This window comes from Callithrix jacchus, chromosome 8 (assembly GCF_049354715.1).
Source record: "Callithrix jacchus isolate 240 chromosome 8, calJac240_pri, whole genome shotgun sequence".
Lineage (NCBI taxonomy): Eukaryota > Metazoa > Chordata > Mammalia > Primates > Cebidae > Callithrix > Callithrix jacchus.
In genome coordinates this window covers 137,806,733-138,086,884 of record NC_133509.1, presented here as the reverse complement: position 1 = coordinate 138,086,884, position 280,152 = coordinate 137,806,733, and the positions used below count along the sequence as shown (strand labels likewise).

At 53.5% G+C, this 280,152-nt stretch overlaps 5 protein-coding genes, 1 long non-coding RNA gene and 1 pseudogene across 32 annotated transcripts; 2 read left to right on the top strand and 5 right to left on the bottom strand.

The window, feature by feature from the left end:
• Positions 1-59,330: 59,330 nt before the first annotated feature.
• Positions 59,331-73,229, bottom strand: TNFAIP2 (TNF alpha induced protein 2). Of its 3 annotated transcripts, none has more exons than XM_035261603.3 (12): positions 73,181-73,229; positions 69,922-70,305; positions 68,976-69,600; positions 66,775-66,889; positions 66,518-66,640; positions 66,246-66,346; positions 65,502-65,600; positions 64,931-65,054; positions 63,910-64,032; positions 63,495-63,650; positions 63,212-63,333; positions 59,331-61,458 (listed from the first exon to the last, which is right to left on the bottom strand). In XM_035261603.3, the coding sequence occupies exons 2-12, from the start codon at positions 70,268-70,270 to the stop codon at positions 61,317-61,319; spliced, it is 2,079 nt and encodes a 692-aa protein (XP_035117494.3). In that variant the 5' UTR covers positions 70,271-70,305; positions 73,181-73,229; the 3' UTR covers positions 59,331-61,316. The 3 variants fall into 3 exon arrangements, with proteins under 3 accessions (XP_035117494.3, XP_078191936.1, XP_035117495.3); XM_078335810.1 differs by having other exon boundaries at positions 72,718-73,203; XM_035261604.3 differs by lacking the exon at positions 73,181-73,229 and having other exon boundaries at positions 59,331-60,883; positions 61,326-61,458; positions 69,922-70,273.
• A 391-nt stretch (positions 73,230-73,620) lies between these two features.
• On the top strand, positions 73,621-76,582 carry LOC144577482 (uncharacterized). Its single transcript, XR_013521613.1, has 3 exons — positions 73,621-73,730; positions 75,281-75,367; positions 75,735-76,582. It is a non-coding gene; the product is annotated as an uncharacterized LOC144577482 (long non-coding RNA).
• A 2,676-nt stretch (positions 76,583-79,258) lies between these two features.
• EXOC3L4 (exocyst complex component 3 like 4) lies at positions 79,259-97,978 on the bottom strand. Of its 6 annotated transcripts, none has more exons than XM_054240388.2 (12): positions 97,479-97,978; positions 95,654-96,296; positions 94,213-94,324; positions 93,891-94,013; positions 93,460-93,560; positions 93,227-93,307; positions 90,393-90,507; positions 89,764-89,883; positions 89,515-89,667; positions 88,842-88,963; positions 88,496-88,662; positions 79,259-87,968 (listed from the first exon to the last, which is right to left on the bottom strand). In XM_054240388.2, exons 1-12 carry the CDS (start codon positions 97,870-97,872, stop codon positions 87,880-87,882), a joined length of 2,220 nt encoding a protein of 739 aa, XP_054096363.2. In that variant the 5' UTR covers positions 97,873-97,978; the 3' UTR covers positions 79,259-87,879. The 6 variants fall into 6 exon arrangements, 4 of the variants coding, with proteins under 4 accessions (XP_054096363.2, XP_054096365.2, XP_035117493.2 ...); XM_054240390.2 differs by having other exon boundaries at positions 90,393-90,489; XM_035261602.3 differs by lacking the exon at positions 88,496-88,662.
• A 9,246-nt stretch (positions 97,979-107,224) lies between these two features.
• LBHD2 (LBH domain containing 2) lies at positions 107,225-112,945 on the bottom strand. The gene is made up of 4 exons (XM_035262193.3): positions 112,857-112,945; positions 111,058-111,163; positions 109,037-109,175; positions 107,225-107,563 (listed from the first exon to the last, which is right to left on the bottom strand). Exons 2-4 carry the CDS (start codon positions 111,124-111,126, stop codon positions 107,463-107,465), a joined length of 309 nt encoding a protein of 102 aa, XP_035118084.1. The 5' UTR covers positions 111,127-111,163; positions 112,857-112,945; the 3' UTR covers positions 107,225-107,462.
• Positions 112,946-141,811: 28,866 nt separating this feature from the next.
• CDC42BPB (CDC42 binding protein kinase beta) lies at positions 141,812-258,084 on the top strand. Of its 19 annotated transcripts, none has more exons than XR_004730193.3 (38): positions 142,149-142,389; positions 180,989-181,080; positions 187,351-187,434; positions 191,666-191,761; positions 195,819-195,967; positions 207,093-207,186; positions 208,757-208,957; positions 211,153-211,401; positions 213,050-213,129; positions 215,213-215,379; positions 215,459-215,578; positions 217,080-217,213; positions 219,194-219,436; positions 222,232-222,345; positions 223,761-224,005; positions 224,120-224,225; positions 225,210-225,334; positions 225,939-226,044; positions 227,677-227,825; positions 229,211-229,305; positions 232,220-232,299; positions 235,273-235,323; positions 237,211-237,297; positions 237,625-237,702; positions 239,659-239,764; positions 241,630-241,766; positions 242,345-242,484; positions 244,311-244,392; positions 245,370-245,586; positions 245,990-246,052; positions 247,112-247,524; positions 251,291-251,388; positions 251,485-251,569; positions 251,665-251,782; positions 251,881-251,998; positions 252,841-252,946; positions 253,069-253,139; positions 256,663-258,084. XR_004730193.3 is itself a non-coding variant. In XM_035261576.3 (38 exons), the coding sequence occupies exons 1-38, from the start codon at positions 142,215-142,217 to the stop codon at positions 256,792-256,794; spliced, it is 5,187 nt and encodes a 1,728-aa protein (XP_035117467.1). In that variant the 5' UTR covers positions 142,149-142,214; the 3' UTR covers positions 256,795-258,084. The 19 variants fall into 19 exon arrangements, 12 of the variants coding, with proteins under 12 accessions (XP_035117469.1, XP_054096361.1, XP_035117467.1 ...); XM_035261576.3 differs by having other exon boundaries at positions 222,232-222,342; positions 247,112-247,708; XM_035261575.3 differs by having other exon boundaries at positions 247,112-247,708.
• Positions 156,324-156,969, bottom strand: LOC100391136 (large ribosomal subunit protein eL13 pseudogene; annotated as a pseudogene).
• On the bottom strand, positions 258,050-271,022 carry AMN (amnion associated transmembrane protein). 2 transcript variants are annotated; one of them, XM_078335807.1, is made up of 12 exons: positions 270,937-271,022; positions 268,078-268,196; positions 267,938-267,982; positions 263,627-263,714; positions 263,197-263,414; positions 262,929-263,066; positions 262,683-262,791; positions 262,479-262,561; positions 262,150-262,312; positions 261,908-262,070; positions 261,739-261,826; positions 261,376-261,656 (listed from the first exon to the last, which is right to left on the bottom strand). In XM_078335807.1, exons 1-12 carry the CDS (start codon positions 270,977-270,979, stop codon positions 261,552-261,554), a joined length of 1,362 nt encoding a protein of 453 aa, XP_078191933.1. In that variant the 5' UTR covers positions 270,980-271,022; the 3' UTR covers positions 261,376-261,551. The 2 variants fall into 2 exon arrangements, with proteins under 2 accessions (XP_078191932.1, XP_078191933.1); XM_078335806.1 differs by lacking the exons at positions 261,376-261,656; positions 270,937-271,022 and adding an exon at positions 258,050-258,265 and having other exon boundaries at positions 268,078-268,163.
• Between the last annotated feature and the right edge of the window lie 9,130 nt (positions 271,023-280,152).

Here is a 280,152-nt window from a genome sequence, read left to right as displayed (position 1 = left end):
GCTGAGGCCACAGTCCTTGGAGGCTCCTTGCTCGTTTCCTGCTGAAAGATCCCACTTCCGATCTGTCGCTTGAAGTACGGTCCTCAGGGTAAGCTCGAGAGAAAAGCAGAGACCACCTGTTGATGACGGTCACAAGTTATGGTCAGAGTCTCCCACATCAGCAGGGACGAGGACAGTCCTGGGGACAGTCCTGGGGACAGAGCATCAGCCTCAGCACCTCCCCTGCGCCGCCCCTGAGAGGGGACGCTGGAAGAACCGGCAGGTCACTAGATTCTCCCACAGAACTTGTTTCCCGGTCACCAGGTGATAGGCATGTTGAACCTAGAACTATAAGATGTCACTTTGTTAACAAATGCCGGCTTGTCTCTGAACAGCAGCGAGCGCACTTCCCCTGAGAGGCACACAACGAGCAGCTAGACCCCCACATTTGTGTCATTGACCACTGGTACTGACCAAGGGACAGAAGAGCTTGACTGGCCAGATTCCCTCCTTGCCGTCAGCCACAGGGCAGTTTCCCAAAGCACTAAAACCTGGAGAACACAAAGCACATCCAGTTACTTAAAAGCAGTCCTTCTTCCTCCAGAAAGAGAAAATCCTTGATGCAGTCCGGTGGCCACCTGGGAAATCCCAGAAAGACTGGCCTCAAAGACTGTTTCTGCCCCTTTGCCTCGAATGTGGGACAGACAAGATCAGAGCAGCCACGACGAGAGAATCGCCCACACACTTAGCGTCCACAGCCCGGGAACGGCTGTTTGCTCCATACTACAAACACACACGCAACTACAAACTTGGCTTTTTCCAAATAAGACTTAAAAGGACTCAAGAATGTAACAAAGGACAAATATCTTCCCTCTTTTCTAAGAGACCAACTCCAAGATCTGTTGTAGTAATGGATATAAAAGATAAAACTAGCAGGCACCCCCAGCGCCCAGCCCGACGTGAGCATGCTGTCCCACCTGCTAAAAACACCAGGCCAAGCAGAATGAACACAAGAGCTGCGGGAGAAGAGGAGGCGAGAGGCTGTCACTGCAGCCACTGGGCTGACGGAAGCTTTGGTGGATCACCTCAGTGTGGGCATAGCCCAGGCCTACGTGAACCAGAGAAAGCTGGACCATGAGGTGAAGACCCCACAGGTCTGGGCTGCCCAGTTTGCCTACAGACTGGCCAGTGGGTCGGAATGATGGAGAACCTCAACCAAGCACTCAAGGAAACAGGATGTGGAGAACTGGGCTCGGAGCGTGGAGCTGGACCCCTGGCCCACTGCCGCTGCCCTGGGACACGTCTACAAAGGATAGCTGCAGTCCGCCGCTTCCCAGCCTGTTCCCTCCCCCTCCTCACCCACAGTGGGAAGGAGGGAGACTGACAAGCCTCGAATAAAACACAAGCCTCACACAAAAATTATGTGTGTGTGTGTGTGTGTGTGTGTGTGTGTGTGTAACTAGCTTTGTATTTTCTCTCAGCTGGGCTCGGTCGGTGGCTCAGGAATATAATCCCAGAACCCTAATCTGTCCCCTCTTCCTCTTCATTCAGGCCCAGCCTTGAGGACAAGCTTGTTCGCTTGTGGATTTTCCCAGGTGTTCATTGTTACCACGTGATTACTTTCATTTGCCCCATTTTTTTTTTCAAAAATAAGACTATCCTGACAACACGTACTGCACTGAACCACCTTGAACATCCTGTGCAGCCTCGGCCGCTCAGCCCGACCTGGGGGGGCGGCTCCTGCCGGGGCTGACCCAGAGGTTCCGGTTCTTGGGTTGTCAGCAGGTGTCTGAAGAATGTTCTCAGACTGCTGGTTACACGTCAGTCCAAAGCCTCAGGGATGACAAGGATTTTGAAGTTATTCAGGCACCTGAGGCTGGGTTCAGCCTCCCATTGCCACCTGTACCTGCTTCCATGTCACCGGGAGGGGCTGGCTCTGTCCCATGCACACCTGGGGTCAGCCCACTCACCCTCCGCCCGGGGCTGCTCCGCTCCAACCCGGAAGCCTTGCTAGAGAGGCAGGTTGTTCAGTCTCACCTGGGACTTGGGGGTGAGCAGGTGGAAGACTTGTGTGGGGCTCATTGGGCACATCTGGGCACCTGGTGAGACAAGCATATGATCTTCCTCTCTGAGGGCACAGCTCATGAGCAGCCAGGTGATTCAGGAGCATACCTGTGTCAGATGGGATTTCAGGCCACTCTGGAGAGAAAGCCTCCACCCCGCACCATATATACACAGACACTCACCTTGCCCTGGGCCGCCTCTCAGCTGCTGGTCCTGAGCCCCCAGGGCTGCAGCAGTTACACTTCCTCCAGGGCCAGCCTGAGTTGAGGCAGGGTATGGGGCCTCTGGCCACACCCTGGTGCCTCTCCCAGAGCTCTGCCCAGCCCTCCCCTGCAGGAAAGACCCCCTTGGAGCTGGATCCACATGAAGGGCCGGCTCCCTGGAGAGCTCAGAGTGCCCCGAGGAAACAAAACTACACATAGGACTCTCACAGGGTCCGGCAGTCCCAGCACTGAGCATTGAGCCAAAGGAAAGGAAGTCGGCACACAGGGACGCCGGCACCCCGTTCACTGCAGGGCCGCCCAGTTGCAGAAATCTGCCTAAACAGGCGTCGGGGGAGAATGGTAAGGAACGGGTGCACACGATGCAATAGCATTCAGCCATAAAGGGAAGGGAATCCTCTCATTGCAGCCACACGAATGGAGGTCACGGCGGGAAGTGAAATCAGCCAGGCAGAAAAACTGCACGTCCTCACACTCACAGGGAGCTACCGTGGCTCTCAGGGAGGTAGAGTGGGATGGTGGTGGACACTGACGCGGGGCTGGCAGGGATGTGGGTGGGAGGGGCGCGGGTGGAGAGGATGCCAAGTGGCTGCACACATGGGTGTGGGGAAAGCCTCACGTTAACCGCGGTCGCCCTCGTCCGCCATGGAACGACTGTATTTACTGCATTCTCCAAAACAGCCAGAAGAGAAGATTCCCATGTTCCCAACACAGGAACGACGAGTGCTCCAGTGAGCACGTCCTGAATATTCTCACTTGATCGTCACACTTTTATTTGAGACGGAGTTTCCTTCTTGCTGCCCAGGCTGGAGAGCAGTGGTGTAATCTCGGCTCACTGCAACCTCCGCCTCCCAGGCTCAGGTGATTCTCCTGCCTCAGCCTCCCAAGTAGCTGCGATTACAGGCACCCACCACCACATCTGGCTAATTTTTTTGTATTTTTAATAGAGACAGGGGTTTCTCCATGTTGACCAGGCAGGTCTCAAACTCCTGACCTCAGATGATCCCAGCACCTCGGCCTCCCAAAGCGCTGGGATTACAGGCGTGAACCACGGCGTCTGGCCGATCATTACACATTTGATACACATAACGGAACATGGGGTGTGCCCCATGAGTCTATACAATTATACTTATCCATAATAAAAAGGAAAGAAAGTAGCCTGGGACCCAGGCAGCCAATGACTCCGCCGGGCCCTGATCATAGCCACCACCTGGAGGGCATTGGCCACGGGGGCCTGATGGGCATGGCTGATGCAAAGGGCATGTTTTGGTTTGTGAGCCTCCCTGCAGAGCAGAACAGGCCCGGGGGTCACCCCACCGCACACCTGGGAAGGAGTTATTGAACCAGAGGCAGCAGCAGGCAGAGGGCAGGGACAGCTGGGAGAGCCGGACCCACTGCCCTGAAGATGCTGCCTTTGCAGGGATGAGCAAGAACCTCATAGACAGAGGGGACCCAGACTACAGGGACTGAGAACTGGACACCAACGAGCGACAACTGGACAGCAGGGACTCAGCATGGACCCAGGAGACAGGACGGTCAGACAGAAGGAACGAGGGAGGGGAGGAGTCTGCGCTAAGGGTGTTGGAGTGAGTTTGGGACAGAGGGAGCCACAAGGTTGAGGACTTCCTGGAGGAGGTGGAGTCCATCACAGGGAGGCCTGAGGAGCAGAGAGGCAAAGAGCAGACGGGAGGGTGGGAACTGATCCAGAGGGAGCCAGCCACAGGCAGGCCCTGGCACCAGTGAGGTCTGATTGCAGGGGCCACTGCAGCCACCACAGGGAGGTTGGGGGAAAGACAGGAGTCAGGAGAGAGGTGAGGCCCAGTTAAGGCAGGACCCTGGATGCAGGGGAGCGGGTGAGAGGGAGGGAAGAGGAGGAGGCAGCGTCCAGTGGTGACTGACCAGGGCCCAGGCCCAGGCCCAGGCCCAGGGATGGTTCCTCTCACTCACCAGAGCCTCAGGCCAGGAGACCCAACCTCCCTAAGCTCAGCATGAAGCTGAGACTGACACAGCCCCTCCCCCAGCAGGCAGGGAGCAAGGGGACAGCAGGGTCCCTGTCCTGAGGTCAGCCATGCCTGCTGCTAGCTGGACTCGAGGCCTCTGTGTCCGCAGCAGTATACATGTGGCTTGGGTCGGGATGGAGCCCACCTGGACAGGTATCCCCAGCCCACCCCATCCTTCTGAGCCTCCAGAGGCCACAGGAGACCCAGATAGGTACCAAGTCCGGGGATGTGATGGGAGGGGTTTGGGACCCAGCACTGCCCCAAGTTATGACCCTGAGCAAGACATCAGGGCTCTGAGCCTCAGTGTCCCTCCCTGGGGCCAGGGGGTCGGGAGGCCCTGGGGTCAAGCAACTCTGACCTGCCTGGACCCAAGTCCCACTGTGGTGCCCATGGCCCTCCAAGGGGTAGAGGGGCAGGGGGTTCAGGGTCCACTCCCCTCCCTCCCTCTTTTACTACACCCTACCTGGGCAGCCACAGCCCCCCTGTCTCAGGCTCACAGTCCACACAGGACCCCCTTCTCTCATCTGCCCATGGAAGACCATAGCCTACTTTTGAGAGCACCTTTACCCCCTTCCCCAACCCCCTGCCACCCCAGGCAGGGCTAGGGCGCCTGTTCTCCATCCTGGCACACAGGCCCAGGCCTGCACACACAGGTGGCCCCCAGCTCTGTCCCTTCAGGTTCGTTACAGGGGACCTTAAGTCTCCAGGCCAGCAGAGGGGGTGTGGCCATGCCCCCCACACCCAGCAAGAAATGTGAGAGCAGGACAGACCATCAGGTCCCCTGCCTGCCCACACCTGCCTCACCCCTGCCTCACCTGGAAGGATCCAGAAGCACTGATGGGAGAGCCTGGGGCCTCCAGGAGGTGGAGGGGAGGGGCCAAGAGAGGGGCCAAGAGAGGGCCCAGAGGAGTCATTAGACTTAAGTGCTCAGTGTTTGTGGAGGGGATGGGACAGGGCCCTAATAGGGAGGGATGGGGGGACCTTCTAGAGGGTGCAGGGGCGGCAGGGCCATGCGGCCCTATGGGCAGGGACGTGGGACTCTTGAGTTTACAAGTCAAATGCGACCGTTCCACCCTGGACAAGCCCTTGCTCTAAGTGCTGAGTGTTTTCGGGAAGGATGGGAGGAATGAGGCCCTATGGGGAGGGAAGGGGAGGGGAGGACTTTCTAGAGGGCACAGGGGTGGGGGGCCGGGTGGCCCCATGGGCAGGGACGTGGGACATGCAAGGCTGCCATGGTTGCAGGACTGACTAGTGATAAACCCTAGGCAGGGCCCAGCTGGAACAAGTGGTCAGCATCTCTGAGGTCACAGATGGGGAGGGCTGCAGGCCGGAGGCCCAATAGGTCTTGAGGGGCAAGAGAGGATGGAGGCCCCAGGTCCTTGAGGCCTGGCGTGCAGATGATGGCGGCTGTGTGGAGCGGCCGGCCCTGTAAAGCAAAAGGCATGTGGACGGTCATGGAGCAGAAAGGGGTGACCAGAGCCCTGGGCACAAGCAGGTCAGGACAGGGGAGGCAGAGCCAGGTCTGTGCCCCACAGCAGGGGCTCCCAGAGGTGCTGCTGGGAGCAGGGCCCCCCTAGCCAGTCCACCTGCCATGACAGATGGGGACACTGAGGCTCAGAGGCAGATGTTTGCTGAAGGTCACAGCCATCAGGAAGGGGCAGGAGCCATGGAGGGCACAGGAAGGAAGGAGAGAGGCGGGGAGACCCCACAGGAGACCACAGGGACCCTGTTCCAACACAGCCCAGAGCTGGCCGCTGCCCCAGGAGGACAGCTGTGCAATGGGTGGGCCCAGGGGAGTCTGTCCCCCAGGCCAAGCTCCAGAACCAGAGCGCCACCGTCCCCGTTCTGGCTGGCCTGAGCCCCAGGTCACAGCCACAGCCAAGGTCATTCCGTATCTTCCCTTTACCAGGACTGAGGACTGCGCTCCCAGCTGGAGGGGCCCTGGCTGTGGTGGGCTCCCTGGCAGGGGTCTGGACACATCAGACATTCTTTACACCCTGGAGGTCCCTGGAGGGAGAGACCGAGTCCCAGGCTCGTCCTCTTTCCTGACCTGACCTAGGGGAAAGGCAAACGAGAATGCCACAGGGAGGGACAGCACAGGCCGGGCAGACAGGGGAGCTGAGTGAGGAACCCCTGGGCAGGCACCCGAGGAGGGCCAGAGGGAGGCAGTAATCACAGGAAGACGGCCACGATGGAACCAGGCTCACGGAGAACACCTGAGAGCAGGCAGCGCCTCCGCCCACACAGCCAGGGGAGGACGGCGAAGGAGAATCACCTGGGGCCTCCAGCCACGGACCCAGACCCAGATGGCCCAGGAGGATGGAGCTGGGCCAGGGCCCCACAGCTCTGCAGACTCGGCCCCAGCAGAGCAAATCCTCAGAGGGTGAACAATCCCCTATCTCGGACACATGTTGTCCTGGACACCAAAGTGGGAACCCCAGATACACGAGTGGACCAGCAAGCGCCCCAGTGACTGTCCTGTGCTCTAGGCCTGGACTGAGACCACAGGGTTCCAGGCGGTACGAGGTGGGAGAGACTGGGAAGTCCCCTGTCCTTGAGCAAGGAGATGGGCACCATGTCAGGAAAGCAGCCCCCCAAACCCCCGGCCTGTTCGTGGAAACCACCAGACGGTCATCAGGGAAATGTGCCGACTGCCCAGGGGGCCAGGATGCAGTTGGCTCAGGTGGGAGTAGGCAGGGCTCCTTGGCTGCGCCAGGGGGGAGGGCTGCGGGGGGTCCCAGAGGTAGGGGGCAGTGGGGGCTCTCCCAACACAGAGTGGTGATCTCACCCCAGCAGGACGCAGGTGCCAGTGCAGGAGGGGTGGGCATCAGGATGTCAGAAAACTCACCCGGAGGACATGTCAGGAGGTCATTCACACAGGCAAGACACAGAAGGTTCTAGTGCAAACCACACCCCAGTGAAGCACCCACCCCTGGCGGAGGAACCTCTAGGCTGGAAGAGCGTGTCCCCCTTCCAGTGGGGAGCAGCCCCTCCACTCCAGGGAGCTCCCTGCCCGAGGTCCAGCCCCTGCCACTGCTCCTTCACTGCAGTGTGTCCAGTGCCCGGCCCTGCCCTCTCAGAGCAGATGGCACCCAGAGCCCATTCAGACACCCTGGGTCCCCCTCCCTCTGCTAGGCTCAAGGCCCAGGGAAGGGAGAGACTGGGGTGGGGACTGAGGGAACCCACTTTGGGCCTGGAGCAAAACGGGACAGAGAGCCCTGGGGGTGGTAAAAATGGGCTGGGGAGAGGCCGCTGGGCCGGGAGGGACTCCACCCTCCATGTGTGGTTTTCTGGGAGCCTCCCAGGGGATGAGACCCAGGGCCCCGGCCTGCTTTAAGATTTGAGAAGAGCAGGCTCCTTGGTCTGGGTCTCCGCAGTGCATTTGGGCAGCAAGACCGAGAGTGGGACCCACTGAAGCACCGTCAGGGAGCCCAGCCAGACCCTGGGGCCTTGGCTCCTTATCCCCCGCCCCCCGGCCAGGATTGGGCCCTGGAGGGCTCACCTTCTGGGCCTGCCTGAGTGAGTCCAGCTGGGAGGGCTTGGCGGCAGGAGGGCAGGGCTCGGAGGGAGGCCAGCTCCAGGGGAAACAGCAGGGGGATGGGCAGCCCCTCCCATAAGCGCCAGGGCTTAATGAGGCTGGGGCAGGTGGAGACCATCCCAGGACAGACCACCACCCAGGCCCCTCCCTTCAGGTGCCGTCACTCCTTCTGAACCTCCAGCCTCCCCCAACACCAGCCCCCTAAAATCTTGCTTCCCGGGGCCACACTCAGAGACTCCATATCCCTCCCCACTGACCGGACCTCAGGTGCTGACCCCTTGCGACCGTGGCCCCTGGATCAGAAGGAACTGAGGCCCAGAGTGGCAGGACCCGCGGAGGGTCCCCTCTTGTTGGCATCATAGCTGGGACCCTGGATTGAGCACAGTGGGTGTCCTGGCCCTGTGCCCAGGCTTCTCCTTCCTCCTCCCACTTCCTCCTCACCTGAGCCCCCTGAAGCAGCAATGTTACCACTCACATTGCTCAGAGGAGAGGAGCCGAGGCCAAGAGGCTGAGGACCTGGCTTGGGTCTCAAGTTCTGAGCGGTCAGCGGATGCCCCAGCTCCCCCAGCAGCCCGGCCCACTCTCCAGACTGGCTGCCCGGGAGAGGAGCACACGGGGCAGGCTCCCCCCATCTGCGGCTCCAGGTGGCTCCTATGGCACACACATACCTGCTCAAAGTGACCTCACAGGCTCCGTTGATGCAGTAATCCCACTCCTAGGAAGATAGAGCTTCAGGTAAAATCTTTTGGTTGCCTGTGCTAAACAATCCAACTTTAAAAAGTCTGAAGAGAAAGAAGACATAGTGGGGCAGCTTAGTGGTGCATTTAGATGAAGAACCCAGGAGGACAGCTTCAGGTAGGGCTGGATCCAGGGCCCTACCATGTTCACCACGCCCCCAGTGCCTTCATTCTAGGGGTTCCTGTGCTGACAAGCTGTCTGTGTGCAGCTCCAGTGAGAGGACGCCTCTGCCATGCAGTCCTCCCCTGATCCTGTCTGACCTTCACTGTGGCTCCTGGGGTCCTCAGGTCCTACCAGGGCAGACTCTTTCCTTTTCCCCAAAGTGTCCTGTGTCCTGGGTGGAGCCCAGATGCTGCCTTTACTGACAGGCTCTCCAGGACATGAATGTCTCTGAAGCTGAAGTAGCAAGGCTCTGCCACCCCCAGGGGCCCGTGACCAGACCTGGCCATATTAAATGTTTGTCTAATCCTGGAGTGGAACTGATGTCTCAGCTGAACTGAAGGATGATGTATAACGACAGGAATCCCTCCGTCCTTCCAGGATGCTTCCAGTAGGAGGTCCTCTCCCTAATCTCTTTTTCTCTGTACATTCGACGTGTTTATAGAGAGAAGTGGTGTCCATAACTGACATTACTTTTCTCATGGCTACAGATGGCATTTTCCCCGGAGATCTTCCTCCAGCTCTGGGAGTGGTCTCAAGTGTGGGGGCATCGGAATTGCTTGGGGTGCTTGGGAAAATAGAGACCCAGGCTATAGACTGTATCAGCTCACGGATGATTGGAGTCACCACAAGGCTTGAGAAGCATTTGCTCCACGATGCTGTTTTTTTAAAGTTATTTCACTATAATTGTTAGCTGGGTTTTTGTTTTTGTTGTTTTGAGACAGGTCTCACGCGATCTCAAGCGTGAGAGAGACCACTCAGGTCTGGAGTACGGTGGTGCAGTCGAGGCTCACTTCTGCCTTCAAAGGATCCTTCTGTCCCAGCCTCCCACAGACCTGGGGCTACAGGTATGTGCCACCACACCTGGATACGTTCTTTAGTTTTGTAGAGATGGGGTTTAACTATGTTGTCCAGGCCGGTCTCGAACTCCTGTGGTCAAGCAAGTCCCCTGCCTCAGCCTCCCAAGGTGCTGGGATTACAGGCATGGGGTGCTGGGCCTGGCTGATAGTTTGATTTTTCATCTGCCGTTGCAGTCATTTTACCTCATGGCTTTGAATTAATTTTTGGTCTTCTTAACAGTTTAAAAATATTGTTGTTTTTTTTTTTTTCTCCTGAGTTTGGAGCATTCCTGTTACTATCTTTTTTTTTTTTTTTTTTTTTGAGATGGAGTCTCGCTCTGTCACCAGACTGGAGTGCAGTGACGCTATCTCTGCTCACTGCAACTTCAGCCTCCCGGGTTCAAGCGATTCTCCTGCCTCAGCCTCCCGAGTAGCTGGGATTACAGGCACGCAGCACCATGCCCACCTAATTTTTGTATTTTTACTAGAGACGGTTTTTACCATGTTGGTCAGGTTGATCTCGATCTCTTGACCTCGTGATCTGCCTGCCTTGGCCTCCCAGAGTGCTGGGATTATAGGTGCGGCCACTGTGCCCGGACGCTTTTTTTTTGGCAGGTGCACACTACCACACCCAGCTTTTGTTTTTGTTTTTTATAGAGGTAAGGTCTTGCTATGGGACCCAGGCTGGTCTTCAACTCCTGGGCTCAAACAATCCTCCTGCATGGGCCTCCCAAAGTGCTGGAGTTGCAGGCATGAGGCAGTGTGCTCGGCCCTAATTACTTCTTTACGCCAGATTCCTCGTGTGGAATTCCTGTGCTTTGCACATACATTGTCAGGTTGTCCCCAAGGTGGATCCTATTCTCCCCTTTCGGTGCCCACATGGCTAACCAACCTCTCGAATTCCGCAGGAGCTGTGGTTGATCCTTGTCCGCCATTCCCCCACGTATTTCTGCTTCTTTCATTCATTGTCAGCCCACACGTGGGGACAAATCATTGTGCTCTCATTAGAAAGCAATTTGCTACGTGAGAGCTTCGGGGAGGCCAGGACTGAAGGAGAGCTCCATGTCAGTCATTCCAATCAGGGACAGGGCAGAGACCACTGTCAGAGGTACAGCTGCCCAGCCATTCCCCGCCCCGAGGAAGTCTGGGCTGGCTTCGGGGAGTGCTTAGAAGGGGACCCCTGGGGGTTGGAGGCCTCTTTGCTGTGTGTTTCCCTGTTATCAGTGTTGAAGTTAAATACAGAGATGAATCCTTGAAATCGAAATGTTTTATTTGGGGAAAGCAGTGTCATTCGTGGATATGAGTAGCCTGGGTGGTCTTTAGGATGTCCAAAGAATGGAAAAGGCTGGAGGTTCTATAAAGAGGAGAAATGTCGCTACTGCTCTTGGAGAAAGCGCGTTGGCACTGGTGAGGGTGGGAGCTGGCAAGCTCTGACTGGGGAGGGCGGAGGGTAAAGCAGTGTGGGCGTCGCGTCAGCGGGTTGTTGAGGAGACATCAGGTAAGCTGGTTTCAGGCGACGGCAGGCAGTTCCAGCAGCTGGGCTTACAGCGAATGACATTCTCGGAGAAATTCTACCTGCCCTGAGTGCTGCTTCCCCCTGGCCTCTTGACTCTTGGTTGGGTGTGACAAGAATGACCCAATGTGTGTGATTAGCTTTACATTTTTCTCTTTTGATCGAGATCTTTATCTGAAAGCATCGCTAAGCAGCCGTTCTGCAGCCTGGCTTATCTGTCCCTGGTGCTGGGATGGGCCTTGCCAGCTGTCTCTGCCCCACGTTGGAGGGAACATAGTGGGGTCTACATCAGCGACCTGGGCCACATTTGTGTGATAATGAGGCCGGAAGGAAAAAATGTCTCAAAGCGGTTTTTTTTTCCTTTTTGGGGGGATGAGGGGGCGGGGGCGGAGTTTCACCCTTGTTGCCCGGGTTGGTGTGCAGTGGCGCGATCGTGGCTCACCGCAACCTCCGCCTCCTGGGATCAAGAGATTCTCCTGCCTCCAGAGTAGCTGGGATTATAGGCACCCACCACCATGCCTGGCTAATTTCATATTTTTAGTAGAAACAGGGTTTCTCCATGTTGGTCAGGCTAGTCTTGAACTCCCAACCTCAGGTGATCTGCCACCTTGGCCTCCCAAAGTGCTGGGATCACAGGCCTGAGCCACTGTGCTCAGCCTTTGTTTTTTTTAGGAGTTTCGCTCCTGTAGTCCAGGCTGGACTGCAATGGCACGATCTTGGCTTCTGCCTCCTGGTTTCAAGCAATTATCTTGCCTCAGCCTCCTGAATAGCTGGGATTACAGGTGTGCACCACCAAGCCCAGCTAATTTTTTTTTTTTTTTTGTATTTTTAGTAGAAATGGGATTTCACCATGTTGGCCAGGCTGGTCTTGAACTCCTGATCTCAGGTGATCCACCCGCCTCAGACTCCCAAAGTGTTAGGATTACAGGCGTGAGCCACTGCACCTGGCCTCAAAGCAGTTTCATCTGGAGCCCATTAGTTTTACTTGATCTGCTTTACAGACATTAGGCATCTTGAGGTGTTGTGCAGGTGTTATCCTGTTAGGAGAGCTGGCTTCGCTGAGATTACACGGGCCTAAGAACAACATTGAAAAATTACAATGAAAACATTGACAACAACATAATAAACTTAGTTTGTACAAATGGTTTTGAATTAAGAGCTTAAGCCTAAGGGTAACAGATGAAATAAAAGGCGGGGGGCGGGGGGGAATGGGGCGAGGCCTGTTACGGCCGCTGGGGAGTGTTTCAGGGCAGGAGTGCCAGCTTTAGAAAAGGGACCATCAGGCCAGGCGCGGCGGCTCACACCTGTAATCCCAGCACTTTGGGAGGCCAAGGTGGGCAGATCACCTGAGGTCAAGAGATTGAAACCATCCTGGCCAACATGGTGACACCCTGTCTCTACTAAAAATAAAAAAAATTAGCTGGATGTGGTGTTGCGTGCCTGTAGTCCCAGCTACTCAGGAGGCTGAGGCAGGAGAATCACTTGAACCCAGGAAGCAGAGGTTGCAGTGAGCCAAGTTCGTGCCACTGCACTCCAGCCTGGCGACAGAGCAAGACTCTGTCTCAAAAAAAAAAGGGTCTACATGTATAATTCGAACAGAAAGTTGTGTTAGGGAAAATGCCAAATCTGGACTAAAAGGATTTTTTTAGGTCAGGTTTTCTCAAGTTACCTATAGCAGTTACTTACTGTGAAATTTTAATTATAATATTATCCTGCCAGATGAAATAGTGGCATTAAGGGGGTAAGCGTCTCATTATCATGTAGAGCCTTATAACAACATCTTAAGAAAACCTGTTTTTTTTACGGTTTATTTTTCAATTTTTTTTTTTTTTTTTTTTTGAAATGGAGTCTTGAACTTTTGCCCAGACTGGAGAGCAATGGGGTGATCTTGGCTCACTGCAACCTCCGCCTCCTGGGTTCATGTGATTCTCCTGTCTCAGCCTCTCAAGTATCGGGGATTACAGGTACATATCACCACACCTGGCTAATTTTTTGTATTTTTAGTAGAGACAGGGTTTCACTATGTTGGCCAGACTGGTCTCAAACTCATGACCTCAGGTGATCCGCCCGCCTCAGCCTCCCAAAGTGCTGGGATCACAGGTGTGAACCACCGCGCCCGGCCTCAAATTTTGTTTTAAATAATGGGGTCTTGTCGTGTTGCCCAGGCCGAAGTTGAACTCCTGCCTCAGCCTTCTGCGTAGCTGGGACCACAGACACCTGCCGGGCTGGACGAGCTGTTCATAGGAGGGAAAACATCAACTCCGCCTCTTGGCTTGTGGTTTGATTGTCTCTAATCACAGTCATGAAATTTTTGGTGTGGTTTATATATCAGGCATAAAATTATACTTTATTAATTTTGTTTTTTATTTTTATATTTTAATCATTTCATACTAGTTTATTTATGGGTTCCATTTTCACTCCTTAATAGATTTTTCTGTATTTTTCACATTCTTCTTCACTCATAAGTTCATCTAGTTCTTTTTTTTTTTTTCTTTTGAGTTGGAATCCCGCTCTGTCTCCCAGATCTTGGCTCACTACAACCTCCACCTCCCAGATTCAAGCAATTTTCCTGTCTCTGCCTCCCAGCTAGCTGGGATTACAGGCAACTGCCACCATATCTGGCTAATTTTTTTGCATTTTTAGTAGAGACGGGGTTTCACCATCTTGGCCAGGGTAGTCTCGAACTCCTGACCTCAGGTGATCCTCGAGCCTCAGCCTCCCAAAGTGCTAGGATTACAGGGGTGAGCATCGCGCCCGGCCCAAATAAGACTTTAGATTTTACTTATAGTCCTAAGGTTCTTGGAAACCACAGTTTCTATTAACTTACTGTAAGGCTGGGGATCCTTGAAGCCAGGCATTTTATGTAGGTTTTTAAATATGACATTTTAGTCAGTCTTAGCAATATACCCAATGTTTTTAATTGTATTTTATTATAAAGAGAGCGGATTTTACTGGACTTATATAAATAACTATATTGTCATAAGTATACTCACATGCAGTTTTCACATTTTGGAAGAATCAAGTAAGGAAAGAAACACACAAATGTTTTTATCTTTGTTTATAAAATTTTATTTTATGAAATTGTAGCAAATTATAGATAGCTTAAAAGAGATTTTCTTAAATCTGGAAGACAAAGCATTTGAGTAAAGAACCAATAACATTTTAAATAAAAATTATAAAAGATTTTTTATCATTTATTATTTAATTTCATGTAATTAACTTTTGTTCCGCTTGATTTTTATTAGTAGTTTTGTGAATCTATTAATTTTGAATAAGAGTTTTAGAAATTTTTATTTAGTCCATTGATCTTAAAGTTATTAGAAATCTGCATGAGACCAGGTGCAGTGGCTCACACCTGTAATCCCAGCACTTTGTGAGGCTGAGGTGGGTGAATCACGAGATCAAGAGATCGAGACCATCCTGGCCAACATGGTGAAACCCCACCTCTGCTAAAAATACAAAAATTAGCTGGGTGTGGTGGCGCACCTGTAGTCCCAGCTACTGGGGAGGCTGAGGCAGAAGAGCTGCTTGAACCTGGGAAGCAGAGGTTGCAGTGAGCTGAGACCACACCACTGCACTCCAGCCTGGGGACAGAGTGAGACTCTGTCTCAAAAAAAAAAAAGAAAAGAAAAAGAAATCTGTATGTAAGAGCACTTGTGGCTGAGCACAGTGGCTCACACCTGTAATCCCAGCACTTTGGGAGGCTGACGCAGGCGGATCACCTAAGGGTGGGAGATATTTTTTGAGCTTTTCAGCCTGACCAACATGGAGAAACCCCATCTCTACTGAAATACAAAATTACCCAGGCGTGGTGACACGCCTGTAATCCCAGCTACTCAGGAGTCTGAGGCAGGAGAATCGCTTGAACCTGGGAGGCAGAGGTTTCGGTGAGCGGAGATCGCGCCATTGCACTCCAGCCTGGGCAACAAGAGCAAAACTCTGTCTTTAAAAAAAAAAAAGAGAGAGAGAGAAAGAGTACTTGTTGGAATTTTTTCTATGAATCTGATTGGGAATGTTTTTAGAGAAGAGTTTAAAACAATAACAGTGAATGATAAAAACAGCATAGCCATGTGCTTTAGGCCATTCCTGCATTGCTATATAGAAATATACAGCAGAGACTGGGTCATTTATAAGAAAAGAAGTTCAATTGGCTCATAGTTCTGCAGGCGAAATAGGAAGCATGGTACTGACATCTGCTCAGCTTCCAGTGAGCCTCAGGAAGCTTCCAATGCTGGGGGAAGGTGAAGGAGAAGCAGGCATCTCACGTGGCCAGAGCTGGAGCGAGAGAGCGTGGGGGTGGGGAACTGCCACACTTAACAACCGGATCTCAGAAGAACCCACTCGCTATTGCGAAGCAGCACCAGGCCATGAGAGATCCGCCCCATGACCCAAACACCTCCCACCGGGTCCTGCCCCAAACTCTGGGGATTACAATTCAACGTGAGAGATGGCAGGAACTATATTCAAACCACATCACCATGGTTACAAATCTGATGAAAGTTTCCAAATGAAAAGGATACTTCATTATTCCACTCTAAATAGAAAGCATTTTAAGATAACCAGAATTGTGACTGATAGCATATTAGGTTTTTATGAAGTTATATAATTTTTGAAATATTTATCTTAATAGCATATTCATATTAGCTAAAAGAAGATCTAATATTAATTGTTATTTGACATTTTTAAAAAATTTACCAAATCAGTCTAATAATTTAGTATCTCCGTAAGACGAGAGAGCTATTTTTTGAGGCTTTTCAGGGCCCCAGCTAAAAAAATCCCAAAGTTAATTTTAAGCTAAAGAGACTTGAATTCAGGATTTGTTTTGGGGGAAGTTTGTCAAAGATGTTAAAAGGCTCAAAATACTTGATTAAAACAGAGTTGCCTGGTAAAATAATATCTCTTTAACCAGAGTGATCATTAAAAGACTTTGAGGCTGGGCGAGGTGGCTCACTCAGATGACGAGATTAGGAGTTTGAGACCAGCCCAACCAACATGGTGAAACCCCGTCTCTACTAAAAATACAAACATTAGCTGGGCATGGTGGCGTGCACCTGTAATCTCAGCTACTCAGGAGGCTGAGGCAAGAGAATCTCTTGAACCCGGGAAGTGGAGGTTGCAGTGAGCCAAGATTGGGCCACTGCACTCCAGCTTGGGTGACAGAGCAGGACTCTGTCTCAAAAGGAAAAAAAAGAAAAACAAAAACAACCAGACTTTGAAAGCAATACGGAAAGTTATATAGATATAAAAACCTTAAACCTTTCCAGGCTCAGGTTTTTTAAGTAATTACAAGCCTAATAAAGACAATATAGAAAATTATCTTGATAAATCATAAAATTTTGGTTGTTTTAGACCAGCTACCAAAAGGTCAAGAAAACCCTTTTGTAGTATGATTGTTTTTCTTTATGGGAGCTAATTTAGATAACTTGGAAGTCAAACCTGATGAAAAAGGGACTTAGATTTAATCAAACCCAAGGAATGTGTCTAAGGTTATTACCGTAATAATTTAGATGCATTAAGAAAAGCTAAGAGTACACAATTATATGAGAAGAAAACTTTTTTTTTTAGGCCTTTAAGATGAACAGTTTAGTGACAGCCTATAAAAGCAGAGTCAGAACCAGAGAAAATAGTTACAAGAGGCTGGGCATAGTGACTCAAGCCTGTAATCCCAGCACTTTGGGAGGCCAAGGTGGGAGGATCATTTGAGGCCAGGAGTTTGAGACCAGCCTGGGCAACATAACAAGACCTCTCTTAAAAAAAAAAAAAAAAGAGTTATCATCCTAGGCCTTTTCAAGGGAAGAAGACAACTTGTTAAAGAAACACATTTTAGAATTTAAAATCACAGTCTCCTGCAATTTTATTAAGAGTAGATCAGTATTTCAAGAAAATCTTGTTGTTTTAAATACAGGGGACTTGATTCCGGTTATTATATCAGCTGTGCCTCTGACATCAGTGTTTAATTTTTAGAAAAATACATAAACAATTTTTTAAAAATCCCAGCCAACCCAATCATACACAAAACATTTTTTATGAGGTTCATCTTGTTTTTTTTTTTTTTTTCTTTTTGAGATGGAGTCTCAGGCTTGTTGCCCAGGCAGGAGTGCAATGACATAATCTCACTGCAACTTCCCCTCCTGGGTTCAAGCAATTCTCCTGCCTAAGCTCCCCCAAGTAACTGGGATTACAGGTGCCCGCCACCACACCTGGATAATTTTTTTGTATTTTTAGTAGAGACGGGGTTTCACCATGTTGGCCAGGCTAGTCTTGAACTCCTGACCTCATGATCCGCCTGCCTTGCTTCCCAAAGTGCTGGGATTACAGGTGTGAGCCCCATGCCTGTCCTCGAGACTCATCTTTTATAAATCTTCCTTGACTTGTTTAGCCCTTTTATCATTTTCTCCAACCCCCAGTCTTAGTTCTATTATTATTATTATTTAAAACAACCAATTATTTTATTTTAGGACAAAACCCTATCATATAAGAGTTTTAAAATGTAAAATTATATTTTTAATTTATATTTTGATTAATACAACTAAGTATATTGAATCTTTTTATAAAATGTAAGAAGTCAAGAATAAGCATATTTGTTTGACAATTTGTTTCAATTTTTTATTTTATTTGGATATGACCTAGACATTTAATAAGTACCTATTATTTCATTTAACATAGCATCATTTAAAGATTTTAAATTACATAAAAAGTTTACTCATAAGTGTTTATTTTATTTATAATTATTGAATTTATTTTTAAGCAATTATATTTAGATATTTATGAAGTTTAGGTATTAGTTATTATTTTAAGTTAATTTATAATTAATTTTATAGTCTCTTAATATCAGCTGTTCACTTAAGACCTTAGAGTTAAAAACATGGGTATTTTGTTGATAACTCAGAAGATATAGCTGTTTTTATTAAAATAACAATATTAGGCTGAGAGTGGTCGCTAATGCCTGTAATCCCAGCACTTTGGAAGGCTGAGGCAGGCAGATAATGAAGCCAGGAGCTTGAGACCAGCCTGGCCAACATGGCAAAACTTCATCTCTATTAAAAATGCAAAAATTAGCTGGTGGTGCATGCCAGTAATCCCAGTTACACGGAAGGCTGAGACACAAGAATTGCTTGAACCTGGGAAGTGGAGTTTGCAATGAGCTAAGATAGCACCACTGCACTCCAGCCTGGGTGATAGAGTGAGACTCTGTCTCAAAAAAACCTGAATAATATTAAATTAATCTTATTTATCAAAGAATTGTATAAACAAAGATTATTTTGTTTTAGCCTGGATTTGTAGTTTTATGAACTTAAAACATTTATCAAGACAAATGTAAAATAGTCTGACCAGTAAACCCAGGCAAAAATGTATATTGACAATTTTAAAGGCATTTTACATTTTATTTTATTAGCAATTTTCAAACCAACTAATTTATTAGAGATTTGCCTAAGTCATGTGAACTAAAAAATGGGTTAATATATATTTTATATGGGCTCATTTATTTAAACCAATTGAAGTAAAAATTTTAAGGGATTTTTGGTTGACCAGATTTTATTATGTAGATACTATATAACAGAATATATGTACTTATTTATAAGCACATCTAAATATATATACATATACAGAGATATTACAACTTTTATTTTAGAATTCTAGTCATAAGATAGTAAAACATGTAAACTTACTGGTTTTTCTTTCTTTCTTTTTTTTTTTTTTCCTGAGGTGGAGTTTCACACTTGTTGCCCAGGCTGGAGTGCAATGGCACAATCTCAGCTCACCACAGCCTCTGCCTCCTGGGTTCAAGCAATTCTCCTACCTCAGCCTCCCATGTAGCTGGGATTACAGGCATATGCCACCACACCCAGCTAATTTTGTAATTTTATTAGAGACAGAGTTTCACCATGTTGGTCAGGCTGGTCTCAAACTCCTGACCTCAGATGATTCACCTGCTTTAGCCTCCCAAAGTGCTGAGATTATAGGCTTGAGTCACTGTGCTTGGCCAAACTTACTGTTTTTTTAAAAACAGTTGGTTTTTTTTTTGAGATGGAGTTTCACCCTTGTTGCCCAGGCTGGAGTGCAATGGTTCAATTTCGGCTCACTGAACATCCGCCTCCTGGGTTCAAGTGATTCTCCTGCCTCAGCCTGCCAAGCAGTTGGGATTACAGGTGCATGTCACCATGCCCAGGTAATTTTTATATCTTTAGTAGACATGGGGTTTCACCATGTTGGCCAGGCTGGTCTCAAACTCATGACCTCAGGTGATCCACCCACCTCAGCCTCCCAAAGTGCTGGGATTACAGGTGTGAGCCACCATGCCTGGCATTTTTGTTTCTGTGTTTGTTTTCTGAATGGAATAAGGCTAAATTTTAAGATTATTTTAAATAGGCAATCTTATGAAGGCTGAGAACCAAATTTTGAGTAGTTTGAGTCAGTTACTAATATAGTAAAGTGTGACTGAATTATGTGAGGACACAAAAGATAAACATTATTCTAACAGGTTCTGTAGAGTATTTCCTTGGACTCAATCTTTTGTCCTTGAAGATTAAAATGTCACCATTTCTTTTAGTACAGGAAAGGTGTCTTTTACCTGGGAATGTTATCTTTTGCTTTTATGAAACAACATAAAGGTCAACATGATTTTTATTTAAGTGTTGGTTTTTCAATATTCTGCTTTAAAACTCCTCAGAATGGCTCCTCAAAATGGCAGAGACAATATTTTGTGGCAAGACAGTCTTTTAGTCCTTAATGGTTATTTGGGGTCTTTGTAGCCTCAAGATATCCATGAGATACGTGTATCTTATTTGGAGTACATGGGTATTTTGTTGATAACTCAGAAGATATAGCTGTTTTTATTAAAATAACAATATTAGGCTGAGAGTGGTCGCTAATGCCTGTAATCCCAGCACTTTGGAAGGCTGAGGCAGGCAGATAATGAAGCCAGGAGCTTGAGACCAGCCTGGCCAACATGGCGAAACTTTCTCTCTATTAAAAATGCTTTTATGTATGGTTTTATAGCTATAGTCTTTAATTTTAAGAACAGCGGACTGAATGATCCCATAACGTTTAAACATGTTCCCAACCGACGTCTCAGAAAACACCTTGGCATGCCTTTGAACTTTGGGGGTCCATTTTGTGGGTGTTCTTGTTTAACTCCAAACACAAGAAAGCCAATGATACAGAAATGCTGAACGTCACAAAAACAGAACACACAAAACCCAAGTGCGGATGGAAAATAACGTACATACTCAAGTCATCTTCTCCAGTGAAATGGAAAAGGAAAAATATTTATCAAGGCCTCGACCTGAAAGGAAAAATCTCTTCACTAAGACCTCGTAGCCAAGGTCTGCCAGGATGAGAAGAATCCTCCCAAACAGATCTCTGAAGCAAAATGAAAAGACTCCTCCCAACCAATTTCCAAAGGAAACAGAACTCAACCAAAATCAGGAGTTAGGTTCAAGAGAGACTCACCAGCCAGGTGCGGTGGCTCAAGCCTGTAATCCCAGCATTTTGGGAGGCCAAGGCGGGTGGATCACGAGGTCAAGAGATCGAGACCATCCTGGTCAACATGGTGAAACCCCGTCTCTACTAAAAATACAAAAAAATTAGCTGGGCATGGTGGCATGTGCCTGTAATCCCAGCTACTCAGGAGGCTGAGGCAGGAGAATTGCCTGAACCCAGAAGGCGGAGGTTGCGGTGAGCCGAGATTGTGCCATTGCACTCCAGCCTGGGTCACAAGAGCGAAACTCCATCTCAAAAAAAAAGAGAGAGACTCACCAACGAAAAAAGAGGCCACTCACAGAAGTGAGGGACTCAAAGGCACCCAGTACAAGTACCTCACACTGTAGGCACCCAGTACAAGTACCTCACGCTGTAGGCACCCAGTACGAGTACCCGTTGCTGTAGTTCCAAGGGCCGGTGGCTCTCTCTGAAGTGAGCGAGCATTGGGACCCCACTTCTGACAGCAAGCACGTCAAAGTGAGCTAATGTAGAGATGAAGCTCTGAAATGGAAACGTGGTATTTGAGAAAAAAGTTACGATTCACGGCACACATGCAGACCGGCTTTCAGTATGTCTGAAGAACAAAGAGAAGGCCAGAGGTTTTACAAAAGAGATGCTATGTATGTATTGCTCTTTGGGAGAGTTCATTGGCACTAGGAAGGTTTCGGGGAGCTGGAAAGTGAGTTGGCACCAGGAAGCTTTTGGGGAGCTGGAAAGTGAGTTGGCACCAGGAAGGTTTCGGGGAGCTGGTTAGTGAGTTGGCACTAGGAAGCTTTCGGGGAGCTGGTTAGTGAGTTGGCACTAGGAAGCTTTTGGGGAGCTGGAAAGTGAGTTGGCACTAGGAAAGTTTCGGGGAGCTGGTTAGTGAGTTGGCACTAGGAAGCTTTCGGGGAGCTGGTTAGTGAGTTGGCACTAGGAAGCTTTCGGGGAGCTGGAAAGTGAGTTGGCACTAGGAAGCTTTCGGGGAGCTGGTTAGTGAGTTGGCACTAGGAAGCTTTCGGGGAGCTGGTTAGTGAGTTGGCACTAGGAAGCTTTTGGGGAGCTGGAAAGTGAGTTGGCACTAGGAAAGTTTCGGGGAGCTGGTTAGTGAGTTGGCACTAGGAAGCTTTCGGGGAGCTGGTTAGTGAGTTGGCACTAGGAAGCTTTCGGGGAGCTGGAAAGTGAGTTGGCACTAGGAAGCTTTCGGGGAGCTGGTTAGTGAGTTGGCACTAGGAAGCTTTCGGGGAGCTGGTTAGTGAGTTGGCACTAGGAAGCTTTCGGGGAGCTGGTTAGCGAGTTGGCACTAGGAAGCTTTCGGGGAGCTGGTTAGTGAGTTGGCACTAGGAAGCTTTCGGGGAGCTGGTTAGCGAGTTGGCACTAGGAAGCTTTCGGAGAGCTGGAAAGTGGGTAACACGAGTCTTAGAGTTGCAGCAGGCTGGGCTTGATCTAATGGCTGCTACACAGCAGGCGGTTTCAGCAGCAGGCTTCTCGCATTCTTACATTCTTGGAACAAAGTTATGTGTCCTTGCTGCTTTTTGTTTTGGCTTCTGGAGAGAGACAGAGAGAGAGAGAGAGAGAGAAAGAGACAGAGAGAGACAGAGAGAGAGACACAGAGAGAGAGAGACACACAGAGAGACACACACACACAGAGAGACACACAGAGAGACACACAGGAGAGACAGAGAGACAGAGAAAGAGAGACAGAGACAGAGAGAGAGAGACACAGAGAGAGAGAGAGACACAGAGAGAGACAGAGAGAGACAGAGAGACACAGAGAGAGACACACAGAGACAGAGAGACAGAGACAGAGAGAGAGAGACAGAGAGAGAGACACAGAGAGAGACAGAGAGAGAGACAGAGAGAGACAGAGAGACACAGAGAGAGACAGAGAGAGAGACAGAGAGAGAGACAGAGAGAGAGACAGAGACAGAGAGACAGAGAGAGACAGAGAGAGATAGAGAGACAGAGAGAGACAGAGAGAGACACACAGAGAGAGAGACAGAGAGACAGAGAGACAGAGACAGAGAGAGACACAGAGAGAGACAGAGAGAGAGACAGAGAGACAGAGAGACACACACACACAGAGACACAGAGAGAGACACAGAAAGAAAGAGACAGAGAGAGAGACAGAGAGAGAGACAGAGACACACAGAGAGAGAGAGACAGAGGGAGAAAGAGAGAGAGAGGGACAGAGAGAGAGAGAAAGAGAGACAGAGAGAGAGAGAGAGACAGACAGACGAGAGAGAGAGAGAGAGAGAGAGAGCGCCAAACCCCCAAACAGGCCAGGTTTAGATGGTGTGATAACAGAAGTCTGCTGCGCTTTGACTGTGACAAAAACGTAACTTTGAAATGACCAGTAGATGCTTTTTGGTCTCTGATTCTTCTGTCTTCCACCCTTTCCTGTCTCCAAAGCCAACCTCTCCTGCTCAGCTCATCCAAATGCTCCTTCCGTTTCCTAAGAATGAGGGGTTGCTTAAGTCTGGAATTGCAAATAAAAACCTACTCAGTCTTACCTGAATGTGTCGTATTTTGTCATTTGACATTAGTGACTCTCGAGGAACACAGGTTTTCATTTTAACTGTATGCCACCCATGCTGAGTACAGTGGCGTGATCTCTGCTCACTGCAGCCTCCACCTCCTGGGCTCAAACGACCCTCCAACCTCAGCCTCCCAAGTAGCTGGGACTGCAGGTGCACACCATCATGCCTGTCTAATTTTTGCACTTTTGTAGAGACAGGATTTCACCATATTGCCCAAGCTGGTCTTGAACTCGTGGGCTCAAGCGTCCGCCAACCTCAGCCTCGCAAAGTATTGGGATTACAGGCGTGAGCCACTGTGCCTGGCTCATTTTAATGGTATTCTATTTGCCTTTCCCTGATTTGGGGGGGAGAAAAAAAGAGCAGCCCTGTCCCCAGAAGCTGGTGGCACCTCAGGGGGGCTGAGTTATTCTGTTGGACGGGAGCCACCTCACAGAACACCAATATCAGACAAGGTGTCTCAGAGACAGTGACAGGTGAAACAAGGCAAGGCCACTCTTAACTTTGTCCAAACCAGGCAAAAGCAGGTTCACTGTGACACCCTCAAAGTCCCACTGAAGATGAGCAGTGGCAGCTGCATTACCGGTTCCAGTGGCTCCCCCATTCTGCTCTGCCCACCGCAGATGAGCTTTGTCGAGACATCGGATCACAAACCCACCCTGAGTTCTGCTGCAGCTGCACCACAGGGAGCCCCCGCTTCTTTACACCCTCCCCGCAGCCCCCAGCTCTGGCTCAGTGTGGGCACAAGTTCTTCCTCACCCCTCTGAGGTGCCTGCTCTTCCTCTCAGTGAAGATGGGCTGCTACAAGTGGGTCTGGTGGCCTTTGGTTGGAGAGTGTTGACAGTAAGAAGCATGTGTGTTAAGAGATTTTTGTATCAAACTCGAGCAGGCATGCTCCCAGAAGGGCAAGCACAGTCAGGTTTGCCTAGAACTGAGGGTATTCTCCAAACTCAGGGTTTCCACTTCCAAGCTGGCAAGGTCCTGGGTGAGTGGAACAAGCTGGTCAACCTGGCTGCCTTACTGAGGCTTTCTACCCAACTCGGCAGACCTTGAGCTTCTACTTTGTAGATTTGGGTTTCTAGGGACAGCATTTGACAGCCAGGGCCTGCCCAAGAAGGAGATCCAATAAGAGGCCCCAGAAAGTTTGTTTGTTTTGTGAGATGGAGTCTCGCTCTGTCACTCAGGCTGGAGTGCAATGGCACGATCTTGGCTCACTGCAATCTCTGCCTCCTGGGTTCAAGCGATTCTCCTGCCTCAGTTTCCTGAGTAGCTGGGATTACAGGTTCGTGCCACCACGCCCGGCTAATTTTTGTATTTTTAGTAGAGACAGGTTTCACCATGTTGGTCAGGCTGGTCTCGAACTCCTGACCTCATGATCTGCCCGCCTCAGCCTCCCAAAGTGCTGGGATTACAGGTGTGAGTCACCGCCCGTCCTGGACCCAGAAAGTTTTAAAACGATTTCCACTCAAGTGCATATGTTAATTATGTCAATTACAATGCAGACTGATTGAGCTGAGCTCCCTCTGTTTCTATATAACATTAAGTTACCCAGGAAACACTATCTCTTTTTTAAAAGACTTTGATAACTAGGTCATAAATATATTTAGAGCTACACGGAAATGAAATGTTACTGCTGCATGCAATGCTATAAATGACTTAAAACATGCAAATCTGGTGGAAATCTGTGCCAAAATGGCTATGTAGTCTTTCAAATAGCAAAAGTAACTCCCAGAACAGGGTCTGCACAAATCACAGCACTCAGTGCCCTGCAGGGGTCCTGTTCTGCCCACCCACGTTGGCATGATCATGTCCAGGCACTGCTGCCATGGGGCTGCAGAGGGCAGAGGCCTCCAGGCACAGTTCCAGGAAACAGGAAACCCCACCGTGCACTCATGGAGCCCCTGGCCAGAGAGAGGCTCAGCCCATTCTCCATTGTGACTTTCTTTAAAAATGACATATGACTCTTTGAATATATAAAAACCAGGGAATTGTGCACTCTGCGTGAATTATATTTGAACGAGGTGATATTTAAAAAGAGCACGGTGCTGGGAGCCGTGGCTCACGCCTGTACTCCCAGCACTCTGGGAGACCAAGGCAGATAGATCACCTGAGGTCAGGAGTTCGAGACCAGCCTGACCAACATGGTGAAACCCCGTCTCTACTGAAAATACAAAAATTAGCTGGGCATGGTGGCAGGTGCCTGTAGTCCCAGCTACTCAGGAGGCTGAGGCAGGAGAATTGCTTGAACCCGGGAGGCGGAGGTTGCAGTGAGCCGAGATTGTGCCAATACACTCTAGCCTGGATGACAGAGGAGACTCTGTCTCAAAAACATAATAAAATAAAAAAATGAAAAGAACAAGATTCCTGGTTTTGATCCTCAGTAAGCTGTCCGCAGTGGGGGGTCTGGGGCGAGCACAGGACTCCACTGTTTCGGGAGATTCCTGTGAGTATCCTTTTTCAAAGTAGTAATACAAAGTTTTTTTAATCATTAGGTAATAACAATTTGAATATTTAGTAACTCCAATCGAATAATTGGGGAAATCAGTCAAAATATTTAAAAGTGACTGTGGCCCCAGTTTTCAGCAAATGCCCAAGGCCGTGGTGCTGAGGGAGCCGTGGGGCCTCCTTCCCTGGGGTGGGGCCTCCTCTAACCCAGGACTCCTGGCACCGACTCCCTCCAGGGCCTCACTGGGATGGGCAGGGTCCTCACACTGGGCGCCCTCCCACCCTGCCCACCACAGCTCAGGGTCAGAATCCCAGGGTTCCACACCCAGCCCCACCCATGTTTGCATCTCCCCAAGGCTCCTTGGCTTTGCTGTACCCCATACCGCAGCCCTGGGCCGACCCTGGAGGACCCTCGCCTTCACTCACATGTGGTGACACCCCACTAGCAGCAGGAAGGGCCTTCCCCTGGCCACATCTGTGCAAGTTCCAATAACCGGTCATGTGGGAGCATTTGGGTTCAGCATTAAAAAAATGCCCCGAGTTAATTTCCTGGGCCCAACTCCTTTCTGCTCCAGATTTCAGCCTCTTATGAGAGTAAGCCAGGGAAGTGGGGTTGGGCCACAGGCATAGGAGTGGGAGGAGAGTAGGTGGGAGGTCTGTGCGGTCAGACCAACACTCCCACTGAAACCCGATCGTACAGTGGACTCAGCGCCTGGAGAGCCGGCAAGATCATCACCAGGCCCAGGGGAAGGGAGGCAGGACTGTGCGGGGTTAGCCCAGGAGGTTAGGGGGTAAATGAGAATATTGATTGCCATGGGCTGTGGGGGAGAGGAAACAACACAAACCCCTGTGTGCCCCCGTGGGGTGTCCCCAAGGAAGTCCCTTCCACACCATACTGGGTGTACAAAGGGTCTCACAGTCACAGTTGGGTCACCCAGAGTGAACCCACAGTTGGCAAATGCTCCCCCAAAACTCACATTTCCTGCTTCGAGAAATAAACTCATCTGTCCAAACCCAAAGAAAGGACTCAGAGACCCAGGGAACAATGAAAGTGAGACGTTTATGACAGTCTTGCAAGATCGGGTGTCTGATGAGCGGGCACACCCAGCACAGGTTCAGCGAACAATTGATCCTGGTGCGCAGGCCCCTCCCCGGTTCCTCGTAGGCTGAGAACCACAGGGTCACCATCTTCCGGGACATCGCCTACTGGCCGTTGGGAGGGGGCTTTGGGTGTTTTCTTTCGGGTAATCCTGCTGCAATGCATTGCAGTCCTGACTAGCTCAGGGGTTCTTTAAGTATTTGACTTACGGCCTAAGTAGCTGGGCAGGCTGATAAGAACAGACAAAACGAGCTATTTTGCAGGCTGGTAAACTTTCATTTTAGACTAAACTTTTTTGGTTTGGGTGAGGGCAACTAAGGCGGGCAGAGGGGAAGGGGAGGCCGAAAAGCAGGCCTCAGCCATCCCAGCAGGGGCCTAGTATATTTGCTGCTTCTGTAGTTGGCTGACCTAAGCTGATTCAAGGCCTCGTCGTGGAAATGGACCACTGTACATGTTATTTCCTTTGCTGGTAAGTGTAATAACCACTCCAGCCAGGGCCGGGCAGAAGCACATGTGCAGCCTCTGGGGAAGGTGCCCACCTTGCAGGCCTTGAAACATTGCTGCCGTTGAGGCAGGACATTTTCCCCTGACCGCTTTGTGGGCAGGAACTGAACTTCGGGCACTGGAGCCAGCTGGCAGCTTCGGCACCAGCAGGGAAAACTCCACTCCACTACCCTTGTGGGAGGGAGCACACAGGTGAGCAGGGGCAGGAGCCAGGGCGAGTGCTTCTCGGTGCAAAACTCTGTGTGGGCCCCACGGCAGCATCTGGGAGGAGTACCCATGACCCCCGAAGCCCCAGAAGGAGTGTTGCTTAGTCATTGCTCTTTTAGCTCTGCCGTCCACAGATGGCTTAGTGTTAACAGCTCAGTGAGCCCTCTGCCTTTTCTCGTGAGGTGGCTGCTTTCCACCAGCGAGGGCAGAACCCAAATCGACATCAGAGAAGTGGAGAAGCAGCTGGACCTCAGCTGGCTGTGGTAGCTCACACCTGTAATCTCAGCACTTTGGGAGGCCAAGGCAGGTGGATAACCTGAGGTCAGGTGTTCGAGACCAATTTGGCCAACATGGTGAAATTCCGTCTCTACTAAAATTACAAAAGAAAACTTAGCTAGGCCTGGTGGTAGTCACCTGTAATCTCAGCTACTCAGGAAGCTGAGGCAGGAGAATCACTTTAACCCAGGAGGTGGAGGTGACAGTGAGCAGAGATCGTTACACTCCAGCCGGGCGACAAGAGTGAAACTCCATCTTAAAATAGATAAGAAATCACTGGTGAGAAAAGGCCGCCCATACCTCATGTCAAAGGGACTCAAACCCTAGCTCTGAAGGGGTGTTTCTAACGCTCAGTAGGGCTGTGGGGACGAGGGTAGCCCAGGGGAGCTGAGGTGGCTTTTCATAAAACCATTTGTCTTTTCCGCCTTTCCCGAGGCTTGTGGTCTCCGAGCACAGTGAAGATGGTGTTTTGTGCCTAGTGCCTCTGAGCCACCCCCCCCTCCCACCGGCGACAGCCACCCTGACCGAGAGGCCATTATCGCTCTGGAGATTCTTGGGGAGTTTAATGCAAGAAAGTATCTCAGTGAGTCCTTCGATCACCTCAGAGGCTTTCTTTGTCTGGCACGGAAATGCTTCCACCCAGTTAGTGACGGTACCAGGAGGCACTGGGTGCCCTTTGCCTTTGGCACATGGGTGAAATCTATTTGCCAGTCTTCCCTGGGTAGCCTCCTGTCCTTTGGGTTCCTAGGAGAATAAGCCATGGATTAAGGCGATTACTTTTTAGGCAGGTCTTGCAAGCATTAACGACCGATTTAACTGTTGGTATTAGGTTTTTACCTGAGAATAATCTCTGATAAAATAGGTTTTATCATCACCTATGTGGAAGGCCTGGTGAAGGCTTTTAAGAACTTTCCACAGCTGGGCGTGGTGGTTCACGCCTGTAATCCAAGCACTTTGGAGGCCAAGGTGGGCAGATCACCTGAGTTTGGGAGTTCAAGACTAGCCTGACCACCATGGTGAAACCCCGTCTTTTTTTTTTTTTTTTGAGACGGAGTTTCATTGTTGTTACCCAGGCTGGAGTGCAATGGCATGATCTCCGCTCACCGCAACCTCCGCCTCCTGGGTTCAAGCAATTCTCCTGCCTCAGCCTCCCGAGTAGCTGGGACTACAGGCACGCACCACCACGCCCAGCTAATTTTTGTATTTTTTTTAGTAGAGACAGGGTTTCATCTTGTTGACCAGGATGGACTCGATCTCTTGACCTCGTGATCCACTGGCCTCGGCCTCCCAAAGTGCTGGGATTATAGGCGTGAGCCACCACGCCCGGCCAACCCCGTCTTTAAAAAAAAAAAGAACTTTCCATTGGTTGGTAGCTGATAGATGAAGCTTGTCATTCTCCAACTGGGGACATCCTGAGGACTGAAGGATAGATCCTTAGAGGTGGCCCAATCTATTTCTGCAGGAAAATGTTGAGGTTTCATTTCTCTTACGGGGCTCAGATCAGTGGGGCTCCAAGTGGATCGGAAATCTGAGGCCCTTTCGCGGCTGACTTAGCTGGTTGGTCGGCCGCCTGTTTTCCTCGCCTACTTCACCCACCCCGTTCTGATGGCCTTTACAATGTATTACCACCACTTTCTATGGAGGAAAACCGAGGACAATTGATTTCCTGATGATATTTAATGGGAGACCCATGAGCTGTGAGGAAGTTCCTCTCTTTCCAGACAGCATGGGCATGGGGGTTGGAAGGTGTACTTAAAATCAGCGTAAATGTTAACCGCTTTCCCTTTGCTTAATTCTAGTGCCCGCATGAGAGTGACTAGCTCAGCTGGTTGAACACTGTGCCCAAGGAGAGAGATGTGTTCTCAACAGTATCGTTCACAGTAACTATTGCATAGCCCGCTTTATGGATCCCTTGTTCTGCAAAAGAACGTCCATCTGTACAGAGTGAGCCTCCTCTCAGGGGGTTTCCTTGCGGTACTCCGGGCTGCAGATTTGCACTGTTATCTGTTCGCAGTCCTGTTCCAGCTCCAGCCTCCTCAGGCGGCTGCATTGAGGACGGGGCAGGTTCTTAACTGAACTGCAGATTCCTCTAATAACAGAGCTTGATACCTGAGGAAGCAGTTGCTGTTAGCCAGAGACTCCCCTTAGAAGGCAGCAGTCCCTCCACATTATGTGGGGTGTAACCAGCTACGTTATTCCCCACGGTTAACTTAGTATCTTCTAGTATCAGTGAGGCTACCAGGGCAACTGCCCAGAGACAGGCTGGGCATCCTTCGGCCATCGGATCAGTCTCCTTACTTAGGTAGTCTACAAGCCGCTGGGCGGGACTTCGGGCCTGCGTTAGAACTCCTGGGGCCATTCCCTTTCTATCTGACACATAAAGATTCAACGTCTTCCCTACAGGAAACTAAAGGCTAGTGCAGGGCTTGTTTTACTCAGCCAAAGGCCTTTCTAGCCTCGGGTCCCCAATTCAACCGTAAGTTTTTTCTGCCTGAGTCTCCTTTGTTAGATGATATGAGGTATGCGCTATTTCACTGTGCCCAGTTACGCACTATACCCACCTACCTCAGCTTACCAGTTATGCTCTATACCCACCTACCTCACGTACCAGGTATGCACTATACCCACGTACTTCACCATGCCAGTTACGAATCCTTAATGCCTAAGAATCCCCCCAGTTCCTTGAGGGTTTGGGGGAGAGGAAAGGAGATGGGTTTAATCCTCTCTCCACCCAACAGTCTGGTCCCCTCTGACAAGACCAGGCCTGAGTACTTCACTGAAGTCTGAGAGCTGAGGTTTAGATTTTGAAACCTTATATTCTCTGTTAGCCAGAAAATTAAGAAGAGCCTTTCTGCTCTCCCGAGAGATCTCCTCAGTTGGAGCACAGAGGAGAATGTTACTTACGTGTAAAACTTTAACCCGAAGTTAAAGGAACCTGGAGACGTCTCTTGACAATGCCTGACCAAGCAAGTGGGGGCTGTCTCAGAACCCCGAGGTAACACTGTCCGGGTCAACTGGGTGTTTTAAGTAGGGGGCTCCTTAAATGCAAACAAATACTGAGAGTCAGGGTGTACAGTATGCCGAAGAGGGCATCCTTTAGGCCCAGGACTGTGAACCGTTTCGTTCCTTCAGGTACTCGAGCTAGCAGGGTATATGCACTGGGAATCGCTGGGTGAGTTAGGATCACAGCCTTATTAATGAGACAGAGGTCCTGAATTAGTCTGAGGACAAGAAGAGACAGATCTGGCAGATTCGCCTTTACTCACCCTTCTGACATTTCCCAAAGGAGCCCCCAAAATGGAGGAGGAACTTTCCTCTGACCCTTCACAGGCAGGAACCAGAGTGTGGGCGCCGGAGTTGGCCGACCACTTTGGCACCAGCAGAGGCAAACTCCACTCACTCGAACCCCCTGTGCTCAACCCCTTGTGGGAGGGAGCTCGCAGGTGAGCAGGTGCAGGAGCTTCCGGGTGTCAGCAGGAGCAAAACCCCATGCCAGCCACATGGCAGCATCTATGGGGGAGTACCCATGACCCCCGAAGCCCCAGAAGGAATGTTACAGTCAACACTCTTTTAGCTCTGCCATCCATAGATGGTTTAAGTGTTAACAGCTCAGTGGGCATCTTCCTTTTCACATGAGGCAGCTGTTCTGCCAGTGAGGGCCGACGGTCAGTGCGACAGCCTTTTGCATCTGCACTCATGGTATCCAAACTCTTGTTCAGCATCCAGGAAAAATCAGGTCACAAACAAATTGAAGGGTGGCGAATGTGGAGGATTTTATTGCTGATGAAAGTGGCTCTCAGTGGGAAGGGGAGCTAGCAAGGGGATGGAGCGGGAAGGTGATTTTCCCCAAATCCAGCCATTTCCAGCTGGATTCCTCTCAAAGCAACACCATCAAGCTGTCCTTCTGAAGTCTAGCTGCTTCTCTCTGACATCCAACCATAGTCTCCAATGTCCAGCTGCTTCTCCCTTCTCTGCTCTTTGCTGGTGGAACCTGTGGTTTCTATGGGCACAGGATGGGGCAGGAGCAGGCCATGAGTGTATAGCAGGGAGATACCATAAGCACCAAGGCAGGAGCAAAAGGCCTCAGCCTATTTCCATATAAATAATGAAGAAGAAAGTAACTAGAAATATAAATGTAGTAGTTATTAGTTATTCATAGGTAATCTTAGTTATGCGTAGGTGATCTTAATTCTTTTACTAATGCCTCTCAGGTGGGAGTGTGAACCTGGGGTGACATTGTGAAATGAATGACACTAAGGCAAGATGCCCTAAGCCTTCTGTCACGCCACATAAGGGCTGCTGGAGGGTGCCTTGGCTGTGTGGCAGCGCCAGCACTGTAAAAGCGCCCGCTGTTTAGCCCCCTAGGGAAGGAGACGTCCAAAATGGCTGAGATGCCTCCTTCCTGGGGAAGTTTGGAGAAAACTCCACTTCTCCAAGCTCTTGTGGTGGGCCTGACGGCTGTCAGGGAGGCCCGCAGACATCGGGGCCTTAACTGTCTCTATGTGATGCTGTGCTTCAGTGGTCACGTTCCATGTCCACTCTCTTGTTCTGCTTCTGCACCTGGTTCCTTTTTTCTTAGAAAAGATCATCAGTAACAGTAACATAAATCTTCATGTTTTAGCTCTTTCTTGATAAGTATGGAAAAGGTGCTGGCGCATTATGCTCCTTACCTTACCTCAGGTGCCAGAAATTCCTGAACCCCTACCTGAATGACAGGTGATGTACTTAACCCTATCACTGCCATGCCCTATCTATCCTGCCCCCAGATTTGCAACTCAATAAAAGTGAGAGCATCCCAGTATTCGGGGCCACTGCTGGTTTCCGCGATCGCGGTAGCAGCGGACCCCTGGGCCCAAACTCTTTTTCTCCATCTCTGTGTCATGCGTCTTTTATTTCTACAATGTATCATCTCTGCACCAGCTGGGAGCAGCTCACAGACCCTGTAGGGCTGGACCCTACATGAGTGGTTTAGGAAAAGGCAACGTTCAGGATTGCCACACCCTTAAGCCTGGAATTCCAGCCCAAAGTGAGAACATGCATTCCTGTTCTCCTGCTTGAATGCTGCTTAATAGATTCCACTCTCCTCACCCTTCAATGTGTCCATACGCCTAATTTTTCCTGGTCAGGAGACAAGAACCCAGATTTAGCTGAACTGAGGAGATGACTGCAAGTCTCAGCTTACAGTTCAGAATAGCCTACATTAATACTATTGAAAGACAGCTTGTTATGCTCACAGATCCCAAGAGCAGGGGCCACGCCACAGAGGGCCACACAGGAAAGCACCAGGGTCCTGAAGGAAGCAGAAAGGACAGGAAAAATATGGGCAAGAGCCTTTATCAGGGTTTCTGCAGTGCACAAAGGGACAGGTGGGGCAGGATGAGTGCTTTAAGTTGCCAAGTGTGAATAATTTCACAGGCTCTGGAGCATAGGAACTGCCCCTAGACGTCCAGCACCTGGTTCTAGGGTGCTCAGGGCGGGTGGAGAGGGGCCCAGCGTGTTAGAGGCAGTAGAGGGGTGACTGGGTAGGGGCTCTGGTTTGGTGGCTGCCTATGGTGGTGTGCATGTAGGCTGGTCCTTTACTCTCCAGCAATGGGCTAACCAAGGCCCCGATGCAAAGTATCACACACAGAGGCTAGAAACACGGTCATCTCAGCTACCCACGCCTCCCTGTCAGAGTCTTAGCTTGCAGTTCCTAAAACAACGCACATGGTATTAGTTTGAGCTGCGTGCTGACGTGAAGACTGGCCTTGGCCTCCAAGTCACGGAGATTTTTCTATGTCTAGAGATCAGGCCAAGACAGGCTTTGTCCTTGACACCATTTGAAAGTTGGGCGGGACATAGTGGCTCACACCTGTAATGCCAGCACTTTGGAGGCCAAGGTGGGTGGATCACGAGTTCAGGAGATCAAGACCATCCTGGCCAACATGGTGAAACCCCGTCTCTACTAAAAATACAAAAAACTTAGCTGGGCGTGATGGTGCGTGCCTGTAATCCCAGCTACTCGGGAGGCTGAGGCAGGAGAATCGCTTAAACCCGGGTGGCCGAGGTTGTAGTGAGCTGAGATCGCACCACTGTACTCCAGCCTGGCGACAGAACAAGACTCCATTTTTTAAAAAAGAACGAAAGTAGAAGGATGCTTCTCCTCTTAATCTACCAGTTCCACTGCGAGGAGAGCCCTTCACAATTACGGGCTTCATTCGGGGTGTCAGTGCTAACCTTTCGGAGCAAGGCCTGGTTCTGCCTCCTGATAAGGCCGTCGGAATGGTTACCTGCGCTAGCAGATCTCCCCAGGACCCCGCGTTACTCTGGAGCACCTGTGTCACCTAGTGCCTGCTTTGCAACTCCTTTTCCTTTTTGGCCAATAGCACTTCCCCTTGATTTGGGTCCCAACTGTGATTTAAAGGACCTTTCGTGTTTCCTCCAAAATTCCCACGCATGCACCGCAGGAGGGTTCACAGGGGACCAAACTCACCCGACTTCTGGACAGGACAGTGGCATCTCTTTTGCAATAGCTGCTCCTGCCCCGCGTTCAGAGTGGCAGGCAGAGGACATCACCGTGTGAACGTCTGAGTGTGGACATCACAGTGGCCAAGTGACCCTGGCTGTCTGGGCTTCCTCTCTGCAGTGCCCACAGATTCCAGGGCTCACTTTCCACAGGTCCTGAGCCTGAGGAATCTCAGGAATGCAGGCAGAGCCATTACCCTCTGGAAGAATGGCACAGCCCAGCTAGGATGGGGTCATTGCAGGGACAGCCCCTTCCCCAGGTTGCTGGGAGCTTGGGTTTCAGCGCTGGAGAACTCACAGTCAGAGTCCTTGCCTCTGCTGGAACTGGAGGAGTGAGCGGGAGTGCAGCAGGAGGCTGTCGGGGTGCAGGCTGTCGGGGTGCAGGCTGTCGGGGGCTGTCTCATGGCCCAGTCAGTGACTTGTCCCCCTGGGTCTCTGGGCATAGTGTCTGATTGATCATAGGAATCACTGCAGGCAGAGACAGGGTGTTGAAGACTTGGGTCCTGATTCACTATCCGCATTATTCTGATTTGGTGGGGTGGGGCTGGGGCCTGGAGGAGACCCTTCCGGCGTTCCTGCAGCCCAGCCCAGCCCTGGGATCCCTGCTCCTGTGGGCAGAACGTGAGGGACTTTCAGTGGCCATGAGGGAATTCAAAAGTGGATGGACTCTTGCTCTAAATTGTCATTTTGGCTCTCCCAGACTCCCGGCGGCCAAGGAGAAGAAGAGACCCTGACTTCGTGTCGAGCGAGGCTTTATAACTGTCCCGACATGCGCACACCTCCTATCGCGCCAGGCGAGGGAATCCAGTGGCAGAGAACTACTGCAGTTCTCTTCTTAGTGCTTGTTCTTCTTAGACCTGTGAAAGCTTAGAAATAGTTAAAAACAGACCAGCCGCTGTGGCTCCCAACCTGTCATCCCAGCACTTTTGGAGGACAAGGTGGGTAGATGACTTCAAGTCCTGAGTTTAAGAACAGCCAGGCCAACATGACAAATCTCTACTAAAAATACAGATTAGCCAGGTGTGGTGGTGGGTGGGCGCCTATAATCCTGGCTACTCAGGAGGCTGAGGCAAGAGAATCTCTTGAACCCGGGAGGCAGAGATTGCAGCGATCCGGGTCGTGCCATTCATTGCTCTCCAGCCTGGGCGAGACAGAGCAAGACTCTGTCTCAAAAAAAAAAAAAAAAAAGAGCAGGACAGAGGCCATGGAAGTGGAATCCGCTGAGGAGTGTGTCACAACTCACCTGCCGAAAAAAATAGTTAATGAACTAAAGACATTTTCAAAACTAGTTAAAAACAAGACTTTATTGTCTCAGCTTCCTGTTGCAACAGAAGCCACCGGTAATTTCTGACAGTTCAGAGTCAGACTCAATTCAGATTGTAAGACAGTCTCTCAGACTGTTCTGAACCATGTAACATGTCAACAGAAAGAGTCAGACTCCGTAAAAGATGTGAAGGGGTTTATTCGGAACTAACTGTGAACGACCCATGCCCGGGACACAGCCCTCAGGGAATCCCGAGAACATGCCCGGTGGTCAGGGCGCAGGCTGCGTTTCATACATTTCGGGGAAACATGAGGCATCTGTCAAAAACATGTCAGATATACATAGGTTCATTCTAGAAAGGTGGGACGGCTTGAAGTTGGGGGCTTCCAAGTGATAGATAGGTTTAATTTAAAAATTTTTCTGATGGCAATTGGTCGAAAGAGTTATTAGCAGCCAGGTGTGGTGGCTCACACCTGTAATCCTAGCACTTTTTGGGAGGCCAAGGCAGGCAGATCACCTGAGGTGAGGTGTTCAAGACCAGCCTGACCACCATGGCAAAACCCCGTCTCTACTAACAATATGAAACATTAGCTGAGTGTGGCGGTGTGCTCTTGGAGTCCCAGCTACATGGGAGGCTGAGGCACAGGAATTGCTTGAACCCAGCAGGTGGAGGTCGCAGTGAACTGAGGTCGCACCACTGCACTTGGTTGGGTGAAAGAACGAGATTCGGCCAAGACTCTGTTGAGAGCCTGGGTGACAGAACGCGACTCTCTCAAAAAAACAAAACAAAAATTCCTGAGAAAGAAAAATCTACGAGACGAGCTTTGAGGACACGGAGTGGAGCGTCAGGCAATGAGGGACAATGGGAATCATGTGGGGTGAGCCCTGGGGTGCTGGGCGCCGCCTGGAGAATTGCAGGCCATGGGGTAGGGAGATGGGACCCTGCCTCCTCCCGAGCAGAGCACAGGGAGCTGAGGGTCCAGGGCAGCCCGGGGGGCAGAGTCCACAGGGAGGAGCAGGAGAGCAGAGCTGTGAGGAGGGAGCCTGAGGTCTGCGGGAGGTCCCCACGGGGGGGGGGGGGGGGAAGGCGGAGGGGGCGGGGGTCTGCGGGAGGTCCCCGCGGGGGGGGGGGCGGGGGTCTGCGGGCGGTTCCCTGGGGGGCAGCCGGGGGTCTGCGCGAGGTCCCCTCGGCCGGGGGGAGCCGGGGGTCTGCGGGCGGTTCCGGGGAGTGTTCAGTGAGAATCTACGGTTGCGTGCCTAAGGGGAACCTGCCTAAGGGGGAAGGAACCACCTGAAAGGATTAGAAGCCACAGTGTCGGGTGCTCACCCACGGCTGGGAATCGTTGCCTGTTTCCATCAGTCAGAGTGGAAGAGCTCGTACTTCACCTGCCCTTGCTCAGGGTCCTCAGAAGGGTGTCCGCTCTGGAGTAGGGAGAGTTAATCCTGGGCTCACTCTAACAGAGCTGTAACGCAACACCCAAAGGACCAATCTTTCCAAGTAACTTGGAAAAAGTAACTCGGTGCAGTGGGGGAACTGGGAGGCTCACCACTTTCCGGGGAAAGACAGGGGCGGAGGGCACCTGACAGAGTTGCCCTTGCCCAGGCCTGCGTGGGGTGAGGCTAGGCACAGCCCTTCACCGCAGAAATGTGCACCCTGCAGCCCCTGTTTGGGCTTGGGAAGGACCCCAGGGCTCCTGCACAGGTGAAGGCCAGGCTATTTGACCAGGAGTGGGGCCAAGGTCATGGCAACAGGAGGGTCTGGGAGGGTGGACAGGATTGGTCCTAAGACATGGTTCCTGCCCTTGAAGTTCCAGACTTTGCCCAACCCTGAGAGTCAGCTGCCCTCCGGGTGGGGGAGCCCCTCTGCTGACCAAGCTTGCCCTGTCCCAGATGAGCATGGCTCCCCCAGCCCAAGCTCTTCCTTCAGGCCTGTCTGTCCCAAACCCAGGACAAGCTGCTCATTCATCCCCAACAGTGGGGGGAGTCCAGGCAGTGAGGGTGACGGGATTTTGCTGTGGAATCAGGGATGATGGAAGGACAGAGCAACCCAGGTGCAGCCTGAGCCCAGCCTGTCCTGGGGTCACAGCCTGGTCCCTCCCATTGCCCCTTGGTGCGCTCTGTGCCTCTGCGGGCTTGGAGTCTGGACAAAAGTGACTGACAGCGCTGGCCCTTGAAAGGGGAGGGTCCCACCCCCTGCCACCAGGCTAAGCCTCCAGCCTCGGCCTGGACTGACCTCTTCATGGGGTGAGCTGGCAGAAGGACTGACCAATTGTCCCAGCCCGGCCCTCAGCGATGGTCCTGCCCACCGGCCTCAATGCACAAGCAGCCATGTGACAGGTTCATATTCAAGAGAAATCCTCGGCATCCTTATTTAAGTAGAGCTGTAAGAATTTATTATATAGACTTAAATTATTTTTCTAGTTTTAAAAGCACTTCTTATAGAAAATGTTTAAATATCAAAATAAGAAATGTGAAATTACTCAAGCGGTACGGCCATGCATATGTCTTAAATGCCTTTCCCCACCAATTTTTACAAAATGTCATCTTGTTTTCAAAAATCTGAACAGAGAAGAGTCAGTCACATTTGAAAAGATTACGTGAAGTGCAGAGTGGATCCTGCCACGTTCACCTTCCCCCGGTGCAAACACGTGGACATTAGCACAGCCGCTCTGCGCAGACGCTGCTCTGCACATCTGCATTCTTCACAAACGATGCCTCACGGACGCTTTCCAGATCCGTGGAGAGAGCTCTGCCTCCTGGTCTGAATGGCCGCACTGTGTCCTGTAGTATCATTGCTTCCCTCTTTCCCTCTCTCTGGATAGTTTGGGAGTTTCTAGTTTTCCCTACAATGAGAATCTTGCATGAATAATGACAAAGGTTTGTCCTGTCATTTCTGATAGCGTACATTCTCTACAAGTGCCATTATTACCTCAAAGATCCCGTCTCTCTTTGTTAAGATAAGGAATCTCTTTACTAAGGTAAGTGCATTTTCGCTGGGATGCAAACCACCTTGTGTGTCTGAGAACTCTCCTGGGACCTGTGTGACTTAGGAATCCAGACACCTGATCACAGCAGGGCGACCAAGGCAGCAGGTGACCAAGACAGCCAAGCCGAATTCCACGTTGGTCGTGTTGTTTTGTTTTGGGGACAGAGTCTCATTCTGTCTTGCCCAGGCTGGAGCGCAGTGGTGTGATCTCGGCTCACTCGGCAGCCCCCCACCTCCTGGGTTCAAGTGATTCTACTGTCTCAGCCTCCCGAGTAGCTGGGATCACAGGCATGTAGCAGCATACCTGGCTAATTTCTCCAACTCCCGACCTCAGGTGATCCACCTGCCTCGGTCTCCCAAAGTGCTGGGATTACAGGTGTGAGCCACCACACCTGGCCAGAATTCCAGGTTTTTATTTGAAGTTATTTTCAAAAACCATGTCCACAAATTCTAAAGCCATAGAAACATTGCAAGGCTCTTCTGTTTCAATGACAGTTCATGGAAACTGAGAAATGAGAAAGTTGGTAACAGTTCCAAAGTGTCACACAAGCCCTAACATCCCACAGGAAAGCAAGATTTATACTCTTTTAAATGGTCTTAATTCAACGCCTCATCCAATCAAGTTCTTGGATCAAGCTTTATCATTTGGAATATCTCTCCTCCATGGCTTCAGGGGAAAAGGAATTAGATTTTTTTGCTAATGCACATTTTCATTTTTAAGGACAGGATCTGAAAATTCACTAGTTGCCTGAGAAGCAAAAATCAAGCCCATGGAACTCGGTTTTACGCAGACAAAAAGAAAACGCATTAATAGGATCTGAGTTACAACAGCTGAATGAGGAGCGATATGAGTTTTCTTCCATAAAGAACAGAAATACTTTTCAAGTGAATATTTCAAAAATTCATTCCGAAAAACATGTGCCAATTCATTCTTCACAGATAGGGCGGGTTTCCTTACAAGTTGCCAGGACTAGAGGCAATTACCTTATTTTTTGACAATCTGACAGGACCAAAAAAACTAATGTTTTGTGACTTTTAAACAGCTTTACTGAGATATAACTGAGATAATTAAAGTTTAATTATTTCACATGTGTGCATATACTTGTGAAGTATCACAACAATAAGCAGAATAAACATACCCACCACCAGCAAAGGATTCACCACGCCCCGGGTGACCCATCCCTCATCCTCCCCTGCTCCGTCATCTCCAGGTACCAGCTGATCTTAGTTGAATAGTTAACATTTATAATGGCAAGGCTGTCGGCCGCCAGGTGATCTCACTCATAGCTTCAGGGGAACTGTTTTGCACAGCCCCTGCAGAGGGAGGTTTGGGCTCATGGGTCAGGCTGACAAATGTGGGAACCTTCCAGAAATGTGTCTTATTCCTTCTCTAACTGCTATGCAACGTGGCCGGGCGCAATGGCTCACGCCTGTAATCCCAGAACTTTGGGAGGTCAAGGTGGGCAGATCACGAGGTCAGGTGTTTGAGACCAGCCTGGCCAACATGGTAAAACCCTGTCTCTACTAAAAATACAAAAATTATCTGGGCTTTGTGGCAGGCACCTGTAGTCCCAGCTACCCAGGAGGCTGAGGCAGGAGAATCGCTTGAACCCGGGATGTGGAGGTTGCAGTGAGCCGAGGTGGTGCCATTGCACACCAGCCTGGGCAACAGAGCGCAACTCCATCCCAAAAAAAGCACACACGCACACAGAAAAAACACAAGGTGACTTCGGTGCCAGGCTGGTCATTTCAACTGTAGTGGCAAAATACTGGAAAGTCCCTACCCGCCCATCAGTGTCACCGCGGAGATCATCCCAGTGCACTCAGACAATGGAATACTGTAAGCTGCTTTCCAAAAAGGGGAAAGAAAAACAGGAATTGCTCCAAGATGAGCCATGTGGAGGGGAAGCCCACGGGCAGAGCAGGGGGCGGGGCTGGCACCTTTGCTCCTGTGTAGAATCCACCAGAGCCATGACCGGGCCTCGTCTCTCTCACCCTTCCCCACCCCTGTCCGAGGCGAAGAGGGGCTCGCCTGACTGGCGAATGGGTGAAGGTATTAAACCTATTTCTTTCTCTGTGTTTTAACATGTTCAATTTATTCAGTGTGTTCTTTTTCTTCTTCTTCTTCTTTTTTTTTTTTTTTTTTTTTTTTTGAGATGGAGTTTTACTCTTGTTACCCAGGCTGGAGTGCAATGGCGCGATCTCGGCTTACCACAGCCTCCGCCTCCTGGGTTCAGGCAATTCTCCTGCCTCAGCCTCCTGAGTAGCTGAGATTACAGGCACGCTACCATGCCCAGCTAATTTTTGTATTTTTAGTAGAGACGGGGTTTCACCTTGTTGACCAGGATGGTCTCGATCTTTTGACCTCATGATCCACCCACCTCGGCCTCCCAAAGTGCTGGGATTACAGGTGTGAGTCACCGCGCCCGGCCTTCTTCTTTTTTTAAGATGGAGTCTTGCTCTGTCGCCCAGGTTGGAGTGCAGTGGGGCAATCTCGGCTCACTGCAACCTCTACCTCCTGGGTTCAAGTGATTCTCCTGCCTCAGCCTCCCAAGTAGCTGGGACTACAGGCACCCCCCACCACGCTCGGCTAATTTTTTGTATTTTAAGTAGAGACGGGTCTTCACAGTGTTAGCCATGATAATCTCGATCTCCTGACCTCGTGACCCACCTGCCTCAGCCTCCCAAAGTGCTGGGATTACAGGCAGGAGCCACCGCGCCTGGCTGCGTGTCTCCTTCTTATGTCTGGGGAGCGGGGGAAGCGCTGCGGCCCACATCTGGGTCAAAGCATCCGTCCGTTTGCTGGTGGTGCTCATGGGGCGGCCATGGCCTGCAGATGACAGGCACATTTTCACAGTGGCTTTTTCAGGAAGGACGCTCATGTTAGACCTTCGCCTACCTGCCGCTCTCAGGTTGCACCTGGGAGGCTGCTTGCTGGCACCCCAACAAATACGCGTCTTATACGTGCCATGAGACAGGGTACGTGTGGTTTAGGTAGACGTGACCCAATGCCTGTATGAATGACAGGATTGTTCACCCAGAAAATCAGAGACTAAACCAAAAGCCTCTTAGAACAAATATCACGACCTGGAAGGGTCACTGATGATAAGACAAATATAAAAGCTCAGTGGGTTTACGTTTTGTGCCGAGGACCTAGCTAGATAATCTTTGCGGGGAAAGGGTCTGATTCACAATATTGCCTAAAACTGTGAAAAGCCTGGTAATATGTTTTAAAAGAATTGTTCAAGACCTACCTAGGAACAACTCAATGCAGAACATTCAAAACTAAAACTCAAGAAGGACCGGAGACATGGGTAGAGGTGGACAGGGCTGCCTGGCCTGGTGGTGGCAGGGGGCACAGGAGGGACATTGTAATATAAATTCTAGAGCTGTTATTTGATTTTTGAAATTGTGTTGATGTGCAACTCTGGCAAAATGTAAATCAAAAATTTAAAATTCACAGGAAGAAATAAATTTGTGAAAAATGACAATTTTAAAACCTTGGAATTAATGTTTTTTTCTTTTTAGATGAAGTCTCACCCTGTCACCCAGGCTGGAGTGTAATGGCACAATCTTGGCTCACTGCAACCTCTGCCTCCTGGGTTCAAATCATTCTCCTGCCTCAGCCTCCCACATAGTTGGGATTACAGACGCACATTGCCATGCCCAGTTAATTTTTGTATTTTTAGTAGAGATGGGGTTTCACCATGTTGACCAGACTGGTCTCGAACTCCTGACTTCTGATCCACCCACCTTCGGCCTCTCAAAGTGCTGAGATCACAGGCGTGAGCCACCGCGCCCAGTTGGATTTAAGTTGTTTTAAATAAACAATTAAATGCTTTCCGTAAAGTTTGTGCTAGGTTACAGTCCCACCAACGGTGAATCCATGTGTTAAATTCCAGCACTGCACTTGTACGGCCTTGGAAGTGAGGGTCTCCTTAGGAGTAACGCATAGGCCTGACATGGTGGCTCATACCTGTAATCCCAGTGCTTTGGGAGCCAGCAGCAGGAGGACTGCTTGAGGCCAGGAGTTTGAGACCAGCCAGGGCCATATGGCAAGATCCCATCTCTATAGTAATTTTTGGTTTTTGAGATGGAGTCTTGCTCTGTCGCCCAGGCTGGAGTGCAGTGGGGCAGTCTTGGCTCCCGGGTTCAAGCGATTCTCCTGCCTCAGCCTCCTGAGCAGCTGGAATTACAGACATGCACCACCACACCCAGCTAATTTTTGTACTTTAAGTAGAGTTGGGGTTTCACCATGCTGGCCAGGCTTGTCTCGAACTCGTGACCTCGTGATCCACCTGCCTCGGCCTCCCAAAGTGCTGGGATTACAGGCGTGGGCCACTGCAGCCAGCCAAGAATTTTTTTTTTTTTTTTTTACTTAGCAGGGCAATGTGGCACAGGCCTGTAGCCCTAGCTACTCTAGAGATTGAGGAGCGAGAATTGTTGAACCCAGCAGTTTGCAGTTACAGTGAACTATGAGTGCCTTACTGCCCGGCGACAGAGACTGTCTCAAAAAAAAAAAAGAGGAAGGCATCTTGGGCACAGAATGCAAGTGCTGGCTCAGCTCCAGCATCATCCTGAGACCCTCGCGTTGTGTGCCCCGGTGCCTCACTAGCTTCCCTCTCATCCTGGCCTTGACTGCATCCCCGGGTAAGTGCAGAGATTAATGCCACCACTAAAGGCTTGAAAGAAGCAGGGATGTGGCTACTATTTCCCACAGCGTAAAACCCACCATCTCAACCTGTGCAGATGCTGGACAAACCTTGGAGAATGGCTGCGGCCGCTAATAACCAAGGGCAGGTGGTTGACTGCACTCGCGGCTGCTGTCCCAGATAGAGCACTTTCACTGGTGCGAACCCACCTGGCCCCTGGCACTCGGTATGCAGCCACTGGCATAGCTAATGTCTTATTTTCCACACTAATTTGCAAAACCAATTTGCTTTTTCCTGGCAGGCCCAACAGTATTCGTTCACGTCTTAACTTCGTGAATCCTGGCCTCTGCTGTACTATAGTCCACAGACATCTTTGGCATCTTTTTTTTTTTTTTTAAGCACATAAGTCTTTTATTTTTTACGCACCTGTTATGGGAAGAGGTTCCAGCAGCTCAGCCCCTTCGCGTCAGTTCTCACGGAGTGCGCTTCTGCGGGCGGAGTGCGCTTCTGCGGGCGGAGCAGGCTGGCGCTTCCGTTGAAACTTCACGGTTCTTTCTTTTTCCGAAGCTTTTCCTGCAGGCGTTTCAGGGAGCGGTCTCGGCTCTTGGCAGGCTCAGTGTGCTCAATACGCGCATTCATTCCCTCGGGAGAGTCTTGCCCCTGACTTGTCTCCAACAGCGCGCTGGGGAACCGTGTAGGCTCTTGCGGTACCTGTGGGACTTCCTTTGAGAACCGCACCAATTCTTGATGTCTACAGCGTCACTTTCCTACAGATTTGCATGTATGTGGCCAAAGGAACAACGCCATGTTTTGTTTTGTTTTTTTTTGAGACGGAGTTTCGCTCGTTACCCAGGCTGGAGTGCAATGGCGCGATCTCGGCTCACCGCAACCTCCGCCTCCTGAGTTCAGGCAATTCTCCTGCCTCAGCCTCCTTAGTAGCTGGGATTACAGGCACGCGCCACCATGCCCAGCTAATTTTTCGTATTTTTAGTAGAGACGGGGTTTCACCATGTTGACCAGGATGGTCTCGATCTCTTGACCTCGTGATCCACCCGCCTGGGCCTCCCAAAGTGCTGGGATTACAGGCGTGAGCCACCGCGCCCGGCCTACTCCATGTTTTTAAAAGGCTTAGAGGAACGTATGTCGGTGCCTCTCCTCTTTCCCTTTGCGTTTGTCATTTTGGCAAATGACCAGCTTTGTTCTCTTTCACTTTTGTATTTAAGTAAACTTTACTGTTTTGTACGTTCTACTCCTAAAAAAGCTCAGAGAAATATTTAATTTGTGTGAGTCACCTGGGGATTGTACATGCAGATTCTGATCCGGCAGGTCTGAGGAAGGCATTCTTTTTATCTATTTATTTATTGAGACAGGGTCTCACTCTGTCACCCAGGCTGGAGTGCAGTGGCACCATCTCAGCCCACTGCGGCCTCCACTTCCTGGGCTCAAGTGATCCTCCCATTTCAGCTTCCCAGGTAGCTGGGACTACAGGTGCATGCCACCATGCCTGGATAATTTTTTAAATTTTGGAGAGATCAGGGCTCACTATGTTTCCCACGCTGGTCTTGAACTCCTGGACTGGAGCGATGTGCCCACCTTGGTCTCACAAGACGCTGAGATTACAGGCATGAGCCGCCACACCCAGCTGAAGCAGGCATTCTCCCTTTCTAAAACCTTTCTAGGCGGTGCCCATGCTGCTAATATCTTAACCTTTTTTTTTTTTTTTTTTTTTGAGACAGTCTTGCTTAGTCACCCAGGCTGGAGTGCAGTGGCCCCAATCTTGGCTCACTGCAACCTCCAACTCCGGGTTCGAGCGATTCTCCTGCCTCAGCTTCCTGAGTAACTAGGATTACAGGTGTGCACCACCATGCCCAGCTAATTTTTGTATTTTTAGTAAAGGCAGGGTTTCACCATGTTGGCCAGGATGGTCTCAATCTCTTGACCTCATGATCTACCCGCCTCAGCCTCCCAAAGTGCTGGGATTACAGGTGTGAGCCATCTTAACCATTCTTATAGTATCAAGGTCCTAACACACTGCTTTCTAAAATGTCAAATAACAGGAAAATCTTTTATTTTAATCTATGCTTCATTTCTTTTTTTCTTTATACTTTTTATTATTTATTACATTGTGGTAAAACATGCTGAGACTCACCATTTCAGCCATGCGCAGGTCTGCACCCTACTGAATACACGCAGGCTGTGCGGCCATCAGCACCATCCGTCTTCAGAACTCTTCACCTTGCAAAACTGGAGCTCTGCACCCATCACACAATAAATCCCCATTCGCCCCAGCCCTTGGCAACCCCCATTCAACTTTCCATCTCTATGAATTGATTTTATTTATTTACTAGAGATGGATTCTCATTCTATCACCCAGGCCGAAGTACAGTGGTGCCACCTTGGCTCACTGTAGCCTCCGCCTCCCGGGTTCAAGCAGTTCTCCTGTCTCAGCCTCCTGAATAGCTGGGATTACAGGCACCCGCCACCATGCCCGGCTAATTTTTGTATTTTTAGTAGAGACAGGGTTTCAGCATGATGGCCAGGGTGGTCTTGAACTCCTGACCTCAGGTGATCCACACACCTCGGCCTCCCAAAGTGCTGGGATTACAGGCGTGAGCCACCGCGCCCGGCCAAATGGATCTTTGTTATTTTGACATTCCACATACCCTGACCCCCTGCATCAATGATCAGAAGTAGCACATCTTCTAGATGCTGTAATAGAGCATCTGTCAGCCAGAAGGTGGGAGATAAATCCCCCCAAATTTGGGACCTATGATTTATAAGTTCTTGGGGGTTTTATAAGTTTCTTCTGGAGAATTTTGAAATGTTCCCTCTAAGGTGAAAGGCAAGTTGCTACACCTCCCACTACCTACCATGACAAAAGAGGCAAATGCTTGGAAGGGCTTTTTGGGTTTCAGAAGCAAAAATTTTTTTTGTAGGGGGGGGTCTCACTATGCTGCCCAGGTTGGTCTCGAACTTCTGGCCTCAAGCAATCCTCGTGCCTCAGCCTCCAAAGTATTGGGATTACAGGCGTGAGCTCCTGAGCTGGCCCAACACATTTTAGTGTGTGCTAGAAACAGATGCTCAGTGCCACAGAGAAAAATCAGCACCGAGACAAAGGGCCTTTCAGCAATTTTTACTTCCTGGACTGCAGGAAAAGTACTCTCACCAGCCATCTTGCCACGAGAGTACAGTGAACGAAGGAAAGCACACACATTTACGCCTTACGCGTTTGGGGTCGTCCTTACTATGTCTGATCTCTGTTGGCTGGAGCCAGACCTCACAACCTAAACTAAAACCCGGTTGGCTAACAACTTAAAACTTTTCTAAACAGGTGAAAGCAATGGAGAGCTGGGACACGCCTGTGAGCACGTCCAGCACAAATATCTTGGTCAAAGTACAAGGACATAGGATGTACCACGTGCCTGTAAGTGTGTCGTGTCTAACAGCTGCATAGGATAGGACTTAACGAAGAGTTATTAGCACACTTATGATTTATTCTTTAACAAGAAAGGAAACTTTAAAGAGGAACTTTTCTACTTCCCACAGTGTGTTGCCATGACTCATCCTACCGAGTGCCCCGTAAGGCAGCCGGTTTCCACAGGAGGCCGAGCAAGAGGAGGCTGTGCAGGCCCAGGCTGCCCTGTGCTGAAGCCGCGCCGCCCTGTGAGCTCCTGGTACTCAATGTATCCATGACAAGTGCCGATGGGAAAACTGCAGTCCAGACCTCTAGAATTGTGGAGCAATTCTCTGCTCTCTTCTGTGGATAACTAGTCTCCTTCTGAGAAACTGCTTTCTACTGGGATTTGGTGGAGTCAGAATGCCCACCCGTGTCATCAGGTGGTCATTCAGTTCCCAGCAGCAGCCTCCCAGTCTGTGGACATAGTGCGTGAGAGGCTGGCTGGGCCAGGTCGAGAAGGCACTCGAACTTCACAGGGAAGGCAGGGGGCCCAGACGCCCTCAGCACCTGCCCTTGCTGCCCTGCCTCCCTTCCCCTCCATGCCTCCAGCCTCCTGGGGTGCTCCTCACAACCAGCTGGCTGAGGAAGCAACTCAAGCCCAGTGACAGAGGGCTCAGCATGCTGTGCTAGTCCGCCCCGAGAGCAGACGTGAGTACCCCAGCCCCCGGACAGTAGTGAAGGAACCCCTCCCTCCCTAGGCACACAGTGTGAGCCGTTCACTCTGCTGTCCACTACATGCGGACAGAGAGATGGCCAGAGGGACGGATCTGTGCCCACTTAGAGACAGCTGCTGTCCGTTTGCTCGGATGATCAGGGACTTGGAAGAAAGGATTGGGAGTCTGGTAACGAGGGCGTCTGGGGAAGAAGTACGTAGACAACCTCTCAAAATGGACGCAGACGTAGAGACATGTGTGCATCGTATAAATGCTCGCCAAAGGGTGTCCCCTTCAGAACAGGCCGAAGCGAGCGAAAGAAGGAAGCTCCATGAAGTCATCAGCCAGACACGGTGTGTTTCCTGGGGGCGCCACAACGATGTGCCACAGCTGGGGGGAAATAAGCCCTAGAAAGCTTCTGTCTCCCAGGTCTGGAAGTTAGAAGTCTGGGGTCAAGGTGTCAGCAGAATAGCCTCCTTCCGAGGAAATGAGGGAGACTCTGTCCCAGGCGTCTCCCAGCTGCGGTGTTTTCTGACAATCTCGCCTTTCTTGGCTTATGGAAGTATTACTGGAAAGGGGTCCCAGTGCAGACCCGAAGAGAGGGTTCTCAGATCTCACACAAGAAGGAATTAGGGGCAATTCCACAGTGCAAAGTGAAAGCAAGCTTTTTTTAAATTGTATTATTATTATTATTATTTTGAGATGGAGTTTTTCTCTTTTTGTCTGGGTGGAGTGCAATGGCACGATCTCGGTTCACTGCAACCTCCACCTCCCAGGTTCAAGCGATTCTCCTGCTTCAGCCTCCTGAGTAGCTGGGATTACAGGAGCGCACCACCAGGCCCGGCTAATTTTTTGTATTTTTAGTAGAGTTGGGGTTTCACCATGTTGGCCAGGCTAGTCTCAAACTCCTGACCTCAGGTAATCTGCCCACCTCGGCCTCCCAAAGTGCTGGGATCACAGGCGTGAGCCATCACACTCGGCCAATTTTATTCTATTTGATTTTATCTTTTGAGATAGGGTCTCACTCTGTCACCCAGGCTGGAGTGCAGTGGCGTGATTTCGGCTCACGGCAACCTCTGCCTCCCAGGCTCAAGTGATCCTCACACCTCAGCTGGGACTACAGGTGCACACCACCACGCTCGGCTAATTCTTTTTATTTTTTGTAGGACAGGGTTTCACCATGTTGCTCAGACTGGCTTCAAATTCCTATACTCAAGTGATCCGCCTGCCTTGATCTTCCGAAGTGCTGGGATTACAGGCATGAGCCACCACACCCAGCTGCAAATTTATTAAGAGAGTAAAGGAGGTCCCTGGATGGGCGTGGTGGCTCATGCCTGTAATCCCAGCACCCTGGGAGGTCAAGACAAGAGGACTGCTTGAGCCCAGGAGTTTGAGACTATGCTGGACAACATAGCAAGACCCTGTCTCTATAAAATATATATATATATTTGGCCTGTCGCAGTGGTTCACACCCTTAATCCCAGCACTTTGGGAGGCCAAGGCAGATAGATCATCTGAGGTCAGGAGTTCGAGACCACCCTAGCCAACATGGCGAAACCCTGTCTCTACCAAAAATGCAAAAATTAGCCAGGTGTGGTGGTGCGTACCTGTAATCTCAGCTACCTGAGAGGCAGAAGCACAAGAATTGCTTGAACCTGGGAGGCGAAGGTTGTAGTGAGCCACTACACCCAAGCCTGGGTGACAGAGTGAGAATCTCTCTTAAAAAAAAAATATATATATATATATATATATATATTTGTATCCAGTAAAAAAAAAAATTTATATATATATATATATATATAGAGAGAGAGAGAGAGAGAGAGTGTGTCCTGTAAAATAGTGCCCTGAAAATATATATACTGCCAGGCGTGGTGGCTCATAACTAATGCTAGTTATGATTAGAAACATAAGTAATCCTAGCACTTTGGGAGGCCGAGGTGGGCAAATTGCCTGAGCTCATGAGTTCGAAACCAGCCTGGGCAAAAAATGAAACCTCGTCTCTACTAAAAATACAAAAACATTAACCAGCCATGGTGGTATGCACCTGTAGTCCCAGCTACTCAGGAGGCAGAGGTCGGAGAGTCACTTGAACCTGCGAGGTGGAGGTTGCAGTGAGCCAAGATCATGGCACTGCACTCCAGCCTGGGCAAGAGAGAGAGACGCCATCTCAAAAAATAAATAAATAAGTAATTGCTTTTTTTGGTGGAGGGGAGACAGAGTATCCCTCTGTCACCAGGCTGCAGTGCAGTGCCGAAATCTCCTCTCACCTCAACCTCCACCTCCCAGTTTCAAGCGATTATCCTGCCTCTGTGTAGGATATCCTCCTGAGTAGCTGGGACTACAGGTGCACACTGCTACGCCCAGCTAATTTTTTTGTAGTTTTAGTAGAGATGGGGTTTCACCGTGTTGCCCAGGCTGGTCTTGAACTCATGAGCTCAGGCAATCTGCCCACCTTGTCCTCCTGAAGTGTTAGGATTACAGGCGTGAGCCACCACTCCTAACCACATACTTTTTTTTTTTTTTAAGAAAAAAAGAGAATGACTACTCAAAGACAGAGTAGGGCATTCCTTAAAGGAAAAGGAGGGCCAGGCCCAGCCCAAGTATAATGCCTGTTTAAGATAAGAAAATCTGCCGGGCACAGTGGCTCACACCTGTAATCCCAGCACTTTGGGAGGCCGAGGCGGGTGGATCACGAGGTCAAGATATTGAGACCATCCTGGTCAACATGGTAAAACCCCGTCTCTACTAACAATACAAAAAATTAGCTGGGCATGGTGGCGCATGCCTGTAATCCCAGCTACTCACGAGGCTGAGGCACGAGAATTGCCTGAACCCAGGAGGCGGAGGTTGCAGTGAGCCGAGATTGTGACATTGCACTCCAGCCTGGGTAACAAGAGTGAAACTCCGTCTCAAAAAAAAAAAAAAAAAAAGATAAGAAAATCATGGGAGGTGTGCTTTACTACAAGGGTTTGTGATAAAGGATTAATCTTTATAATTACAATTTTTAACAAGAATCAATATTATTGTCTTTAAAAGAAAACTTCTTAAACTAGGAATGCTTTCGTTCTCAAGATATTGGGACATCAGGACCTTCCTGGGTCTGTTAAGTCCTGGCTCTGTCAGTAAATATTACTAACCTGCTCCCTCAGCCGTAAGCATCTTGTGACTGGCAATGCCTAACGTCCTGGGAATGCAGCCCAGTAGGCCCAGCCCCATTTTTCCTAGCCCCTGTTCAAGATGGAGTCACTGTGGCTCGGATGTCTGTGACCGGAGCCGCACTCTGATCTGTCTCCATCCTCACATGGCATTCCCCCTGTGTCTGTCTCAAATTTTCCCCTTTTTAGGACACCAATCTTGTTGGATGAGAGTCCACCCAATGACCTCATTTAGCGTGATGACCTCTGTGAACACCCTTCCTCCAAATAAGGCCACATTCCACGGTACTGGGCGTTAGGACTTTAGGATGAAGTTGTGGGGACATAATTCCCCAGCCACACCAGTGCTTTTTCTTTTTTATTTATTTTTTATTTATTTTTTTTTTTTGAAGGAGTTTTGCTCTGTCACGCAGGCTGGAGTGCAATGGCATGATCTTGGCTCACAGCAACCTCCATCTCCTGGGTTCAAGCAATTCTCCTTCCTCAGCCTCCCAAGTGGCTGGGATTACACGTGCCCGCCACCACAGCTGGCTAATTTTTGTATTTTTAGTAGAGACAGGGTTTCACCATGTTGGCCAGGCTGATCTCGAACTCCTGATCTCTGGTGATCCACCTGCCTTGGCCTCCCAAAGTGCTGGGATTACAGGCGAGAGCCACTGCACCTGGCCATCAGTGCTTTTTCAATGAAACCAGAAACAATGTGTTGATGGATGCTATGCATGGGCCCAGCAACGAAGGCTCACCTCTCCAAGCTGGTCTGACTCATCTTGCTGCTGGCAGCCCCCTCTCACAACTGCAGACAGCAGCACCGAGTGCCCGATGCCACCTTCCCTTACAGAGAGCAGCCAGCATCTGGTGGCAGGTGGATCTTGGTCTCTTCCATCATGGAGGGGACACCGACTCACCTTCCTGGAAGGGACACACTTTGCCTGCCTTGCCCAGAGTGCTTCTGTAGCACTGCGGCTCGAGCCTCATGTGATGCCTTCCACCATCATGGCATCCGGGCAGCACTGCTTCTGGCCAAGAAACTTAGTTCACTGCCAAGGAGATGCCACAGCGGCTCGTGGCCATGGCATTAACTCATCTTTTTTTTTTTGAGACGGAGTTTTGCTCTTGTTACCCAGACTGGAGTGCAATGGCGCGATCTCGGCTCAATGCAACCTCTGCTTCCTGAGTTCAGGCAATTCTCCCACCTCAGCCTCCTGAGTAGCTGGGATTACAGGCACGCACCACCGTGCCCAGCTAATTTTTTGTATATTTAGAAGAGACGGAGTTTCACCATGTTGACCAGGATGGTCTCGATCTCTTGACCCTGTGATCCAGCCACCTCGGCCTCCCAAAGTGCTGGGATTACAGGCGTGAGCCACCGCGCCCGGCCGACATTAACTTATCCTACTGCTTCCTCTGTCACCCAGAAGGAGCTAGCCTCAGCAGAAGCTGAGTGGCAATCCAAGAAGGATGGACTGTATTTTACAGGATTCTATATACGCTTTGAATCAGGGACCAGCACTTGGTTCTGTTTCCCTTGTAGCCAAAATCCATGGCTCCAGGAATGGAGCCGTCATAGGTGGTGACTGAGTGGGACCGGGGCTGCACGCAGTAAAGGAGTTCACCGGGAGCGCTGCAGGTAAAGACAGGCAGGCTTCTTAGAGAAAGTAGGAAAATGTGTTGCAAGAAAGCAATGTGCAGATCAGTAAGAGGGGAGCTGACTGCAAGGAAACGAAGACTTGGGGATTGGATAGGACGGGGCTTGTGCTGGAGAGGGCTACGCGCGGCCCTGATAACGCCAAGGTCGCAGTTAGCTAACTTGCATTTGTCTGTCGGCCAAGGGGCTGGTGATAAGTTGAGCGCAGGAAGATTGTGTTATTTGCATAGGAGGGCTGTGTCCCGGGCCATGTAGACAGGCAGACTTAAGGCTTACCTGCTTTTCTTCTTTCTTTCCCTGCTCCCCACAGCCTGACTCCTGTTCCCTGGTTAGAACTCCATGCAATCTGCTGATGTGAGGGGATCTGCTCTCTGTTACCCCCAATAACCAGCTGCGGGACTTCTGCTTCCCGTCCCAGCAATTTTGAGCTCTGCTAATGTGAAGATCTTAGTCCCAGAGGGGAGCATTCTTCAACCAGGAGGCACAACCGTGGTTTCATTAAATTGAAAGACGATGCTGCCAGCTGGCTGTCTGGGGCTCATTCTGTCATGACACCAACAGACCTCAAAAATGATCGTTCTCTTGACTGTGATGATAGATTCTTGAACTCCCAACCTCAGGTGATCCACCCGCCTTGGCCTCCAGAGTGCTTGGATTACAGTCATGAGCCACCATGCCCAGCCGGACTGTGATGATAGATTCTGATTCTCCTGGACACCAGGCAGCAGCTACTACATATGGAAATCAGGGCATTCATTCTCTGAGGCACTTCTGACTCCTTCCATGGCCAGTAGAAAAGGTTCCTGGAAAACTACCCAAGCCATAAAAAGGCAGGAAAATTGAGGACTCACAAGTTTCTGAAATGAAACTTTTGGTCATTTCATCAAGTAAAGATCATCGACTAGCTGAGGTCCCGGCTGAGGGCGGAGAGAATCCAGGAGGAGTGATGAGAGAAGGAACCAGGCCATCGAGCCTCGGCTCCCGACTGTCACGGAAGCAGGGACTGTGGTAGCTTTGCTTGTTTTCTGTACGCGTCTGTTTGCAAATACCAACCATTTTCCCGTTTTCTCTCCTGCCATCTGTATTGTATACACAATTATTTGGAGGTTAGCGTTTCAATTCAGTCTGTAGGTAACAAGAAATTCGCTGGACTGTGGCTGACTTTGCGGTGTGATTAACAGAGTCAGCAGTGGCTGCAGGAACCACGGGCACCTTGGCCTCCCCGTCTCATTTTGGAGACTGGGTGAGTGCGTCTTCACTTGTGGGAAGGATACATGTATCACGAGTTTTGAGAAAAGGTTAAATGTGTGTGCATATGGAAAGCCACTGCCTGCTGTCAATCCACCGCCTCCGACCCAAGCCCATCTTTCTCACGCCCCGCTTGGGATTCTGGAACTTTTCCCTCTCGCCGGCTGGCACGGTGCTGTGCATTGTCAGTAAAGGGCGCCGGAGGGACAATGAGGGAGTGACGGGGTTTCTTGCCCGCTCCCAGGAGGCCTCCGCAGCCCTGCACAGGTAGTTTTGAGGCACAGCACCTGACTGTGCATGGCTCACCTGGCATCGCAGGAGGTTCTGCTGGTTCTTTCCCGCAGGTTTTTTCCAGAGCACCTGGTGAAGTCGCCAAGGCTGTGTCCTCTCCACCAAGGCCTGCATCCCGGTCCCGGGTCGGGGGTGGGGCACCCTTCCAGACCTGCTCCTTCCATGGAGCTCTGCCATTCCTGTGTTTTGAGAGCTGTCATCCCCAGGAGCTAGTCCCTCGCTAACTCCAACCCCCCGTTACAGTCGGTCACTCCTCGTCATAAACATTCCCTGCTCAAGCTGCTGAGTGGTTCCCGCCCCTCGACGAGACCCTGACTGACACAGACTGAGGAGGCCGTTTGGCTGCAAACATGGACCGATTGTTATGGCAAAAAAAAAAAAAAAAAAAAAAAGGAGCCCTCAGGAGCACAGGGGTGAGAGGGAGGAGCCAAAGGCTGTCGGGAGCAGGTGGATGGTTAGAGCACCCCGGGGGCAGAGCTGGGCTCCTCCCAGGCAGTCGCCTCTCCTGGGGCAGGGAGGGGCCTGGCCACGTGCGGCGGCTGGACTTTAGCATGGCCTCCCTTCCTGCCCCGTTGGATGGCGTTGCTGGCAGCTGCTGTCTGTCCCCGTCATGCCCCCACTGTGTTGAGTGTGTCCTTTCCATTCACAGCCAGTCCCGTGGAATGTCACAGCATGGTGAACAGCAACCTTGGTCCATAATGGGAAGAGAATTTGTGGGGGGTCTTGGGAGGGAGCTAAATATATTTTTCATGGGGGGGATGTAAATAATTGTAGTCAGAGGGCAGCCGCGGCGGGTGGGCAGGGTCGGGAGTACACACTTTACTCCAGCTTCCCCCATCCTAGGAAGCCAATTTCTCCAACCTCGAACCTGGGCTTGGTGGCGTGATCAGCTTTGACCAATGGGACATCAGCAAATGTGACACGAACAGAAGCCAGAAAAGTGCTTGTGCCCTAGGCCTGCCCTCTCCCACCACCGTGTGACCCAGCCTAGGCTAGTGCCCCGGGAGATGGAACACCCACTGTTCCGGGGGTTCCCCTCAAACCCGACAGCTCCCACCATCCAGGACCCTCCCCTGATGGAGAGGCTGTGGGTCCTGCCTTCGGGGGCAGCGCAAGCCATATGCCAGCTCGCCTTCTGCCCAGCGGGAATGGAGTCCTGCATGGAGCCCTTGAGGCAATGTCCCTGCGTCCTCCCAACACTGGATTGTCCCAGGCCCTCCAGGTGTCTCTGCAGGGTTAATGACTGTAGAAGGGGGCTGACCTCTGATTCACTGCAATCTTTTAAGCAGGCTCAACATCTATACCACCTACCTGGAAGGCTCAGGGAATCAGGGCACCCCGGGCTCCTTCCCTCCTGGAGTCACCACTGCCTCAGCCTTCCCAGCTGAGGCTCTGGCACAGCAGCTCCCAAGCCGGATCCAGCCACTAAATCTGGGGATTGTCCGTTTTCCTAGGGCCAGGGGCAGATGCTAGCAGGTGAGGCTGCGGCCTTTTAGTGACTACCCACACCGCAGGGCAGACCACCTCAGACAGCTCTGCTTTCCTCGTTGCTGTGGTCATCTGCTCACCTCTGAGCCTCTCCTCTCCACCCTCAGAGGACGTCAATCCCTGCCCACTGCCCCCTCCACCCCTCCATGAGCATCCACAGGCCCCCTCCCAGTTCCTTGAGCCCTCAGCTTCTGAGAATGTCAGCCACACCCTCCCAGGCTCACACTCCAAACGTCCTCACCAGCACCTCCGCAGCCTCCATTGCAAGGGTTCCCCTCTGTGACCAGAGCCCCCTCCCTGCACTCATGGATTCCAGTGGCCATACCCAGCAGTCCCAGCCTCCCCCACAACCTCCATCCTCTGACCCTGTGCTGCTGGAGCCCTCAGCCCCTCACGCATGCCCCCACCCTCCCTGCAGTGAGACCCGACTTCTCCCTGGCAAGCCCCTCCCACGGCTCAGCTATCATCCTCTGGAGTGATGGCCTGACAAAAGCAGAGTCTTGGTTAAAGCCAACCCTGTGACTGCAGCCTGCACCTCAGCGCTGAGCTTGGCTGTAGAAAGTCACGGGTTCCTGATACACCCACTTCGAAGAGGCGCTGCCCACAGCTGGTCGAGCCCACCCCAAGACACTGGAGTATCTCCTCCTGTCTCCTCCAGTCTCCAGCAACACTGCTTTCAGTTCCTCAATCAAATGTTCGGTTATAAATGCTAATAATATATCACATTCACATGGCTCACAGTGAAAAGTTACAAGATATACAGTGAAATACCTCCTGCCTAATCTGTCCCCATCCAGCACTGTTCCTCCCTCCCTCTCTCCCTCCCTCCCTCCCTCCCTCCCTCTCTCCCTCTCCCCTCTCTCTCTCTCACACACACACACCACACAAACTATGCTCTGCACTGTTTTTTTCCATTTAACATTGTATGTCCTGAGTTTCAACAACAGAACAGACAGAACGTCCTCATTCTTTTTCACAGCCGCATAGTACCCCATTGTCTGGGTGCACTGCAGTGATTCCCCGGTGACTTCGGATGGCCATTTAGGGAGTTTCCAGTGTTTTGCTGCTGTAATTGAAGGGGCTGGCCCGGTGCTGAAGCCACATTATATAGCTGCCAGTGCATGGAGAGGTACATTCCTGGAAGGGGAATGGCTGCCTCACAGGTTGCTGCGTTTGTCAGCCTGAACCATGAGCCCACAGTGGGTGTGCAAAACAACGCCCCCAAAGCCATGAGCCCGCCTGGTGGCCGACAGCCTCACACACACAGTGTTGTCACTCACTGGGGTATTGGTCACTCTAATGAACCACATGCCCGTTCTGCAGACATCTCAAAGTTTTAAAAAATAAATGATTAATAGAAGATTTACTACTACCCACCGTGTGGGCACGGTGGCTCACACCTGCAATCCCAGCACTTTGGGAGGCTGAAGTGGGCGGATCACCTGAGGTTTGGAGTTCAAGACCAGCCTGCCCAACATGGAGAAACACAATCTTTACTAAAAATACAAAAAATTAGCTGGGCGTGGTGGCACGTGCCTGTAATCCCAGCTACTCGGGAGGCTGAGGCAGGAGAATTGCTTGAACCCTTGAGGTGGAGGTTGCAGTGAACTGAGATCACGCCATTGCACTCCAGCCTGGGCAACAAGAGCAATATTCCGTCTCAAAAGAAATAAATAAATAGAAGATTTACTTAGCAAAAATACATATAGCCATCGCTGCAAGACTTGAATGAGATGTTAAATGTTCCACCCAATTTTCTCTCCTGGGTAAGTTTTTCTTTTGTGTCCCTGTGAGTTTTGAAAACATAATACCAGAAGAAGGGGCCCCAATTCCACAGAGAGTGAGTGGAATTGGGAGTGGAAGAGTGAGTTTCCGGGAGTGGGTCTGAGGTTGGGAGAGACCTCTGCTGATCCCGGATAGGTGCCAGCATGGGGCAGTGCCTTTGATGGGCCCTGGCATTAGGCAGGCTGCACGGGGCAGGCCTGGGTCTCCTGTTTAAGGAGGGTTTTAAGGCCACCCCTGCCAGGTTTCTGGAGATGTGGTATTCGGCTGGGATGAGGGTCCAGGGCAACGGCCAGGCGTGACAGAAAATACTTTGGGTCAATACCTGTGAAAAGAAGGAAAAAATGAAAAAAACGAGAGAAGACTTTGGGAACATCCTGGCGACCCAGCCCGCACCTGCAGACAGACCGCTCCCCCTAACTTGGCCAGGCGCTTCCCTGTCCCTAGAAGCAGCCCCACCAGCCTGGCTCCCTTGAGTCTCTTAGAAGCCCTGGGGGGATCTTTCCCTCAGCCCACCTACAGCCCCCTCCGTCTCACTCCACGGGGGTGCCCTCGCTGCCGCCCTCATCTCTCCCCTGGGGACCCCAGAGCCCATGAAGGGCAGAGGGGTCTTTCCAAGCGGTAAATCCCATGAGCCGAAAATCACCTCTCCAGCCTCTCCGGTTCCCCTCCACAGCTGGAAGGAGCTGCCCTGCCAGCCCCCTCCCTCCTGCGGGCTCCCCCGTCCACGACCACCGTTCCCCAGCCCTGCCCTCTTTCTTTGCCTCAGACCTGGAATCCCTCCCCATTCCTGCCGCCGGCCTCCGCAAGCTCCGGGCCCCCCAACCCGGGTCTGGTCCAGGCCCCTCCTCAGGACCGGGGCTCCAGCGACCGTCCCCCAGAGCCGCCCCTTCACCCCGGGGGACCCAAGGCCGGTCCCCTGCGCCTGCACCCGAGCTGCTCGGTTGCTTGCTCCCGGCTCCTGCAGGGAGGTCCTGGCCGGCTGCTCCCCAGTGCTGGAGGCCGGGGCCCCGGTGTCCCGCGGGGGCCGCGACCTCCCCGCTCACCCCCTGCTCACTGGAGCCCGGGGCCGGTCCTCGCACCAACGGCAGCACGCGCTGGCCCCGGCCCCGCTCAGGCCGCCCGGTCCCCGCGCCGGGGACTCGCCCCTCCCCGCCCGGCAGACCCTCCTCTCCGGAGATTTTCCTGGAGAAGTTACGGGGCAGATTCGAGCGCTGGCGGGACACTGGCCCGGAAGGAACAGCAGGAACCTCCGAGGCGCCGGCCGCCGCACCCTCTTCCTCCTCTCCGGGGGAGCCGCCCCTCTGCGGGGGGTGTGGGGGGGGATGCGCAGCCGGGGGTTCCCCTGGCCCCGAGTCCCGCCTCCGCGCTCTGAGGACTCCGCCCGCCCTGGCACCCGCGAGGCTGGGAGTGGCTTTGGGACCTAAGTCCCCCCCACCCTTGGGTGAATGTCTGCCAGGGCCCACCGACAGCTTCCATCGGGGCTCAAGCCCTGTCTCCCCCTTCCCCCCCCCCCCCCCCGCCAGCTCACCCGGGGTCAGGGGGCCTTGCAGGGGAGGATCGGGCTGCCCGCCACTCTGAGGGGAGGAGCAAGACATGCTGGTCCGAGGCCTACGATGCCCGCGAGGCTCAACCAGGCCGGTCCAGGGACCCACAGCCACATCGACGGGCAGGTCCAGGAGCCAGGCAGAGAGGGTGTCCTGGCGTCCCCTCCTAGGCAAGCCGCACTGCCCTGACCCTCATCTCCCTCCTTTTCTGTCACTGCACGGTGGGCCCCATGCCATCCCCTTTGGCCCCGAAAATGGAACTCTTGAGAAAGGGCCTCCCTTCCGCCACCCCAGGTCCCTGCTGCCCCAGGCCCTGCTGAAGCCCACACCCTCTGCAGGACCCTTCTTCAGGCCCACACCGCTCCCCCGGGGCCCTCCTCCAGCCTCCTGCAACGTTCATCAAGGTACCCTGCTTCCCTTCCAGGCATTCTGCTCCTTCCCAAATTCCAGGCCAGACTGGAGCGCAGGGTGGCCCTCCCTTCCCTGGCAGCTGAGGCCTTCTCTGAACACAAACCAGAAGCCCTGTGATCACAGCTGTAGCTTTCAGGTCAATTCCAGAAATGTTGAGTCAGTTCCCATTGCGATTCACGCATGGGGTTAAATGGCTGCCCTGTGTCCACCCCACTCTTCTCCTCAGTAATGGACGGTGGAAGAAGCCCCAGGTGGTCACAGTCCCCTTTTTACAGATGAGGAAACTGAGGCACGGAAGGGTGAAGTGACTGGCCATGCCCTGCAGGCAGACACTTCCAAAGCTCTTGCTCACAGCGACGGTGCGATGGTGTGGGACACGTCCTGCTGGGACCACAGGAGATGCTCTGGGGGCAGGGACAGGCTGGCGGTTGACACAGAGCCTACTAAGACAGCATTAGCCCAGACGAAGAGGCTGAGAAAGCTGCTAAGGCCACTCCCCAGCCCCCGTCATAGTGCAGCTCCCCAAATAAGCCACTCCCCAGCCCCCGTCATAGTGCAGCTCCCCAAATAAGCCATTCCCCAGCCCCCGTCATAGTGCAGCTCCCCAAATAAGCCATTCCCCAGCCCCCGTCATAGTGCAGCTCCCCAAATAAGCCACTCCACAGCCCATTTTGAATTCTGTTTTATATTAAGCTATAAAAACCTGGACCCTGTTCCACGCACATAGAAAAGCAGTACTATTAAAAAAAATATATTAACAATATCAAACACGCCAACTCCTACAAATGTAAAGGCTTTGTGCGTCACTTACACCAGCCAGTTCCTGGCTACAGCTTCATAAGGGAGTACCTGGGAAAAGGGGACGGACCCTGACTCAGCACTTCAGAGGCATCGTGGGGGCTGAGTCATGCCTGAGTCTGAAGGGCCCCCTCTCCGGCTGAGAGGGAACTTTGAAGCCCAGGAAGGAGCAGGGCCTTAAATAGAGCTCGTGTTTCCCTGGGGTAGAAGGAGGCGCCCTGCAGGACAGGGGATGAACAGAGGCTGCAGTGGGCAGAAGAACGGCCTCATGTGACAGTCCCCAGAGCCCGTGACTACATTAGGTCACATAGCCAGTGGGAGTTAAAGTTGCAGATGGAACTAAGGTGGCAAATCATCTGACCTTAAAATAGAAAGATGACCTGGGTTCTCTGGGTAGGCTCAATGTGATCACAGGCGTCCTTAAAAGCGGCAGAGCAGGCTGGGTGCCCTGGCTCACACCTGTAATCCCAGCGCTTCAGGAGGCTAAGGCTGCAGGATGGATTGAGCCAAGGAGTTCCAGATAAGCCCAGGCAACAGAATGAGACCCTGTATCTACAACAGGTAAGTAGCTGGCCGTGGGGCGCGCGCCTGGAATCCCTGCTACTCGGGGGATCGGGGCTAGAGGATCACTTGCACCACGGGGTCCAGGTTACAGTGAGCCTCGATGCCATGATCAGGCCACTGCACTCCAGCCTGGGCAACACAGCAAGACCCTGTCTCCAAAACAAAACAAAAGGTGGTAGAGGGAGGCAGCGGGGGGAGGCCTTGATGAGGCGATGGGAAAAGGATTCAGCCACCCACAGCTGGCTCTGGAGATGGAGGGGCCACGGACAGCCTCTAGAAACTAAAAAGCCAGAAATGAATTCTCCCGAGCCTCCAGAAGGAGCACCCTGCCGACACCCAGATTTGTGCCCCTGGTCAGCTTCTGACCCGCAGAACTGGAGGACCTCGTTTCAATCCACTAAGTTTGTGGAAACCTATCATGGCAATGGGAAACAGAGGCCAAAGGGTCAGAGGTCAGAGGTCAACTTTGCCCTGCCCCTGCCCAGACCTCAGCCAGACTTCTGGGTGGCAGGGCCCACAGAGGCACACCCAGGGCCTAATCCCGCTGGGGGAAGGGGGAGCCTGTGATGACATAGGAGGTCCTGAGCCCTTCTGTGGAGGACACCAAGGGCTTGGGGAACACCCTCTGGGTGAGACCTTGGGGGGATGTAGAGGGAGGTCAGGGCTCCATCCCCTGCAGGGCCAGTCTGTAGGGGCCGTGGGGCTGTCTGGGCGTGACATCTAATGCCGGCTGTGCCCCCAACTAGCCATGGGACCCCACTAGCCCCTGCCAGATGAGAGTTCATCTTTTCCTTCTTTCTCTTCCAGTTCTGTCTTCCATTCCAGCCTTGCGGAACCCAGCTCAGGGTGGCCCCGGGCTGAAGAGTACAGATGGGTGAGGCTCGGCCCCTGTCATCAGGGAGCTGGAGAGGGCCCTCGGCCTCACTCACGGAGAGGAGAGTCATGAGGCTGACAGTGGAGCACGCTGGACAGACGTGGCCCGGGGCCCCTGAGTCTGGCCGCACTCTCCCTGCTGGGTCTCTTTGCGCGCATCATCAGCTATCATTTACAAAGAGTCCTTGGTGTTGCCTGCTTGGCTGCCCACAATGGGGGCTCCTACCCCCATCGGACTTGTAAACACACCGAGGTCTGTCCATTTCCAGCCACCAAGGCCTGCACCTCCACCAGGGCTAGGCAGAAGCAGCTTCAGAGCACAGGAGGCCCAAGAGCCAGCGCTGCTCTTACCAGCTCCCAGCAGGGTGTCCCAGATACTTGCTGGGCGCTCACAAGCAGGTCAGGCCACAGGAAAAGCTAACCAACCTTTATAAGGGAAAATAGGGGCCTGGAGGGCTCCTGTGCTCCTGTGCTGACGTCCAAGATGCTCCGGATGCTCTTGACATCACTGTTGGATAGGTTCCCCTTGATGGCCAGGATGGCGCTCAGGTGGCCTTTGCTGGCGAGGAAAGCATCCCATTAGCCCAGCCTGACACCCACACCCCTGCTCACCGGCTCCCTGCACTCCCAGCCAGTGCCACAGGGCCCTAGAGCCACGGCCCGGCCCACGAGGGGGCTGCACTTCCCTCTCCCTCGCCCATGCACTCCACCTGGTGGTCCCAAGAGCAGCCATGCCCCAGCCTGCTTCGGGCCTGCACACCGGCTGCTCTCCCTGCGATGCTCTTCCCAGGCTGTGAGATGATCACCTCTCCCCACCCCTTAGGTCTTCTAAGATGTCCACCCCAGGAGGCTTTCTTGTCTCTAATCTCAGCGCCTCCCGTCATTCACACCCCTGGTTAAACGTCTTCACAACTTGCAGTTGTCTGTCTCTTTGCCTGACTATGTCATTACTATTGCTGGCCCTAAGCAGCATGTGAGCTACTTAAGGGAGGATGGAGACCTCGCTTGTACCTCATTGCACCCTAGGAACTAGAGCAGAGGCTGACACCTCGAAGCCTCCTCCATGATTTTGTTGGTGGGACGGGTAGATGGATGATGGGTGGGTGAGCAGATGGATGAGAGCTAGATGGGTGGAGGGATGGGTGCATGGATGAGTAGATGCATGGGTGGATGGGGGGGTGGGTGTTTGGGTGGGTGGATAGCTAGATGCGTAGAGGGATGGGTGGATAAGTAGATGGGTAGATGGGTACTTACGTGGGTGGTTGGAATAACAGATGGGTGGATAGATGGGTGTGTGGGTGCTTATATGAGTGGGTGGATGGATAGATGGATGGATGGATGGATGGATGGCTGGGTGGGTGGGTAGACAGGTGATTGGTGGGTGAGAGGACAGATGGTCAGATGGGGGAGGGATGGGTACATGGACGTGAGTAAATGCATGGGTGTGTGGTTGAGTGGATGATAGCTAGATGGGTGAAGGGACGACTGAATGAGTAGATGGGTGAATGGGTGCTACAGGGTGGGTGAGCAGATAAATGGATGATAGATTGCTGGGTGGGTGGGTAGACAGGCAACGGGTGGGTTCTTGAGAAGATAGAAGGATAGCCAGATGGGTAGAGGGATGAGTGGATAAGTAGATGGGTGGATGGGTGCTTATATGGGTAGGTGGCTGGATAGATGGCTGGGTGGGTGGATGGGTAGGTAGGTGGATTGGTGGGTGAGAAGACAGCCAGCCAGCCAATGGGTGAAGGAATGGGTGGATGAGCAGATGGGAGCTTGTATGGTGGGTGAATGAATGGTTGGGTGGAATGGATGGGACAAGGGACCTGGACTTGGCTAAGCTGGGGCAGTTGGGTCAACCCCAGTCAAGACCCATTCAGACGGAGCCTAACATGTCAGAGGACCCAGCCCAGGGAGAAACAATGTCCCTGGCTTACCAGACCCTCAGGCAGCCAGGGGCTAAGCCTCCACTCCTGAACATGAGCCCTGGATCCCAGGGCATAGGCCCAGGTCCCAGAAGCCCCCAGGCTGGGTGACCCTGGCCTCTCTGGTCTCAATCTCCCTGCGAGAGGAGCATCAGGCAGAGCTAAGAGTGTGGGCCATGTAGCCAGTGTCACCTTGGACACATGCTGGGAGCTCGCCAGGCCTCCCCTGTGAAATGGGAATGGGTATTGGCCTCATAGGGCTGTGGCAAAGGCCACAAGAGTAAACCCCTGGTGAGGTTCACACGGTGATTGGCATGCGGGCAGCTGCCAGGATCTGGGTTCCCAATGCCAGATGTGACGTGGTTCTCAGGTTCCCCATGTTCTCACCTGAAGTCAGGGTAGCAGGTGGCATAAGTGGCCACCTCAATCTTGATGGCACTGGGGTCCTGCAAGCGGATGATCTCAGCCAGTGTGGGGAGAGCAGGCTGCAGCCAGGTTGCACGGGAGCCCTGCAGGAGCGGACATGGTTGAAGGGACCCAGGGGTCCAGAGGCTCGGGTCAGCAACGGGTTGGGCTTGGAGAGGCACAAACAGCCTATCTCTGACCGGAAAGGACTAGGGCGGAAGAGGCAGCCATTGCAGAGGGGCTGGGAGGGTGGGCAGGGGCTTACGTGCTCGGTGCAGAAGTGCCGGATGGCGTCAGCATTGGCCAGGATGTGCCCCGCCAGCTGCTGCTGCTGCTCCGCCGTCTTGAGTACCAGGCGCCGCTTGCTGAGCTGGATGATGTACTCCTTCACCAGGTGCAGGTGCACAGCCTCCACGAGCTCCTGGGAGGGTGAGCAGTGGGCGCGTGTGAGCTGTCCGCTCAGGGGAGCTCGCCACCTCCCTTGAAGCCGGGTAGCCAGGAATCCAGGGAGAGGCAGATGCCAGAGCAAAAGGCTGCGCACATGCTCGTGCGTTCACATGCGTGTGTGTGTGTTCACATGTACGTGGGCACGTGTGAGTGAGTGTACACAGACGTGTTAGTGTGCGTATCCGGCTGCCCCCATTCCCCGAGGCCCAGCCACCAGCCCACAGCCTCCTCACCTCCTGGAAACAGTCGTGCAGTTCCGAGAACTCAGGCAGCCTCCCGCCCACGGTGGCGATGATTTTCTCCAGGGTCTCCAAGGGGACCGCCCAGCGGGTGTGCGAAAACCTCTTGAACAGTGGCTGAGACAGGAGAGGCAGGATGTGTGGTCACGCCCTGGAGAGGAAGCACCACCAGCCACAGACACGCAGACACACACACACCAACACACGTGCCTGGCGGAGGGGCAGGGGGCACTCAAGGACTCCCAGGGAACCCGGACGGAGCCCAGGTCCCTGCTACAGACAGGAAGTGGGGGCCAGCTCTGTCCACTCTTCTCCAAGGTCACCCAGCTTTGGCTCAGGAGCCAGGACAGCCTGTCTGCAGCCCTGAGGCCAAGTCCACTGCCTCCTAAATAAATAAATTCCTGCATAAACAGGACCTTGTGCTTGGCTGGGCCCGGGAGATCGGTGCCGAGTGATCTGGGGTCACTGCTTGGGCTTCCACCACACTCAGGCCTCTAGTCCCTGACACTGGGCCAAGAACCCCTCCCCTTCCCCCACTTTACCCCCTGCTAAAGAAATTACTTGTTTTCACAGCATTTTCTGTGGATTTCTTGGCCCATTACAGATGTGACCCCAGCTGCCAACAGCCCTGAGCCTCAGTTGCTGGGAGTCTGATGTAGGGACAGGGGTGGGGAGGAAGGGCTGTGGGCGCAGGAGGAAAAGGGGCTGCAGGCTTGGGACTGGACTGGGTCTAAATGGGGGAGGGGCGGTGAACCTTCTCCAGGCCCTCCCAGCCCCAGGCGGCCCCTCAGGCCAAGCCCCAGGACAGTGGTGGAGGAGTTAAAGCATGCCAGGGTCGCCACTACCAGGCATCACCCCTGCACCAGAGCTGGCCACAGTGCCATCCACCGGCCTGCAACATGTCTTCCCCACATCTTTGCTTCTGCCACTCTTCTCCGGGGGCACCTCCCAGCCCCTCCCCAAGCACGCCAACATGGAGCTCGAGATGCTCCTGAGGGAAAGAGGCTCCCGCTACCTTCAGGTCCTCACACAGGCTCTGGAGCAGGGTGGAAAAGCCGTGGCTCTTGAGTTCACCCAGGGGGCCCAGCAGGAGGCTCAGAGTGTCCTGGGGTACCTGCCACTTCTGCTCCATGGACGTCCTGGAAGGTGGAGGCAGAGAGGTCACACCAGCCTATAGCTCTGTGCCTAGGGAGCCAGGCAGCGCCCCCCCCACTCTAGAACCCTCAATAGCTCCTGGTTCCCTGGGGATCAAGTCCTCCTATCCATGTTCTCCACCCTCAAGACACCCGTCCACTGCATCCTCTCGTAACTGAGGGCGAGTTAGCCTCCTCCAGTGGTTCGTCCATCCGCCTAATAGACAGATCACAGGGTTGCTTTAAGGATAAAATAGTGGGTAAAACATCTGCCTGTGTGCTCGCCCCAGCCAGCTCTGGGGAAATGTCTGCAGCTGCTGCAGGCCTGGCGGCTTCCTCTCATGTAGCTGGTTTGAATTCCACTTGTTGGCCTAAGCAGCTCCTCCTCCACCTCCCAGCTATCCTCTCCTGCCCGCAGTGACTCCCACTCCCCAGGCCCCTCCCAACACTCACCGGAAGGACAGGCAGCTGTTGATGTTGGCAATGACATTGGCCCTGTAACTTGTCAGCCTTTTGCCTCTCTCCAGAAATTCATTAAAGTCGTGCTGGTACCTGGAGAAGTGAGAGGGGCACATTCAGGACCAGCGCAGACCCTGGGGTGGCAGCAGCAGCCTCCCAGCCGCCCTGCCAGCTCCTGGGGTTCACAGGGCGCTTTTCTGTTTGGCTCCCCATTGCCCAGAGAGGGGCTGCCAGCCCCTGAGCATCATAGAACTGGCTTCAGAAGCTAAGGCCAGGGCTCCTGAAGAGGGGACCAGCCCAGCTCTGCTGCCCCCAGCTCTTCTCCCAGGGCTCCTCTAGAGTTGGGAGTCCAGGTAGCGGTGAGGGTGCGGTTGGGTGGAGAAGCCCTCAGAGGTGGAGAGGGAGAGCAGAGAGAATTCGGACAGTGCAGACTGGGGTGTTGTGTGAAGGAGTGCCGGGGTCTCAGCCCCTCATGGGGCATATTTGAAGCCGGGAGGCTGCTCTGACGGGAGCTTTGCTGCAGGGTGGACACACGAGCCTCCCACATTGAATCCTGGTGGAGGTTGGACCACCGGAGGTCTCAGTGCCCTGGCTGGGTGGGAAACGACTCCTGGCTCAGAATGACAGGGATGGGGGAGGGGGTGGGGAGCCAGCTTGGCTCCCCACGGAGGCACTTAGGGAGGGGTCATGGCTCTGAGAGCGGTGGCTACAGGGACCCCGTTCTGGGCACACACCCACCTCCTCAGGAACGCAAGCAGCTCCACCAGCAGCACCTGCCTTATCTGCGAGCCCAAGTCCAGTGTGATGCTCTCGGCTTTGGCCTGGGCCTGGGAGATGATCTGCGGGTGGTGGTGGGTGAGCTGAGCAAGGGCTCGCTTGGACAAGGGGGCAGGGTACAGGGAGGAAACAGGCTGGAACAGAGGAGCTGCCCCAGGTGGGTGTGGGTCGGCACACAGGAGGGAATGTGCGTGCGGCTCCTCGTGCACGTGCCCCGGGGCAGAGCACAGTACCTGGATGATGTCGATGGCCAGCTCGCTGTGGCAGTGGCCGTCCAGCCTCTGGGGAGGCATGTCCTGAGCCCAGCGCTGCGCCTCTAGCTCCAGCGCTCGGGTCATCAACTCCTTCACATTGGCCTGTGGGGGAGGGCAGGTCATGGGGGCGCTGACCCCTCACCTTGCTCACCCGGAAGCCCCTGCCCATGTTCTGTCTGTCTCTGGGCCTCTCCTCTGGCGCCCCCTGCCCCTCCCTGGCGCAGGTGCAGACTCACCGCCTCATTGGACAGGAATGTAGCCTCCAGCAGCCGGATCTGCTTGGGGGGCAGGAGGCTCCCGAGCCCCACATTCTGAAGCTCACCCGCCAGCTTGGGGCTGTTGAGGATGTCACTGTGGGCAGGGGAGGCTGGCATGAGTACAGCTATACCCACTCAGCACCACCCAAGCAAGAGCCCAGGCCCTCAGCCTTGGTCTCCAGCAGGCCCAGACTCGGCCCAGCACACCCTCCCGCACCCCCACCCCGGTTACTGTCCCAGACGGTGGGTCTTCCGTCTTCTAGTTTGGTTCAGAACAGAAACCCAAAGTCATCGTGCCTCCTCTGACTCTCACCCTGCTCTTTAGGTCCTGCTCCAAAATACACCCAACCAAGTCAGCAGCCTCAAACCACCCGGGCGCCCCGGCCAGCTGCCACCAGCTCCCCGCTGGCTCACTGCACAAGCCTCCTCCTAGCCTCTGCTCCTTCTCTCACCTCCAGCAGGTCCTTCTCCACCCAGTAGCCAGAGCCACCTTTAAGACCTGATCTTCCTGCTCCAAGGCTACCTGTCACCCAGATAAAACACTGCTCCTAGTCACAGCAGCCCTGGGATCCAGCCGGCTGCCAGCTCACTGCGTGCTAGCCCTAGCCACCTCCCAGCCCCAGGAGTGGGACATCATGGGCAGGAAGGGCTGTGCCAAACTGCTCCATAGAGGCATCTCAGCTCACAGTCCTGGCACCTCTGCAGGGTCGCAGAGCTCCCAGGGACTGCCCAGCCCTGGCACTTCATAAGAGCCCTTTGTCTGCCTAGAGGCTTACAATGACCTCCTCTCTGCCCCTAACCAAGTCCAGACGCAGCTGTGTCCCTCTGTTCCCCACATTTCTGACACAGAAACTTCAGTGATGCCCCTTGGACACCGTCTCGCCAGGACTCCATGCCCAGCTTGGCTTTGGTTGCCTGTTTTGCTAACCCCAGGCCAACAGACCCCGAGGTCGCTGTGACAGGAAGACTGGCAGGAAGGGGCACAGGTGCCCAGCACTTCCTGGTGAGTCAGGGCAAGCAAGCGGGCACTGGCTCTGGGCTAGGCTGTCTCTTCCATGGCCCCCGCCCTGTGCCAGTTCCCGTATGCCCTGCTCACCCCCTCCCACCCTCCTCACTGGACCCTTTCTCTGTCCTTCTGTCAGAGGCTGACCCTTCAACACCAACTGAGCCCATAGGCCACCCAAAGGCCCCCAAGACGGCAGACACTGCCCACACTGTCTACACCTCCGGCTTCCTTCCTAAGACTTCACACTAGGATCTGGGACCAGCAGTGGCCAAGTCCCACAATAACAGCCCTTGGACTCCCCCACCCTGGGCCTGTCCACACAGCAGTACAAACCTCTCTCCATGTAGACCTCGTGCATGATGGGCATGCCCAGGGACCCATGGAGTCAGGGGATGCCTGAGGCTGCACCCCGGGGGCACCAGCTGCACAGCCAGGCTCCCACCCGAGGGCTCCAGCTCTGCTGGGGGCTCACACGGTAATCCCACACAATGAGGGTCTTTCCAAGAAGTCACCTGGCCCTAGCCCCCGCACTGTGGACTCTCCTGCCTGGGGGTACCCGCATAGCCTGCCCAGTAAATCCAAACACTCTGGCAAGCTCTGCTCAGCTCCGGGGCGCCCTGGAAGAGGACAAGCTCCGGAACATCCACCTTCCTCTCACCTTCTTCCCTGCCTGCCCTATCACCCCTCCTCCAGCCTCCCTGCCTGATGCGCTGGCCCAGAGAAGAACCACTGGCTTCCACTTCCTCCAGGCTGGCTTCCCTGACTTCTCCAGGCCTGCTCTGGGGCTCCCAGGGCCTGGCCTCCGCTGCCACAGCCCTTCCAGCCCTGCATGGTTATGGATTGCTTTGCCCCCTCCTCAGACTGGGCACTCCTGAATGAATGAAATCCCTACAGTTTTCTGTGCCTCGGTTTCCCCAACAGCAGAATGTGACTGAGGCCCAGAAAATTAAGGATTTTAAGAGCAAAGCAGACCCAGACCCAGCCTTATCCCTATGCCCAAGCCCAGTCTCTGCCCGTCCAGGCTCTGTCCGAGGGATTCCAAGTGCCACTCCCACAATGTCAGACCCAAAACTCTACAAGCACCGCCTCACTAAAGCTGGCGGGGCACAGCTCACTCGCCGCCTGCAGAGGACACCCTCCCGGCCCCCGCCCCGGGCGAGCCCCGCCCGCTCACTTGGGGTAGAGGTTCTGCACCCAGACCAGCAGCATGTAGGTGTCGCGCTCGCACAGCTCGAACTGCGCGGTGGCGGCCACGTGGGCCGCGAAGTGCTGGTGGTAGCTCTCGGCGTAGGCCGCCACGACGCCGAACTCGGCGGGGAACAGCGGCTTCAGCCGCTCCACCACGGCCTCCAGGTCCTCCTTCATGGTGCGGCCCATGTGCAGAAAGACGCTCTCGGGGACCTCGGCGCCCTCGGCCGGCCGCCCGCCCATGCGCTCCTCGGCCGCCTGGGCCACGCCGCGCCGCCACAGCTGCAGCCAGCCCCGTGGGCGCGTGGTCGCCAGCGCCGAGGTCCCCGGCCCGCCCGCCGCCGCCTGCCGGTCCTCGCGCTCCTGCTCGGCCACCACGGCCAGCGCCTGGCGCAGCCGCTCGGGCGCCGCCTCCAGCGGCCGCCGCAGGACGCCCAGCACTTGGTCGCGCAGCAGCTCGTACAGCGCCTCCACCTTGCTCTGCCGCCGCACCAGCTCCTCCGCGCTCGCGCCGCCCGCCGCCGCCGCCGCCGCCAGCTCCCGCTCCAGCGCCAGCAGCGGCCGTGCCGCCTCCAGCCGCCCGCGCTCCAGCGCCGCCTTCAGCTCCTCCACTGCGCCGGGAGAGCCGCGTCAGCCCCTGCCCAGCCCGCCCGCCTGCGCCCTGCGGGACCGTCCATCCCCAGTCGCGGGCAGGGCCGGTGGCCCACACCCCGAAGGGTGACGTCGGTGTCCCGGACTGAGCTGAAGGCCTGGTCTGCCCCGCCCCAGCCTCCCAGACAGGGGCACAGGTGAAAGCAGGGAGACAGACGCGCCTGACCGCCACACATGCCGGCCCACGGTGCGGGTGGCTCACTCACGTGGATGAGCCCCACCCCGTCCAGGCCCGGACTAGCTCTAACCCCGGACCCAGCCCCACCCGGGGCCCAGCGCACCTGTGGGCAGTGGGCCATCCAGCCCCTGCCTGGACCCGGCCGCGCCTTCGGGCTCCGCTGAGCTGGGCTGACCCTTCTTCTTCTTCCCTTTGGTGAAGACGCTGAATACATTCGCCAGGCCTTTGGACTTCTTCTTCTTCTTCTTCACCGCCTTTTCCTCCTCCCTACATAGGGCTGCTCCAGCCTCCAGGGGTGGCACTAGGTCCTCAGAGGACGCTTCCGACATGGAGGTCTCTGACTCCGCCTCTGATGTGGACGGCAACTTTTGGGGGCTTCTGGGGAAGTTGAGGGTGACTGGCACAGACTGATGGCCCGAGAGGCCTTGGAAGCGGGTCATCATCTTCAGCATCCTCCCTGGCTCTGGCCTGCAGGCTGCTGCGGGGGCTAGGGGAAGGCATCAGTGGTCACCATGGCCCGGCCCTGGCTCCCAGGCTGGAGCCCAGAGCTGTGGTGGCTGCGCTGACTGCGTTCCATCTGTTTTCACCCATCCAAGCACCAGGGATCTGGCCATCTCCTGGCCAGATCAGCGCCCACAACCTTGCTCCCTCCCTGGCCACGAGCGCCTCACCACCCACAGCTGCCCTTCCAGTACCCCACAGCCCCAGAAGCCCCCCAGACAGAAGGAGGCCTTCCCTTTATTTGGGCAAATCCTTCCCTGACAGCCCACTCTCTGGGAAAGGAGCAGGGGCTGCAGGGAGTGAACACCTCCCTGATCCCACAGGACCTAGGGGAAGAGGGACAACATGGGACAGCACAGGAACAGAGGTCCAGAAAGGTCAGGGACATGCCACAGTCTAAAACACCAGAAGCCGGCCTGAGGCTGGAACCCGCCTGCTCTCCCCAGCCCCAGTCCCTCTGCGGTCTTGCCCAGTTCTGATCCAGCTGTGGAGTCACGGAAACACAGCGGCTCCAGCTGGGCTGTGAAGGGGCAGAGCCTGACTGGGGTCTACAGAAACCACAGGGGGTGGGACCTCAGAGAGCCTTTCACATACCACTGGGGGCAAGAGGCTTAGCGAAGCACAGGGCTGCCTGAGGTCACGCAGCAACTGGGTTCCAGAACCCAGGCTTCCTGGCTCCCCCCTCCCCCCACTCCCACCCCCACCCACCCAATCCCAAATGGGATGATAGCATCATCACAAAAGCTTCCGGTTTCTGCAGCCTTTCTGGGTGCCCATCCCATCTCTTCCTCTCTCTTCCGGAAGGGTGTTATTTTGGCTTAAACTGTGCCTATGGTCAACAGCTTGGGCTTGGAACTCAGGTCACCTGGTCCCAGAGCCCAGCTCTCCCCCTGCCTCCACATCCCCCACAGCCCTGCAAGCTACATCCAGAGAGCCAAGACCCAAGCCTCCCCCAGTTCCCACCCAGCACCTGGCCATTGTCACAGCAAGGCAGGGCCCCTGGAGGTGAGCACAGCTGACCTGAAAGGGGGAAGCAGTCAGGGCCTGGGCCTCCCCGAGAACTGAGGTGACCTGTGACCATGATGCCATGGCTGCCCCACCCCAAGACTAAATACATGCAGCCTCGTCTCATGTATCATGTTAACTTCAAGTGATCCCTGAAACACCCCCACAAGGCAGGCAGGATGACCCACCATCCAGAGGAGAAACTGAGGCTACGTAGGAGGTGTTTGCCCCGAGCACAGCAGGCATGGGGGCTAGGATTGGCCCTGCTGCCTCTACAAGCCCCGAAACCCTGTCCCCATCCTAGCGGGGCTTGGCCAGAGCCTCCTGAGCGATGAGAAACCTGGGCTCCTCCCACCCCAGTCTCCCCCATGCTCATGAGGCACCATGGGCAGAGTCACACACTTCTGGATGGTACTGAGCACTGGCCTCCCAGGTGCCATTTGGGGTGAGTGTTCCACTCCAGGACCAAGAGGGGCATGCTCCGGGGAGCTTCCGGGGCAAGGCCACAGGGCATCTCTGCCCCCCACCCAGTGCCCCAACTTTGCCTCCCAGCCCCTCTCAGGTGCGTGCCAAGCACCCACAGGAGCTGGTCTGTCTGGAAGGGTGGCTCAGCCCCACCCTGGGCACCCAGGACCCACTTCTGCCGTCCTCCAGGCAGCGGAGGGCTGGGTCCTGCCAGAGACAGGGAGGGCAGGGCTGGGGAAGGCACAGGGGTCTCCCCTCCGTTACTCTGGGGTGGCGGAGGGCAGCCCTTACCACCAGTGCTCCCTGCCAGCCTCACCTCAGCCTTCCCTGTCCCACCCCTCCCAATAGGACGCAGCTGCTCAGTCCCCACACTTGCTAGGCTCTATCCAACCCCAGGCCAGCTCCTACAGGACCTCCTCAACATCGCTGCCTTCTCCCCTCTGTGACACGAACCCCAGCGCGCCTCAAGGTGCTGCTGCAGCCCTCTGGGCCTCATCCCAGGTCTGCGCCCTCAGAGGCAGCTGGTGCCATGCAAAGAGAAACAGTCGCGGTGAGGGCTCAGCACACCTCCTTCCTTCGCAAGCCTCAGTTTCCCCATCTTTGAAATAGGGGTGAGGACCCCCACCTCACAGTGCCACTGAAGGGATGTGCCAAACCGCACAGCACGGCCGTGGGGGTGAGTCTTTTGCGCCCTGAGTCTGTCCTGCAGGCGGGAGCGAGGGGATGCAGCCAGGAGGGAAGAAGGGGAGGAGGGGCGTTCCTTTGAGCCCTGCCCCTGTTTGGGTCCACGGAGGCCAGAGGGGCCTGCTCGGAGGCTCGTACTGTGCACACAGCCAGCGGCTCCACAGCGCCCCAGCCTCCCGCTGCCTGGCTTCACTGAGGCCCACCGGCCTGGCTCGCTTTCCCCGTCCGGGCTGAAGCAACGCACCTCCCGGGAGCTCCCTGGGCCCGGTTCCTTCAGTCCCGGGCAGGATGTGGAAGGAGCACCTATCCCCCGATGAGGGCACCCGGGCACAGGTGAGGAAGTGGCTTGGCCTGTGTCGCGTGGCCGGGGAGTCACGCTGGGCCTGGTTCTCCCTGCTGCTAACCGAGGGGAGACCCCTGTGCCTTCCCCAGCCCCGCCCACCCTGTCTCTGGCAGGACCCAGCCCTCCGCCGCGAGCGCCAACCCCGACCCCTCTGTGCCCGGACAAGGGGACGCTTGGGGCCAGGGCCTCAGTTTCCCTGGCATTGGGGCTGCCCGAGGCCAGGGGCCTTGGGAGCGTCCCGCCCCCTCCTGTCCCCGCCGCCGCGACAGGATCCGGGGAAGCCTCGGGGTCGGGGTGGGCGAGGAGCCGCGCGGAGCTGCGGGGATGGGCGCGTGGATGGGCGCGCGGAGGCAAAGTCACTCACCACGTCCGGGCCGGGCCGCCGCTGTCCTGGCCCCAGTTCCGCGCAGTCTGAAATAGTCCCGTTCAGCCCCGCCCCGCCCGCCCGCCCGCTCCGCCCTCTGCAACCGCGGAAAACCCGGGGGCAGAGGCCCAGGCACTGTGCCGCCCCGCTGTGTCCCTGCGTCCCTGGGGCCGGGCACGCCCGGCCTGCCCAGCGGGGGATGCGAGGCGCGGTCACTTCCTCCCAGCAACCAGGCGCGGGGCGGGGGGTCCGACCGCTCGTCGCATGTTATGTGGGGCGAGGGGGACGCCACGGGAAGGACCGGGCTGGCGGGCGCGGGGCCATTGTCCGACGACTGCTTCTGATAGGCCGCCTGGAAGGGGAGCGCTCGACCGCGTTCCCGCGTCACAGACTGGCTCCGCGCCAGCTGCGGGGACGCCCGGTCCCACCCCAACTCCCCCAGACGCCCCTCTGAGGAGGCGCCCTAGGGAGGGCTGCACAGGTGGCGCGCTGGGCACAGGGCCTGGCGCCCCTCTCGTCTAGCCTTGTTGAAATGCGTAAATGCGAAGAGGTGAAGCAGCTGACCCGGGTCATACCACATGAAGTAGCAGAGTGGGGTTCCCAGCCAAGCCCGTGGGACTCCCACTGGAGCCTTTCCCCCTCTGGGGCTAGGTCTGGGCCCCACAGGCTGCCGGAGCAGGCAGAAGGGGAGGGGCCTAAGGGCCAGACACCAGGGCCTTGTCCTGATCATCAAGCCGACTTTGCCACTCAGCGCAGGCCTCAGTTTCCCCATCCAAACCCTGTCTCTCGGGGTCTGTCTTGGGGGACGCGGGGTGGGGCATGTGGGGAGGATAGGAGGGGGCTGAGAAGGGAACCCAGAGGAGATTCACTTCCTTCCTTATTTCACACGCTAGGAATTCCTGCCCTCTGGAAAGGCCCCTGTCATTTAGGAATTTCCCGCTGGGCACCCGCTTCCCTCCTGCCTCACTGGGGCCTCTGCTCCTCCCCTCTTTCGCTTGGCTCCTTTCCCTGCCCCCTGCTCAGGCCGCCAGCCCCTCTCCACCTGGGAACAGGTCTTCCAGGACCAAGGGGGCAGCGGAGTGGGGCCGGCTGTGGGTTCAGGGTGCCCTGGGAACTGAGAACTTCCTCTTCAAGAGTGGTGGCCAAGTGCCAGGTCTGAGCTTGGATTGTCATCCATCCTGTCTCTGGGGGACCTGCAGGGGAGCAGATGCAGGAGGCCGCCAGGATGGGGTGCCAAGGCTGCCAGCCCCACCCCCTCTCTCCCTAGGGCTCCAGGGATGACACTTTTCAGATGAGTCCGCAGATCCACTGTGTCCCGAGGCTGGGAGAGTCCTTCCGTAGGCAGGGCACAGATAGAGTTCTTCCACACAGGGGCCACGAGGACACGGGCTGAGGGGCCCTGGCCCTTGCCTGCCTTCGCGGCTGGCTGCTGTGGCCTCATTGTGCAATCCCACAAGACTCTCCTGCCAGACTCTTCCCCCACCTCCCCTCCCAGCCCCAAGCAGATCTGGAAATTGCTCGGGAAGTCTGCATCTGCCAGGAGGCCGTTGTCAGGCCTTGGACCCCACTGCCCCCTGGGAGGCAGCCCCTGGTCTGCATGGGCTTTGCAGGGCTGGAGCGGGGCTGCCAACCTTGTCCCCCGCTGCTGACAGCCCCCGCAGAGCACCGGCCAGGGATTGCGAAATGAGACTCCTGCCTTGGGTTCGTGTCTGCACCCGTCCCTTCCCCTCTGGAAGCTCAGGCACGAGGGTCAATGGTCACATATGCGAAGTCTTCTGAAAATGGGGCGGCATGGAGGGCCAAGGGAGACAGCCAGAGGCACCCACAGGGCCGGAGCAGTCCTTACCCTCTTCTCAAAGATGCAGAAAACAGTTCCCAAGAGGCCAGGAACTTGCAGAGGAGCCAGAGCCAGCCCAGGGCTCCACCCCAGCAGGAAGCCAGCATCACATGCTGGGTGGGAATGTTCATGACCAGCAGCCTGCGGCTGTCTCATTCCCCAGCTCCTCAGGGCAGAGGCCAGGGCAACAAGCGATCCAGCAGGCTCTGCCTGGCGGGGAGGGCAGCAGACAGGAGCAGACTGGCAATGACCTCCCCATTTAGCCTAGAAGGCAGGTGTGCCAGCACCTGGCCAAGAGCTACAATCAGCTCCTCGCACGCAAGCCAGGGCTTCAGAGGCCAGGACACATGGTATGTCCCCTCCCTTCCCTCTCTCAGAACAATGACAGCTGACTTTCTTTTTTTTATTATTATGGTACAATACACATAACTTTATATGTAAGAAAATACATACAACATTTATAATCTTTTAAGTGCGCGGTTCAGTGGCATTAAGTATATTCACAGGTGTTCAAACATCGCCACCCTCCACCGCAGAACTCTTCACCTGGCAAAATGCAAACTCTGCCCATTCCCACTGACTCCCCTTTCCCTCTACCCCCAGGGCCTGGCAGCCACCCTTCTATGTTTTGTCTCTGTGGTCTTGACTGTTCTAGGTACTGCAGGTAAATAGAGTCACACAGCGTTTGCCCTTTTGTGTCTGGTTTCTTTCCCTCAGCATAATGTCTGCGGGATTCATTCATGTTGGAGCAGATGTCAGAATTCCCTTCCTTTGGAAGGTGGATCCATATTCCATTGTGCGGACGGACTACACCGTGAGCATCTGTTCACCTCTCCGTGCACGCTGGGTCACGCCGTGAGCATCTGTTCATCTCTCTGTGCACGCTGGGTCACACCGTGAGCATCTGTTCACCTCTCCGTGCACGCTGGGTCACGCCGTGAGCATCTGTTCATCTCTCCGTGCACGCTGGGTCAAGCCGTGAGCATCTGTTCACCTCTCCGTGCACGCTGGGTCACGCCGTGAGCATCTGTTCATCTCTCCGTGCACGCTGGGTCACGCCGTGAGCATCTGTTCACCTCTCCGTGAACGCTGGGTCACGCCGTGAGCATCTGTTCACCTCTCCGTGCACGCTGGGTCACGCCGTGAGCATCTGTTCACCTCTCCGTGCACGCTGGGTCACGCCGTGAGCATCTGTTCACCTCTCCGTGCACGCTGGGTCACGCCGTGAGCATCTGTTCACCTCTCCGTGCACGCTGGGTCACGCCGTGAGCATCTGTTCACCTCTCCGTGCACGCTGGGTCACGCCGTGAGCATCTGTTCACCTCTCCGTGCACGCTGGGTCACGCCGTGAGCATCTGTTCATCTCTCTGTGCACGCTGGGTCACACACACCGTGAGCATCTGTTCATCTCTCTGTGCACGCTGGGTCACGCCGTGAGCTTCTGTTCACATCTCCGCGCATGCTGGGTCGCACCGTGAGCATCTGTTCACCTCTCTGTGCACACTGGGTTGCTGCACCTCTTGGCTGCTATGTACACTGCTGCTATAAACATGGGTGTGGACTGGGTGTGGTGGCTCATGCCTGTAATCCCAGCACTTTGGGAGGCCGAGGCGGATGGATCGCTTGAGCTCTGGAGTTCGAGACCAACCTGGGCAACATGGTGATACCGTCTCCACCAAAAATACAAAAAATTAGCTGAGTATGGTGGCACACACCTGTAGTCTCAGCTACTTGGGAAGCTGAGGTGGGGGAACCACCTGAGCCTGGCAGGCTGAGGCTCCAGTGAGCCATAATTGCACCACAGCACTCCAGCATGGTAACAGAATAAGACCCTGTCTCAAAACAAAAACAAAGAAACAAAATAACAAGGGTATGCAAATATCTTTTCAGTTCTGCTTTCAATTCTTTTGGGTAGACAGCCAATGTCTGTTGATCTCCGCAGGTGCCAGGCTGTTCTAAGTGTTTTGTATACATTAGTCAATTTCATCAAACAACCTAACGATGTGGTACTAACTATCCCCTTTTCACAGATGAGGAAACCGAGGCACAGAGAGGTCTAGTCACGTGCCGGCCAGTGGTGAAGCCCTTTTCACAGATGAGGAAACCGAGGCACAGAGAGGTCTAGTCACGTGCCGGCCAGTGGTGAAGCCCTTTTCACAGATGAGGAAACCGAGGCACAGAGAGGTCTAGTCACGTGCCGGCCAGTGGTGAAGCCCTTTTCACAGATGAGGAAACCGAGGCACAGAGAGGTCTAGTCACGTGCCGGCCAGTGGTGAAGCCCTTTTCACAGATGAGGAAACCGAGGCACAGAGAGGTCTAGTCACTGCCAGCCAGTGGTCAAGCCCTTTTCACAGATGAGGAAACCGAGGCACAGAGAGGTCTAGTCACGTGCCGGCCAGTGGTGAAGCCCTTTTCACAGATGAGGAAACCGAGGCACAGAGAGGTCTAGTCACTGCCAGCCAGTGGTCAAGCCCTTTTCACAGATGAGGAAACCGAGGCACAGAGAGGTCTAGTCACTGCCGGCCAGTGGTGAAGCCCTTTTCACAGATGAGGAAACCGAGGCACAGAGAGGTCTAGTCACTGCCGGCCAGTGGTGAAGCCCTTTTCACAGATGAGGAAACCGAGGCACAGAGAGGTCTAGTCAGCTTGATGTATTTAAGTCGGACACAAGAAAGGACTTCCAGACCAAGGAGTTTAGATGCAGAAATGGGAGGTATCTCCCTTTTCATCTTGAAAAGAAAAATTTCCCAATCTTTCACATTACATTGTTTAGTCCATTAATTAAACCTCCACCTGCTCCCTGGAGGGCCGCAGAAGAGGCCGATTCAGCACCAGACGGAGAATAACAGCGGGAGCAGCGTCACTGGCCCTTCTGCTCGGCGTTCTTGAGCGTACTGGGTACCGAGAGGGAGGCTCTCTGGAGGAGGAGCAGTTGAAGGCAGGAGGAGTAACCTGGGCAAGGCGGAGACTGTGGGGGGATCATGAGGGGCACAGGGCCTGTGGGTGGGTTGGCCTGGCCACAGCAGTAGGCCTGGCCAGGGGCATGGCTGCAGCTGCTAGCCTTGGTCACAAGAGCAGGCTTGACCTTAGGGTGGTCCCCAGCCCCTCCCCCAGCACCCAGCTGCTTCCCTCTGCACAATGACTTGCACTTCCCACTGCCCAGGCCCTGGCTCCCAGGACCCCACATTCACCCCGCTTCTCCCTTTCACTTCTCAGCCTGTCACCAGACCTGGGTCTCTTCCCGGGGCCTCTTGTTCCCCCTGGGATGCCCTCCTTACTCACTGCATGGGGTGGGGCCATCATGTCCCATGCTGACAGATAAGGAAACTGAGTCTCAGAGAATCGAGCACAGAGGTTGAGGCCTTAAGGCTGGGGTCCCCGCTGCCACCCAACCTTCCCCAAGGGAGCAGTGACTCGCTCAGCTTCGCTTGCAGCTGCATGAGACCCTGGCTGAAGCCTGCTGACCTCCTCCGGGACTATGGAATGGCCAGGACAGCTGACCAGGAGCCACTCTCACAGTGCATCCCCTCCTGCAAAGGAGGGAGCATGAGGACCCTCAGCAGACCAGACATGTGCCATCAGGCGGTGCCCCACCCCGCCCCAGCCCCACGGGACACTGGTGACTTGCTGATAGCCCCTCCCCTTCCTCCTAGGAGGAAGCCAGGCCAAGGACTCCTTCTCGTATTGGGCAGCTGGAGAAACCGAGGCCCGATTAGGTAGGTAGGTTTGGCTTCTGCAACTGTTCCATGGCCTGGCCCACTGTCCTCCTGAGAAGGGCCACGGGAGAGAAAGCAGGGCCTGTGGGGCAGCAGGACCCAACCCCTTCCCAAAGCTCAGTCCTCCTAAAACCCAGTCTCAACACATCTCTCCGGTAGTGATATAAAATGCCCACGTTCAGCTCTGGTTCCTTCTTCCTGGGAGCAGAACATGGGCGCTTCCCAGAGCCGGCATGATTTCCAGGAAAACAGCTGCAGAGCCGCAGTCCACGCAGGGTTCTCCCAATGACAGGGGCCAATCATGTGGGCTCTCTTGGGAAGCCCAGCAAGGCTTCATGGGGCAGTGTACAGTTTGACCTTTGAGAGGGGAGGGGAGGAAAGGGGAGGGAAGGGAAGGAGGGGAGGAGGGGGGGGAGGGGAGGGAAGCAGAGACGGGAGGGGAGGTGTTATCAGAGGGACTGTATCCAAGTCACAGGAAAAAGAATTTCAACCAAGAGCGTCTAAGGCAAAGTCAGAGACTGCAGCCAGTTTCAAAGCAGGAGGGAAAGTTTATTTAAAGGTTTTAGAGAAGGAGCCTGGGCAACATGGCAAACCCCACCTCTACCAAATAATAATGATAATAGGTTGGGCCGCTGCTCACACCTGTAATCCCAGGACTCTGGGAGGCCGAGGTGGGCAAATCACGAGGTCAGGAACTTGAGACTAGCCTGGCCAATATGGTGAAACCCCATCTCTACTAAAAACACAAAAATTAGCCAGGTGTAGTGGCACACACCTGTAGTCCCAGCTACCCAGGAGGCTGAGGCAGGAGAATCGCTTGAACCCGGGAGGCAGAGGTTGCAGTGAGCCGAGATCAGACCACTGCACTCCAGCCTGGGGGACAGAGCAAGATTCCACCTCAAAAAATAAATTTAAAAAGTATAATGACACAAAAATTAGCTGAGCGTGATGGTGGGCACCTGTGGTCCCAGCTACTCGGGAGGCTGAGGTGAGAAGATCACTTGAACCCAGGAGGTGGCGGAGGTTGCTGTGAGCCCAGGTCGTGCGAGCTGCACTCCAGCATGGGATACAGCACAAGACCCTATCTCAAAAAACAACAACAACAACAAAAAAAAAAACACTTTTAGGGCAGGAATGAAAGGAAGGAACTTGGGTGACTAGAGGGATTCCAGTGTGTGGGGTGACCGTGGACTTGGGGTTCGATACATTGACCTGCTTCCACTTCCAGGGGGATTGTGTTCCTCCTCCTGATTCTTCCCTTGGGCTGGGCTGTCCGCACGCCCCTCGGCCTGCCAGCACTTGTTGCCTCCATCTCCCTGTCACCTGTATCTGGCATTTCTCCCATGTTATCCCTCCCCAACCTCCTACATGGAGTAGGCACCCCATGCGCGGTGTGGTTACCGACGCAGTGCACGTGCTTATCTGAGGCACTCTTCTCTCACCTGGGAGTGTTTCTCCAGGAAGGTCATGAACCAGCTAAGCTCTGCCATTTTGCCTCTTGGTGCCCATGCTTGAGCTCACTCCCCGGACCCCTGAGATCTTATGGGGAAGTTGCCGATCACTAGGTTCACGTGCTTCTGTGTAGGAGAAATGCCTATGTTGGGAGGCTGCCTTTCCCTGGTGCTGGCTGCGACCAATTATTATTTTAGAAAGACAATGTAACAACTGCCTGACCATCCCCACCTGATGGCTGCACGACATTCCTAGGCGCTCTCTTGCCCTGCTCCTGTCTGTCTACTGTAACAGAGGCTGCTCAAAATCACCACAGGGCCTGCCACTGCCTCCAGCCCAGGTGTCCAGCCCACGTGCTGAGAGCCTCCTCCTTGCCAGCCGGCCAGGAGCTCTGACCTCCAGACCTTGGGGAAGGAGGGCATCCATGTGTGGGCTTGGGCGTGGAGACCACCTGGGCCCTGGCGCTCCATCACTGGCAGCTGTGTCTTTCCACATGTTGCTTGGGACAGTGCCATTTCCTGGAACCTCCTGGAGATGGCGCTGGCATGCTCAGAGGGTTGGCAGGGATGGCTTAAAGGAGGTAGTGCAGATAAATGACAATGAATGCCACAGGCAGGAGGATGCTCCCGGACAGGCAGGAGGATGCTCCCAGACAGGCAGGAGGATGCTCCCGGACAGCCAGGAGGATGCTCCCGGACAGGCAGGAGGATGCTCCCGGACAGGCAGGAGGATGCTCCCAGACAGGCAGGAGGATGCTCCCGGACAGCCAGGCCCTCCTCCAGCCGACTCTTGCATTTTCTTATGTAATGCTCCCAAGTTTACATAGGGAGACGGAACCCAGAGAGGTGGAGTAACTCACACAGCGTCACACAGCTAGGAAGGTGCAGAGCTGGGATTCCAGCCCATCAGTGTCTGAGTCCAGAGGCTGATTCGAAATGCCAGCCCTGAGTCCAGGGGAAGCAGAAACACCACGCACCACCATGCAGAGCCCAGCACACAGTGGGTACCCCATAAATGGCAGGACTTCTCATCATGAGGCAGGAGAACAGGGTCTGGAGGCAGGGAACCTCAGGCTATTTCACACCGACTTCCTAGACCTGTATTGAAAGGAAAACCCTCACTCTCCACACCTAAGTAACCACAGGACCGGACACTACTCCCTTTGCAAACCCCTCACCTTTTCCATTACTTTTCTTTTTCTTTGGACAGTGTCTCTCTGTCATCCAAGCTGGAGTGCAGTGGGGCAATCTCAGCTCACTGAAACCTCTGCCTCTTGGGTTCGAGTGATTCAGCTACCTCACCCTCCTGAGCAGCTGGGACTACAGGTGCGTGCCACCACGCCCAGCTAATTTTCGTATTTTTAGTAGAGATGGGTTTCACCATGTTGGCCAGGCTGGTCTGGAACTCCTGGCCTCAGGTGACCCACCTGCCTCAGCCTTCCAGAGTGCTGGGATTACGGGCGTGAGCCACCATGCCCAGCCTCCCTGAACTTTTCTGCATGATAGATGGGAAATTGGCTGTCTGCAACAAATCGGACTGTGATTGTCGGTCAAGTCTTTTCGTGCAACTCTGTAACGTCGCTCCAGCCTGTGAAAGGTTGCTGTCCACACCAATCAGACTGATTGCAGCCCAGTCTTCCTTCACATAGGAGAGTAACTGTAACTTCACCCTAACCTCTTTTTTTTTTTTTTTTTGAGACTGAATCTCAGGCTGGAGTGCAAATGCGCAATCTCGGTTCACTGCAACCTCTGCCTCCAGGGTTCAAGTGATTCTCCTGCCTCAGCATCCTGAGTAGCTGGAATTACAAGTGTCTGCCACCACAACCAGCTAATTTTTTTTTTGTAATTTTAGTAGAGACGTGGTTTCAGCATTTTGGCCAGGCTGGTCTTGAACTCCTGACCTCAGGTGATCCGCCCACCTGGGCCTCCCAAACTGCTGGGATCCACGCTTGGCCTCATCCTAGCCTCTGATTGGTTGCTTTTTACAACCAATCAGATGTTTGCACGGGAGTGTGACCTTTGTAACTTTGCTTTAGCCTCTGGTTGGCTGCCTTCTGCACATGAGGTGAGCGTGAAGTGGCCAATGGGAAACCTGTTGGGGTTATTTAGACCTCAGATTTGCACCCAGCTCTTGAGCCGCTGCTCCCACACTATGGCACACTGTGGAGTGCACTTTTTCAGTCAGTCCCTGCTTGTGTTCTTTTGTTGCTTCATTCTTTCTTTGCTTTGCTGGGTGTTTTGTCCAAGTCTTTGTTCAAAACGCCAAGAACCTAGACAACTTGCCGTCATGACCCTCTACTGGTGACAATGACAACTGTCTTTCCAAGATCCTGAGTCCATTATTTGCGGATTCTATCCATCTAAGAGCATTGAGTTCCTCATTTGATGTTTACAGGGATCAAGAACCACTGCCCAGGCCAGGCGCAGTGGCTCACGCCTGTAATCCCAGCACTTTGGGAGGCTGAGGCAGGAGAATCATTCGAGGTCAGGAGTTCCAGACCAACCTGACCAACATGGTGAAACCCCATCTCTACTAAAAATACGAAAACTGGCCGGGCGCGGTGGCTGAAACCTGTAATCCCAGCACTTTGGGAGGCCGAGGCGGGTGGATCACGAGGTCAAGAGATTGAGACCATCCTGGTCAACATGGTGAAACCCCGTCTCTACTAAAAATACAAAAAAATTAGCTGGGCATGGTGGCGCGTGCCTGTAATCCCAGCTACTCGGGAGGCTGAGGCAGGAGAATTGCCTGAACCCAGGAGGCGGAGGTTGCGGTGAGCCGAGATCACGCCATTGCACTCCAGCCTGGGTAACAAGAGCGAAACTCCGTCTCAAAAAAAATAAATAAATAAAAATAAAAATAAAAATACAAAAACAGCCAGGCGTGGTAACAGGTGCCTATAATCCCAGCTACTTGCTTAGAGAGGCTGAAGCAGGAGAATCACTTGAACCCGGGAGGTGAAGGTTGTAATGAGCACTGCAGTCTGGGCGACAGAGTGAGACTCCGTCTTAAAAAAAAAAAAAAAAGAATGACTGCCCTATCCTCCCAGCGACCTCCAGCAAAACAGGTTCGTCACCAATGCCCAGAACGTCACTATTCGTATAAATTCCTCGGGCAGGAATCACCTTCTACCAATTCCAGTGTCCTGCAAGTCACCTCAGTTCCTTCGGGGATGGGAGCAGGAGCACGGGCGACGAGGAGACGCTCTACCTCAGTTACTTCGGGGATGGGAGCAGGAGCACGGGCGACGAGGAGACGCTCTACCTCAGTTACTTCGGGGATGGGAGCAGGAGCACGGGCGGCGAGGAGACGCTCTACCTCAGTTACTTCGGGGATGGGAGCAGGAGCACGGGCGACGAGGAGACGCTCTACCTCAGACCCTTTGGTGTCGTTTAAATTCTGACCTGTGCAAATGCATTGCTACCCAAAACATTAGTAAGCATGTAACACATGTTTAAGGCTGCTAATACATGGGTGGGCACACGTGCAGACCGAAGTGAGGGTGTCCCTGGAGAGGCCCAGGAGAGGATGGACCGAGGGGTGGGTGTAACTTGTCCAAGTTTCACTTCCCTCCAAGCGTTTCACAAGAACAGGGTCCCAAGAGGCCAGGCTGAGATTCGGGTGGCTGTGGCCTGGGCGCTGTGGACCCGTCCTCTGCAGTGGCAGCCTCAGCAGAGCACAGAGGCCAGCAGGTGCCCACCGACTAGCTGTCCACATGGAAGGGCGGGGACAGGTAGTGCTGTGGGACAGCCCACTCCTGACTGCCCGCCCCGGGCCTCATGATGGACTGTGAGCTGCAGGAGCGGCCCCGGGGCTTCTTTGTGACAGCAAAGGAAGGAAGTGAGATTGGGGACGGGGTAGCCTTGGCTACTGCAGCCTGCTCTCCCAGTGCAGGCAGTGGGGGGGGGTCCTGCAGTCACTTTCTAGCTGCTGGGGGTGCTGCCCCCACGTACAGGGGCCTGCTGAGTACTGAACCCAGAAAGGAAGGGGCCAAGGTCACCAGGCAAGGAAGGAAGAGGGGACAGGCCTGTCTGTGCAAGCCTGGAGGGGACACATGAACCACCGCCCATAGCACGGCCGCTTGCCAGGACCACTGTGGACAGCTCACTGGCTCCCTACTGGACACTCCCTCCCACATTATAAACAAGACTGGGCCAGTCCCCCGCTAGAAGGGCCAGAGTAGAGACTGGAACGCAGGCCTGCGTGGCTCAGCCTGTGTGTCTCCCACGTGACACACTCAAGCAGGGGCCAGGCCCGGACGCCAGGAGACCAGGAGAGAGAGATGCCATGGAAGGCTGCCGGCCCCAGCCTGAGCTTTGGGGGGCTCTCCAGTCTCCTCTCACCCAAACACGCTGTCTGTGGGCCAGCAGGCATGCCTGTGCACAGACACACACACACACACACAGAGGCAGGTACACACGCATGCAGTAACATACACATACATATACACACGCACATGTGCGCACACATATGCACATGCATGCATAGACACATGAAAACACACGCTATACACATATGCACATACATATACATACACATACACACATATGCGTGCATATATGCAAACACACATGCACATACAGATATACACATGTACACACATACACACACACATACATGTGCACATGCACACACATATACACACAGTGGATCACCTCCGTAGACCACAGCGTGCGGGCCTGGGGTATGCGGGCCCCCTTTGTCTTCTCACTGCCCTCCCAGTTGGTGCCCAGAAGATTCTCAGAGCAGTCCCTGCCTCAATGACCCCAGGCTCAGGGACAGAGGCCAGAGGGACCCCCAGGACATGCAGGAGCCCCAGGCCATGGAGGCACTGGGGGAAGCCCAGCTGGCCCTGAAGACGGAGACCTGAGCCACGCAGCAGGGAACAGGTGGCAGGCAGAGGCTGGGGACCAGGGGCCGGCAGGCAGGGCCTGGGGAGAGCCTGAGGGAGGTAGGATGGCTCAGGCTGTCCAGCCAGATGACCTGCCAGTGAGAACCGCGGTAGCTCTCGGAAAGCACCTGCAGGCTTGGCCTGGACCACAGATGCCCCAGGAAGCACTTCAGGCTCTTTGCCGGGTCTCCTGGGCTCAGCCTCCACCCCCTGGGGCGGAAAGGCCAGTGGCCAGACCCCAGGACTGAGGCACCCAGGGTGCCTTGGTCTCGGCCCCCCTCTGTCCCCAGCCTCCCTGAGTGCACCCTCTAGGAGCTGCCACCCCAGCTCAGCCTGGCTGGCCTGGGAAGTCCCAGCCTGCAGTCCCCAGCCCCAGCCACCGCTGGGCTCAGGAGAACCCGCACACACGACGCACGCACAGCCTCCTGGCATGGAGATGCGAGGGCACATGGGCACACAGTTCCTACCAGGAAAACCGGGTCTTCCTGTCTCCGGGTGAGGGACCCTTAGGGTCTAAGCCAGGCCCCCTCCCTCGGCCACCAGCCACTCAGCCTTCGGCACCTCTTCCCAGCCTCCCTTGGGGCCTCCCAGTGACTGCACTCAACTCAGATGTTGCTCCAGCCTCAGCACCCACACCCGCCACCCCAACCCCAGGGCGCCCAGGGCCTTCTCAGCTTTTCCTTGCAACCCATGGCCTGGGAGGGCCTCTGGGAACATGGGGTCACAGGGATGCCAGGGCTCCGGCTCTATGGCTGACTTCACCCTCCCCAGCCTAGGAGGCACTGACAGCGCCCCCATTTCACAGCTGGAAAAAAACAAGGCACGGTGAGATAAAGGAATGTGGCTGCGTTCTCACAGGTGGGAAGTGGTAGAGCCAGGATGGAAGCCCCACAACCCTACAGCCCAGCCCCAGGACCCTCCAGCTCCAGCCCAGCGGCTCAGTGAGGAGCCTGGGACAGAAAGGTGGGGAAGGGGGTGGCAGGGGGTCCTAAGGGTGAACCTGACCAGGACCAGACCACGCCAACTCCTCCTCTCTCCCCTCCCATGCACCCTGCCTGGGACACTGATGGCCACCAGGTCAGGGGTGGGGTCAAGCAGGGGACAGACTGACCTGTCAGTCCTCTTGGGACCCTCCCCTGGGAAAATACATGCCCCTCTGGCCCCTGGCTGGGAGGATTCTGGGCATGAAGCAATGCCCACCTGTCCTCTGCCAGCCTCGGTCTTCCCATCAGGTACGGGAACCGCTTATCGGCACCAGCATCACACACCCGCCCCCATTACAGCCCTGGAGATGGGGAACCCCAGCCCTCCCACTTCCTCATTCCTGCCCCACCCACCCCACCCCACCAGGAAGTTCTGGATACTCCCTTTCCCTGGCCTGTGCCCGAGCACTTGCCCCCAGAAGAGACAGACAAGCCCTGGGCACTTGACCCCCACGCACCAGGTCCCAGCAAGACTAAGACCCCAGTCCCCAGCCCTAGCATGGGAACTGGAGCAGGGCTGCCTGGGGAACTGGCCCCTGGTTGTCCACAGTGCCACGAGGGGACTTGGAGGGAGCGGGGAGAGACACAGCCCTGCCTGCCTGGCACCACAGCCCTTCAAGCCCCCTACCCTGCCCTCAGGTGACCCAACTTTGTTGAGCTCTTGGAACCCTGGCCTGCCTGCTGTCACGGGCCGCCCCCCTCTCGCCAGGGTCAGGGTCTGGCCCAGAGACGCTAGGGGGGCCACTGCGGAGGGCTGTGAGGGGTATCTGTCGCCACCTGTCTCAGCTGCTCCCTGGAAATCTCCCCATCTCAACTTTCAACCTCCCCAGCAAACCTGGCTGCCAATGCAAATGGATTTCCCAGCAGCTCGGCCAATGCAAGCGGATTTCCCAGCAGCTCGGCCTCAGGTGGCAGCCAAGCTTCAGTGACAGGTTGTGGGAGAGAAGTGGAGATGTAGGCGCTGCTGGAGCTGGCCTGCATTGCTGACAGCTCAGCGTCGCCCCCATACACACTCCACGGGTGACACCCCCCTGCAGTAACTTGACAACTTTCACCGCTGGGAAGTCCCTCCCACATCTAACCCGAATTCTTCAAGCTGCAGAAGCAGCCTTAGCCTCTTTTCGTCCCCAGGAAGCCCCGAGCCTGCCTTGGCTGGGACAGAGCAGTACCCAGCCCTGCTGCGCGAGGCTGACCGAGTACCCAGGCAGTGGTGGAGGCAGCCACAGGTATGCGCCTGCCCCCTCTGGACCTGCCTCAGTCTCCCCATGGGTTCCACAGGCAGGAGAGGGCCACCCACCAAATGGTGTCACCAGAGAGCCTCTGGCCCAGCCCTTTGGCACACGGGGACCCAGGCCTCCCACTCCCTGCCCACTCCTTAGGGAGGCACCATCTTAATTCACATTTATTTTTTAAATAAATTCTCTGCTCTTCACTTTCAGACTGGAGGGTGAAGCTGGGCAGTGGGGCGGGAGGCCCTCCCTGCCGGGCAGCACTGAAGGGAGCTCTGCAACACAAAACACTCCCCCCATGCCTGAAATGCCTCCTGCACGGCTGCTCCTTCTGGCCTGGCAGCTGTGCTCAGCTGCTGACGACAAAAATTCCCTAACTGTGGTGTCAGAGTTGGGAGCAGGGCCGAGAGTGACGCCCTGGGCTTCTGGCTGACCCCCATGGACCACAGCTCCCCACCCATGGCCGCCCCCCTCCAGCCAGAGAGCACTAGACACAGGTGATCAGCACCACCATGGCACTGGGCACCTTGATCTCCTCGAAGAGCACACGGCCCCGGGGGGCCTCCGCACCCGCAGCCCCGGCCGCAGCTCTCAGCAGGTCTCGGGCGTGCTGCAAGAGATGCTGGTTCCGCCGGCGGCCCAGCCGGCGCAGCGCCAGAATGGCCTGTACGTGGTCCTGCCTGCAGAGACATGCGGGCGCTCACTGAGACCCACACCCCCGCAGCACCCCCAGCCCCAGGATGGGGGAAGCCATGGGCTTGGGAGTTAGTATGAGTCACCCTGCATTCCAGGAGTCAGTCAGGGTCAGACTGACTGAGGCCAGGAATTGCTGTGCTAGGGGAGGGGCGGAGCATGGGCCTGGGGGCACAGGAGAGCGGTTTGCAGATCGGGGAAGCAGCCCACACAGAGGTGCAGAGGCACAGCGGGAGACCCGGGGACAGGTGGAGAGGGAGGGAGGGGGTGATGCAGCTGCGGGTGACAGGGCCGGCAGTGGGGAGGGGGGATTGGAGGGGAACGCCCAGGGTGCTCTCTCTGAGCCATAGCCTGAAAGGCAGCCTGGCTGGGAACTAGGAATTCTCCCCCACCCCGTGGCAGGGTGGCCCAGAGAAGGGGCTGAACCAGGACCTTTCTGTGCACTGCACATCCCGGAATCTCCAAAAGAATGCAGAGATTCAAGCTGGGATTTCCAAGCGCTTGGATGACTCACCGTCCCCCCAGCACACCCCGGGATCAAAGCCTCCTTCCTCCTGGCCTGGTCTCAGAATCCCCTTGGTTTCAGAGAGGGCTTTCTCCCCAGGGGTTCGGGGTCCGCCTCCCTCCTCAGATTCTAGGACTGGAGGCGTGCCCTCCCCCAATGGGGCTGATGGAGGATGGCTGAGAACAGATTAGGAGAAGGGGTGCTCTCTGTTCCCCTCCAGCCTTGAAGGTCTGAGGGTCCAAGGCCCACGGCCAGCCTCTGGTCTTCAGGCTCCTGGGCAGTCAGGTCCAGGCCAGGGCCCCTCCAACACCGGCCCCCTTGGCCCTGAAGCCAGCGAAGCAGGTGGGGTTCACACCTGATGTCAGGATAGCTCCGGATGAGAGTCTCCAGGTGCCGCTGGATGTCATCTTTATAAGTCTCGCCCAGGATCTCGGCCACGCACTGGATGGCTTGGTCCAGCCACGTGGCCTCGGAACCCTGTGAGACAGAGCCGCCACCTGCCCCAGGAGCTCTCTTCCCGCCCCTGCTTCAACTCCTGCCAGGGTGTGAGGTCAGCCCTCCCACAACCACTCCGACTCCACTCGGCGCTGGGACTGCCTTCCCCAAACGATGGGAGCTGTGCCTAGAAACCGAGGGCTCCTGGGCCTCAGCATTCGTCTCCCCTCCAGTCCCATTCCCACAGGCATCTTCCTGCCTCTGCTCCGATAGGAAAACCGAGGCTGGCCTGGGAGTGCTCAGGCCAGCCAAGGGGTGTGCAGGGGCTCTGTGCCTCTGCTCTAGGGCTTTGGCCTGAATGGGGGACACCTGCCACAGGCCCTGCCGGTGACCGGGCTCCTGCAAACTGTGTGCAAATGTATGCAAAGTGACATCCTCCCACCTGGTCCCACCCCAACCCCACAGTCGCCCCAGTCCATGCTCCACCTGATCCAGAGTGGGGAGAACCGCCCTGCCAAAAGCCCTCTCGGTGCTGGGGCCCTAGTCACCGCCACCCCCTCCCTGCACAGAGGCAAACGCCCAGGGGCCCCTACCAGGCCCTGGAAGGTGTCACCGATGGCCTGGGCATCCAGACTCATCTTCTGGGAGCTGCGCATGCGCTCCATGCCCCGGAACCGCTCCCGCGGCCTCAGCGCCTGCGCCAGGTACTCTCGGACCACGAACCGGTGCGCCTCCTGCAGAGTCTCCTGGACGGCCCAGAGTCGTCAGGGTCAGGGTCAGGGTCAGGGTCAGCAGCCCCAACCCTGGGCACAGCCCTGCTGGGGCCCTCACCCTTGGGGTACCTGTGCCCGTGGCCGAGCCACATGCTGGAGATGAGCAGCAAAGACCACCACCTTGTCCATGAGGGGTTGCAGCCAGTCCCCTGCCAGCCAGCCCCTGGTCCACACGGCCCTGAAGAGTGGCTGGGGACAGAGCGGGTGGGAGTCTGCAAAGCACTCCCCCCACCCAACCCCTCCCTCGGAGCCCAGTGTGCACTCCTGACGCCTTCCCTCCTGGGCTGGGGCCATCCCCTCTCCTAGCCACAGGTGATGTCAGGAGCCCTTTCCCAGGATGCCTCTCCCAGGCCCCAAGCTCCAGGGGCAGGGTTTGACTTTGCCAGTCAGATCTGCTCAGGGTGTGCCCCGGGGACGCCTTGAGGGACTGGGTGAGGGGCCTAGGCCTGGATCCGGGGACCCACTATCCCATGCTTCGGGGTGACCACCAACAGCTGGAGACTGAAGTGAGAAGGCAGGCGTCGCCCAGTCGTCGTGCTCAGCTGGGACCTCCCCTGGGTTCCCTGCCCACTACCCTTCACACACACCCACGAGCTGGTCCCTGGAATAAGTGAATGCTGTGACCTGGGCCCCCAGGCTCTAGGATAGGGGTACCTGCTGGGCATGGACGGTGTGGAGGGAGGGCCTGTCACAGTCACCTGTAAGTCACGCTGCAGGCCACGAAGCAGGTGCTTCTGGAAGCTGCAGGTGGCCGCCGCCAGGGGCTTCTCCAGCTCCTCTTGGGTTCCTGGGTACCTGGAGAGAAGACTGGTCCTGGGGAGGGGCCAGGACCAGCGATGAGGTGGGCAAGGGAGGGCAGGCTGGGGAACAAGGCTAGGCACACAGCCGTGTCCGGTGAGGCCACTCCAGCTCCACTCACTTAGACTGGAATGTGAAGGGCAGCCTGTGGGAGCAGAGTCAAGTGAGGGACAGCACGGAAGCCCAGGGAGCCAGTCACTGAGGGCAGGTCAGCAGGTGGCTGGCCAATCCCCCTCTGGTGGCTTCTGGGACGGACTTTCCCTCCCTTTTGGTGATAAACAGTGTGGCAGAGTCACACCTTGAGCCTCATAACTGCTCCCCTGAAGATGACAATATCCGTATTTCACTGTTGAGGAAACTAAGGTACAGGCTATACCCAGTTCCACAGCCAGGGACACGGTAGGGCAGGCTGGAGTTCCATCAAGGGTTAGCCAGAAGCTGCCCGACTTACCAACGGGCAGAGAACGCTCCCTGGAGCTGAAACCCAGGGGCCCAGGGCCAAGGACAGGCCTGGCACAGATTAAGGACGAGAGAGTGCTAACGAAGCAGTGCTTCATGGTCACGCTTTGGATGTAGGCAGGCCTGGTTCAAGCCCCAGCTCCACCACTCACCAGCTGCATGACTGGGCAAGTGACGCCTCCTTTCCAGGCCTGTATACCCACCTGTGTGTGCTTGGGATGAGACTCGTCAGGCAAGGAAGGCACTTGCTCAGTGCCTGGCACTCACAGGTGCTACAAAGAGCCAGTGGGAGCTGAGTCCCCTCAGGCACAGAGTTCCACACTGCCCCAGGGGGCAGCTGCTCTGATCCTATTTGACAGGTGGCAAAAGAGGCACAGAAGGAAGTGGCTTGTCCCAGAACACACAGCCAGCAGGTGGCACAGCTGTTCTTTGAAATCAGATAAATGAGAAGTGAGCACTTGGGGCCACTAACATCTACAAACTTTAAAAAAAGGATGAACCAGGCAGGGTGGCCCAGCCTGTGCCCTCTGATGCTGGCCCCCCTCAGCACTGATGCATCTGCTGAGGCCTGGCCTGGAGCTGAGGGCACAGAAGGCTGCCAGCTGCTGCCAGCCCACAGGGAGGGCCTCCACCTACTGGGGGCACAGAGACCCAGACCCCACCCCAGCACAGCCCAGGGTTCAGGCTCAGGGACGCTTCCCAGAGGAGGAGGTGTCCCAAAAAGGAAGAAATGCTGTCTGGGATGAAGGGAGGGAAAATGGAGACCGAGGCAGCGGGCAGCGAGCTGGGACCCTCGGCCTCTGCTCCGCCTTGAAGAGCCGCCCACACTCCCCCAGGGCCTCCACTTGGATGGACACACACACACACACACACGCGCACACACCTCTCAGCTCTGACACACACACACACCTGAGACACACCCCTCAGCTCTGACACACGCACACACACATACACCACTCAGCTCTACCCCACACACATGCACACATACACACACACCTGAGACACACGCCCCTCAGCTCTGACACACACACCACTCAGCTCTCACACACACATACACACCGGAGACACATGGCCCTCAGGTCTGACACACACACACACACACCCCTCAGCTCCACCCCACACACATGCACACATACACACACACCTGAGACACATGCCCCTCAGCTCTGACACACACACCACTCAGCTCTCACACACACATACACACCGGAGACACATGGTCCTCAGGTCTGACACACACACACACACCACTCAGCTCCACCCCACACACATGCACACATACACACACACCTGAGACACACGCCCCTCAGCTCTGACATACACACCACTCAGCTCTCACACACACATACACACCGGAGACACATGGCCCTCAGGTCTGACACACACACACACAGACACACACACACCACTCAGCTCCACCCCACACACATGCACACATACACACACACCTGAGACACACGCCCCTCAGGTCTGACACACACACACACACACCACTCAGCTCCACCCCACACACATGCACACATACACACACACCTGAGACACACGCCCCTCAGCTCTGACACACACACACACACACCACTCAGCTCCACCCCACACACATGCACACATACACACACACCTGAGACACACGCCCCTCAGCTCTGACACACACACCACTCAGCTCTGACACACACATACACACCGGAGACACATGGCCCTCAGGTCTGACACACACACCACTCAGCTCTCACACACACATACACACCCGAGACACATGGCCCTCAGGTCTGACACACACACACACACACACACCACTCAGCTCCACCCCACACACATGCACACATACACACACACCTGAGACACACGCCCCTCAGCTCTGACACACACACACCCCAGAGACACATGCCCCTCAGCTCTGACACACACATACACACCAGAGACACATGGCCCTCAGGTCTGACACACACACACACACACCACTCAGCTCCACCCCACACACATGCACACACACACTTTTTAGCTCCGCCACACATACATGTACACCTCAGTTCTACACACGCACACACACACAGGCACACCCTCAGCTCCACTACACATGCTACACACACCCCTCAACTCTGCTACACACACATGCACACACCCGTCCACACCCCTCAGATCCACCAACACACGGACACACACACACTCCTCAGCTCTGCCCCCTCCACGCGCGCGCACTCCCCTCCATCCAGGTTCCCGGCGCTCGCGCGCCCCCTGCCGGCCGCACCGCGCCTGCGCAGAAGCGGCCGAGCCCTACCTGAGCTCCTCGCAGGCGTTGATGTAGGCGCCCAGGTGCGGGTCGCTCACCGCCTCCGACGCCAGAAAAGCCTTTTCAAACCTGGGGCAGGATACACAGAGCCCTTGGGGACCCTTCCTGGCTGCGCGATGACCCTGGGTCCACCCTCCCATCAGGTCCCCGCGCAGACCCCTCCCTCCCACCTGCAGAGCACACCTGGCCGCGTCGCTCCCCTACCGAGGATGAGTCCGCACCTGGGCACGAAGAGGCCGAGCGCCCGCGTGCAGATTCGCAAGGTGGTGGCCTCCAGCTCCGCGGAGATGGCGCCGGCCGCCTTCACGTGCTCGGCCACGAGCTGCGAGCGAAGTCCCGCACTAAGTGCGCGTCCCAGCCGCGGACTCCAGGCCGCAGTTCACCCTGTAGCTCCGCCACACCTTCAGCCAGCCCGGCTGTGTCGCTCAGTCGGAAAGCCCCGCAACCCGAGAGTCAACTCCCGCAAACCCCCGTCCAGCTGCCTCCCAGTCCCTAGACGTGCCCAGGGTCCCGATTTCCCCCCACGCGGGGCGTCAGGCTCCCATCTAACAGAAGGGTTGCTACAGGACTGGGTAGGATCGTTCTGGGTGTCCCCATCGTGTGCGTGAGGCTTGAACACGCGCCCCTTCCCAGCCCCTGCTCTGGGCCGCACCATGTGGACGTCCGTGGACAGCGGCGCCCGGTAGAGGCCCTGCAGCACCTCCGGGCCCTCGGCCGCCGCCCAGCGACTCTGCTCCAGCTGCAATATACGGTCGAAGCAGCTAGCGATCTTGGCCTGGGGGGAGAAGGGACCACCGCGGTGAGACCCTCCCGGACCCCGTCCCGCGCCGTCCGGGATGAGGGCCGCCCTGTATTGTCACAAGTCCGCGCTGGGGGCCGCAGGGTGAACCAGCGCCAGCTCTGGCAGCCCTGCGCCTGGGCGCCACACCTCCCGCCAGAACCTGCCCCCTCCAGCCTGGCCCGTCGGGACTGACCTCGAGGAAGCTAGTGTAGTCACTTTCCAGTCGGGCCCACACGTCCGGCGCCAGGAGCGGGGGCAGTGGCTCGGTGGGCAGCGCCAGGCCAGGGGTGCCCAGAAAGTCAGAACTGGAAGTCAGGGCAGGGGGCTGAGGGCGGGCGGCTCTGATGCTGCAGCCGCTGCCCCTCCTCTGGCCAGGCTCACAGTTTAATCCCTGAACCTGGGCATCTGTTCTCACACACGCGCACACACACACGGTGAGCACACGCACACACTGCGGGCACACACACACTGTGCACACACCCTGTGAGCGCACACCCCCTCCCCCTGGAAGCCTCTGACAGCTGTTCCTGCCCTCCTGCAGGACGCTGAAGGACCGTCACCCAGATGGCATTCCGCCCTCTCCTCAGACACAGCTCAGGGAACTGCCACCCTCAACCCACAGCAGGGGTGCCCACAGCCGGGAGGATGCGGGTCTGAGGCCACGCAACGTAAGGACCAATGTAAGGAGTGCGGGGCTTCAGGCAACCTCCCCACACCCCCCACCCCACACCCCATCCCCCACCCCCCACACCCCTCACCCCGCACCCCGCACCCCCCACCCCACACCGTGGGCGCTCCTGCTGCTGGGGCTGGGATCCGCTCCTTGGGGAAAGCAAGTTACCCTCATCCCACGCGCAGAGAGGGATGTGGCCATTCCCCGCGGGATGCACCCTGAACCCAGATGCCTGTCCAAAGGGAAAGCGCCGGTGAGCCCACGCCAAGCGCTGTGAGCCCGCAGGGGTTGAGTCTGCCCTAGAGAGGTGCCTGCCTTCCTTCCTTCCTTTCTTTCTTTCTTTCTTCCTTTCTTCTCTCTCTTTCTCTCTTTCTTTTTCTTTTTTTTTTTTTTTTTTGGAGTCTTGCTCTGTTGCCCAGGCTGGAGTGCAATGGCGAGATCTCAGCTTCCGGGTTCAATCAATTCTCCTGGCTCGCCCTCCCGAGTAGCTGGGATTACAGGCGCCCGCCACCACGCTCAGCTGATTTTTGTATTTTTATAGAAACGGGGTTTCACCATATTGGCCAGGCTGGTTTCAAACTTCTGACCTCTGGTGATCTGCCTGCCTCAGCCTCTCAAAGTGCTGGGATTATAGGTGTAAGCCACCGCGCCTGGCCAAGAGGTGCCCTTTTCCGATGCGCCCAAAGGCACCTGGTGAACCAGCACAGGCCTTGCTCCCGTGGGAACCTCCTCGCAGAAACTTTCCAAATTCTGGAACTGTGTATGGGTGACCCCTAGAAAACCTGGGGCAGCAGCACCCCACGGACTAACCCGGGAGGAAAGCATGTCGAAATCCTCAGCTCTCAGTCCTACCCCAGGGAGAGAACAGAGAGGAAAGGCTACGTCCTCCTCAAAGTGGGCGCCCCAAGGCCTGCGGGGGAAGCGGTCGTCCTCGCCTCTTGGTGCCCTGGCCGAGCCTCACCTGCCATACACGTTGGCCGCCCAATCCAGAAGGAGATAGAGCTGCTCGCAGCCGCGGGCATCGCGCGCGAGCTCCTGGAGGCGCTGGGCCACGGCGCCGTGGAAGGCACGCAGGTAGACCTCCCAGGCCGGGAAGCCAGCCGCCGAGTACGCGGGCTGCACCTCCTGCCACACCTTCTGCAGGTCGCGGCGAACCACGCCACCCAGATCGACCAGAAGCTGGGCCAGGCCCGACGCGCCCTCGGCCTCCCTGGTGCCCGACTGCCGCACGCGCTCCTGAGCGCTCCGCCTCACCGCTTCCTCCCAGTGCTGGCGCCAGCGGCGCGGCGTGCGCAGGAAGTCGCCGTCGTCTGGGGGCGCGGGGTGGGCCTCCTCCTCCGCGCGCACCACGTGGGCCAGCTCGGCCAGCGCGGCGGCGTCCACGCCGTCGGCGCCCAGCGTCTCGCGCACGATGGCCCCGATCTCAGCTGCCAGCCCGTCGTAATGCAGGCACACGTCCATGGCGCACCGCGCGAAGGCCGTGGGGTCCTGCTCAAAGGTGCGCGAGGCTTTCTCGGCCACCAGCCGAGTCTCCAAGTGCAGAAGCTGTTCCAAGGCCGCCAGCAGTTGACGTTCAGTAATGAGGTCTGCCACGGATTTGCCTTCTGCACTGGCAGGCAAGAAGAGGGGCGGTGAGAGGGGCCGCCGCAGCCCCCGACCTGGACCAAGACCTGCAGGGCATGGCTCCGTCTTTCGGGGCTGGACTGCCCGGCCTCTGCGCGATGCCCCAGCTCCGCAGAAGGCTCCAGGAACAGGCCGCACCTGCCAGGAGCCCTCCCTTAGAGCCACCTTTGAAAAGGCAGAACCTGGGACTCCAAGCCTGGCTGAACGGAGCCATTTATCAGCCCTACCTTCCGCCTGGCTCCCACGCCCGGCTGAGCCGGACTTGATAGCTTCATGCACAGCCTTGATTGCAGGTCTAATAAGGTCAGAGCTCAGGCAGGGCGTGTCCTGCCCATGTGCACTTTTACATTCCTGCTACTCCCGGCTCTCTTCCAGCCTCCACCCCACAGGAGCCCTCCACCTCTATGGTGGCCCCTCTTCCCACCCCAGTGTGTCCTCCTCTGGACAATCCCTGACCTTCCTCCTGGCACCTCTGCCAGCCTTGCACCCTCTGCAACCCTGTGATCAGCTGTGCACATGGCCCTAGTTTGACCCAGAGCCGGCGGTGAAAGACCATGGAGAGGCTGGGGATCTCGGCCGTGCAGACCTGGGTTCAAGTCCCATTCTCCATGCTGTGAGAATTGAGGCAAGTCACCGCACCTCTCTGAGCCTCGCTTTTCCCATCTGCCCAATGGTGGGGGCTCCCATTGCAGGGGTGCTGTAAAAATGTCAAGTGCACTTGTCCAGCTGGGCATGGTAGCTCATGCCTGCAAGCCTGGCACCTTAGGAGGCCAAAGCAGGAGGACTGGGTGAGCTCAGGAGTTAGAGGCCAGCCTGGGCAACACAGCAAGAACGCTATCTCTACAAAAATAATACAAATACATTAAAAAAATTAGCCGGGTGCAGTGGCTCATGCCTGTAGTCCCAACTACTTGAGAGGCTGAGGCAGGAGGATTCCTTGAGCCCAGGAGGCCAAGGTCGCAGTGAGCTGTGATTGCACCACTGCACTCCAGCCTGGGTGACAGAGTGAAACCCTGTCTCAAATAAATAAATAAATAAGTGCCTGTGTCTGGGCCAGGGTTTGGGGCGCTAGGGAGGAGAGCCTTTCCAGAAGCCTCAGCTCAGCGGCCCCGACCTCTGGCCAGTTTCCTTACATGCTTAGTGTTTCTGAGGCCCTTCCTTACCTGTCTCGGGTTTCAGTTCCTCAGACGCTGCCCCAGGAGATGCCTGCTGGCTGACAGCATTCATGACCTCCGAGGGGACCTCAGGAGTGGCCCGGGAATGGCCGGCAGCTGGGCCCTCGTCCAGGGCTCGCCGGAGGGACCGGAACAGGGAGCAGGAGCTTTGCCTTAGCAGACCCGCATTCTCCTTGGAGACCTGGGTGGAAGCCCGCTGGCTGGCCCAGGAGAACGCCTGCTTCAGGGTGCCCAGGCCCAGCCTTGTGCCATCCACGCGGTGGCCACTGGGCTCTTTCCTGCTGCCTGTTTGCCGGGAGCTGTGAGCTGGAGTCTGCGGCTCCTCAGCCTCCTTGGGGCTCTGCAGTTCCGGCCCAGGAGTCTCTGTCCGCGGTGAGGACATCTTGGCAGCAGGAGAGCTGGGGGCAAGAAGGAGGCTCAGCAGGCCTGGAGGCGCAGCTCAGGAGCAGCCGTAGGGAACTGGGAACTGTGTGCAGCCCTCAAGCCCTGGCCACACCCAGGGGCTTGGTCAGGGGAGGCTCCCCAGAGGAGGCAGTCCTCAGGCCACCAGAAGGAAGCGTCACCGGCATCACCAGGCCACTCTCTCAGCGATAGCCCTCAGTGTGCCAGGCCACAGCTGGGCATGGAGATACACACAGCTGCTGCCATCAGGAGCCTTCCCTGAGACCGTCCCCAAAAAGCGTCTCCCCAGGTGCACAGGGCCAGGCGGGACTCTCCCGTTAGAATTGGAGGAGGGAGTCGATGGGGCACAGTCTAGGCCACAGCTCACAGCACCGAGGGCAGGACCAGCAGCCACGTCTAGGCCTTCCCGGATCCCTGACCCCCTCCCTCAACCGCCACCAGCCCCTTCACTGCCCTCCAGGTCATCATCAGCCCAAAAGACCTTTATTACTTTGGCTCAAAGGGGAGGGCAGGGATCCCCATGGGAGCCTACTCCCTGCCCCGGGTGTCACAGAGCCTGCAGAGCTGGTGTGGGGCCTGAGGGCACTGGCCGAGGCCACCCTGAGGCTTATCATGGCCGTGCAGCTGCAGGGGCAGCAGCAGGAGGAGCTTCGGGTCTATATTTAACTGGGGACTGAGGGGGTTCTCAACGCTGTTTCCCACACATTGCCTCTCCCCCTCCCCCCCCCCCACCGCAGTGTGCTCTGGCTCCTCCCAGACACAGGGAATGGGGGGATCCCAGGGGCATGGGGGTGCTGAGCCTCGACTGCTCCTGCTCCCCCACGGCCTCAGCACCTGGCCTGCCAGGCTCCGCCCACACCCCCTTCCAGCCTTGGGAGCTGTGCTTGCTTTCCTGGCTTTAGGCTGGGAGAGAGGAGGGGCCTCCCGCCCACCCCACTGTGGAAGCTGGGCCATGGGCAGGCGAGGGCATTAGGCCAGCAAAGTCTCACTTTCCCCTGGGAGAAACTGGGGCCAAAGAAGGGCTGGACCTGCCCCTAGCCCAGCCCCAGAGCCCCCCAACCCAGGTGCCAGGACCAAAGCCCCAACCAGACCCAGCACCCAACGAACCGCTGGGTGACATCGGACAGGAAGTGTGCCTTCCCAGGCCCCAGTTTGCCAGGGTGGAAGGACACCAAGGTGGGCAGGACCCAGACCCCACTCATCCTCACCCTCACCCTCCAGCAAGGTGCCTACCTACCTTCCTTGAGGTCCCACAGAGGCCCAAGGTGGCAGTGACAGCCCGGTGGTTGACAGACTTTAACAGCCCTGCCCTGGCCACAGGTCAGCGACTCCCCCCAGTGCCAGGGTTCAGAGACCCTGCCTGATTCAGACGTGACCCACACACTTCGGGGTGCCGTCTGTCCCAGCCTCCACTCTCCCCTCTCTCCCTGGTGCCCTCCATGCTTGGCATGGGGGCTGGTGCCCAGCAGGGCAGGGTTTCATGAAAAGAACCATTCAGCACACATCTCATTCTCCGCTGTCAAGGGGGTGGGGTCCGGGGTGTGGGGCAAGGGGGAACCAGGCTCTGCCTTCCTGTTTGGGACAGCTCACAGTTAGTAAGCACCTACTGTGTGCCCAGCTTGAGGCCTGACATAGATAAGCTTCTGTGACAACAAAGATGGGCAGTGTCATTTGCCCATTTCACAGATGAGGAACCTGAAGCTCACACTACAGCTCAGAGCCGGGAGCAGAGGTGGGACCGGTCATGTCTCCACCCCCAGGGAGTCAGAGCTGCCACCCAGAAGCCCCTCCTCCCAGCTGAGACCCCCAGGGTGTCAGCAGGTCCCACAGTGGGGTCGGATGTGGAGGTCCTCTCCCAGGAGGCCTTGAGGAAGGCCAGGTAAGGAGGGGCAGCTATACTGGTGAATCTCTTAGGAGTTTACACAGGTAGAGGCTTGAGAGCCGCTCAGCCTGTCCCAAAACAGAGCTGCACTGGAGGGCCATCAAGGTCCCCAGATAGCGCCTCAGCCTCCAGCATGCCACCTTCCACCCTGCAGCTCCTGACAGCGTCCCACGCCATTCTCGACCTTCCCAAAGCAGAAGTCCAGCCAGGTCACCCCCATGCTTTAAACCCCTCCGTGGTTCCCACCTGCCCAAGCCCCACAGCGGGCATCCATCTTGGAGCCAGCTTCCTCCACCTCCACCTCCCGCTGACCATGCCTCAGCAACTTCCCCCGGGGTTCACCGACGACCTGCACCCCACCTAGACTCCTCTCTGTCCTCCCAGCTGCACGCCCAGCCTCAGGCTTCCCCTCCAGCTGCTCCCCATACTGGCCTTCCCCTGTTTGTTCTTCACATCTGACCTGGGTTTCAGGACGTTGGGTACAGATGCCTGGCACCACCCACTTCACCATCTGTCTGCTCAGTGGGCACTCGACGCTGTCCCTGTGGTGACATAGCCCCTGCCCTGGCAGCCTCTATCTATCTACCCCTATCACCGCAGAGCACAGCCTAGAAAGGGGGACATGGATGTCAGGGTCCCCCCGCCTCCCTGGGCTGGCGCCTGCAGGCTGAGACCTGTAGGCCCCTCTCCACTCCCCGCTCCACCTCCCAAGGCTTGGCCTGTCCCTGTCCCTATGCCTGCCTCTCCACAACCCATGGACTCTCTCTCTGGGTCTCTCTGTCCCAGTGCCCAGAAGGCCCAGGGGGCCCGGCTCCTGTGCTGCTGCTCCCTGACTGCAAGGCCCTGGAGACCGAGCCCCGGCCTGAGCCCCAGGTCCTACTCTCCCCAAGTCAGGCTAACACACCCTTTGTGGGCCCAGCAGCAGGGGCAGGAAGCCAGCCAGAGACATAGTCACTGAGAGCTGCCACCCTGGGCCACCCTAGCCGCGACCGAGAAGTCAAGTCTGGACTTCCCACCCCACCTGCCCCAGCCTCGGCTTCTCCCCCCTTTCCCCTAGACCTTCTCTCCTGCAGCTGCTCCTCGAACTCCCGGCCATGCCTCAGAGCTCACCACTCCCCAGCCTCCCACCTACACTGGGACTGGCCATCACTTCACTCCTCAATGCTCAAAAGGAGCCCCTGAGGTGACTGCCTATACTGCACCATGGGCCCAAGCCCACCTGGTCCCCTCTCACGTCCCCACCTGTTGCCACCTCCCCTGATCACAGCCTCCGAGCTGCTCGCCTTCCCAGGCGCCCTCAATGCCACCTCCTGGGATCAGTCATAAGAATCTTGCCAAAATGTAAACCTCCTTTGTTTATTGTTTTTAAGAGACAAGGTCTCGCTGTGTCACTTCACCCACTGCTGGAGTGCAGGGGTGCGATCACAGCTCACCGCAGCCTCGAACTCCTGGACTCAAGCAGTGCTTCCACCTCAGGCTCCCAGGTAGCTGGGACTACAGGTGCACAAATCCATGCATGGCTAATGTTTTTATTTTTTTGTAGAAACAGGGTCTCACTATGTTGCCCAGGCTGCTCTCAAACTCCTAGCCTCAAGTGATCCTCCTGCCTGAGCCTCCCAAAGTGCTGGGATTACAGGACTGAGCCACCGTGCCTGGCCCTATAAACCGCCTTTGAAAACTTTCCTTGCAAGCTTTTCTTTTCCTTCCAGCCCCTCAAAATAAGGAAAATGACGAGGAGGTGCGTTCTCACCACTCCTGCTCCTCAGCATTTGCCGGGAAGAACTAGTTAAGGCAATAAGGAAAGAAAAATAAACACTGGGAAGGAGCAGATTAAACTGTCATTATTCAGAGGTGACATGATTACTGACTTAGAAAATCTGAGATTAAAAGTTATGGGAGCTCATAGAAAGGCCTAGTGAGTTGTGTGCGTTGATGATGTGAATAGAGCCCACACCTTTCCACACCCTAGCACGGCCTGTGAGAGCCGCTTACAACACTTCACTTCACGGAGCAACGGAGCCTAAGCCCCCGAGCCGCTGTCGCCCTCGGAAGAAGCACAGCGCCCTCCTTAGCTTGGCATTCAAGGCCTATTCTAATAACCCGTCTGGCTCCAGTCCCGACTCACTCCTCCACTCTGATCACTCCGAAGTACCCACCTCTCCTCCACCCCTTTGCACTGTCCTTTCTGCCTAAATGTCAGCTTACGGAAAGCTCCGCAGAAATGGCTCCTCCCCTGATAAGCCTTCCCTGACCAGCTGAGCCCCTACCATAGTCGGCCCCTCCTGCTCCGGGCCTGGGCACACCTGCCTTGACTTGAGTTACCAAGCCTGGAGGCCAGGAGGGCCCCAGGCAGGGGGTGGGCCTGACTCAGCCAGTCTCAGGGGAAACCAGGAAAGCAAACCTGGCCCCTGCACACGAGTGCTCCGCTTTCACACAGCTGAGTGTGGGCCTGAGAGTGTCTCCCGTGTGTGTGACTGCCCCAGAGTGTGCCCTAGCGGGGCTGGGTCTGCGCCTGCCTGTCTGTGCTTCCCGCCTGGGTGTGTCCGCCTGTGTCGGGGGTGTGTGTGTGTCACCTGTGTGTCGGGTGTGAGTGTGTGTGTGTGTGTCCTCTGTGATTTGTGCTGCCGCTCTGGCCTGGGCAGCCTGGGCTCAGAGTGAGGCCCTTGCCTGGAAGGCCACATGCAGAGCCAGAATGGTCCTCAGGCCTGAGAGTCGCCCCGCCCGCCCACAGCACTCCATGCCCTCCTGCTCCACCTTCCCGGAACATACCTGCTGAGCACGCAGCCTCGGCCCAGGAAGAATGCAGCCACCTGAGAAGGTGGCCCGTGGGGCCTTCAGAGTCGGGCCCTGGCCATGGGGCCTCCGGAGCAGCTGGACTGAGTGACTAACAGCTGGGACTTCCCAGCCATGGTCAGCGCCTGCCAGGCCCACCCGGCCCCACCCACAGCCTGCCCTCCACAGACACCCCTACTTTCACTTTCAGGGAAGTTCCCACTTCCCTTTCACTCCATCTTTCCACTCCAGGTAACACAGGGCTCAGGCCAAGGGTCAGAGGACAAGGGAGGGGAGGGCTGCGGAGGACGCACTCAGGGGCTCAAGCGGCAGGGGGTGGACGCCACCTGGGACCTCAAAACACCGCCAGCCCCTCCTTTGCTCAGAGGCCAGGAGAAGCAGGCACTGGCCTGGGGGGACGCTCGGCCCACAGTGCCTGAGCCCAGAAGGACCCCCCACCTCCAGGGCAGAGGCTCTAGCAGCAGGCCAGCCCACTGAGTTCATCCTGCACCCCCATCAGGGAAGCTCATGTTGAGAGCCACGCGCCGTTCCCTGGGGCTTCAGGAGCTGGAGTAATGGACAGAGCCCTGGGGGACAGACAGGGCACACTCAGGAGTGAGGAGGGACAGCATCCTGGGCAGGGGCAAAGGTGTGGAGGCGGGGCCCACTCCCCACACAGGAGTCCGGCGTGCAAGCCGCTGTGGGGGGGACCACTGACACTTCCCAGAAGAGGCAGCCTCACCCCTGCACAGGGGGATTCCGCAGCTGGCGTCTTAGGAAAGAGCTCAGGGAAAATCCAAGGAGAACAGATCCGGACCTGTCCCAACCTGGGCCGGGGCCACCAGGGTGTGTGACAGGGCCGCTGCAGGGCGCTAAGGTGGGCAGAAAAAGTCTCCTGCACCAGCAGCGTCCAGCTGAGGGCAGGGGTGGCCCCGTGCTCTAGCGTCCTAGGGCTGAGGGCAGAGACGGCCCCGTGCACCCAGCGTCCTAGGGCTCAGGGCAGGGGCGGCCCCATGCACCCAGCATCCTAGGGCTCAGGGCAGGGATGGCGCAGTGCACCCAGCATCCTAGGGCTGCCACAGCAGGACCAGGGACTGAGCCTCAGTGACACATTTATTCTCCCCCAGTTCTGGAAGCCCCGGTTCTGCAGCAAGGCTTCTGCGGGCTGGCTTCTCCCGGGGCTCTCTTCTGGGCTGTAGATGAAGCCCTCTTCTTCCCAGTCTTCACAGGGTCTTCCCTCTTGGTGTCTGTGTCCATATTTCCTCTTCATATGGGTAAGGCTCCACCCTAGTGACTTAATTTCAACTTGTTACCTTTTTAAAGTAATAAGCATTTTTATAAGGAATTTTCCAAATAAGGTCACATTCTCAGGTTGGGACTTGAACATATAAAAATTTTTTTTTTTTGAGACAGAATCTGTCACCCAGGCTGAAGTGCGGTGGTGCAATCTTGGCTCACTGCAACCTCCGCCTCCTGGGTTCAAGTCATTCTCCTGCCTCAGGCTCCCAAGTAGCTGGGACTCTACAGGCACCCGTGACCATGCCCGGCTAATTTTTTTTTTTTTTTTTTTTTTTAGACCTAGTCACTCTGTCACCAGGGCTGGAGTGCAGTGGCATGATCTCAGCTCACTGCAACCTCCGCCTCCCAGGTTCAAGCCATTCTCCTGCGTCAGCCTCCCAAGTAGCTGGGATTACAGGCGTCCACCACTAATCCCAGCTAGTTTTTGTATTTTTAGTAGAGACATGCTTCACCATGTTGGTCAGGCTGGTCTCAAACTCCCGACCTCAGGTAATCCGCCCACCTCAGCCTCCCAAAGTGCTTGGATTACAGGGGCAAGCCACCGTGCCCGGCCCGACATATGAATTTTGTGGGGGAAGAACAGCCCATAACAGACTGGAAGGTGCCTGAGATGCTGCAGCAGCATCTGCAGAGGGCTCAAATTAGACTCAAAGATGCCAGCACCTCCTCCAGGAAGCCCTCCAATTAACCACGTGAGTCACTACCCCCTGAGCCCTGGGTTCCCTCTGTGAAGTGGGGTGCTAATAGTCCCAGTTCAAGCCCGAGAGACGCCCAGCAGCCCGTAGGCACTCCCAACCCAGTCCCACCTGCTGGCTTGAGTCTCACCCCACCTGTCTCCAACAGGCAGAGATGAGGGGTGACAGGGAATACTCGTAACTGAACAGAGACAGCTGGGCCAAGGTGGACGGCTGGGGGGCTCAGTGGCCTGCTCACCACCACACAGCTGGCCAGAGAGGCCAGGACTGCGCCTGAGGCCTCTGGCTCTATGGACTGGGTCTTCCCATGGAGCCAGGCCCTGGGGGACTGAAGACTTCCCGGTCTGATTCTCCCACCCTCCAGCTCACAGGGCATGTTGGGGTTCCAGGACCTCCAATTACCAGTCACTTCAATACATAAGGGCTTGAAAATCTGGTGGGGCCAGGGCCTGGGGGCTGCTCCTGGACATCCCCTCAACCTCCATCTGCACCCCACGGCCACCTGAGCCTGTGCCCACTTTTCAGCTAAGGTTGCAATGTTTTTTTCATTCTATGTCCATGTTTTTCCCCAAATTTCTCAGTAAAATCCCTTTGGAAAAGCCCCAGCCTTGTCTCAGAGAAGCCTGGGGCACAGGGTTGACGCAGGGTCAGGAGAAGGCAGGGCGGGGGCCATTAGGAGCGGGAGGCCTAGCCAGGGACACCGAGCAGAGGTCAAGCCCAGCTCCCCACGATCTTGGAGGGTGCTTCGATCTCTGAGCCTCAGTTTACTCCTCCAGAAAATGGGATTGTCGTCGGGATCAAGTGGGTTCGCCTTGGCTGAGGACCTGGCTCCCAGGTAGGGAAGGCCAGGGAACAAGCCCCCCACCACCAGAAGCCTGCATGACCTGGGGGTCGCTGGGAGGCCAGGCTGTCCCACCCCGGATGCAGAGGCCAGAGGCGGCGGCTTCCACCCTCACTGCTGCCGGGCCCAGCGCGAAGCTCAGCGTGAGAGCCAGAGGCCCGGGCTCCCTCCCTGCCTTGACGAGGCTGCCGGCCGCGCACAGCAGGCCACTCTGCCCCAATCGCGTATTGCAGGGTTGAGGTGGGAGCCGGGCGGTGGCCCCAGCCCCCCGCCGGGCGTCCCCAGGTCGCCGGGTGCCGGGGGCGTGGCGTGGGCGGGGCCTCGCTGACACCGCCCTGCCGTCTCCGCCCACGGGCTCTGGGCGTGGCTGGGCGGTCCCGGCACCTGCTGGCGGTGGAGGGCGGGCGGGTGGAGCAGCGCCCCGCGGACGGGCCTCCCCAACCCCGGCTCCAGGGTACGCAGGGTCCTGGGACCTGCGGTGGGGTTCGCCTCCGCCCGAAGGCAGCCCTGCTGGACGGGGCGTGGTGGACTCCTCCCGAGCTCGGCCGCTCCGCGGTGTGGGTCCGGGGCAGCCGGGTTGAGACGGGTGTCAAAATTCTCGCCCAGGAGCGGAGTGGTGGGAATCAAATCTCAGTAAATGGCCTCGTCGCCCACCCACGTGCCGGCCTCCTGCACCCCACACCCCGCGTGTCCGCAACGCTTCCTGCGAAATGTCTGTTCCCATTCACAGAACTACCCCATGTCCCCGATCCTGGTGAAGCCTCTCCAGGACCCGCAGGAAGCACTGGAGGAGGACGGAGAGGACCTTGAAGGCCCCACCCCTCGCCTGAGCTACAGTCCAGGGGAGGGCCCACGGGGTCCTGAGGTTTCAAACTAAAGCAGCCGCCAGGCGAGCTTCCGCACCTGCCTCCCACCTCTCCTGCACTGCGGGGGAGGGCTATTTTTAGAAGGAAGGCAGTACGAGAAAGTGCATCTTTGTCCTGGAGGCTGGCGAGGCAGCAGGAAAGCACAGAGGGGCAGTGCCTCCTGCCTCCCTCGCTCACCCGTCGCCTGCCCGGACCGTTGACTTGGCGAAGTTGACATTTATGGTGTCCCATTGCCTGGCCCTAAGCTTCCTCGGCCTGGCTCAGGCTGGCCAAAGGCAGGGGACGAGGTTGGGGGACACACCCTGGGAGTGGGTCCTGGGCCACGCTCAAGGCTCTGCCCCCCCATGCCAGCCGCAACCAGGCAGCAGGGCTCCCCTTCTGCAGTAGAATGGAGCCCAGAGATAATGTTGATGGACCCCCACATAGGGCAGGAAGAGATGCCTGCTTACCCAACTTCCCACGTGGGCTCTGTGGCAGCCTGGTGGCTTCCTGACCTCAGGGATTCCCCTCGAAGCCTCTCGCCTCGGGCGCCTCGCTTTGTACCTCAGTTCCTACACGTGTAAAATGGGACCTTCACAAGGATTTAATGAGATCCAACCTGGAATGGGGCAGCCCACGCCAGGCACCATCGCTGTGCCCTCCTGCACCCAGGGGAAGCAGGCAGCAGAGCCTTCAGGGTCCTGCCCTGGCCCCAAGGCAGCCCCACAGAGGGTTGGGAGGCCACCTGGAGGAGACTGGTTCTGTCTTGGGCAGCCTTGGCCAAAGCAGAGAGAGGGTCCCTGGGCAGAGGCACCAGCCACAGCACCAGCCCAGCCCTGCTCAGCCTGCCCCAGTGCCACACCTGAGTGGTCACGCACTAGGCACTCTGGACTGGTCAGCCTGGGCTGGGAGCTGAGGCCCTGACCTAGAAGGCCACGGGCAGAACCCAAACTGTTCTCCGGCCCCTGCATCCCCACCACATGTGCCCACTGGCCATCAGGAAGTGCCTTTATTTCTGCGTCAAACCACGAAACAAAGCAGGGTGTGATCCAAACCTGGACCACAGGCAGAAGAGGACAGGGCTGCGGTCCTGGCAGAACAGGTGAGACAGGAAGCAGCCTCTGAGCTCTGCCTGCGGGGTGTTGGGGCAGGCCCAGCCCTCCTGTGCATCAGCCCGGCCACCCTGCTGCAGAGGTCCTCAGCAGTCAGACAGCAGACCCTGGACACGTCCTTGTCCTATCCCTTGGCCGGGGCTGCCTGGTCCTCGGAGCAGACATGCTCCCTGCCAGCATCATCTGCAGGTCTCCCTGGTTCTCCGGGGGGACTCTGGGAGTGGGCTGCAGAAACATAAAGGCGGCCGTGTTGGTGGGGGGACTGCAGCCCAAGAGGATCCCAGTGGTCCGAGATGAACCTTTGGCAGGCAGCTGGGCTGAGGCAGGCCAGGAGGTCCCCTTGGGTGATGAGAAGGGGAGGAGTGCTCGGCCAGGGAGGCAGAATGGGGCTGGGCTCTTCCAGCAGGAACAGCTCCCAAATCCACCAGAGGAAGGGGTGGCAGAGGGAAGGGAGGTCCAGGGCAGACTCAAGGGCATCCCCAGAGCCCAAGTCCCAGGACCGACCCAAGGGGTGGTCTCTGATGCTGTCCTGGGGCCTGGGCAGAAACTGACAAGAGGTTGAGGGGGCTTTGGGCAGACGTGGGTGTTATGGGTCCAGACAGACCCCTTTGGGCAGTCGTGGGGGTTATGGGTCCGGACAGACCCCTTCTGAAGGGGGTTTCCTGGCCAGTATCATCTGAGGTCTGGGAATGGGGAGAGGTCAGGCAGGGTGCTGAGCAGCTCCAGCGACGGCCAAATTCACTTCCTACTCAGGGAACAGACTCCCAGGGGTCTCCAGGGGATAAGACCTCCCAGGGCACAACTCACACCCCTTGCCCAGCCCGCAGTGGCCTTCAGAGCCATCCACAAGGCCTCCACAACCCAGACTGCTGCCTCTCCTGTGCCTTGGACCTGGCCCTGGCTGCCGCCTCCTGCCCACATGGTCTTCCTCTTGGAAGACTTAACCTTTATTTATTTATTTATTTTGAGACTGAGTCTCGCTCTATCACCCAGGCTGGAGTGCAGTGGGGCAATCTCAGCTCACTGCCACCTCCACCTCCAGGGTTCAAGCGATTCTCCTGCCTCGGCCTCCCGAGTAGCTGGGGATACAGGTGCCTGCCACCACGCCTGGCTAATTTTTGTTTTAGTAGAGATGAGGTTTCACCACGTTGGTCAGGCTGGTCTCAAACGATCTGCCCGCCTTGGCCTCCCAAAGTGGATTATAGGCATAAGCCACTGCACCCAGCCTGCTTCAGCCTTTAAACAGGGCACCTGCAGCCAGGCAGAGCCTGCCAACAGGCCAGCCCATCCCCCAGCATGTGTGCCCACACCTCACAGCCTCCCAGGCCTTAGTGAGCAAGGCACATTTCCTTCAAAGGTGATGACAACGGGGGAGGACTGGGTGACAAGGGGTGAGAATGTGTCGTCACTCATTCAACAAATATGCACCGTGCACCTCCCGTGCCCAGGCCTGGGGCTGAGAGTGGATGAGGGACCTCACTTGCAGGTGGGAGGGAGGACGGTGCTAGGGAGGAGGGTCAAGGCCAGGCAGCACCGAGGGCCCCAGGCAGAGGTTCCAAGGGCCAGTGGAGGACCAGGTATGAACAGGCAGGAGGCGGGAAGGCCTTGCCTGCCGGAGTCAAAGGAACCATGCCCCGCTTCTGACCCTGGCAGTGGCCCCCTCCTCCTCTCAGCACCCCCTCAGGCGCCCTCACTCACCAGCAGCAGCCCAGCTCCGAGAGGGGCCCCTCTGGGCATGCTCCAGGGGCCAGCGCAGCTCCCCGCTCTCCACAGGATCCACTTCACTGGGCTCCACCACAATGGAGGGCAGCCGCTGGCCCAGCCGAGGGCCCTTCTCCTGGGAGGGTGAGCAGGATCACGGCCATGCCAGGCCTGGCACTCCTGCTGTCTCCCACCCCCGTCCTGCACACTGCCCCATTACAGGGGTCAGGGCGCCTTCCCACCCAGTCTCCAGGGCAGGGGTAGGCACATGTGTGTTTGCACAGGCACAGCCCTGAGATGAATCCCAGCCCCAGCCCAGTCCCAACCTGGGGGGTAGGGTGCTCAGCCCCTGCATTCACAGCTCTCAGAAGGCACCAAAGGACGCAGCTGTGCTCAGCCCCGGAGCCCACTGCATAGCCAGAGCCTGAGGCCAGAGACACCAAGGTCACCAGGAACCAGCCAGGCATCTGCACACCCCCAGCTGCCTCCTGCAACTGGACTCCTCCCAGCCCCTTCCTGGGGTCTTCCCTGCTGGGCCCGTGGCCTCCTCCAGGCTCACAGGAGCTGGGAAGCAGTTGCCATGGCAACCTGAGCGGCTGGCTCTGGGCTTGCTCTTGGCCCATTGTTGAGTGCCCACAGGAGTGTGTGGGGGCTGCGTCCCCAGGCCCTCCCGGTGCCCTCAGCATCTCCGCCTCCCATTCAGGGCCTTCAAGGCTGCAGTGCTACGTGCAGAACTCCATCCCTCAGTGCCCCAGTGGCCCTGACTTGCCTCCCTGTCCTGCCTCCATGCCTGTGCTCAGGCAGATGTCCCTGCCTGGAGCTCCCTGTCTCCCATCTCTTCACCTAGAAGGAAAGCTGCTGGGTCCACCTTCCCGAAAGAGCATGAGGGTCAGGAGGAAGGGCAGCCAGGCAGCAGGGAGGACTTGGCTGAATGGTATGAAGCAAGACCCCCGAACAGTGCATGGTCCTGGACTCCAGCCCAGCGTCTCTTTGAACCAAAGACCACAGTGACCCTCAAGTGTGAGAACAGATGTCACTGGGACATCTGTGGAATGAAGGCGCTGTCAGAGGACAGCAGAGCAGGGACCCCCAACCCTACCCCACAGGCTGGACCCTCCCAGGGGCCACCCCTCATGCTGGCATTGCCAGCCCAGGAGCTCATTCCCCATGTGCCATTCTCCTTCCTGCCTCACCAAGGGCGCTGGTCTCCAAGTCTGCCCACTGGTGTGAGCAGAATTTGCAGCTCCGAGTCCTGGTGCTCACCACTGTCCGCCTGCCTGGGGGGCTGTCTCTGCAACCCCAAGTCCCAGACTGGTCCCCGTGTGACTCCAGGCTGTTCCCCCTCTCTGGCCCCACTTCTCCCCCACAAGGAGAATGGCTGGGCTGTAGAACGAAGAGCACTGAGGCCACCACCCTGTGTAGGGAGCGTGTTATTTTAGCTTCATCAACACCCCCACGGAGGTGGCACTGGGGCAGGGAACCCTGGCATTTGCTCTTGGCAGAGAGCAATCCCTGGGATCCTCAGGTCAGCAAGAGTGCTAAGCCAGGAATGCTGGCCTTCAATTGTTTTATCCATTATACTTTTATAAAAGACCAATGAGCAGGGGCAGAGGCTCCTGCCTATAATCCCAGCACTTTGGGAGGCCAAGGTGGGTGGATCACCTGAGGTCAGGAGGTCGAGACCAGGCTGGCCAACACGGTGAAACCCCATCTCTACTAAAAATACAAAAATTAGCCAGGCATGATGGTGAGTGCCTGTAATCCCAGCTACTCAGGAGGCTGAGGCAGGAGAATAGCTCGAGCCCAGTCGGTGGAGGTTGCAGTGAGTTGAGATCATGCCATTACACTCCAGCCTGGGTGACAGAGCAAGACTCTGGGTCAAAAATAAATAAATAAGCAACAACTTCCCTCACCCAGATGTGTCAACTGAGGCCAGCAGCAAGGCAAGGCATGCCCCAAGTCATGGGACAGAGTTTGAGGCTGGCTCCCTCCCGACCCCCAGGACCCCAAGCACATACCTTCCGTGCCGGGCCTCCAGGCCCCTCGGCAGGGCCTGGCTGTGGTGCAGCAGGTCGGGGAATGCTCATGCTGCTGCTGCCACTGCGCCACTGAGCTGCACAAGGACTGGGAGCAGAAATGGGGTGTCTGCTGCTGGCCTGATGCTGGATCCACCCTCCCTGGAAGGCTTCAAGCACTGAGCCCACCCCACTCCAACCCACCCAGATCTAGTGCCCATGGCTCTAGCTGGACCTCTATGGGCTGCTCCCTGCAGGAGCCTGCTGCCAGAGGGGGCACTGGACCGTGGCCACACAATGTGCCTGCCAGAGGGCACGGGCAGGAGGGGAGATCTGGGAAGGCTTCCTGGAAGAAGTTGGCTGATCTGATGCCTGAGGGATGAGCAGAAGGTAGCCAGGCCTACTGGGAGGACAGAAGCACATTTTGAGACAGGGAACAGTGCAGGAAGGACATGGAGCATCCAAGGGGTCTAAAGAAGTTTCTGAGACAGGAGGCTGGGAGTGGTAGGGACTGGGTTCAAGTCAGCTAGAGACCCAGGTGCCCATTTCCTCCTTGGGAGCATGCACCCTGCATACCCCAGGCCAGGCCCTCAGCACCCACAGCCCAAGGGAAACTGACATCTTCCCTGCACTTGGCCGTGCCCACTCAAGCTGGCCACTGCAGAGGGAGCCCGCTGGAGCTCTGGCAGCAAGGACTCTGGAAAGAGAGCCACTGCCAGGAATCGGCACCAGCCCCAGACATTTCACCTGCACTCGAGTTGTGTGGGCTCCCTTGGGGCGACAACCAGGTCAGAGGCAGAAATGGGGGTGGGGTCTGGCGGTGGCTGGCATGCAGGCAGCAGGGGCCCCGGGCAGGGGACAGCCCTGCAGGAAGGGGACTGGGCAGTGGGAAAGCAGAGACCAGCAGAGTGGAAGGCCTGTTACGCCCTGCTGGGGTGGGCGAGCGTCGTCCTATGGCTGTCAGCAAAGCAGAGGGCTGCTATTCTGGGAAATGAGGTTTCTTTCACCAAACACCCTGCTCGGGTCAGCTGGGGTCCTACTGAGGCCCAGTGAAGGCTAGGGGGGCACACATGCAGGAGGCCTCTCGGGGCAGCAGGCAGCAAACCCACACCCTCTGGCTCCTCCACCCAACCCCAGAGCCCCGGGATGCCTCAGTGCCCTGCTGCTCCCAGATCTGGCCCTCCATCGAGCTTCTTCTCCTGGATCCTATCCCAAGACCCAGAACCCGTGTTAGAGTCCAGGGCAGCCAGGACAGAGACCCAGCCAGCCTTGGGAAGGAGGCAGAGGGAGAGGCAGGAAAACACTGCCACAGAGACCAGGCAAGAGGTGACTGAGCTGGAGACAGAGCAGAAGACAGAGAGAGAAACAGACCCACAGATGACACCTGGCCCAGAGAGAGGGTCGACAGAGGCAGATGATAGAGCTGTCACCCTGAGCCACGGGGGCGGGGCAGGCAGTCAGGGAGCAAGTGCCCAAGGGCTGCTTTGCCCTGCCCAGCGCCAGGGCACCGCACATCAAGGGCACCCACCACCCCCAGCGCCCAGGATCCCAGGTCTTGCAGGGCACAGCCCCAGGGGCACAAGCCCGTGGAAGCATGACATCCCACAGCCGGGCTGACCCCGCCAACCCACGCCCTCCCCTTCCCCAGGGAGCTCGACTCAAAACTCCCCAAATCCCCCCATGCTCCTACCCCTCCCACCCATCCCGCACCTGGTCGTCAGGGGGCGCTCGCGCTGGGGGCCCGCACGGCTGGGGCGAGGCTGGGGAGGGGGTGACCCTGCCCCACACTCACTCACACTCACCGCCCGCGCGGCTGCTGGCGCCGGGACCTCCGCGCTCCGCTGGCCCCGCGCTCGCCCGGCTCACCCTCCTCCCCGCGCTCCCCGCCCACACTCGCTCTCTCGGCCCCCCTCTAACTCACGCCCTCCGCGGGGCCGCCACCGCCCTTGCTCCGCCCTCCCAGCGCCAGCCCCCAGGTAGAGCCCCGGCCTCCTCTTCCCTTGGGCCGACCTGCCCCTAGCCACTTGAGACTGATCCTGGAATCTGGGGTGCGGAATTTACTGGGGCCAGACACAGAAAGAGGACTCCTTCCTACTGGGGACTAGAGAGGAATAAAATGGACAAAAAAGTCCCCAAACTGGGATGGGCCGCAGGAAGGGGGGGTCACCCCGCAACCCTCCTCTCATCTTCACTTCCAGTTCCATTCCCAAAAAGGAGCAAAAGAGCCCTGGAACAAGCTGTGTCACCCAGTCCAGTGGCAGACCTGACACCTGAGACCAAGGTGCACAATCTACGGTCCGTGTAATTCCCAGCTTGCAACCAGGAACCCTCCACCATGGCTAATCTATCATCCCACTTCTGCTCCATGACCACAGTCCAGCCACTGTCCAGCCACCATTCACAGCTGTTCATCTGTCTTTGCCATCTCACCACCATCTGTGACTCACCATCGGCATCCACCATCTACCATCAGTAACCTAACATCCATCTCATCCACAATCCACCATCTACCATCAATAATTACCCAACATCCATCCCGTCCACAATCCACCATCTACCATCAATAATTACCCAACATCCATCCCATCCACAATCCACCATCTACTATCAATAACCCAACATCCATCCCATCCACAATCCACCATCTACCATCAATAACCCAACATCCATCCCGCCCACAATCCACCATCTACCATCAATAACCCAACATCCAAAACTGGATCCAAGATGGCCGACCACTAACAGCTCAGGATTGTAGCTCCCAGTGAAAGCTCAGAGAACGAGACGACGCCACATCATTAGACGAATTTTCGTCACTCACCGATTAGCCGATTCCCAGTGGAGGAGCCCCACGGGTCGCCAGCGCGACTCTTGTGGCCGCCGCAGCGGTTTTGCCGGCGTCTCGGCGCAGCAGCTCTTCATGCAGAGCCAACGGGACTGCTTCCCCTACTGACCGGAGTTTGGAGCTCCAGGAAGTCAGAGCCGCTTGTTGCGGACTCAAGAGGGAAGCCAGACCAGAGATTCCCGGACAGAAGAGCACCATCAGTCTTATCGCTGCTATTTAGGCTGCCACAGTGGGTTGCTCGGATCCCAGCACTGGGAATCAATAAGTCGGACGTCGACTCAGAAAACTAATTAGAAAGGCGGTTCATTTACAATGAAGGGAAAAAAACAGCCTAAGAAGGCCGAGTATACTCAAAATCAGAACCCATCAGCAACGGAACAAGCCCTGACAGAAAAGGACTCATCAGCAACCGAACAAGCCCTGATGGAAGAGGACTCATCAGTAACGGAACAAGCCCTGATGGAAAAGGACTGTGTTCCATTATCTGAAGTAGGCTTTAAAAGGTGGATGATAAGAAACTTCTGGGAGTTAAAGGAACTTGTTCTAACCCAATGTAAAGAAACTAAGAACTTGGAAAAAAGGTTCGATGAAATGTTGAAAAGAATAGACAGTATAGAGAGGAATACAAATGAACTTATGGAGTTGAAAAATACAACACGAGAACTCAGTGAAATATGTACAAGCTTAAACAGCCGAATGGATCAAGCAGAAGAAAGGGTATCAGAGGTAGAAGACCAACTTAATGAAACCAAACGACAAGACAAGAATAGAGAAAAAAGGATAAAAAGGAATGAGCAAAGTCTCCAAGCAATATGGGACTATGTGAAAAGACCTAATATACGCTTGATTGGTGTACCTGAATGTGACGGAGAGAATGAAGTCAAGCTGGAAAATACTCTCCAGGACATTATCCAGGAAAATTTTCCTAATTTAGCAAAGCAGGACACTATTCGACCCCAGGCAATACAGAGAACACCACAAAGATATTCCTCAAGAAGACCAACCCCAAGGCACATAATCATTAGATTCACCAAGATCGAAACGAAGGAGAAAATATTAAGGGCAGCCAGAGAGAAAGATCAAGTCACCCATAAAGGTAAGCCTATTAGGCTTACAGCAGATCTCTCAACGGAAACCCTACAAGCTAGAAGAGAGTGGGGGCCAATATTCAACATACTTAATCAACAGAACTTTCAGCCCAGAATTTCATAAACACATAAAATATGCATTAACCACTTTAAACACTCAAAATATTGATCGGCCATTATTGAAACCCATTTTAGGAATGAAGTAATATTCCTTTTTCCCTCTTTTTCTTTTTTTCCCCTTCTTTTTCTCTTCTTCCCAAAAAAAAAATAACCCAACATCCGTCCCGCCTGCAATCCACCATCTGCCATCAATCACCCAACATCCATCCCATCCACAATCCACCATCTACCATCAATAGCCCAACATCCATCCCATCCACAATCCACCATCTACCATCAATAGCCCAACATCCATCCCATCCACAATCCACCATCTACTATCAATAACCCAATATCCATCCCGCCCACAATCCACCATGTACCTTCCCCCATGCAAACACCAGTCATCCATTCACCATCCACCATTCAACCACTGTCCAGAATTCAATGTCCATTAACCATCCATCCCCAGTCACCATCCCCTATCCAACCACCACCCATCCACCATGCACTCATCCATTCACCAAGCACCCATCATTTACCAAGCATCAATGCATCACTAAATATCCATCAGTCCAACATTCATTCAACATTCATCCATCTACCACCTATCCATCCACCACTTACTATGAAACAGCTTTCCATCAAACATTTAACACATCTATCTACCATTCACATCTCCAACCACGTGTCTAATTGTGAATCATCAACCTACTATTTACTATTCATTTATCCCAATTTATCCATTAGCCTCCATCCAATTTACTACAATTCAGCCATCTACAATTCAACCACCAGCTGCTCACCATTTGCCATTCATGCATTCACATTTCTATGAACTGCATTCCTCCATTCATCCACCAACCATGTATCAATATCATCTCTTTTTGTTTGGTTTTTGTTTTTGGTTTTGTTTTGAGATTGAGTCTCACTCAGTCACCCAGGCTGGAGTGCAATGGTGCGATCTCGGCTCACTGCAACTTCCGCCTCTAGGTTCAAGCAATCTTTCTACCTCAGCCTCCCAAGTAACTGAGATTATAGGTGCCCATCACCACACCTAGCTAACTTTTGTATTTTTAGTAGAGATGGAGTTTCACCATGTTGGTCAGCCTAGTCTTGAACTCCTGACCTCAGGTGATCCACCTGCCTTGGCATCCCAAAGTGCTGGGATTACAGGCGTGAGACAGCGCACCCAGCCTACCATCACCACCTCTTATCCACACCTACCACCTATCTACTCATTCATTGTTCATCTCACAACATCCTCTATCTATCCACCCGTCATCCAGCCATAATTCACTATTCATCCAAAATCCATCCAAGTACCATCTAGCATCCATTCACAGAAAAATTTATTGACCACCTTCTGTGTGCCAACCATTGTTCTAGGAGCTGAGGACAGAGTAGAGAGACAGCAGTGAGCATTTATTTACCATCATCCATCCACCACTACAATCCACCCACCGTCCATCCACTCACTGTTCATGCACCACCCACATTCATTATGCACTCTCCATTCAACACCCATCTTCATTCAGCGTCCATTCACTATCCACTTGCTATCTATCCATCTTCCTCCATCTGTATGTTAAACCATCCATTTACCATCTCTCCGTCTACACACCCACCATTCACCTTTCAGGTGTCAGTTTTCCAAGTTGTAGCCACCTACTGTTAACCTTCATCCATCCATTCAACACCCATTCGTCATTCATCCACCCAGATTCCATCCAGCTGTTATCCATCCACAGCCACCCTCCATCAATACCTCCACAGTACACAGCCCGTTATTCATCCAGCCAGCAGTCATTCGTTTATCTGGCATCCAGACCCCATTCACGCACCAGACAGCCACCATTTACTTGTCCACCACTTGTGATCCATTCATCAGTCATATACTCATTGGCATTTCTATGCCATCTGCCCATCCATTCTTTGTGGGTAGATCCGTCACAATCATCCACTTCTATTTATCCACCATCTAGCCATACTTCCATGACTTATTACCCACTAAGCATCCACCGTCTTCTATGAATACTTACTGTCTGCAGTTGATGTCCACTGTGTATGGATTCATTTGGTATCCATCAACCCATCAATTCAGCATCCACATCCATCCGTTTTCCATCTATCAATCTACGATGTATTTGTCTATTCCTCACCACTTAATCAACCACCAACTGCATAGATGCATCTACCATCTATGTAGTTGGTGGTTGATTAAGTGATCTACCCACCACATACTCATTCTACCATGACGTCCATCATTCATCCACTATCACTTACCCCGCCAGCTTTTCTCCCCCACCAGTGAGCCAGCCACCTAGTAATTCACCCACCCACATGCTCATCTGCTCTCCCTAAGTTATATTCTATGTTACTCATACACATAAACCTCAGTGCACCATTCTCACTTCCATCTCACCACCACCCATACCCATCATTCATCCATCCAGCTTCTCACCATTCTTTTGCCCATTCATTCATAAACAAAACATTCATGTAGTAATAAATATTAATTTAAAGCATTTTGTACTCCATGCCGATGCTGGATTCTGGGATCATCGAGAGAAATAAGATGCAATCCGAATCCATGATCCAATGGTCCAACAGGGAGAAACAGGTCAGGCAGAGAAGTTCCCATGCCTCCATCTCCTGGATGTGGCATGGACGGAGCTCTTTGCAGAAGTTCTCCAAGAGGAGGATGGGCAAGGGGGCATCACAGCGGTGTGAGCAGAGGCCTGACCTGGGTACTGTGGTTGCAGCTCAGCAGACCTGATGATGTGGGCGTAGAGGGAGGTGGTAGCAGAGTTTTTGCAAAGCTAGGAATGCCCAGCTGAGGGCTGAGGGATCAGTCCCGGATGTGGGGACAGCAAGGAGCTCTGGGGGAGTTTTAGGCAGGCAAGAACCCCAGTCAGCTACTTTCTGAGAAGGGACTCCCCGAATCCATACACTACTCCATGCAAGAGCATGGACCAGAAAGACAGGGACCTTCCTTAGAGTCACACAGCAATGCCAGAGTGGGTCAGGGACCTGACACCCTGCTCACTGTGGCTGCAGCTGCACCATCTGAATACCCAGAAGCCCTTGTGTCAGGAAAGTCAGCTGGCATGCTCCCCTTCCATTGCCCTATCCCCCAAAGGCCACCCACCTCCTTGCCACTTGGGCAGAAATTGCTCTCCTAACTTGTTACTGCAAGTGTTAATATCACCTAAAGTGTTAGTTATCATCCAAGGTGTTGGCTGGCAGGGGCCTCTCAGCTTCCAGGGCTTGCTCCTAACAGGGCATGGGGCACCTGGGAAGTGCTCAAGGTCCTCAAGGCACCAAGCCACAGAGGCTGGGACAGGGAGCATCTGCAAAGACCGGCCTGGAGCCCAGAGCTGAGCTGCACAGTTGGCCTCAGGGCCCCTTTTAGCCTCGAGCCTCGGATGCTGCTTCTCCCCCTCCCTCCTGCCGCCACGGTGGGCCTTTCTTCACAGGAGACAGGCAGATCCAGAGGCAGGAGTTGTGCCTGGCCACACCCAGCATCTGCTGTGTGTCTATGGAGCCCCTTGCCCTCTCTGAGCCTCCCTGTGCCTGCCAATGCAGTAAGGGCATAGGGTGGACTAAGTGAAGGACCAGTGTCCCTGACATCCTCTGGCTCCACTGAGGCTGTCATTAGCCTCTGCCAAGCCCTGCTCCCCCACCTGCACACTTTCCAAAGCTTGAACAGGCTCGGCATGATGGCTCATGCCTGTAATCTCAGCACTTTGGGTAGCGGAAGCAGGAGGATCGCTTGAGCCCAGGAGTTCAAGAACAGCCTGGGCAACATAGTGGGAACACAAAAAAACATGAAAAAAATTATCTGGGTGTGGTGGCGCATGCCGGTAATCCCAGCTATTCAGGAGGCTGCGTTGGGAGGAGGATCACTTGAGCCCAGGAGGTCGAGGCTACCATGAGCAGTGATTGCCCCACTGCGTTTTCCAGCCTGGGTGACAAAGTGAGACTCTGTCTCAATCAAAAAAAAAAAAAAAAAGGAGGTGAGGGTAGCATTGGCATTGGCATCTGCTGGGGTGCTCTGCTGGAAGCTGAAAGCCTGGCCCTGGGCCAGAAAGGCTTGCTCTTGGCACCCTCTTGCGGCCAGGTTGAAGTAAGACACCGCAGACACCAACTTCAAGGACTGCACAAAGTGACAATATACCACTTGGGTGTTTCATCTGCATGTCTCTGCTACATTTAATTTTTCCTTCCTCTTTCCTTCCTTCCCTTCCTCCTTCCCTCCCTCCCTCCTTCCTTCCTTCCTTCTTTCCTCCCCTTCCTGCCCTGCTTCTCCTTCCCTCCTTCCTTCCTCTCTGCTACGCTTTCTTTCTTTCTGTCTTTAAACAGATGCAGGCTTGCTGTTTCTCAAACTGGCCTCGAACTCCTAGGCTCAGGAGATCCTCCCGCCCCGGCCTCTGGAGTAGCTGGGACTGCACAGGCTCATGCCACCTGGCCGAGCCATGGGAGCACCGTGGCCCTATGTTCTGTTCTCATGCTGATCCTCTCAGAGAAGGCGGGTCCAGGACTAACTCCTGTGCCCCTTGGCAGACTGGCAGGCAGGGGGTCCTAAATAAATGACCCTGGTGTAGGTTGGAGGGGTACAGGGGGTGGATGGACAGTGAAAGAATAAGGCGACTGGGGGAGCCCTCCAGCCCCTCCTGGGACTGTCTCACCTTGCCAGGAAGCCCTGGTGCAGGGACTTCCAGCTGCCTTCTCCAAATTCTCCAACGTCAAATGCCCAGCCCCTAAATATTGGTTGACTGACAGCAGTTTCTGGACGTTTCCTCTATATGTATTATAAATCAACCGGTTTCAGAAGGTTTTTTTGCGGTCGGGAGTAGTGGCTCACGACTATACTTTGGGAGGCCAAGGTATGCGGATTGCTTGAGGCCCGGAGCTCGAGACCAGCCTGGGCAACATAGTAAGATCCCCCCATCTCTACAAAAATTATTATTTAAAAAATATATATACTGGGCCAGGCACAGTGGCTCATGCCTGTAATCCCAGCACTTTGGGAGGCCGAGGCGGGTGGATCACGAGGTCAGGAGTTCAAGACCAGCTTGGCCAAGATGGCGAAACCCCACTTCTATTAAAATACAAAAATTAGCCAGGCATGGTAGTGGGCACCTGTAATCTCAGCTACTCAGGAGGCTGAGGCAGAGAACTGCTTGAACCCAGGAGACGGAGGTTGCAGTGAGCCAAGATCATGCCACTGTACTCCAGCCTGGGCAACAAAGCTAGAGTCCGTCTCAAAAAAAAAAAGAAAGAAAGAAAAAAGAAAAAAATAGCCAGGTGTGATGGTGCTTGCAGTCCCAGCTACTTGGGAGGCTAAGGTGGGAGGATCACTTGAGCCGGGAGAGGTCAAGGTTGCATTGAGCCGTGATCGCACCACTATACTCAAGCTTGGGCTACAGAGCGAGACACTGTCTCAAAAAAAAAAAAAAAAAAAAAAAAAATCGGGTTTTAGCTTTTTATTTTTTGTGGGTTTATTTGTTTTGGGACGAAGTCTTCCTCTGTCACCCAGGCTGGAGTATACAATGGCGTGATCTCGGCTGGCTGCAACCCTCCACCTCCCGGGTTCAAGCAAGTCTCCTGCCTCAGCCTCCGGAGTAGCTGGGATTACAGGCGCCCACCACCACGCCCTGCTAACTTTTGTATTTTTAGTAGAGACGGGGGTTTCACCCTGTTGACCAGGGTGGTCCCGAACTCCTGACCTCAAGTGATCCGCCGACCTCGGCCTCGCACTGTGCTGGGATTACAGGCACGAGCCCCGCGCCCGCCCAGGGTTTTTGGATGCGTCCTAAGAGGCTCCGCCCAGAGGGCTCCGCGGGACCCCGAGAGCGTGGGCGCGGCCTCCGGCTCCGGGTGGGGGGGGGGGTCTGTCCTCCCAGTGAGGGGTGCGGGGAGGAGGCGCTGCCGAGCGGGACGGGGCCGGGGAAACGCTGCCCGAGGCGGGGCGTGGGCAGGAGGGGCGGAGCCGACCGCCCCGTTCTCCGCGCTCCAGCGCCCCCTCCCGGCCTGGGAGACGAATGCCCGACCACGTCCCTCGGCGGCCGCGGGCCCGGGAGCCCCGGCGACACTCCTGTCCCCCTCGCCGCCGCCTCTAGCCTCCCCCGCACAGCCAGAGAGAATGAGGCTCCAGGCAAAGCCAGGCAGGATCCACGCCGGGGCCGCGCGGAGCTGACACCCGGCTCACAGGGAAGAGAGGCTCGCTTGTCACTGCACGGAAGGGGAAGTCGAGGCCCCGGCGCTGGCTGGTCCGGCGGGCGCGGAGCGGGGATGGGAATCGGGTGCGGCAGGGCCCGATCTACGAGACTAGGAGCGCCCATCCCGGGACTGAAGCCAGGCGGTCTGGGAAGGGGTGCTGCTGTCCTTGATTTCCGGTTTGAAGGACAGGTGACCCAGGACAGGTGAAGACGGAAGTGAGAGAGGCAGCCAGGGTACGGGGCATGAAAGAACCAAAAGGCCATGAGCCTGGGGCTGCTGCTGATACCCGAGGTGGGTCCCACCCAGTGTTGACCTGGCAGCCAGCCGGGAGGAAGGGAGCTGTCTGAGCCCACACCGGACGCCCACCCGTGTCACCCTGGGCTGAGGTCATCTAGCCCGCCCTGGGCTGGCAGAGTTCAGCCTGCCCCACCCTTGGCCCACCCAACACAGGGGACCTCGCTTGTCGCCTGCCCCACCTTAACCCGGAGTGCTGTGGACATAGACAGGCTTGATAGGGCTCAGATGTCAGGCCTAGGGTCAGGGTGGTGACCTCCAGAGCCTCTGAGGACTCCTCACTGCTGAGGGCAGTGGCTGGCAGCCTCCAGCTAGGAAGCTCTGGGGATGCCAGGACTTGCCATATGGCCAGCACACTCCCACCCTACTAAGGGGCAGCTCCTGTTCACAGAGGTGGGCCGGTCCGGCTGCAGGCACGTGATAAGTGAGCAGTGACTGTCGTGGGCCACCTTTGTGCAGCAAACATTAACTCTAAAGTATGTGCCCCTTTTTAAAACGTCGTCCTTAGTACGGTAGTGAGTAAGACAAAAATGCATATGTGTGTGTATAGAGCACAAGGGTCCTGGAGTGCCACGCCATAATCCTACCCCAGCTCCCACCACGAGTCCTGTGAGCAGGCACTCTCCAGGCAATTGGCCTAAAACTAGATGGCTTCATTGAGTCATGGAAGCCCTGTAAAGATGGCATATTGGCCAGGCGCGGTGATCACGCCTGTAATCCCAGCGCTTTTGGCGGCCGAGGTGGGCAGATCACAGGGTCAGGAGTTCAAGACCAGCCTGGCTAATATAGTGAAACCCTGTCCCTACTAAAAATACAAAAAATTAACCAGGTGTGGTAGCATGCACCTGTAATCCCAGCTACTCGGGAGGCTGAGGCAAGAGAATTGCTTGAACCCTGGAGGTGGAGGTTGCAGTGAGCCAAGATCGCGCCAATGCACTCCAGCCTGAGCAACAGCCTAAGACTGTCTCAAAAATAAATAAATAAACAAACAAACAAAATAAAATCAATAAAAATAAAGTTGGTGTATTATTCCATTTACAGGGAGGAAACCAGGGACCACGAGGCTGAGGAGCCTGCCGGGATCACAGAGCTTAGGGGGGAGACCTTCGTCCTGGGGTGCGACTGAGCCCTGAACTGTGTGCTGGGCTGTGGGCCCGGGGGCAGGAGGGGGTGGGGTGGAGAAACACCCCCTCGCTGCAGCCACACTGGCACTGGCCACAGCCCAGCTGGGGCCTGGAGACCTCCAGTCCCAGGACAGCACTAGGGGTGGTGCGGGAGCAGATACTGAGACTGGGAGGGAACGAGGCTTGCCCTGGGGCCATAGCTGGAGAAGCCCACAGCCAAGGGAGGGACCCCTAAGGCCAGCGGCCCACAGGGAAGCCCTGTCGCCCTCCGTCTCCTCCTACATAGGGGTGCTGAGCCCTGGGGACAGGCAGGATGGGTGCTGGGCCCGCAGATCATGCAGAACAGATTCACAGCCCCAGCAGCCACAGGTGGAACAGATTCTTGCTGAGCTCCAAAAGCCTCCAAGTGGATCCCCTGTGCCCTAGGGGCCAAGACGTGACTGCAGGCCTCCAGGGAGAGAGGGGTCCAGCCCTTCATGGCCCTGGCCCCACCTGTGGGGGTTGGTGGTAGGGTTCAAGGCCAGACTGGTCTCAGCCCCACTTCATGGCTACAGGGTGGGGCAAGGCATACCCAGCCCTGCCCTGCCTCTGTGCCCCAGAGCAGTCAGGGAGAACGGACACCTGGGGCTGGGCTGCCTGCTCGTGCTCTGTCCTGGCCTGGGCACACATTCCCACCACCCAGCGAGCAGTCACCAGACCCAGTGCCCACACTGCTTCCAAGGGGTGTGCAGCCTGGGCTGGCTGGGTGGGGTGTGGAGGTGGAGAGAGGCCAGCAGCGCCAGTGGGAGGGGTGGCCTCTGGGACAGTCTCTCTGCAAAGGCCTGGCATCCTAGACTCAGGCTATCCACCCAGTGAGCCAGCTGTCCGAGGTCATGTCAGGAGATTATCCTCTGAGTGCTGGGGAGGGGTGGGGCCTGATGGGGAGGGAAACCTGGGGTACAGAGCACCCCTATCCCAGCCAGTTCAACATCTCAGCCGAACCTCACAGCCTTGTGCGATGGGGCCGAGTGTGTACCCATTTAGCGGATGAGTGTATGATCCGCCTCCAGCTCAGACAGGAGCAGTGGTGGACGGGCCACGGCAGCTGTGCAGACTTGATATCACCCTGAACATCCCCAAACCGCCCTCCCTCCACTCTCACTTCGCCCTGGCCAGAGGTGGAGGGTGGCGCTGGGAATAGGAGGGAGGTGAGCGCCTGTCCTGGCCAGCAGCAGAGGTCCTGGAGGGCACCAAGGGTGTCACTCTAGAACCCACAGCGGTGGTTCTCAACCCGGAGCGTGCAGCAGAATCACAGGCCCCAGGCTCAGCCCCAGCGGCTCTGGGTGAGTGGATCTGGGTGCATTTCAGACAAGTTTCCCAGCACTGCTGCCGCCAGTCCTACCTGGAGACTACTCTCTGGAAGGGCAAGGCGGCCAGAGGGACCGGAGTGTCCTCAGACTGCTTCTTCCAGGCAGTGGGCCCCTTGGTCCTCACGCCAGACAGGACATGCCAGCCTTGCAGCCTCCGTGGACATGTCCGCTCTCAGGGGCGATGCCTGGCCTCCGCCAACCACACCAGCTTAGATGAAGTCCAGGCACCGCCCTCAGCTCCCTGTGTGCCCCTGGGTGAGCCTCTGGCCCCCTCTGAGCCTCAGTTTCCTTATCTGCACAGTGCAGAGGGGAGCAAGGCCATGCGCAGCTATGTGAGCAGGTGCGAGGGAAGCGCTGGGCACACAGGCTGTTGAGATGAGTGTGCTTTAAAGGGGCATTCTTTCTTCCCAGGGAAAGAGACTGCTTTGGGGAGGAGGCGGCACAGCCTGGCCAGCTCAAAACCAGGCCTGCCGAGTACCAGCGGTGACTTCACCTTGCCAAGCCTTGGTTGCTGTAATGTGGGCAATTCCTGTCCCTACCTCCTGGGGTCCCCATGCAGTTTGGCGCTGAGGTCCGCGGAGAGCTCAGCACAGGGCACTTACGGCAGGGGTGTCCAGTCTTTGGGCTTCCCTGGGCCACATTGGAAGAAGAATTGTTTTGGGCCACACATAAAATACACTAACAATGGCTGATGAACTAAAAAAAATTCAATTTTATTTGTATTTTTTGAAACAAATCTCACTCTATCACCCAGGCTGGAGCACAATGGCGCGATCTCGGCTCACTGCAACCTCTGCCTCCCAGGCTTCAGTGATTCTCCCACCTCAGCTTCCCGAGCAGCTGGTATTACAGGCACCTGCCACCAAGCCCAGCTATTTTTTTTGTATTTTTGGTGGAAATGGGGTTTCGCCATGTTGCCCAGGCTGGTCTCAAACTCCGGGACTCTAGTGACCTGCCCACCTCAGCCTCCCGAAGCGCTGGGAGTGCAGGTGGAGCCACCGTGCCCGGCCTCTTAAGGCTTTTCGTTTGTTTGTTTTTGTTTTTTGTTTTTGAGAAGGAGTCTCACTCTGTCGCCAGCCTGGAGTGCAGTGGCACAATCTTGGTTCAACACAACCTCCGCCTCCGGGGTTTAAGTGATTCTCCTGCCTCAGCCTCCCGAGTAGCTGGGATTACAGGTGTGCACCACCACACCCAGCTAATTTTTGTACTTTTAGTAGAGACAGGTTTCACCATGTTGGCCAGGATGGTCTCAATCTCCTGACCTTGTGACCTGCCCACCTCGGCCGCCTATACTGCTGGGATTACGGATGGGAGCCAGAGCGCCAGCCTTTGTTTTAAGGAAGAATACACATTTATGCTGGGTCCCGTTCAGACTCAGAGGGTGGGACAGGCTTGATGTGGTGTTTGCAGCCAGGCCTGTGAATCCTCAGTGTGTCCTAAGGGCGCGCTCCATCCGCCCCTCCCTGACTTCCTGGCCCAGCCTCCACACCCACCCCACCCAGGCGTGAGTAATTCCCTCAGGTCGTGCCCTGGGCTCTGCGGAGGGAAATCCTAGATCTGAGGCTCCAAAGGGCCTGGATGGAGGCCTAGGAGCCCCCTTCATCCTCCAGGCACTGCGGGGCCTGGCAGGCTTCCAGGCAGGAGAGAGAGGTGGGCAGAGCCAGCCTCAGGGAAGATGCCTGTGGCACGGGGAAGCTGGGCGAGGCCGCTGGGGAGGGGAGCGCAGTGGAACCCAGACGGGTTGCACAGGCTGTGCTGGTCAGAGCTCCAGCCTGTCACCTCACGTCATGTCTGCCGTCATCAGCGGCTGCCTGTTAGCACCACGAGGGCTGTCTGTACGTTCTGTCCCCATTGCGCCTGTGGGCTGCACCCACAACCTCCCCGCAGCCTCACAAGGACAACAACAGAGCCTCTCTTCGGGCTCTGTGACCTCCAGCTCCTCTTCCCCTTTCAGGGGAGGCACTGGAGGTTATGGAGGTCACAGAGTCAGTCGGCAAGCCCTCCCCCCACCCGCAGGGCGTCTCAGGCAGACACTGCTGGCTTCACTGCTCTTCAATGCAGGGAACATTCCTGGCTGCAGTGGGGCGTTGCCTGAAGGACATTTTTGAGGGGATCAGGAGGGCAGGGCTTGTGGCCAGGGCTAGACCAGGGTGCCCAGAGGCAAGAGGCAGTAGGCTCAGAGAAGACAGTGCAGGCTGGCAGCGCTGCCAGCCCCAGGTCTGGGAGGGAACAGGCTGGCCGCACCTCAGCTGGAAGGAAGAAGTGAAGGCTGCAGAGATGACCACGGAGGAGACAGTGTCGCCGGCTCTCACCATCTGGACAAGACAGTGACGTTTGGCTGGGTCACTGCCCAGGGCCATGCAGCAGAGAGGGAGCCTGGGACAAAAGCCCCTCTGCTGTCCCCTCCCTCCCTCCCCGCCTCCATCAGGCCTCCCAGGAGCTGGCCCCAACTGCAAACCAGAGGACAGAGGCCGACAGCGCCCACACAAGCGGACCCCGGACACAGAGCCTGAAGAGAGGTGGCAGTGGCCCTGGGGCCTTGGAAGACATGGTCCATGAGTGTGGCAGCCGTGCTGCTGCCAGCCCCTTCCTGCACCAGCCCCAGTGTGCCTCTCACTGGGCTCTTTCCAAATAGACCCACCTGGACTTTCCCTCATTTGAGGGTCCAGCTCTTTCCCATGGGGCCCCTGGTTGATGGCAAAGTTTTAAGCCCGAGTGCAGGGCCACTGGCCCACCCTCCAGCTCTGCTCCAAGGCTGTCCCCAGCCTGGGTCCCTTGCCTGGGCCCTGGCGGCGTCTCCAGGACTGGCCTCCTGGCTCTCTAAGACTGCATTTCTCCCTGGCTACTTGGGCCTCCAGAATAACGGCTTCCCTAACTCCCTGGCCTGCTACCACCACTGCAGAGCTCAACACAGAGGTGGAGAGAGCTGTCGCCCCTCACCCCCCACCCGATGCACCCAGCCACCTTCCAGATGCCCCCACCCCACCCGATGCACCCAGCCACCTTCCAGATACCCCACCCCACCCCCCGCCCAATGCACCCAGCCACCTTCCAGATGCTCCCCACCCCCACCCGATGCACCCAGCCACCTTCCAGATGCCCCACCCCATCCCCCGCCTGATGCACCCAGCCACCTTCCAGATGCCCCCACCCCACCCCCCACCCAATGCACCCAGCCACCTTCCAGATGCTCCCCACCCCCACCCGATGCACCCAGCCACCTTCCAGATGCCCCCACCCCCGCCCAATGCACCCAGCCACCTTCCAGATGCTCCCCACCCCCACCCGATGCACCCAGCCACCTTCCAGATGCCCCACCCCATCCCCCGCCTGATGCACCCAGCCACCTTCCAGATGCCCCACCCCACCCCCACCTGACGCACCCAGCCACCTTCTCACAGCCCTTATGGCCCTTCGAGTCCCCTCCTGCCCCACTTATCACTGGCTGTCTGCCTCCTTCCATCTCAGACATTTCTGCGGGCGCTCTCTTTGTGTCCAGCCCTGGCAGGGTATATTGGCCCCACCTCTGACTTTCAATGTGGTCAGTGTGGATGCTGAGAAAGAGGAGGAGAAACACCCTTCAGAAGAGCCGCAGCCCAGAGTCAGGCCGCAGGAAACCCTTGGAACCAATGCCAGGGTCACCACGGCCGCAGGACTGGCGACCCGAGGGTCTGTGCCCTGATCTTTGCTGCGCCTGGAAGGCCACACAGGGCTGCCTCCTCCTGACTGTTTGCATCTCCCTAAAAAGCCACCACAAGAGAGGCCCCCGGCCTCCTCCATCCATAAAGCAGACATACCCGTTACCTGCCCACTGTCCTTCTTATCCCTCTCTGAAATTCTCTCTTCTACTCCCCTGTGTCCTGGTATATGCCTGTCCCCACTAGACCAGAAGGGACACCCTGGAGTCTCCTCAGCACCCAGGACCGTGTACGCCACGGGTGGCTGGCCGCTCTAGGTTGCTGGAACCCGTGGCCCTGCCTCAATTCACCAATGCCACATGGGTTCCATGTTGTAGATGCACCATAATTTCTTTACCTATTTGTCTATCGATGGATGCACAGGCTTTCCCGTTTTAAAATCAGAAGGAGCACTGCAGTGAGTGTCCCTGTGCACGTCGTGTCTTAGGCACAGTCCCAGAAGGGCCATACTGATGCAGGAATGGAGGAGAGGACGAGGGAGGTCACCTTACCGAGGGTGGGCAGGCTGCCACTTCTGCCAAGGCAGGCAGGGCTGGGAGCTGTTAACACCTTTGGGTCCACTGGGGACGGCAGAGGGAAGAGTGGCCAGGACCTGGAGGGAGGCGCTCTGGGGAGAGGGGCTCCAGACTTCGGTAGAAAGACATGGCGGAGCCGCAGCTCCCTGGGGAAGAGGGACCTGGGGAACAAGTACATGTCCTTCTCCCCCAGCTCCCAGCCACGTGCCAGAACCCCCATTGACCAAACCCAGCAGTCGGGGGGCAAGGTGGCTGTGAGCGAGCCCATCTGGGGTACAGAGCAGGGCAGAGAGTGGGTCTGGAGGGGCAAAGGCGGCTCTCCACCCCTGCTGCCCTTTGCTCTCCACCCTTGCCCTGTGGAAGAAAATGTGTCTTCAGCACCCAGGATACACCATGCCCCATCACCCTCCACCGTGTGTGCACCAACGTGAAGGCTGAGAGATGGTACTGCCGGCCTCTTCAGGTGAGGTGGGAGGCAGAGGGAATGGGCAGGTAGGATGCAATCTGCTGACAGATGCCCCCCAGCCACGCCACCCAGGCCACGTTCCTCAGCCACCATCCCATGGCCCCTCCCCCTGCTGGCTCCTCAGCAACACTTTTTATTTTATTTTATTTTATTTTTTGAGACAGGGTCTTCCTCTGTCACCCAGGCTGGAGTGCAGTGGTGCGATCATGGCTCACTGCAGCCTCCGCCTCCCAGGCTCAAGTGATCCTCCCACCTCAGCCTCCTGAGTAGCTACAGATGCACACCACCACACCCAGCTAGTTTCTGTATTTTTTTGAGAGGGGGGGTCTCACTATGTTGCTCAGGTCTCTTAACTCCTGGGCTCAAGTGATCTGCCTGCCCCGGCCTCCCAAAGAGCTGAGATTACAGGTGTGAGCCGGCCCTTCTGGCTTTGGCGGGATAACCCAAACTTCCATTTCTTCAGAATTTGATTCCTTTATGACCTGTCTTGAATGAGCTCCCTTCCCTTTTCCTGATAACACAAGCCATTAAGCAAGAAGTACAGTGACACCTGGGCGTGGTGGCTCATGCCAGTAATTCCAGCACTTTGGGAGGCCAAGGCAGGAAGATCACTTGAGCCTAGGAGTTTGAGACCAGCCTGGGCAAAACGGTGAAACTCGGACTCTACAAAAAAATGAAAAATAAAAGACGTCGGGCGAGGGGGCTCACACCTGTAATCTCAGCACTTTGAGAGGCCCAGGCGGGCGGATCACAAGGTCAGGAGTTCCAGACCAGCCTGGCCAACATGGTGAAACCCCATCTCTACTAAAAATACAAAAACTAGCCGGGTATGGTGGGGCACGTGTGTAGTCCCAGCTACTCCGGAGACTGAGACAGGAGAATTGCTTGAATCTGGGAGGCGGAGGTGTGGTGAGCTGAGATCTCGCCACTGCACTCCAGCCTGCCTGACTGACAGAGCAAGACTCCGTCTCAAAAGAAAAATAGCCAGAACCGTGGTGAATGCCTGTAGTCCCAGCTACTTGAGAAGGGGCAGCAGGTGGGGTGTCGGTGCCAAGGCGGGAAGAACACTTGAGCCTGGAAGGTCAGGGCTGCAGGGAGCGGAGATTGTGTCATTGCACAATCTGTTGCCTGGGCGACAGAGTGAGACCCTGTCTCAAAAAAAAAAAAAAAAAGGTACAGTCATGTGTCACTTACTGGCAGGTATGCTTCTGAGAAATGTGTCGTCAGGCGATGATGTGTGGCCCTCCCAGAGTGAATTTAGGCAGAGGCAGACGGGACACGCCCAGGCTCTGGCACAGGCTCTGCTCTGAGATTACACACCCGGGCAGCGTGTTTCTGCACCGACCACGGTGGGCAACGGTAACACAACGGCAAGCATTTGCGTCTCAACACGGAAAAGGTCCACTAGAAACAGGGCCTTAGAATCTTATGGGACTGCTGTATGCGGCGGTCACTGACTGAAACATCACCACGTGCTGCGTGACTATGGGAAGACGCGCCTCGCCCCAGTGTGAGAATCAATTCAACGCAAACTCCCTGTGAGGAGGGGGCTGACATCCCAGTCAGCACAGCGATCCTTCTCTGCCTGTGGGTTCGGTGGCACGAGGAACCGGAAATTGCCAGTGGGGGAGGGGCAGTGCCACCATAATCCATGGGAACCGTGACTGTGTTTCCTGATGGAAGCATTTTCCTGGACACTGGCCCAAGGTCACCAGAAGGAAGGCAAAATTCCTCCAGTGTGTTATTTGGTGTAATCATGGGAAGGGCCCCTCCTGCCTCCACTGCTCAGTTGCTGCACCCATGCACTTGGGGTGTCCAGGGGAACGGCACCACGTACCACTTGCCGGGTTGAGGCACACACCACACCCCGTAGGATCACACTCGAACCTTGCGGGCTATCGGCTCTCATCCAGCACCTCGGCTGAGTCTTCAGCAGACAATTCCTCCATTCTGTCAAACCAGCTGCTCCTGGGTGATGGGGTGCCTGGCACATTCGGGGAATTTCATGGCCATGAGCTCTCCGCCATATTTCCTTCAAGATGAAATGAGTCCTTCGGTTCAGAGTGACGGTGTCTGAGTTGCCGTGATGATGGGTAAATGGAGCATCCTCTGAGTCCACACATGGTAGTGCTGACAGAAGCCATGTGGCTGGGAAAACACGTCTTTCTCTAAAACACGTGAGCATAAATCACTGCCCTTTCCATGTCAGCCACCCGGCCACCAAGCAACGGCACGCGGTGGCAATGGCACCATATTAGGAGCTCAGGGTGGGTCCCTCCTGTGAGGGTTGGGCACTTGGCCATATGGACACCAGATCGGCCTTGGTAAGGAAAGGCCGCACTGCTGCAGCCCTGCACAGCCTCCGTCTCCGCTGCCTCAGTTATCTGCCATGGGCCCTTCGAGCAGCACTGGGAAAGGCGAGGAAGGCAGCCAATGAATGTCCTCAGAAAAGGCTGTCTTGCCCACCTGAGTGCTGACAGCCTCCTCCCCAGCGAATGCCCGTGAATGAATGAGCATTTATTCCCATCGGTACTCTGTGCCCATTCTGAGAAACCCATCCCCTGCCTGCCCCCCAGACTGCCTGGAAAATTTTATTCAAGTCTCTAATTGTCCGGCCAACCCATTAGCCTAGCCTGTGAATCAGCATAGAAAAGTTTTGCCAACTGCAAGGATTTTTCAGTACTGACTTTCCGGGCCTCTCCTGTGTCTGTAAAGGAGTAAACGTCTAATCTGATGGGAGCCAGCATCCCAGGCAGAACAATTTCTAGACCAGACCCAATTTTTCATCTCCTGTTGACTGATCACAAAGAACTTCCCATGAGGGCATAGCTGAGGATTAAGAAATGTCGCAGGGCCAGGCGTCGTGGCACACGTCTGTAATCCCAGCATTTTGGGAGGCCAAGGTGGGCAGATCACTTAAGGCCAGGAGTTCGAGAACAACATGACCAACCTGGCGAAACCCCGTCTCTATTCAAAATACAAAAATTAGCTGGGCGTTGTGGCGTATGCCTGTAATTCCAGCTGTTCGAGAGGCTGAGGCATGAGAATTGCTTGAACCTGGGAGGTGAAGTTTGCAGTGAGCCAAGATCGTGCCACTGCAGTTCAGCCTGGGTGACAGAGCAAGACTCCATTCAAAAGAAAGAAAGAAGGAAGGAAGGAGGGTTAGAGGGAGGGAGGGAGGGAGAAAGGGAGGGAAGGAGGGAAGGAGGGAGAAAATGAGGGAGGGAGGAAGGAAGGAGGGAAGGAGGTAGGGAGGAAAGGAAGGAAGGGAGGGAGGGAGGAAGGAAGGAAGGAAGGGAGGGAGGGAGGAAGGAAGGAAGGAAGGGACAAGAAATGTAAAACGGCTGGGCACAGTGGCTCACACCTGTAATCCCAGCACTTTGGGAGGCCAATGTGGGCGGATCACCTGAGGTTAGGACCTCAAGACCAGCCTGGCTAATGTGGTGAAACCCCATCTCTACTAAAGTCTACTTAGTCTCTCTACTAAAAATACAAAAATTAGCCAGGTGTGGTGGTGCACACCTGTAATCCCAGTTACTCGGGAGGCTAAGCCGGAGAATCCTTGAACCCGGGAGGCAGAGGTCTCTGAGATGAGATTGTGTCTTTGCACTCCAGCCTGGATGACAGAGCAAGACTCTGTCTCAAAAAGAAAAGAAAGAAAAGAAATGTTTCGAAACAGTCGGAGCAAATACTATTAGAGTCTAAGGCACCTACTCAGGAAGTTTACTTGTTCCTCCCAGAAATGTTTGTGCCCAGTCTCATTTTACAATGGAATGCTGCCGTGTGTGTGTGTGTGTGTGTGTGTGTGTGTGTGTGTGACAGGGCAAGGCTGGAGTGCTTAATCTTGGCTCACTGCAACCTCTGCCTCCCAGGTTCAAGCAATTCTCCTGCGTCAGCCTCCTTTCCAAGTAGCTGGGATACAGGCGTGAACCACCATGGCTGGCCAATTTTTTTTTTTTTTTTTTTTTTTGAGATGGGAGTCTCACTCTGTTGCCCAGGCTGGAGTGCAACGAGGTGATCTGGCTCACCGCAACCTCCACCTCCCGGGTTCAAATGATTCTCCTGCCTCAGCCTCCGGAGTAGCTGGGACTACAGGTTGCCCACCGCCACACCCAGCTAATTCTTTTTCTATTTTTAGTAGAGACAAGGTTTCACCATGTTGGCCAGGTTGGTCTCAAACTCCTGACTTCAGCCTCCCAAAGTGCTGGGATTACAGGTGGGAGCCACTGTGCCAGGCCCTGTCTGGCTAATTTTTGTATTTTTAGTAGGGATGGGGTTTCACCATGTTGGCCAGGCTGGTCTTGAACTTCTGGCCTGAGGTAATCCACCTGCCTGCCTTGGCTTCCCAAAAGTTCTGGGATTACAGGCATGAGCCACCACACCCGGACGCATATCTAGTTTTACGATTCAGATAACATTTACTTTTTGATGGACAGACAGCTCGAGCCACACAGTTTGTTGGTACCCTTGGCCAAAGATTCAGCGTATATTGAGACCCAGTAGTAAGCCGGTAGCTGCCTCTGAAATGGGGAAAAATCGTTGGCAGAAGTAAGCGTGGACTTCTTCCACAACGTTGGAGGTACACGCAGCGATTCTATCAGGACTTGCTCCACAGAGCATCTCTGTCTGCCATTCACACTTTCAAAACCAAAGGACCTGCTGGGTAAAGTGGCAGGGCAGCTTACACCAAAGCCTGGGCCTGGTGATGGGTCCATTTGTGCTCTGGGTTTCACTGAAAATTGGCTTAGAGGTCGCCCAGTAAATGAATCAGAGAGGCTCGCTAGAGGTAGTCAATGCTACCTATAAAATCTGAAGAGGTCAGTCAAGCACTGCCCCTCTGTCTCCATGGTAGCCTCTTGTATGTCTGAAAACATCTCTTTCCATTTTCATTTTTGGTTGTTTTTTGAGATGGAGTTTTGCCCTTGTTGCCCAGGCCGGAGTGCCATGGCACAATCTTGGCTCACCGCAACCTCTGCCTCCCAGGTTCAAGCGATTTTCCTGCCTCAGCCTCCCAAATTACAGGCACCATGCCCAGCTAATTTTATATTTTTAATAGAGACGGGTTTCTCCACATTGGTCAGGTCGAACTCCCAACCTCAGGTGATCGGCCCGCCTTGGCCTCCCCAAGTCCTGGGATTACAGGTCTGAGCCACCACACCCAGCCTCCATTTTCATTTTTGAAAGGTATTTTTGCTGAGTAAAGAATTCTAGGTTGGCGAGTTTCTTCTCTCCCTTTTGGCACTTTAAAGATGTTGCTTCGGCTGGACGCAGTGGCTCACTGTGTAATCCTAGCACTTTGGGAGGCCGAGGTGGGTGGCTCACCTGAGGTCAGGAGTTTAAGACCAGCCTGGCCATCCTGGTGAAACCCCATCGCTGAGCATAGTGGCTGACACCTGTAATCCCAGCACTTTGGGAGGCCAAGACAGGCAGATCAGGAGGTAAAGAGATCGAGACCATCCTGGTCAACATGGTGAAACCCTGTCTCTACTAAAAATACAAAAAATTAGCTGGGCATGGTGGCGTGTGCCTGTAATCCCAGCTACTCGGGAGGCTGAGGCAGGAGAATTGCCTGAACCCAGGAGGCGGAGGTTGCAGTGAGCCGAGATCGCGCCATTGCACTCCAGCCTGGGTAACAAGAGCGAAACTCCATCTCAAAAAAAAAAAAAAAAGTTAGCTGGGCATGGTGGTGCACGCCTGTAGTCCCAGCTACTCTGGAGGCTGAGGCAGGAGAATTGCTTGAACTGGGGAGGCGGAGGTTGCAGTGAGCCGAGATCACAACACTACACTCCAGCCTGGGCAACAGAGCAAGACTCTGTCTCAAAAAAAAAAAGAAAGAAAGAAAGAAAGAAAAAGAAAAATCTTTGTTTTGGGGTTTTGTCCATTTTCTTTTGTTTTTGTTGCTTCAGGTAAGAGAGTAAATCCAGTCCCAATCACACCATCTACGCTAGAAGCAGAAATTTTCTTTTTCTTTTTTTTTGAGACAAAGTTTCGCTCTTGTTACCCAGGCTGGAGTGCAATGGTGCAATATTGGCTCACCGCAACCCCTGCCTCCTGGGTTCAGGCAATTCTCCTGCCTCAGCCTCCCGAGTAGCTGGGATTACAGGCACGTGCCACCACGCCCAGCTAATTTTTTGTGTTTTTAGTAGAGACGGGGTTTCACCATGTTGACCAGGATGGTCTCCATCTCTTGACCTTGTGATCCACCCACCTTGGCCTCCCAACAGGCCTGCTTTTTCTTTTGGAAGCAGAGTTTTGCTTGCTCTCTCACTCAGGCAGGAATGTGGTGGCGCGATCTTGGCTCCCTACAACCTCCACCTCCCAGGCTCAAGTGATGCTTCCACCTCAGCCTCCCAAATAGCTGGGAGCACAGGCACACACTACCACACCCGGCCGATTTTTGCATTTTCTGTAGAGATGGGGTTTTGCCATGTTGCCTGAGCTGGTCTCAAACTCCTAAGCTCACGCAATCCGCCCACCTTGGCCTCCCAAAATGCTGAGATTAACAGGCATGAGCCATTACACCTGGACAAGAAAAAAGGAAAATGTGTTGCTTCATGTAACCAGGTTGCTGGCTCTCTCGTTTTGCGCTGTCTCTCTCACAGGTGTTGTGGCTGCTGATCTGAGAGCTCATCACCACAGCTTGTGCTGTCCAGCCATGGGTCTGCAGGCCAAATCCAGCCTGCTGCTTGTTTTCGAAAATCAGGTTTTACCGGCACACAGCCGCGCTCATTTGTTTCTGTATTGTGGCTGCTCTGTTATTATAGTGGCAGAGACTGTAGGGTTCACAAAACCTAAAAAATTTACTCTCTTGCTCTTTACAGAAAAAGTTTACCCACCCCTGGTCTAAAGGAAAGGACAAGAAATCCTCTCCCCTAGTTTTAGTATGAAACATTCTTCTTATTTTTGTTTTTATTCTTGAAATGGGAGTCTTGTTCTGTCACTCAGGCTGGGGTGCAGTGGTGCCATCTTGGCTCACTGAAACCACCGCCTCCCGGTTTCAAGCAATTCTGCTGCCTCAGCCTCCCGAATAGCTGAGATTACAGCTGTGCGCAACCACACCCAACTACATTTTTTTTTTTTTAATCTTTTTAGTAGAGACAGGGTTTCACCTTATTGGTCAGGCTGGTCTCGAACTCCTGACCTCAAATGATCTGCCCACCTCAGCCTCTCAAAGTGCTGGGATTATATGTGTGAGCCACCACACCCAGCCAGTATAAAACATTCTAAATAAGTTATCTGCTGAGGTAGGAAGATGGTTTGAGACCAGGAGTTGAAGACTAACCTGGGCAACATAGGATCCCAACTCTACAAACAAGTTTAAAAATTAGTCAGATGTGGTGGCATACACCTGTAGTCCCCACTACTCTGAGGGCTGAGATGGGAGGATTGCCTGAGTCTAGCAGGTCACAGTTGCAGTGAGCTATGGCTGTGCCAAGACCCTGTCTCTAAAAAACAGAGATGAATAAATAAATACATTCTCTGATTGGCCTGGCTTCAGATGACCCGCACAAGGGGGATGGAAGTGCTGACTAGGGTCTTCGGTCACATGTCCACCCAGGTGGCAACCCCTCTAGAATCCTATGATCGGAGTGGAGCCAGAGCAGAGACTCACAGGGCATGGGGCTCAGGAGAGAGAGAGAGGGCAGACCAATACAAAAGCCGTCCACCAAAGGGACGATGCCTTTGTGTACATTTGTAAATGTATCAGAACACCTAATGGAAATTTCCAGGAGGCAAGAAGAGACAGCAGATGTGGAACCCTCAAATGCCATGTCAGATCGCCATGTAGATTGTCAAGGGACTCTGTCCCACACTCAGGAGTAAAAGGTTAGGGTGGGAGACATTTGGTGAAGTGATCCTGCCAGAGGACAGACGCTGAGGACGGGCCCTCCTTCCTTTGCTTTAAGCCTGTGAGGGTGGCTTCCAAGGGATTTCTAAGCAAGCTATTTGGTGCTCCATTTGGAGGGCACAGTGGCCTGGGGGTTGGCTCCTAGCCAGGAAGGAAGGGCTGGTGTGCCACATCTGAAGCAGAGCTGTGCTGGGACTCACCTGTTCACTAATGTTGGGGCGGGGAGTGTGCCAGTGTTTCCCGGGGACAGATGTGAGCTACGTGGATGAGCAAGCACAAGACCCTTGGGTCCATTTAGGTCCTGTCCAACAGTCCCCCAGGAAGGGCGGAGGGCACCTCCCCTCTGCAGCCACCAGGTAAGCACCCACCCAGTGACACATGTGCTTAGGTTAAGGGGACTTCAGGATACAAAGCAGAAGGGAACCACCGAGGAGCCCATGAATGTTCCCAGGAGAGGGTCTGCTTCACTGTCTGCCAATCCAGATGCGATCAGAGCCCTTTCCCACTTCTCCCTTCCTGGTAGTAGCTCCAGAGGGGTGAAGTGGGCTGAGTGAGCAGAGAGGGACTTAGGAAAGAAGGAGCTGGCGCCAGGCCCGGCCCCTGCTCCCCTTGCTCATCTCAGGCCCTAAGGGGCCCAAGGGGGAAGATTTAAAGTTAAGGTCAGAGGTTTAGCTCTGCAAAACTCGACATTCTAATTTCTTTTTTTTTTTTTTTTTGAGATGGAGTTTCCCTCGTTACCCAGGCTGGAGTGCAATGGCGCGATCTCGGCTCACCGCAACCTCCGCCTCCTGGGTTCAGGCAATTCTCCTGCCTCAGCCTCCTGAGTAGCTGGGATTACAGGCACGCGCCACCATGCCCAGCTAATTTTTGTATCTTTAGTAGAGACAGGTTTCACCATGTTGACCAGGATGGTCTCAATCTCTTGACCTCGTGATCCACCCGCCTCGGACTCCCAAAGTGCTGGGATTACAGGCATGAGCCACCGCGCCCAGCCAGACATTCTAATTTCTGAAGCAAACCATGTCATTATTTCTGGCTTGAAGTAGCTGTAGAGTGTGTACATTTGGAATACCAGGGATCAGGCGAGGGTTAATCTTGGGTTGGCATGTTACAAAGACCAGAAGTGTACTGGAGGCAGCCAGGTAGTTTATTGTGAGGATACAGTGGAAGCTCACAGGTGCCTGAGGACACATACACCTCAGCTTCCCTGGCCTTGGGGCCAAGAGCCAGGACCACAGCTGCTCCATCTGTCAGCCGGTCAGAGTCCTTGGCTTCTGAAACACTCTAATGCATGATAGCAGCTACACGTGTGTGAGCCCCTCCTATGAGGGAGGCATTGTTTTCGGTGCTCCGTAGGTATTAACTCATTTATTATTTATTTATTTAGAGACGGAGTTTCCCTCTTGTTACCCAGGCTGGAGTGCAATGGCGTGATCTCGGCTCACTGCAACCTCCGCCTCCTGGGTTCAGGCAATTCTCCTGCCTCAGCCTCCTGAGTAGCTGGGATTACAGGCACGCGCCACCATGCCCGGCTAATTTTTTGTATTTTTAGTAGAGACGGGGTTTCACCATGTTGACCAGGATGGTCTCGATCTCTTGACCTCGTGATCCACCCACCTTGGCCTCCCAACAGGCCTGCTGGGATTACAGGTGTGAGCCACCGCGCCCGGCCCTATTAACTGATTTAATCCTCTCCCAAACTCACAGAAATGCCATCAGTCCTATCATTCTGCTTTTACATCCAAGACTGAGGCACAACAACATTTTCCAGTCCAGGCTAGTGGGCAAGACCCCCATGCACCCACTGTGTCGAGTGCCGAGAAGGAAACTGACAGGGCGAACCAGGCCTGAGCTTGCCCAGGGAGTGAAGTGAGGCCGCCCTGAAGGGCAATGTGGAAACAGAGATTTGGTTACATGGACAAAGCAGGGCAGTGTGGGAGGGGCGTCCCAGGCAGCGGGCCGGGCAAGGGCAAAGGCCCGGGAGGCAGGAGGGAGTCTGCTGAGGAGCAGCAAGGAGGTCAGGGAGACTAGAGTCTGAGGCTGAAGAGATAAGGCAGAGAACAGGGTGGGAGGGCTGTGGGGTCAGGAGATGGGAGCACGCTGTCTATATCTGGTCACCTGTGAGGACACAGTTAATACTGACACCGGGATAGGATGAAAGACGAAGACCATCCCAGACAGATGCAGGTATCTGGCTACTCTACTGGAAAAGAATTTGGTCTCCTGTAATCCCAGCACTTTGGGAGACCAAGTGGGGCGGATCACTAGGTCAGGAGTTGGTGACCAGCCTGGCCAACACAGTGAAACCCCGTCTCTACTAAAAATATAAAAAAATTAGTCAGCATGGTGGTGCACACCTGTAATCTCAGCTGCTCAGGAGACTGGGCCACGAGAATTGCTTGAATCCAAAAAGTGGAGGTTGCAGTGAGCTGAGATCGTGCCACTGACTCCAGTGACAGAGCAAGACTCCGTCTCAAAAAAAAAAAAAAAAATTTAGTCTCTATTCTAAAGCCAGTGGGATTTTGAGCCAGGTGATCTGCTCAGACTTTTACAAAAAAGCTTTTTTCTTTTGAGATTGAGTTTTGGCCCCTATTGCCCAGGCTGGAGTGCAATGGCGCGATCTCAGCTCACTGAAACCTCAGCTTCTTGGTTCAAGTAATTCTCCTGCTTCAGCCTCCCGAGTAGCTAGGATTACAGGTGTGTGCCACCATGCTCAGCTAATTTTGCATTTTTAGTAGAGACAGGTTTCTCCATATTGGTCAGGCTGGTCTTGAACTCCCGACCTCAGGTGATCTGCCCGCCTCAGCCTCCCAAGGGTTGGGATTACAGGTGGGAGCCACGGTGCCCAGTTGAAAAAAAATTAAGATATCATAAAGCGCACAAATATTTAAAGTACAGTTTGATGAATTTATACACATTTACAGACATTACAAGATGGCTCCGATGAAGATACAGAATATTCCCAGTCCCCCAGAGGGCTCCCCTTGTACCCTCTTCCAGTTCATACCACAAAGGCAATCAGTATTCTGACCTCTAACACCAGATTATTTTCACCAGCTTTTAAGAAATTAAGGTGTTGGCTGGGCGCGGTGGCTCACGCCTGTAATCCCAGCACTTTGGGAGGCCGAGGAGGGTGGATCACGAGGTCAACAGATCGAGACCATCTTGGTCAACATGGTGAAACCCCGTCTCTACTAAAATTACAAAAAAATTAGCTGGGCACTGTGGTGCGTGCCTGTAATCCCAGCTGCTTGGGAGGCTGAGGCAGGAGAATTGCCTGAACCCAGGAGGCGGAGATTGCGGTGAGCCGAGATCGCGCCATTGCACTCCAGCCTGGGTAACAAGAGCGAAACTCCGTCTCAAAAAAAAAAAAAAAAAAAGAAAGAAATTAAGGTGTTGGCCGGGCGCGGTGGCTCACGCCTGTAATCCCAGCACTTTGGGAGGCCGAGGAGGGTGGATCACGAGGTCAAGAGATCGAGACCATCCTGGTCAACATGGTGAAACCCCGTCTCTACTAAAAATACAAAAAATTACCCGGGCATGGTGGCGCGTGCCTGTAATCCCAGCTACTCAGGAGGCTGAGGCAGGAGAATTGCCTGAACCCAGGAGGTGGAGGTTGCAGTGAGCCGAGATCGCACCATTGCACTCCAGCCTGGGTAACAAGAGCGAAACTCCGTCTCAAAAAAAAAAGAAAAAGAAATTAAGGTGTTACATACACATACACAGTGACATGCACTGATCTTAAGGCAGTTTGAAGAATGTTTACTTATGTCTACTCCCGTGTAAGCGCCACCCAAATCCAGGCACAGAACATTACCAGCAGCCCAGAAGGTTCCTCGCCCTGCTCAGTCAACAACTCTGGCACAGGCAGCCACTCCTTTTATTTTTTGAGACGGAGTCTGGCTCTGTCACCCAGGCCTGGAGGGCTGCGTTGCGATCTTGACTCACTGTAACCTCCACCTCCTGGGTTCAAGCAACTCTCCTGCCTCAGCCTCCCGAGGAGCTGGGACTACAGGCGCCAGCCACCACAGCCGGCTAATTTCTTGTATTTCAGTGGAGACGGGGTTTCACCACGTTAGGCAATCCGCACGCCTCGGTCTCCCAAAGTGCTGGGATTACAGGCGTCCACCGCGCCCGGCCCACTCCTCTCATTTTCAGCTCCAGAGATTAGCTTTGCTTCAGGGTCCCTCAGCCCCTTCATCGGCTCCACCTAGAGGGCCCCGCTCCCCCTGCACCCGCGCGCCCCCGAAGCTCTCAGCCACCCCCACAGCCACTGTGACCTGCGCAAGCTCCAGGAACAGCCCCTCCTCTCCTGACGCCAAGGGTTTGTTGGGGTGGGGGGTATCTCCATCCACCCGCCTCCCCCGGCCACCCAAATTAACCAACAATCTCAGTAAATGCGGCGACTCGCCAGGCAAACCCAGCCTGGAGACAAACATCCGGCGGTTTCCTCCCAGACTGTCACCCCCGGGCTTTGGTCTGCAGGGAGGGCTGGACGCTGGAAACTGAAGCCCTCTGCAAGCCGTGACGAATCCACCGGGCACGGGGGACGCTGGCTCCCGCCTCGGCAGCAGCCCCCACACGCCTGGGCCCTGACCGGTCGCCCCACACCGTCTGGGCGTCAGTCTCTCGTCGGGAAAGTCAGGGGTAGGGGCCGAGTCTTCCAGGACAGCTTGGAGCCGGGACAAGCCGTTTTAAAAAGCCCGCACCCCGCTGAGGCCATCAGAGCTGCGCCTGCCGGGCGCCCTTCGACGCCCACCTCGGACAGGCGGGCCCGAGGCCCCGCAGGCAGCAAGACCCGCGGGATCTGAGGGACGGGCCTCGACAGCCTGGGATCGCGACTCTTCCTCTCCGGGTGTTCGGGTGGTCTTCGGACCCCGGACCTGCGGCGTGCCCCGCCTCCCCATCCCCCGGGGAGCGCTCTGCGCACGCGCGGTCCCCGCAACCTGGCGGCGCACTCCCCCGCCCCGCCCCGCGCCCCGGGCCCGGCCCTGCCTTCCCAGCATCCCGGCTCCCTACGGCAAGCGGCGAGGCTCGAGGACGCCGGGAGCTGGGAGCAGGGAGCCGGGAGCGGGGCGGGGCGGGGCGGCGCGCTGAGGTCAGCGCGGCGGCGGCCGGCACCGCCGTGGTTGGCTGTACCGGTACTGGCCGCGCCCTGGTTGGCTGCGGGCCGCGGGGCTGGGCCGCCGGGTCGGGGTTGGGGTCGGGGCTCGGGCGCCGGCCGGGCTTGCGCAGCGCTCAGCTCCTCGCCGCTCCTGGTCTGCGGCGGCGGCGGCGGCGGGGAGGGCGCGGCCGCGGGCGGGGCTGAGGGCAGCGGGCGGCGGGGGCGCGGCGAGGCGGGGGCGGGCCGCCCGGGCGGGGAGGGCGGCGGCGCCGAGGGGAGGAGAGCGGCCCATGGACCCGCGGGGCCCGGCGCCCCAGACTCTGCGCCGCCGAGACGGAGCCCAAGATGTCGGCCTAGGCCGGGGCGCGACGACGCGAACGGGGCGGCGAGGAGGCGCCGTAGCTGCCGGGGCTCGCGGCCGCCGGGCCCCCGAGGGCGCGCCCTGACGGACTGGCCGAGCGGGCGGCGAGAGGCCGGCGCGTCGGGAGCGGGCCGCGCGGCACCATGTCGGCCAAGGTGCGGCTCAAGAAGCTGGAGCAGCTGCTCCTGGACGGGCCCTGGCGCAACGAGAGCGCCCTGAGCGTGGAGACGCTGCTGGACGTGCTCGTCTGCCTGTACACCGAGTGCAGCCACTCGGCCCTGCGCCGCGACAAGTACGTGGCCGAGTTCCTGGAGTGGGGTAAGTGCGCGCCGGCAGGGCCGGACCCGCGACCCCCGCGCCCCGCCCGGTCGGACCCTGCAGTCGGCCGGTAGGCTTCGCCTCCTCTCACCCCGGCAGCCCCCCAGGCCCGCTGCCCATCCCTCTCCGGCCGCTCCGTGCGCCCTCGTCCCTCTACTCGCTCTTCGTTCCTCTTTGCCCTCCCCGGCCTCGACATCCGCGTTCGGTCGTCCCGCCCCCTCATCCTGCCCCTCGGAGCCACATCCTTCGTTCCCACTCCCACCCCCTCTCCCCCGCCGGGCCCTCGCCCTGGCCGCTTCCTAGATCCACCCTCCGAGTCTGGATATCATTTCCTGCAGCACTCCCTGGGATATCCGCCCCCGCCCCCGCACCTCGCCTTTGGGGTCCAGAGGCAGCGTGGAGTTAGTTTCTTTCCCCACCCTACGTTCCTCTGGGTTGCGGGGGCAGCTGGGTGTGCTTTCTGGGTCTGCCTTGCCCACTGCCCCGTGGGACCCCCTTGCATCCCCAGGGAGCCCAACTCTAACGGCCGCCTAGGTGACAGTCTGCCTCCATCCCCTTGTTGGCCAGAGCCTGAACACCCCCTTTGCTGTAACAGCTTCAAGGGAATTTTAAGGTTAAAGTTTTATTTAAATAAACCATGCAAGAGGACTTTTTTTTAAAATTCCAGTTCTGCCAGACCTTTGTGATATTTGGAGGGGTGGCTGGAGCTGTCACCTAAAAACTTTCTCATCTGATTTTTGCATGCCTTCCCCAGTTCGTTTGGGATCTGTAGTGTTTTAATCATTGGTTAGCTAACCTATTATGCTTTTTTAGGACAAATATTTGATGAAACCATTTAACGATAATTAGGGTCCTAAAGACAGGTGAAAGTATAGAGTGCAACTCTTATACTTCGTCCCGAGAACAGGGGTGCCCTGTTAACACCCTCAGACTGTCCCACCTAAAACCACTGAGTAGGAGGGGGAAGTGCATATGTGCAGGCCAGACCTATGAAAACCTTATCCTTGGGTCCTGTGCGTCACTGGGCTACGACTGTTCAGTTCGAACCAGTGATTTCTAATCTTTGGGGCTGATAAAGCTGATGTTTACTGGAAGAAACAAATGAAAGGGTTCCAGAGTGAGGCATCCCCTCTGCCAGATTGGTAACTGGAATTTGGAATTTTGTTTACAAATTAAAACTTCAGTTGCAGTATTCTTTAGAGGGTTTCTGTTGGGTTGCTCTGTAGTGAAACGTTACACGGCATCTTGTGAGAGCAGCAGTAGAAAGAGGCCCTGAGATCCAGGACAGCCTGTGATGCTTTATTTCCGTGGGAACCACCATTCTCAGTTGCTTACAGTATCAGTAAATTGAGAGTATTTGCTTTCTGTTGCTCTTTATCGGTGACACGATTTCCAACTGAATAATTGACTTCACCATTGCTTTGAAAGTGAGGTCTTGGTGCATATTAAAATCTGAATATTCTGTTTACCGTTCCTTTCCTTTTTTCTTTTTCTTTTTTCTGAGGTGGAGTCTTGCTCTGTCGCCCAGACTGGAGAGTAGTGGTGCAATCTTGGCTCACTGCAAACGCCACCTCCCAGGTTCAAATAATTCTGCCTCAGCCTCTCGAGTAGCTGGGACTACAGGCACACGCCGCCATGCCTGGCTAATTTCTGTAATTTTAGTAGGTCCGAGGTTTCACCACGTTGGTCAGGCTGGTCTCCAACTCTTGACATCAGGTGATCCACCTGCCTCGGCCTCCCAAAGTGCTGGGATTATAGGCGTGAGCCACTGCACCAGGCCTGTTTACCATTCCTTTCTGATCACTCAATCTTCAAACCCACACAGTTCCACTGTCAGGTTCAAGTTGGTGCACCACCTGTGAGTGTGACTGGGAGGAGGAAGCAGAGGGAAAGTTGGTTTTGCTGGGAAGGTGTGGTCCCATTGGCCTCTGGCCTGGGACCTAGGAGATTAGTCTGAGGGCTGGGGCCCTGTGGGCCATTATGCAGCCACCTCTCTCCACCAGACATTACTGGTGGGCTTCCCTGGAGGAAGCTCTTCTCAGCTTGTGTGGAGGTCATATTTTATGAGATCTGACCTTCTAAATCTAAACAGGAACTGTATGCTGTAACACAGACATATTTTCCAAGTTGTATTCTGGCTCTTTGGAAACTGTGATTACAAATATACTACGGTATTCTCTTAACTCAGTTTGTACAAAAGTATCAATTTTCAATTATAGTTAAAAACGGACTAAAAGGTGGTGTTTTAATGAAATAATGTATTTTACAAGTATTTAAACTCATTTATGTTAACATATACATCGTTGTAATTCTGAAGTGGTGTATTTTTAGTTGATATGTGTGCAGTCACTATTTAATGTTGCTTGGAATTGCCTAGTTGTTTTGATTGGAAAGCACAGAATAGTCTTTTCAAACAAAACTTGGCCAGGCGTGGTGGCTCACACCTGTAATCCCAGCACTTTGGGAGGCCAAGGTGGGCAGATCACCTGAGGTCAGGAGTTTGAGACCAGCCTGACCAACATGGAGAAACCCCGTCTCTACTAAAAATACAAAATTAGCCAGGTGTGGTGGTGCATGCCAGTAATCTCAGCTACTTGGGAGGCTGAGGCAGGAGAATTCGCTTGAACCTGGGAGGCAGAGGTTGCAGTGAGCCAAGATTGTGCCACTGCACTCTAGCTTGGGCAATAAGAGCAAAACTGTGTCTCAAAAAAAAAGATAAAAGTGATAGAGCGTTATTAGGTACTCTTAACTTCCAAGTGTGGTTACTTCTGCTGAGGAAACACATGCAGGCTGTCGGTCAGTGGACTATTCAGCTTTTGGATTCACCACTCAATGACGTTGAAACCTCTGATCTGTTGATTCCTGTCATGCGGAAAGCCTTTCCCCACTTCCCAAATCCTGCCAGGTATCTAGTGACAATTATGGAGAATTCTTGAAACTTAAGGAAGAAAAGTAGCTGATGTGGCCCAGATTTGGAGACTTAATGGGAAATATTTGAGGAAATTTGGAAAGTATAGGTAGTAAACTTTTTATGTTTCAAAGGAAGATTATGGCCTGGTGCTGTGGCTCATGCCTGTAATTTCAGCACTTTGGGAGGCCAAAGTGGAGGACTGGTCGTGCCCGGATGACAAGACCAGCATGAGCAACCTGACAAAACCCAGTCTCTACAATAAATATAAAAACTAGCTGGGCATGGTGGCGTGTACCTGTAGTCCAGGCTACTCAGGAGGCTGAGGTGGGAGGATCACAGCCTGGGAGGTCAAAGCTATAGTGAGCAGTGATGATGCCACCACATTCCAGCCTGGGCAACAGAGCTAGACTCTGTCTCATCAATAAATAGGTAGATAAATAAAAGATGATTATTTTTGGCTCATATTTTCTTATTGCCACAGTGGTTGCGTGGGACAAAAGACATTTCAACTTTCATCGTAGCTTTTTGTCTCTAATTTTCCTATATTTTTGTTTATAGTTTGATTGGTTTCCTCTATGAAATCTTGGACCTGATACCTTGCTTAGCAGGTACATTTCTTTCAGGTGTTTTTGAAAGTATCTTGATACCATTTGAAAGAGAACATATGAAAGACTTTACAATTTCCGTAAATAATAGCAACAAATACGGACAGCCCAAAGAGGTGAATTTGTTGTTGTTTACCTTTGTTACATACGAACACTGTGCTTTTCCCACAGCTTATTTATATCAGTTAGTGTTTCACTTGGATGGAGCTGATGTTCAAAATCCTAGCCTCCGGGGCGGCGTGAGACAGGCCACAGTGGTCCTCTGCCCTGGCCGATGTGTGGTCTGCAGACTGGGAGGGAGGCCTAGGGCTTGGTGCTGCTGTGGATGCGCCTCACACAGGTGGGGCATGGGTTTCCACTTCCCAGTCTCTCACAGTGTGCTTCCTCCTAATGAATCGAATTGATCCTCCTCGTCTTCTGATTGATTCCTCATTTGTGGCTTTCCTTACCATGAATGTGACAGTGCCTTCTCAGGGTCCTTCCTCATGGATGCGAATGCCCGTAGCTGTTAGTGTGGGGATGGCCAGCCCGAGGTGTGAGTGGGGTGACACCACCAAATTTAAGTAAGGCTTACCTGACACGGTGGTAAACATCTCATAATAAAAAGTGCTGGGGTTACGGGCGAGAGCCCCTGTGCCCGCTCAAATACATTTTATCTTAATGGTTTCTCTGAATAGAATGTTTGCCTAACATGGGAATGCTTTTTTAAAACAAGATTTAAGAAATAGATCTTTTGAATAAGATCTGAAGTATTTTCTGCAGAATCTGAAACTGAAAAGAAAAAAAAAGATGTGAATTATAGGGAAATGTTGGGATTGCATGATAAAAATTAGATGAACATGATTCAAATACTGTAGATTTTATGGTATCTATTTGAAATTGACCATCATAGCATGAGATAGGACAGTTGAAACCATTAAACGTTAACAACCCAGCCCTACCTTTTCTGTCTTAAAACCTCAGGCCAGGCGCGATGGCTCACACCTGTAATCCCAGCACTTTTAGAGGGCAAGGTAGGGAGATCACCTGAGGTCAGGAATGTGAGACCAGCCTGGCCAACAGGACAAAACCCTGTCTCTACTAAAAATATGAAAATTAGCCAGATGTGGTGACAGGCTCCTGTAATCCCAGTTTCTCGGGAGGCTGAGGCAGGAGAATCTCGTGAACCCGGGAGGCAGAGGTGCAATGAGCGGAGATGGTGATCAAGACCGTCTCCAAAAAAAAAAGCAAAAAAACCTCTTTTTTCCATGACAGTTGGGCTTTAAAGTGAACAGCAGTTGTCTATCTTAAATCTAACTTTAAAGAAATAAAATTGGATTTTTAAGAAATAGTTCTCACCTCAGGATGCTACTGTGTGAAGTACCTGAAAAAATTGAAAATGTGCAGCGAATTGCCCTTCAAGGAAAACACTTGACTTCACATAAGTTGAGGAACTCACAATACTGCAGGGTTGACAGATAGCTCCTCTCCTTGCCTCTGCCCTGCCTCCTGTCGCCAAGCCAGGTGCCCTTAGAAATCTGTTTGTGCTGACATCAGTGATGCTGGATAAACAGGCACACAAGACTGTTAATTCCAAACTATATTAAATACAGTGAAACTACATGCTTTTCTCTGAAAGGACACAGAAAGCTTTTTTTTTTTTTCCTGGAAGAGACTAGAAATAATGTGACCATGTAATCTCATCCCAAAACATGTAACATAATACCCATTAGTCCTTGACCACCTTTGTTTTGTTCTTCGATTCTTCGAGTGTTACGGGATGACAGTATGTTATGGTCACCTTAAATTTGTGTGAGAAGCTCACAGAAAGGCCCTCATTAATGACAATGGATGAGAGGAAATGCACTCCCCTTAAATCTGAAGTCAGAAGTGTTTTGGCAATGTGAACTGTGTGTAGTAATCTTTTCTTCCCCCCAAATAGGCTAGACACTAGGAGATAAAGGTCAAGTTTCACAGTTCGATTTTAAACAATTTGTGTTGGGGGTTAGGTTTTTGGTTAGTTTTATTGATTGTTAGGTCACTGTGGCAACAAAATTGTTTTTAGATTAAAACTGCAAAAACAATCAATATAAGGGAACTTTGGATTTTTGTTTTTCTTGGCAAGGAATTAGAAATTGAAAGATAAATTTGAATGGAATGATATAATTACATTCAAATTCTGTCCTTGGATTGGAGCCGCTTTGGAGAACACCTGGGACCTATTGTAGGGTGAGTCCCAGTGTTAATTTAGGGGATGATTCACCTGACTTCCAAAATCGCAGAGTCATAGGTTGGAAAACTCTTAGGAATTTTCCCCCAAGACGGTCTTGCTCTGTCACCTAGGCTGGAGTGCCGTGTCCCCATCATGACTCACTGCAGCCTTGACCTCCCAGCTTACGCAGTACTTCAGCCTCAGCCTCCTGAATAGCTGGGGCTGCAGGCATGCACCACTACGCCTGGCTAATTTTTTATTTGTTGTGGAAACGAGGTCTTGCTGTGTTGCCTAGGCTGGAATTGAACTCAGGCTCAAGTGATCCTCCTACCTTGCCCTCCCAAACGTTGGGATTGCAAGCATGAGCCACTGTGCTCCGCCATGTTAGGAATTTGGGGAGGTCACGTTGCTTGCCCTCTAGCCGGCTCCCTACTCTCTCTTTTCCCTAATCCTTTCTTGGTGAGCAGCCCTCTAACCAGCTGTCCTTCACAGGACTGTGGTCACCCAGGCCACTTTGCAGGTGCCTGATTTGAAATACCTTTTTTGGCCTGCATGGTGGCTCATGCCTGTAGTCCCAGCACTTTGGGAGGCCGAGGTGGGCAGATGATGAGGTCAGGAGTTCAAGACCAGCTTGGCCAACATGGCAAAACCTCGTCTCTACTAAAAATACAAAAAAATTAGCTGGGCTTGGTGGCACGCAGCTGTCATCCCAGCTTCTCAGAAGTCTCAAGGCGGAGGTTGCAGTGAGCTGAGATTGAGCCACTGCATTCTAACCTGGGCAATAGATGGGGAGACTGTCTCAAAAAAAAACAAAAAAACCCCTTTATTTTATTTTCGCATTTTGTTTCTGTTCTCATTGTTAGTGACTTAGCTGAAGCGCTCAGGTTCTCAGGCCTAAATGAATGCCTTTCCCACTTGAAGTTTGAAATGCCTCTGCCAGACCAGTCTCCCTCTTCGTCACTCTGCCTTTCCAAAACTACAGTGCCTTCATATTCTGTTGCCTTTAAGATAAAAAGTCTGGTATCCACAATTCAGTATTAGAATTCGAAATTGACCTAAAAAGATGCATCTAATCTTAGTTTTAGAAGTTAAGGTTATGGCTGGAAGCAGTGGCTCACACCTGTAATCCCAGCACTTTGGGAGCCTGAGGCAGGTGGATTACAAGGTCAAGAGTTCGAGACCAGCCTGGCCAACGTGGTGAAACCCTATCTCTACTAAAAATACAAAAGATTAGCTAGGTGTAGTGGTGGGTACCTGTTACCCCAGCTACTTGGGAGGCTGAGGCAGGAGGATCCTTTGAACCCGGGAGGTGGAGGTTGCAGTGAGCTGAGGTTGTGCCATTGTACTCCAGTCTGGGCAACAAGAGTGAACCTCCCATCTAAAAAAAAAAAAAAAAAAAGTTGAGGTTAACAACACTTCCCACCATGTCCCATGGGGTGATTTTCTTTAAGTGTAATTTCACCTTTATGAATGTAATGCGTGTGCTTGGTTTTGGAACCCAAGCGGTAGTCCAGGGTTATGATGCGAGCCAGCAGTCCCTCTACCAGCCGCTTGCTCCGCACTCCAGCTTCCCACAGATAACTACTTTTAACTCCTGTTTCTACTTATCATTTTAGTTAGGATCACATTTAGCTGCCAGTACTGGAGCACAAAGTGACAGTGACTTAAATCAGGTTGATTTCTGTCTCTTGTGAAGTTGACATGTCAGCAGTCGGTGCTGGTTGGACAGCCTGGCTCCGAGAAGCCTCCGGGCTGCGGCCTTTTCCCACCCTCAGACCTCCATCTGAGCCGGCGGCCATCCCATCACCCTCCTTCAGCCAGGCAGGCTGGGGGTGGGATGTTACTATAGAAAAAACTTGGATATCGGTGGGTGCTTAGCAATGCCTGCCTCAAATTTCATGTTTCTGTATAGCATGCTGGTACTGCTAATTTATGGTTTTTCCATTTTGGACATTATCTGCTGACTTCTGCGTAGAAGAGGCTTTAGAACTGTTCTGTGTTCTCCCTCCCTTCACTGCCTGAGGCACATCTACCCCTTGCTCTTTCTCCCTATTCTAAATATGTTTATATAATTTTGTTTGATTGACATTCAGTGTCTTATGATTAGGTAACTGTCTTCACAGCTTACCCATGTAAGATACCATTTACTAAGGGAAATATTTTTGGGTTATTGGAGTGAATTTTCTTTTTTTTTTTTTTCTTATAATAATCCCATGGAGTATTTTTTTTTTTTTTTTTTTTTTCTTTTTAAGAAGGAGACTTGCTCTGTTGCCCAGGCTGGAGTGCAATGGCGTGAGCTCAGCTCACTGCAGCCTCCACCTCCTGGATTCATGTGATTCTCCTGCCTCAGCCTCCCGAGTAGCCCACAGGCACCTGCCATCACGCCCGACTAATTTTTGTATTTTTAGTACAGACAGAGTTTCACCATGTTGGCCAGGCTGGTCTTGAACTCCCGACCTCAAGTGATCCACCCACATTGGCCTCCCAAAGTGCCGGGATTATAGGTGTGAACCACCGCACCCAGCTGAATTTTCTTAAGCTTAGTTTTCAGTGTACAATCGTGAATTTAGTGCCAGGTTTTTAACTAGAATTCCTCCATTAAACACCCCAAGTAATCTTATCCCCTTCATCCCTTCCAGACCTTCTGCTTTCATGTGTCCCACATGCCTGCTACTGAGCAGTCCTCCTCGGAGTTCTTTTCATTCCTTGCAGGAATTCTTTGTGCTTCTCTCCTCTATTGAATTCCCCTTTCTGGATTCTGTGTCTTTTATCTTTTGGTGGAGGGAATCTTCTAGTAGCTTCCTAAGAAAGATTTTATTGGAAGTAAATCTTTTGACCCAGGTCTTTCTGAAAATGCCCTTTCTTCCCTCACATTCGAATGACACTTTGCCTGGGTGTGGAACTCCGGGTGAGAAGTCCTTGTTCCCCAGTTTCAACGTGCGAAGCCATTGCGGTCTGAACTGACAGTGCCGGTAATGAGAAGTCCGAGACCACAGTGGTTTCCACCTCTGTGTGTGGAACTTTTCTTTTTTAAAATCTCTGGAAGCTTTCGGGGAACTCTGTTTATCGCTAATGCTCTTTGATGGGTCTTTTGATTGGGAGGCTTGGGTCCTTCAGCTCTGGGAAATTTTGTTGATAATACTGTAGTTTGTTTTTATTTTATTTCTTTTCTGAGATGGAGTCTTGCTCAGTCACCCAGGCTGGAGTACAGTGATACGATCTCGGCTCACTGCAACCTCTGCCTCCCAGGTTCAAGCAATTCTCCTGCCTCAGCCTCCTGAGTAGCTGGGATTACAGGCATGTGCCACCACGCCAGACTCATTTCTGTATTCTTAGTGGAGATGGGGTTTCACCATGTTGGCCAGGCTGGTCCCGAACTCCCAACCTCAGATGATCCGCCTGCCTTGGCCTCCCAAAGTGCTGGGGTTAAAGGCATGAGCCACCGCTCCTGACCTCTTTTTTTTCTTTTTTTTTTGAGACAGAGTCTTAGTCTGTCGCCCAGGCTGGAGTGTGGTGGTGCAATCTGAGCTTGAACCTCCGCCTCCCACGTTCAAGCGTTTCTTGTGTCTCAGCTTCTCTAGTAGCTAGGATTACGGGTATGTACCACCATGCCTGGCTAGTGTTTGTATTTTTAGTAGAGATGGGGTTTTACCATGTTGGCCAGGCTGGTCTTGAACTCCTGCCTCATGTAATCTGTCTACCTCAGCTTCCCAAAATGCTGGAATTACAGGTGTGGACCACTGTGCTCAGCCTTGTTCTGATTTTTTATGGGGAGGATATCAACTTTATCCTTTAGTTTTTACATTGAATTTTTATTTCTGACGTTGTATCTTTCCTTTTTAATTATTCTTGACTGGGTTTGTGGTGGCTCACGCCTGTAATCCCAGCACTTTGGGAGGCCAAGGCAGGTGGATCACCTGAAGTGAGGAGTTTGAGATCAGCCTGACCAACATGGAGAAACCCCATCTCTACTAAAAATACAAAAATTAACTGAGCATGGTGGCAGGTGCCTGTAATCCCAGCTACTCTGGTGGCTGAGGCAGGAGAATCCCTTGAACCCGGGAGGCGGAGGTTGCTGAGATTATAGCACTGCACTCCACCCTGAGTGACAGAGACTGTTTCAAAAAAAGAGTGTTCTTCTTCTCAGTATTTCTGTTTTTAACACCTTCTGTTCATGAAGGCAGATACTTTTTTTTGTTTTGTTTTGAGATGAAATCTTACTCGGCTGACTGCAACCTCCGCCTCCTGGGTTCAAGTGATTCTCCTGCCTCAGCCTCCCCAGTAGCTGGGACTACAGGTGTGTGCCACCACACCTAGCTAATTTTTGTATTTTTAGTAGAGATGGGGTTCCACCACATTGGTCAGGCTGGTTTTCAACTCCTGACGTTGTGATCCGCCCGCCTCAGCCTCCCAAAGTGCTTGGATTACAGGCGTGAGCCACCGTGCCCGGCCTGGCAATACGTTTACACATTACTCTTTGTTTAATGTTTTAGTGATTCATGCACACGTTTGTTGTATAGACATTTTCTTTCCTCTGCCTCCTGCGCATTTTCACCTGTTTCCTACTTTGGTCATTCTTTGTGTTGGAGGCTTCTCTCTGAAAATCGGATGATTACTGGCTGTCCTTCCATGATTATGAGTGGGCCTGTTGGAAATGCCCTGTATGTTCACCCATGGGTGAACTTTAAGTGTAGAGTCTCACCATGAGGAAATAGAGTATGGAGCCTGCCAATTTGAGGGGCACTAAAGTTGGTCATACAATTCTTTATTTTGGGGCTGTCAGTCTCCCCAGAGAGCAGTTTCCAGTCTTCTGCTTGGGGTGTGGGGATTGGGGGCATAGCTGTCAGTTTCTGGGAAGGTGGCTGAGGTGGAGGAGGGCTGGTAGGGGAGGATCTGACCGCTTCTCCCATAGACTTGAAGTGGGTCCTCTTTTCTGCCCATTACCCTCGGGCCCTCCGAGAGACGAACGCCTCTTCTAATTCCCCAGCCTTTTGCCCACGCTGCGCAGTTCAGTTTTGGTTTCTGGCTTTGCTGGATTAGATACCACCCGTCCATTTGCTTTTCCCACTGCGCAAAATCGTGTTGCCGTTTCTCGTCTGCTGCCATTCCTTGGCATTCACTTAAATGTTTTTTGAAGACTTAAGATGTGCTAGGTGCCACAGTGGTGAAGAAAAAAATCTTGTCCTGGAGCTCGGGTTGCCGTTGGGGCTCTGGTGGTGTCATTATGTCCGCTGTGGTTTCCAGGTTTGCGAGGCACCCGAGCTCTCATCTCTGCATGGAGTCAGAGCGTAGCTCCTCTTTGTTTTGATTTGGATATGTTGCTGTTTGTATTCTTACACTTCCTTGAAAGATTCCCCCGTGAGTAGAAGGAAGAAAGGGGACGAGGGGAGAGCAGGCTTTTCTCTCGTACTGCACGAGCATTGGAGGAGAGAGAGGAGAAAGGGCTCACAGGAATGTGAAGACGTGGGGAGTGCTTGAAGGGAGTGCTGGAAGTGGGAAAGGGTGGCTGGACAGCACCTGCTCTGGTGGCTGGGAGGGTGCGGAGGGTGCGGGGGTCCCTGTGGAGTCCATGTGACGTGGGGATGTTCACAACTGGACATTTGTGACTCAGGAATTGCCTGTAGAAACGTCATCTTTCTGGGAATGTCGTAACTCCAACGCTTTTGTTACGTAGGAAATCATCCATTAAAAATCAACCAGAGCGGAATAAGAAATATTCTTGCCTCTCATCATTCTCTGAAAACATGAAGAATGTAGTGCGATGCGAAGGTGAACACACCTCCTGCACCACAGCACCCAGAAGAGCATTTCAGGGCTCCTGCTCTGTTGTACCTCACCCTTGTTGGCGTGAAAAAATTGAGTTAAAATAATTCAGTCTACCATTTTGTTTAAAAAAAATTTTATCAGTGAGCTGAATTTATTTTTCAACTTTTATTTATTTACGTATTTTAGAGACAGGGTCTCCCTTTTTTGGCCAGGCTGGTCTCAAGCTCCTGAGCCCAAGGGATCCTCCTGCATCATCCTCCCAAAGTACTGGGATTACAGGCATGAGCCACCACGGCCTCTTGCTCTGTTGCCTAGACTGGAGGGCCGTGGCGCGATCTCGGCTCACTGCAACCTCTGCCTCTCGAGTTCAAGTGATTCTCCTGCCTCAGCCTCCCAAGTAGCTGGGATTACAGGCATGTGCCACTACACCTGGCTAATTTTATATTTTTAGTAGAGGTGGAGTTTCACCGTGGTCTTAGGCTGGTCTCAAACTCCTAACCTCAGGTGATCCACCTGCCTGGGCCTCCCAAAGTGCTGGGAATACAGGTGTGAGCCACTGTGCCCGGCCCAGATGTTTGTTTTCTAACCCAAAGTATTTGAAATCAAATTGTTGAAAAGTCTTTGTTTATTAACAGAACAGCTTTCTGATGTACCTTCAAAATGAAACTGTTTTCAGATATGTGGGAAATACTGTCAGACTAGGAGCAAATGGAGAAGTTATTGGAAATGCCCTATGTCCAGTTTTACCGGTTAATAAGTGTCAGGTATGCATTTATATTATACTATATCAGAACAAGAAATGTTTCTCAAAACATCAGACATTGACATGGTTTTATGTAACTGAAATGATAAGCCTGAATATATTTCCTTCTACAAATATTTAGATATTTTTTTAAAAAGCAAGATTTGTGTTTATGAAGTTTCAATAATACTTGTGACATAACAGGAGGGTTTTTAAACGGGAACTGGATGTCTGTCAGCAATAAGAGAGAAATTTAAGTTGAATTATACCGCTGATTTTATTTTTATTTTTTACTTTTTTATTATTTTTTGAGGTGGAGTCTCACTCTGTTGCCCAGGCTGGAGTGCAGTGGTGCGATCTTGGCTCACTTCAACCTCCGCCTCCCAGGTTTTTTTTTTTTTTTTGGTGAAAAAGAAAGGGTTCTCTGCTATTTACAATTACCACATAATATTTCCTTTTTCCTGTTTTTTTAAATTTTTTTGTAACAGCTTTATCGAGATTCAACTCATGCATAATTTCCCTGTTTAAAGCGTACAGTTGAGTGTCAGTGTACTTTAGTATATTCAAGTTGTGCAACCATCTCCACTATCTTATCAGAACATTTCTTCACCTCCAAAGGAACCCTCCAGCTGTACCCTCACCCCAGCCCTGAGCAGCCACAAATCTACTTTCATTATATATCTGCCTATTCTGATATTTTCTGTAAGTGAAGACCCATCGTATAATATGGGTCTTTTGTGACTGACATGTATGTTGTTCAAGGTTTGTCCCATATTGTAGCATATATAGTGCATCATTCCTTTTTATGGCGAAATATATTTATTAATTTTGTGTGTGTATGTGTTTTTTTTTTTTTTTTTTTTTGAGATGGATTCTTGCTCTGTCACCCAGGCTGGAGTGCAGTGGCACCAGCTTGGCTCACTGCAACCTCTGCCTCTTGGGTTCAAGCAATTCTCCTGCCTCAGTCTCCTGAGTAGCTGGGATTACAGGCCTGAGCCACCACGCCTAAGTTTTGTATTTTTAGTAAAGATGAAAACCATGTTGGCCAGGCTGGTCTCGAACTCCTAACCTCAGGTGATCCGCTCACCTGGGCCTCCCAAAGTACCTTTTGTTTATTTTTAATAATGATGCTCTGAACATTAATATACAAGTTTTTGTGGGATATATGTTTTCATTTCCCTGGAGTACATACCTTAGAGTAGAATTGCTAGGTCATGTCAAGGCTCCATGTGGAGCATCCCAAGGAACTGCCAGGTTGTTTGCTGTAGTGGCCTGCATCTGCATCCCCACCAGCAGCCCGCAGGGTTTCCACTCTCTCCGCATCCTTGTCAACACTTGTTATTTTCCGTTCTTTAAAGTTTAGCTATTGTAGTGGTACGAGGTCGTTTCTCATTGTGGTTTGGATTTGCTTTTCCCTCATGGTGAGTGTTGCTGAGCATCTTTTCGTGTGCTCGTTTGCCATTTGTATGTCTTCTTCGGAGAAGTGTCCATTCAAGTTATTTACCCATTTAAAAAATTGTGTTGTCTTTTTGTTGAATTTAAGAGTTCTTCGTATATTCTGGATAGAAGCCCCATATTGGACTATGATTTGCAAGTATTTTCTCCCATTTTGTGGGTTGTCATTTCACTGTCTTAATGGTATCCTTTGAAGCACAGATGTTCTCAGTTTTGATAAAGTCTAATTTAACTTTTTTTTTTAAAGTTGATTTATTACAAGTCCCCAAGAGGGCTTTATTTTTTCTTTTCAACATCTCGTTCTTCACCTTCCCTGGCTCTTTTTGCCCATATGCCGACAAGCCGGGTGTTGGCACAGGCCACGTGGAGACTAGCGAAGGCTTTGAAATTCTCCTCAAATTCACCCAGCGATGACTCGGGCTTTCTCCTTCTTATAGACATTCGGGAGGGGCATGACTGGCTCTGTCAGCTGGGTGGCCGGTTTCAGTTCTTTAGCAGAACTGTCTCCCTTCTTGGGGGCCGAGGGCTTCCTGGGGAAGAGGATGAGTTTGAAGTGGTACTCCTTCAGCCGCTTCACCTTGGCCTGCAGGGACTCGCTCCGTGGACTCATTACCCCTCCTTGGGTCCACAGAGATCCCAGTGGTCCAGGCCACCTTCTTGTGAATGCCAGCCACTGAGTTCCTCCAGGCTGCAGCCACGGCTGGCGCACACCTTGGTGTGATACGGACTGTGCTGCATGATGGGCCGGATGGGAAACGACGCAGGGCACAGGGCAATGCGGGGGACGCTTTGGCTTACTGGGCCTTGCACCTGCGGATCTTCTGGGCTGGCTGGTTCAACCATGTGGCCGTGCGCCAGCTGCCAGACCTTGTGGAAGTGGGGCTTCCATGCCATTCCGGCTGGGCGTCATGGCTGCCCAGGGCCCTTCTGCGCAGGGAAACAAATTCAACTAGTTGTTGTTGTTGCTATGGTGTCATATCTAGCAAATGCAAGGTCACAAAGTTTTCTACCTGTGTTTTCTTCTCAGAGTTTTTTAGTTGTAACATTTAATTTAGTTCTTTGATCAATTTTGAGTTAATTTTTGATACGAGGTAGGGGGTTATATTCATTCTTTTTTGCATGTAGATATCCAGTTGTTCCAATGATGTTATTCTTTCCCCCATCGAATGCTCTTGAAATCCTTGTCCAAATCAGTTGACTGTAAATGTATGAGTTTCTTTCTAGACTCTCAGTTGTATTCCATTAATGTATATGTCTGTTCTTGGCCGGGTGCCATGGCTCAAACCTGTAATCCCAGCACTTCGGGAAGCAAAGGCAGGCGGATCACAAGGTCAGGAGATCGAGACAATCCTGGCCAACATGGTGAAACTTCGTCTCGACTTAAAATACAAAAATTATCTGGGTGTGGTGGTGCACACCTGTAGTACCAGCTACTTGGGAGGCTGAGGCAGGAGAATCGCTTGAACCTGGGAGGCGGAGGTTGCAGTGAGCAGAGATCACGCCACTGCACTCCAGTCTGGAGACAGAGAGAGACTCCATCTCAAAAATAAATAATTAAATTAAAATTTAAAAAGTTTTATAGTTTTCAGAGTACGAGTTGTTTAGTTTTCTTTTTAATTGGAGTAAAAATATATAAAATAAAATTTTCCTCTTTAACTATTTTTGTTTTTTGAGATGGAATTTTTGTTCTTGTTGCCCAGGCTGGAGTATAGTGGCTCGATGTCAGCTCACAGCAACTTCTGCCTCTGAGGTTCAAGCAGTTCTGCCGCTTCAGTCTCCCGAGTAGCTGGGATTACAGGCACTGCCATCATGCCCAACTAATTTTTGTATTTTTAGTAGAGACGGGGTTTCACCATGCTGGCCAGGCTGGTCTCGAGCTCCTGACCTCAGGCAGTCCACCCGTCTCGGCCTCCCAAAGTGTTGGGATTACAGGTGTGAGCCACCACGCCTGGCCAGTCATCTTCCTTATTTCTGTTAATGTCAGTAGTAATGTCCCTTCTTTTATTTCTGTCCTAGCAATTTGAGTTGCCGCTTTTTTTCTTAGTCAATCTCAAAAATGGCTACAATTGTACATTTTATGTTACATAGGTTATATGTATTTTACCAGAATAAAAGATAGCTTGTAATTCCAGTATTTTGGGAGGCTCAGGTGGGCGAATCGCTTGAGTTCAAGACCACCCTGGGCAACATAGTGAGGCCCCCTCTCTACAAAAAAATAGAAAAATTAGCTGGACGTGGTTGTGCTCACCTGTAGTCTCAGCTACTTAGGAGGCTGAGGTGGGAGGATTGCTTGAGCCCAGGAGGTGGAGTTTGCAATAAGTCAAGATCAGGAGCTGCACTCCAGCCTGGGTGACAGAGTGAGACTGTGTGTCTAAAAATAGAAAGTAATTGACTGGGCATGGTGTCTTATGCCTGTAGTCCCGGAACTTTCGGAGGCCAAGACAGCCTGACCAACATAGAGAAACCTCATCTCTACTAAAAATTAGCCATGTGTGGTGGCACGCACCTGTAGTCCCAGCTACTCGGGAGGCTGAGTCAGGAGAATTGCTTGAACCCAGGAGGCGGAAGTTGCAATGAGATCACGCCATTGCATTCCAGCCTGGGCAACAGGAGCGAAACTCTGTCTCAAAGTAGATAAGTAAAAAGTAATTGTAAGTAAGTGTACTTGCTGCTTGGGAGGCTGAAATGGGAGGATTGCTTGAGCCTGGGGAGGTCGAAGCTGCAGTGAGCTGTGATTGTGCCACTGCACCCCAGCCTGGATGGCAGAGCGACCCTCTGTCTAAAAGGCAGAAGAAAAAGTGGGCTCATGATAAAATAAATTCAGACAGTACAAGAAGTAGGTCTGCTACAAAAAGTGAAAGTCTCCTTCCCTAATTATTATACTTGTCTTACTTTTTTATTTTAAAGCATATTCTAGACTTGTTCCATTAGAATTGAATGTTAATTTGATTTTTTTAAACATTAAAAAATGATTTTGATTAGTCTAAAAGTCTAAGATGGGTTGGGCGTGGTGGCTTACGCCTGTAATCCCAGCACTTTGGGAGGCCGAGGCGGGTGGATCACGAGGTCAAGAGAGCGAGACCATCCTGGTCAACATGGTGAAACCCCGTCTCTACTAAAAAAAAAAAAAAATACAAAAAATTAGCTGGGCATGGTGGCACGTGCCTGTAATCCCAGGTACTCAGGAGGCTGAGGCAGGAGAATTGCCTGAACTCAGGAGGTGGAGGTTGCAGTGAGCGGAGATCGCGCCATTGCACTCCAGCCTGGGTAATAAGAGGGAAACTCTGGTCTCAAAAAAAAAAAAAGAAAAGAAAAAGTCTAAGATGGCTGGGTGTGGTGGCTCATGCCTGTAATCCCAGCACTTCGGGAGGCAGAGGCGGGTAGGGCAGATTGCTTGAGTCCAGCCTGGACGACATGGCAAAACCCTGTCTCTACAAAAAAACACAAAAATTAGCTGGACGTGGTGGTGTGGGCCTGTGTCCTAGCTACTCAGGAGGCTGAGGCAGGAGATGCTTGACGGTGGGAGGTCGAGACTGCAGTGAACCATGATTGCGCCAGTGTACTCCAGCATGGGCGTCAGAGCCAGACCTTTTATCTAAGTGAATAAATAAGTAAATAGGCTGAGCACAGTGGCTCACACCTGTAATCCCAGCACTTTGGGAGGCCTAGGCAAGTGGATCACAGGTCAGGAGTTCAAGACCAGCCTGGCCAAGATGGCAAAACCCCGTCTCTACTAAAAACTACAAAAATGAGCTGGGTGTGGTGGCAGGCGCCTGTAATCCCAGCTACTCTGGAGGCTGAGGCAGGAGAATGGCCTGAACCCCTGCGGCAGAGGGTGTAGCGAGCCAAGGTTGCGCCACTGCACTCTAGCCTGTGCGACAGAGTGAGACTCCGTCTCAAATAAATAAATAAAACAAAATAAGCCAAGATTTTTAATGAGAAATTAATGTTGAGATATGGTTATTGCATGTATCAAGGATTGTAATTTTTGTCTTTGGCTATTTTTTATTGTTCCTATTACTATATATGCTATATATGGGTGTATAGTAATAGGAATTATATATGCATTCCCAGAATAAAACATGCTTAGCTAGCTATGGCATTTCATTCTCTAACTGCACAGTTGAGCCTATTGTACGCATTATTTTTTTAGTTTTTTTTTTTAAATCCATAATCCTAAATGTGTAGTAGTCTGTAGACAAACTGCTATTTTAACTTTTTTTTTCTTGAGATGGAGTCTTGCTCTATTGCCAGGCTGGACTGCATTGGCGCGATCTTGGCTCACTGCAACCACCGCCTCCCAGGTTCAAGTGATTCTCCTGCCTCAGCCTCCTGAGTAGCTGGGACTACAGGCACCTGCCACCACACCCAGCGAATTTTTGTATTTTTAGTAGAGATGGGGTTTCACCATGTTGGTCAGGCTGGTCTCGAACTCCTGACCCTTGTGATCAGCCTGCCTTGGCCTCCCAAAGTTCTGGAATTACAGGCGTGAGCCACTGTGCCCTGTCAGTTTTAACAGTTGTGTGTTATCTTTGGGATATTTTGGTGTCCGAGTTGTGGTAGAGTTTTAGGAAAAATTATGAAGCATTCAGTCTTGTGTTCAATCATTTTTTATTTTATTGTATTACTAGTTTTTGTGGCAAGTGCAGTGGCATGATCATGGCTGACTGCAGCCTCCACCTCCCGGGCTCAGGTGATCCTCCCACCTCTCAGCATCTCGAGTAGCTGGGACTATGGGTGTGCACCACCACACTAGGCTAATTTTTGTATTTTGGTACAGATGAGGTTTTTCCATGTCGCCCAGTTTGGTTTTAAACTCCTGAGCTCAAGTGATCCTCCTGCCTTGGCCTTCTGAAGCGCTGGTGTATTACAAGTGTGAGCCATTATGCCTGGCCTAATTTTTAATATTTTGTAGCGATGAGGTTTTACTGTGTTGCCCAGGCTTGTCTCGAATTTCTGGGCTCAAGTGATTCTCCTGCCTTGGCCTCCCAAAGTGCTGGAATTACAGGTGTAATTCCACCATACCTGATGCCTGAAAAATATTTTAGAGAGTGAAGTTTTAAAGTCTTCATTTATAAAACCACCTGAATACAGTGTTTTCCAGTGGGAGATATTCTTGAACTTCTAAATACTTTCCAAAGTTAATATTCTGTAATAGTTAGGCTTTTTTGTTGGTTTTTTAATTAGTCTCTTAGAAACACCATCCATTTAATCAATAATTTTTGGTTTATAAACATAAAGTTGTAAGTTTGGTGTAAGCATTGAAAACCAATAAAAAACACTTATAATAATTATGGTAATATTTCAATCACTGAGACCCGAGTCCTGTGTCTGGACCCACAGGGGAGGCAGTTGGAGTCAGTGGGAGAGGAAAGGGCTGAGGGGTTGCTCCTCTCGGTCTTGATTCTTCCTTGCTTCTGGGTCACTCTCAGCTGCCCCTGTGTTGGGTTCACATCAAGTCCTTGATGATTTGCTAGAGATTTTTCATGGGACGTGGGAATATATACATATATGTCTGTTGTATGTAGTATACATGCATGTCACTACGTAACACGTAGTGTTAATTTTTCTCCCATGTGGATTGAGGGTGGCAGTCTTCCCAAGCTGCTTAATGTCTAACAGTGTCTTACTGTGCCTGGTTTACTGGTGGTTTGTGTGGCCGAGTGGGAGCTAGGGGGGCTGAAGGATCTTGAGGGACACGCCGCTCCCTGGTGGCTCCACGGAGGAGGTGGGGCAGGTGGCTGTAACACCACCGAAGGCACTAACCGGAATTCCTCAGTGTTCTCCTCAGTGATGTGTCTATTTCCTCAGCGTCAGTTCTCTCTGTACCTTGGAACTTTTCCTCCAATTATTTCTCTTCTAAGAGTGTTAATCCTCAGTTGTCCATTTTGCATGGATTATTTTAAAAGCTTCCCTAAAAATAGTATAGGATTCACTGCTAGTTGCCCCATTGAAGGTAGTCATTTTGCATACTGCTAGATCCTCAGTGGATCAGATTGTGTAGTTTTTCTCCAACAGCATTTTAATAGTAATTGTCTTGGAATATAAGTAAAACTTCATTTAATATTAAGGAAAGAAACTTTAAAAATACAGGTTATTCTGAATTAGTATCCATTTCATAGTCCCCTCTACATCCCTTTTCTTTTTTCTATTTTGAGATGGTGTCTTGTTCTGTCACCCAGGCTGGAGTACAGTGGCACGATCTCAGCTCACTGCAACCGCCGCCTCCTGGGTTCAAGGGATTCTCCTGCCTCAGCCTCCCAAGTAGCTGGAATTACAGATGTGCATCACCACACTTGGCTAAGTTTTTATTTTAGTAGAGACAGGGTTTCACCATGTTGGTCAGGCTGGTCTTGAACTCCCAACCTCAGGTGATCCACTGCCTCAGCCTCCCAAAGTGCTGGGATTACAGGTATGAGCCCCCATACCTGGCCTCTACATCCCTTTTCTTAGTTTATTTTTTCCCTGCACTGGTAATTTCTGTTGTTGGTTGTATTGCAAGTTTAATGATGCTTAAAGTACTGTATTTATAATTTGAGAGAAATATTCTTAGTAAAATGAACTTTAAATGTTTTCATTTTTCCTGTTTTTTAAATGTGTATTTTTTAAAATGAGATAAGGTCTCACTGTTTTGCCCAGGTTGGTCTCAAACTCCTGGCCTCAAGTGATCCTCTCACCTTGGTCTCCCAAAATGCTGGGATTGCAGATACGACCCATCATACCTGGCCTTAATAAATGTTTTTAAAAATAAAGTTTGGGCCAGACGTGGTGGCTCATGCCACCCAGTACTTTGGGAGGCCGAGGTGGGCAGATCACAAGGTCAGGAGTTCAGGACCAGCCAGGCAAATATGGTGAAATCCTGTTTTTACTAAAAATACAAAAAGTAGCTGGGTATGGTGGCATGCACCTCTAATTCCAGCTACTCGGGAGGCTGAGGCAGGAGAATCAGTTGAACCTGGGAGGCAGAGGTTGCAGTGAGCCGAGATTGCACCACTGCACTGTGGCCTGGGCGTCAGAGTGAGACTCCATCTCAAAAAAATTAAAATAAATAATGTTTGGTGTGGAGAATTTTAACTTTCTCATTTTCCTAAAGCATTCTCCAGTACCACATATGAAAGGAAGACTTGGGTAAACATTTTAACAGTAAGAGAATCTCCATGATAGACCTTTTAAAAGTTCAGTCCTACATGCGTGTATCAGATGCAGGAGATGGAGACAGATATGGTATGCCGAATGCTGAAGCTGTTTACCGTGGCAGCTTTGCACAATCTGTACAGAAGTTTTACCAGTTCATAAAACTGCTTTATGACCCTGAAGGAATGCCAGAAATAAACACGCCCACAGCAAATACACCAGATGTGGGGCTGATTTTCCTGCCACGATGCACGTCCAGCGAGGAAACTGCTGTGTGGTTTGGGGCAGGAGCTTGGAGTGATTTGGATTCAATCTTCCTGTTTTGAGTATTTGTAAAAGGAAACTAATTTTCCAAAACTCCTAGCTAGTAACCCATGTCGCTCAGCCATCCTCCATTTAAATATTATTGAAAATAATGACGAGGTCATGTATGAAAATGTCCTCCTTCCTTTTTTGGAGTGTCTTGAGTTTTTCTATGGTGATACTCTTATTTGTATAATGAGTATTAATAAAAGTGATAGTAATTGGTAATATGTCTTTTTCAAATTTCAAAATTTTAAATTTCAAATACATTTAGAAGTAGAGAGTATAGAGTAATGAACCCCCAATTCCAACCGTTATTAGCTAAGAGGCAGTCGCATTTTGCTTTTATCCCTTTTCCCCAAAAAGGATTACTTTAGGAAAATCCCAGGAATCTGTCATCTCATTTGTAAATAGTTCCGTATGTGCCTCAAGATGAGGGCTTTCTTTAAAAACATAGCCATAATAATATGACGTTGAAAAAAATAAGAGTAATTTCTCAATATCATAAAATAGTCATTGTTTAAATTTCCTTTAAAAAAAAAATTGAGATTTGTGGCCGGGCACAGTGGCTCACACCTGTAATCCCAGCACTTTGGGAGGCAGGTGGATCACTGAAAGTCAGGAGTTCGTAACCAGCCTGGCTAACATGTCAAAAGTCCGTCTCTACTAGAATATAAAAATTACCCAGGCACAGTGGCATGTGCCTGTAATCCCAGCTACTTGAGAGGCTGAGGCAGGAGAACTGCTTGAACCCGGGAGGTGGAGGTTGCAATGAGCCGAGGTCGCACCGCTGAACTCTTCTAGACTGGGTAACAGAGCAAGACTCCGCCTCAAAAAAAAAAGTGGGTTTGTTTTACAGGAGCCTGCCCATGGCATTTGGATTTTACACCTCCTCAATCTCTTTAAAATCTGTAGATTTTTCTCCCTCCATTTTTTTCTCTGTTTGCAGTTTATTTTTGGAAGAATCGGGGCACTTGTCCCGTCCTGTTCAAAAGTTTTGACTGGTTTCTAGTGTTTTCCTAGCTGGACAAATTTGGCATTTGACAAATCATTCCTATACTATGGGCCCAGTGTATTTTGTGGGAAACAAACTACTTGGGGATTAACTTGGTGTAAAAAAAAAAATAGGCATTTCTGATTTGATTTCAAATGTTGCAGTGGTAAGGTACGTTCCAGTCAGCACTTGGCGAGGCCGGAGGCCCAAGAGTGCACCCATGCCGGGGTGCAGGGAGGCCAAGAGGTGTGTTACTGCCTCCCTTCTCCTTGGTCCTTGTGGGTGGGCATGAGCGGCTGGATCTGACTGACTTGTCACTGCAAGACAGCAGAGGGGGGACAAGGAGAAGTGAACGAAATATGTGTTGCTTCTTCAGGCCTTCATGTCACAAACACCTGCCACTGCCCTGAGGACAGAAGGCTGGCTGCTGGCTGCTGCTCTCGGCTCCCTGTGCGGCTTGCTGGCTGAGGACACCCTGGGCTTGGAGCGTTTTCCTTAAAATGAATGAATGAATGAAGGCAGGTTTTTTTTTTTTTTTTTGTGAAAGGAAGAAAGAGAAAGAAAAAGAGGGAGAGAGAACAGAAATGTTGCTTTATCCTAAAAAATGGGTATTAATAATGGCCAATCAGTATTTCATTTAAACCTATGAGTAGGTGTGATATGGTATTGACAAGAATGTATATTTTGTGTATTTTAAGTGGAGAGCTCTATAAATATTTATTAAGTTTACTTGTTCCGGATCTGAGTTCAAGTCCTGGATATCCTCATCAATTTTCTGTCTCATGGAGTCTAAGTCTCTATTTGTCTGGGTGTTAGAATCGTTAGCTCTCACTGTTGCATTGATCCTTTTACCACCATATCTTTGTTGCTTTAAAATCTATTTTATCAGATGCGAGAATGGCAACTCCTGCTTTTTATTTATTTATTTATTTATTTATTTATTTTTGCTCTCCATTTGGTTGGTAAATCTTTCTCCATCCCTTTGTTTTGAGTCTTTGGTGTATCCTTGCATGTGAGATGGGTCTGGATGCAGCATACCGTTGGGTTTTGCCTGGATCTTTTGATTGGGGGATTGAGTCGATTTAAATTTAAGATTACTGCCATTTGGTGTTAACTGACTGTTTTATCCATTCGTTGATGTAAATTCTTCTTTATGTTGATGCTCTTTACTTTTTGGTATATTTTTAGAAAGGCTAATACTGGTTGTTTCTTTCTGTGTGTAATGCTTCTTCCAGAAGCTCTTGTAAAGCAGGCCTGGTGGTAATAACATCTCTGAGTACTTGCTTGTTCATAAAAGATTTTATTTTTCCTTCAGTTGTGAAGCTTAGTTTGGCTGGATATGAAATTCTGGGCTGAAAGTTCTGTTCTTTAAGGATGTTGAATATTGGCCCCCACTCTCTTCTGGCTTGTAGAGTTTCTGGGGAGAGAGCTGCTGTAAGTCTGATAGGCTTCCCTTTGTGGGTAACCTGACCTCTCTCTCTGGCTGCCCTTAGTATTTTCTCCTTTGTTTCAACCCTGGTGAATCTAATGATTACGTGCCTTGGGGTTGCTCTTCTTGAGGAATATCTTTGTGGTGGTCTCTGTATTACCTGGGGTTGAATATTGTCCTGCTTTGCTAGGTTGGGAAAATTTTCCTGAATAATATCCTGAAGAATATTTTCCAGCTTGGATTCATTCTCTCCGTTGCATTCAGGTACACCTACCAAATGTAAATTAGGTCTTTTCACATAGTCCCACATTTCTTGGAGACTTTGCTCATTCCTTTTTATCCTTTTTTCTCTAATCTTGTCTTCTCGTTTTATTTCATTAAGTTGGTCTTCGACCTCTGATATCCTTTCTTCTGCTTGATCAATTCGAGTGTTTAAACCTGTGCATACTTCTCGGAGTTCCTGTATTGTATTCTTCAGTTCCATTAATTCACTTATATTCCTCTCTAAATTGTCTGTTCTCATTAGGATTTCGTCCTAATGAGACGAAATGAAGGCAGATCTTATGGTAACATGATAGTTGTTCACTGGAGGCACTTTGGAGTTGACATTAATGAGGACTCCACTTTTTAAAATGTAATATTAAGCTTTTAGATTTTTTAAATTGAAGTTTAGAAAAATTAGTTGATACTTGTCTATCGGTGTAAGTGATGCTGTGCTCTCTGGTACATCAGCCTTTTAATTTGTTTCTCAAATCCAGCTCTTAAAAATCCAGCTCTTTTTAAAAATTTTTATTTATTTATTTTTATTATTTTTTTAAATATGGGGTTTCACCATGTTGGTCAGGCTGGTCTTGAACTCCTGACCTCAGGTGATCCGCCCGCCTTGGCCTCCAAAGTGCTTGGATTACAGGCGTGAACCACCATGCCTGGCCAAAAATCCAGCTGTTATAAATCAGGGCTGGGCGTCGTGGTTTACGCTTGTAATCCCAGCACTTTGGGAAGTGGAGGCAGGTGGATTACCTGAGTTCAGGAGTTCGAGACCAGCCTGGGCAACACAGTGAAACCCTGTCTCAATTAAAATACAACAAATTAACTGGGCATGGCGGCGTGCACCTGTAATCCCAGCTACTTGGGAGGCTGAGGCAGGAGGCTCACTTGAACTTGGGAGGCGGAAGTTGCAGTGAGCCAAGATCATGCCACTGCCCTTCATCCTGGGTGACAGAGCAAGACTCCATCTCCAAAAAAAAAAAAAGTGAGACAGGTTGGGCATTCTCTCTGCAAATCAGGCTGAACAGAGGCTGGGCCTTGGCACTGGTGGGAGCTCCAGGCACTTCCTGCTGAGCGTGTTAAGGAAAGGACTGCGTGTGGGTGCCTGCAGATGAATACCAAGTTCATCTGAAATCGGAAATGGCCAGACATTCTGGAAAAGTACCGTTTTCATAATCAGATAAACACTGGTAATGTAAACCTTGTATTTTACTGCAGCACTTGTTCAAGGAGAAGCACTTTGACAGCTCTTTGGGCTTGTGAAGGGAAATGCAGCCCTCACAAAGCTACATGCCCTTTTGCAAAACGTTAAACATTTGCTGACCTTGCTGTAAAGTTTTATTGATTATTTGGAAAGCTCTTTTCATTTGTTGTTTTTAGTGCTCATCTCTAGGTGTCTGGTGAAAAGGGTAGTTTTCCTGGCTTACCAATGACTCTCATGAAATCAGAGGAACATTTTCAACGCCCACGTGAAACCATCCTTCCTTCCTGCTCATGACTGCCTTTACTTGGGGGTGGGCAGCCAAAGATGACGAGACAGGAGCACATGGCCCTCCTTCTCTGCTTGGTGTCTGGCTCATGTTCTTTCGTATTTCATTTCCTTTATGCCGGCATTTTTATACTGAAAATATCAGCATAGAGGATTTTTTTTTAATTTAAAAATTTTTTTTTTTTTAGATGGAGTTTTGCTCTTGTTGCCCAGGCTGGAGTGCAATGGCGCAATCTCGGCTCACTGCAACCTCCGCCTCCTGGGTTCAGGCAATTCTCCTTCCTCAGCCTCCTGAGTAGCTGGGATTACAGGCACGCGCCACCATGCCCAGCTAATTTTTTGTATTTTTTTAGTAGAGACGGGGTTTCACCATGTTGACCAGGATGGTCTCGATCTCTTGACCTCGTGATCCACCCTCCTCGGCCTCCCAAAGTGCTGGGATTACAGGCTTGAGCCACCGCGCCTGGCTTTTTTTTTTCATTTTTGAAAAAGTAACTCAGAAATGCTTAGGTTCAGTTGGTTATGTGACGTATTTGAGGTGGGTAGTGTGACACTCAAATCTGAACACTTTTTTTTTTTTTTTTTTGGTAGAGACGGTCTCGCTGTGTCTCCCAGGCTGGAGTCCAGTGGCTCAGTCTTGCCTCACTGCAACCTCCACCTCCTGGGCTCAGGCCATCCTCCCATCTCAGCCTCCTGAGTAGCTGGGACTCTAGGTACAAGCCAGCACACCAGCCTCATTTTTGTATATTCTTTTAGTAGAAACGGGGTTTCACCATGTTGCCCAGGCTGATCTGGAACTTCTAGGCTCAAGTGATGCACCTGCCTCAGCCTCCCAAAATGCTGGGATTACAGGTGTGAGCCAGCCTGAACACTTTTTTTTTTTTTTTTTTTTTGAGAGGGCGTCTCACACTGTCACCCAGGTCGTAGTGCAGTGGTGCAATCTCAGTTCACTGCAACCTCTGCCTCCCAGGTTGAAGTGATTCTCCTGCCTCAGCCATGCAAGTAGCTGGGACTACAGGTGTGCACCACTACACTCAGCTAAGCTATTTTTATATTTTTTAGCAGAGACAGGGTTTCACCATGTTGGTTGGCAAGGCTGGTCTGGAACTCTTGACTTCAGGTGATCCACCCACCTTAACCTTCCAAAGTGCTGGCATTACAGGTGTGAACCACTGCCCCTGGCTCTAGACACAGTTCACCTTAAACTAAAATGATACTTGTTGCATGTACTGTCAGTTCTTCAGAGATGGTACTAATTATGACATTAGAAGCAGCTGGTATTTTACGGTGCTGAAAAAAGGCCAGACCCCTCTGAATTCACAGCAGTGGCGCAAAGAAATTTGAAACTACACTGTCTACTAGATGATTAAGTTAAGAGCAACAAGAAAGTGAGTGGAGCTATTACCAAACGTTTAGACCGAACCCAGTGTCACGCCTGTAATCCCAGCAACGTGGGAGGCCGAGGTGGGAAGATCGCTTGAGCCCAGGAGTTTGAGACCAGCCTGGGTAATATGCAAAACCCCATCTCTGCAAAAAATAGAAAAATTGGCTGGCGCGGTGGCTCGCGCCTGTAACCCCAGCACTTTGGGAGGCCTACGCAGGTGGATCATGAGGTCGGGAGATTGAAACCATCCTGGCCAGCATAGTGAAACCCCATCTCTACTAAAAATACAAAAATTAGTCAGGTATGGTGGCGGGCACCTGTAATCCCAGCTACTCGGGAGACCGAGGAAGGAGAATCCCTTGAACCCAGGAAGTGGAGGTCGCACCACTGCAGCAGCCTGGTGACAGAGCGAGACTTCATCTCAAATAAATAAATAAATAAAATAAAAAATGAATACGTAAATTAGCCAGGCACGGTCATGTGTGCTTGTAGTCCTTGCTATTCGGGGGGCTGAGGCAGGAGGATTGTTTGAGCCCGGGAGGCACGGAGGTTGCAGTGAGCTGAGATTGTGCCATTACACTCCAGCCTGGGTGGCAGAGTGGATACCCTGTAACAAAAAAGTAAAAGAAGAAAAACCAAACATGTGTATGAATGTGGGCCTTCTGTTTTCTGCTTGCTTATTTATCAGAAGAGGATGATATGTATCCTGTATAACATCTGACCCGTACGCAGAGGTTCAGAAAGTGGAAGCTGCTATTAGCAGTGGGTCGGTTTAATATTTCATCAAATATTCAGGGTATAAGAGAATAAAAAGCAAATTGAAAGTGTTAAGAGATCCCGCCCTCTCACGTCTGTGAAATAGGAAGGACTCTGTTATAAGCTTGAAGTAATCCTAAGAGGTCGGTGGATATTACATTTGGTTGCTAAAAATTCCCCACATTACTAATTACTGAAATGAAGTTGCCTTCCTTTGAACCTGTATTTACTGATGCTTTGCAAACGTTTTACTTTCATACATTCCAAACTCTTCTTCCTTTCTTAACGCAGTTTCTGGCGTAGATACCATTTAATCACTGTAGTTTGTTACGAGTGCTGTGACCACTGTCTTCTACAAGTGTGTTAGCAAGTCTCGGTCTCAAGGGTCAGAGCGCCAGGAGGAGTAAGTTAGGATGGACTCTTACAGAGTTCTAGAGGCCAGAGCAGTGGGGGCTCCTTTCTGTCCTGTTTCAGTCAAACAGGCAAGTCCAAGGCCTTCCGGGAGGAAGATGTGTAGACAGTTCCCTTCCTGGCTGTTCATGTCCTCTTTCCTGTCCTGGCGGTCCCTGCTCAGCTTGGAGTGTGGGACAGCGTCTCTGTGTATATTTAGGATGCCCTGGCATTGTACTAGGAAGGAGTGAGGATTCATCCTCAATTTCTCATCCTGCTCCAGTGCAGCAGCTGAGCTCATTTCCCGAATTCCTGTTCCTGGGGCTGGGGTGGGCACCCCCCATCAGTGCTGCTGGTGTGCAGGGTCCTGCCCAGCTGGTATGGGGCTTCCTCTGGGATCATAGATTGCCTGGCACCATGTGTTGCCTTTTGTCTCTAAGGTAACTAAATCGAATACTAAGGTAGAATTGATCTGTGCATGATCTTAAATACCTCTGGTGAGCTGCAAAATCTGCCTATCAGAATATGTGTATATATATATATATATATAGTTGACTTCATAAAAGCACGCATGTTTATGAAGGTATTTTCTTTGTCAAAACGAAAGTTTTGCGCCGGGCATGGTGGCTCATGCCTATAGTCCCAGCACTTTGGGAGGCCGAGGCGGGTGGATCACGAGGTCAAGAGATCGAGACCATCCTGGTCAACAAGGTGAAACCCCGTCTCTACTAAAAAAAGAAATACAAAAATTAGCTGGTCATGGTAGCGCGTGCCTGTAGTCCCAGCTACTCGGGAGGCTGAGGCGGAGAATTGCTTGAACCCAGGAGGCAGAAGTTGCAGTGAGCCGAGATCGTGCCATTGCACTCCAGCCTGGGTAACAACAGCAAAACTCTGTCTCAAAAACAGAAACAAAAACAAAACAAAACAATGAAGTTTTTACTCAAAATTCAGTTAAAAAATAGGAAAAATTAAGAAAAACAAGTGAGTAAAATTATTAATTTTTTTTTTTTTGAGACAGAGTTTTGTTCTTGTTGCCCAGGCTGGAGTGCAGTAGTGCTGTCCCAGCTCACTGCAACCTCCACCTCCTGAGTTCAAGCAGTTCTCCTGCCTCAGCCTCCTGAGTAGCTGGGATGACAGGCACACGCCACCATGCCCAACTAATTTTTTTGTCTTTTTAATAGAGATGGGGTTTCACCATATTGGCCAGGCTGGTCTTGAACTCCTGACCTCAAGTGATCTGCTCACCTCAACCTCCCAAAGTGCTGGAATTACAGGTGTGAGCCATCACGCCTGGCCAAAATTATTAATTTCTAGCAAAGGAAAAAAATTAGGATCAGGTGTAGTGAGTGGTTCATGCCTGTAATTCCAACACTTTGGGAGGCCAAGGTGGGAAGATCACTGTAGCCCAGAAGTTTGAGACCAGCCTGGGCAACATAGTAAGACCCTGTCTCTTCAGAAATAAAAAATTAGCTGCACAGTAATGTGCACCTGTAGTCGCAGCTACTTGGGAGACTGAGGTGGGGGAATCACTTGAGCCCGGGAGATCAAGGCTGCAGTGAGTGAGCCGTGATTGCACTACTGCCTGTGGGGGGACCCTGCCTCAAAAGAAAAGAAAAGAAAAAAATAGCTGTATCTGTGGGTTGCTGCGCTTTTCATGGTATGGAAATGGACAATCTTAAGAGAATGAGTGTGGACCGGTGTGGTGGGGCCTGAGGAAGGTGGGTGGGCCCATTCCAAAGAGACAGGACAGGCACCAGTAATGTTTGTTTAGACCAGTAATGTTTCCAGGAATCAGCTGTATTCCGGCAATTGCTTATTGAAGCTTGGGGCATTTACTTTGTCACTCTAGAATTGAATTTGTGGTTTGTTGTTAGCACTTAAGCCAGTGAAAGTGAACTGGTCCGCAGCCTCTGTGATCTCTGGGCTGCGATCCCACCCCCGCCCCAGCCGGATCGGTTGATGAGTGTGACGTGGGCACCCGTGGAGAATGGGCCAGCTTTCCCTCTGTTCCAAAATGAGTGGTTTGTTGTTGTTGTTTTTAAACAAAACCTTTGGTGAAAATGATTTCCAACATCTCCCGGCGTGGTGGCCTGCGCTTGTAGTTCCAGCTACTTGGGAGACTGAGGTGGGAGGATCCCTTGAGCCCAGGAGGTCGAGACTACAGTGAACCGTGATCGCACCACTGTGTCCCAGCCTGGGTGACAGAGCGAAACCCTGTCTCAGAAACAACAGCAACTAGAACCTTCAGGGTTCTCTCTTCTGACTCCACCCACCTCTCTCATTCTCAAAAGGCTAATCAGACTCTGTCCCCTGCCTCCCTCAAAACTGCTGCTTTTGTCAAGGCTACCTACAGTCTCCACATGGCAAAAGCCAGTAGGTAATTCCTGGTTGTCACCCACCTTCCAGGATGGAAGTCCTGGCTTTCTCTGTACCCTGCTGGCTTCTCTTCCTTGCAGCCTCCTCATATCGAAGTCCCCCAAGGTACAGTCCTCGGCCCCTCCTCTGTCTCTGCTGACGTCCTGGTGACCACATGCAATACCAGCTGTACCCTGGGCACCGTGGGCTTCTCCCTGGAACCGTATCGCCTGTCCAGCTGCTTCCCTACCACTCGGCCCACCAGCCTCTGTCAGCCTTCCCTGTCTCCATGCCGGCACGTCCAGCGTCCTAGTGTTCTGCCAGTGCTGTGTGTGACTGTCTCCCTGCACACCCCACCAAGCAGGAAATCCGCTTGTCCAACCTTCAGAACAGCCAGGATCTCACTTGTCTACTGTCCAGACTGCTGTCACTGGCACCCTCGGCCCCCGCCCCGTCGCACCTCACCCCACTCCTCAGGCTTTCTTTGACTCGGTTTGGGTCTCACTTGTCTTTTGCATCCGAGCGTTCTTAAAGGGCTGCCTTTTTAATCCTCTGAAGTCTTAGGTTGCATTAAGTTAAACTTTAATGTTCTTTTCATAACGTTGTACTTCCTGGTCATCAGCCTGTGTGCCAGAGCTCCTGTTTAGAGAACTGTATTTGAGGTTAAGAGGGCTCGTTGGGAGGCTCATTCTTCTCAGGCTCTTGATTCCTGATGAGAGGGGTCTGTGGCTGGCTCCCTGCGAAAGCAGTGTTCTGTCATCTTACAAAAGACCTTAGTTATTGTGAAACAAAGAAAACACATTTTGTGTAACTTGAACACATTTTTCTAAAACTTTGTGATAGGTACTAATCGTCCTGCGTCCGCCGCCTGAACTGTAAGAATGAATTCCAAGCCTTTGGAGCTGTGAACTCCCTCCAGGGTGGTCCTGTGAAAGTGCCTGTGTTCCCTTACTCATGGCACATGTCCTGGCCTCTCCTCTCACGGGGTGTCAGCACGTGCCCCATCCACTCTGGCTGCACTCCCTGGTCCCTGGAGTGCTGTTCTGGCCCCTTCTCCCTCTGCAAGAGGACGGGATGCATATGCATCAGTGCGCCTGGGCCCTCGCACACATCCACACCTTCTCTAGCCTGGCCTCTGGCCCTGGGCCCTCCATGTAGGTCTTGCTGGGCCGTCAGTAGGGGCCTCCCCTGCAGCTGCCCCACTCCAGCAGCCACAGAGGTGCTGCCCCGGGCAGGTGTGGGTCCTGCCCTTCCTTGAAGGGACAGAGGAGTAGCTGGCAGTTGCAAGGAGAGGACCTCAGGAGAGAACTGGGCTGTGGGTGGAGTTGACTACTCACTGGGCGGGGGGTGGGGGGCAAGACGTCTGTCCCTTGTGTCTTCTGCATGTCAGTTGGCCTTTGGGGCCCTGTTCCTTCACTGGTAAAAGGTATTATACATAATAGATAACCCATCAGATTATTTCCAATTGCAATTGTATTGATTGTGGCCACAAAGCAGCTGAGGCCCAGATAGGAGTGGCATGGATGAACGGAACCGTCCAGCGGGAGGCAGAGAGCTTCTGCCAAACTGGGGAAAGCAGGACTCCTGTCCGCCTGCCTCAGGCTTCTGCTCTTGACACCGTCCTCTTTCCTGACTCTCCCACCCCGGGCACTCCTTAGCTGGTCTGATCTTGTTTGATTTCATAATGATTTTCTGTCAGTTTCAGGCAAAGATCCTCCCTCCACCTGCAATTCTTCCTGGCAAAGCTTTTCCTATTTAAAGGGAGCACTGGGCTCCATTTTCCCTTACAGTTTGATTCTTAGCATCTGTCAGTGGTTACACTTGATGGATTAATCCATCGTTTTTTTAGAGAATCAAGAGAAGTTCTTTAGGGGGACAGTCTAGGATATGAGGAAGGAAGAGATTGATTAGGAGAAAATTTCTCCTAGTAAAAGTTAAGCTGTCTAAAGACTAAAGCTTTATTCAGCCTTTTGGCTGGAAAACATCCCAGGATGTTTAATATCCTCATGTTAGGAGGGACCTGAGCTCTTCGTGTAGAGAAGACCGCTGTTTCATGATGACTCTTCATGCGTTGCCCAGTGCTGTAGACACAGCCAGCTCTGCTTGCGGGGTCCTGTCAGCCAGATCCGGGGGAGCGGTGGTCAGCCCTGCCTTAGAGTCCATTGAGGAAGACAGGCAGGACGAGGTGGCTTTGTAATGGGTGAGGGATATGGACTCTGCAGGAGGAGTCTGAGATGGTGCCCAGATGCCAAGGCTGGCGCTACAGGTGATGGTGTGGGCGATGGAGGGCTTGTTGGACAGTCACCTCCCAGTCGCTGCAACCTGGAGCCTCGTGAGTGTTGGCCGGTTGGCCTGGCCCAGTTTCTGAGCTTCGGGGTGCCTGTGTCTCTGGGGACTTAGCATATTTCAGGGCAACCAGGTGTGGTATCCCATGCCTGTAATTCCATCACTTTGAGAGGGCAAAGTGAGAGGATCACTTGACCCCAGGAGTTCTAGACCAGCCTGGGGAACACAACGAGATCCTGTCTCTACAAAAAATAAAAGAATTAGCTGGGCATGGGCACACGCCTCTGGTCCCAGCTACTGGGAAGGCCAAGGCAGGAAGATCCCTTGAGCCTGGGAGGTGGAGGCTGCAGTGAGCTGTGATCACTTTGCTGCACTCCAGCCTGGGCAACAGAGCAAAACCCTATCTCAGAAACAAAAAAAATGAATGCCCTGCATCCTCCCTGGAAGCTGTGTCTCTAGTTGCCTCACAACAGCCTGCTGCTCCCCGTTCTCACCCCTCACCTCTCCCCACCCCCATGGATGCTGGTCGTTTCGAAGTGATTGCTTTTTGAAAATATAAAACGGCAGTAGGGTCCTGTAAGAAAAATCAGTCTGGTCTCTTACTCCATAGCGCTGACTCCGTGACATAACTGGATTCCTTTGCCGCAGGCGCTGCTCCCCTCCCCACCCCAAGCTGCTGTCCTCGCGGCCTCTCCCACTGTGCTGCACAGCACCCCATTCCTCAAGCTGCTGTGGCCGGAACCCTAGTGCGCATCCTGGAATCTTTTTTCCGCTTCCCATATCACGGTCCACTCTAGTTCCAACACACGTCGGATTCGACCTCTTCCTCCTCTGTCCCTGGAACACTCACCATCGTTTCTAAGCCACCATTGCCGTCTTAATGGGGCGACGGTGGCTGCATCCAGTGGACTCCCCCTACTTGCCCCTCGTAGTTTTCCAAATAGCAACAACTGAACTTTTAGAAGTGTTTTAAAAATATTTTTGCCACAGTTTGAAACTTCAGAAACGTTGCAAATAACAGAAGAAAGAATTCTCCTCCCCCAACCATTTGCCCTTGAATACTTTAGCACAGGGGTCCCCAACCCCGAGGCCATGGACAGGTCCACGGCCTATTAGGAACCGGGCCCCACAGCGGGAGGTGAGTGGCGAGAGGCCAGTGAGCGTTCCCACCCGAGCTCCATGCTTAGATCAGCGTGGCATTAGATTCGCATAGGAGCACAGACCCTGCTGTGAACTGTGCATTCGGGGGATCTAGGTTGCATGCTCCTTATGAGAATCCAATGCCTGATGATCTGAGGTGGGATAGTTTCATCCCCAAATCATCGCACTTCCCCCAACCCCCTACTGGTCTGTGGAAAAATCATCTTCCATGCACGTGGTCCCTGGTGCCAGAAAGGTCGGGACCACTGCTTTAGCATGTATTTCCTGCAGACGGGGATATTCTGCAGTGTAACCAAAAAATCAGGAATGTAGCATTGACGCATTGCTGTAGCTAACCTTCAGATCCCACCGAAGTGTTGCAGACTTTCCCATACTCTGCTTTGTAGCAGAGGGGTCTGCTGTGGAGCCACACGCAGCCTGACATTTTCCTTTCTGTGTGATTTCATGTTCCTGACCTTGACACTGCTCAAGGTTTCTTGCTGGTGATTGGAGACTGTTCTTTAGGTTTGCCTGGGTTTCTTGGTGGTTGGATTTGGGTTGTGGATCCTTGGCAGGAACATCGCAGAAGTGAGGCTGTGTTTCCCCCTGGTGTCCTGTGGGATGGTGCGGTTTCGCCTTGTCGCATAACTGATGCTGGCTGCTCTGATTACTTGATTTCAGGTGGTGTCTGCCTGACTTCACTGTAAAGTCACCGTTTTCGCTTTGTAATTGACAGGTATTTGTTTGGATGCACTTTGAAACTATATAAATAGCCCATTTCTCATCAGATTTTAAAATTGTGTGTATTAATGTCAGTGCAGACTTCTGATTTCCTGGTGTTTTTGTTTTTATTTTGAGACATGGTCTCACTGTTGTCCAGCCTGGGGTGCAGTGGTACAGACACAGCTCACTGCAGCCTCCACCTCCTGAGCTAAGTGATCTGCTCACCTCAGCCTTGAGAGTAGCTGGAACCATAGGTATGTGCCACCATACCCTGGTTAATTATTTTATTTTGTTGAGATGGAGTCTTGTTGTGTTGCCCAGGCTGGTCTTGAACTCCTGGGCTCAAGCAGTCCTCCTGTCTCAGCCACCCAAAGTGCTGGGATTCCAGGCATGAGACACTGCGCCCAGCTCTGTTTTATTGAATAGGTTATAATCTGTGACTCTTTGTATTTATTTTGAGCACATCCTCACTTCTGGGCACGGGATGCTGTAGGCTCACCTTGCGGTTCCCTAACTCAGTCTGGAGTTGCCTGAGGAGCCCTGTCTTTTGTTGGAGAATGGGCTTTAGAGACCACAGTCTGCCCTGGGTGTGCTTGCAGCTGAACTGCTACTGCTCCCCGGCCCTCTCAGTAGACAGAGCTAGGACTCATGTATGTCTCCATTTATCTCTACATCTGTCTGTCTATAATGAAACTGAGTTCATACTGATAACCTCCGATTCTAACCCAGTTCTGTGCAGTTAGTCGATTCTTGTTTTCTTCCTTATCTACAGCTCCTCTCTCTGACAGCCCCATCATCCTAAATGTTGCTTATTTGGTCAGTCCTCCTGTAGGTAACAGGAGGACCGTAACCCTCTCCCCAGCTGGTTTCCAGGCACTGATGTCCTCCTCACTCCATCCCACGCCCAGCCAAGCCTGGGGAGGCCTGACCCCTGCTCCCTGTTGAGCTCTGCCTGAATCGGGTGCTGGAGGGAGGCTGCAAGACTGGGAGGTGGGAGGACGACTTGCAGAGCTCTCTGCCTGCTCCCTCTTCTGTTGACACCCTAGTGGTACCATCCTGGCAGGGAAGTTCCTTCTAGCAGACAGCCACTGGTGCCAGTTTGGAGTTTCCCCACACTAGCAGAAGAGCCTTGCCACGGTTGCCTCCAAGAGCCCAACGTCAGCTGGCTGCACTCCTTCCAGACACTGAGGGCCTAGCCTGTGGGGCTGCCTTTGAGCTCAGAGACCCATTGCCAGCCAGTAGCACCCCATCCTCAGGGGTCTGAGTTTCAGCTTACAAGCCCCTTTGCCCAGCTTTCTAAGTTGTAAAAATTCCAGCCTCATCTTTCATTTCCTGATCCTAAGGGCAGCAGTTGCTTTCTGGATTTGCCATCTCCGTGGTATTTCCGTGTGCCCTTCACATCTTAGTGACCTAGCTGACGGTTATGTATGTGAACGTCCTGTCTCCCCCTCTGGCACCTGTGTGGTTAGCAGGCTGCTCCTCCACTGCGATGCAGCTTGCTTTTCTAGTCGTAGCTACTGCGGTCTTAATTATTCTTATTGTTTTTGCTTTTTGTTGTTGGGTTTTTTGAAACTGAGTGTTGCTCTTATTGCCCAGGCTGGGGTGCAGTGGTGAGATCTCGGCTCACCACAACCTTCACCTCCTTGGTTCAAGTGATTCTCCTGCCTCAGCCTCCCGAGTAGCTGGGGTTACAGGCATGTGCCACCATGCCCGGCCTAATTATTTTTATACACCAGTACAAAATTGTTATTGTTCCCGGAGCAGTTTGAAAATATTTTTGAAAAGTAATGTCTTCTCCCAGGCTTTTCCTTCTGGGCCCTTCTCTCCTTTGCCCTCTGATTGGGGAACTGGCTTCGGCGTGCATGAAGGTTTCCTGCCGATGCTTTCGTGGTTTGCCTGTAGAAGCCTTCGCCTCAGGCTGCCTCCAGGTTCCTGCCGCTCCCAGCCTGGCCCCATCATCTGTGTCTACCACTTTAGGGAGATGCGTACAGAACTATTAAAACACATAGTTAACAAAACGTGTCTTATCAAAAGAGAAGTGGGGAAACTTGACAAGGAAGTTCAGGTGACTTGAGAGTAATTAATGTGGAAAGAAAAGAGGACATTCGGGGCCCAGCCTTGGTACCAGCTGCTCCCTGCGTCTCATATGCCTTTGTCTTCACTGGTTTTTGTTTTGTTTTGTTTTTTGTTTTTTTGAGACAGTCTCACTCTGTCACCCAGGCTGGAGTGCAGTGGCACAGTATCAGTTCACTGCAACCAGCCCCTCCCAGGTTCAAGCGATTCTCGTGTCTCAACCTCTTGAGTAGCTGGGACTACAGGCAAGCGCCACCATGCCTGGGTAATTTTTTGTGTTTTTCGTAGAGATGGGGTTTCATCACATTGGCCAGGCCGGTCTTGAACTTCTACCCTCAGGTGATCCACCCGCCTCAGCCTCCCAAAGTGCTGGGATCACAGCCGTGAGCCACCAGGCCTGGCAGGAGATATATTTTGGAAGGCAAAGTGGAAACCATGAAATATGTTAGTGCCCTTTGGAGAGTCCTGGAATTTTATCCTAAATATTATAATTAAAATAGTTAAGAAGTTGTGTGCATGAAAATGTCATTGCAAATATATTTGGCATAAGAAAATAATATTTGTTCTCCTAGTATATAAGGATTATAAAAGAAAAACTTTTAAAAGTTAAAAAAAAAAACTGTTGTTTTTGAAACCAAGTCTTGCTCTGTTGCCCAGGCTGGACTGCAGTGTCGTGATCTTGGCTCACTGCAGTCTCTGCCCTCAGGGTTCAAGCCATTCTCCTGCCTCAGCCTCCTGAGTAGCTGGGACTCTAGGCATGGGCCACCAGGCTCAGCTAATTTTTGTATTTTTAATAGAGACAGGGTTTCACCATATTGGCCAGGCTGGTCTCAAATTCGTGACCTCTTGATCTGCCCGCCTTGGTCTCCCAAAGTGCTGGGGTTACAGGTGTGAGCCACTGTGCCTGGCCCAGAGGGCCTTTTAAGTTTCAGCTCAAGGGTTCTCTTCAGCCCACCCGCCCTCTCTCCCTCCCTCCCTCCCTCCCTTCCTTCCTTCCTTCTGCCTGCCAAGAAGCCAACTGCAGCGTACCCATCAGTTGCTTTCTTGGTAGATATTCACCTTTTGGCTTTGACCAGGAGACTTGTGTGTGATATTTGCTGTAATAGATTCTGAAGTATATACCCTTGTGCGTTGCATAATGGTGGGGATACCTTCTGAGAAATGCACTGTTAGGTGATTCTTGTCATTGTGTGAACACGACAAGACTACATCACAGACTTAGTTGGCAAAACCTACTAGGCCACGTGGCACAGCCTCCAGCCTCTGGGTTCCGCACCTGTGCAGCGTTTGACAGTTTTGAACACTGGCGGCAACTGTAGCACATGGTTTTTGTGTAGCTACATTGATTGATTGATTATTGATTGATTGATCAATTGGAGATGCAGTCGTGCTTTGTTGCCCAGACTGGAGTGCAGTGGTAGGATCTTGGCTCATTGCAACTTCTGCCTCCCGGGTTCAAATGATTCTCTTGTGTCAGTGTCCTGAGTAGTGGGGATTACAGGCACCTGCCACCATACCCAGCTAATTTTTGTATTTAGTAGAGACAGGGTTTCACCATGTTGGATCAGGCTGCTCTCAAACTCTATATTTTTTTGAGACAGAATCTCAAAATCACAAAAAATTGACCGAATCTCACTGTCACTAGGCTGAAGTGCGGTGGCTTGATCTTGGCCCACTGCAGTCCCCGCCTCCCTGATTGAAACCATTCTCCTCCCTCAGCCTCCTGGGTAGCTGGGACTACTGGCTTGCACAGCTGCGCCCAGCTAATTTTTGTGTTTTTTAGTAGATATGGGGCTTCACCATAGTGGCCAACATGGTCTCCATCTCTTGACCTCATGATCCACCTGCCTTGGCCTCCCACAGTGCTGGGATTACAGGTGCGAGCCACCACACCTGGCCGTATTTATGTATCTAATCATAGGAAAGATTTGGTAAAAATACAGTATTACCATCTTACGGGCCACTCCTAGTTCTCTGGTCCGTCACTGGCTGAAACGATGTTACCGAGCGCATGACTGCGGTTGCTTAGGATCAACATTCATGTCAGTTGTGTAAATGCTCACATTCCACACGCTGTCAGATAGTAAATATTTCTAAACATAAACAGTTTTTAAAAGTATTACTTGGTGCAACACCCCAATCGATAAAATTTTTATATACTATCAACTGATTAGACTAAATTTTTGGTTTTACTGTTTACTTGTAGCTAAACCATTTACACAGCTGGTGAAAGAAATGCAGCTTCATCGAGAAGACTTTGAAATAATTAAAGTAATTGGAAGAGGAGCTTTCGGTGAGGTAAGATGGACTTCGTTTTGTTAACTTGCCTAAATTGCCAGATCAGCAGCAGCGTCCGTTTCACCTTCTCACGGACCTATACACTGGTTTTGGGATGAGGTAGTTGGTCTCCTTTGGAGAGTTGGTTTTTTCTTCTCTCTCTCTCTTTCTGGGAGGAGGTTTCACCATGTTGCCCAGGCCGGCCTCGAACTCCTGGGCTCAAGTGATCTTCCCGCCTCGGCCTCCCGAGGAAATGGGGAGAAAATCTGAACGATAGAATGAAGAGAAAGAAAACCCAAAAGCTTCTGACTGGTGAATTACCCGAGATATTGTTGGGACCGGAAATAGTTTCTTCGGATGTAGTTTTTTTGTTTGTTTCTTGGCTTTGGTTTTGGTTTTGAGTCAAGAGTTTTGCCCATATTGCCCAGACTGGAGTGCAATGGCACAATCTCAGCTCACTGCAACCTCTGCTTTCCGGGTGCCAGCAAGTAGCTGGGATTACAAACTACTTGCTCAATTACAGTTATTGCCTCAGCCTCCCAAGTGGCTGGGATGGCAACCACGTGCCACCACGCCCAGCTAATTTTGTATTTGTAGTAGAGATGGGGTTTTACCATGTTGGCCAGGCTGGTCTTGAACTCCTGACCTCAGGTGATCTGCCCACCTCAGCCTCCCAAAGTACTGGGATTGCTGGTGTGAGCCACTGTCCTCTGCCTGTTGTTGTTTTTGTTTTTGGAGATGGAATCTCGCTCTGTCATTTAAGCTGGAGTGCAATGGCACAGTCTTGGCTCATTGCAACCTCTGTCTTCTGGGTTCAAGCGATCCTCACGACTCAGCCTCCCAAGTAGCTGGAACTGCAGGTGCTGACACCACGCCCAGCTAATTTTTATGTTTTTTGTACAAATGAGTTTTGCCATGTTGGCCAGGCTGGTCTTGAACTCCTGGCCTCAAGTGATCCAGGCCTCTCAAAGTGCTGGGATTACAGATGTGAGCCACCGTGCCCAGCCTTCTGACATAGTTTTAAAAACTCCATTTGTTAACTGAATTTTGTCGTCTTAGCATTTTCTAAAAACAGAGAGGGTTGAACAGTGGCTGTTTTCATGCCCTGTAGCTTGCCCATTGACACACCTGTGTGGCTCTGGGTCTGGCTGGCTTTGCCTAGGGGAGGAGGGTCAGCCCCTCGGGAGCAGCTGGAGAGGCTCACCAGGTCCCTTGTATGTGGCTGGGAGCCCTGCCCTGGGAGGCCAATGGCACGGTGTGGCCTCACACGATGGTTCTGCCAAGACCAAGGGAGAGGTCAGGCTCCCTCAGAGGCTGGGAGGCCACCTCGGGTGCTTTGACAGTGAGTCGCCGGAAGAGCTTTGCTTCTTAAATGGTGCAGTGTCTTCGCACCTGTGCTGAGGTTTGATCTAAGCTCTCCTCAGTTGGGGAATGTTGCTTCATTGAGGAAAATCAAATCGGAAAACACCCTGTGTCTGCTCCCAGCAGCAGGTGCACTCTGCCCACGGCAAACCTACTAGACACCGTCACAAAGTGAGGTGGCTTCTGCTGTGCAGGGCACACATTCTCCAGTGTGCAGACGGGAAAGAAGGCAAAACAGTACTGTAGGAAAATAGCCCCCTTCTTTCAGCAGCATCCCATGAGTGAGTCTCATCAGAGGGATGGGGGAGGAGAGCAGCCCCTCCAAGGCCCGTCCCAGGGTGACTGGCGCTCCCAGTTTATCTCAGTACAGACCCGGGATCCAGGCCTCACCAGCCAAAGTCAGTTTATCAGGGACTGGGATGGGACACAGAGTTTGTTTGTTTGTTTTGTTTGAGACAGGGTCTTGCCCTGTCACCCAGGCTGGAGTGTGCTGGCCTGATCACAGCTTACTGCAGCCTCTGCCACCCGGGCTCAGGTGATCCTCCTTCCTCAGCCTCCTGAGTAGCTGTGACTACAGGCATGGGCCACCACACCTGGATAATTTTTTTTTTTAATTTGTAGAAAGGGGGTCTCACAATGTTGCCCAGGCTGGTCTTGAGCTCCTGGGCTCAAGCAGTCCTCCTGCCCCAGACTCCCAAGTAGCTGGGACCATAGGCATGTACCACCATACCTGGCTAGTTTTGTCTTTTTTCTTTTTAGTAGAGACACAGATCTCTCTGTGTTGTCCAGGCTAGTCTCGAACTCCTGGGCTCAAGAGATTCTCCTGCCTCCACCTTCCAGAGTGCTGGGATTATAGGCATGAGCCACTGTGCCTGGCTGAGAAAGCCTTTTAAATTTAAAACCAGATTGCATTCAGTGATGCCCTGTCTGCCTGCTACCAAGCATTGAGCTGTGCCAGGTGGGATGGCTTTGGAGGTGAGCGGGGCCCAGCCTGCTACCAAGCATTGAGCTGTGCCAGGTGGGATAGCTTTGGAGGTGAGCGGGGCCCAGCCTGCTACCAAGCATTGAGCTGTGCCAGGTGGGATGGCTTTGGAGGTGAGCGGTGCCCAGCCTGCTACCAAGCATTGAGCTGTGCCAGGTGGGATGGCTTTGGAGGTGAGCGGGGCCCAGCCTGCTACCAAGCATTGAGCTGTGCCAGGTGGGATGGCTTTGGAGGTGAGCGGGGCCCAGCCTGCTACCAAGCATTGAGCTGTGCCAGGTGGGATGGCTTTGGAGGTGAGCGGGGCCCAGCCTGCTACCAAGCATTGAGCTGTGCCAGGTGGGATGGCTTTGGAGGTGAGCGGGGCCCAGCCTGCTACCAAGCATTGAGCTGTGCCAGGTGGGATGGCTTTGGAGGTGAGCGGGGCCCAGCCTGCTACCAAGCATTGAGCTGTGCCAGGTGGGATGGCTTTGGAGGTGAGCGGGGCCCAGCCTGCTACCAAGCATTGAGCTGTGCCAGGTGGGATGGCTTTGGAGGTGAGCGGGGCCCAGCCTGCTACCAAGCATTGAGCTGTGCCAGGTGGGATGGCTTTGGAGGTGAGCGGGGCCCAGCCTGCTACCAAGCATTGGGCTGTGCCAGGTGGGATGGCTTTGGAGGTGAGCGGGGCCCAGCCTGCTACCAAGCATTGAGCTGTGCCAGGTGGGATGGCTTTGGAGGTGAGCGGGGCCCAGCCTGCTACCAAGCATTGAGCTGTGCCAGGTGGGATGGCTTTGGAGGTGAGCGGGGCCCAGCCTGCTACCAAGCATTGGGCTGTGCCAGGTGGGATGGCTTTGGAGGTGAGCGGGGCCCAGCCTGCTACCAAGCATTGGGCTGTGCCAGGTGGGATGGCTTTGGAGGTGAGTGGGGCCCAGCCTGCTACCAAGCATTGAGCTGTGCCAGGTGGGATGGCTTTGGAGGTGAGCGGGGCCCAGCCTGCTACCAAGCATTGAGCTGTGCCAGGTGGGACGGCTTTGGAGGTGAGCGGGGCCCAGCCTGCTACCAAGCATTGAGCTGTGCCAGGTGGGATGGCTTTGGAGGTGAGCGGGGCCCAGGCCACACAAGCTCTTCAGCCACGGCCAGACTTTCCAGAGTGCAGTTAGGAGGGAGAGGTACACCTGGGCAGAGAGACCACGGGAAGTGAAAGAATGAGAGAGAAAATTGTTCTAACAGAATGGTTTCTGGTTATTTTTAGTGCTCTTTTTTGCTAAAGAACTTAATGCAAAACTCAGTTTTGTGAGTTTCGAAGAAGATAACATTGATCACCGTCTGGTTCCTCCTGACTGAAGGGAGCCTGTCCTTCCCTGGCAGCTGTTGCTTCTTGGATTCATTCCCTGGTCTGGTTCCCTTGGAGATGGATTTTAGAAGCCCCTGCAGCTGGGGTCACTGTGAGGGTGAAGTGGGGGTGCGGACACGCGGCTCACAGGACATGCCCGCTGAATGGCAGCTCTCACGGTGACTCTGGCGATGTGACTGTGTGGTATTTGATGTTAGAAAGGCAGGGAGGTAGAGGATGATGCCATTTAAGAGCTCTTCAGCCCAATGACTGCTGCAGGCACGGGGACATGCTGGCTGCTTGCCATTGGCAGCCAGAAGGTATGGAAGCCACTGTCACTGCCAGTGAGTAGCTTAACGGGGAATGCTGAGGTGGAGACTTGGGCCCATGGAATGTATCAGACAGTGGAGCTGACATCTTAATGGGTGCTGGTAGTGATGGAAGAGCTCATTCAAGATTTGGTAGAGACTGAAAAGTCCAAGAGGACTTCCCGGAGGAGGTGGCCCTTGAGTTGCGCTTTAAAGAATGTGGCTTGTGGCCACACACTGAGGGTTGATTGTGCCCTACACTGCTGGGCTCATTAAGTGCCAGGGCTCATGGGTCCTCATAGCTGTCTCGGGAGGCCAGTCCTGCCCTTAACCTCTTATAGTGGTAGAACCTGAGACACGAAGTGAATTAGCAAGAGTTACACTCTGGAGCCCACGTGTCTAGTCCCTGCCTCTGTGAAGAAAAGGTTCTTGATGCAGGAACTGGCATGTGCGAGGCGGGTAGGGGGAGCCACAGACAGAAGAGGCAGTGTGGGGGTGGGGGGCGCAGAGAGAAGAGGCAGTGTGGGGGTGGGGGGCGCAAAGAGAAGAGGCAGTGTGGGGGTGGGGGGGCGCAGAGAGAAGAGGCAGTGTGGGGGTGGGGGCACAGATAGAAGAGGCAGTATAGGGATGGGGGGCGCAGATAGAAGAGGCAGTGTGGGGGTGGGGGGCGCAGAGAGAAGAGGCAGTGTGGGGATGGGGGGCGCAGATAGAAGAGGCAGTGGGGGTGGGGGGCACAGAGAGAAGAGGCAGTGTGGGGATGGAGGGCACAGATAGAAGAGGCAGTGTGGGGGTGGGGGGCGCAGAGAGAAGAGGCAGTGTGGGGGTGGGGGGCACAGATAGAAGAGGCAGTGTGGGGGTGGGGGGCACAGATAGAGGCAGTGTGGGGGTGGGGGGCGCAGAGAGAAGAGGCAGTGTGGGGATGGAGGGCACAGATAGAAGAGGCAGTGTGGGGGTGGGGGGCGCAGAGAGAAGAGGCAGTGTGGGGGTGGGGGGTGCAGAGAGAAGAGGCAGTGTGGGGGTGGGGGGCACAGATAGAAGGCAGCATCTGGCCAGGCACGGTGGCTCACACCTGTAATCCCAGCACTTTAGGAGGTCAAGGTGGGCGCATCACCTGAGGTCAGGAGCTGGAGACCAGCCTGACCAACATGGAGAAACCCCATACAAAAATTAGCCGGCTGTGGTGGCGTACACTTTTGTAATCCCAGCTACTCAGGAGGCTGAAGCAGGAGAATCACTTGAACCGGGAGGTGGAGGTTGTGGTGAGCTGAGATCCTGCCATTGCACCCCAGCCTGGGAAAGTCCAAGCTTGGGAGCCAATCATGAGTTTTTAAAAGGTGAGTTTTTTAGGGGGATTTTTTTTTTTTTTTTTTTTTTTTGAGACAGAGTCTTGTCGCACAGGCAGGAGTGCAGTGGCATAATCTTGGCTCACTGCAACCTCTGCCTCCCAGGTTCAAGTGATTCTCCTGCCTCAGCCTCTCAAGTAGATGGGAATACAGGTGTGCGCCACCGCACTGGGGTATTTTTGTGTTTTTAGTGGAGACTGGGTTTTACCATGTTGACTAGGCTGGTCTGGAATTCCTGACCTCAGGTGAGCCACCATGCCTGGCCAAAGAGTTTTGGTTTTTTTTTTTTTTTTTGGAGCCAAGAGTCTTGCTCTATCACCCAGGCTGGAGTGCAGTGGCATAGTCTCGGCTCACTACAACCTCTACCTCCCAGGTTCAGGCAATTCTCGTGCGTCATCTTCCCAAGTAGCTGGGATTATAGGTACGTGCCATCACACCCGGCTAATTTTTGTATTTTTAGTAGAGGTGGGGTTTTACCATGTTGTCCAGGCTGGTCTCAAACTCATGGCCTCAAGTGATCATCTCAGCTAAGCCTCCCAAAGTGCTGGGATTACAGGCGTGAGCCACTGAACCCAGCATCACTTAGCTATTTTAAAATGCATAATACATTCATTGTTAACTACAGTTACCCTACTCTGCTATCAAACATTAGAATTTTTTTCCTGCCTTTGTTTTAAATGAAAATCTGCAGACATAACCCAAAGTAGAGGGCAGTGAGCTACCACGAGCCTGGCACTCGCAGTGAAGCTTTCGAATTTGTAGGCGGTGCCATTCAGGTTGCAGTGGGGTTGGGTGTCGATGCATGAAAACTTGGCTTTCTCTCAGTGCTGGTTTCGAGGCTCTCAGGCAGTTAAGGTTTCACTCCGGTTTAGTTCCAGCACGCCAGCCTTCCTTCCTTGCTGTTAAGGTTTCACTCCAGTTTGGTGCCAGCACGCCAGCCTTCCTTCCAGGACCTGCATTTTTGTTCAGCTCGCATTTGCATTGCAGGTTGCTGTTGTCAAAATGAAGAACACTGAACGAATTTATGCGATGAAAATCCTCAACAAGTGGGAAATGCTGAAAAGAGCAGAGGTAAGTACGGAGTTTGGGGTGAGCAGAAAGTGATTGTGAAGCCAGCTGGGAAAAGCTGCAGTCACCCCACAGCCCTGGGCCCGCCTTCCCCCGGGACAGAGCAAGTGCTCTCTGTTGGGGAGGTCCCAGCCGCTTCCCTGGCGCCTGCTGCTCCCGCCTCTGTGAACACTCGTTTACTGGACGCGGTGCCTGAGACTGCACCCTCCAGAATGTTGGCTGGGTTCTGCTTACCTTAAAGGCAAATAAAAAGCTTCAGGGGAGTTTTAGCATTGATTGAAGTTCTGCTCCATATGCAAAAGGAATGACCAAGTTTGGAGCCTGCTTACACACAGACAGGTCCTTGGCTTCCAACTTTGAGAAGCGTCAAGGTTATAAATGAGAGCGGACCACTGCTCAGCAGGCTCAGGTCTGCTCCTTTTTCTAAGTTCACTGTCAGTCTTCTTGGTGGGCGTCCTGTGCCCCTGACCCCTTCTCTGCAGCCACGTGCTCAGCCCCTCGTCTCCCTCCTGCCCGCCCAAGGCAGGCCAGGCCTGCTGGGGAGCCCACGCTTTTCCTCTCCGGCCGTCTCGAGTTTCTGTCCTCGCCTGCCCTCTGTTGCCTCCCCTCCACTCAGCCCAGGCCCTTCCTGGCCACTTGACCTGCTGCTTCCTGCTTCAGATCTGTTCCATCCATCATGCTCCATCCTCTCCCGTGACTCCCGCCTCTGCCAGAAGGCACTCGGCAGCCCCCTCCCTGCCAGCTGCCGTTCGTCACAATGGTCTGCTGTGGCCCTGGGTGTCTCTGACCCACCCTGAGTGAGGTCTGTTCCTGGCAGTGCTGTGGCAGCTCTAGGCTGCTCATCCCTGAGGTCAGCGCTCACTCCTGGAGTTGGACACCTCTCGATGTGGCCGCCACCTCATTTTGGGGAGTCCTTCTTGGGTTTCTGGACTCTTTCTCCTACCACTGTCACCCTCCTAAGTAATCCTAGGTGAGTCTTTCCTCTTTGGTCCTGGAATTTGTGCCCATGCTGCCCATGGTTGCCACCTGGGACCAACAGCAGTACAGCCATCCATTCGGTCAGACCTCTTCGGGGCCCTGGTTTTGTCAACCTGGTGTACTTTACTGGTTCCTCATGACTCAGTCATCATGGCTTTTGCCTCTTCTGCTCTGTACCCATTTCCCCTTTCCCTGCCCTGGCACCCAGCACAAGATCTCACACCCGTTTGTTGCTCACTGAGCACATGTTGGATGACAGCACCATTTTGCAGTCACCTGGGCTCAAAATATTGGTGGCCTATGACTGCTTCAGCCCCTGCGTCTCCCAGTTTCTGGGATGCACACAGTCTCCCTCCCCTCTTTGGGAGAAGCCTTCGCTCTCTCCCTCCATGCTCATTCAGTGTCTCGCCTCGTGCTTCCACTGGGCCTGCCTTTGGCCTGGCAGCTCTTCCACCACCCCAAACTGGCAAACGCAGGAATGTTGTTGGAGCAAATTTTTAGGGGGGGGGAAGCAGCTTCTTTTATGTGAAAGTGTGAGGAGGTATCAGGCGTTTACCCACATGTCACCGTGGACGAGGACATTTAAAAGAGCAACTGTTGCTGATTGAATTTGAATCTGGTCACACAGATGCAGTTCATTTGGCATGCTCAGAAAAGCTCAGAGTGTTTGCCAGGCATGATGACTCTCCTAGAATGTATCTAGTGGGCTATATGTGTGTAAGAGAAAAATTTATATGGTGCCAGTTGCAAAAAGTTTATCTTTTTATTCTTATTTCATAGACTTATTTTAAACATTAAATTTTTGAATATTGATTTATAAAAAATGTTCTTTAAAGCATGAATGAAGTTGGTCAGTAGAAGAGTTGCTGAGCAGTGTAAATTTATAATTTTTCCACCAGGCTCCGTCTTTATTTCATCTTACTTGGTTAAAAAATACTAAAAGTTTCTCTCTCTGCTCCTCAGACAAAACTGCTGGTTAATACATAAGTTTCCTGTCACCAGGTCGCCTGCACGCAGGCCCCAGTTGAAGAATGGGTTTTTCCTAAACTCTTCGGGCAGCTGCCAGGCAGAGCTTTAGGGAGCCTCTCCTCCTGGAGGCGGCGGCACAGATGCTGCAGGTTCCCGGGGCAGCCCCGACCTCCTGAGCCCACGGTCTCACCTCTCCTGGGACTCACTGCTCCATCAGCATTTCTTTTGGGGGAGTGTTCTGTAAGGCGGGAGGTCACTGGGACTCAGCGCTCTATCACCATTTCTTTTTGGGGGAATGTTCTGGATGTGCTGGAAGAGAGGAGGTCAGGCACACTGGGACTCAGTGCTCTGTCACCTCTGCTTTTTGGGAGAATGTCAGGCACACTGGGACTCAGGTTTTTATGTGCTTGTCCCTTCACCAGGCCCTTATGGCTGAGGTGGCTGTTGGCAGAGGGGTCGTGATAATTCCAGAATTGCTGGGCTCTGCATGTCTGGACATTGGCAAGTTGAATACTGACCCCTTGTCATGTTGTCATTAGTAGAACTGGGACGCATCTGCAACAACCTTTTTTTTTTTTTTTTTTTGAGACGGAGTCTCACTGTGTTGCCCAGGCTGGAGTGCAATGGTGCAGTGTCAGTTCTCACTACAACCTCCGCCTCCCAGGTTCAAATGATTCTCCTGCCTCAGCCTCCTAAGTAGCTGGGATAACAGGCACCTGCCACCATGCCCAGCTGATTTTTATATTTTTAGTAGAGATGGGGCTTCACCATGTTGTCCAGGATAGCCTCAAACTCCTGACCTTGTAATTCACCCACCTCGGCCTCCCAAAGTGCGGGTATTACAGGCATGAGCCACCACGCCCGGCCAACCATTTCATTTTTTAAAAAAGCTGCTTTTTTTGAGACAGGATCTCACTCTGTTGCACAGACTAGAGTACAGTGGTGTGATCTTGGCTGGGCTCCATCGATCCTCCCACCTCAGCCTCTTGACACACTTAGCTAATTTTTCAGATTCTTTTGTAGAGACGGAGGTCTCACTATGTTGCCCAGGCTGGTCTCAAACTCCTGGGCTCAAGTGATCCTCCTGCCTTGGTCTCCCAAAGTGCTGGGATTATAGCATGAGCCACCATGGCCAGCTTAAAGGGAAAACTTTAAAGTTTAGAAAAGAAAACCTTTTCAAAGAAACAAATTTCAGAGGCTTCTGTGAGACTCAGATGAGAGCAGGTCAGAGCTGTATCCTAGTGTCTCACATAGCCAGCCTTCCATAATGTACTTACATTTTTTGTTAAACTTGACAAGTTCCAAATGTAAGACAGTTTAAATCTTGTTCTGTGCTCTTATAATAAAGCGGAGGAAATCTTGTTAAAATTATGCCAAAGGCTGGGTGACTTTTTTTTTTTTTTGAGACGGAATCTTGCTCTTTTGCCTAGACTGGAGTGCAGTGGCGCCGTCTCAGCTCACCACAACCTCCACCTCCCAGATTCAAGGAATTCTCCTGCCTCTGCCTCCCATGTAACTGGAATTATAGGCACCCGTCATCACACCTGGCTAGCTTTTTTATGTTTTAGCAGAGACGGGGTTTCACCATGTTGACCAGGCTGGTCTTGACCTCAGGCAATCTGCCCACCTTGGCCTCCCAAAGATCTAGGGTTACAGGCATGAGTCCGCATGCTCGGCCAGGCCTGATGACTTTTAAACAGAGATACCACCTGGGCATTCAAACTCTTTCAGAGCCCTAGCAGGGTAGAGGGCAGCCTCTTGCCCCATGCTGCTGGCCATAGGCCTCTGTGGTGGACTCTCTGACAGTCCTGTCATCACTATTCCTTGAGTTCAGCAAACAGATGTGTGCCCTCTCCTGCTAGCTGCGGGGAAGTTCAGCAGTGGTTATAGGACGGAGAGGGCAGACGTGGGGCAGCCTACGCCAGCAGTACTTGGCGGGGGTTGATCTGGTAGAGAAGTCAGGTGATGCCGGGTGAGAGGAGCCCAGTCAGGAATCCACAAGAGGATGGGGTGAACCTAAGTGTCAGCCACAGAAATGTAGCCTCTGGGAGAGCAGGGCGCAAGTGTGTCCCCAGCAGCCCTTGGCGCTTGCGCGGGGCTTGGGAGAGGAAGGAACGAGGGATGGCTCAGCCTCAGCCAGGGTGTCTGAGGGCGTGCACGAGGAGGACCCCGGAAGGCAGGGACACCGTGCCTGGAGCCACTGTCCCAGCAGGGACCCCGATATCAGCCATACGCTCTCTGGGTACTTCCCAGGGAACACAGACTGACACCCCTCGTTGCTTTGCAGACCGCGTGCTTCCGAGAGGAGCGCGACGTGCTGGTGAACGGCGACTGCCAGTGGATCACCGCGCTGCACTACGCCTTTCAGGACGAGAACCACCTGGTAGGCTGATGACCAGAGACGCGGCTGGGGCATTCGCTCGAGTCTGTCCCTTTATGCTGTCACTAAAAATGCAGTCAGACAACATGGAACTGGCATATTAAAAATGTGTGTTGGACTTGAAATGGAGGAGTTTTTCACACAGTAATGGTCAGGTAGAACTTTTTTTAAATAGATGTGTGAAAGTATGTACGTTTCTCCTCATCACCGGATGAGCTGATTAGTCTCTTTGCTGGGTTTGATACCCTTTCAGTCTTGAATTACTAATAAGAAACAGCAGTGGGGACTCAGTGGTCTCCTGTGGTGGGGGAGCAGCCCCAGGCCCTTTGGACGGATTTTAGGTTTAACGCTTGGTCTCCACACCGACTGTTTATTTTTCTGACTTGAGCAGGGCTTGTTTGCAGGACTGATAGACCAGCCTTGTGACACACGTGTGTGTGTATCGTCAGGCGTGCTCACAGTGCTCTCAGGGCAGCTGACTTAGTGGGGAAGGGGACAGCAGCCCTCGGTCTTGGGTGCTGAGTGACCCGCGGACTGCCTTGTTCAGGGCTTCTCACTCCTGGAATGACTCTCCAGGTTCCTCTGGACCTAAAAGTGTCCACTGTTGGACCTCTGGGTGGACACGACGGTGCAGACTTCAGAGAAGCAGGTCTGAGCCCAGCTGCATCCCGACGGCACCATTTCTGTAGCGGCCGCAGCGACGGGTGTGATCGCTGTGGTCACCAAGCCTCGGGGCAGGGACCTCACTCTAAAATAACCCTTGCAGCATCAGAGAAAGCCCTGAGGTTTGAACACCCCGGATTAGGGAAAGGTGTGCTGTTGACGCAGACTTTACATGTACGTATTTGCCTCGGCAGGGGGGCAGCTGGCGTTTGTCGAGCACTTAGGACAGTTCAGGCCCACAGGGGTCCCCGTCAGTCGTCCCAACGACCCGGTGATTCCACCATTTCATAAGGGGGTGTCTGGGGCAAAGAGAGACGAAGTCATTTGCCCAAAGTGACTGCATGGATGACGGCACCTGTGTCTGAGTCCCAGCCTGTCGAGCAGATTTTAGGGCCCTATGCTCTGGGACCGTCTCCACATTGAACCCCCTCGCTTCCTGCTGAGTGTCCCTGCTCCCAGGACCCCGGTGGACCGTCTGCAGTTCATTTCCACTGTTGATAAGAACTGAGTGAGGTTTCCAAGGAGTGCAGCCAGCTGGGATCTGTACAAAGGCAGATAATGCTTCTTGTTTCGTTTCTAATGTTTTTCCAAGATTAGCCTAGCATGCTGCCGTCTGAAATGTTAGGAGTTGCAGGTTTTTTCTAAATTAAGACACAGCAGTTAGGAGCTCCTGTGAAGATGCCATGTTCTTGGGATTTTGGAGTTGCCCAGGTAGGAGTACCATGAAAATTTGGGACAAGAGAATGAAGGCGAAGCCTCTGAAGCTTTCTGGCCCCTGACTGCGGGGCCAGCCCTGCGGCTGCACACCTGCTGCCCTGAGCAGGTGCGTTCAGGGATAGGCCAGTTCCTCTTCCTGTGGTGGGGATGCTGACCCAAGCGCAGACTGGCATCAGGTGCCTCTAGGCATGAAGCAGAAACGGGTTCCTCTGACAGCTCAAAGAGTGAGTTCTGCTGCAGTTCCTGTTGGAGTTTTATAAAAATCAAACCTGTTTTACCGCCAACTAAAAGTTACTGGCTTAACTCAGCCCCCTGTGTTCCATGAGAGGACAGACTTGACCTGGTTCTTATTCGGGAGTGGGTCTCTGCCCGTCTTCCTCACGAGCTCCCGCCTCGACTTTCCTCCTGGACTGTGTTCCCGGAGGAGACCATTGATCAGACCCAGCGCTGCGTAGGATGCTTCTGCTCTCCTAGAGTTCTAGGCAGACGTGGACATGGCTGGGGCTCAGCTGTAAGGGCTTGACTCGTCCCTGTGGCTTTCTTTAGGGGCCAGAGGGCCCAGCCGTTCCTTCACCACATTTCCCTTCACCCCTATGTTTCCATCAGCTGCCATGGCCCCTCCCCCTGGAGACGCCTCCACCGTCCCGTCTCCGCTGCCCTCCACACACAGTGGCACCTCTGTGTCTGGTGAGGTGGCCTGTGTGCACTCCCCACTGCCTGCTCTCCATGCCGGCCACAGTCTCTTCTGCCCCCAGCATGAGCTCCGCTGAGCAGGGATCTTGCTGTCTGGTGCCTGCCAGCACCTCTGTTGCCAGAGGGACTGACAGGGCCACAGCAAGGGCTCACGAGCAAATGAACAAGCTGAACTCTGTGAGGAAGGACGGGCAGTGACTGAGCCAGGGCGGGGAGGCCCAGGCTGCCCTAGGCGGCAGCAGGGAGACTTGAGAAAGGCTCCACAGGACGGGACAGCTGCAGAGAGGCTTGGAAGGGATGAGAGGTTGCTGGTAAAGATTCTGTTGAGAGCAGGGACCAGAAATGAAGGTTCTGTCATTTCCTCTGATCTAGCTGGGTCCCTCGCTTCCTCGGACAGGCCCACCAGCGTGGTGCCTCCCTTCCTTTGGAGGCACCACCGTATTGGACATGATGGGTGTCATGTATTACTGCTGGGCCTGGGTCTTTGCTCTGTCCGTGCTTGTTGGGTGACCCTGGGCCCAACCCCAAGCCTCCCATGTCAGATGGTGTCTGGTGCCGGCGGTGAGGACAGTTAGAAGTGTGAATAGGACAGCACTGGCCTGTGTCCCACAGCCTGGCCCCAAGCATAGGCCTTCACAGTGACGGCAGCTGTCACGATGAGCTTCTCAGTAAATAGCTATGGGGTCACTGCCTCTGCTGATAAACATCGTTTCCTCCCTGTGTGGGCTGGTGAAAAGCTAGCTGTCCAGACCAGAGCATCCATCTCTTCACAGAAAATTTGCTCCTGGGAGGCTGAGGCCACATGCTTCCCCAGCAGTCCCTGAGGCGCAGCAGCCCCGGAGATGGAGGTGTTGGCTGCCACCCCGACTCTGGCTGTGATGGTCTCCCCCATCCTGGGCCTCTCTGACCTGTGAGATCCCCCCACCGGGCCTCCACAGATTGGGGCTTCATGGTCTGAGCCTTCTGAGTGCTGTAAGAGACAGGCTGTCCTCAGGCAGAGCTCCACGCAAGACGCAGGCTTACCTTGGGGTTGACCACTTCCATCCAGCACACAGCTGGCCTGGTGGCAAGGGAATTCCCAGAGACCTCTCAGGGAGGTGACAGGCTCAGGCCTGCTAGCAGAAGATTTTTTTTTTTTGAGTTGGAGTCTCACTCTGTTGCCCAGGCTGGAGTGCAGTGGCATGATCTCTGTTCAGTGCAGCCTCCGCCTCTCAGGTTCAAATGATTCTCCTGCCTCAGCCTCCTGAGTAGTTGGGACTATAGGCACACACTACCACGCCCGGCTAATTTTTTGTATTTTTAGTAGAGACGGGGTTTCACTGTCTTAGCCAGGCTGGTTTCGATCTGACCCCATGATCTGCCAGCCTCAGCCTCCCAAAGTGCTGGGCTTACAGTTGCGAGCCACCACGCCCAGCCCAGATGTTTTGTTTTTTTTTTTCCCCATTACTCCCATTTCTACTTAAGCAGTAGCTTTTCTAAGTTTTCTCTTGGAGTGAACCTATAAGTAATTATCTTTCAGCTCTTTTATAATGAAATCTTTCCCATAAGAACCGCTGTGATGTCATGTGTGATGTTAAGATACCTCGCTTCCCTTCTTTGGTCCTGTGTCGTCCTCCTATATATAACATGAGGGCCTCCAGAATTATTTCTAAACCCGGTAGGATTTGATGCCCTATTAACCGTGCTGCTTCTTTGGGTCACTAGCTTTTAGAGTGCCTTCTCCAGCATCAAGCCCTGTAATCATTCCTCCGTTTGATTAAATGTATTACTGAAGCCTGTGCTCTGCCACATGCCCCGCTGAAGATGACAGCAGTGTGGCACGCCTTGGGGTGCGTGTCCGGGAGGTCTTGGGTGACGGAAGAGCAGCTGAGATGCCACGAGCCAGGCTTGGAGTCTGAGAACCTCGTAGTGGAAGGCTGGCCTTTGATTGTCAGGGGTAGTGGTGACTAAACGTGGTGTCTTCTCCCCTTCTCTTTCCAATCTGTAGTACTTAGTCATGGATTACTACGTGGGTGGTGATTTACTGACCCTGCTCAGCAAATTTGAAGACAAGCTTCCAGAAGACATGGCGAGGTTCTACATTGGTGAAATGGTGCTGGCCATTGACTCCATCCATCAGCTTCATTACGTGCACAGGTAACCAGCTTCTGATCTTATAGAAACCATGTTTCACCGTTAAAATGCTCCTTGCAGAGCTACCAAGTCTAGGCCCTCCCAAGAAGCCATGTAGATAGCGAGTCCCCACTGTGAGCTGCCGCGGCACAGGCTGAGGCCCGCATCGCTGTCTTCCAGCCCCAGCGCCCATGGATCCCGGCTCCCATTGTTGCAGTTGTGAGAGTCTAACTCCTGTCAGCTGAAGCCACTGTGTCTTTTGATACTTATTTGATACTGACTCAACCTCTCCCCACCCAATCCCCCCTTCCTGAAATGCCTATGCCCTCTGGGGCTCACGTCGGGTCTGGGGGTCCTCTATCTCCACCGCCCAAGACCCCCTCCCCAAACTGTCTTATGAGGGGCCTGGGGCCCTCTGTCTCCATATTCTTTCTCAACTCTGCTCCTCTCTCTCTGCCACACTGAAGGAAACTCTTACAAAGGAAAGACGGGCCTGAGGAAGAGGCTTTGTCACCTTGACATGCAGGACTTGAGCTGAGAGAGCGTGTGAGGCAGAAGCCTGAAGCTGTGCCCTCTCCTGCTCTCCTGGGCCCCCTCTGCCTTCTTGGCTGGGAGGGCAGCTCCCCAGTGACTCAGCCACCAAGTCTGCGTCTTCACATAGCTCTTGTCCTGAGACTCAGAGATTCAGTCCTGTGGTTTGTTTTGGTGTTTGTTGTTTTTAAAAACTAGTTTTTCTTGTCTTTTTATTATAAGGTAATTTTGTGGTAATAGTTTTAAGAAGTCAAACAGTTCCACAGAGCCTACAACCAAGACCAAGCCCAGCCCTGCCCCACCCAGATTATACTTGCTCAGGTAGCTATTGGAAACGTTTAAAATTAGTTTTCCAGTGTCTACATCAAAAGTTTATATTGCTAACTTCTTTCTTTCTTTTTTGGCTTTAGAGCACATCTATTAAATTGAAATTTTAAGTCCTTTACATAATTGCCTCTTTCTCTCACCCATCTCTCCCACATATACTTCCAAACTCTTTTCTCCCACATCATCATCCTTTTTTATTTTTATTTTTATTTTTATTTTTTAAGATGAAGTCTCACTCTGTCACCCACACTGGAGTGCAGTGGCACAATTCCAGCTCACTGTAGCCTCCGTCTCTATTCTCCTGCCTCAGGTTCCTAAATAGCTGGGACTATAGGCACATGCCACCATAACTGGCTAATTTTTTTGTATTTTTAGTAGAGTTGGGATTTTGTCACATTGGCCAGGCTGGTCTTGACTTTTGACCTCAAGTGACCTGCCCGCCTCAGCCTCCAAAGTGCTGGGATTACAGGGAGGAGCCACTGGCCCGGCCCCGCGTCATCCACTTGACTTTTATTACGTTCAGCCAGCTTTTGGTGTTATCGTGAGTGCATAGCCATTACATAGCCTCGTGGTCCCGTATGAGGGACACTCTGTACATAAACGTTTGCTTTCTCTGGAGTTGATAATTGCCTTGTTTTCTATTAGCTTTTCTTTCTTTTTTTTTAAATAGGAAAGTCTGTCACTAATTTGTCCCGAGATATTATGGCCATGTTACAAAGCTCCATACCTGGAGACGCATTGGGTAGTCTCCGTCTGGTCTTCCTTGGCACTGTCCCTTCCATCATTCCCCTCCTCAAACCGTCCGCATTGGTCCCTCATTTGTTCTGTGCTAGGCTCATTCCGAGATGGCTTTTCAAGTGCACAGATTCCCTCTCCCTTTTCTGGGATTGGCTTCCTGGGGGTCATCTGGGCAGTGTGGTATTTTGTTTTTTTTTTTTTTTGAGACAGAGTCTCCCTCTGTCGCTCAGACTGAGGTGCAGTGGCGGGCTAGGGTGCAGACGGAACAGCGTGGTTTGGAGCCTGTGCCACTCTGTTGTCGCTTGGGCCCCTTCCTGGGGTTGGGTAGGTGCTGTGGTGATTCTGGGCTATGCCCACCACCCTGCCGGGCGGGGGTCTGCAGATTCCACAGCTGCCATATGGCTTCCGCAGCTGGACCCCAAAACTTCATGGGTGAGGGAATCAGTGGGAGACCAGGACCCAGGGGGTGCCCCTCACAGGTGGGTGCAGCTTCTTCCTGAGAGGTCAGATCCTGATGAAACCAGGAAAGGCAGAGATAACGAGGGACACGAAGGGTTTCAGAGAGAGAACATCGGCCGGGCAAATGGCTCACGCCTGTAATCAGCGCTTTGGGAGGCCAAGGCAGATGGATCACCTGAGGTTAGGAGTTCCAGAATGGCCTTGGCCAATGTGGTAAAACCCTCTCTGTACTAAAAATACAAAAAATTAGCCAAGCATAATAATGTGCACCTGTAATCCCAGCTACTCAGGAGGCTGAGGCGGGAGAATCGCTTGAACCCACAGGTGGAGGTTGCAGTGAGCTGAGATCATGCCATTGCACTCCAGCCTGGGCAACAAAAGTGAAACTCCATCTCAAAAAAAAGAAAGAACATCACATCCCCAAAAAGGGAGCAGAGAGAATAGTGTATGAGCAAAATAAGAACAGAGTGCAAATTTTAAGGAAAAGAATATGTAGAAAGCAAAAAGTCTTAGAAAGTCAAAACTAGAGAAAAGTAGAAAGTTCAGTAGAAGAGGCAGAAGATGAAATAGAGGAAATCTGACAAAAAACCTCGGAAAGAAGATCCAGTGGTCAGAGTGGCCCTGGAGCTGCTCCCCAGGTGGTGGACTGTGTGCTCTGGAGGCTGAGGCGGACCTGCTGTGGGAATCAGACCTCTGTTGGTTTTGCAGCAGGAAGCTCCACAAGGGGAATGTTTGGAAGTGGGAGTTGATATCACTCCAAACTGGGCCAGTGAGGGACATGAGCCGCCTCCCTTTTCAGTGCGTCAGAGGAAGAGCTGGAAGGGAGAAGCAAAGCTTCGGACCACCGTGGCTCTTTCACCCCCACCTGCTGGGTGCCACTGATTCTAGCCAGAATCTCAGCAGCTGGGAGAAAAGGCACTTGGGGAGCCTGGAGCTACTTCTCAGGCCTATCCTGACTCTCCCTTGAAGATGCCACTGCCCCCAGGTTTTAGAGGAGAGTGGATGGAGGCAGTCCCAGTACAGTGGCCCATGGCAGCCCTCAGCTCTCTCAGTTGGCCTGGGGACCACCTGCCCATCTAAAGGCCTCTGCCGTTGGGAGCCATGGGTCAGTCCTTGCCCTGAACCTCCAGTGCTCTTCTGCCAGGAGAGCTTTCATCACGCAAACGGCAAGTTCACTTAAAGGAACAACCACCACTGGCCTGGTGTGGTGGCTCACGCCTGTAATCCCAGCACTTTAGGAGGCCAAGACGGGCGGATCACAAGGTCAGGAGTTCAAGACCAGTCTTGCCAAGATGGTGAAACCTCGTCACTAAAAAAAATAGAAAAATCAGCCGGGCATGGTGGCGTGTGCCTGTAATCCCAGCTACTTGGGAGGCTGAGGCAGGAGAATTGCTTGAACCTGGGTGGTGGAGGTTGCAGTGAGCTGAGATCGTGCCACTGCACCCCAGCCTGGGTGACGGAGGGAGTCTCTGTCTAAAAAAAAAAAAAAAAAAAAAAGCCACCATATTTTAAATACAGAATTCCACTGCCCAGATGACCCCCCAGCGCATGCAGATGGCCAGCAGTTGAAGGCCCCTGGAAGGTATACAAGGAAGATGGCCTTCCTGAGGCCCCTCTTGAGCCTGTCTTCTCAGCATCTGCTGGTGTCAGTGGTCCCAGGGTGGCCCTGGTAGGAACATCTCTATTTTATAGGGAATTCCTGGCAGCTAGGTCCTGTTTAACCTGGACGCTGGTCATTCTTTTTTTTTTGAGACGGAGTTTCGCTCTTGTTACCCAGGCTGCAGTGCAATGGCGCAATCTCGGCTCACCGCAACCTCCGCCTCCTGGGTTCAAGCAATTCTCCCGCCTCAGCCTCCCGAGTAGCTGGGATTACAGGCACGGGCCACCATGCCCAGCTAATCTTTTGTATTTTTAGTAGAGACGGGGTTTCACCATGTTGACCAGGATGGTCTCGATCTCTTGACCTCGTGATCCACCTGCCTTGACCTCCCAAAGTGCTGGGATTACAGGCTTGAGCTACCGCGCCCGGCCTGGACGCTGGTCATTCTATTCCTGCTAACTCGTTCCGTTGAACACCTGCCGTTGGCGTGTGTCAGGCCTCCTCACTCTTCTGTGTCTTCCCAGCCTGCCTCTGGCCACTTGGGACATTTTGTGTGTGTGTGAAATTACGGTTATTTGCCTTAAACATTTTCCTTTACAATCGCTTCTCCATTTCTATGTGAATTGTCCTTCCTTCCATTCCCAAACCAAAAAAGTTCAGCCCAAATGATGACATTTTGGGGGAGAAGAGCCAGGTTGTTCCAATCTAAATAAAGTCATCTCATTGTCCTTGTCTTAAATCTTCCTGGAAGCCAGGAAAGAGCTTGTTACAGAGCCTCCTTGAGCTTCTCTTCAAACATTGGTCCTGTATGTGTGGCTTTAAGTCTTCCTGGTCATCAGACTGGTCATCCTTTATTTACGTGGGTGACTCAGAAGGGAGTGGAGGCTGGATGGGAGCCACGGTTTGTGAGGTCGAGTGAACACCTCCAAGCACCCTGGTCATAGGGAGGGCAGGGGAGGGGCTGGGTCTGCTTCTGCTTCGAGGAGTACTGTTCTTTCTTTCCCTCCTTCTCTCTGTCCTTCCATCCTCTCATCCTTCCAACTCTCCCTCTTTCTCTTTCTGGCTTTCACTCTTTTTTCATGAGAAAGGAATGCAGAAAAATTGGTGGATGTGGGAGAGTCCATTAGATGTCCCCAAAAGTGCAGTTTGTAGACGTGATCTTGTCCGGAAGCCTTGCATCCCATGTGGACGCGGCGCGTTGCGAACCCACCTGTGGCGTCGGGTGCAGCATCAGCACACCCCCTGCACGCAGCCTTCAGAGTCGCCATACCTTGAGGAGGTGGACACCTGCCTTTTCTCCCATCGCTGGTAGAGGCTGTTGGGAAGTGAGCGTAGTGTATATAACACATGAAGAATAATTTTTCCCTGTGAAGCAAATTTAATGAGATTTACTTAAATGTGTACATTAGACACTCCTAAGAAAAGGGGATTTTTATTAGTGAAATTAAGGTATTCAGCAGATGGGCCAGGCATGGTGGTTCACGCCTGTAATCCCAGCACTTTGGGAGGCTGAGGTGAGTGTATTGCTCGAGCTCACCAGTTCAAGACCAGCCTGGCCAACATGGCAAAACCCGTCTCTACCAAAATTACAAACAACTAGCTGGGTGTGGTAGTGCACGCCTGCAATCCCAGCTACTCAGTAGGCTGAGGTATGAGAATCGCTTGAACCCGGCGAGACAGAGGTTGCAGTGAGCTGCTGAGATTGTGTCACCGCACTCCAGCCTGGGTGACAGGGTGAGACTCTTGTCTCAAAAAATATATGTATTCAGCAGATGTTTTCATTTTTACTTTTTTCTTCCAGACTTAAAGATTTTTTGTCAGTCGAAGCTGCAAAAGTAATGTGAGACAGAAATTTTTTTGGATTAAATTCTGATGCGCTTAAACATTTGGTGGGGCGGTGAGTGGGTTCTTGGGCTGTTGTGGCGTGTGGCATGAGGACAGTGCATGCTGTGTGTCGTGCTGTCGGGCAGGCTGGGCACAGTCAGTTGTGACCATTTATGCATGGCACCTATTGTGTCTGCCATTTATAATTGTTTTATATCTGGGTGCCAGCAAAAACAGCCTTTAAATCACTGTCATCTGTAGCTGGGATAGGAGGGCTTTTTGTAACTTTAAAGTGCATTTCAGTTGACCTCTTTATATTGAAGTATGTCACAGGTATTCAGAAAAGCCCCCAAACCAAGGTGTGTAACTCAGTGGATTGTCACAAAATGTGTACACTCACAGCAGCACCCAGATGAGAAGTCCCCTCAGTCTCCCCCATCACTCCCTCCCCAGAGGTCACCACCTCTCACCACCCACAGTGCTGTGCAGAACTTTCCATAGTGATGGAATATTCTGGATCTGTGCTGTTCAGTACAGTAGCCCCAGCCACAAGTGGCTGATACAGTAAAAGAACTGAGTTCTTCATTTTATGTAATTTACATAAATTGGACTTTTAAAAGCCCTGTGTGGCTAGGAGTTACCATGTTAGACTGTGAGGATCTGAAGGCATAAATCAGCTTTGCCTATTTTTAAATAAATATATATATATATGGAATCGTATTATGTATTTACTCTTTTAAAAAAAGGGTTTTTTTGCCTGTTTTAAAACACTATATATGGAATCATATTACGTATTTACTCTTTTGAAAGTTTTCTTTTTAAATAATGTTTCAAATAATTTCAAACTCAAAAAATTTCAGTCTTATACAAGGCTTGCAAGAGTGGTACAAAAAGCACCCATATACCTTTATCCAGATTCACCTGTTCTTAATGTTTGGGCTCCTATCATCATATACATCCCTTTCCCTCTCCCTTTCCTACATGCACACAGTTTTCTCCTGATCCGTCTGAGAATAAGCTGCATGGACCATGAGCGTTTACCCCTAAATTCTTCCTTCTACTTCTCTTAAATACCTAATCTTATCATCTGTACTGAAATTTTATCACTTGGCCCAGGGGCCTGCCTTCGAGCAGCGTTTTCTTCCCTCCAGTACAGAATCCAGTCTAGGGTCACATGTTGAATTTCATTGTCATGTAGTTTTTAATCTCTTTTCATCTAGAGTAGTTCCCCGTCCTTTCTTTGTTGTGACATTGGCACACTGGAAGATCACGGGCATGTGTGGAGAGAACAGTGTCCCATGCTTTCTGTAGAAGACTTCTCAGTGTGGTTTGGTCCGATGTTTCCTCCTGGTAGATTGAGATGATGTGTTCATTTCTGTTGGAGTGTGTGTAAATATATTGAGTCCCTCTCGGTGTCGTATCCAGAGGTGTACAATATCCATCAGCGCCCCCCACCCCAGTGGTGATGAGGTCCATCACCCAGTTAAGATTTTGTTAGAGTTTTCTGTTATATTGTTTTTTTTCCCTGTGGGGAGATACTTTAAGACCATGCAAATACCCTCTTCCTCTTTAAAATTTCCTCCCGAGATTTAGTATCCATTAACAGTTTTTGCCTGGACCGGTCTTTGCATGGTTGCACATTGATTTACAAACTCCAGGCCCACCACGCTGACCAGTCATTCGGCTTTCTGCTCTCAGGAAGCACCTCCTTTCCCCATCTATTGGTCTGTTTATGATCAGTGTGGATACATGGATCCTTTTTTCTCCCAGTGGTTTGTAACTCACTGTCTTAGTTATTTTTGTGCTGAAACTGTCCTGTATTTGGCACTCCTGTGTTTGCTCTGTGCCTTGTCACTTTCCGAGGATGCCCTTAGTTTCTGGCTCATCTTACATCTTCTGTGCCCCAACTCCATTGTTTCTCAGAAGAGCTGCAGGCCCTTCAGTGGGGAGCAGCTTTGAGGGTGCTGGGTGTGTGCACTACTGTGGGGTCGTCTGCTTCTAGGCCCCTCAGTGCACAGAGATAGTGACATAGAGGTATATGCACAGGCACGTTCATGGACACGTGTCTACCTGTTCATACTTGGGAATTAGGAGTTAACTTCCTGGCTTCCTCCGTTTCCGTATTTTTGTCTTCCTCCTCCTGACAGCTGTGACTTCAGCAACGTTAGTACAAGGACGCACTTGATCAGTCCTGTGACGTGTCTAACATAGCTTTACAATTGCTCTGCCCATGCCACTGCAGAAACAGACCTGCCGAAAAGAGTTCTGGGTTTGTTTGCGGTTCTCCCCCATCTCATTGGGACTGCACCCCTCGCCTGCAGTAGTTCAGGTTCTGTGTTCCTACGTCGCTTGGAGTCGTTTTGTTTTGTTTTAACCCCATCTCCATCTTCAGTGTTGTTATTTATTTGAAATGCAGTTGGATTCATCGGTCTTAGTCAGTTTTCCATTTCAGGCTTCCCTTCCATCTTCGTTGATTGAGTTTTATTCTTTGAGTGTGTAGGACGTTAGCATGATTCCAAAACAACAAAACTGTACAAAATGGCCCTCCGAGAAGCGTTGCCCCTTCCTTATCCTGCCTACCTCCACCTGCAGCGCAGGGTTGGTAGCCGGTCTGCTGCCTTCTGCTCTGTCATCCGTGCAGACGTTTTCTTGTTTCTCCTTTGTTAAGCAAAAGGTATTATGCTAAATGTAGGCTTTGCATCTTTCAAAAAAAATAGTGAAAGGCAGCAAATAAGCTGGTTCTCCATTAGGATTGTATTTTTTCTCTTCTGGTCTTCTCCATGACTAGTCTGGATAGGAGTTTTGTGTCCAGAAAATTTTATGTAATTAGTTTTTTTAAAGAACCTATTGTGTATCTTTATCAAATGGAGACTTGGGCTTTTTAGCCATCCTCTCCTCAAAAAAAAAAAAAAATTTGAATGATGTACCCTATAAATCATTCTGTATCAGTTCATGGAGCTCATCATTCTTTTTTACATTTACATAATACTGCATTGCAGGTAACTGCTGTAGTTTATTCAGCTACTCTCCTACGGGTGGACATTTAGGTAGTTTCCGGTATTTTGCAGTTATAAATAATGTAGAAATAAGTACCCTTGTGCAAGGTGTTTTTGTGTTGGTGGTATGTCTTTAGGGTAAATTTCTAGAAGTGGGATTGCTGAATCAAAAGGGAAATAAAATACATAGGTTGCTTTATTTGATACTGTAAATTTCCCCTTTAGAGGTTACCGCTTTGTGTTCCCACCAGCACTGTAGAGAGTGCCTGTTTCCTTGCAGCTGTGCCAACCCTGTATTTTCAGACTGGAATGTTCGCCCTCTGACGGGCGAGAGATGGTGCACAGTTGTAGTTTTTCACCTTTCTCGTGGTGTTGACCGTCATGTTTGCATTTCTGTGTGTGTGCCTGTGTGAGTTGTTTATTTGATGGGTTTTACCCTTTTCTTATGGATTTCTGGCTCCGCCCCCATTATTAAAAAGTGTTTGCCTTTTATCTGTAATGTATATTACAAATGCTTTTCCCCAATTTGCCATTTGTTTTTTGATGTGGTCTATGGTGGTTTTTGCCACACAGATTTTTGAAATTGTTATGTGTAATCAAATGAGAAATCCTTTTATTAGCCCCAGAAAAAGAAAACCCATGTGGGGGTGGTGTTTTTTTTGGGGGGGGGGAGGGGTTGTTTTGTTTTTTAAATATTTTTACTTTTTCATTCATATAGTTTCATCTTTTACATGTGGATCCCGGGTCCATTTGGAATTTATTCTTGTAGGCGGCACAGGGAAGGGCTCCAATTTTATCTTTAAATGGCTCTCTAGTTGTCACAACACCAATAAGACTTTAAAAAACTTACTAAGTCTCTCTCTGCCCTACTGATTGATTAATAGTCTATACCTGATTTCTTTATGGAGTTGGTTTGTTTCTGGACATTCAACTCTGTTCCATCTTCTCTCTGCCTCTGCGCACGCTGGCACCATGCTGCTTTAACTAGGGAGGCTGTGTAGTGTTTGAAATCATACGGGCCTGACCCCCATCTCAGCCCACTCTTCAGGGTTTTCCAGGCTTTTCTGTTCATATGAACATCAGTAGCAACTTGGCTGGCTTCAAAAAAGAGGACATCGTTTTTTGTTTTTTTTTTCATCTGAGATGGGCCCTCTCAGTCTAGATTGAGGTCTTTTTTTTTTTTTTAATTTCTGGAATGTTCTCTTGGATTAGTCAAATGGTAGTCATGTTTTGTTTTGATATCTTCGGGGGCTCCAGTTATGTGTATCTTGGGCCTTCTTTGCCTGTCTCCCACTTCAGCCTCTGACTGCTTCCTGTCTGGCTGCTTTTCCTTCTTTCTTTATCTCATTTTATTCTTCTAGATCTTTTCTTCCCTTTCTTCAATTTTTCATTAGATTTTTGTTTGAATTTATTCTTGTTTGGACATCTTATAATTTGATCTTTGTTTCTGATACGATTTTATCTGTTTCTTCTCTTTCTTCCCTGAGTTAAATCAGCTCTTCTTCTGGCCATGTGTGTGTGTTTAATTGTGGGATTTTGTTGTTTTCTTTTTCATATTCCTGAATGTTTATTGGAGGATACTTTCAGCTTGGAGTGTTATTTGCTAGAGTTTCCTTTGCTTTGTGCTTTTGTTGTCTGGTTTTGAGGTCAGAATTGTCATCAGCCCATGTTTGTGTGGGATAGATCCACGTTGCTGGGGTAGTTAGTACCTGTCTGTTCTCACTGGGCTGTGGTGGCCATCACTCGAGGATGGCCCAGCTTGCTTATCCATTCTCCTGGAGTGGACATTTAGCTTGTTTCTGCCTTTTGGCTATTAGTGGTGCTGCTAGGAACATGCTTGGACTTGGCTTTTGCCGAATGTCTTTCTTTGTTTTTTTAAAGTTTCTTCCCATTCATACTGCTCAGTCATGTAAGCATACTCTGCTAGAAAAAAAGCTGTCATTCTCTCAGGTGCTCCGCACTTGCACATGTATTTGGGAGCACACAGAAAGTAGTTTAGAAACAGGCATTAGTGGGACAGACCCGTGTTTTTGTTCCTGCTCCACCATGTGCTACCGTGTAACTTTGGGCAGGTGGCTCAGCCTCTCTGTCTTCATCTAGAAAGTGCGGTTTTGGGGGTATGGGGTGGTCTGCAGCAACTTTGCCCCGTGTCACCACCTGCCTCCTGGACCTCATCTGGCCACTGCTCTCTCTCTGTGGCAGCCTCCAGCTGGCTCCCTCCAGATGTGTCCCTCTGCCCCTTTGTCCTGTTCCTACTTTCCGTGGGACTTGGCACAGAGCTTGCATGTGTGAGCCTGCCTGAGACAGCAGTGCAGATTTCTGTGTTTGTAACACCTCAGCTCGTTTCCTGGCTTCATGAAGTCAAGGCAGCGTTGTCATGTGCATAGGCGGGTGGGCTGGAGAGCAGTGCCTGGTGCCAAGGAGATGCCCAGGAGGGAAAGAGGGGTGTGTTAGCTGGGTGGGCAGACGAGGAGGAATCGCCATGGGGCCTCGCCAGGGTCACTGGGGACTAAACGAGTGGCTGTGATGTGACTCCGGCTGCCACCATGGTGACAGCTGTTCACAAGAGGGAGGATATTAGCACTTCTTCATCTGATCACCACTAGGTAAGGGCTTTGACCTGCCTAATGTGTTGCTTGGAGATGGTTAATTTATGTATTTATTTTACTAACAGAGACATTAAACCTGACAATGTCCTTTTGGACGTGAATGGTCATATCCGCCTGGCTGACTTTGGATCATGTTTGAAGATGAATGATGATGGAACTGTAGGTATTTTTGTTGGAGATTTTCCATTTGGTTTTGGGTTTGGCTTCTAGTTAGAAGGGGCTTAAGTTTTCCATTTGAGGTATAATTAAGAAACCAAGTATACTAATTAAGAAAATGAATCCGTTTCGGAGGCAGTCAAAATTTTCTATTTGGGGAGTTTTGTTTCCCAAATAAAAACTAAGTTTGAAAGCATCTTTATTGCTTTTTATGCTTCCAAAAGTAGTATGTGTGCCTCCCAGAATGGGGAGCTGTCAGGTTTTCTCACGCCGGAGGTGGCTAGAAGTGTGCCAGCCCCTCTAGCAGATCAAGTCCACTCTCCGCTTCTTCCTTAAAGTGCCCTGTCCAAGCTGGTTGGGTGGGCAGGCACCGCTGAATCACAGGCCCACGTCCCATTGGTCCCGCCGTCCACAAGAGCTCCTGTGGGCTGGCCGCGCACTCGTGCAGGGAAGTGACAGAGGCGGAGTTCTTTCTGATCCATTCAGCCTGAGCAGTTCTCACACCTGGCTCCGGGGATGCTGCTTGTACCCTGTGTCTCTTCCCAGAGGGGACCATCAAGAGAGCCTGGCCTTCTCTAGACAGGCCTGATTGTTGACTCCAGTTCCTGCCTAAGCTTCAGTCTTACAGACTCAGCCCATTGGGACAGGCCCCATACTCTCCATCGTACTGTCTGTATAGATGATTTCTCAGCCTCACCAGGCTCCTCCTGCTCTTTCTGAGGTGACCGATTCCCTCGCAGTTTTCTGCAGAGGTGTCACTGTACTCAGGCCCGTGCCTGCTCATGTAGACAGCAGGGGAGCTGTTTTCTCCCATCGGCAGGGATAGGAGCAGTCTCAGCCTCCTGGTTCCCTGTCCAGGGAGTGCCTGAGCACCCAGCTAATGCCTGGACTGACTTCTGCATGTTCCCACGAGGAAGACCACAGGGTGGGCTGCAGGTGAGCAGCCTTAGCACCCCCAGAAGCTTGCTAGCAACGCAGCCTCTTGGGCCCCATCAGAGTCTCTATTCTAACAAGAGATCCCTTAACAAGAGTCCCTGTGTTCTGCACGTGAAAACCAAAAGGCTGGCCTGCGCACACGTGGCCCCACATCACACTGGAAGCAGTGACAGAGAGTGGGAAGTGCCAGCCCTTGGGGATTTGAGGGGCTCAATTTGGGGGCTGTGGCTGGCATTTGGGCTTTGGCAGACGCCGTGGACAAGAGTTTCGTGCATTCTGAGAGCGGCATCATGTTGAGTGCTTCAAGAGCATATTTATTTGCATGAATTTTGCATTATTGAGGTTTTTAAATTCTGTTTCATGTTGTTAGAGACAAGGTTGGGGACCATGTTGCCCGCGTTGGCCTCAAACTCCCGGGCTCAAGCGGTTCTGCCCCAGCCTCCCAAGTAGCTGAGGCTACAGGCTCGACCCACTGTATATCCAACTTGAATTACTGGGTTTTAAAATCATGATCATTTGCCAGTTTTATTCTTTGATGACTTCATTTTCTGCTGCCACTGTATTTTAGAGAAAAGAGTTGGAAATACGTGATTGGGGATGCCCCAGGGTTTCCCTTCAGCACCTCCTCTCCCCTAAGGTGCAGTCCTCTGTGGCCGTGGGCACACCTGACTACATCTCACCAGAGATCCTGCAGGCAATGGAGGACGGCATGGGCAAGTACGGGCCCGAGTGTGACTGGTGGTCCCTCGGAGTCTGCATGTATGAGATGCTCTACGGAGAAACGCCGTTTTATGCAGAGTCACTCGTGGAGACCTACGGGAAGATCATGAACCATGAAGTAAGGCGCTGTATTTCATGTCCTGTTTTCTTCTGGTACCTGGCTCGGGACTCAAGTACAGAGAGCACAACTCGTGCAGGAAGATCTGTTAGGAAGAGATGATGGGGTTTGGGGTGGCCTGGAGTAGACATTGGAGAGGTGTCTGGAGGTGAGGTCACCACCAGGAGCTGTGGGTGCCAGAGCAAGGGGAAGGAGGCTCTGAGAGTGATCTCACCCGTGTTCTCGGGGAAGGATGCTGGCCTGCTATGAGCTGGCTGCCTGGAGAGGAGGCAGGTTTCTGTAGACAGACACGTCCTCTGTGTAGGTGCGTGGAGTGAGGTGCCTGGAGGTGGCCAGTTGGGAGGTCCAGGTGGGCCCTTTGACCTGTAGCTTTAGATTCTCTGGTTCGATGCCAACTTTGATTCTCAAGTCTGTTCCCCGGAAGTCAGTCACTGTAAATGATCGCATGTCTCCAGCTGATGGAGCCCTTCATCCTCCCCATCCTGTTCCTCTCTTTTCCTCCTTCCCTTTTTGAACTGTTCATTTTCTCACTTGGGCACCACCTCTCTCCACCGCCTTTGTTTTCCTTTTTATTACCATTTTTCTCTTCTGTCTGATATTTTTTATTTCTTTTTAAAATTTTTCCTAAGTCATGTGTCTTTCTAATGCCAGTTTCACCCTCTCTGCCAGCATGCTCATAGCATTTCCTCTCCCCTGCTGTCTCCCATGCACATGTGTGTACATCCCAGAATGTCCCTGGTCGAGTGCTGGCCTGTCCAGCAGCCGTTGTCCCCGTGCACACGCACATCCCAGAATGTCCCTGGTCGAGTGCTGGCCTGTCCAGCAGCCGTTGTCCCCGTGCACACGCACATCCCAGAATGTCCCTGGTTGAGTGCTGGCCTGTCTGCCAGCCCATGTCTCCCACAGTTTGCTCTCATGGGGAGCAGATTAACACTGAAGTGCTAACTGGTTCTCCATTTAACTGCAAATCACATCAAAAGATACAGTTTTTAAAAATGTTTTTCCCAAAGTCGAGGCATATTTTTTATTTATAAATTAATGTATACACCCTATAAAAACTTCAGAGCATGCAAGAGTGCATATTGTAGATGATGAAAATCACCTCATCCGCTTCTTAGCGACAAATTCTGTTAAAGTGACAATTGGTTATTACTAAGAGCCTGCCAGCAGTCAGAGCGCTGACCGTCTGTGGGCCCTTGCATCAGGCGCCCCGTGAAGCAGGTGACATTGTAGATGACAAAGGTGGTGGCTCAGCTATCAACTCACTTTACCATGGGGATGTGTGGCCTTGGCAGACCTGTGTGTGTGTGTGTGTGTGTGTGTTTTGATTTGTGGCATCATATTACATAGAAACAGTTTTTTTCATTGTATCTTTGGCATCTTTCTGGGTCAGTACCCAGACGTGTTCCTTTTTGTTTGTGCTGTGTCTTTTTTTTTGAGGTGGAGTCTCGCTCGTCACCCAGGCTGGAATGCAGTGGCATGACTTTGCCTCACTGCAGCTTCCACCTCCCGAGTGTAAGCAATCCTCCTGTCTTAGCCTCCCAAGTAGCTGAGATTTACAGGTGCCTGCCGCCACACCCAGCTAATTTTTGTGTTTTTAGTAGAGATGGAGTTTCACCATGTTGGCCAGGATGGTCTGGAATTCCTGACCTTGGGTGATCTGCCCATCTCAGCCTCCCAAAGTGCTGGGTTTACAGGTGGGAGCCACTGCGCCCGGCCCAGCCAGTATCTTTTTTTAACAAGTCTGTTTTTTTGATGGACACATAGGTAGTTTGCAGTGTGAAAATACAACGCAGTCCTGAGCATGTTGTGTTCCTCTTAGTGACTGCTTTTGTAGCGTGTTTCCAGAAGTGGAGCTGCCGTGATGCTCGCCCCGTGCGTCCTGAGGGGGCAGTGCCTGCCCCTCCTCCGTGCACGTGTGTTTCCCACCTTCCCTGTCAGTTCCGTAGGTAAAAATGTGTCATTTACAGGCAGTGTGGTCACAGGTCTACAATGAGTAAAACCAAAAGGACTGCTGGTTTTCTTGTTTGCCTCTTGGGGATGAAAATGTATTAGCTTTGGATTGTATTTAGCTCCCGTGAAGTAAAAATCGGCTCGCTTTGGAGCTGGTTTCCACATTGTTTCCCATAAAGTTCGTACATCCTGAACTCTGAGTGCATCCGCCTGTCCCCCGGTGCTTTTGCCGACACCTGCAGGAGCGATTCCAGTTCCCGTCCCACGTCACAGATGTATCTGAAGAAGCCAAGGACCTCATCCAGAGGCTCATCTGCAGCAGAGAGCGCCGGCTGGGGCAGAATGGAATAGAGGATTTCAAAAAGCACGCGTTTTTTGAAGGTCTAAACTGGGAAAATATACGCAACCTAGAAGCACCTTATATTCCCGACGTGAGCAGCCCCTCGGACACATCCAACTTTGACGTGGACGACGACGTGCTGAGAAACACGGTGAGTGAAAGCGGCGTCCTCGGGGCTGCGGCGGGTCTGACACGCGGTGCTGTCGAGGGCATTGCTAGTGAAGTCAGTACAGGGCGAAGCTGTAGAACTCGGCGCTGAAGCCAGAGTGTGCTTTCTGTTCCAGCCTTCAGCTGGGTCCTTAATGTTCCTTTAGAAAACGGTGGACGACTCCATTTCAGTAAAATTCAGTCAAACAGCTTTTTGTTTTGGACGTCAACAGAAACACTCTGGCTTTTATTTCACAGCACCGGATACTTTTCAAAGCAGTGTCACATATCACATACATCATCGTATGAGAGCTTCACTGCAGCCCTGTCACCACGTTACAGGTTTTTAGGTTGAAAGACACTGACACATGAGCTTAGCCTACAGTCCCATAGGCAGTATGGCAGCCTCTCAGTTCCTGGTCTTTTTCCCTACATGTGAGAGCACGTTAAATCTTCCTAACACGACAGCGCTTTGTGTCTGCATTGACGTTTCTTTATACAGCAAGAGTTCAGAACAAAGACAATGATAACAGATTCTGAGTCTGTGCACTGCTGTTTAAGATCCGGATTTTCCAAGTTGGGTTCTGGCTGTGAGACTCGTCTGGCATTCTGATCGGGTCTGACAGGGCCTCTTTGATGCACTAGACAGTACCTTTGGTCCTGGAGAATTTTCCTCATGTCTCGTAAAATTTAGAGAGTTTTTTACACCAAAGCACCATCATCCACTATCTGTATTTCATCCCCAGGACCTCTCGAAATGAATTACCATGAACTTGGGGAAACTCCTAGTTGTTTAACAGGAGACACAGAGGTTTTTGGGAGAAACCATGAAGTACCCTTTGTAGGCTCATGGAAAAATTAAATCTGGGCTGGGCACAGTGGCTCACACTTTGGGAGGCCAAGGCAGGCAGATCACCTGAGGTCAGAAGTTCAAGACCAGCCTGGCCAACATGGTCAAACCCTGTCTCTACTAAAAATACAAAATTAGCCAGGCATGGTGGCAGGTGCCTGTAATGCCAGCTACTCAGGAGGCTGAGACAGGAGAATCGCTTGAACCCGTGTGGCAGAGGTTGCAGTGACCTGAGATCTCGCCACTGCACTCCACCTGGGCAACAGAGCGAAACTCCATGTCAGAAAAAGAAAAAGAAAGGAAAAAGGGAAAGATCCTCAGAATGAAAAATAGAGTTATAATAAACTTACCTGAAATAGTACCTTTGGGTTCCTTTCTGCCTTGGGGCCTCTTGTCTCAGGTCAAGAACCTGAGAGTCCCCAGCCTCTGTCCCATGTCCTCAGAGGGGCCGTGCCTGTCCACATTGTTGGACTCTGCACACAGTTGTGTTGAGCAGAGGATTCTGTGGCTTTAAGAAGTCTTTGAAAATCACTAACCTGGTAACGGCCTGTGCCATTATCATCATCAAAATCAGTGCACGCATTCTGTGAACTTTATTGTACATACAGCGCTTAGGGCCAGGCTTGAGAATGACAGATCTGCCATCCTCGGCTCCCCTGCAGAGGGCACCATGGAATCCCCCTTCTCCAAGGCCACACGCTCTGCCCAGTGCCTCCAGTCACCGTGACTGTAACCGTCTTTCCTCTTTTTACCTGTTTGTTTGAACCTAGATTTCATTTGTGTTATATATGTTCTTATGCAGGAAATATTACCTCCTGGTTCTCACACAGGCTTTTCTGGATTACATTTGCCATTCATTGGTTTTACATTCACAACGGAAAGGTATGTCTGGATTTATTATTCCCCAGGGAGAACCTTCCCTTGTGGTAGATGAACAGTCAAACGCCACACTCTGTTGCGGAGCGGGGCAGGCAGGAGGGTGGGGTGTGTGCTGGGAGGGGTGTGCACTGGGAGGCCATTGCTTAAGGGAGATGGAGATGGGTTTTTGTTCTTAAAATAGGCACACCTGATTGCTACAGGTGATAATATATCCAGGTTGGCAGGCCTTTTCTCTGCAGATAGTCAAGTAGTAAAGAATTCAGGTTTCATGGTCTTCATTGTATGTTCTTCTTTTACAACCCTTTAAAAATATTAAAACCATTCTTAGCTCAAGAAAATATTAAATTCATTCTCACCTGTGATCGTGCAAAAACAGGCCACAGGCAGAATTTGTCCCAGAGGCTGTAGTTTGCCGACCCCTGACCAATAGGCCGCCAGGTTGGCAGGGGCAGCTCTGATAAAGTCAGTGGCTGTGGCAAGCAGAGCTGTGGCCACACGTGCTCACCTGAGAGCTGGCTTCCATCAGTGTTTCGTGGCCCCCTGTCCCAAATGGGCGTATTTGCAAAGTTGTGTTGCCTGAGATGTTCCACCATTTTAAAAGGAAACTGGGGCCCAGAGGAAGGGGGTGACAGGAAGCAAGGCAGGTGAGACTAGACAAGGGAGATGCGCACTGTGCCTAACGGAACACAACAGAGTTGGACCCCAGCACCTTCTGGCAGCTGGAACCACAGTTGGAAACTTCTTGGGAGGGAGATAGCCCCGTACTTCTTTTCTCTCTCTCTTTTTTTTTTTTTTTTTTTTTTTTGAGACAGTGTCTTGCTCTGTTGCCCAGGCTGGAGTGCAGTGGTGTGATCTCAGCTCACTGCAACCTCCGCCTCCCGGGTTCAAGCGATTCCCCTGCCTCATCCTCCTGAGTAGCTGGGACTGCAGGTGTGTGCCACCACAGCCACTTAATTTTTTGTATTTTGGTGGAGACGGGGTTTCACTAAGTTGGACAGGATGGTCTTGATCTCCTGACCTGGTGATCCGCCTGCCTCGGCCTCCCAAAGTGCCAGGATTACAGACGTGAGCCACCGTGCCTGGCTGATACCCCATACTTCTGCTCAAGCTTGGAGGAAATCTGTTTTGGTGCGAGATGGCAGGGTTAAAGCCTGTAAGCCAGAGTGACAGCTGCTGTCTTCCAGCCCCCGGAGGCGTTCTAGGTGGACATACTGATTTCCTAGCCCCAGTGCAGAGGTTCTTGACCTTTCTGGTACATCCAGGCTCAGTAAGTGGTTGTGACACTTGTAGGTCCCAGGCCCACGGCTGTTTGGCCAGATGGGCCTAGGGCTCCCCTCCCTTGGCAGACCCCTCGGGGCTGCAGTAGCCCAGCACCCTCAGACCACCCATGGAGAGACAGGAGTAAGCCTTCTGTAAAGGGTGCTTGGTGCCTTTGTGGGACTTGGCATAGGAGCTCAAAATTTTCCTGACTTCGTCGTCACATAAAGAGCTAAGCAGAACTCAGTAACTCCTAAAGCGGCCCAGGATTCAGCTTCTCAGGGAGCGCTGTCTGGGCATTAGCGTGTGCCTTGGACGTGTGTGTCATCGAGTGTGCTGGTCCTTGGCTGGGGGTTAGCATGCTGGTCAGTGCTAGAGCTGCTGCCTTAGCCTGCAGGGGAGAAAAGGTTGAAAGGGTTGTTCTGGATTGCTTGGCCAGTTGGTGGCCAAACCAGGAAGCTCTCGATGGTCCGTGCACACCGCTGACCTCTAGGCAAGAGCTGGGGCTGCCCCCTAAGCCTCACTTTACAGAGAATCCATGCCTCCTCATTTTGCATTTACAATTAAGTGTGAGGGATGATTTAGAAATGCCATTTCCCCTCCTTTGCAGGGGCGTTTTCTTTGGCCAGCTGTGGGGGAGTGCCCTTGTCAGTGTCTCCTTGACCATCCGGTCACTTGTCTAACTTGGGCTCCATAAACCATAAAGTCTTTTCACAGGTATTTTTGTTTGCCAATTTAAAAAGACTGTCTTTCACCCCAGGAAGTTTTAACATGCTTTGAAATTGCTGAACTCTCAGTAGATCAGAAAAACCTGTTGCTTTATTTCCAGCTGTTTTTCCGATCGAGGCTCTCTGAAGAGCATAATGCAGTCCAACACATTAACCAAAGATGAGGACGTGCAGCGGGACCTGGAGCACAGCCTGCAGATGGAGGCTTACGAGAGGAGGATCCGGAGGCTGGAGCAGGAGAAGCTGGAGCTCAGCAGGAAGTTGCAAGGTGAGGGGCGGCGCTGGCCGTGGGCGGGATGGGGGCGCTGTGGCCAGGCCGCACCTCACGCTGTCTTTCCATCCCCCAGAGTCCACCCAGACGGTGCAGTCCCTCCACGGCTCATCTCGGGCCCTCGGCAATTCAAACCGAGATAAAGAAATCAAAAAGCTAAATGAAGAGATCGAACGCTTGAAGAATAAAATAGCAGGTATGTGTTTAAAAGTATGGCTTCTTAGTCTCTATTTTTGGGCCCTCCTCTCTTAAAAGGAAATTTCAGAGTCCTTTTCATCAGGTGGGAAAGCAGAAAAAAGGTTAGGATTTAGCAAGCTTATTTAGATTTCTGAAATTTTGGTCAGTGTATTTCCCCAACTGGCTTAGTTCTTTTTTTTTTTTTTAGATGGAGATTTGCTCTGTTGCCCAGGCTGTAGTACAGTGACATGATCTCGGCTCACCGCAACCTCCGCCTCCTGGGTTCAAGCAATTCTCCTGCCTTAGCCTCCCGAGTTGCTGGGACTACAGGCATGCATCACCACACCCAGCTAATTTTGTATTTTTAATAGAGACAGGGTTTCACCGTGTTAGCCAGGCTGGTCTTGAACTCCTGACCTCAGGTGATCCACCCACCTGGGCATCCCAAAGTACTGGGATTCCAGGCATAAGCCACCGTGCCCAGCCCCACCTGGCTTAGTTCTAATGATACTATTTTATAGTCACCAGCTGGAATCAGTTCCTGATGTTTTATCTGTAAGTTCTCTGGCTGTTTTCTGCTCCTCTGTTGCAGTTTTCCGCTTTGTGGCTCTGAGACAGTCCTAGAGCGCCTTTCCTTCTAAAGCTTCATCAGTGACTCTGCCTGCTTCTTGGTGTTTGAGTGCTGGACCTACCATCACCATTTTCTTGTGGTGGCTCCTAGGTTATCAAAGTTGCCTGAAGGCTCAAATCACTGTTAAGCCTTAACCGCACACAGGTTGGCTTTGTAGTTGACTTTCGCCTCCCAAGCGCACTTTGAATCTCTGCATTTCCTCTCAGGAGCCCCACCGTCCTGATCCAAAAAAGGGCTTCTTTGATTGAGTCACTTATACACCTTTCCTGTACACTGAGAGGGACCAGGCACTGTGCTGCGTGACACAGGTTAGGGGGACTGAGGCAGACGGGTGTGTGCCACCCAAGGCCTCCCAGTCTCCAGGGGAGATTGCTGTCAGGTCAGAGTAAAGTCAGCACAGCACAGGCATTTGGCTCTGTGTGTGTGTGTGTGTCTCTGTCTGTAGCGAGCCTACTCAGCACAGCACAGGCATGCAGGTAGCTATGCCCATGACACTGTGTGTGTGTGTGTGTGTGTGTGTGTGTGTGTGTGTGTCTGTCTGTCTGTCTGTGTCTGTGTGTATGTCTGTCTGTAGGGAGCCTGTTCAGCACTGGTGTGCAGGTCATGCCCCTGACACTCTATGTGTGTGTGTGTGTGTGTGTGTGTGTAGGGAGCCTGTGTGTGTGTGTGTGTGTGTGTGTGTGTGTGTGTGTGTGTGTCTGGAGCCTGTTCAGCACAGGTGTGCAGATAGCTATGCCCGTGACACTGTGTGTGTGTGTGTAAGTAAATAATCCTCTGAATGAAAAAAATGTGAATTATTAAATAATTTCCTATCAGTAAGTCAGCTAACGTAAAGTTTGCATATAGTCAGTACACATAAAGGAACCAGTTTATTTCCTGTTTTGCCCAGATTCAAACAAGCTCGAGCGACAACTTGAGGACACCGTGGCGCTTCGCCAAGAGCGTGAAGACTCCACGCAGCGGCTGCGGGGGCTGGAGAAGCAGCACCGCATGGTCCGGCAGGAGAAGGAGGAGCTGCACAAGGTAGGTGCTCGGTTTGGGGTGAGAAGGGCTTACGGGACTTAGCAGCGTTTAACAAGTTCAAGTTCATGCAGATGATGGGGGAGCTCTTGGGATTCCTGCCCATGGGCTGTCCCTGCCACATGCAGGACACCAGGACCAAGCCTGACCCCGGGGCCCCTGCACACCTGTCTGCCTGCTGCCCAGCCCTTCGTCAGCTGGCAGAGCTCGGCTCGCAGTGGCAGGTGCCTTCCATCCCCTCGCCCGCGGCAGGCAACCACCTCACCGTCAGCATCTCCAGTCTCCACATCAGACCCACTGAGAAAGCAACACCCACTGCATTCTGAAGCTAGGAAAGATGTCCAGAGGGCATGGTGGCCATGGCGATGCCAGGGCCCCCCCTTCTCTCCACCAGGCCTCTACTCTTAGAAGGGATCCCTTAGTAACGACAGGGAACGCAGCAGAGACCCTGTGTTAAAATCTGGGTGATTTCCCCCCATAATTCCTTTATAAATTGGAATTTTTAGTAAGATACAGGAAACTCTTATGCTCAGATGCCAGCTTATTGGTAACACAATTATATACATGTTTTCTAAAATACACCCATTTATATATGTTGTCCCTAAACCTGTAGTCTGATCTGTTCCCCAACGTGCCAGATTTAAAATTCACATTGTTTCCTAAGATGATCTGTGTTGTGGTCCACCTGAGTGACTTCTGTAGCAGTGCAGTGCGGCGTGGGGCCTGTGGCATCTCATTGCTTGACAGGGTCACAGTACCCGCCAGCGGGCCCAGAGAGGTCTGGGGAGGCCTCCCTCAGCCTGTGAGAGCCGACCTGCCAGCTTGCTCGAGGTCTTGTCACTTCCGTCTCAGACCAGCAGGCATGACAGTGACTGAACTGCCAGTTAGTTGACCAGATTGGCTGGAGGGAGGTCAGGGTCATCAGCCTGGCGAGTGCTGAGACTGGGGGCAGCGGAGGGAGGTCAGGGTCATCAGCCTGGCGAGTGCTGAGACTGGGGGCAGCAGAGGGAGGTCAGGGTCATCAGCCTGGCGAGTGCTGAGACTGGGGGCAGCGGAGGGAGGTCAGGGTCATCAGCCTGGCGAGTGCTGAGACTGGGGGCAGCATGGCGAGTGCTGAGATTGGGTGGTCAGTACGGCTGACCTCATGGTAATTCCCGCTTGTGGCTCTTCGCTCAGAGTGACAGCCAGCACCTGCACATCAGTGTCTAGTGAAGAGCAGGCTGTCCAGTGATTGTTTTTATACAGTTCTTCACTTGGACTTAACCTTCAGCACTTCGTGTGTATGTGTTCTTTTCTGATTTTGCTTATGTTTAACTAACTAGATTGAGGGTCCAAATGCTTCATTCAGCTTTGCAGCTGTGTAGGTGGCATTGGGCAGAGGCTGGCATTGCGATCCCGGCGTCCGTCTGTAGGCAGGCTGCCCACGTGGTTGTGGGTTTTTTCCCCCCCAGATGGAGTTTTGCTCTTGTTGCCTAGGCTGAAGTGCGATGGCGCGATCTCTGCTCACTGCAGCCTCTGCCTCCTGGTTCAAGCGATTCTCCTGCCTCAGTCTCACGAGTAGTTGGGATTACAGGCACCTGCCACCATGACCAGCTAATTTTTTGTATTTTTAGTAGAGACAGTGTTTCACCATATTGGCCAGGCTGGTCTCTAACTCCTGACCTGAGGTGATCCGCCCACCTCGGCCTCTCAAAATTCTGTCTGGGATTACAGGTGTGAGCCATCGCGCCCAGCCTGTGGGGTCTTTCTTGGTGTGGAGTTGGTGCGCAGCAGCTGAGCCCAGGTGGCCTTCCCATTGCCTGTGTGGCTGGAGTGAGACAGAGCACAGATCTTTTTCCAGGCACGGGATTTCTCAGATCTGTGGCTCTAATCTGTAACCAGCATTGGCTGTTGATTTTGACTCATTACAGTGGAAGACTGAAACTCCAGCCTTCTAAGCCTTTGTTAAGCAAACGTAAAACATCTGTGATTGTTTTGGTTCAGCAACTTGTTGAAGCCTCGGAGAGGTTGAAATCCCAGGCCAAAGAACTCAGAGATGCCCATCAGCAGCGAAAGCTGGCCCTGCAGGAGTTTTCGGAGCTGAACGAGCGCATGGCTGAGCTCCGCTCCCAGAAGCAGAAGGTGTCGCGGCAGCTGCGGGACAAGGAGGAGGAGATGGAGGTGGCCATGCAGAAGGTGGACACAATGCGGCAGGAGATGCGGAGGTCCGAGAAGCTCAGGAAAGAGGTAGTGTTGGGATGGCTCAGGCTGGTACTGACTAGACTCGCTGTGACTTTAATAAAATGTCTTTGAAGTCTTGGGCTGTCTGATGACAATCACTGTAAAAGGGGTCAGGAATTTTCTGTGGAGCCCAGTAAGTTGATCGACCAAGCATTTATTTTGTTTTTTTTTGTTTTTGTTCTTGTTTGACATGGACTTTTGCTCTTGTTGCCCAGACTGGCGTGCAGTGGCACGATCTCTGCTCTCTGCAACCTCCACCTCCCGGGTTCAAGCGATTCTCCTGCCTCAGCCTCCTGAGTAGCTGGGATTACACCCTGCCTGCCTTTTTTTTTTTTTTTTTTTTTTTTTTGTATTTTTAGTAGAGATGGGATTTCACTATGTTAACCAGAATACTCTTCATCTCCCCATGTCGTGATCAACCTGCCAGAGTGCGGGGATTATAGGCCTGAGCCACTGCACACAGCCTTTTCTTTATTTATTATTTTTGGAGACAGAATCTAGCTCTGTCACCCAGGCTGGAGTGCAGTGGTGCAGTCTCGGCTCACTGCAGTCTCTGCCTCCTGGATTCCAGTGATTCTCCTGCCTCAGCCTCCCGAGTAGCTGGGATTCCAGGCATGTGCTACCACACCCAGGTAATTTTTGTATTTTTAGTAGAGACGAGGGGTTTCACCGTGTCGGCCAGGCTGGTCTCAAACTCCTGACTTCAAGGGATCAGCCCACCTCTGCCTTCGGAAGTGCTAGGATTACAGGCGTGAGCCACCATGCCTGGCCTTGATCAGCTGAGCGTTTATTTTGTTATTCTCATCTCTCAGTACCTATTGGTGAAATTACAGTAAGGCTTTTGGTGCTGATTGTTTTAAATGCCCTTATAAGTAAACAGGGTGTTTATGCTGTACTGTGATGTGGCCTGGCTTATGTGAGTAAGACACCTGTAGTCCACACAGGGAAGGTGGCAATAGAAAGGCAAATCCAGAGCAGAGCACGGGGCTCATGGCTGGAATCCCAGCACTGTGGGAGGCGCCAAGATGGCTGGATCGTTGAGCTCAGGAGTTTGAGACCAGACTGAGCAACATGGCGAAAACCCCATCTCTAACAAAAAATTAGCTGGATATGGTGGCGGGCGCCTGTAATCCCTGCTACTCAGAAGGCTGAGGTGGGAGAATTACTTGAGCCCAGGAGGTGGAGGCTGTAGTGAGCCGAGATTATACCACTGCATTCCAGCCTGGAATGAGTGAGACCTCCTCTCAAAAAATGCATCTATATGAAAGGCAGATCACAGCCGAGCACACTTCGGGCACTTGCTTAGGTGAGCACTTCTGAGGTGTCTTGGCCTCGGCACTCCTCCGCAGTCTTGGAATGATTACATCCTCAAAGAACGTTCTTACGTAGGCTGCAGCTCTGAACACGCACCATGGCAGAAATTAAAACAGAATTTTGTTAATACAGTGAAAATCCATTTTATGTTAACATAAGTAACGTGTTTAATGGAAAGTATTTCCTTAAAAATTTGGCAAGGAGAATGGCATTTTTTACATTTTGTGAGCTTTTCCTTAATACCTGGCTGAGGAGAAGCCACCTGAGTTCTCATGGCTGTGTCTTCAATCTAGTTTTGTTGTGCTGTTCTGGATAAAGTACGTGAAGACATCCTGGCTCCCACAGATAGCTCATAGGAAAAGAAGGGCCTTACACACCCCTGACAACGTCTCAGGACCCCAGGGGTTTTCAGCCGCACTTCGAGAACTGCTGCCCTACGTATTCTGATTGTTCCACTGTTAATAGGTGGCACATTTTAACCAGTGCTTAGTTTAGAACTCTATTACAATTTCCTTGGTAAGTCCCATGAATGAGAAGGCCTGACGGCACATGCTCCTGTCCTTTCAAGTTCAGGGCTCTTAGTTATTTAGCCACAGAGGACCTGTTTGTCGTCTCCTTACACAGTCTGTTTTGCAACCTAAATATATTTGTAGTTATGCCTGGGATTTGCCCTCCAGTGGTCTGGGCACAGGCAGAGGGGAAGCGGGCTTGGCTCAGGAGCGCATTGTCGAAGCTGGTGCAGGCACGCAGGGTCTGGGCACAGGCAGAGGGGAAGCGGGCTTGGCTCAGGAGCGCGTTGTCGAAGCTGGTGCAGGCACGCAGGGTCTGGGCACAGGCAGAGGGGAGCGGGCTTGGCCCAGGAGCACATTGTCGAAGCTGGTGCAGGCACGCGGGGTCTGGGCACAGGCAGAGGGGAAGCGGGCTTGGCTCAGGAGCGCGTTGTCGAAGCTGGTGCAGGCACGCGGGGTCTGGGCACAGGCAGAGGGGAGCGGGCTTGGCCCAGGAGCACGTTGTCGAAGCTGGTGCAGGCACACAGGGTCTGGGCACAGGCAGAGGGGAGCGGGCTTGGCCCAGGAGCACGTTGTCGAAGCTGGTGCAGGCACGTGGACTTGCTGTTCTGCTTGCTCTTTTTGTGCGTGTTTGAAGTGACCCATTTAATAAATGAATCCGTGTTCTACAGATACCAGAAGTACTTGCTTTCACAAATCAGTGAAATTTAAATTTCAAGAAACATATCCTTTCTTGAAATTTAATCTCAAAGTATCAATTTAAGGTAGAATTGGACATTGTTTTATTACTAACCACCCCTCCCAGTTGAACCCTGAGGTGTATTTCTCAGACTTCACTTTGTGATAAGATTTGATGAAGGGCGAACACTTGCAGAGCTCTTTCGAGGTCTTGTTCTCGCAGGGGTCCTGTGGGTGAAGCTCTGACTTGGTGAGGTGGAGCTCGCCTTGTGTTAATAGGAAGCGGATCTTCCTTTGTAGTTGGAAGCTCAGCTGGACGATGCTGTTGCCCAGGCCTCCAAGGAGCGTAAGCTTCGCGAGCACAGTGAGAACTTCTCCAAGCAAATGGAAAGCGAGCTGGAGGCCCTCAAGGTAGTGCTGGGCGGCGGGGATCTCCACCCTCACCTCAGAGGGACGCTCATCTTTGCGGACGCCATCACGTGGAAGTCACCTTGTGTGATGTGTGGTCTGAGCTTCACGTCACCCAAGGCTGCTCAGACAAGCCCCACACGCGGAGACGGGGCATGGCCCCTGCCTTCCCGACTGCTTTTATTTTTAAAGGCCAAGTGTATTTTTTTCCTTCGTTATATAAAAGTTTCAGGCAGCCCACAGTAAGTCCTAGAAAACTGGTATCTAATCAGCGCGTTTCCTGCTCCAGCCTGGTCAGGTCATAGCCTTCTTCACATCGTGGCACTCTAAACCCCATGCAGGTGAATTTTGGAAAAGCTTCTTACAGCCCATGACCTGCTACCTACTGGGGAAGAGACAGGCTGGCCATCAGTCAGGACCCACTGGTGGGGCTGGAGGGTGGCAGGGAGGCCGTGGAGGGCAGGAGAGGGGAAGGCCACAGCGGCCGAGTGGGCAGGGGGCCAGGGGGCTCTCCTTGGCAGCATAGCGTGGCGTGGGTCTCCTCATGTGTGAGGTGCATGTGATGGGTCTGTCCTCTCCCTTTGCCTCAGTGATCGGCAGCTCATCCTCTGGCCCATGGGCCTGAGTTGCTATTCCTCTCTGGCAGCTTGGCTTGGCTGGATCTCACGTGGTGCCTAAGTCTCTCTGCCCCTTTCTGAGCCCTCGAGTCTCCTCTCCTGTGGCACAGCAGGCAGAGTGAGCTTGGCAGACCAAAGCTGGAGCACAGTCCTGCAGCCAGGGCATCCATGGCTCCACAGCTGTCCAGCAGCTGCCTTCCTGCCCGCTGCAGCCCTGCAGTGCCTCTCCCCCCACTCCCTGCCCCACCACTCCAGACACACTGGCCTCTCTGCGTGCTGTGAGCACAGCCAGCATGTCCCACCTCACTCCAGCCTGTGCCCTTGTTCTTTGCCCCTAGCGTGACACCTCACTCAACAGGCCGGTGCCTCACAGATGCCACCCTGGCCATTCGGGCACCCCCTCTGCTCCCTATATCCCGGCCAGGGTGTAGAGCTTCTCCGCCCCTTTACTGGTTTGTTGTCAGTCCTACCAACCCCGTGAGAGCAGAGACCTCAATGTCACCTGGGTCACAAGGGGACCAAGCCCAGAGTCAGCCCTCAGAAGGATGCTGCAGGTGTGATGAACAGAGTATGGGGCAGGGCTTCGGGGGTCCCAGGCAGACCTGGGCACATCCCTCTGCAAGGCTGTCTCCTGCTGTGACCGCCTAGAATCTGGATCACGTTAACCAGGTTAGCTCTGCCATCCGTGTAGTCCAGGCACACAGATGGTCCTTGGGAAGGTGTCTGCACTTGCTGGGGATGAACTGACAGTGTGGCCCTAGAGGACACAGAGATTCGTCAGCTTATTTTAACCTTTATCTTCAGATGAAGCAAGGCGGCCGGGGACCAGGTGCCACTTCAGAGCACCAGCAAGAGATTTCCAAAATAAAATCCGAGCTGGAGAAGAAAGTTTTATTTTATGAAGAGGAATTGGTCAGACGTGAGGCCTCCCATGTGCTAGAAGTGAAAAATGTGAAGAAGGAGGTGCATGATTCAGAAAGCCACCAGCTGGCCCTGCAGAAAGAAATCTTGATGCTAAAAGATAAGTTAGAAAAGTCGAAACGAGAACGGTAGGTTTTCGTGAGCTCCTCAGTGCAGAAAATGAAAGCTGATGCCCACACCGTAGAGATGAATGTTAGTGAAGTTAACGAGCTTTTAAAACCGCTTCTCGCTCACCTTGGCAGGCGTAACGAGGTGGAGGAGGCGGTAGGCACAGTAAAAGATAAGTACGAACGAGAGCGAGCGATGCTGTTTGATGAGAACAAGAAGGTGACCGCGGAAAACGAGAAGGTAACCCACGGTACCTGAGTTAGCACTTCGTATGGAAGTTGTCATTAAAAAAAACTTTTATTACCAATGTTTGTGGGTACATAGTAGGTATACATGTCTTGGGGGGGCTATAATGTCTTCATTAATGAGCCTTGGAAGTTTGGTGTCTTTTTACAGTGCAGTCATGTGCCTTATAACAACACGTCTGTCAGTGACAGACCGTGGATACCACAGGGGTCCCACGCAATCATAATACTGTGCTTTGCCTCTACCTCTTGTGTTTAGATACAGAGATACTTCGCATTGTGTGACAGCCGCTGGCAGCGTCCCACACAGCAACATGGCATGCAGGCTCGCGGCCAGGAAGTGACGGGCTGCGCCATGGGCCTGGTGTGCGGCGGCCACATGCACAAGGACATGTTTTCTTGCTGTTTTACCGCATGTGACTGTTTTAATTTTTTTTTTTTTTTAATGAGACGGAGTTTCGCTCCTGTTACCCAGGCTGGAGTGCAGTGGTGTGATCTCGGCTCACCACAACCTCCGCCTCCTGAGTTCAGGCAATTCTCCCGCCTCAGCCTCCTGAGTAGCTGGGATTACAGGCACGCGCCACCATGCCCAGCTAATTTTTTGTATTTTTAGTAGAGACGGGGTTTCACCATGTTGACCAGGATGGTCTCGATTTCTTGACCTCATGAGCAACCGCGCCCGGCCTGTTTTAATTTTTGAATGAAGTAATATGTTTGGTCTTTTAAGTAGGATATTTATATTTAGCGAAAAGGTGCCAATTACCTGAAGTCACTAGCTCCATCAGTTTAGGTTTAGATTTGAATTGAAACATGACTTAAGTGAGATACAATGAAAAAATCCGTATCATGAAGTTAGTTTGGAAAAATCTCATGACGATTAAAGAAAACTTTTAAAGTCTTCAAAAGAACTTGTGTTAGTGCCAGCACAGTTAAAGGATGCCCGATTAACAAGTTCTGTGGTGAAATTGTTCCGTTTCAGCTCTGTTCCTTTGTGGATAAACTCACAGCTCAAAATAGACAGCTGGAGGATGAGCTGCAGGATCTGGCAGCCAAGAAGGAGTCGGTGGCCCACTGGGAAGCTCAGATTGCGGAAATCATCCAGTGGTACGTGCGCAGCCCCGTTCACAGCCGTGAAGCTGCTCCCTGCTCACCCCACAAGGCCTGCCCCGCCTCTGCTGCCTGATCCTATGCTCCATGCCAGGTCGTGCCTCTCAGCCTGGGGTGCAGGTCTCACTTCTGTTCCCCAGAATTTCTCATGTCTGGGGCAGTGGTTCTGCTGGACTAGAGGTAGAAACATGTCCCTACCAACCCACTGAAGGACTTGGGGCAAGTCGTTCACACCCCTCGTTCTCAGAGATGTGGGAAGCAGAGCCCTCCCGAAGCGGCTGCACTGGCACCAGGGAGACGGATGGGGCAAGCTGGGAACTGGCCCTCCACTCCTAAGGGGTGAAGCTGTAATTTAAAAAAAAAATTTTTTATTTTTTTTTTTTGTGGGGGTCTTGGAAGTTGGGTGTCTTTTTAAACTGTAGTCACAGTGTGCCATGTAATGACGCTTCCATCGATGAGAGACCTCATATGCAGCAGAGGGCGCTTTGGCTCACACCACACTGTGTCACCGTGTCCTGAGGAAGGGGGAACGTCCCCTTCTTGTTTGGTGTCTGGCTGATGGCCATGCTTCATGAGACAGGACATCTGCTTCCTCCTCCAGGGTCAGCGACGAGAAAGATGCCCGGGGCTACCTTCAAGCTCTTGCTTCCAAGATGACCGAAGAGCTCGAGGCTTTGAGGAGTTCTAGTCTGGGGTCAAGAACACTGGTAGGTTTTGTGCAGTGCCTGCGTTCCACTTACCGAATAATCCATTAATGGTTTTATTTTAAGGATGAATGTGACATTTAAGTGCTGTTCAGGAAATTACAGGGATGCAAGAGACCTCTGTGCAACCGGTTCCCCAATTTAAGGAGCACCAGCGCTGGCCAGCTGTCAGCTCATCATAGCTTCTTCTCTCAGTGGTATTCATTCATTTAGCAGATACTGAGTACTGAGCTCTACTGTGACATCTCAAATTAAGACTGGATTCTGCCCTCAGAGAACAGCCTTGATTTATTAATTGTATTGGTTCATTTCGTGATCTGTGTATTTTTTTTTTTTATTGCATTTTAGGTTTTGGGGTACATGTGAAATCTGTGTATTTTCTTTTTTTTCCCCCCCCAAGACAGAGTCTCGCTCTGTCACCTAGGCTGGAGGGTAGCGGCTTGATCTCGGCTCAGTGCAGCCTCTGCCTCCCGGGTTCAAGTGAATCCCCCGCCTCAGCCTCCCAAGTTGCTGGGATAACAGGCATGCGCCATCATGTCCAGCTAATTTTTATATTTTAGTAGAGACAGAGTTTTGCTGTGTTGGCCAGGCTGGTCTCAAACTCCTGACCTCAGGTGATTTGCGTGCCTCAGCCTCCCAGAGTACTGGGATGACAGGTGTGAGCCACCATGCCCAGCCTTCCTCTGTCCCTTTTCTTCTCTTTACTGTTATAGATGGAAAATGAAGAATTCTCAGTTGTGTTCAGTGAAAGGTTTGTTTGTTTGTTTAATAAAAAAATCAAGATGGCATCTCTGGACTTCTTTCATACCTCTTGAAAGCTGATGTCCTACACGGGGCAACTCGTAAGAAAACAGAGGGATGACGTCCATGGACTGGCTTATTCCACTGTTGCTTCATCCTGTCATTTTAGTCTTTTTGTTTTTTAATCACAGGAATGTGAAATGACATAATTCCCAGGATTGTGAAATAGCAAAATGTTTCAAGTTATGAGGAAAAGATAAACAAATCCTATGATGTACCTTAGGTTTGTAAAAGGGTCCAGGGCCCAGTGGACCCATGTAGAAATTGCACTATAGAGGCTGGGCACGGTGGCTCACGCCTGTAATCTCAGCACTTTGGGGGCCAGGGCGGGCAGATCACAATGTCAGGAGTTCAGGATTAGCCTGGCCAACACGGTGAAACCACATCTCTACTAAAAATACAATTAGCCAGGCATGGCGGCACATACCTGTAATCCTAGCTACTCGGGAGGCTGAGGTAGGAGAATTGCTTGAACCCGGGATGCAGAGGTTGCGGTGAGCCGAGGTCATGCCATTGTACACCAGCCTGGACAACAAGAGAGAAACTCTGTCTCAAAAAAAAAAAAAAAAGAAAAGAAAAAAATTGCACTACAAAATCAGTTTTATTCTTCTAAAAAATAAAGTAAATGTTATTTTCTCCAAGATTTCTGAGGAAGAGTAAAAGTCATAAAATATCAAAACTAAAACTGGTTCTGAGGCACCTAGACAATTTAAAGTTAATAGCTAAATGAAGTAGTAATGGCTTCAGATTAGACAAAGATCACTTACTTATTAACATTAATTTAACGCATAGATAATTGCAAATGCATTTTTAACGCTGTAACCATGTCTTCAGGATCCGCTGTGGAAGGTGCGCCGCAGCCAGAAGCTGGACATGTCCGCGAGGCTGGAGCTGCAGTCGGCCCTGGAAGCAGAGATCCGGGCCAAGCAGCTTGTCCAGGAGGAGCTGAGGAAGGTCAAGGATGCCAACCTCACCTTGGAAAGGTACCTGGTGCTGGGGTCTAACTCTGAATAAGTGTGGGGTCTGTGTGGCCCTGAGCCAGCCTAGCCTCTCAGGCTCTGACGTACCTCACCTGGAAAATCGGGGCTGCGGTGCTTGCTGGAGCCTTGGGAGGCAGCAAGTCGGGTTTCCCTGCAGGAGCCTGAAGAGTGGGCCGTTCTGCTCTGAGGAGGCAGCCATGCGGGTGCAGAGCCTCGCCTGCCGCAGGGGTGCACGGTGCGGTGCAAGCAGTGTTTTCACAGTAGTGGGCCCGTGTGCCCCCATGCTGGGTAGCGAGACTCATACACTCTACAGGAGCCACTCTCACTACGTGGTCACCTCAGTGCCTCTCCATTCACTAACTCAGACTTGTTCCTTTTAAGCTAATATGAATATTTTAAAACAGAGGTTGAAGATGACATTCTCACTTGAAATTTTTCCCTAACTCCAAGCAGTAATGAGAGTGCCATTTTCACACAGCAGTAAATTCAGTCAGTATTCGCTGAGAGTCTACTCTTGCAGGTCCTGCTTTACATGTTCAGGATACGATAATGAGCATCAGTTTCATGAAAACCAGGCCAGCTCTGCTGTGCCAGGAAGCGGGTGAGGACCTGGGAGGGACAGTGCCTCTAACAGAGTCACCAAGTCCCAAATCCTATCAGTTTGGGGCTAACAAAATTAATAGCAATAGGTATCAGTTAGCTGGACTTTCTTTGTACCAGGAACTGCTGCTGTAAGACTGTTCTATTAAATCCTGTAACCCTCCCACAGCCCAGTAGGGTAGGCACCCTGGTTACCGCATTCACACACAACGAGACTCAGGTGCAGGTGCATGGAGGCAAGGTGATGTGCCCACTGTCACCCCACCGATGAGTGGAATGGCACTCATTGACACCTGCAAACCGCATCCCTCCTGGCCAGGTGCTCCCCACGGCAGTCTGACTTTCTCTGGCCCTTCACAAAGTCACTGGGTTGCAAGGCTGGCTGCGCGGTGGTGTTGGTGCTGTTTGGTGCAGCCACCATCCTGCCAGTTATGGGAAAAGACATTGACTTTCCCATCAGGCTGATGGCTGAGCGGCCTGGGCCCTGTGTCCTTGAAGAACAGAGGACTCACCTGGAAAGGAGATGAGGAAGGTCAGAACTCCGTTAGGCCTTCATGAGGCATGCCTCCCTAAGCCATGACTTTTAAATCCCTGTTTGAATGTTTATATTTGAAATACTCATACTGTCCGTAGTGTTTGCGATAGAAAGGCCCAGCATGAGCTGCTGTGTTCTGAAAAGTCCCAGGTGCTGGGGAGAAACCCTGGCCCCATCGTCCTGACCTGTCCCAAATCAGCTCATAGATAGCCTCTTCTCAGTGCACTTAAAGCCGTTCATTTTTTTATTTTAGTAAACTAAAGGATTCCGAAGCCAAAAACAGAGAATTATTAGAAGAAATGGAAATTTTGAAGAAAAAGATGGAAGAAAAATTCAGAGCAGATACTGGTAAATTAATGTCATGTGATTCTGCATTATTTGAATATAAGTGTTTTTCAGATGAATGGTTTTATTTTCTTTTTGATTAAATCGTTATTTTAGTTACATAAAATAAAGAATTCCAAAACTCAACATTTTCAGACAGCATCTTCAAAAGATATTTTCCCCAAAGGTAGCCATTGTTTTTGGTTTATCCTTCCTTTTTTTTTTTTTGGAGACAGAAACTTGCTCTGTCACCCAGGCTGGAGCACAGTAGCACGATCTCGGCTCACTGCCACCACTGCATCCCAGGTTCAAGCGATTCTCCTGCCTCAGCCTCCTGAGTAACTGGGATTACAGGCGCCCGCCACCACCATGCCTGGCTAATTTTTCTGCTTTTAGTAGAGATGGGGTTTTGCCATGTTGGCCAGGCTGGTCTGCAACTCCTGATCTCAGGTGATCCACCCACCTCGGCTTCCCAAAGTGCTGGGATTACAGATGTGAGCCATCGTGCCTGGCCTATCCTTCTTTTATCTTGAAAGCATATGGAAAATACATATCTAAGCACACAATTTGTGTCCCCTGATGACATGAAAGGCATCATTCTGTGCTGGGGAGGCCACCTAGCCCCCTTTTGAAGCTGCACCGTGCACTGCCTTGGGCTGGCCGGCGGCCTCTGGGATGGGTTATTCCCTGGCCTTTGCTGCCATAGAAGGTGCTGCCAGGAGTGACTGCATGGATGGAACACTTCCATTTTTGTCAGTGTATTTTGGAATAGAGTTCTAGAAGTGGGATTGCCAGGGCAGAGGGCAAACACGCCTGTACACTTGTGCTCAGCACTGACAGACAGGCCTCCAGAGGCTGTGCACTGACGCTCCTCCCACCTGCATGAGGGATTGCTGCCCCACAGCCGGCCCACAAAGGATGAGTTCAGACTTGGGATTTTTGCCTCCCTGAACAGGTGAGAAATTGCATCTCCGGATAGGTTTAACTTGCATATTTCTCATAAGCAAGATAGCACATCTTTTTATGTGTTTGAGGGACTTTTGTATTTTGTGAATGATAGATCTTTATTGTTTGCCCATTTGAAAAAATTCGGGTTGTTAGTCTTGCTAATTTCTAAAGCCTTTTGTATTTTAGGGGTTAGTGCCTTTTATTTGTGTTGTAAGCTGCAAATATCCTAGTTTCTCTTTGCCTTTGCTTATTCGTTTATTTATTTTTTTGCCAAATAAAAGTGGTTTTGCCATCTCTACTAAAAATACAAAAATTAGCTGAACTTAGTGGCGCATGCCTGTAGTCTCAGCTGCTTGGGAAGCTAAGGCAGGAGAATTGCTTCCATCTTGGAGGTGGAGGTTGCAGTAAGCTGAGCTCTTACCACTGCACTCCAGCCTGGGTGACAGAGCCAGATTCTGAGATTCCATCTCTCTCTTTTTTTTTTTTTTCCCAATTTTTTTGTGTGTCGAGTTCTCAGTCTTTCTCCTTTTTTGAGTCATAAGTAGGAGAAAATACACCTGACTCCCAGTTGTTGGAAGAATTCCCCATGCTTTCTTCCATGCTTTTTTCTCATGCTTGTGTGGTTTCATTCTTGATTCGTTGATTCAGGATCTCGCTGTGTTGCCCAGGCTGGAGTGCAGTAGCATGATCAGGGGCTCACTGCAGCCTCAACCTTCTGGGCTCATGTGATCCTCTCACCGCAGCCCCCTGAGTAGCTGGGACTACAGGCATGTGCCACCACACCTGGCCATTTTTCTTTTGTGACGGGGTTTCGCCATGTTTCCCAGGCTGGTCTTGATCTCCGCCTGGACTCAAGCAATCTGCTCACCTTGCCTCCCAAAGCGCTAGGATTACAGACTTGAGCCACCATGCCTGGCCTCACTTTTTAATTAGAATACTAATCCATTTGAAATTTACTCTGACAATCTGAGGAATATATCCAGTTTTATCTTTTGCCAAGGGCAAGCTACTTGTCCAGTACCAGTTATGAAGCTATATACGACTGTTGTTATGTACAGAATCACCATGGGCACTTGGATCTGTTTCTGGATTTTTACCCTGTTCCATTGTTCGTGGGCAAGAACCACTTGATTCTTGTTTTTGTTTTGTGTGTAGGGTTTTTTTTGTTTTGTGACAGGGTCTCACTCTGTCACCCAGGCTGGAGTGCAGTGGCACGTGCATCCTCAGTCTCCGCAGCTCCACAGGCACATGCCACCATGCCCAGCTAATTTTATTTATTTATGTCTTGTGGCAGTGAGGTCTCTCTGTGTTGCCCAGGCTGGTCTCAAACTCATGACCTCAAGCCATCCTCCCTTCTCGGCCCCCCAGAGTGCTGGGATGACAGGTGTGAGCCACTGCCCCGGGCCATGATTCTTATCATAGAGGCCTCACTGAATCTTCTTTAATACCTGGTGGTAGATCTCCTCCTCCACCCACCCCCAGCCCACCCACCCCTGCAGTTTTGGGTGTGTGTGTGTGTGTGTGTGTGTGTGTGTGTGTGTGTGTGACAGAGTCTAGCTCTATTGCCCAGGCTAGAGTGCAGTGGTGCTATCTTGGCTCACTGCAACCTCAGCCTCCCAAGTAGCTAGGATTATAGGCACCCACCACCACGCACGGCTAATTTTTGTATTTTTAGCAGAGATGGGGTTTCAGATGTTGGCCAGGCTGGTCTTTAACTCCTGACCTCAAGTGATCCACCCACCTCAGCCTCTCAAACTGCTGGGATTACAGGCATGAGCCACCATATCTGGCCCCTTGGTTACTTTTTCAGGTGAACTTTTTGATTCTTGTTCAGCTTTGGGGGAAAACCTGGTAGTTTAAGTTGGGTTCATGTTGGATGTATCAGTTACTTAAGGAGAATTGACATCCTGAAGACATTTGAGTCTTTCTGTCTGAAAATATTATGTCCACTTTAGTTTTCACCCTGAGTATTCTTTGTTTCTTCTTACAGGACTCAAACTTCCAGATTTTCAGGATTCCATTTTTGAGTATTTCAACACCGCTCCTCTTGCACATGACCTGACATTTAGAGTAAGTCATTGTTTTTTTTTAAGTGTCAGATGAGTTTATGATAAGTTAGAAATAGTGTAATATGATTTCACTACTCATGGGGCCACAAACACAACAGTAAATATACATTCAGTGTTTATCTCAGAGTTGTGCTAAGTACGTAACTGACCCACATGTCAGCCACCCACATTCAGTGCATAAGGTGGGAGGCATTCAAGATATTTGAGTTGTTCCCAGAAAAGCTTTCTCAACTCAAACTAAGTAGAAATTAGATTAAGAAACTGCTCAACATCTTTAGGGAGAAATCTACACAGGCCTCAGCTGTGTAGTGAGTATTTCAAATAAATATTTTAATACAAATTCTCACACTGGGCTGGGTGTGGTGGCTCATGCCTGTAATCCCAGCACTTTGGGAGGCCAAACTGGGAGGATCACTTGAGCCCAGGAGTTCAAGACCAGCCTGGGCAACATAGCGAGACCCCCACCTCTTAAAAAAAAATTTTTTTTTTTAATTCCCACACTAGAGTGAATAAAAATACATTAGTTGTGTTACCATCTGTGTAGCTATAGAGTTTGACATCAGAGATTGATGGGAAAGGTGGTTGGTGGAAACAGTCTGGCACGAGGTACCTCACTGAGACCCTGGCAAGGAAGCCAACCCCTCAGGCAGCCAGAGCCACTGGCCATCTACTCGGGAAGCAGCTGTTGAGGGAGGAGCCGACCCTGCTTCCTCCCTCGTGTGCTGCAGGTTCTTGGTGCCATTCCATGGAGGCAGGGCAGCCTTTCCTTCTCTCCTCAACCTGTAGGGATGCACCCTTGGCAGCAGCATGCGAAGCTCCCTGGAGTGGGAGAGCAGACCTCACTAATGCAACTCCTGATGCGGTGCAGGGTAGGGAGGTGGTTCTTGCCTTTGATTTAGAAAACTCCAACCCTGCAGGCGAGTGTGAAGGATGGGCTGCAAGTGTACATGTCCCTCCCCTGGGGTTTTGCTGCATTTGTTTTCTCTCTTTCATTGTAGAGACTCTTTTCCTCAGAAGTGTTTGAAAGTGAGTTGCAGGCATCAGTGACCCCAGCATACTTCAGTTATTTCCTAAGATAGGGGTGTTCTCCCACATAACCAGAGTCACTGTCATCAGGCATTCTGCACTGGTGCCGTGGGGCAGCCCATATCCAGATGCCCCTTGTCCTGGGAATGTCCTTTCCTGCTGGCTTTTCCTCCTCGTTCTGGATCCGCTTGGTGATCACGAATCGCATTTGGTCTTTTTTTTTTCCTTTAATCTAGAACAGTTCCCCCCTCTGTCCCCTCTTTTAGTGGTGCCTAGGCCAGTTGTCCTCCAGAATGTCCACTCTGGGTTTGCCTGATGTTTTGTCTTGATGAGATGTGGCTGAACCTTTTGGCACAGACTCTGCAGGAGTAGCTGTGCCCTTCTCTCGCACAGAGGCAGGCCTGCCCAGGGAGGGTGATGCTGAGTCTGATCTTTGGGTTGAGGTGGGGTTGGCTAGGGTTGCTGCCTGTGTGAGTAGGGGGCAGTCAGCAGTTGCCCATGTGGGCATCTGTCCGTAGCAGCCTCCCCTGGGGTGGGCTCTCAGCATCCTGGCCTGGGTCAGTCATTACAATACCCAAGCAGGCTTGCGTTGCTCACAGCAATTCCAGACACACCTCTTCACCTTCACTTGTCAAACTGTTGGTTTTATCAAATTGGCAATGCTTGTCTTTTCCCTGAAATCCTCAGTTTTGAAGAAGCAAATCTATTTAACCGGTAAGTGCCTGCCGGGTCTTTGATAAGCCTGTTTCTACACGAGTCATTGCCTCTCCCCGTTGCTGCGGCGAGGCATGAGGGATCAGAGAACCGGAGACACAGTGCTTGTTTGCCGAGTGGAGGCAGCCAGGAAAGCAGTAGCTTTCTGTAACGTTAAGAAAGTTAGAGAGCCCAGGAGAAAGTGAGTCTACAGCCAGTACTGTCCGTGAGTGAGTGAGTCAGCTGTGGACAGCAGGCAGCGGAGATGGAGACAGAGGTGACATCTCTCTGCCTCATTCTCTCCAGCCAGCACACCTGCCCTTGCTAATCTCTCCTTTTTTGTTGTTGTTTTTGAGACATAGTCTTATTCTGTTGCCCAGGCTGGAGTGCAGTGGTGCGATTTCAGCTTACCACAACCTCCACCTCCCGAGTTAAAGTGATTCTTGTGCCTCAGCCTCCCAAGTAGCTATAGCTGGGACTGCAGGCATGCGCCACCATGCCTGGCTAATTTTCTTTCTTTTTTTTTTTTTTTTTTTTTAAGTAGAGATGGGGTTCCTCCATATTAGCCAGGCTGATCTCAAACTCTTGACCTCAAGTGATCCACCCACCTTGGCCTTTCAAAGTGCGGGGATTGCAGGCTGCTACCATGCCTGGCCCATAGTTTATTTTTAAATTGTGATGTAAGCACACATAACATAAAACTTACCATCATAACCACTTTTTAGAGTCAGAGTTTCCCTCTGCTGCCCTGGCTGGAGTGCGGTGGTGCCATCATAGCTCACTGCAGCCTCAAACTCCTGGGCTCAAGGATTCTCCTGCCTCAGCCTCCTGAGTAGCCAACACTACAGGTACTTGCTGCCACATTCAGTTAATTTTTACATTTTTTTATAGAGATGAGGTCTTGCTATGTCGCCCAAACCGGTCTCGAACTCCTGACCTTCAGTGATCTGCCACCTCCGCCCCCCAAAGACCTGGGATTACGGGGATAAGCCACCGCCCCTGCTGGCTAATCCCTCTTTAATGCCTCTGTGATTTAAGAGGGAAGCCATTTATTGTTTAGTAGAAAAAGGCCTTTATCAGGGTCTGAGTCTGTTAGGAAGAGCTTCCAGACTCTTGAAAATTGTCTTTGAGAAGCTTCTTGTCCCACTCTGCCTGCATGAAACATGTTCTGCCACCAGGAATAAGTTGATGTGTCTTCATGCCAGTGTTCACGGGTGGGAAGTGATGTTCGTTCCTCCTGTCTCTTACCTCCAAGGACTCTCTCTCCACCTCGTCTGCATCTTCCCTGCTAGCCTTTTGGGAAGAAGTAAGTGGCTGCCAGTGCTGGCTTCCCGTGGCTTCCACCCTTTAGCGCACAGCCTCCTCAAAGCTCGTGTCACTTAATCTGCATCCCTCTCATTCATTAACCGACTAAATGAAACGAGTGGGGCTTTTCCAAGGCTACAATTAAATTACTTAATATTATTTTTCTCCTCATTTATCTAAAGATGGAACTGTAACTCACTTAACATACCTTATTTATGAGGCAGATTTGCTTACATTTTTAGCTTTGATAATCAGCCAGTTGAGCTAGCGTTTCCCTTGTGAATTTGCAGTACACAGTTGTGTGTGTGTTTTGTGTGTGTGCTACCGTCCCATCTGAATTTGGCTCCTTCCTCCGTGGCCTAATTAATTGCAACTGTTAGAAAATGTTTATCTGATTTGGTTCATTGGGATTCTGATGTGGAACACAAAATACAGCTGTAATCTGCTCTTTTAGGTACCTGCCCAGCCATGTCTCTGTCCTAGGACACTGTTGGCGCTCACACTTACTGCTAAGCATACCTACATGTGCGGCTGCGTAAACAGCAGCGGCCTTTGATGATAAACTGTTAGTTTCAGGAATACTCGTTAAAATAGAGTTGTTTTTAAGTGGTTTTAGAGTGTAGCTTTAGCTTCAAATAAATCACTGTGAAATTAGAACTCTTCATTTGTTTAAAAAAAAATTGCTTCCCTGTGTCATAACATTTTCAGGGAAATTGTTACTTCTGCTTATGGGCCCACTGGCCTCTGTTGATATTAGAATTTCTTCTTGATTCTTGAAATGAGATTAAGAAGCATTATTTAGCTAATTGATCCTTTTTTTCTTTTTCTTTTCTTTTTTTTTTTTTTTTTTTTTTTTTTTTTGAGACAGAGTCTCACTTTATTGCCCAGGCCGGAGTGCAATGGCTTGATCTTGGCTCACTGCAACCTCCGCCTCCTGGGTTCAAGCGATTCTCCTGCCTCAGCCTCCAGGGTAGCTGGGATTATGGGTGTGTGCTAGCATGCCCAGCTAGTTTTTATATTTTTAGTAGAGATGGGGTTTCACCATGTTGGCCAGGCTAGTCTCAAACTCCTGACCTCGGGTGATCCACCCACCTCAGCCCCACAAAGTGCCGGGATTACTGGCGTGCCCACCATGCCCATTCTGGCTAATTGATCTTAAGACAGCTAGGTTTAAGTGACACTACTTATGAATAAAGGTCAGGAAGGATTTGCGTTTCCAGGTCTTGCCCTTTCAGTGGCCCGAGCAAGGAGGCTACGGGAGGGATATGCTCAGGACTGTGTATTAGAGGCGTCTCCAGGCAAATTCTCACCTTGGGGGGTGATTGACTTGTCAGACTCTACCTGCCGACGTGGTCATCACTCCACAGAGGATGCCAAGGCCAGGGGTCCTCAGGGCAGGCCGGCCAGCTGGGGTGGAGCAGTGGTCCGTGAGGAGACCCAAGGGGTGATAGGATCCAGGAGTAAGAACCACTGGGACTGGCCGGGCACGGTGGCTCACGCCTGTAATCCCAGCACTTTGGGAGGCCGAGGCGGGTGGATCACGAGGTCAAGAGATCGAGACCATCCTGGTCAACATGGTGAAACCCCATCTCTACTAAAGATACAAAAAATTGTATCTTTAGTAGAGCGTGCCTGTAATCCCAGCTACTCAGGAGGCTGAGGCGGGAGAATTGCCTGAACGCAGAAGGCGGAGGTTGCAGTGAGCCGAGATCGCGCCATTGCACTCCAGCCTGGGTAACGAGCGAAACTCTGTCTTTAAAAAAAAAAGAACCACTGGGACCTCTGGGTCAGGCAGAATGAGCTTTGATTTGTAAAGAACTTGTAAGTAGAGTCTGGATCCTGTAGCATATGTCCTTTCACCCCACTCTTTCTTTCTTGGTTCTCACAGACCAGCTCAGCTAGTGAACAAGAAGCACAAGCTCCGAAGCCAGAAGCGTCCCCGTTGATATCTGCAGCTGCATCAGAGCAGCAGGAGGTGAGCCAGCCTTGCCCTGGTGATGCTCCCACCTGGGGTCTGCCCTCGTGTCCAGGTGAGCAGACGCCACTCACCTGGTCCCTGCGTAACAGCTTGCAGCGAGGGCTTCTGCCCAGGTGCTCAAGCCCACCTTTCATTTTGAGAATTCACTGTCATCCCTCCCCTAGACGAGGGAGGCTTTGGCATCAGATGTTTCAACATTGTAGCAAAATAAAAATGCAGAACTATTCACTGGTAACACATTCTTGAGAGAAGTGCACCCCGTGGGGCAGGTGTCTCAGCCGAGCTGAGCTGGGCCGACACTCACCTGTCCTGCTTGTCTCCCAGGACATGGCTCGGCCCCCGCAGAGGCCATCCGCTGTGCCGTTGCCCACCACGCAGGCCCTGGCTCTGGCTGGACCGAAGGTAGGGGCCTTGCTTTTACACAGGGCGCCTTCTTAGTTACTTTATTCTCTATTTAGACAATACCTTTTGTATCAATTAAACGGACTTAGTCATTTTTGCCTACACACAGTAGTGACCCTGATGTCCTGGAAATTTGTTGAGAATGCGGTGTAATTCAGGAAGCCATCAGGAGCCTGTGTTTTCTTCAGGGTACCAGTGCTACACAAATGCATTCTAATTGGAAATGTTCAGCATCAGTCTCCCCACTCTCCTTCTCTCTTTCCCCAAGCCATATTCTTTCCACTCGTAGGGAGCTTACTCCTCCACGTTGATCTTCATTTGTCTGCCTGCACTTAGGGAACCTTACAGAACCATGTGGCTGGTGGGTGGAAGTGACTTGTGGCATAAAGGGCTCTGCAGTGCATGTGTGGTTCTGAGCCTCATTCTTTACACAAGCACATCCTGGATAGCTGGCACAGCAGCCCCATAGGGCCCTGCTCCCCTGTCCTGGTCCCACAGGGCCCTGCTCCTCTGTCCTGGCCCCACAGGGCCCTGCTCCCCTATCCCGGCCCCACAGGGCCCTGCTCCCCTATCCCGGCCCCACAGGGCCCTGCTCCCCTGTCCTGGCCCCACAGGGCTCCTGTTCTCTTGTCCTGGTCACACAAACTTATTGTTTACACCCCTTGTCCTGACCTCGGCTTCTTTTATAGCATCCCCCTTTCTTTTCCTTTCTTTTTTTTGAGACGGAGTTTCGCTCTTGTTACCCAGGCTGGAGTGCAATGGTGTGATCTCGGCTCACCGCAACCTCCGCTTCCTGGGTTCAGGCAATTCTCCCGCCTCAGCCTCCTGAGTAGCTGGGATCACAGGCACGCGCCACCACGCCCAGCTAATTTTTTGTATTTTTAGCAGAGATGGGGTTTCACCATGTTGACCAGGATGGTCTCGATCTCTTGACCTCGTGATCCACCCGCCTCGGCCTCCCAAAGTGCTGGGATTACAGGCTTGAGCCACCACGCCCGGCCTATCCCCTTTTCTTTTGTATGAACATCAGTACAGATCAGAAAGTCTCCAGAGTGACAGGCCCCTGAGTTCCAAGCATTGCGAGTATGTAGCCCCCTGGTGTAAGGTGGCTAATGTAGACATGGCCTCGCTTGTGCTTCCCGCCACAGGCAGCTAAGCTAGCTGGAGATAAGAAGCCAGACTTTATGAGGCTAATTAAGGGTTTGGCTTTTGGACTAAGACTCTTGCAGAGTGCTCGTGTGTCACACGTAGTCCCCGGCCTCCCTGCCCACCACAGCCAGCCTCTTTTCCTGTGGCTCTGGAGTTTGTGTCGGTCACTCCCCTACTTCTTGCAAATGGTTTCCCCCATGTCTGTGTCCTGCTGAGGATCCTGTTGGTCTCTGCTGCGCCTGAGCTTCGTCACCAGGCAGTCCCGCGTGGCCTGCACCACACTCCTCCTTCAGCCTTGGGTCTACTTCTGTTCCCGCCGGGTTCACGACGTGTCCACTCCCTATGAGGGACCATGAGCCTCTCCAAGCGTTTGCTGTTGTGAACTGTTCTCCTGTAGGTGATTCTTGTGTGTTTCTTGGACAGGCAAGGCCTGTGTGCAGCCCAAACCAATTGTGGCCCCACGCCGGCCCCAAGTGCCAGTTTGTGCTGGTCTCCAGGAGGCCAGGAGCGTGAGCCAGAAAGAGCGTTAGCCCTGCTGCCACAGCGCTGTGGCCACTGACCTTGGTTTCGGGTACAGCTCCCCCACTGAAGGAAGCATTTGTTGGTTTGTCTCTGGCTGACGCTCACAGGTGGTTTTCACCACTGTCTCAGAAGCCCTGTTGGGGAACACACAGACCAGGAACTTGTACACTTTCCCCTTTTCAAGGTGCTGCCCAGGTTGCACACACGCTGATCGCAGGCAGGTTATCTGCCTCTCTTCTCCAGAGTCCATGGTTCACCTCAGTGTTCTTAATTTTCTCCCTCCAGCCAAAAGCTCACCAGTTCAGCATCAAGTCCTTCTCCAGCCCTACTCAGTGCAGCCACTGCACCTCCCTGATGGTCGGGCTGATCCGGCAGGGCTACGCTTGTGAGGGTGAGTGTCGTTGCAGTTCCTGGGTTAGGGTGCACAGCCCCATACCCCTGCGGCTCGGGCACCAGCCAGCTCCAGGGCAGCCCTTAGGCAAGCAAACCAAACTGAAGTCAAGTTTAATTGGCCTTATTTGAGGGCAGGTTTGTTTTCTTGGGTGGGGGGACAGGGTCTCACTCTGTTGCTTAGGCTGGAGTGCAGTGGTGCAATCACAGGTCACTGCAGGCTTACAAGTAGTTAGGACCCCAGGCACACATCGCCACCGCGCCTGGCTATTTTTAAATTTTTTTGTAGAGATGGGGTCTCACTTTGTTGCCCAGGCTGGTCTCGAACTCTGAGACTCAAGTGATCCTCCTGCCTCAGCCTCCAGCCTCCCAAAGTGCTGGGATTGCAGGTGTGAGCCACCACGCCCAGCCTGGCAGATTTATTTTTACAAACGCTCAGTAAAGGTCTGTGGAACCATGGATACCTGCTGTGTTGGGGGCCCCAGTGCCCTGTGCACTGCTGTGGTGACCAGAGTCGTCTATTGAGAGTTACTACAAAAATGTAATGTCTGCAGCTGTTCTAGAAAATCAGAGAGAAAGAATGATTGTTTAAAACCTTCCACTATCGTATTATCTAGAGACAACCACGATTATTTGTCTCTGCTTCTAGTCATCGTTAATATTTTTTTTTCTGTTTTGAGACAGAGTGGCTCAGTTTGTTTTCAGCCTATTGCAACCTCTGCCTCCCAGATTCAAGCAGTTCTCCTGCCTCAGCCCCCCAAGTAGCTGAGCACAGGCGCACGCCACCATGCCAGGCTAATTTTTGTTTTTAATAGAGGCGGGGTTTTGCCATGTTGGCATGGCGGGTCTTGAACTCTGATCCACCCACCTCATCCTCCCAAAGTGCTGGGATTACAGGTGTGAGCCACTGCACCCAGCCCATCGTTACCATTTATAAGGCTCTATCTTGTGCTGTTGCCCTGTGCTGGGATTTGATGGTGCTCTTAATCCCTCAGTGATTGCCCCATTTCACAGATGAGCAATCACCCCAGGCCACCCAGTGCTGCGGGGGAGGGTCCTGGAGCCCAGACCTGCACTGGCTCTGAACACTCCTGTCTTCCTGACTGTGGGTCTGCGAGCAGTGCTGTCCTGCAAGAACTGCTTTGGTATTTCCCTTCATTCTACATTACAGCAGAAGCTTTGCGTTTTGTTATTTCAATTCACGCACGTTTTGATTGGCCGCCAAGACCCCCTGTGCCCATGACCACTGGCCTGTAGTTGCCGTGCAGAAACTCAGCTGTGTGGGATGCAGCCAGGCTGGCAGGGAGGCGGGCTTCTGCACTCAGGCCTCCTGTCAGCAGCCCCTTTCCCTGTAGAATCGCGTGTGCACAGGCAGAAGATATACTCAGCGCCAGAATCCCTGAACTTTTGTGTGGATTGTGCCCTGCAACTGTTTTTACCTTCTTGGGTGTCTGGACTTGATGTGAGACTTGGTCGTTATTTTTTATTTGTTTGTTTTGTTTTATTTTGAGATGCAGTTTTGCTCTGTTCCCCAGGCTGGAGTGCAATGGTGCGATCTCGGCTCACTGCAACCTCCACCACCCAGGTTCAAGTGATTCTCCTGCCTCAGCCTCCCGAGCTGGGATTACAGGCACACATCACCACGCCTGGCTAATTTTTATATTTTTAATAGAGACAGGATTTCACCATGTTGGCCAGGCTGGTCTCAAACTCCTGACCTCAAGTGGTCCACCCGCCTCCGCTTCCCAAAGTGCTGGGATTCCAGGCGAGACCTGGCAGTTATTAAATTGCCTCCCTAAGGTATAGGTTCTTCAGTGACTTCTCTGTAGGAAGCAAGCTTTGGAAGCAGTGTTCTCTCTCTTCCAGTGTGTTCCTTCGCTTGCCATGTGTCCTGCAAAGACAGTGCCCCCCAGGTGTGCCCAATACCTCCTGAGCAGTCCAAGAGGCCTCTGGGTGTGGATGTGCAGCGAGGCATAGGAACAGCTTACAAAGGCCACGTCAAGGTAGGCAGCTTCACCTCCACCCGTCAGCCCTCGGTGCCCAGTAGCCATGCCCAGCCACTCTCAAAAGCAGTCCCTCATGGTGGCAGGTGGCCTTGGTGCCAGTCCTAGGAGGCCTCCTTTCCTGCGCACTGAGGCCATCAGGCCGGCACAGCTGCTGCTCTGAATGGCCTGGGCATCCTGTGGCCTCCACGAAGGAGTTCACTCAGAGTCCATCCTGGGCTGAGTGTCCGGCCAGCAGGCAGAAAGCTCAGTGGGGTCTGAAAGCCACGGTGCCAGGCCCACCTCTACGTGACTGTCCAGCTGCATGTACCACAGCACCCGGCATGAGGGTGATACGATGTGGCCTGAGCTGCCAGCTTTCCCTGGCACTGTCTACTGCCATGCGTGGACCCCTCCCCAGCACCGCCCTGAGCCTTCCTGGGCAGATACCCCTCTGCCCAGACTGCTCTGCGTCCAGCCTGGGCAGGGTACAGGGAGCGCTGTCCCTGGCAGCTGGAAGCAGATGGTGAGCAAGTGTAAAGGAGCCTGGCCGCCTGCCTGGCTGGTGGAACATGGCCACTGTTTGTTTTTGTTAATAGGTCCCAAAGCCCACTGGGGTGAAGAAGGGATGGCAGCGCGCATATGCGGTTGTCTGTGACTGCAAGCTCTTCCTTTATGATCTGCCTGAAGGAAAGTCCACCCAGCCTGGTGTCATTGCGAGTCAGGTCTTAGATCTCAGGTCTGTTTGGGCAGCACCGCCCTTGCTCCGTCAGTCTTCCTTTTCTGTCTTTCGCCAAAAGGACAGTGGGTTGCTAAGTAGTCTTTGACCTCATTGATGCTTCACCCACCTCGTTACTGGACAGTTGCAAAAATGGGTGACGGTTAGTCATGACGTAAAGCACATCCCTGCATGTGAACAGACATGCATATGGACGTGCGCACACAGGAGCATGCACACTGTAGGCTCTTCCTGCCTCGCAGGTGTTTGCACTGAAACGTTTGCCAGAGAGGCCTGTGTTTAACATAAGAAAACCACATGACCAAGAACACGCAGCAGATCCCAGAGAAGAGCCGTGCGGCCCGTGGCCGTCTGTGCGTTTTAGAGACCGTGGCAGGTGTTCTTGGCGTGTGGAAGAAGTTTGGAGCTGTGGGCCACGTGGGTGTGGGTGGCCGTAGCCTTTGCTAGTGACCCTGTCTCAGTGCCACCCAGTGTCAGCTGCAGGAGTAGGCGGGGCCTCCTTCCACTCTCTCTTAGAATTGACGTCTGTGGCCCTCCGTTCTTGTTGGTGAGATGAGGACAGTGGTCACATTACTGGCATGGTTGTTGTGAAGGTAAACGTGTCACTAAGGCCGAGCTCATCCTGGGGCCCGCACAGGAGCCGAGCTCCCGCCTCTGTGTCCTCTCTGCAGTGGCCATGCCCTGTCTCCTGTGTGGTGCACAGACTCCATCTGTAGCACTGGTTCTTGGGACAGGGCTGCTGGGTACCCTGAGGAGAACGAGGGTGTGCTGGGGTCACCTGGCAGCATATTCCGCCTTCCACGCCCCCTGCCCCCAGGGCACCTACTAGTCCCTGGCTTTGTACAGGTGTGCCCCTGGCCTGCCAGCAAAGAGCCACTGGTGGACACAAAGTTGGCATAAGCCCAAGCCACAGGTCCCATTGCAAGGCTCAGCACCCCCAGTGTTGGGACCTTCTTCAGAGCAGCACTTCCACACTGACCCGACACCCCACTCCCCAACTCACCTCCACACCTCACACCCCACTCACCCCCACACCCCACTCACCCCCACGTCCCACTAACCTCCACACCCCACTCCCCCCTCATCTCCACACTCCACGTCCCACTCAACCTCCATACGCCACACCCCACTCACCTCCACACTCCACATCCCACTCACCTCCACACCCCACTCCCCACTCCCCCCACACCCCACTCATCTCCACATCCCACTCACCTCCACACCCCACACCCTTCTCCCTCACCTCCACACCCCACACCCTTCTCCCTCACCTCCACACCCCACACCCTTCTCCCTCACCTCCACACCCCACACCCCACTCACCTCCACACCCCACACCCCACACCTCCCTCACCTTCATACCCCACTCCCACACTCACCTCCACACCTCACTCCCCCCCTCATCTCCACACCTCACGTCCCACTCAACCTCCATACGCCACACCCCACACCCCACTCACCTTCACACCCCACTCCCCTGCTCACCTCCACAGCCACCCTTCACCCCACTTGTCCTCTGCACGTGGCTATGGAGGGACTGCCTGGCTGTGCCAAGTGCAGAGTGAGTCGTCTGTAACTGGCATAGTCTGACGGGCACCAGCACAGTGTGGATGAGGCTCCCGGCTTCCCTTCCGACAGCCCTGAAACACCTGCCAGTCTTGAGTCATTTGTTGGCCCTGCCCGTGGTTTTTACACCTGTGGGAGGCCGGGGACCCGCCCTCTACTGCGGAACACGGGGTGGAGGGGCATGGCAGGGCAGGGCAGGGCGAGGGCCTCTGGCCCTGTGTGCGTGTCTCCCAGCAGGGTCAATGTTTCTTTCTTCCCAGAGATGAAGAGTTTTCCGTGAGCTCGGTCCTGGCCTCAGATGTCATTCATGCTACCCGTCGAGACATTCCGTGTATATTCAGGGTACGGATTTTACGTTATTCTTTGTAACAAATCACATGGTTAAGACTGATTATCCCAGGCCTGCTGTCATGCCACCAGCACACTCCCAGTCTGGCTCCAGGTCCCTGTGCGTCCACACCCTGGCAGAACAGCAGCCTGTGCCCATCTCAGAGCCTCCTGGCTGGCTTCTTCCCAGACCTCCCACTTCACTGACCCTCCCTCCTCCTACATCTGAAACTCCTTCCACCCGGTTCACATCCGGGCACTTCTGGGTGGGTGCCGTGGCGGGTTAGCTGCCGCTCCAGCGCCCCCCAGCACCAGTCAGAGCCAGCGCTTTTGTTGGCTGATTGAGTCCCTCACTGAATTAGTGTTAGACATTGTAGCACTAGGATGTTTCTAGAAGACTGTGAATTGGGGAAAGAAACCCTCCAGCCCCCCTCCCTTGGGGATTTTTTTAAATACAGTAAAATTTTGGTTGACAACAAAACCAGTCTGTAAGTCAGTGTTTGCTAAGTCACATCTCTGTTCGGAAACAGCCTCCTATAGGTACGTGGTGCAGGAAGTTGCCATCACTGCTGCAGCGTTGGTGATGGGTAGCGACTGAGACCGTCAGTGCGTGCTCAGAGGCCGTCACGGGGAGGCAGGGTTTGGGCCAGTGTTTCTGAGATGCTCCTTTCCTGGACGCGTTTTCAGAATCTACTTTTGTTTATAAAGATTATCCAAGAAAGCGAATCTAAAGTAGGCAGCTGTTGATAGTTCGGGCAAAAGCAGGATTAACACAATGGGACCAGGGAGGGACTTCACGGGGCTGTTTAGAACCCGCCTCTTCTGCGGCCTGCTGCAGGAGTCCCTGCAAGGTGCCCAGCGAGGTGGGGTCGGGGCTCTCTGGGGAAGCGCACTGGCCCCTGTTGCTCCGGGGTGTATGGCCCCAGCAGGGCCATGGCATCCCTACGGCTTAGGTGTCTGATGGCTCCTCTCTTCTGTTTTCTGGCCTGAAGGTGACGGCCTCTCTCTTAGGTGCACCTTCTAAGACCAGCTCGCTGCTCATTCTGACAGAAAATGAGAACGAAAAGAGGAAGTGGGTTGGGATTCTAGAAGGACTCCAGTCCATCCTTCATAAAAACCGGCTGAGGAACCAGGTCGTGCATGTTCCCTTGGAAGCCTACGACAGCTCGCTGCCTCTCATCAAGGCCGTCTTGACAGCTGCCATCGTGGGTACGTCCCAGAGGCTGTGTCCTTTACGTGTTGGAAGCAACAGCACTCTGCGGTGCCCTCTGAAAGTTAGACGCAGGTCACAGGCACATGGTCCATTAGGGTTTGTGGACAGTTTCTCCCTGCATGTTGAGAAGCAGGCAACCTGTGCAGACAGTCAGCCCTGGGTAAGCCTGGGGGTGCCCCAGGAGCCCTGTACACACCCAAATCCTCGCAGACTCACTCCCACCGTTGGCCCTGCAGCGTCCATGTGTACAGAAGGTCACCCCAATACCGAAGTTTCACATCCCTGGGATGCTGTGTTTTCACTGACATGTTTGACCCTGTGAATAAGCGGAGCCGCACAGTTCAAACCCAGGCTGCTCCTGGTCAGCTGTACCGACTTTCTGTTACTTACCCTCCACAGACGCGGACAGGATTGCGGTCGGCTTAGAAGAAGGGCTGTATGTCATCGAGGTCACCCGAGATGGTGAGTGAGCAGGGGATTGCCAGCCTGGGATGTCACAGGCCCAGCCTGACCTCTGCAGGCAGCACGGGGTTAGTAGCTGCTAAGGGCTGAGACACATGCGCTTGGTGAAGGTGCCGGGGCGGGGGGGCCAGCGCTGAGTGCCTGGCGATGTGCTAAATCCATGTCGCCTCCATCGAGTTCAGGACACTGAGCGGGATTGGGGGGGCGTCAAGGAGCGCCCCTGGAAGTTGGAGCAGCTGAGATTTCCCAGCCTGTGCTGAGGCTTCACTTGAGAAGCTTTAGTTTCTTTGCTTCCAATTTTGACACGTCACTCTCCCCAGCGAGGAAGGGCAAAGGTCTCCCTGCATGCGCCTGCTCCACAGCCCCGGGTCTAGGAGCAGAAACTTCAGGAGACTGGAACTGGCCCTGGGCAGTGGGGCAGGGGCCCTGGGAGCATCCCTCAAGGCATCCAGCGGCATTTCACGAGATCCATAGTGCTTTCTCGACAGACAAAGTGTCTCAGCATGTGACCCATGGAGGGAGAAGGGTGGGGCAGCTGCTGGGCGAGGCTCTGGCAACTCTTCGGGGAGGTCCTGAGCAAGCAGGGGGCTTAGGTTAACCTGGAGCTATGTGAGGGCAGTGCCGTCAGAGGACTCGTCTCTGGGTCCCAGTGGGTCAGGCAGCTCAGTTTGTCATGTGCAGCGCGAGGGTTCTCTGGTTCAAGGATAAGATGGAAGGAGGCCCAGATCACCCCAGGGTCTTGCTGCACAAGGACCCAGGTGGAAGGGCTGCCCTGGTGCACTGAGGGGTGTGCACAGCAGCAGGGGCGGAGGAGCCTTCTGACCGGCCCCAAGGCTGCCCTCTGAGCACACTGTGCATGTATAGGGCAGCGTCTCCAGGGCACTCAGACTGCTGGCTTTGTGGGCAGGGACAGGCTCAGGGCTGGGCTCAGGCTGCGCACATAGAAAGGGAGCCCAGGGGAGGGGCGCAGGGCGTTACAGGCAGGTCTTTAGCCAAGGCCATGAGCCCCTGCAAGCTGCTGGCCGTTCTGTTGGCCTCACACTCTGCCCTCCCCACCAGTGATCGTCCGAGCAGCTGACTGTAAGAAGGTACACCAGATTGAGCTTGCTCCCAGAGAGAAGATCGTAATCCTTCTGTGTGGCCGGAACCACCACGTGCACCTCTATCCGTGGTCATCCCTCGACGGAGCAGAAGGCAGCTTTGACATCAAGCTTCCGGAAACGAAAGGCTGCCAGCTCATGGCCACAGCGACGCTGAAGAAGAGCTCTGCCACCTGCCTGTTTGTAGCCGTGAAACGGCTGATCCTTTGCTATGAGATCCAGAGAACTAAGCCATTCCACAGAAAGTTCAATGAGATTGTGGCTCCCGGCAGCGTGCAGTGCCTGGCGATGCTCAGGGACAGGCTCTGTGTGGGCTACCCTTCTGGGTTCTGCCTGCTGAGCATCCAGGGGGACGGGCAGCCTCTAAACCTGGTAAATCCCAATGACCCCTCGCTTGCGTTCCTCTCACAACAGTCTTTTGATGCCCTTTGTGCTGTGGAGCTCGAAAGCGAGGAGTACCTGCTTTGCTTCAGCCACATGGGACTGTACGTGGACCCGCAAGGCCGGAGGGCACGCGCGCAGGAGCTCATGTGGCCTGCGGCTCCTGTCGCCTGTAGTATGTATATGTTTTCTGTTGCATTTCCCTGTTGCTGCTTTTCCCACCGACAGTCGGCATGTGTTCGATTTTGCTTTGGTTTGTCTTCTAGTTCCCTGAGTCTAGTAGTCACGAAGCGTCAGGAGAGGCGCGCTCCATGGGCACCCACAGCAGCAGGCGCGGTGCAGATGTCAACACCTCACACCAGTGGTGGGCGGGCCCAGCAGCCTCTCCCTTGAGCACATGGGGCTGGTTTTTCCAGAGGCCTCAGCAGAAGACCCAGTCAGTGGACATAGGCCCCCCAGGCAGAAGGACTAGGCAAATGGAGGATGGGGCGTGGCAGTCATCTCGTTTAAAAGCCCTTCTGCTTGTAATCCCAGCACTTTGGGAGGCCGAGGCGGGCGGATCACGAGGGAGATCAAGACCATCCTAGCCAACATAGTAAAGCCCTGTCTCTACCAAAAATAGAAAAGTTAGCTGGGCATGGTGGCACGTGCCTGTAATCCCAGCTACTCAGGAGACAGGCTTGAACAAGGGAGGCAGAGGTTGCAGTGAGCCAAGATCACGCGACTACACTCCAGCCTGGCAAAGAACAAGTTTCCATCTCAAAAAAGAAAAAAGGCCTTTCTCATAGTAATATATAAACTTACACAGTAGTAAAGGCAAACTGAAGGGTTTTGGTGGCCAGAAAAACTTCACCTCTGGTGTCTAAGTTACAGTTCTTGGGACAGGTGTTTTCTGAGAGTCGTAGGAGCTGTTTCAAACGGTGAGGTCACTTAATTCGCTTCGTTGACCTGACTCTGTGTGAATGGTGGCACTGGGGAAAGTAGCAGCAGTGGGCACTTCCCACCTGGCCCGCTGTCTGATTGCTTTTAAAACCTTAAACCGGGCAGGGAGCGGTGGCTTACACCTATAATCCCAGCACTGGGGGAGGCTGAGGCAGGAGGCTCACTTGAGCTCAGGAGTTCAATACCAGCCTCGTCTCTATTAACGAAAACAAACTAGCCCAGCACGGTGCCACATGCCTATAGTCCCAGCTACTTGGGAGGCTGCGACAGGAGGATTTCTTGAGTCCAGAGACAGAGGCTCCAGGGATCCATGATCACACCACTACACTCTAGCCTGAGGGACAGAATGAGACCCTGTCTCTTAAAAAAAAAAAAATGGAAGGAAACCTTAAACCTCAGAATCCCCCTGTTTGATCTATCAGAGTAACCTGCACCATCAAATCCACAGATGAAGGGGAGGCAGGGAAGAAGGAGACAAGCCAGACAGATGGGGTAACGGGGCAGGAGGTGGGGGATTATGTTCTCCATCCTTTGCTAATCCTTTGCCCCATTGCTGGCCTTGCAAGGCAGCATCATACCCAGGCGTCATGGCTAGACCCCAGGCCTTTGAGGGGCATGCCAGCCTCCACCCGCAGGGGCTTACTGCAGTGTGTCCCAGCTCCATCCCGATGGCCATGCCACAGCTGACGTGTGGTCAGTGGGGCCGGGCCGTGGGGCCTGGGGTGAGGTGCAGGAAGGGCCCAGTCCACTGCCTCAGCACCCCTTGTCCTGGACTCTTCCCCCCACACGCTGTCCTCTTCATGGGCAGCCAGCACAAGGTTCAGAACCACACAGGATTTGCGTTTTTGCAAAGTATAACATTGAAGAGGACCCAGGTCACTTAGTGCAGTGTATTTGCAATCCTGGCCACACGTGTCTGGCACAGACACCTGAAGTTCCAGGGTTCTCCACATTAGCGGGCTGCCTCTCCCACGGGGGCAGTAGATGCAGGTGAGTTTCAGAGCTGGCCAAAAGTCATTTCACCACCTATAGGAAGAGGAGCTGCTCATTCTGCACCTGTGCTGAGTGCCCTGTGTGGGTGGCCTCCCTGGCCCTTGGGGCAGGTGTCATCTACTCTGTTGCAGAGGCAGCTGAGGGCCACAGGGGCCATGTGTCCTGCATCAGTCACATGTCACATCTGTCAGACCCCAGGTTCTTTGTAATACTCTTTAGCTTAAATTTTTTTTAGACTGGAAATCTGCTTATCACTGAGTCGGCACATCAGACTTCTCCCTGGTTCCTTGCAAGTGAATCTCCACGCACTGGGCAGGTGAGGGCCTTCCCAGAAGCCCCTGTGTGGAGAGCAGTTCCCTGAAGGTCAGTTCAGGGTCTGCTTTTGCACGTGGCTCTCAGGGGCCTCACAGGTGCATCTGGAATGCCCCTGAGGCATGGGTTGACCAGGCCAACATCTTTTGTCTTTTGCAAACCCTGTTTGATTTTCTTTTTGTATTCAGAAGGTAAGGCCTGATCTAGGTCAGCGCAGTGGCTCACACCTGTAATCCCAGCACCTCGGGAGGCCTATGGGGTGGATCACCAGGCCAGGAGACTGAGACCATCCTGACCAACATGGTGAAACCCCATCTCTACTAACAATGCAAAAAAAAAAAATTAGCCAGGCCTGGTGGTGCACACCTGTAATCCCAGCTACTCAGGAGGCTGAGGCAGGAGAAACACTTGAAAACCCGGGAGGCAGAGGTTGCAGTGAGCCAAGATTGCACCACTGCACTCCAGCCTGGTGACAGTGAGATGACATCTGAAAAAAAAAAAAAAAAATGGGCCTGATGTTGCAGCCTATTTGGAATCTGTGATAGAAACAGAGCAGAAGGCTTTTAAAACATCATCGGGCAGTGAGGTGTGTCACAGTGCAGATTAACCTTTAACTCTGGAGGTAATGATCACTGAGCTGGAGCTCTCTTGCATTTGCGACCTGCCACCTCACAGCTCTGCGTTTCTACAAGGTGATGGCTAGGAGCCAAGCCACTCTGAGGGGCTGTGGGGACAGTGAGTGTGCCACCCACACGGAGGGACGGAGCAGTGGACACGCACCACTTCTCTATCACGTGGCGCAGCTGTGTCATCGCTCTTCTAAATGTGGAGAAAGCCCCTTAAACTCCAAGTGCCCAAAGGCTCTGCAGTCCTTGTTCTCACATCCTTGGTGCCCTGGGTGGTGCTGCTGTGAGCTAACAGATGAGGAGGCGAGGAGCAGAGCTCCCGGCAAGACACCCTCACCCTCACTTGCATTCGCCCTCAGACCGGGCTGCAGAGGTGCCTCCCCCGCCCCCACAGCACAGGTGCCTAGGGGTCTGGGGTCATTAGTGTGGAGGGCAGACAGGCAGGTTTTTGGCCAGAGGTCAGCGGTGGTTTCTGTGTGGTTTTAATAGCGACCTGAAAGCTGACTTGCCACCTCCAGTACTCGGGTCGGCCCCTACCGAGTGTCCAGTGTGGTAAGCCTCAAGTAGTAGCTTTCGTGATGATAACTTCTCAAGAGAGCTAAACGAAAAACCAGACTTAAAAGTCACCTTCAGCATCTGCTACAGTCTAAAAAATACTAGTTACACAAGGGATGGTGGAGCATTTAAACATTCGATGGTGTTTGTTTAAACTTTGAAATGAAGATGAATTCCAGAGCAGGAACATGACATCTGGTGACATGAACCAGCTGAGGGCAGTGCTGCCACCTCTGCACTTGTTCAAGTGCCACGGCGTGGCCTCTGGCCTGAGGGCAGGTGAGTTTTGGGCCACTGTGGCTCACCCCGCCCTGCTCCGTCTGCGCTAGGTTGCAGCCCCACCCATGTCACGGTGTACAGCGAGTACGGCGTGGACGTCTTCGATGTGCGCACCATGGAGTGGGTGCAGACCATAGGCCTGCGCAGGGTAAGGCGGCCTCAGCGCCCTGCGGTGCGGGCGGGTTTCTCCCGGTGCAGTCTGCTTGGCCCGTACTTTACTGTCCCTCCTTGGCTTCCAATGCAGATAAGGCCCCTGAATTCTGAAGGCACCCTCAACCTCCTCAGCTGTGAGCCTCCACGCCTGATCTACTTCAAGAGCAAGTTCTCGGGTGAGCCTTCCTCTGCACCGTGAGTGGAGGGAGGGGGCGGAGGGGCGTGTGTCCCTGGCTCTGCAGCACCATCCCTGCGCGCTCTGCTTCTGCAGGAGCGGTTTTCAACGTGCCAGACACCTGCGACAACAGCAAGAAGCAGATGCTGCGCACCAGGAGCAAAAGGCGGTTCGTCTTCAAAGTCCCGGAGGAGGAGAGACTGCAGCAGCGGCGGTAGGAGTTGGTCTCACGGGGCCAGCCCGGCGTCGCTCTGGGGAGGGCCAAGCGGATCTCACATATCCATGAATCTCAAAAGTGTTTCTTTTCCCCAGAGAGATGCTTAGAGACCCAGAATTGAGATCCAAAATGATATCCAACCCAACCAACTTCAACCACGTGGCCCACATGGGCCCGGGCGACGGCATGCAGGTGCTCATGGACCTGCCTCTGGTGCGTACACAGCCATGGTGGGGGCGGGCAGGCCAGGCAGGGCACCCCATCCTCTCCTCCCCAACAGACAGCCGTGGCAGCTGAGACCGTCCCAAAGGCAGGGCCCGCCCACCAATGCTGGCACTGTGCCCTGACCTGTCACACAAGCCTGTCTCACTGAAGCTGTGTTCACAAGCACTGTCCCTGTCACAGGCCTTGTGCGCAGACCCAGGTTGCCCTGGCAATGATGCTGCGGGTATGCTTGTCGGAGTCTGTCACCGTGTCAGCCTGTGAGGGTCTCCTAAGGCCATTTGCTGTCAGGTGGTGATTTCTGAGTAGTCTTTTATACCAACAGATAGCATACTTTCTCTTTTTTATTTAAGAAGTATGTTTTTTAAGCTGGTTCTGGTGGCTCGATTCCCACACTTTGGGAGGATCACCTGAGGTCAGGAGTTTGAAACCAGCCTGGCCTACATGGTGAAACCCCATCTCTACTAAATTACAAAAATTAGCTGGGCATGGTGCCAGGCACCTGTAGTCCCAACTACTTGGGAGGATGAGGCAGGAGAAAGGCTTGAACCCAGGAGGCAGAGGTTGCAAAGAGCCAAGATCACGCCACTGCACTCCAAACTAGGGGACTCAAGAAAAAAAGAAAATGCTGCTGAAAGGATTTTACCTGGCCTAAGTTGCTGTAGCCAGTTCTTAGTTCCAGACTGCCCTGAGCCCTTGTGCATTCCAGGGAGCCCTCCTGGCCCCCATTTTGCTCATCAAAGTCAGGGGGCCACAGCCACATAGGTGGCACAAACTTGCCACTGACCCTTTATGTCTCCCAAGCATACTCATGTGTTGCTGTCTCTGTCCAGAGTGCCGGGCCCCCCTCTCAGGAGGAAAGGCCAGGCCCCGTGCCTGCCAGCCTGGCCCGCCAGCCTCCGTCCAGGAACAAGCCCTACATCTCGTGGCCCTCGTCAGGTGCGGAGCAAGCGCGGCCCCCACCACCCTAGGGGAGGTGGGAGGCGGGAATGGGGAGACCCCAGCATTTTGATTCCATTCTTGAATTTTTCCCTAAGAGGAAAGCTGTCCTTGCTCCACAGGTGGATCGGAGCCGGGCGTGGCTGTGCCTCTGAGAAGTATGTCCGATCCAGACCAGGACTTTGACAAAGAGGTGAGACGTGCCCAGGTGCAGTGCTGTGGCCGTGAGCCGTCACTGCAGGAGGAGAAGCAGCCCGAAGATCTGGGGGCCTGAGTGGTGTGACAGCCCCTCTGGAGCATGCCACTTGGGCTGTTTTGTGCAGTGTGAGGGTTACAGGGAAGCAGGGGTGGCCGTCCCTTCCTCCAGGAGGCCCAAGCAGCCATCTCTTGGTCAGATCCTGGGTCTCCTTTGGGAGCACTGGCTGGGGGCGGGGCTGCTACTGCCGCACGAGGAATGGAAGTTTTCCAGCCAGCCGGCTCCTCCAGAGGCTGCTCCTTCCTCCGGGACTCCTCTGTGTTGTTTCATGTACTACAGTGCAACCCATCAGTGGTCCCGGCTGGCCTTCCACATTGGTCTCTCTTCTGCTCCTCCCCTGGGATGGCGCTACGTGCCAGAGTGTGGGGACCACCTCGGGGATAAGCCCTGCTCTGGCTGACAGCGTTCTTGTGCGCAGCTCACCCACACTGCTCTGGCCTCAGTTTCCCCTGTGCAGAATGGGGGTGAGAAAGCAATTGAGGGAGGCGGGGAGCTGCAGTGCTGTGGGCTGAGGAGTGAGCTGAGGGCTGAGCCCCCGGCACCATCCTTGGAGGGAGGGAGGGAGGGAGGCAGGGAAGGAGGCAGAGGGGCCAGGCCCATCACTCCAGCACACATCTCAGCCCCAGCACTGAGATGTTTTAACATCAGCTGCCAAACAGATGTGCAGGTGCCTTGCACACATTACTGGTTCTGCCAAGGTCAGGGTCTCTTCCTCCAAACGTCCTGCTCCCCGCCCTTTACTCTGCAGCAGGCCCTCAGCCTGTCTTTGGTGAGCGTAACATTTTTGCAGCGAGCACTGCTGTTACTTTGCGGCTTGCTCCCGAGCTCGTGTCTGTCTGCTGCTTCCCGCTCAGGAGACTCAGTGCATGTCTTGGGTTGTCACACCACACAGAGGACATGGCATCCCTCTCAGGGCACCGTGTCCTGAGGCAGCTAGTGCCTGTTTCCTCTGCATGACCTTGTTTGTTCTTCTAAGTGAAAGTCACAAAACACCTTTTTTCTTTTTTTAAGTAATAACATAGAGGCAGGGCCTCTTTTGTTGCCCAGGCTGGTCTCCCAACTCCTGAGCCCAAGCCGTCCTCCCACCTCGGCCTCCCAGAGGATTTGGATGACAGGCATCAGCCAGCACACCAGGCCCAGGTGACCGAAGTGAACAGCTGAGTGACATTTAGAACGTTCACCACCTCTTTCTCTGAGAAACATCTCCATTACTCCAGGCTGGGCAGGGGTTCATGCCTGTAGTAGCAGCTACTAGCCAAGCTGAGGTGGAGGGATCACTTGAGGAGTTCAAGGCCAGCCTGGGCAATGTAGTGAGATCCTCTCTCTCAAACATAATAAATAAAAACATTTTCATCATTTCAAAATAAATTCCTGCCCCTTAAGCATTCTCTCCCTGTCACTCCCTCCCCTTAGCATCTGGGCAGTCCCCAGTTTTCTGAGATTTCCCGTTACGGACATTTTGTGGAAATGGAGTGCCCAGCCTTTCTATAGAAATTTTTTTTCCTCCCACACCCGCCCCCCCCCAGAAATGGTTTTGACCTTTTGTGCCTGGCTTTCACTTGGCAGACTGCTTCTGCGGTTCACCCCTGCCGTAGCATGTGTCAGTGTTTGGTTTTCATTGCTAAGTAATGTTCTCTTGTATGGACAGAGCCCGCCTTGTTTTCCCGTTCTTCCCCGGATGCCCGTTTGGGCCGTAGCACGTGGTGCTGGAACATGTGCACGTACTTGTCTCAGTGCCTGTCTCACACTGGGGTTTAGGAGTGGGATTGCGGGATGGATGTGGTGATTCTGTATAACTCGGAGGCGCCACCACACTGTTCTCTGCAGCCCTTGTAGCATTTCGTTTCCACCAGCAGCGCATGAGGGCTCTCACCTCACATCCTCACAGTACTTGTTTTTGTTTTTCTGTTTTCTTCTTAATAGTCGTCCTAGTGGCTGTGAAGTAGTACCTGAGTGTGGTTTTGATTTGCATTCCCCAAAGACTCGAGTATCTTTTCTTCAGCTTATTGGCCATTCCGTACCTTCTTTAGAGAAATGTCTGCTCAAGGCCTCTGCCCATTTTTGAATTTGTGGTTTGTCTTTCTGTGGATGGGTGGGAGCTCCTGTCGTGTTCTGAATAGGCTCTTGTGAGAGATGTGATTGCAGAGGTCTTCTCTTGTTCTACAGGTTGTCATTTACGTTCCTCATAATGCATTTTTTCTGCTTGCTTTTTTTGTTTTTTGATTCATAGTCTTGCCCTGTCGCCCAGGTTGGAATGCAGTGGTACGATCTCAGCTCACTGCAAGCGATTATGGTGCCTCAGTCTCCCGAGTAGCTGGGACTACAGGCACTTGCCACCATGCCCAGCTAATGTTTGTATTTTTAGTAGAGGCAGGGTTTCGCCATGTTGGCCAGGCTGGTCTCGAATTCCTGGCCTCAAACGATCCACCCACCTTGGCTTCCTGAAGTGCTGGGATTACAGTCGTGAGCCACCGCCCCAGCCTGGAACAGCCATCTTAGCAATATACTTACTCCATGAACATGGGATATTTTTTTTTTTTCAGCCATGTTTTATAATTTATAGTGTACAAATTTTTCACTCCTCTGGTTAAACTATTCCTATTATTTTGGATGCTATTGTAAATTGAATTTTTTTTCAGTTTCCCTTTCAATGTGCTCATTTCTGGTGTATAGAAATACAACTGACGTGTGTGTTGATCTTGTGCCCTGTAACTTGCTGAATTTGCTGGTTTTTTTTTTTTTGGATTCTTTTCTTTAGGATTTTCTATGTGTAGAATCACATCGTCTGCAAACAGAGATGGTTTTACTTTCTTTCTAACCTGGAATCCTTTTTCTTTCTTTCTCTTCCCTGGTTGCTCTGGCTACACCTAGTGCCATGTGGAGTGGTGGTGGTGAAAACAGGCATCCTTGTCTCGTTGCTGATCTTGGGGGAAGTTTTGTCTCTCACTACTGAGTATCGTTAGTGTTTCATCATTTGAGGGAGTTCCCTTCTATTCCTAGTGCTTCATGTTGGTGAATGTGGACTACTTGGTTACAGGTGTGCACCACTGCGCCCGGCTAATTTTTGTATTTTTAGTAGAGATGGAGTTTCACCGCGTTGGCCAGGCTGGTCCCTAACTCCTGACCTCGAGTGCCACCCACCCACCTTTGCCTCCCAAAGTGCTGGGGTTACAGGTGGGAGCCACTGCGCCCCGCCTCATCTGGTTTCTTCGCTACAGAGTTACTGTCTTTTGTAATAATTCCTGTATTATTTTTGAGTGGGGTGAGACATCAATTTGTGACTCTCACCAGCAAGCTGAAGGCCCCCAGGAATCACTGGTGTAGAAGCTTGTGTGTTCTAATGACACGAAAGGGGAAGAGCAGTTGCCACAGCTGTCCCTGGGCAGATATTTGCGTCCAGTTGGGCGCTGCCTCCCAGGGTAGGACAGCAGGTGCTCACCTGCCCTCTTCCTGTTCACAGCCGGATTCGGACTCCACCAAACACTCAACTCCATCGAACAGCTCCAACCCCAGCGGTCCACCGAGCCCTAACTCCCCCCACAGGAGCCAGCTCCCCCTGGAAGGCCTGGAGCAGCCAGCCTGTGACGCCTGAAGCCGCCAGCACGCCAGAGGGCCCAGGGAGCTGGGGATGGCCTCCAGCGTCAGTGCCAAGACTGAGTGGGCCCGCCAGTGTTGTCCAAGGAAATGTAGAATCACTTTGTAGATACGGAGATGAAGACAAATCTTTATTATAATATTGATCAGTTTTATGCCGCATTGTTCGTGGCAGTAGACCAGATCCGTTCGTCTGCACAGCTGTGAGGCAACATGTCCCGTCTGCACATGAAGGACCCCACACACCCCTCTCCCACCCCTGACAGCCCGAGAAGGCGTGTGGGGCCCTGCTAATGCCACTTCCTCAGCAGAAACCCGTCATAATACGGCTGCCTCGGAAGCAGACAGCTGGGGACACAGCCTCAGTACCCAGTCTTTCCCTAGTTCCTGAAACCCTAGGACCTTAGGAGAATAGTAAGAGGTCGTCTAGCATCCCAGTGTCACTAGAATTTGGCAGACAGAGGAGAGTGGAGGCTAGTTTGTGGCCTTTTTATTCATGTAGTCATTGCACAGTCAGCCGCAGAAGTGTCATGGACAGAGGCCTGGGACCCTGACACCCTGTGTGCGTCCAGTTCATTCTGGGTCACAGCCATGAAGTGTCACCAGTATCTACTACTGTGAAGTCAGCTATGCTCTCTGCTTTCCACTCGCTTCCAAGCCTTCTGCCTCCTGTCATAAAACCAGCAAGTGTCGTGGTGCAGGCAGGCCCTGCGGCCTGCTGGGCTGAGAGGGGGCCAGAGCCCCAGGGAGCCACGCTGCAGCCACTGGGACACCCCACCTGCCCCCCCCATCCCCACCCCTGCCTGCATGGAGCCCTGGTGATTAGTAGCCCTTATGATCACGTAGACCCACCCAACACACTCCTGCACACTGGCCCTGGCCCACTGCGCGGCGATGCCCTTCGCGTGTATTTCACCTCACCCTTCCTTGTGTCAGATGTTGAGTGACCAGCTCTGTGGCCCTGTGTCATCAGAGGCTTGTGGTTAACTGTTGCGGCAGACACAGCTTCTCCGCAGCTTGGGCCGGGCCTCCGCTGTCCTCCCACCGGTCGGCTGCTTGGCAAGCCTGTTCAGGATGTGCTCTTCCCCAAGTTGGCACTGACTGGCCCAGCTCCACCAGCCCTGCCCACCCCACAGCCCTCCTGGGCCTTCTGCTGGACGGGCACCTGCAGGGGGGTTCTGGTTTTTACTTTTTTAATGTAAGTCTGAGTCTTTGTAATTATTGAATCGTGAGAACATTTTTGAACAATTTACCTGTCAATAAAGCAGAAGACGGCAGTTTTAAAGTTCCCAGCAGTCCGTCTGGATGTGATAACATGTCACCTGTGTGCGTCTGGGCCTCAGAAGTGCCTGAGCTCCAAAAGGCAGTGAAGGAGCGGCCTTGCCAGTGGAAGCTGTTCTCAGTAACTCGGAGGTCACGGAATCCTGCTACTGGAGTGTTGAACCTGAACAGGGCATCCTGGGACAGGACTGAAGGGTGAAAGGAGGGCAGTGTGCCTGTGAGCTCGAGCCAGGCAGCCCAGGGCCCCAGGAGGCTGTCCACAACCATACACGGTAACCCCGCAGCAGCCCCAAGGGACAGGATGGGGCAGGCCAGAGGCCCCTGGCAGAGGCAACAGCTCTCGGAGAGGCCTGGGCCAGGGTATTCCTGGTTGAGGTGAGGCTCGGGGTTACTTTCCCAAGTTGTTGTTATGTAAGGAGTTGCCTTCTATTTGCCACTGACCAGCACCCAGCAGGGGTGCACAAGATCCTGCAGCTCTGGGCCAGGCAACACCGCCTCGGCAGCTGCTGCAACAAGCAGCTCCCCTGGGAAGCCCAGAGCATCTCCTCACAGCCCACACCCGGGGCGGGTCCCACGGAGAATCTCCTCGCAGCCCACACCCGGGGCGGGTCCCACGGAGAATCTCCTCGCAGCCCACACCCGGGGCGGGTCCCACGGAGAATCTCCTCGCAGCCCACACCCGGGGCGGGTCCCACGGAGAATCTCCTCGCAGCCCACACCCGGGGCGGGTCCCACGGAGAATCTCCTCACAGCCCACACCCGGGGCGGGTCCCACGGAGAATCTCCTCGCAGCCCACACCCGGGGCGGGTCCCACGGAGAATCTCCTCGCAGCCCACACCCGGGGCGGGTCCCACGGAGAATCTCCTCGCAGCCCACACCCGGGGCGGGTCCCACGGAGAATCTCCTCCCACAGCCCACACCACGGGCGGGTACCCCAGAGCATCTCCCACAGCCCACACCATGGGCGGGTCCCCCAGAGCATCTCCTCCCACAGCCCACGCCAGGGACGGGTCCCCCAAAGCATCTCCTCCCACAGCCCACGCCCAGTGTGGGAGGGTCTCTGCTGGCACAGTCTCATCTATGAGTGAACTGAGCAGCGGGCAGCAGGTGGTGCCAGGTCAGCTCAGGTTTGCTCCCCAACTTGCACCTGACACTCAAAATGTGCCTTTGACGTGCTTGTGGGGGTATCAGCCACTTTTAAAACTCAAATGGTAGCCATTGGAGCCCAGGCGTCAACTGTGGCGGTCACTCGACATGACGGGGCACAGCACCAAGAGTGGCACGTTCCAACCACAACACAGACACACCCTGAAGCACAGTGCCCTGATCTGGGTTACAGGACATGTCCTGGTGTGGCGACTGAGCTGTGCCCCTCGGCAGAAGATTCTAAGTGGGGATCAGGCTATGACTGGTGGTGCTGGTGACATCTTCAGCCTAGATGCTGAAGTGCTGTCTGTGCCACAGTTTAGGTTGCACACACGGGGTCGGACGCTTGTCTGTGAGTGTAGGGGTGCACGTTTGCTTGTATGTGAGTGTAGGGGTGCACGCTTGCTTGTGAGTAGGGATGCATGCTTGCGAGTGCAGGGGTACACGCTTGTCTGAGTGCAGGGTCGCGCTTGTCTGAATGTAGGGTGCACGCTTGTCTCAGTGCAGGGGTGCACGCTTGTGAGTAGGGGTGCACGCTTGCTTGAGTGCAGGGGTTCACACTTGTCTGAGTGCAGGGGTGCACGCTTGTCTGAGTGCGGGGTGCACGCTTGCTTATGAGTGCAGGGGTACACGCGAGTGTAGGGGTGCACGCTTGCTTGAGTGCAGGGGTTCACGCTTGTCTGAGTCGGGTTCACGCTTGTGAGTGCAGGGTTGCACACTTGCTTGTCTGAGTGCAGGGTCGCGCTTGCTTGTCTGAATGTAGGGTGCACGCTTGTCTCAGTGCAGGGGTGCACGCTTGTGAGTAGCGGTGCACGCTTGAGTGCAGGGGTTCACGCTTGTCTGAGTGCAGGGGTGCACGCTTGTCTGAGTGCAGGGGTTCACGCTTGTGAGTGCAGGGGTGCATGCTTGCTTAGTGCAGGGGTACACGCGAGTGTAGGGGTGCACGCTTGAGTGCAGGGGTTCACGCTTGTCTGAGTGCAGGGGTGCATGCTTGTCTGAGGGATTCACGCTTGTGAGTGCAGGGTTGCACACTTGCTTGTCTGAGTGCAGGGGTGCACGCTTGCTTGTCTGAGTGCTTGCTTGTGAGTGCAGGGGTACACGCTTGCTTGTGAGTGCAGGGGTGCACGCTTGTGAGTGCAGGGGTGCACACTTGTCTGAGTGCAGGGGTGCACACTTGTCTGAGTGCAGGGGTACATGCTTGTGAGTGCAGGGGTGCACGCTTGCTTGTCAGTGCAGGGGTACACGCTTGAGTGCAGGGGTACACGCTTGCTTGTGAGTGCAGGGGTACACGCTTGCTTGTCTGAGTACAGCGGTACACGCTTGCTTGTGAGTGCAGGGGTGCACGCTTGCTTGTCTGAGTGCAGGGGTGCACGCTTGGTGTGATTGCAGGGGTGCATGCTTGAGTGCAGGGGTGCACGCTTGCTTGAGTGCAGGGGTGCACGCTTGGTGTGATTGCAGGGGTGCATGCTTGAGTGCAGGGGTGCATGCTTGCTTGTCTGAGTGCAGGGGTGCACGCTTGTGAGTGTAGGGGTGCACGCTTGGTGTGATTGCAGGGATGCATGCTTGAGTGCAGGGGTGCACACTTGTCTGCAGGGGTGCATGCTTGCTTGTCTGAGTGCAGGGATGCACACTTGTCTGTGAGTGCAGAGGTGCACGCTTGCCTGTGTGAGTGCAGGGGTGCACGCTTGGTGTGATTGCAGGGGTGCATGCTTGTCTGAGTGCAGGGGTGCACACTTGTCTGATCTGCCTTCGCCGCGTGACGCAGGGAAGAGCCAGCTGGGTCCTAACCCCTGCTGCTCAGTGCTGGCACCGACCCCACCATGTCAGAGCCACCCCGAAAGGGAGAGCATGGCCTTGCCTTGCAGGGACTGCCAAAGTCTGGCTGCGAGGTAGCTATGCAGCATAGCCCCAAGGCCATCTGTGTCCACCTGGGGACCAGGCCCCTCCCAGTCCCAGCAGGTTAATGCCAGGAGGGATGCTTTTCTGCCCCTTTTCTGCCCCCTCCAGGCACCGCCTTTGGCTCCCTCCACCCCTTGTCTCTCTCCCAACCCTCTGTCCTCAAGCTTTTCACCACCCACAACGGAAGCGGGGGGAAAGCCCCCCCCTTAGTTCTGGGTTCAACTTCACAGACCCCAGCCTCTGGCCGCCCCAGAAGGTACAGGAAACACCTTTATTATACAAGGGCTCCCTGTCCTTGGCCCCTGCGGGGGGCGGGGTAGGGGAGGTCTAGGGGCTGGACGAGGGGTAGCCCCCAGGTCGACCGGGATGGCGGAGGTTCTGGGGCCAAAGGGGGTGGGGAGCTCCCAGGTTGACGGTGACGCAGCAGCTCAGGCCTCAGCCTCAGCCCCGGCGAACAGAGGGTTGACAAAGTAACTGTGGCTGGTGCTGCCTGTGGCCGCCTTCGAAGCCCCGCTGAGCGGCCGCGGCCCCGGCTGCGGGGTGACAGGGTCAAGAAGGCGTCGGGCGCAGAGTCCCGGCCTGAGGAGGCCCTGGTCTCCCTTCCCACCCCCTCACCAACTCCTTGGAAGCCGCCACGTCGAACACTGGGTTGTGGAAGCCCAGGGGCGCCCCGGCCGAGACCTCCTCCTCGCGCCTCCTCCACCTGAGGGCGTATCGGGGACGCGGCGTGAGCCCCTCGGGGCAGCCCCCAGCCCCACCCCGACCCCGTCCTCGCCCCGCGTACCTGAGCCTCCCTGCCCGGCGCAGCAGCGGCAGCGCCACCAGCAGCACCAGCAGCGCCAGCAGCAGCGAGGCCGCCACGCCGCCCGCCAGTCCAGCCGCGGAGCCGACACCGACGTGCGCGCCCGACTCCCGCATGGTCACCGCCAGGACGCCGAGGGCCTCGCCTGCGATGGAGGGGTTGGCTCCGTCACCCCCGCGACGAAGGCGCGACGGGGAGCGGCGGGACGGGGTGGGCGCGGTTACCATGCTCGGCAACGTCAGCCAGGAGGGCCCGGGCCAGCCTCCCCGCGCTGCCCGTCTCGGGCCCCACTTCTGCCATCACCACCTGGATTTCCGTGTCGGCCTCGCGGAGCCGGGGCGAGCGTGGCACCTTGGACACGGCCACCTGCAGCCCCTGGTACTGAGGCTGGGGAGGGGGACGGGGTTGGCTTGACCCGGAGCCTTATGGGGACGCTGAGGGCAGAGGCGGATGGAGGGCAGGTGGGCGGCCGCAGGGGCCCCTGCAGAAGGGGAGTCCTGGAGGAAGCGGTAGGGCTGGGGACGCCCCTCAGCTGCCCGCGCGGCCCCATTACCAGGCCCAGGAAGGTGCCGAGTACCCGCGCCCGGTACCGCTCCAGGTCAAACGTGGGGCCGTGGGTCAGCAACACGACTGCTCCTGGGGCGGGGCGGGAGGGCAGGGGTCAGCGCTGTGGATCCGGACCCGGCAGGAAACTGGCAGGGGCCGAGCCTGGTCCTCTAAGCGGTCCCAGCAAGCAGGGCCCGGGCGGCACGCTCACCGCAGAGGTCGCAGCACTGGCCCTGGGGCCGGAGGGCGCCGTGGCAGTCGGCCTGGGGGCAGCGGCCGCCCAGCGGCTGGAGCAGAGCCGCGCAGATCCACGGCTGCGCCTGGGGCGAGGGGCGGTGGTTCAGCGCGGAGGGCCAGGGCGAGGCGTCCGAGAGGTGAGTGGGCCAGAGACCGCGGGGGTCCCGGGCACAGTCCCGACCCCCGCGCGGCCCCGAAACTCCACTGCGGCGGCGCTCACCTCCGCGTTGCCGCAGACGCAGCCCGACGGGTCGGCGCAGTCCTCGGGGCCCACGCTCAGCACGCCCGGCCCGTGGAAGCGCAGGCGGCCCGCGCGGGACGCCAGGAAAGCAGCCAGGTGCTCGTCGCTCGTGAACGTCTGCGGGAAGCCGGGTCCCCACCGGAGCCAGCCCGAGGAGGAGACATCACCGGAGAGCTCATTTCACCCACGTGTGCAGCCGGGGAGGGGCGGGACAGGGGACCCGAGCCTCCCTCCCCGCCGTACTCACCCGGCCCAGCGCCGAGATGCTGCGGACCCGCACGGGGCTAGCGCCAGGGCCGAGCCCCACGCGGAAGGAGGCACTGGGCGGAAAGACGACGTCGTCGTGGCGGCAGGGCACGCGCTCGGCGTCCACGGAGAAGAGGCCAGGTGCCTCGTCCCCGGAGCGCCACAGGTGCGGGTCATACCAGGAGAAGCGGTCAGGGTCGCGGAAGACCGCAGGGTCGCCTGAGCCCGGGCGCATCCCTGAGCTCCAGGGAGCCACGCCCCGCGCTACGCCACGCCCCTGAGCACGAGCTCCCAAGCTCCCCCTCGGGACACTCCCGCCCCTCCCCAAGCCCCGCCCCCGGACACGCCTTCTCTCCGCCCCCGACCCCGCCCCCTCCGGTCCCGCCCCCGCTCACCCCTCCCAGAGCCCCGCCATGGCCCTACTGCCTCACCGGCGCCACAGTCCCGGTGCGAGCCCGCGTCTGAGATGCCGAATCCGGCTCCCGAAGCCAGGACGAGTTCCCCATCCAGGGGCAGGAGCTGCAAGAGGCACGGGCTGAGGCGGCGCCACGCGGGAGACCCGGCCTGTTCCGGGCCCACCCCGCCCCCAATGCCCTGAGACGAGAAGCTAGACCTAGTCCGCGGAGGGGACCCGGGGGAGCTCAGGCCCGGGGTCCTCGGACTGGCTGAGGCTGGCAGAGGAGGAGAGGAGAATCTGGCCTGGGAAAGGTGGGGCCGTGTGTGCAAAGCCCCGAGCGGGCACGGCCCAGTGTCCTGTCCCTGAGCTGGAAGTCACCCAGGCCAGGGACAGAGCCCGAGCCTGGAATCTGGAGGGAGCCGTGGGGAGTCCGGCAGGGAGGACTCTTGCCAGGGCCTGTCCCCTCCCGCATCCCCTCTGAGAACGTGCACAAGCCAAGGGCTCCCGGGTTCCAGGAACTAGTTTCAAACGTTGTCCGGCCCCTGGGGAGCCTGAGGCCGAGCTCTGGGTGTGAGGGAGGAAGGGAGGGGCTGCAACCGGGGTGCAGGAGGAGTCGGGGGCTCGCGGGCGGTGGAGTTGCCCCTGCTGTTTCCTAGGCCTGGGCTCGGCATCAGCTCCCTCACCACATAAGTGAGGCCATAGCCCAGGCCTGGGGTGTCAGCAGAAATATGGGGGTCTGACCACCCGCCCCTCCACTCTTCCTCTCCTCCCAGCGCCAGGACTTCGGCCTCCTGCCTTCTTGCTTCAGGGGCTGAGGGTGAGCCCTGGGCCAGGGCAACCCTTGGTGCCGGGTTATGAGGGGCTCAGCACAGCAGGGCGTGCCCCCCCAACCTCACCCCCCACCCGGGCCAGGGCCCACTCTTCGGCTTTTCCAGGAGCCCTGCAGCTGATCAAGAGGGCAACACCCAAGCGGCGTTCCGGGCACTCCTGAGGGTGTGGCACGGCCAGCAAGCCAACTCCACCCATGGGTGCACAGGCGGAGCCCAGGGGGCAGAATGTGTCACAGTACGAAGCACCTCAGGAACAGGGAGGGGTTCCCAGGAGGAAGCATGGCCAAGAACACGTTTTTTTAAAGAAGGAAGGGAAAAATATAAACGTGAAAATCATAATTGAGCAGATGGGCACAGTAGGTTAAGTCAGGGGTTCGAGACCCGCCTGGTGAGGAATGTAGTGAGACTCCATCTCTAGAAAAAAATGTAAAAATAAAAAGAATATAATTTTTAAATATAGGGCACCGTTCATAATGGAAACCGAACTTAAGGCCGGGCTCACACCTGTAATCCCAGCACTTTGGGAGGCCAAGGCGGGCATATCACGAGCCCAGGAGTGGTGAGACCCCATCTCTACAAAAAATACAAAAATTAGCCGGGTGTGGTGGCGCAAGCCTGTAGTCCCAGCTACTCGGGAGGCTGAGGTGGGAGGATTGTTTGAGCCCAGGGAGGTCAAGGCTGCAGTGAGCCGTGCTGGTGCCTGGGCAACAGAGTGAGACCCTGTCTCAAAAAACCAAGCTTACAAAGTATTGAGGAATTAACCAATACAAGACCTCTACAGGGAACATGGTAAGACTCGAAAGAGAACAGAGACGATCTGAAAGGCTTGGCGAGGCCGTCCATGCTCTTGAGTGGATGGCTTGACAGCATGAAGCAGTTATATATTATTTCTCCCAGTCTAAATTCTATCATCCCAGCTACTCGGGAGGCTGAGGCAGGAGAATTGGTTGAACCCGGAAGGTGGAGGTTGCAGTGAGCCGAGATCATGACACTGCACTCCAGCCTGGGCGACAGAGCAAGACTGTGTCAAAAAAAAAAAAAAAAAAAAATTCCAGGGTTTCTGAGGTGGTGGTGGTGACAGTTGGTACCTGGCAAACCTATCCTACAATTTATCTCTGACAATCAGATGCACAAAGAACCTTGGAGCAGGAGTGAAGGGGGCAAGTGGCACCGATGGATGTGAAGCCATCCTGCGGAGCCACAGTGTGGACAGTGTAGGGTGGGCAGTGCGGCCTGTGGACTTGAAGACAGGGCTGAGACCCACAACACCCAGGCGCACGGAGGATTCCGGCAGTGCCGGGAGCCAGGCTCATTCTAAGGAGAGAGACAGAGCAGGCCCACTTGCTGGAGCACGTGCGGTTACACAGCAGATGACCCTCGTGACTGACGAGCAGAAAGGATTCTCACAGCAAACACCAAAAACACAGTTCTAAGGTGAGGGGGTTTGCATTAGGGCAATTACAGTGAGGGTTTCTGCGGGCACAGGACACTGCCAGCAGGTCCACGGTGAGCCCAGACTCGCAGAGCCTCCAGCCAAGGCTGGGGGATGGGGGGAAGACAGGAGACCCCCCAACAAGAAAGCAGACACAGGGGAGACATGGAAGGAGGGAGCAAGGAAAAGGAAAATTGCAGGGAGGGTCACTCCCAACCAGAAAATCACAAAGTGAAGCGCTGATGTGCGTGGACTTGGGCACCTCTAGGCAGAGGGACCATGCTGGGAGCCAGAGGTGTGGAAGGGAACCAAGCCGACCTGTGTAGGGGATGGGGGTGCTCTGGCAGCTCTGGGTGAATTTTGCCTCTGCAGGCTGGGACCCCTGCCCTTGGGCTGTTCCCACGGGGCAATGGATGATCAGTGGATGAGCGATTGAATGGATGAGCGAACAAATGGGAGTGTTGCCTCCTTTCAGAGCCCAAGCGCTTCCAAAGTAAGGAGGCCGGCAGGGGAGGGGAGTTGGGGGGAAATCCCGGCCCTGGAACCCCTACCCCAGCCTGACTCTTCTGCCTCTGGGTTCCCTCACTCCGGCTGCCTGGTTGCCAAGGTTATGCATGGGCTCTGGGGGCAGGGCCGCAAGGTACAGCTGCCTCCCTCTCCCTGCCCTCCTCCCTTTCCCTGGGCGGGAGCGTTGCCATCTTGCGGTGGGTGTGGGGGTGTCAGGGCCTCCACCCCTCGCACTGCCACGCCCACCCCCAACCCTGCCCAGCACCTAGTGGCTTTCAGGTTAAGGTGGCTTTGGAAAACCTGAAGGAATGACCCGAGTGGCCCTGGGGTGAAAATGGGGCCCAGGGTCCCTGACCCCGCATACCCCCACCTGCACACGCAGGGCAACCCCCCAGGCCTGGACCCCACATCCAGACCCAGCACCAGTGACCCTCACTCAGGAGTGACTGAGCTGGCAGATGTGCAGGTGACAGGCTGAGGTCGAAGCCCGGGAGTGGCTGGGAAGGTGCTGGGAGGAAGCTTTTGCTCAGGGGCTTGGCCTGTGGGCCCCAGGGTCACCCCGGAACCTGGTGCCTGCTGCTGCGACCGGACTTCAGCCACCAAGGACACTGGACCGAGAGGGTGGGCTGTGTGCCAGGGAAGCTGTATTTACTGTCTTTGGTGTGAATGTCATATACTTTTCAAGTGCCACAAAAGATTGTTCTTTTTTCTGAAACGGTTGCAAAGTGTAAAAACTGTTCCTTGCTCCAAGGTATGGGGGCTGCATCTGGCCTGTAGCTCCTGAAACCCACTTTAAACACGGAAATCCGCCTCTTCTTTTAGGGCCTCATCAGAGCGTTTAATAGGTGATGAAGCCCCAGGCGAGTGCGGCTGCGGCATTTCCCAAACTTACCTGCTGCTGGAACCTGCTTTCCTCGCAGTGCCCACCATTCTCTGGGAGGGTAGTGTGAAGCAGTTGGAGAAAAAGCTCCCCTAGGGCAGCAGTCCCCAACCTTTTTGGCACCCGGGGCCAGTTTTGTGAGAGACAGTTCTTCCAAGGACTGTCCTTTGGATTCTCATAAGGAGTGCACACCCACCCAGGTCCCTCGAAGGCGCAGTGACAATAGGGGACTCAAGGGGAATCTGATCTGATCTGAAGGGAGGCAGAGGCAGGCAGGACACCTCCTGCTGGGCGCCGCTTCCAAAGCAGCCAGGGACCCGGAGAGTGGGTAGGCAGACGTCGGGGACCCCTGCCCTAGTGTTCTAAAAGTAGAGCTTTAGGCACCAGGACATGGCAAGGCTTTCGGGGAAGGGCATGGAGCGGGCGATTCCCGCGAAGACCACCTATGGCTGGGCACCAGAAGGGCCCTGGGGACAGGGGCGCCTCCCACCCCTCCAAGAACACAGCCTGTCTGGGACCATGGGACCAAAGCTCCCCTAGGATCCCCCCCATCCCCCGCCTCCTAGAATATTCTCCAGAGGCCAAAGGCGGAGGCCAGGAGAGCCTCCATGCCGGTGGGGGCGGCCCTCGAGGCACAGAGCGGAGACTCGGCGGTTTAGAAGCCCCCGCCCAGTGGCCGCCACAGCCCCGCCTTACCAAGTCTGAGACGGCGTGACTTTCTCGCACCAGGACTGACAGCATCTGCAGGAAAAAGCTGCGTTCAGCCGAGCGGGGAGCGGCCCCACCCGGGCCGAGGGTCCAGGCCCGTCACCGACCCTGCCGGGGCTCCCAGGCACCTTGTCCGCTGGGAACTCGACGGCGCCGCCCTCGCACGGGGTCCGGTTCTGGCTCCAGTTGGCTGCGACCTCGAAGTCGGTGTTGGGGACCCAGAGTTTGGAGGCCGCCTGGGTCAGTGCTGGGGAGGAGGCGACTGAGTGCCCGCAGTTCTCGCCGGGACGCCCCCTCCTCAGGGAAAGCCACCCACCCAGAGAGGTGCGGGGGTCCACGCGGGTCACCCGGTCCGGACGCATAGGAGCTCCTTCCCCCGCGGTCCAGACCCAGGCCCTGGTCCCTCCCGGCGTCAGGCCAGACCGTGGGCGCCCCGCCAGGCACTCTCCGACGGACTTCTATTGTATCTGCAGAGCCCGCTCAGCCGTGCCCTACAGGACGCCTGCCTAGATCGCCTCCCCGCTCTGCCCCCCGTTTGCCTGGCGCTGGAGCAGAGGACAGGGTTGTCCAGGACAGTGACAACCGGGGCATGGAGGAGGATGGGGCAGCGCAGACCTCTTCCTCGGTCTTGGAATCAGGAAGGCTTCCTGGAGGAGTCCTACCTGGGCCGGGAAGAGCTGCGACAGAAAGCGCCTCCGGGCATGAGAAGTGAGAAGGGGCTGGGGGCGGCAGGACCAGGTGAGGCCCGCAGTGAACGGGGTGGGTGGGGCCGTCCTGAGGGAGCCCCGGGGGTCCAGGGAAGAGGGACAGGGAATGGACTGATTTTTTTCCAGCGTTGGAAGTGGGCGCCAGAGACAAGCGCCTGCCTGGTGTTAAGGGGGGGGGAGGGCTCAGTGCTCCCTCGGGGACCGGGAAACCGGCTGCCCAGCTCCGCAGACTCCGACAGGCACATTCGCTGCTCCCGGCAGGGTCTGGGGACCGCGCCCCTTTCGCAGACGGAAAAGCCGGGAGGGCAGGAGCCTCCGGAGGCCGAGGCTGGGGGAGACTCCCGGACCCCCTTCTCTCCTGGACCCCCTCCTCTCCCGGACCCCCTCCTCTCCCGACCCCCCTCCTCTCCCGGACCCCCTCCTCTCCCACACCCCCTCCTCTCCCACACCCCCTCCTCTCCCGAACCTCCTCCTCTCCCGGACCCCCTCCTCTCCCGGACCCCCTCCTCTCCCGGACCCCCTCCTCTCCCGGACCCCCTCCTCTCCCACACCCCCTCCTCTCCCGGACCCCCTCCTCTCCCGGACCCCCTTCTCTCCTGGACCCCCTCCTCTCCCGGACCCCCTCCTCTCCCGACCCCCCTCCTCTCCCGGACCCCCTCCTCTCCCACACCCCCTCCTCTCCCACACCCCCTCCTCTCCCGAACCTCCTCCTCTCCCGGACCCCCTCCTCTCCCACACCCCCTCCTCTCCCGGACCCCCTTCTCTCCTGGACCCCCTCCTCTCCCGGACCCCCTCCTCTCCCGACCCCCCTCCTCTCCCGGACCCCCTCCTCTCCCACACCCCCTCCTCTCCCACACCCCCTCCTCTCCCGAACCTCCTCCTCTCCCGGACCCCCTCCTCTCCCGGACCCCCTCCTCTCCCGGACCCCCTCCTCTCCCGGACCCCCTCCTCTCCCACACCCCCTCCTCTCCCGGACCCCCTCCTCTCCCGGACCCCCTCCTCTCCCACACCCCCTCCTCTCCCGGACCCCCTCCTCTCCCGGACCCCCTCCTCTCCCACACCCCCTCCTCTCCCACACCCCCTCCTCTCCCGGACCCCCTCCTCTCCCGGACCCCCTCCTCTCCCGGACCCCCTCCTCTCCCGGACCCCCTCCTCTCCCACACCCCCTCCTCTCCCGGACCCCCTCCTCTCCCGGACCCCCTCCTCTCCCACACCCCCTCCTCTCCCGGACCCCCTCCTCTCCCGGACCCCCTCCTCTCCCACACCCCCTCCTCTCCCACACCCCCTCCTCTCCCGGACCCCCTCCTCTCCCGGACCCCCTCCTCTCCCGGACCCCCTCCTCTCCCACACCCCCTCCTCTCCCGGACCCCCTCCTCTCCCGGACCCCCTCCTCTCCCACACCCCCTCCTCTCCCACACCCCCTCCTCTCCCGGACCCCCTCCTCTCCCACACCCCCTCCTCTCCCACACCCCCTCCTCTCCCACACCCCCTCCTCTCCCGGACCCCCTCCTCTCCCGGACCCCCTCCTCTCCCGGACCCCCTCCTCTCCCGGACCCCCTCCTCTCCCGGACCCCCTCCTCTCCCGGACCCCCTCCTCTCCCACACCCCCTCCTCTCCCACACCCCCTCCTCTCCCGGACCCCCTCCTCTCCCACACCCCCTCCTCTCCCACACCCCCTCCTCTCCCGGACCCCCTCCTCTCCCACACCCCCTCCTCTCCCGGACCCCCTCCTCTCCCACACCCCCTCCTCTCCCACACCCCCTCCTCTCCCGGACCCCCTCCTCTCCCGGACCCTCTCCTCTCCCACACCCCCTCCTCTCCCACACCCCCTCCTCTCCCGGACCCCCTCCTCTCCCACACCCCCTCCTCTCCCGGACCCCCTCCTCTCCCACACCCCCTCCTCTCCCACACCCCCTCCTCTCCCGGACCCCCTCCTCTCCCGGACCCCCTCCTCTCCCACACCCCCTCCTCTCCCGGACCCCCTCCTCTCCCACACCCCCTCCTCTCCCACACCCCCTCCTCTCCCGGACCCCCTCCTCTCCCGCACCCCCTCCTCTCCCGAACCCCCTCCTCTCCCGCACCGCCGGATGCACTCGCCGCGCTCTCCCGGACGGCGCCCGCGCCCGATGAGGGAAGCCAGGCCGAGTTTCACGCCCTCCACCCAAGCCCTCACTGCCCACCCCTCGGAAGATCTTTACCCTCCAGACCTAGAAGGACCTCGGCCCTTGGTCCTGACAGACCCGCTGCGGTCCTGGCCCCCACGGCGTGACCCCAACTCACCGCAGAGCTTCAGCCACAGCAGGACCCAGCCCAGGGCGCCCATCTCTTCCTCTGCTCCCTGCCCGACCAGGAGACTTTGCCCCACTGGGCCCGCGTGACCAGGCAGGTAGGGTGGGGGCACAGGGGTCCGTTACACATTTACCTCCAGACCCGCCCAGGGCCGACTCTTCAGGCGCCTTGGAGGCACCTTCTCGGCATCTCCTTACCTGCCCCTGCAGGGCCTGAACACCTTAGGTTCCCAGGAAGAAGAGCAAGGAAGAAGCGCTTGTGGGGACTGACCTACCCTGTAAAACGAGTGTCTTGATGGGAGCGGGACAACCTTTGAATTCACCCCTTTCTCTGTCCTGGGTGCTGCTGGGGCTGAGCCTAGTCTGCTCACCACTGGGATTGGACTCCCACTTCTCCACGCAGTGCCCGCCTCCCATGGATTGTGGGTGGTGGTTGGACCATACTGGACGGAACGTGCTGTGTGGATGGTACACGAGGGTGGACTGTGGATGCTGGTGAAGAATGATGGATGGTGAGTCAGGGACAGCTGATTGACAGTAGCATTGATGGTGAATGGATGGTGCACGGCATAGGCCATCTGGATGCCTGGCGGGTGAATGGTGAATGGTTGACGGTGTGGGTGGGGAGTGATGGAGGGTGGATGGGCGATGGATGGATGGATGAGGATGGTGAGTGAAAAATGAATGGATGATAATCAGGGAATGATGGATGGAGGATGACTGGTGCATAAATGGTAGATCATAAAGAGGGGGTGTTGGCCAGGCGCGGTGAGTCACACCTGTAATCCCAGCAGTTTGGGAAGCTGAGGCGGGCGGATCACCTGCGGTTGGGAGTTCAAGACCAGTCTGACCAACATGGAGAAACCCCGTCTCTACTAAAAATACAAGATTAGCCGGGCGTAGTGGCACATGCCTGTAATCCCAGCTACTCAGGAGGCTGAGGCAGGAGAATCAGTTGAATCTGGAAGGTGGAGAATGTGGTGAGCTGAGATCGTGCCATTGCACTTCAGCCTGGGCAACAAGAATGAAACTCTGTCTCTGAACAAAAAAAAAAGAGTGAGTGTTAAATGGTGGATGTTTGGTGAGTGATGAATGCTGAATGGATGGTGGATGGTGAATAGGTAGATGGTAGATGGTGGATGATGTTTGCATAAATGGTGAATTGTAGATGGATAAATGGTGGATAGTGGACAATGTGTGGCTGATGGATGGTGGATGGGGGATGGTATATTGATGGGTAATAGATGGTAAATAGATAAGTGATAAGTGGTGGATGATGGATAGTAGACAAGTGAACGATGATGAGTAGATGGTGAATATTGAATGGATAGTGGTAGACGGTAGACGGTGAATGGCAAGATGAATAGTGGTTGGTGCATGGTGGGTGGATGGAAGGATGGATGGTGAGTGGATGGTGGATGGTGAATAGGTGGATGGTAGATGGTGAGTGGTGGATGTGAATAGTGATGGATGGGTGGTGGATGGTGGATCGTGGATAAGTGGATGGTGGATGGTAGAGAGTGGATGAGGGATGATAGATGAATGGTGGATAGTGAATGAGTGGATGGCGAATGGGTGAATAAATGGACATATGGATGGATGAATAGATGGTGGATGGTGGATGAGCATATATTGGATGTTGGATGTGTGGATGGATGAATGGTGGATGATGGATGTCAGATTGTGGATAAGTGGATGGTGGATGGATGGATAGTGGTTGGTAGATAGTGGATGAGGGATGATAGATGAATGGTGGCTGGGGAATAAGTGGGTGGTGAACGGGTGAATGGACATATAGATGGGTGGATGAATGAATGGTGGATGGTGGTTAAGTGAATGATGGGTGGATGGAGGACGGTGGATGTGTGAATGGGTGGATGGATGAATGCATGGTGGATGAGTGAACTGTGGATGATGGATGAGTGGTTGGCGGGTGTGTGGATGGATAGATCAATGAATGATGGATAAATGGATGGATGGATAGATGGGTGGATGATGGGTAGATGGATGGATGGATAGATGGATGCTGGATGAATGGATGGTGGATGAGTGGCTAATGGATGGATAAGTGGGTAGATGGGTGGATAGATGGATGTTGGATGATGGATGGTAGACAGACGGAAGGTAATGGTGTATGGTAAATGGCGGATATGTGGGTGGTGCATTATGAATGGTGGATGATGGGTGGTGGATTGAGAGAGGATAGTATTTCGTAGAAGGCTGGTCTCTCCATCAATAGACAGATGATGGATGGTAGATGAAAGTTGATAGTAGACTGGGCACGGTGGCTCACACCTGTAATCCCAGCAATTTGGGAGGCCAAAGAGAGAGAATCACTTGAAGTTAGGAGTTCAAGACCAGCATGGGCAACATGGTGAAACTCTGTCTCTACTAAAAATACAAAAATTAGCAGGTGTGGTGGCACATGCCTGTAATCTCAACTACTCAGGAGGCTGAGGCAGAATTGCTTCAACCCAGGAGGCGGAGGTTGCAGTGAGCCAAGATTGTGCCACTGCACTCCAGCCTGGGCGACAGAGCGAAACTCGATTAAAAAAAAATAAAAGTAGATAGTTGATTGTGGATGGTGGATGGGTAAGTGTATAATGGTAGATCACAGATGGTGAATGTTATTGGTGGATAGATGGACAGAAGAGTGACTGTGGAAGGATGGCTGATGGATGGTCGAGGGTAGCTGAATATTGGAGAATGGTAGAAAGGGTGGATGGTGGCAAAATGGGTCATGGTTGTGTACGTGGATGGTTGATGGGTGACAGAGAAACTGTAGCTGTTGAATGAATGTACATGTATGGACAGTTTGTTGCAATGGATGGTGGGTGAGAAGTTGGGGATTTTGGATGGTGAATGGATGGAGATGGATGGTGGACAAGACCAAATGGTGGAGTGATGGATTGATGGTGGATGAATAATGGTGAATGGATAGACAGTAGGTAGCTGGATGAAAGCACAGGAGTTCTTGAATATAAATAACTGGGTGGGTGAAAGAGCATGGCGGATGGATTGTGAATGAATATGGGCTAGGTGATGGATGGATGATTGACGGGTCGGAAGGATGGGTCTGCAGTGGAAGGGCTGGGTGGTGGTAAGTGGAGGATGGATTTGTGGGTGACGGGAAGCAGAGGGGTAGCTGGATGAACAGCAGATAGATTGTGCATGATGTTTGTGGATGATTTCACGATTGCATGATGGCTTTCTGAGAGAGAGGCCAACCGATCATTAGGGAATGACTGGTGGAGAGATGGGTGCTGTGCCTTGGGGACTGGGAGACACTGGCTGTGGCTGATAGAAGGGGAGGATGGTGGATGGTTCATTGGTTCCAATGGCAGGTTGGTGGATGAGTGAGAAGGGAAGGGTGGAGAGCAGAGGTGGGTGTGTAGACAGTGGACTGAGGGTGAGAGGGAAGCTGCTCAGTCTCAGAGACTTCAGGGGCCTTCCACTCTCTAGGCCATCCTGCTGCTTCCTGCACCCCCACCCCTCACCCGCAGACCCCGCCAGGAGCACCCTTTGCTGGGCCTGGTATCTGCTTCTTTCTTGAGTCATGTGTGGCAGCTGGGAGGAAGAAGCCGCCGCTGGGGGGAGCTCTGCCTCCTTTTGCGTCCCGGGTGGGCACCTTGCCTGGATGTCGCTAATGCTACCAGCGTTGCCCCTTCCCCTGGAGGGATCGCCTCGAGCAAGGCCCCCGTGCTCAGTGGCTCTGTGGTGCCGGCCCAGCCTACGGCTGGGAGGCTGGTCCTCATGCTCCTGGAGTTTGGCCAGCCCCTTGGTGGACTCACAACTCTTCAACCAGGAACAAACAGGAGATTTTGGGGTCACATCTGTTTTGCCCCTTGTCTTGTTTCTCAGTGGGAAGGAGGCAGTTTGACTGATCGAACTGCGTTGGGTTTCACCCCTGAGTGTCTGGCTCTGCCCCCACACCCCTGCCCCCTTTATCAATGCAGACAGCCAGGTGAGGCTCAGCAAACTTCACCCCTGTGGCTCAGGGCCACAGCCAAGCCTGAAAGGGCCCAGAGGCTGGGGCTCCTTATCCTGATGCCAGAAGTGGGCTGCACTAAGGACAGGGCCTCAGGTGAGTCCAGAGGGCTGGATGGCCCGGACTTGGGGCAACAGTGAAGACTCTGAGCACTGCTGTTGCACCTGGGCAGACCATTCCTAGATTGTGCTGTAGGGAGAGGGGGGTGAGGCCACCTGGCTTCCTGGTCAGGGGAAGCTTCCTGAAAGAGGGGGCATTAAAACGAGACAGGAAGGATGAGTCACAGCTGCAGCCAGTGTGGAGGCCGAACTGAAGGTGGCAGAGGAGAGGGGCTGGGGCCGGCTGGGTGGGCACTGGGATCCATCTCTCCTGCCCTGAGTGGCAGCTGGAGGCAGGTCCAGCGAGTTCACACAAGGCAGCAGACAGGCACCGGGCGCTGGACAGACCGGGGGCGCCAGAACCACTCACATGCAACACCGAGGAAGGGCTGGGACCACACTGCAGGTGCATGTGTGCACAGAAGGCACAGGTGCCCCAGGCCCACAGGCACATGTGGGGACATGTGCTTGCAAATGGCTTAGAACCTCAGCATAGAGTCAGAGAAATGCAAAGCTCCAGAGTTTCCTCCAGTTACCAGAACCTTTCACCACGGCCTAACTGCTTCAGGCAAGGCTGCATCCAGGGGCTTGGTGGCTACTTCCAGAGGCTGTCTCAGTCTCTTGGACCCCTGTCTGTCTCTGCTGTGGCTGGAGGCCCTCCTGTGTTGGTTTCCCTGTATGCACAGCCTTCTCTGCATGGCAGGGAAGGTGTCCTGGGAGAGTGAGACCCACTGCCTCCCTCACCAGGCCATGGCAGTGGGTCTCAGGGAGGTTTCTGATTGATCGCTGTCTCCAGGTCTGCACCAATTCCTGTAGCCCAAGGTTGCTGGGCTCTGATTGGCCGCCCTGGCTCACAGCCTCCCCTGGGGTGTGGGGGCAGCAGGAGTGACAGGCCTGCCTCCTGCACATGGCAGGGCCAAGGAAAAGATGGGGTGGGCCTGGGACATCAGCGGGACAGGGAAGGAGCCTGCAAAGGCCTTGAGACAGGAAGAGGAAGCAGGCTTCAAGGAAGCCAAGAGGACTGAGTATAGTGGCTCGTGCCTGTGGTCCTGGTGCCCAGAGGCTGAGGCGGGAGGGTTGCTTGAGCTAGAGGTTGAAGCTGCAGTGCACTGGGGTCACTCCAGCCTAGGCGGCGAGCAAGGCCTCGTTTTTGTTTTTGCTTTTTTTAAGGCGGCCGGGCACAGTGGCTCACACCTGTCATCCCAGCTACTTGGAAGACTGAGGCAGAATTGTTTGAACCCAAGAGGCAAAGGCTGTAGTGAGCCTAGCCTGCGCCACAGCACTCCTGCCTGGGCGGCAGATCGAAATCCATCTCAAAAAAGGAAGGCAAGAGGCAGGAGGCGACGGAGGATCGTGGGGAGGAGCGTGCAAGCCAGGCTGGGGGCTCTGCTAAGAGCAGCTGTTGCTGGGTGTGGGTTGGATACAACTCAGAGGGGAGCCCAGGAGGATGTGGGCCAGGGGTCTCCACCTAGCTTGGATGGGGCTGGGCCTGCTGTCAGCTGGGGTGGCGGACAGGCAGGCCCCCTGGTAACATCCAGCAGTGGTCGGACCAGCCGTGAGCCCTGTCCAGGAAGCAAACGCTGTATGAGGCTACGCAATTCCTTTTGCCTCCATTCCATCCGTCACCTGCAGGGCGAGGGTGACAGTCCCCATCTCACAGGGCACAGGGGCCTAGTGCCCTTTAGGCTGCAGCCTGGCCTGTGTGGGGAGGGGAGGAGAGGGGAGCAGGAGCACCAGGAGGTGAGGGCTTAGCCCCAGAGGCTCTGTGGGTCCCTCCTCCATCCATGGACAGTGGCAAGAGGACATCAGGGTGTGGGGAGCTGAGGGTCTCAGGAGCACCAGCTGGGAAGCTGCCCCTGAGCGTCTTGCCTCAACCTCACCCCAGATGGGGGGCAAGACCCGGACCAGGCGCCAGCCACTGTCCCACCTCGCCTCCACTCCTCCTTCCACATGGAGGGTGAATCTGCCCCTGCCCCTGCAGTGGGGAGGGTGAATCTGCCCCCCGCCCCCGCGCTGTGTGGAGGGGAAGGTTGTCAGGTGTTTTCGAGCCACCCCGCTGGAGGTCAGGGTCACTAACTTGGTCCTTAAAACTCTTACTGTCCCTCCTTGGGCAGGGTCCTCGCAAGGCTGGCTGGACCAGGACATGAGCGGATGTGACCCGGCTGTGTATGCGCCTGAGCATGGCAGGCAGAGAGCAGTCGCCCGGCATGAGGTGACATCACAGCAACATCCCGGCAGGAGCGGTGCCATGCAGGCCGTCCGAGATGCAGCCTGGCCCACGGGAGCAGAGGGATGGCTGGGACCGCACTGCAGGTGCCACTTGTGCACAGAAGGCCGGTGACCACATGCACAGGTTCCCCCAGCCCCTAGGCACACAGGGGGACACACGCTTACAAATGGCTCAGAACCTCAGGGAGTCAGAGAACTGCAGACCCCCAAGTGCCACAGGGGCCAGGGAGGTGGGGTGGAGCCAAGGCCTTGGCTGCCAGTGGTCCCCCCACCCCTTGAGTGCCTGTAGGTGGTAGGAATCCTCAGAGTGGAATGGCTGCAAGCCAGGGTGCAGGGCCTGGCTGGGGAGGGCACAGCCACCCACCCCAGGTCCGGAGTCCCCGGCAGGGTGTTTCCCATGGAGTGTTTTCCATGCGGCCCCTGGGGCGGACACCAGTATCGGGATTGCAGAGGTGCTGGGTATGTGCTCATGTGAGCTTCGTCGCCCGCTCCTAGACCCCTCGCAGCAGGTGCCAGCCCTCTTCCTGCCGCCCCCAGATCTGGGCCCCTTTGGCTTCCTATAGTCTGGGCAGGGGGTTCTGAGCTCTGCCCTTCGAGGCTGACCATGGGGCCGGGGGTCCTTGGGGACTGAGCCCACTCGTCACTGCAGTCTGAAGTGGGTTGGGACAGCACTCGACACTGCGGAGGAAGTGGGTTGGGACAGCTACACAGGTGCTTTCCCTCCACCTTTAACTTCTAGTCAAATAACTCCGGCACAGGACCGAGTCCCCTCAAGCAACACTGAGGCATTTAAAGACATAGACCCCAGGCCTGGTCCCCAGCCTCCAAGTGGCCTGTGGCTGTAGGGTCAAGGCAGAGGCTTAAGGATGACCTTGAAAATAAAAAAATTAAAAGCAGAGGCAGCGCGGACACCTGTCCTGCATAGCCCTTTGGTTCTTCTGGTCTTTGAAGAAGAAATTGCTGATGTTAGGGTTAGACTGTGCAATTGCTCATTTTCAGAGAACTGAAAACACTCGACTTCAACTCAGAATCAGATTTCTAGGCTTCTGCCCACGTGTGGTTCCACTGGTGTCCTGCAGGGCTTGTGAGCCGTCCAAGTGGTGCTGTCTCCTGAAGGGCCGCGGGGCAGCGTGGGCTGGGTGTGCTGCCCGTTCTAGCCCAAGAGCCATGCCCCGGCCTTCTCCCCAGGTCTCACTTTCCTTATGGAAAGTCGAGACACCAGCCTCTCACCAAGTACCGTTGCGCTTTCGGTCCAGACTCTTCCCTGGTTCGGATGCTGGGCTGGCCTCTGGGTGTGGGGGCTGCTGCGCTGAGGAGCTGGGGCCGCCGAGTTGGATGCTGGGCTGGCCTCTGGGTGTGGGGGCTGCTGCGCTGAGGAGCTGGGGCCGCCGAGTCGGATGCTGGGCTGGCCTCTGGGTGTGGGGGCTGCTGCGCTGAGGAGCTGGGGCCGCCGAGTCGGATGCTGGGCTGGCCTCTGGGTGTGGGGGCTGCTGCGCTGAGGAGCTGGGGCCGCCGAGTCGGATGCTGGGCTGGTCTCTGGGTGTGGGGGCTGCTCCGGTGAGGAGCTGGGGCCGCCGAGTCGGATGCTGGGCTGGCCTCTGGGTGTGGGGGCTGCTTCAGTGTGGAGCTGGGGCCGCCGAGTCGGATGCTGGGCTGGCCTCTGGGTGTGGGGGCTGCTTCAGTGTGGAGCTGGGGCCGCCGAGTCGGATGCTGGGCTGGCCTCTGGGTGTGGGGGCTGCTTCAGTGTGGAGCTGGGGCCGCCGAGTCGGATGCTGGGCTGGCCTCTGGGTGTGGGGGCTGCTTCAGTGTGGAGCTGGGGCCGCCGAGTCGGATGCTGGGCTGCCGCCGAGTCGGATGCTGGGCTGGCCTCTGGGTGTGGGAGCTGCTTCAGTGCGGAGCTGGGGCTGCCGAGGGGCTGCCGAGGAGCTGCCGCCCCAGGGCTCTGGATGCGCCTCCCCGCTCTGCACTGCTCTCACTCCAGCTTCACTCATCTGGGCCCGAACAGAGTGGCCTCCTGAACTGAGGGGAGGCAGGCGAGGGCCACAGCCACCTCTTTCCCTAGCCTGGACCGTGACACCCCAGGTTCCCAACTCCAACAGGACAGAGCCAGGTGATGGGCTGGTGTGCACCTGAGGGCTGGATTCAGTCCCTCCATCCCCCTGGAGGTCTGGACATCAGGCTGGGGACAGGGAGTCCCTGTCCAACGCCCTGGGGGAGCAGCTCAGAGGCCCCCCACTCCCCCCTGCCCCCAGCTGTTCCTTGCTGCATGATCTGAGGCTGGTTCTGCAGCTGTCCCCTCCAGCACCCTCAGCCCAGGCCAGTCCAACGGGTCTTGGGGTTTGCTGCATGTCTCTCCTGTGGGACTCCTAGAAGGGTGCAAGAATCCGGGCCGGGCGTGGTGGCTCAGGCTGGTAATCCCTGCACCGTGGGAGGCCGAGGTGAGCTCAAGAGTTCGAGACCAGCCTGGGCAACGTGGCAAAACCCCATCGCCACTAAAAACACAAAAATTAGCTCATTGCGGTGGTGCACGCCTGTGGTCAGGGGACTAACGTGGGAGGATCACTTGAGCCTCAGAGGCTGAGGCTACAGTGAGCTGAGATCACACCAATGTACTCCAGCCTGGGCGACAGAGAGACCGTACCTCAAAAACAAAAAATCCAGTTTCTGCAATCCCACGGGCCACCCCCTCCAGCTGACACCCCCCACCTGTCCCATCGGCACATCGTGCTGGCTGTCTTGGCCGTCCTGGCCCCCCACCTCCCCGGCTCACACTTGCAGTCTATGGTGACGTCTGCACATGGCCTGGTCTCACTAGGTTTCCTGGTGTCCTGAAGGCTGGGGCAGGCCCCTGGGCTTGAGTGCCCAGGGAGATGGATGAGCGCAGGCCCCCACC

Bases quoted from the DNA above. Each gene is read 5' to 3' on its own strand.
- LBHD2 (XM_035262193.3), bottom strand. From the start codon at position 111,126: ATGAGCATTCCCCGACCTGCTGCACCACAGCCAGGCCCTGCCGAGGGG. The intron at 109,176-111,057 runs GTATGTGCTTGG...TCACCCTCCCAG, and splicing joins CTGGAGGCCCGGCACGGAAG to GAGAAGGGCCCTCGGCTGGG. The intron at 107,564-109,036 runs GTGAGTGAGGGC...ATGTTTCTGCAG, and splicing joins TCGGAGCTGGGCTGCTGCTG to CCCACTCCCAGAGTCCCCCC.
- EXOC3L4 (XM_054240388.2), bottom strand. From the start codon at position 97,872: ATGTCCTCACCGCGGACAGAGACTCCTGGGCCGGAACTGCAGAGCCCC. The intron at 93,308-93,459 runs GTGCGGACTCAT...ATCCTGCCCCAG, and splicing joins CTCGGCCTCTTCGTGCCCAG to GTTTGAAAAGGCTTTTCTGG. The intron at 89,668-89,763 runs GTACCCCAAGGG...TGGGCCGTCCAG, and splicing joins TGGCTCGGCCACGGGCACAG to GAGACTCTGCAGGAGGCGCA.
- TNFAIP2 (XM_035261604.3), bottom strand. From the start codon at position 70,270: ATGCTGAAGATGATGACCCGCTTCCAAGGCCTCTCGGGCCATCAGTCT. The intron at 69,601-69,921 runs GTGCGCTGGGCC...CTCCCGGCGCAG, and splicing joins GGATGGCCCACTGCCCACAG to TGGAGGAGCTGAAGGCGGCG. The intron at 60,884-61,325 runs GTTGGTTAGCTT...TGTACTCTTCAG, and splicing joins CCCTATTTTCCCTTATAAAG to CCCGGGGCCACCCTGAGCTG.
- CDC42BPB (XM_035261575.3), top strand. From the start codon at position 142,215: ATGTCGGCCAAGGTGCGGCTCAAGAAGCTGGAGCAGCTGCTCCTGGAC. The intron at 207,187-208,756 runs GTAGGTATTTTT...CTCTCCCCTAAG, and splicing joins AGATGAATGATGATGGAACT to GTGCAGTCCTCTGTGGCCGT. The intron at 215,380-215,458 runs GTGAGGGGCGGC...TCCATCCCCCAG, and splicing joins GCTCAGCAGGAAGTTGCAAG to AGTCCACCCAGACGGTGCAG.
- AMN (XM_078335807.1), bottom strand. From the start codon at position 270,979: ATGGGCGCCCTGGGCTGGGTCCTGCTGTGGCTGAAGCTCTGCG. The intron at 268,197-270,936 runs GTGAGTTGGGGT...CCTCCTCCCCAG, and splicing joins GCTGTGGCTGAAGCTCTGCG to CACTGACCCAGGCGGCCTCC. The intron at 263,415-263,626 runs GTGAGGCAGTAG...GCCCGGGCTCAG, and splicing joins GCACCGGGACTGTGGCGCCG to GCGACCCTGCGGTCTTCCGC.